This window comes from Brienomyrus brachyistius, chromosome 4 (genome assembly GCF_023856365.1).
Source record: "Brienomyrus brachyistius isolate T26 chromosome 4, BBRACH_0.4, whole genome shotgun sequence".
NCBI classification, from domain to species: domain Eukaryota; kingdom Metazoa; phylum Chordata; class Actinopteri; order Osteoglossiformes; family Mormyridae; genus Brienomyrus; species Brienomyrus brachyistius.
This window is the reverse complement of record NC_064536.1, coordinates 14,257,682-14,469,794: the sequence shown is the minus strand read 5'-3', so window position 1 is coordinate 14,469,794 and position 212,113 is coordinate 14,257,682. Positions and strand designations below refer to the sequence as shown.

The 212,113-nt window shown below is 45.4% G+C and overlaps 5 protein-coding genes and 1 long non-coding RNA gene across 16 annotated transcripts; 5 read left to right on the top strand and 1 right to left on the bottom strand.

Moving 5' to 3' along the window:
* The first annotated feature begins 8,208 nt into the window (after positions 1–8,208).
* LOC125740207 (uncharacterized) lies at positions 8,209–54,608 on the top strand. The gene is made up of 3 exons (XR_007397470.1): positions 8,209–8,603; positions 36,281–36,366; positions 54,568–54,608. It is a non-coding gene; the product is annotated as an uncharacterized LOC125740207 (long non-coding RNA).
* Positions 54,609–54,619: 11 nt separating this feature from the next.
* On the top strand, positions 54,620–90,554 carry dlgap1a (discs, large (Drosophila) homolog-associated protein 1a). Its single transcript, XM_049011084.1, is given in 14 exon segments — positions 54,620–55,617; positions 60,900–61,114; positions 63,073–63,271; positions 64,236–64,476; positions 64,659–64,694; positions 77,834–78,207; positions 78,324–78,403; positions 83,597–83,774; positions 83,776–83,851; positions 83,854–83,883; positions 83,886–84,029; positions 84,828–84,919; positions 85,724–85,876; positions 86,452–90,554. Coding segments are annotated over 14 exon segments (2,985 nt in total). The 5' UTR covers positions 54,620–54,666; the 3' UTR covers positions 86,668–90,554.
* A 433-nt stretch (positions 90,555–90,987) lies between these two features.
* LOC125740206 (homeobox protein AKR-like) lies at positions 90,988–127,192 on the bottom strand. Of its 4 annotated transcripts, XM_049011088.1 has the most exons (6): positions 127,099–127,171; positions 126,298–126,530; positions 124,487–124,652; positions 119,802–119,908; positions 95,478–95,692; positions 90,988–94,543 (listed from the first exon to the last, which is right to left on the bottom strand). In XM_049011088.1, the coding sequence occupies exons 5-6, from the start codon at positions 95,649–95,651 to the stop codon at positions 94,058–94,060; spliced, it is 660 nt and encodes a 219-aa protein (XP_048867045.1). In that variant the 5' UTR covers positions 95,652–95,692; positions 119,802–119,908; positions 124,487–124,652; positions 126,298–126,530; positions 127,099–127,171; the 3' UTR covers positions 90,988–94,057. The 4 variants fall into 4 exon arrangements, with proteins under 4 accessions (XP_048867045.1, XP_048867046.1, XP_048867044.1 ...); XM_049011089.1 differs by lacking the exon at positions 126,298–126,530 and having other exon boundaries at positions 127,099–127,192; XM_049011087.1 differs by lacking the exons at positions 119,802–119,908; positions 124,487–124,652; positions 126,298–126,530; positions 127,099–127,171 and adding an exon at positions 97,399–103,879.
* Positions 108,791–110,284, top strand: ptf1a (pancreas associated transcription factor 1a). The gene is made up of 2 exons (XM_049011085.1): positions 108,791–109,700; positions 109,818–110,284. Exons 1-2 carry the CDS (start codon positions 109,100–109,102, stop codon positions 110,018–110,020), a joined length of 804 nt encoding a protein of 267 aa, XP_048867042.1. The 5' UTR covers positions 108,791–109,099; the 3' UTR covers positions 110,021–110,284.
* Positions 127,193–143,522: 16,330 nt separating the features above from the next.
* On the top strand, positions 143,523–145,437 carry LOC125740548 (OTU domain-containing protein 1-like). Its single transcript, XM_049011800.1, has one exon. The coding sequence runs from the start codon at positions 144,057–144,059 to the stop codon at positions 145,059–145,061; it is 1,005 nt and encodes a 334-aa protein (XP_048867757.1). The 5' UTR covers positions 143,523–144,056; the 3' UTR covers positions 145,062–145,437.
* A 13,283-nt stretch (positions 145,438–158,720) lies between these two features.
* On the top strand, positions 158,721–208,454 carry si:ch211-207d6.2 (sickle tail protein homolog). Of its 8 annotated transcripts, none has more exons than XM_049010627.1 (22): positions 158,721–159,183; positions 160,094–160,321; positions 177,951–178,222; positions 186,136–186,316; positions 188,089–188,287; positions 189,728–189,821; positions 193,154–193,794; positions 195,683–195,787; positions 196,406–196,455; positions 197,138–197,292; positions 197,791–197,966; positions 198,273–198,409; positions 198,549–198,696; positions 198,820–199,489; positions 199,718–199,907; positions 201,005–201,186; positions 201,393–201,533; positions 202,158–202,262; positions 203,940–204,011; positions 204,112–204,210; positions 206,088–206,213; positions 206,816–208,454. In XM_049010627.1, exons 1-22 carry the CDS (start codon positions 159,162–159,164, stop codon positions 207,242–207,244), a joined length of 4,422 nt encoding a protein of 1,473 aa, XP_048866584.1. In that variant the 5' UTR covers positions 158,721–159,161; the 3' UTR covers positions 207,245–208,454. The 8 variants fall into 8 exon arrangements, with proteins under 8 accessions (XP_048866584.1, XP_048866576.1, XP_048866579.1 ...); XM_049010619.1 differs by having other exon boundaries at positions 158,722–159,183; positions 204,112–205,629; XM_049010620.1 differs by lacking the exon at positions 158,721–159,183 and adding an exon at positions 159,853–159,956 and having other exon boundaries at positions 204,112–205,629.
* The last annotated feature ends 3,659 nt before the right edge of the window (positions 208,455–212,113 follow it).

The window sequence follows — 212,113 nt, the reverse complement described above, 5'->3', positions numbered from 1 at the left end:
CATCCATTTTCTAAACCGCTTATCCTACTGGGTCGCGGGGGGTCCGGAGCCTATCCCGGAAGCAATGGGCACGAGGCAGGTACAGGAATTAAACATGAAATTTTGCATTTGGCTCACAAGGCAAATTTGGGCTGATTGCGATTCAAGCGCATCCGAGTCAATCCGGCCAGATCCCCACGTTTCTCCGGGAGTAAAAAGAAAGCCGATTTGGAAGCAATTTTAATCAGGAAGACATCTCAAGCTGAAAAGGGAGAAACTAGCTTCTTTAAGCCACAGATGTGTCATTTGCTGGGTTGGGGGTGATGAGAATTTAAATACATCAGCGTTGATTCATAATTAAAACGTAAACTGCATCATCTATTTAACCATTTGTCACACTATAATGATGCGAAAGACACAGAAGTAAATTTGCACTACTGACAAGTACCTTTAAACTTTATGATTCTGCCTGCGATAGGTTAATAATTTAAAAAATAAAAGGTCTAGCCTTACACTAGGTGGAAGAAGTCTGATCCTGTCCTAATTCACGTGTGAATCCAAACGCAGGGTGAACTGATATGTTTTATTTGGAGGCTCAGCTCGAGCTTGAAAACAGGAAGGGTCCAGAACCAGAAAGGCGGAATACAAAGGATGGAACGCAGGTGCTGGCGGAGGGTCGATAACGAGAAGACCGTCAGTGAGGCACCCAAATCCAGGGAAACACAGAGGCGAGAATCGGAAGTCCAGAACATCCGAAACACATGTGACCTACGAACCATAGGAACCACTCACTATGGTGCGAGCTAAACACTGGGCTTAAATTAGGTGGCTAATTACTGGGGATGCGTAGCAGCTGTTCAGTATTCCAGGGCGGACGACCTCTGGAGGCGTGGCCCTTCAGGTGCATTTGGGCGTGGTCGGGCTCGTTCAGATGCGGACATGACGTCATGTTTGTATGTTCATGAAAATAAACGCAGAAAGTTATTTATGTATTGCAATGTATGGGAAGCATGCAGTTTATTGAAGCGTAATTACAGGCTTTCATTGGCAAGCAGCGAACTATACTGAACAAATTCCCATAAATCACCTTCCCACCAGAACGCCCCCTAGTGCATCTACATACACCATGATGCATGATTTATTTATTTAGAAGATGTCTTTGTCCAAAGCTACATATAAGTGAAGAAAGCTTGGGGTCCGAGGGCAGGGTCAGCCAGCATCACTCCAGGGCCCAACAGTAATATAAGTATTCTACAGTCAATGTACCTGAATCAACAACCTCCTGGGCGCACACCCTACACCCGTACCCTGTACGTCCAGGGATAGGCTCCAGGATAACCAGGCAAGTAACATTTGGGGGAGTGATGGATGGATGGATAGATGGAAAGGTATACTTGAGGTGACCTGACAAAGAAGTGTGCCAGTTCTAATTTCTCTAGGGTATCTGTTGAACAAAGCTGTATGGAAACAATTAAAGGGCAAGCCGGCGTTTCAAGCCGATTCTTAATGAGGAGAAGGAGATGTACCGAAAGGCGTCTGAGAAAACAGGCGGAACTGAGTCAGTCTCCCCCCACCCACGTCAGTATTCGCCATCTGGGAAAAACCAGCAGGGTCCTATTTTACCTCCCCCCCCCCCGGAAGTTCTCCGATTCGAATATTCATCTGCTTTCTCCATTTCCTTCCCAACACCCTAACACATGGGGCACCCTTGTCTGGGCCTCTGGAGCACCTCGGTGGGACCGGAGCCCTCTCCCCTCGCCCGCCTGCTGCTCAGAGGGGACTCATCCGTAGTTTGGCGGTGGCCGACTCGCGGCTGACGCATTGCTGCCGTTAGTCACCGCTCGGGAAGCCGGCTATGGGGGGGGGGGGGGGGGGGGCATTTCCTCCTCTTCCGAATCGCTCTGCCAGAGGACGCCAGCAGCAGAGCCCCCCCACTCTGAAACCTTATCAACTGTCCTCGCAAATGCCAGTCATCCGCTGTCTGGAGTTCCGGGGCCAAGCACTCGCACTGCACATTTCCATTCCTCATTATACGTCAAACTATAATACACGGAAGCAGAGAAAATATAATTCTCACTCTGCTGCACTGGCGAGTTGCTAGTTTACAGGTAACCAGACTGCAGCACTGCTGACAGCTTTGATCACATTGTTTTATATATTTGTGGTTTACAGCCAGCACTGGTCTGCGCAGAGTGGTGACTCTTTTAAACTGCTATTGCAGCGCTGAAATGGTAAATTCCTGAATGGTACCTTCACATCTCCACGATTGTGGGCTCCGTTCCAAACCGGGCTCTTCCTACGTGGAGTATGCGAGTGTCTTTCCTCCTGCCGTATCTGGCCACGTGGTTTAGGTGAGTCGGCGTCTGCAAACTGCCTGAAGCGTGTGATTGTATGAGTGTACGTGCCCTGCGATGGGCTGGCATCCCTGCCTCCTACCCCGAGTTTCCTGTGACTGTGACAGCATGCTAGTAATGAAAAATACATGGAAATAATAGTAATGATAAAAGTAAACATAAATAGCATGTATACACAAACAAATACAAACCAAAGCTATTTATGTAATTCTGTGTTGGATTGGTTATGCGCAGCCAGGATTTCTGACCTCGTCGTCAGCTGGCCGGGGGACCCAGAGACAACGCTCCGCCTTGTTCCTTATGGCTAGTAGGGTATTTTACATGGGAAATCTGGAGGACCTTCTGTTGCAAGCATATATTGCAGATTAATCGGCTCAGTTGAAGAACCTCTGGTGCGTTATTTACTCTTAGGGATAAAGCAACACCATAAATGTATAAAAACACATAGAAGCCCCCAGGGATGGGGTGCTGGAGTGAAAATTGCAGTGGAACCCAGGATGAATTCCCCCCCCGCCCAACAAATTGTGTGTCCATCTCCCACCCCACCGATAAAAAAAAAAGCACCATTTGGCACTAACTGTCATTTTTATTAAGACGTTCGAATCAATACAATACAATAATAAATAATGATACATTTGGCACCAGGCCTATATAAATATGAAACTGCATACAAAATAAGGTGTAAAAAAGAAGGAACTAAGACAAATAGAAACAGTGTTCTACAGAAATAAAAAAAGTAAAAGAGATCTGAATTATTACACTCTGACCCCATTGACTAACAAACACACTACTGTTATACTAACCAATTTTCATTGGTTTATGTCAGTGTAACTATATATTTGCATTATTATGATTGAACTGTTATTTATTTAGCATTTTGCAGTGTGACTGATTTTACTAATTGCATTAGTATTGTACTAAGTTAAAGGTGTGCTATTCGATAGATCCCCTCGCTCCCCCTCTTGCTTCCACTAGGGTGACCTGAGGTCAGCTCAGCCTCGCCCTGAGTGGAGCCTGACTAGTTCACAATTTTTTATCACGGCGCTCTTTCCGCCAAGATGAATTGACCCACACAGTTACATGTTACATATCATTAAATATCATTGACATGACGTGCAAATAAGCGATAGAAAAAAGATCGCGGAAATGTCACTATCGCGATTTTTATTTTTTTGTGCGGGTGCTCCGTGTTGCCGGGGCGGATGCCAGCGTCATCTATACGATAATCCACCAGTGTGGAAGTTTAATTTATAAATCATCTCGAAACGTCATATTGTTATATGATATTGAATATCATATGTCATATTGAATTGTCATATTCAGACAATTCACAAAACACCGTTGAAAACTTTTTCTGTTGTTTCTTAAGCCGTGTATTTATAATGCTCGCAGTGATTGAGATGTGTAAACGATGTATTTTTAAATAAGTCTGACGCTTTGCGCTCCAGCAGGGCGTCATATTTATTAAAAGCCGTAAGGACAACATCGGGGATGCGGGCTTCGTAAATAGCTGGCTGGAGATAGGAAGTCAGCGGGAATTTTAGACGCACATTGATGTATCCATAGTTAATTAAAACAGACACGCATACGTTGCTGTACGCAAGCTTTTGAATCCGACCCTTAAGCAAAATTAATAAAAGCTTAATAATTATCGCAAACTCCATTACATGCCTGACGCTTCGCCCTCTCAATAAGATATGACGTGGTTATTTATACTTGTCTGGAATGCTAATACATGCTAAAAGCTAATGCAAAAAAAAAAATTCTTACCTTTTAAATTAATATTCATGGACCGATACCTCAAGAAAAGGGAGAAATCCTGACACCATGTAACCCGACAGGATTCAGATATTTGTGAAACTAAACTAAAAGAAAATTGACATCACACATATATATGACATTTAAAAAGTCTAAAGGTATTTTTTTTCTTCCCCTAACATGGTTGGCACCTCCGGATTAGTCATACTTTACAATGGTTCTACAGTATGTTCTATTTTGGTGTAATAAGATACTCTCAGGCTTACAGAACAGTGACCTGGCACCTTACGGGGGAAGAGGGGAGCCTAGCTGAAATCTTTTCAGCATTTTATGTTCCTGTATTATTGTGGGGGTTTTGATTTTTCTATGCGGCTGTCAGGTGATGGAAAACATTGGTGTGACTGTGCCATGGTAGGACAAAGTCAGGTGATAAGTGTATCATTCACATCTATACGGCTCTTAATAGAATAGAATGGGATTCTCATTGATTCTCGGCACCAAAAAGACTAGAGCAGTAGCCACCTGGCACACTGTGTGCTCCCCAATTGGGTTTTTTTTTTTTAGAGTAATTGGAGTTGGTTGAATCCATCAGCTGAACACTGGATTTAAACCAGTGACCTTCCATTCACAGGAGCAGAGCCCCATCCCAGAGTCACAGAGCACATGACTACTGCCCCGTTGAAAAATGACTTTCCTTTGTATTTGTTCCCCTCATAAAGCCCTGATTCCACCCCCCATCTCTGTACTGCGTTTGTTTGCTGGAGTAAACCTCACAGTCGGATTTCCGTCCGTCACCCTGACACAGGTGCTAATTTGCATCTTAAATGAGACACGTACAGGTACATCGGCTAATTTTAGTTCGCCGTGTTCACTGCATATGGCTCTCCTTTGGATTCTAAGACATACTGTCATGAAGCATTTGACAACACTTTGGGGACTTCGGGAGGATAAAGCAGAATGAGTCTGTAGCAAAACACATTAGTACATATGGCCATGCTGCACAATATCACAAAGGGTTCTTCTGCCAGTGAAATGTCTTTGAGGTATGAAGAACCTGGGATATTTTCAGTTGCAGTTGAAAGAGAACCCAATAGGTCAAAACTAAGGAATGGGGGGGGGGGTAGCTTCCGTAGCTTCTGGAACCTGCTGTCGGTCCATCTGTAGCGTGGCAATGTCTGGAGGGGACTGTTCTGGCAGGAGAAAGTGCATCACTCTGCGAATGGGTCAGTTCCTAGAACTTTATTGGCACCAAAAGCCGGAATTCTGCTGGGACAGTAACTTGGAGTTAACTTGGAATTCGTTACCTAATAAAGGACATTTACTACATCATGGAGAATCCATGCATGGTGACATTAGTGTTGTTGACAGTAAAAGGAAAAAAGTGACTTAACTTACCTGATTTTTAGTCCCGGTCAGCTCTTCTCTAGCTTGTGTTTGATGACCATTGATGGTTGATCCCAGCTCACACGGCAACGCCCCTTCCCCGGGTCACGTGACTGCAGCGGCTGATTGACAAGAAGGTGGGATCCTTACCCATAATGCACGCTGATGGCTCCTTTAGCACGGTCGTCAAAGGCAGCTAGCATGACGCAAATTAAGTAGCAGCGTCGCCCGGGCAACGCTGACACAAATCTTCCCTGACAAGGCTGTGCCGTGCCATGCCAGCTCCCTATGAAACGAAATGAAAACAAAAATGAAAATAAATGGTTTTGCTCTGTCATTAGAAAATGGGGGGGGGGGGGGGGGGGTATGCAAAGGACAAAAATGTGTAGGCTTGACAGTAAAAAAACTCCCATTTGTTCCTACTCTCTTCTGATGTGCTGCTCGAGCTCTGGGGGGGGAACACTGCTATCACAGAAAACCACATTTACATCTGTAATTAGAGTGTGTCACTTGCAGTAAATATATCAGCACGAGGTCGTCCCTTTTGCTTGTCTTCTTTCCTCGTGGCAACTTTCAGTAAACTGCTGAGCAGATGTACTGCTTTTAAAAATCAATGACTCTCCAGCTGGGCTTTACCTAGAACATGGCTTAATTTAGCTTTTTTTTCAAAAGAAGGAATGTTTTATATAACTTCAAATGACCTTTAAATCAATAAAGTCTGGTGTGCAATTCAGTAATTCCCTCTGTCAGTCTGCATCGTCTCCAGAAGCAAGCGTTTCAATTATGGTTGATGCCACGTCTAAATCGGTGCTGAATTCAGTAATATTCCTCTCATGTTTGTTGTGATATTGTCGGACTGCGTTTTTTAAGAAGGGGTAATAGGTGAAAGTAAAGTACAAAGGAAAATACACACTCTGGTTGTTCAGTCTGTCAGTGAGACTATTTGCACGGATAATGGGGTCTTCATTCTGAGGCTTTGGGTCTTTTCCAATGAAATATTCCGTACAGCAGGTTTGTGGAGTACAGTCCAGATGATGCTGCTGAATTTATGTCTTGCTTCTTACCGAAGATCTCAGAACCCATCGATAATATTCGCCATCCATCCATTTTCCAAACCGCTTATCCTACTGGGTCGCGGGGGGGTCCGGAACCTATGCAGAGTGTCCGGAAGCAATGGGCAGGAGGCCGGGAACAACCCAGGGTGGGGGGCCAGCCCATCTCAGGGCACACTCACACACCATTCACTCACACATGCACTCATACCGGCAATTTAGCAAGTGCAGTCAGCCTCAGCATGTTTTTGGACTGCGGGGGGAAACCGGAGTACCCGGAGGAAACCCCACGATGACATGGGGAGAACATGCAAACTCCACACACATGTAAACCAGGTGGAGTAATTTTCTCCATTTACCTGTCAAATGGTCATTTGACAAGAAGAACAGGCTTGGAACCTATGAGACAGGAAGAAGGGAACGTCTCTGGCTCTGCTTTGGAGTGTGGGAGACACATCAGTCAGTGAAGCGTCTCTCCATGCCTTTTCCATCACCTCTTATCTAAATGCGAGATCATAGTGAGTCTGGAGCCAGAGGGCACTGGGGGAAAGGGGGCCTAGAGGAGCTGCCAGTTCATCACCCACACACACACCGTCATACACAGTCACACACAACAGGCTTTCTAGACACACCAATCCACCTAACAGCCTGTCTGGACAGCAGTAGCAGGAGGACCCCCATGCAAACATGTGGGTAACACGCAAACTCCTCATCTGTCACCTGTGTGCACCAGCTCTTGCATTTAACGCTCTGATTTCACCTGATTGGATGATGGTGATAAATATGACCTCTCTGCACTGAGGAGGGAACATCAGCTCCATCAGTCATCCAGGCCCAGGAGAAGAGGTCCACAGAGCCACTTGTAGGCTGCTGAGGGGCCTTTGGGTGATGGTCAAGGTCGCGGAGCCCCTCCCATCCCTGCATAGGGAGTTTGCCAGACTGTTGCCTGGAACCGTACCAGTTTGAGTTTGCCTGTACTGGGGCCTCCACCCAGAGGACAGTTTTACAAATGTCTTTATCCTTCATTAAGTGGAACAGAACTGCATCTACTGCTCGGCCACAAAGGCAAGCATTTTTATGGAGCACCCACCCGACCCCCCCCCCCCCCCCCCAACTCCCCTTCTGCCGCAGGAAACCCAGCGGTGATCCTGAGAGACCTTTGGTTACTTAAAGCACAGAGGAAAGCGCCGGCATGCGATAGCAAGGCCACCAGGGACTGCGTCACCATCACAGTTGAGTCATGACTGAAAGATCCGTCTCGGTGATCGGTTTCATCAAGTACACTGCCAGCGACTGTGAGGGGGGGGAAATCCATCTTTAATAAATTAGCAGAAGTGATAGCAGGTCTTTCAGTGGAGGGCGAATCTATAGATGTGAGAAGGGACCTCATTCGCTGATTGTAGTATTAACCAACTGGATGGTTACATAACAAGTTTCTAATATCTATGTGAAACAGGGCTAAATAAGCAACGTACTGCTTAAATGTCAGTTCATCTCACTTGCAAACGTTAAAGCCTGAAACGGATCAATGTCTCGGTTGACGGCGATCTATCCACCTTGTAATGACTTTTTAAAACACCGATGAACACTACGACAGTCGCTGCAGTAGTCTTTTGAAATCTCTATTTTGTGTCGAAGTATAAAATGAGCAAAAAGGAAAACTGGAAATATGACTCAATGCCAAATCATTTTTCTTTTCGGTTCTTGTTTTTGCAAAGGCGATCAAATGACGCGGGAGATTTATTCCGTTCGCATGCTTTTGCTAAAAATAACCATTAAATTGTCTCCGTCGGACTGTGGGATGTGGCGCTGAGAGATGAAGCAGGCTAATTGGTCTGTCGGTTCCACGATCCATTCCGGGTCTTGGTGGCATCCTGCTCTTTTCTGTGTAGTTTTCGCCTATCTGTCTACGCCGCAGCAGCACTAGGCGCTGGGTACCGAAAGCAGAGATTCCTGATCCGCCTGAGACATCTCCATCGCTGGATCCCTTTCCCCTAAATTCGCTTCATATCCGGATACTGGTTTAGGATTAACCGAATCTGAGCAAACGTGCGGTCTGTTTCGTCAAAAAAACGAGGTAAGAGCTCGACTGGGAAAAAAGAATGCTTTTTTAAAATACATACATTTTGCGACTGTGCCTAATAACTGCCCACAATCAGCTGTTGATTTCACAGTTCATTATTGATCTCTTAGAGGATTTTTTTATGTATTCTTTTTGTTTTGCATTTTGCTTTGTTTTGCAATACGGTGGCTTGGCGAAACACTCTTGCCATATTTGCTTTATTTATACCCAATGCTAGAGGCTCCACGCTTCGGATCATGTTTAACCAACAGGAAACAATATGCTAGATCAAGAAAACAAAGGGACGGGGGCTAGCAACATATTTATGTGTTAATGTGTTAAATGGGAATAATGATTTTTTTGTAACCGATGGCTAAGGGTAATCGGATGTTTCAGCTGGGTTTAAAATAGGCATTAACTTGCGCCATGTGATTCTCGGAAATAGCTTTACAGTACGGAGAGCGATGGCCCTTCTATAACCGATCCATTTAGCGCAGTTATTTCATTTCAACGCTTGCTGTAAATATCAGTAGGACCGGTCGGTGTTGTGTCGATTCCGATGGGTTAGATGTGAAAGAAGAGCTTCAAATATAACAATTAAACACCCGAGTCGACTGAATAAAACAGCCCTCGGAGAAATATGTTTGCTGCCCATGTGGGGTGTTCAATATATTCCAGAAGACTATAATCAAACCCTTCCCCCCCCCCCCAGATAAGAGATGTATGTATAAGGAAAGGGGTTGTATAAAAAGCAATGGGCAGCAAAGATGGTAACATTTATTTATCTAGGATTCGGTCTTCTGGACGAACTTTCCCGTTAGAGATAAACCGTGTGCACAAAGCATAAAGTGTAAGACTTAACGAGAATGCACCTGGCCTGTCTGAGGAATCCATCTCTTCACTCCTAGTGAAGACAGTGTTATTTATAGACTATATACATGCTGATCGATAATAAACCCACTCGTAACTTTTCGTTGATTATAGTCCGTCGTCGAACTGCACTTCTTTGACGGCGTTAAAGTGATACTTGAAATACTCATGCCTGTATTTTCCTTACTTTTTTTCTAACACGGGCTGTACTGAAGTATATTATTCTGTTTTGCATTCTCTTTATATCGTGAGATATTTTAACAAAATGCCAGGGGGTTTGCCTGGATGTCACCTGTGACTTGAAAGAGCCGCTTTTATGAAAGCGTGCGAGCGGTGTCACCTTCCCTCATCCCTAAACTAAAGCGCACCGACTTCTCGTGGCATCGTGATGGACGGCGGAAAGCAATCATCTTTTCCACAATAAGAAAAGACGTTAAATCCGATTAAAGTCAAGATTAATTCACGGGGTTGCACGGGCAAAATAAATGCAGATGAAACTCAAAAGCAGAAAGCGGTCTTAGCAATGCAAATGTGGCTGTCTGTTCCCTTTAATGGACAGCTACTGGCATTTCCGTGGAGTTCGTCCAGCAGTTTCACATATCGATGTCAGATTTTTTTTGACACCTCGGTGCATACGAGGATTATAATTATGTTGCAAGCTTTTGCAAAAATGAGATACGGAGTGGGTTTTTGGAAAACGATTATGAACGTTTATAAAATTAATCTTCAGAAGGTTGATTTAATAATAACGATGATATGGCAAAAGCGGTTCGCGTCAGTTCTCTCCTGTTTGGTAATATTTGTAAATCTTCCTCTTAATAGCCTTTCCATCAAATGAATTGAGTTTATTCTCGTTGAAAAGGTTAATCTTAACCGGATGCCTGTCCAGTGATTTTATATTTAGTTTCATATTTTGCTTTTCGTTTAGGCCTAACTTGCACAAACTTGAGATCCTTCTGCTGTTTCACCTGTCTGTTGCAAATTCATTTTATTTTTTAAAGGCCTATAGCATCTATCACAACAGAGTCACCCAAGGCGTGTTACATGGGTGTGCTGTGATTCAATGCAACATCGTTAAGACAGAATTATATAAAAACGGGGAAAAGGAAAGGAAAAAGGAAAGAGAAATGAATGAAAGAAAGCCAGATGATAACAGAGGAGAGAAACCCCCAAAACTCCCAAGTAGGGAGAAATAAAACCTCTGGGGGTCCAAGCCCCCCCCCCCCAGTGATAACATTGCAAGGTGCAAACTGTGGTCAAGTCCATCAATGAGTCAGTTCTCTATGCCGGCTTGAGTAGGGAGGCAGACTGATGGCTGCACCCTTGATGTTGCAGTTCGTGAGTCACATACACGATGTTGCAGTTGCAGTTTTTAAGTCACATCCAGAGTGTTACAGTTCATAAGTCACATCCACAATGTTGCAATTCGTAAGTCACATCCACAGTGTTGCAGTTCGTAAGTCACATCCACAGTGTTGCAGTTCGTAAGTCACATCCACAGTGTTGCAGTTCGTAAGTCACATCCACAGTGTTGCAGTTCGTAAGTCACATCCACAATGTTGCAGTTCGTAAGTCACATCCACAGTGTTGCAGTTCGTAAGTCACATCCACAATGTTGCAATTCGTAAGTCACATCCACAGTGTTGCAGTTCGTAAGTCACATCCACAGTGTTGTAGTTCGTAAGTCACATCCACAGTGTTGCAGTTCGTAAGTCACATCCACAGTGTTGCAGTTCGTAAGTCACATCCTCAGTGTTGCAGTTCGTAAGTCACATCCTCAGTGTTGCAGTTCGTAAGTCACATCCTCAGTGTTGCAGTTCATAAATCACATCCACACATGTCACCCTTCCATGTCACCCTAAAGGCGCTTCCCTGTGTTGAGTCACTACTGAAAAATATATAAAAAGTAGAAAAAACAGGCAACTCTGTTATGTCTACAAGGAACACTGATGTGTGTTTCATGGAAATTCAGAAGTTCCCCTACAGCGTGGGACCTGTGAAACTGTATAACTCGATTCTCGTGCTTCTCGAACCACTAAATAACATAACTATTGTCCAGGGCTTACATTCTTGTAAGACACACCTGTCCCAGCAGGAAGGGAATGTTGCATTATGGGAAGTATATAGCTTCCTGGGGTGATGAGAGCGGGATCCTGTGTCTGTTGGATCGACCAGCTGCTACAGGGTATGTGTGGCTTTATAGTTGGGAATCATAACCAGGGTGAGCTCGGATTTGCAAGGGATTACAGAGATGTTCCCCAGAGATAAAGATGTTGCATATTTAAAGTCTGTATTGCTCCAGAATTGAATTACTGCTCTTTTCGCAGTCCCTTGGTGCCCCCCACCCCTTCCCTGCTGTATTCCCTATTAGCGCCACGGGACAGGAAGTCATTGTGTGACGCTCGTTGTCACGGCAGCCACGGCGGAATCGAAGCCGCCGCATTGTTTACTCGCGCTTCCGAGGGGGGGTCGGCGAAATAACGCCACAAACTTGCCGGCTTTCAGAAAATGCCCGCCTGCATTTCTTTTTGCGTGACTGACACATGCATTGTTCTAAAGAGATGGACTGAGTGATCACCTCTGTCACCTTCTGTCCCCCGAGGACCAGGGACGGATTATGGGTTGTGTGGCCCCTGGGCAAAATGTTCGCGAGGGCCCCCCCCCTCACCACCACCACCAGCACAATTCAAGGGCCCTTGGCAGCCAAACGCCCTCCCTATAGGGTCAGGGGCCCATGTAGGCAGAGGATCAAAGAATGTAGTCCCTCTAAAATAGACAAACGAAAATACATTGTTGATAAGCGTTGCAAATTGTTTTGGGCTAGGGGCCCCACGGGCCCCCTGCACCCCAAGGGCCCCTGGTCAGGGGCCCCGCTGGCCCGGTCCGTAATCCGTCCCTGCCGAGGACCCTCATTTGTTTCTGATTAAGCTGGACATCTTTTTATAAGGTGAGGGTTGTTTAAATATTTCACGGTTGGCCTCCAGGGTTTCATTAATATATAATGTGAGGCTTGAAGAGGGATATCTTGGGGTCTCAAGTGGCCACACGTGAGCACTGTACTGTCGTCGTTTGAGCTCAGAGACTGTCTTGAAGATCTGGCAAGATTGGAAGGTGTTTTCTCCAGATGCCTTCTTCACCACTTGCGAGCGCACACCCCTCCTAAATCCTGTTCCCCCCCCCCAGAAGCCTCCCCAGGGGGATCATCTGAGGAACTTGATGATGATGTATTTAGTTGCCACATCCCTTAGCTGGAGTCTGTAACCCAAGCAGAGCAGTAAGTGACTCAAAGAGAAGGGGGAGCTTACAAGCTGCGGGCGCTGGCTGAGTGACGCCTGACAAGCAGCCTGACGAAGGCAAGTCAGGAGGTCATCTACTCCGTGAGGTAATGGCACATCATATCATGTAATACGCTGGACATGACTCTGGGTAACTGGCATTCCTATCCAGGTTCCCATGCCCTGTGCCCTGAATGGGCTGCATGCTCTCTGTGACACTCTAATGGATTAGCGCTTAGATGGATAGCTGGCTGTTTCACAGTTGATATATGTGTATTTTTATCGGGACCAACTCTGCGCAGGGTCAGTTTCACCCGTTTGTTTGTTTTTTTCCTGCGATTAAATCCTGTAAGTTTTTTTAAGATGCGGATAATTTGTATCGAAGAAGAAACTTGCTGTACGGTCTACGGTGCCATCGTTGCAGTAAGTTTATTTTCGCTGCAGGTCTGAAGTGCTCAGGGCTGACAAGTCATCCCTGACGGGGGAAAACCGCGGAGGGTCTGTAATCTGATTCATTAGAGACGAGCAAGTCCACTGTGTCAAGTGAACTGGAAAGACGTCATGGATTTTTTTTCTCCCGGTAATATCCCTGTCATAAATGGGGGATGATTCGCACGGTGGTCTCCCCGATCTAGAGTATGGAACGGTGCCGGTGCTCTGCGTTTTCCGCTTCGGTGGTCTCTCCGAGTCTTTTCGATGGGGGATATAGAGTCGCGTTTTTCCCTCCCGGCTATAGCTGGCGAAGCATTTGCGATCGCGTTAAAAAAAAAAAGCGAAATTATTTTCCTACTTTAAGCACATTCTGTTCTAAGCCATCTCTACATTTTCTATAATGTCTACAAACTTTCTCTAAGGAATCATTATTTGATATCAGGTACATTATACTTAATAAAACAAACCAGAATTAATGTTGGAAACGGGAAATATTTTTAGGAAGCGTTAAAGAGACGGAATTTAAAACCTTCCTTGCTGCCCTGCGTTAGGTTTCATTTGCACATCGGCAAGGTGTCAGTTGATATTGTGGTGGTTAGTGTGTTTTTTATATATACAAGATTCAGGCTTTGCATTGTCGCACTTTTAAGCAAATTGTTCGATGTGAGGGTTTTGTGCCGGGTTTGTTATTGATGAGATCCAGACGCACCAAAATGTGGTACGTCATACATATTACACTTTCAGCAATCCTAAATAATTATGATGGCAGTTATGCCCCCTGGCTAAGGGCTATGCGGGATGCCAGTCCATGCCTTGTCCTCTAATACGCTCACGCACCACGGACAGCGTGTTTTGGGGGGCGTGGATGGAGTATGGAGTGTCCGTGGAAAGACCAGATCAAAGGCAGAGGAAGCTTGGATCTGCTATGCGAAATGTGCGCTGGAGTGGTTTTAAGATGTATAACGATCGAGGACCGAGTCTTTCTGTTTTCTCTTAAAGGTACCAACTAAATCTTAGTACCTTTATCCAGAACCTGTCATAAATTCCTGCCTCATGATTAGGCATATACATACATGCACTCACAAATACACGCACACATTCATATATATATATATATACACACACATAAAATATGAATATTATGTTGCTTTTTGCCGTCTTATTAGACACTTCTTTTGTAAATAATAATGTTACAGATAGTTAACCCGTAAGAGAATTGTAGTGGTGGCAGTGACCTTGACCATATCCAGGCTTGCAGCCAGCTCAGTGTGCCTGCACAGGGCTTGACATCTGACACCAATCCTCTTGGCGGTGGCCGAACAGATTCATTAATGGAATCAAAGGAAAACCGGGAAGCATTTTCACTCACCCTCCCCCCCAAAAAAAACCGGAAACGGTCTTGAATCTGGATATGCTTTTGTACTCCGCATGAGAGACTTGGAGGCGCTCGGAAAGCTGTTTGGTAACCAGAATAAGAATTTATAAGAATGGTCTAGAAGCGTTATTTTTTCCCCAGATTCCTTCCCCACAGACTAATTAAAATGTTTTTTGATCTTCGTAATGGCTTACTGATGTTCCATGTACGGAGCGTGATGTGACTGTAGCAACGCAGACGTCCGTCTGACAATAAGGTAGCATTTTAGGACATTACACCTAGAGTATGTAACACGAGGGCCGTGTGAGAGAGCTGTAAAGGGATGTCTCGCCGACCGGAAGGGCGCTTATCCGCTAACAGCTGGCTCGCTCTGACTGGCTGCCTCTCGCGCTGGTGGTGGGCGTCGGATGATTCACAGAAACGCCGTAGCATCAGCCAGACCGCATCATGATGGATCTGCGCACAAACAGGGATGCAGCGTTGTTTCAGACAGCCCTCTGCTTTCATGCTACGTATGTGTGTGTGCATGCGTGTGTGCGTGTGTATGTGTGTGTGTGTGTGTGTCATAATGGTGAGTGTTCTGCCTCCCCCTGAAGGAAGTTTACACTTGTGAATGAAAAGAAGCCCACTACATTGATGTAGATAGCGCCCCCCCCTGCCTGCAGATACCCCCTCCTGGAGAGTTCAAGGCAGACAGATGTTAGACGACCAGCCTCATCACCTGACATTGCTTCACCCTAGGATGTCTACACCCCCCTGTCTTACACCAACAGCCCATAATCCCCCTTGTTTATAGCCGCAGTGCTGTTCGGTCACCCAGGTAACCATGGGTTGTCTATTCAGGCCTGTCAGGAACCCAAGATGAATGAGAGATGTCAGGTTCTCGTAAACCACGCTTCTGACTGTCCTCGCTGTCTGATTTAAATTGCCTGGTTTTAGAGGCAGTAAGTGGAAGGACTGAAGCGTTCTGTGAGATCCCCCCCCCCCCCCTCCAGTGAATCACTGCGGTCTGGCACCCATCAACCCCTTATCACACCAGTAGATGAGCTGCTCCTGAAACAACAGCACTAAGTAATAGCATGCTAACGCGCAATGTGAGCGGTTAGGGACTTCAGGAACAGGCAGGGGGCAGATGAGCTCGGGAGATGTTTTCCAGTGTACATACCTTCGCAGGGTGCATGAAACAGCTGTACTATGATAAGTTTATGTAAGTGACCCTAAATGACATATATAAATTAGACATATTTACATATGACATTCCCAAAAATATAACAATGGGGTTATTATTTAATAATCTAAAATCTCTCCATCCATCCATCCATCCATCCATCCATCCATCCATTTTCTATGCTTCAGGTGCAAGGCAGGGAATAACCCAGGATGGGGCACCAACCCATTGCACTATAATTTAAAATGCTTTGTGAAACAACGTAATGCATTATCAGTAGGTAACATTACAATAATGCCGTATTTAGTTTTTTTTGTCATAAAAATCTCAGCTATTTTCTGATTTTCAATAAAATTTAGTTTCCCAGTGAATGCCTAAACAATGAAACCAATGATGGCGTTACTGTCGGACGGTATAGTGGTTAAGGGATTATCTTTCCTCCATGTCCTGTTCGCTACCTGGGACTCCAAGTGGCTGCGGACAGACTCTGCCTCAGGATCTATCGCTCCGAGAGGCAGAGACGTCTGCGACTGGGAACTCGATTAATGGACAGATCGGCTGTGAACTCCCTGTCTCTTCATTTGGACTTGGTGGCATCCCCCCACATTATGCGCAGAGGCCAGTAACACCCTATAATCTGACTGTCTTTGAGGGTTAACGGCAAACGGAAAAGAGCCGTCATTTTGACACCCGACTGAAGACGGTGGCATCTTGTCAAGCAGCGGTCTGTCACGGCATCTTGGTGACTCAACAGGAAGTCTGGTGCTGCCCCCCCTGTCCTGGTTCCCCCACAGGCTGGATCATCTGTGACTCTGCAGTGGGGATGCTGTTCTGGTGTCCCGTCTCTGACAGGAAGTCTGTATAGCGCCCCCCCCATGTCAGCAATGCTACTCCAGATTAGCTGTGATCTTTGCCCTTTTTTTTGCCTGCTACCCTTTTCTAGATATAAACAGCTGGTTGATGTACGAATGAATGCATTAATGATCTCTTACAGTTTAACGATGCTGAATGTCGTCATGGTTTCATGTATGTGTGCACCTCAAATCACCATGCACATTTGCTGTCATCATAATAAGAATTAATCAGCCATTTAGTTATCTAAGAAATTATGGATGTTATGTTGTGCCATTTATTTAGAAATTGATTAATCGGTCATAATTACATAATTATGTGTGTTGAGCAATTTTAAGCTAATCATTTCTGTTTTCTTTCTGAGAACCTGGCATAGCTCATGCCCGGGGTCCTGTTGGACAATTAAGAAATTTAGTGGCATGTTCAGGGGCTCGGTGAGGCTGTGGATACCCTGGCAGATTGAGGGGCTCAGCATTTTACAGGGGAGTTTGGATACATAAGTTTAGGCGGAGGTCTAGTTGCCAGCCATCCAGCTTATTATGCAATTTGTCAATTTTTCTTACCCCCACTTGGCAAATTAGGGAAACCTAGAGAACTGGGGGGTGGAAACCCTAGTAGGGGTCATGGCCATAATTTAGGTGGATTCTGTGACCAGTCCTGGATGTTCCTCAGTTTAGTTTAGGGTTAGCGTTGGGATCTCTGGCCAAACAATCAGTGTTCATTGTCATGTAGGCTCAGAACCTGCTTTCATGCTTCCTGATTAGGGTCTGCAGCAATGCAGAGCAGAGAGGTGCAGATTTAAATCAGGATCACGCAAGTGGCAGGCCACAGTCCTCCTGAAGATTCATTACCGCCGCCTTCACCAGAACTTCCCATGACAGGCAGGTTGAGATCTGTGGTCCGGTCCTGTAGAAGGGTGTAACTTAGACGTTTCTTGCCAGCTTGAAGCTCGAACTGTTGAAAAGGCCCCAGGAACCAGGCAGCCAGTGACACGGGGACTTTGGACAGTAATTGGAGTAAAGGTGCGACCACAGCAGACTCGGCTGCTGAAGGACTCGTGTTTCATCCCCAGAGAGCCATGCAAATTTAGCTCTGTGGTTCTTTGTTGTCCATAATGTGTCCGGTTATGTTCCTTTCTGGGCACTTTTAAGACTTGCAGAGATTGCTGTTTTACTGCTAGCTGGGTATTTCACTGAAAGTCAAGTGTCTTACAAAGCCGGATTTTAACCTTGACTACTGTACCACCTGCTGGTCAATATGGGTAAGGCTGGAGGGAGGAGTTCTCTACCTAGTAATTTATCCATGCCTGGGTTCTTACTTAATGGCAAGATCTTACAGCCAAAGGTGCCAGCTTTGAACTTTTAAAAGTCTGGTCAGGTAGAGACTCCTATCCCGGAACTGGAGAATGTTTTGTAGGGGGGTGGGGGGGGATAGAATCCTGGTGAATTCTGAGCAGCTGGTTTCCACAGCGACAGCGGGGCTCAAGCTGTGTCCCGTATGTGGCCATTTTCACGAACGCTCTGTACTCAGGTCACAAACAGACAGTGTCCGCTTTCGTCGGCAAGCGATTTGAGGACGCAAGACATCGAGTTTCCATGCCAACCTACTGACAGATTACAGACTGTGAGTGTGATGTGTTGTCAGGTTTGGAATCCTGGCTGTGGAAGGGGGCGCTCTGGGGGGGGGACGCCTTGCCGTTGTGCCAGTGGGCTTGTTCGGGTGGATGCAATGACATCCGGAGATACAGAGAGGTACTTTGATGCAGCTGTGTCATTCATTTTCTGGCCGGACAGATCTGGGCACAGGAAACAGGATCTTAGAATACAGCAATGGTGTGCGGGTATTTGAACATGCAGGCGCTAGACGTAAGGTCTAAACGACTCAGAGGTGTTATTCCCAATCCACAGTGGATGCCATTGCAGTAGCCTGGCCAAAGTCTTTGACAGAGTAGAAATGTCTTTGATAGAGTGGGTGTGTCTCTGACTGAGTCGTTGTGTCTTTCGATGTGGCAGAGTTGGTGTGTCTCTGACAGGGTGAGTGTGTTTTTGTGAGAGTGGGCGTGTCTCTGACAGAGTGGGCGTGTCTCTGACAGAGTGGGTGTGTCTCTGACAGGGTGAGTGTGTTTTTGTGAGAGTGGGTGTGTCTCTGACAGAGTGGGTGTGTCTCTAACAGAGCGGGCGTGTCTCTGACAGAGTGGGTGTGTCTCTGACAGAGTGGGCGTGTCTCTGACAGAGTTGGTGTGTCTCTGACAGGGTGAGTGTTTTTGTGAGAGTGGGCGTGTCTCTGACAGAGTGGGCGTGTCTCTGACAGAGTGGGTGTGTCTGTGGTAGAGTGGGTATGGCTATATAGACTGTGGTCCTGTCTTAGACTGCCAAAGAGCATTTTCCTTTATCTGGTAGAAAAGGACAGATGACATAGCACAGCTGGATTAAGCAGGGATGGATGAAGTGGCTGAATATGGATGCTTTGATTGTGTTCGTGTCAAAGGGACGTGACTGTGGTACCAACACAAACAGCCGCTCTTTTTCACGTCGTGATTGTTTTCCACGATGAGGCAGACTGATCTCTTGGGACCGGTTCTTCTCCAGCTGTCAGCTCAAGACCCAGTCAGGCATAAAGTGGCTTGGGGGAGGGAGGTGGGGGGGGGGATAATTAGCTCCACTCATTACGAGCAATTACACTAGTGATGGAAATCAGAGTGCTGGCCGAACATCCAGTTTTAATAGGCATAAGAATCTCCCTGCCTTTGGGAATCTCTCCCCAGCTTACTTCACTTCTCCAGAAAGTACCGTAAACCAACCGCCTGGTAATTTGCTCTGTATGTCTCTCCTAAAACACCCCTTATAAATATATGGCGCATCACTATTTCGTGGGCAGCTTATTGGATAATGGTATCGCCTGGGTTGGAGATTTACATCCTGTCTCAGCTTTTAAGTGTGGAGAGTTTGCGGGGGTTTAATCTTACAGTCCAAATCTATACAATTTGAGTGCATTAGCGAGTCTTAGTGTGTGTGAGAGAGATGCCTGAAATGCTTTGTGGGTGAATTTCTGGTAACACTGACCCTAATCTGCATAAGCAGTTATTGGAAATGCATGGATGACTAAATATATCGGCCGTACATCATTCTGTTTGTCTAGGTTCGCCGCACTAAGCTGCGGAAGGACAGGCATGGCAGAAAGTGTCAGACCTGCCTGTCACTTTCACAGTTTTGGGCTGCTTGAGGCTGTGTACTTTCTCATGTACAGAATGTTGACGTTCTGTAGACATCCCATTATTTGGGTTAATTTAGGTCTCTTATTTATTTGTTTTAATGAATAGTGCCTGAGACAGACTGGCGTCTCGCACCCCAGCATCAGGCATGTGACAGACAGCTGCCAGCCTTTCCTAAGCAAACTGGGCAGAGAAGCTAACTACTAGCTATTCGCTAACAGGCCTGATGTAATCGCCTCCACAGTGGTGAGGAGGGAGCTGCTTTTGGTGGCCTGCCACCTTCCCAGCAAGAGGGTCCTGTTGGAGATTGCGGTAGGTGGTTCAGGATTCTGCCTGATTGAAATCGGCGCTCTGCGGCGCACAGCCATCAGCCTGTGAAACTAACCCTGTTGGCATCAGACGAGAGGTAGATGAAAGCGGGAAGAAGGCATGCCCAGCGGGCATCGGCCACACCGGGAGCGCCCCCTATGGGCAGGATCCAGCCTTATTGAGCATCATGCAGGCTTGGCTTCCTGTGCCGGCAGAGGGGGACCAAGACAGCCAGGAAAATCAGCTTCCTGAGCCCCCCCACCTCCGGGATGTTATGAGGGTTTACTCAGCGCGTTGCATCAGGAAACAAAACTGGTGTATGTCAATGAAACTGCCTCAAGCTTCTATGGTTATCTGCAAAGTGTCATTTAAAACAGTAAAGTTGCCGCCATGGTAGGATTTTCCTCAAAGGTACCAACGTAGGCCGGCTGTGGCTTTGTGAAGGCCATCATTCTGGTGGCACACCTATGGATTATGACATCCTCGTGTCAGGACCGGCTATGGGTCCCCGAGAAATAATTTTCCCTTGCTAAAGCTGAAGTCTGTGCCTATGCTAATTATAAATAGCATTTTCTAAACAGCCGTTAGCCTGCCAAGTGTTCTCGATAAAAGTGATGCCAGGCACATTTTAATGGCAGCTATTTGCTAGTTTTCAGATAACAGATTAAAAATTGCCAGGTTCTGTCTGTCCTCCAGCATTTCCTGTGGGTTCCTTTCCCTGCCACAGTACAGTCGTTTTTTTTTTTTTTTTTTCAAGTCTTGGTCACCCCACCTCTTCAGGTCAAAACTGAACACGAATCAACAGAGTGCTATGTGGCCGTGTGACTATGTGGCAGGACAGCGCAGCCTACGGATCTGAGATGAGATGCCGGAGACAGACAGTGGAGGAGCCGTTTTGGCAGGCTTTAGTGGTGCCACCCTTCCCTGCAATTGGATGAGGTGTGCGGCTTGATTCAGGAGAGACATCAAGGGATCAGTGCTCCATGCAGAGGTTTCACCAGATTCACCACTGTCCTGTAGCTTGACTGTCCTGCAGGTTTCATGGGTTTGACTTTACTGTAGGTTATGTGGGTTGCAGTGCGACTGTGATGCAGTTTTTACTGGTTTCTCTGCCCTGCAATTTCTTAGGTTTCACTGTCCTGCAGGTTTCACTGTCCACTGGTTTCACTGGCCTGCAGGATTCACCGGTTTCGCTGTCCTGCAGGTTTCACCGGTTTCACTTTCCTGCAGGATTCACAGAATTCACTGTCCTGCAGGATTCCCAAAATTCATTGGTCCTGCAGGATTCACAGGGTTCACTGTCCTACAGGATTTGCAGGTTTCACTGTCCTGCAGGATTCACAGAATTCACTGTCCTGCAGGATTCACAGAATTCACTGTCCTGCAGGATCCTCAGGTTTCACTGTCCTGCAGGATCCCCAGGTTTCACTGTGCTCCCGGTCTGGCGGATTTCACTGTGCTAAAGGTATGACAGATTTGACTGCTAATGGTGTGACACATTTCACCGTACTGCAGGTGTGACAGGTGTCACCTGCTGATGAACAAGTCATTTTGCATTGAGTACGAAAAGCTTAATAAAACATTTGGAGGGACTGAACCCTAAGGGTAAAATCTGAAGCAAATATGAATAAATGAATGAATGAATGAATGAATGAATGAATGAATGCAAGAGGTTTGTTTCGATTTAAAAAAAACTCTTGACAGTGATCCTGTCGGTTCTCAGAACGATGGGATGCCAGGCCATCGCTGGCCCTTCACACACCCACACACACACACACACACTCACAAACACACACACACATACACACACATAGCGTGAGTGTTACGCAAAGCCAGCCGGGACACACAGTCTGGCAAGTGTATGCGCACGTACATTTTGTGCGCCTATGCGCCAAGTGACTAACTCGGCGCGGAAGCCATGATGCGACTCAGGTTCATGCCAGATGCCAAAGGCAATGCTGGAAGGAGATTCTCGCCAACAGATGGCGACGGTGAGTCTGGAGAGGGCAACACACAAGATAGACTGCAGCAAACTCATCTAGTGGGAGAAAAGCCCGGAAGCACATTATTTGTTCATTACAGCAGTGGAGCAATGAGATCATTTGTGCTTAAAACTGTCTCCGATGGCTCAAGACTTTCAGCTTGTGTTGTTCGATTCTTCTAAGATACAAATGATTAGCACTGACGTCACCTTGCAGACAGGTCCGGCCCAGGAACAGTATCTGGTCACATTAAACGTTACGGTGACATCTATGCTCTTCTTTGTTTCCTTTTTTTCCCATGATGCACTATTCCTGGTCTAGACGTGTGCTTCAGTGGCTGTCTACAGAGGACATGTACTCAGGGAAGTTCTGGAAGGTGACCTGATTCAGATCCTGATCCCTGCTAAAGGAAACCCCCCCGGGGAGAAACGACTCCCGAGTCATGATTTGGTGCCGTTTGATGGCCCTTCGCTGAAACAAACTGGAGTCTGTTTTATAGGCCATTTTATATTGGCAGTAACAGGTGTGTTTGGTGCCTGGATGATGGATATACCAATGTGGCCTGATGTTGCCTCGTTTTTTGGCTGTTTCTATGTAGTGGCTGTAATTTCAATGCAGGAATCTCGTCCCTAAGACATACCGGACCTGAAGCAGTATGTCAATAAATGTGCAGATAGCAACCATGTGCTCCACAGACCTGCAGTTGTTAGACAAATTGGTGGGTGGGAAAGTGAACTTCAGGACCACGGACAGCACTACCACTTGCGACCTGTATTATGTATAGTAACATGTTTTTGATTACAGCACAGGTTTCACTTACAGGGCAGATTAGAGCATAACATTCAGTTACAGGGCAGATTAAGGCACAGCTTTCAGTTATATGGCAGATTACAGCACAGTTTTCAGTAAAAAGGCAGATTGCAGCGCTGCTTTCGGTAACGGCAGATTACAATATGGTTTTTAGTCACTGCAGATTACAGCACAACTTTTAATGACAGTTGAGATTACAGCACAGCTTTCGGTAACGGCAGATTAGGGCACAGCTTTCAGTATCAGTACTGACTAGAGCACAGATTTCAGTAACAATACTGATTACAGAGCTTTCCGTGGTAACATGGGCAATTCCTACTATCAGTGCTTTTTTTTTTGGAAAGGTGTCTCATAGCATGTGAAAATATATTATGTAGTTCTTGAGTACATCTGACTGGGTATGTGAATATGTAGTATTTTGACATTCACAAGTAGAGTATAGTAAGACATACTGTATAGCAGCCTGTATTAAAGGAGAGAACATTATGACAGGACACATTACATGAGAAAGCAGTACAATGGATTTTCTTTTGTGGCTGTATGATGTTTATACTCCCGCATTTTGTTATTTGCTATTTTTGTCTGCTTTTATAGATTTTCCAGCGTGTTCATCGTGTCGTTTCTTCCAGCAGTATGTGATGTCCTGCCAGCTTAGGTCAGGGAAAGTTGTTTTTTTTTTTCTTTTACTGGAACCCCAAATCACTTTGAAGCAGTCTGGAACGTGACATGAATTATCACCCGTACAAACAGTCTGCCCTGAAAGCGGCTAGGGAGAGCAGAATGGGGCCGCACTTTATAGAAGGACACAGCAGGAAGACGGTGAGTGTAAGACAGGAAGCGCATGTATCTGTGGATAATTAGCTGCCTGTCACATGTTCCATTAAATGTTTGGGCGTCTTTGACCGGTGGATGATTCATGTTCTATAATCACCGCGGCAACAGGGCTCTGAGAGAGGAATAGAATAAGGATCAGGTCAGTGCCAGAACTGGGCTGATCTGGTGGCTGTGGGCTTCCTGTAATGGGCCTACCCATTGCCATTCCAGCCGGGACCACCCTGCTCTTGATGAGCCCGTTCCAGTAGGTTCCAGGACAGCTCACGTCCCCCTCAGCATCGGACACCATCTGCTGTCTGATCCTCCTCTCACACAAACGTACCGGTTCCTCGCGTGGGGGAGACGGCTTCTCCTGGTGATGCTGTCACTGACTGCCTGTTTTTGCTGGGATTTTGTTTTTCACTGGGGGCAGGCTTTCACCCAGAGGAAATGCCATTCCCGAAGCCAAATCCTCTATCCCCGATTCGGTTTAAAACGTCACATAATCAGAGCTCCTGCTGAGCTGTTAATGCACCCAGTTCCTGCACCCTTTCTTTAAAAAATAATTGCTGCCCCTTCCATCCATCCCACAATGCACACCGTCAGGTCTCATTAGCGACCTTGTACCGCAGAGCCGGGATCCCGGAGCGGGACGACAGACGCAGGCGCGGTGAAATTTTGAGGAGGCGTACATCAGACCGGATCCGTTAATCAGGTCTTTCCACATGTGTGCTGTAGTTTGTCTAATCACTGGGAAAGGTGGCATGAACATGTGTGTGTGAAACCAGTGAGAAGAGAGGGGCTTCTCGGGGGGTTATGCAGGTACCTCCATCGAAACACACACAAGAGGAAATTCCACTCAAGCAGCATCACAGCTAATTGCAGAACTGGTGCTGTTTGCAGCATAGATGGTTAATTTCCCTCACTTCCAGAGAGACGAGTTTTAGCAGCTGAACCTTGCGGTGTTTATTTCATCCGTGGGTGCATGTGTGTCTGTGTCTGTGTGTTTGACCAGGGTCCGGGAGGGGTGGGATGACATGAACACAGGCCAGACATCAGCAGGCCACACAGGCCATGGGGGGGTGCTGTGAGAACAGTGATATCAGGGGTAATATGGTACGGCAACACCGTGGTCTGGAACTCCTACATTCCTTGGACTCAATAGATACAGATACATATTGAATGTGGGGAGTGGCCTGTGGACAGTGTGGTGACCATTAGATGGGTAAATGTGGGATTTGTACCTGTGGAGCAGACTGCTCTACTGGTAGATGTGGGATTTGTACTTGTCGAGATGGGTGTTGTACTGGTAAATGTGGGATTTGTACTTGTGGAGCAGACTGCTGTACTGGTAGATGTGGGATTTGTACTTGTCGAGATGGGTGTTGTACTGGTAAATGTGGGATTTGTACTTGTGGAGCAGACTGCTGTACTGGTAGATGTGGGATTTGTACTTGTCGAGATGGGTGTTGTACTGGTAAATGTGGGATTTGTACTTGTGGAGCAGACTGCTGTACTGGTAGATGTGGGATTTGTACTTGTCGAGATGGGTGTTGTATAGGGGTGAGAGAAAAAATCGATGCATCGATGCATCTTTTTTCTTTCTCTAACGATTCAAAATCGATTCTCAAAGATTCAGAATCGATTCTGTGTTCTATCAAATTGCGACTGCGCGCCGGAAAAATAAACATTACAACGCTCGCCTCTTACATATGCTGCTCTTCATTTGAACAATGGACAAACTACATCCTGCACCATCAAATTTAAAATCGACTGTGTGGCAACATTTTGGATTTTGTGAAGACAAAGAGAAAGGGGTCGTTGATAAAAGCCATACTGTGTGCAAAGTCTGTCGCGCCAAATTTAAGTATTTCGGGAACACTACTAATATGAAGAAGCATATAACACGGTTCCACTCAGAGCTGCAGGAACGGACTTCGGTCCCGATCGCGCCCAGCACCGGTTTCACTCAAAGGACCCTTGAGCAAGTAGCAAAGCTTCCATCCAATTCTAAAAAAGCAAAACGAATTACACGGTCAGTGGCGGGTTTCATTGCCAAAGATTTGGCCTTACTCTGTAATGGGGAACGAAGGATTTCGCTCAATGTTACAGGTGCTTGAGCCAAGAAATAGTGTGCAGTCACGACGTTATTTCAGTGACACTGCAATACCCGCACTCTACAGGGAGACTAAAGCTCAAATTTTAGAATCAATAAGTAATATGGACAGGATTGCAATAACATGCGATGCATGGACATGAATTTCAACAGACTCGTATGTCACCATTACGGCTCACTACATCACGGATGAGTTTAAGCTCGCGGCTGAAGATAATTCTAAAGGTTCTAAACAAAAATAAATAAAAGACATTCCTTCCTTTGTTAAAAGGTTCTAAACAAACTGAAAACAACACATTTGTTGATTTGTTGTTACAATTGTTCTTAGTAATTGTTCATCCTGATATAATTTTGTTAAAATAAAATCAATAAAAGTCTTTATTTCACTTTGTCATTTTAAAAATTGAAATACTGTCAAACAGAGATTCTAACTATGAACAAAAAACATATAATTTAAATTTTAAATTAAGCATATTTGCAAAAAAAATGTATATGAAGAATCGTTTTGGAATCGGATCGTGGATCCCAGAATCGTAATTGGATCGGATCGCGAAGTACCTAAAGATTCCCACCCCTAGTGTTGTACTGGTAGATGTGGGATTTGTACTTGTGGAGCAGACTGCTGTACTGGTAGATGTGGGATTTGTACTTGTGGAGCAGACTGCTGTCCTGGTAGATGTGGGATTTGTACATGTCGAGATGGGTGTTGTACTGGTAGATGTGGGATTTGTACTTGTTGAGATGGGTGTTGTACTGGTAGATGTGGGATTTGTACTTATCGAGATGGGTGTTGTACTGGTAAATGTGAGATTTGTACTTGTGGAGCAGACTGCTGTACTGCTGGATGTGGGATTTGTATTTGTGGAGCAGACTGCTGTACTGGTAGATGTGGGATTTGTACTTGTCGAGATGGGTGTTGTAATGGTAGATGTGGGATTTGTACTTGTCGAGATGGGTGTTGTACTGGTAGATGTGGGATTTGTACTTGTCGAGATGGGTGTTGTACTGGTTGTGTGTGTCACTGGGCCTGGTTACTCAGTTATCACAGATGTGTATAGATTTGAAAGTCTTGCACTTTGTCCCTTTATATTTGCAGAGATACATGTTTATACATTATTCAGATTTAGTACTATTAAGCCCAGGAATCCAAAGCACAGCCTGTCCAGGGATTTGCACTGTGTGAAGGACACAGTGGGTCTGCCCTGCTATCGTGTCACACCTTCAGTTCACTCAAGGTTCCAAATGTTCCCCACGGGTCAGGAAACATTCTTATGCTGCCCGCCTGAGCCACGTCCTGCTCCGAGCCGACGTCGCTGCTGGTGTCTCAGACATCGTGCCCTGCGTCTAGATAAGGCCAGACCAATGAGTCATCATGGGGTACTCACGCCGTTTAACCATGCAGCAAGATGCTGAACTACAAAGGAGCCATCCTATTAATCATACAAATGATTAATATCCGCAAAGATTTATTAAATCCTTGGCAATAACAAAATCCTTAATCTTGCTATGATGTCAGTGGTAGTTTGCAGCACAATTTAACTGGAAACGTAAGAGAGACTGATAGACATGCATGTTTTATCAATCTATCTATCTATCTATCTATCTATCTATCTATCTATCTATCTATCTATCTATCTATCTATCTATCTATCTATCTGTCTGTCTGTCTGTCTGTCTGTCTGTCTAATCCAGGAGATACATGGAATGTTATTGTGCCTGTACATAACTGAAGCCCTGTTTTTATGAATGAATGAACGACTATTTGTCCCCACAGCCCTAAGCAAGAGAAGGGGTAAGAAGATGGATGGATTGATGGATGGATGGATTGTGTTTTGTGATGAGTTTGCGTCTGTAAAGGCACAGTAAAGTAGGTGAAGTTATGACCTCACATCGCCATGGCTATAGGTTTGATGCCCACCCCCAGCTCTTGTGGAAATCACTTGTTCTGTCCTTTCCCAAAGTGCAAAGACATCGTGTCACGTGAACCGGCGTCTCTAAATGACCCATGTCGTCTGCCTGCTGGAACACGCTCAGATAAGCAGTTATATAAAATGGATGGAACTTTGAAACAGAATAATTAGGACTGCTGCAGGAATACAGTAATCACTCAAGCACACTCTTCATGGGTGGACAGTAGGGGCTTGTGAAGATGTTCTAACACAGCATTTACGTGCTGTTTTGTAAATCATCTAAGCACTGGTGACCCCGACCCAAAGGTTGTGAGATCTAAACCCAGGAGAGGAACTAGTGAAGAGTGAGGCCCTTACCTCCATAAACATACAGGGTGTGAAGGTGCGAATCACCTGCCAGGTGGCATTGTCACCAGCAGATCTCAGATAGGCCTGTCTGTGTCCATTTCTGCATGGCGCACTTCAGTGAGAGCTGTCTGTTTGGTGACGTGTGACTGATCTAACCCCATCTGACAGAGTGTGTAGCTGTACGGCATCCGGGCTGTTAAATTCCCAGCTCGGAGTTTGATTACTCCTCCCTTGTTGGCCCTGCCTGTCAGCTATGCTGGATCGGACACATATGGGGCACCTTAGCGACTCTAGGGGATGCAACCATTTACATACTGACGCTGCCACCCTGATTTTATAGCTCAACTGCATTGTGTTTTACTGATTCTGAGAGTTCTTTGCCTGAACTCCCCATAGAAGCATGTCAGTGTTATTTATATGCTTTGGGGTTTCACTTTGTATAATAAATATCCATCACATAAAAATTATTTGTCTGAAATAATAAGAAATCAACGTGTTATTTTTCAAAGTATTAAGGTTCTGTGTTTTAGCCCGCAACAGTGAGATTCACCAGTGTGATGCGATGTGTGTAGGCAAGTTATTCTAGAATGTTCTGGAGGTCTGCGTCGCCAGTGACTGATGGGATTGCTGTTTTGACTTGGGGGCGTGGGTGATGAGTTCACCCTGCCAGATGTATCTTGAGTGATGAGGTGTCCGTGGAGACCTTTTATGATGCATTGTCTATGTTGCCATTGATACAGTCACCAAGGTCATGTGACAAACATGTACAGCTCTCTGGGGACATTACTGAATAGCCCCGATCTATAGCATCTTTTGCTGTACAGCCGCTCTGCCCCAAGTGGTCATTTAAGGTACTTGTTTCTCGCTTGTGTGTGGCATCCTTAAACACTCACATCCAAAGGACAGATATGGCCCTGAAATTCCAGACAGAAATGATTTTGTTCATCACTCAGACTGTCATCTGTGTATCGAGGGGAAATCGTCTTACTCATAACATTCAAAGAGCAAAGAATCATCCAGAGACAGGAAGTCTGGGCAGGGGATGACTGATCCACCCTGTAAACATTCTTCTCTTCTACCTGTTTCTGATTTTCTTTAAAAAAACAATTTCCCCACATTATGATCTTATAGAAAAAATGGCCTCCTCAATTCCACCCCACCCCCAGAGTGGGCCCAGTTCTGCGGTGATCGGGCAGCCCTCTAGAAGCCCAGAGTTCTGACAGGAAGCTCTGACCTTCATAATTGCCCCAGCAGAAGTCGTCTCTGTAGATGAGACAGTGGGAGGAATCACACCCCCATCCTCACAACGCACCCCCCCCCCCCCACAACGGTTTCATTGCTAGTGCAAGACTTTGCGCACTTTCCCAAACACCGATGTATGTGTTCTTCCCAGTGAAGAATATTACAGTGAGTCGTCTGATTTCCCTTCCCGCTTCACTGCTGTTGTCATGGTAGCAAAAAAAAATCCAGTTTTCCTCCTTTCAAACACGGCCACCCCCCCAAATTTGTACTCCTCTGGATTCAGAATGTCTGTTGTTTTCCAAGATCTTTTCTCCTCTTATCTCTGGTCTTTTTGAATTCGGATTTGTTTTGTACAAGAAAACACATACAGTACACACACCCACAGACACACAGAGGTTTGTAATCATATATTTGTGGGGACTCTCCATTCATTCCTATGGGAAAAACTCTAATCCCAACATGGCGACCTTAACCCCAACCCAGCCCTAACCTTAACCATAAGTAACCAAACTAAATGCGAGGCACTTGGCAGTTTTAGTTTTTTGATTGTATTCCCAGATCTTTGTGGGAACCTGAGTAATGGTCTCCACAACGTTAAAGTAATAGGCTTTTATTGCATTATGGGGAACATTTGGTCTCCACAATGTTACATAAACACAATACACACACACACACACACAGCCACCCCTCTCCCCCCCGACTGAATCAGTCTTACACCGTGCTCCTTCTGTGTATCATAACACGCTTCGTAACAGTTGAGCTGCACATCCACGGGCTGTGGCACACGGAGGTTGATGGGACATGTCAAGTCACAAGCTGTAGCTTTCATGGTCTCCAAATAGGTCACTCTTACCCGCTGATCTTCTCGCCGCTCTGGTGCACAGTCCGCAGCTTGCCGTCTGTAGTCCCTGAAGTCACATGACTCGAGACCGCCAATCATCTCAGGAAGATGAAAGTCCACGCTTCCCTGCGCTCACATCGTGTCTTGATAAGATCCAGTTGGACGTAAGTGGAGATTAATGTTAGCGCCGAGCTTGGTGGCAGCGCGCGGGTGCAGAAAAAGCGGTGGGGTGATGAGCTGTGAGCCGCGGTGATATACGAGCGTTGCTGGTAGACAGCGTCCCCTAAATGTGCAGTGACGCGCTGCGGTGCGTACGACCGCTACGCTCCCTCTGGCCAGGGATCCCTGTGGAGATCTGGGCTGTTACTGATTCCCCCAATAAAACATCAGAGCGGGCAGGAGAGGCGTATTTGGCAGCAAGGTGTCGGTATGCAGAGTGCAGATGGAGCAGGGGTCCCTGAGGCACTTCCCCTGTTTATGCTGGTGGGGGTGGGGGGGGGTTTATTACTCATCCATACAGGGGTTCACACCTGCTTGCCGGGTCAGCTTTGCTGCCGGGGGTACGGCAGCATGACTGCACGGATTAAGCAGCGGGCCACTGCATTCTAATGGGGGGGTCGGGACTCGCCAGCACTGCCCTCCCACACGTGGGGCAGCCGCACACACTCTACAGCAAGGCTCTTTAATCGGAAAAAAAAAGTGCTTCTTGCTGAAAAAGTGTGCATTTCACTGCATAGTCTGCGCCTGAAAATCTCATTACGTCGACAGATTAACAGGACCGAGGTATTGTTGTAGATGTTTTCGCAACAGCAGATTTGCAGAATGGAAGTCATCAATTAGCAAGACATGGAAATCGGAAACCTGCAGTTTGCTGCTTTAAACTGTAATTTAAAACAGCACTCTTATTTAACAATTATGTATAACGTGTATTGTGATGGGCTGGCATCCGGGAGGTATCCCTGTGACCCGGAGGTTGGATTGGAGGATGACACAAGCTCACTTGGTTAAAGGTTTATAGTGCAGTGTGTTACGAAGAGGGATATTCCCAGTGTTCCAGGAAAGGCCTGAAGTTTAACCTTCCGCACTTTACACACGTAGATAATGTGTAAGACCTGAGATGTCTCTTTGGTGACAGTGACCTTCCCAGTCCCTCCGACGTCCCTGTTTCCTCACGTCAGCATCGCTGGCAGACTAGCGGGACAGTGTGTCGATGACATCAGCATTACTTTGGTTTGTTTTTAGCTCATGCAATCTACACCCCCACCATCTCTCCAGTGACGGAGTAGCGCTGCAGGGATTCGACATCCATCCCCCAGCGGAGTGGGATTGGGCATGGAGGGGACTCGTCACTCTGAGAAGGTCTAGTCAGCTTGTCCCTCCCAAACTGAAAATCCCAATTTTGACGCAAATGCTGAAGTCAACCCAGCAATGCTTTTCAGATGCAGATGAACCAAGTGTATACCAGCACATGTATGTGGTAAACCATCCATTCATCCATTAAGCGTCTCAAGGTTGGATTGGATTGACCTTCTGGTTACAGGCACACAGGTTTAGCCCACTGAACCACACACTGCTCCGTCGTTGCCCAGTTATCTGAATAAAAGGGAGGTTTGAATGATGTAGGACTTCCTGGATAGCATTGCTGTAGGTTTTACACTGGTACCTAAACGGATCATCGCCGTGGTGATGTGTGTTCCTTAACATGCACATGTGGTCCTGCAGTGTCTCTCTTTGGAACATTCTGAGATTCTAAGGCTTTCCATCCTTCTAAGACCCTCCCTACTGTGAGTATTCTTCATCTTCCATGTCCTTAGTCCTTGCGGCTTCCGTGACCAGCGTCCCAGCCCGATCGGATCTGCTGTCAAAACCGTGTTTGCTGTGAACGGTTCCCATGAAAAGTGAAAAGGCTGGTGCCCGGTTTATAATGTATGTGAATAATTATGTATATTTATGAGGCTATATTAAATATTTATGCTAGTATATTAATATTTATAACAATAATAATATTTATAATTTATAATTATATTTGTGACGGTTTGCTCTGTAGAAGAGTGACTCTTTGGGGTGTTCATGGAGTACGGCTCTCCTTCCAGTCAAACGCGAAGGGATGCAAGAATGTGTACCAATTATGGTGTCGATATGGAGAATCCCAGACGAAAACTAGATGATTCTAGATGATTCTGGCTAACAGGCATGAAAATGCCCTGCCCAAATATGGACACGAGTGTAGGTGAAAAGGAACATTTTCACACTTAATATCCAAAGTGTGTGTTCTCGAGGTGAACCACGCTTTAGTGGGTTTGCTGATTTCCAGTCAGTGACGGAACCGACACAACACAACTCCCAGACTAGATACGTCGGGGGAGTCTTTGCTGATATTTTCCAGAATAAACTTTATAAAAAAGAACATGAACGAGTCTATGGCGTGAGCAGACTTGGCCAGCATGTCTCACATCTCATTGTTTGCATTGCTTTGTTATATTTTGCACCCCCTGCACGATCCCTAACAATGTTAAACCTGGCATAGTTTGTGAATTCATGACTATTCAGTGTCGATTTTCATGCAGCAACCTGGTGCATCAAGACTTTAGTGATGTAAATGTAGCTCATAGGGTCCTTACGTGTGTCAGTCCCCCTCCCACAATCTACTTTTTTGACTTCTGTTTACAAGATTAGGCTGGTGTTTAATTCCAGTTCAAGGTCTTGTGGTCTCTGAAGGGCATGTTCAGGATCTCCGTATGTTAACTTTGATCAGATCGAGGTTCTATAGGAACCCTTAGTTTTGTCTATGGACACAAGCTTCCAGGTTTTGAGCGGCAGTTCTGCTCCCAACAAGAAGGGGATTATGGATCATCCCTTATGGACATGGGGCTCTTTAAAGGTGTCCTTGCTGGTTCAATCCAACAAGCCTGGGCCAGTTCTCAGCCACTTGAACATCACGTCTCTCGTTTGAAATGCAGATGTGTTCCCTGGCAAAACTACAGCCTCAACTGCTCTTCAAAAGTAGCTATAAAAAGAACAAGCAGTTAAGGTGAATCTTGTACTCTCATCTAAAAGTATGTATTTACCAAAGGCGAGATGCCTACTGCACGGGTCTGATACTCTACTTCTTCACCTAATTTATCCATCCATCCATCCATCCATCCATCCATCCATCCATCCATCCATCCATCCCCATATATGTTCTTTCCATCCCCAGGTGAGCATGGAGCCCCTCTCAGGAAATAGGGCTGGAAGCAGGGGGGGCCCTAGATGCCCTTCCATCACAGAATACACCATAGGCAATTAGAGAAGCCAGTTCATCTAATCACATATCTTTGGGCAGCAGAAGGAAACCACTCAGAAGACACTTGTGAAAGTGCAGGGAAAACATGCAAACTCCACCCACAAACATCCAGGTGCAGGATTCAAACTGGCACCCTTGGAGGTATGAGGCTCCATTGCCCCCCGCGTGCCCCCCCCCCCCCCCCCCCCAAAAGCCATCATGCTTTTGATAACAAAAATCCAACCACAATATCCAAAGCAGCGTCCCAGCCCAGTGCCCATCATTACTTAACGTGTCAACAGAAATTCATCTACATCCTGAATCCTTGGGTCCCAGTTTCCATGAAGCTGATCGGTCATTTTCAGTAACCTGGTGTTTCTGGGCAGGGTGTGCATGCAGGGGGGATCTGAGTAGCAGGTGCAGGGGGAGAGGGCTTCAGCTGTGACGCACTGCACCGGCATGCAGCTGCCGGCCCGAACCGCCGCAAGCCGTGGGCGCTGACGGGCGCGCGGAGCTCTGGAGTAGTAATTACGCCGCTGATTGTTCTCTGGCTGGAGCCAGTGTGCTACTAAATGTGGCACCATGCCTGCTGAAGGGATAGACTGAGAGCTAAAAGCAGACTTGGCTGGGGGGGTGGGGGGGGGGGGCGTGGGCGGGGTCACGGTCATGCTAAAGCTGTTGTTAATGAGCCCCCCCACCACCACCGGTTTAGTCAGCAGCGTTTTCCTTTCACACCTTATAATCATCTCTGATATTATATAATAATTTCTCCCATTCGTTTCATCCGTTTTTTTGAGGCGGGGAGGTTTGCCCTGGAATTCTGCACAAAAAAAAAACATGTGTGATGTCCCCCACTTGCTGACCACAGGAATGCTTGTCTTTCATTTGGGGATGTGAACACATCACCTACTGGGGGGTCCATAGCACCTTGAGTCTGAGGTCACTGTCACTGTGCTAGTGAGAGCAAGAAGTGAGGCTGGGGAAGGCTGAGGGGGATTATGGAATATCGTGTTAAATGGACATTATCATTCTGTACCCCCCCTCCCCCCCCCACATCCCAGAGGGACAAGTGAGACCTGCAATTTGTGTAAGTTTTATATTATAAATGTTTCTTCCTCACATTAACGTCAACGATGGCCTGCATATGCAGATAGATGTTTAATAAACACCTTCATACCGTCAGTGTTTTTATTCGTTTCATCTTAGAAAATTTTGGTTTCCACGTACTGTACCACCATTTTCTTTCAGTCAAGTGTGAAATTGAAATTTCTCCTTACAGTAGTGAAGGAAAAGTCTCTCTTTCAACAAACGTTATTACTGAAAACATTTCCCAATTCATAATGATAATTGTGTTTCTTAATCAGCTCGTCGAAATGAGACAGAACGATAGTAAGCCTGAGAGTGACACTATATAACAATGCCCCTGTCACCCTCACCGCAAATTCCCCCTGGGGGATAGCAGGTAAATTGCGCCTTAAAATACCACATCCGCACGGAGAAGTGGAGAATCATCTTTGTTTGGCACTGGTACGATATGCAAGAAAGTCTCTTTGGTGTAAACCGATACACAGGAGAAACGCACCCTAAGTTTATTGCAGGAAATCTAGACTGGAATTTTGGAATTTAGAAAAACTTATTAAAAATAAGTATTTCAAATGTATGGGTGTATGCAGCGTTCACAATAAATCTTGGGACGCTTGCTTAATTCAATAAAAATATTGCAAATTTACTGGTTTTATAAAAAAAAAAAAAAAAAAAACATTACTTTATTTGTTTATCCATCCATTTTCCAAACCGCTTATTCTACTGGGTCGCGGGGGGTCCGGAGCCTATCCCGGAAGCTATGGGCATGAGGCAGCATATATATATATATATATATATATATATATATATATATATATATATATATATATATATACACACACATACATACATATATATATATATATATATATATATATATATATATATATATATATATATATATCACATTTGAAACAATCAGTAGTTTTAAGTAAAACATCCATTTCAAACAGTAATAAACTGAAACCTGAATTATAGTTCTAAAAGAGCTGTTCTGAGTTAAAAAGTTCATTGACAAGCAGCCTCACTGGGTGCTTTTAAATTAGTAACACCTTTGTAATAAAGTAAAACACCAAACGTTCATGTTTAGCTTCCCTTTGGGACAAATGACTACAATTGCAATTAATAGCAAAATGGTGAGAACAGAACTGAATGAGTCAGTCAAAAAAAAAATTATGACACTTAAAAAGAAAATGTCTGTGTGAAATATATGTGCAGAGATGTTAAATATTGCTTGTCAATGGTCTTTTGTTATGAAACCAATAAATTTGTAACATTTTTACAGAATTATGCAAGTGTCCCAAGACTTCCTGTGAGCGCTGTATATAACTATGTGAATTTGAATTTTAATACACGTTAATGTACAAAAAAAAAAGATTAATCTGAGAGTCTTGCTTAAAGTAAACTTCTGCATTTGGTAAAGGAGAGACAGGCCTGTCATGGTTATATGTTTTAAGTGTAACATCCCGTATCAGTGTCGTTCATATGTGTCCAGTGTTGTCAGTTTCCTCTCCTGTGCTAATAAGGAGAGTGGTGACAATGCTAACGACAGAGGGCTGTGGTCACTGGCCCACACCACGTTAGCCTCTGGGCCAAAATGTCATATCCAGGCAGCCCATCTACCAGACATCACATACCCCCCCTGTCCCTAACAGACCAGAGACGCCTGCAAAGGGCTGCATTGATAGCTAACTGTGTGCTCTGTTTCCCATGAATAACATCTCGCAAACAGGCACCTTCATTGTTAAATAACACTGAGAAATGCGACCATCTCTCTTTTCCCTCCGCAGCAAAGGACATGATCTACCAGGGGACCGGCTTCCGGAAGGTTCCGAAGGCCCAGCACCAACATGTCTAAAATGGGTCACTGAGGTGGGTAAGTTGAACCAACCACGCCCCCCACCCACCGCCCCCGACACGACCCACAGGCACTGAGCACCAGCGTCAATCTTAGGTTGTCAGGGACTCAGAAACGCTACAATGTAACGCTGGTACAGGAATGTGTTTCTTGTGACATTCAACAAAGAAGCACATTAAAACATCTAATCCTGCACTGCTTATCATGCTGGCTCCGTGGGGAGCACTGTCTCCTCACACTCCCCCAGGACTGTGGGTTTTAGTCCAGCGTGTGTTCGGTTTCCCAGTGTTTGTGAACGTTTCCCCCCACAGTCCATATTTCCCACAGCCTGTGCCCTGTGATGTGCTGACATGTCCGCTGGAGGTTTCCCTGCCCAGTGCCCTCTACTTCCTGAGATTGCCTCCAGACCCACCAAAAAATCTGTACATGTTTATACATCACACATTGTTACAAATCAGTATCAACTTGGTCAAGGGAACAGACTGAGAGAAGAACTAGTAACCCTCAGGTTTTGAGTGTTCAATCATAATGCCTTCTGCTGATGTAACATGGTATATTGTGAAGCAAAAATAATCAAAAGTGTGCAGCGTATGAGAAATCATACTCCTTGTTCTGACCGAGCTCTAGCGGGCCTGTGTAACGCAGGAGCCGATGCTTCCTCTGATTCTCTCTCCCCTGTACGGAAGATGAGACCCAGGCTGACAGAGCAGCGTGTAAGCAGACTGGGTGACGATGCACTCAGATGTGAGGAAGCCATTGGCGGTAGAGAGGAAAGCAGCTCCCGCTCACCGCAGGAGTCCCGCGGTCTCGCACCCTCACCGGGATGGGAGGCACGCGCCTTCTCGTCGCTCTCATTGCTGATGAGTGCCACTCGCTTTTGGGGAACATTTGCACGTGGACGACCGCGAGCCCGGTGGGGGTGCCTAGGGAACGGCGAGAAGCGGATGCGGTTACGCTTTCAGTTCGGGGATTGCCAGGCTTGTATCGAGCCGGGGGGTGGGGAAGACTCCTTTCATCCATTCCTCAGCCAATCAGAGGCCTCCGCTTTGCCTGCGTCACCTGCTTTATAAACGTTGTAATGATACTTGGCGATGTGGCCCCTGCCGTCATCACTTGCACATCTCCGACGGCCAAGGAGACACGTGGGTTATATTGTGTGGCCTTGAATGATTTAGGGATGGTGCGGCAGGAGGTAGGAACAAGGATCTTGATTTTTATTGGGCAAAGAAAGTAAAGGCCCATTAAAGGTAGTGAAAGTTTAGTTTTATGAGGCAGCCTCTTTGTGGGCTATTTATAAGGGTTGTCAGCGTGGCCCTTTTTTGGGGCCCCACACAGATCACAGGCTGCACTGGTGTTTGTAAGTAGCACCTGTTTAATAAGACCGGGAGTAGGATGGAAATCGGACCTTTTTTCTTTAGACATTTTGAGTTTAAGACAGAGGGAACTTTAAAAAGGAAGGCAGACCATTGTGCAAGCATCTATTTTTAGGTATATTTTCTAACTATTTTTTAATCAATTTTAAGACCACTTTAAAAAACAAATGAGATTTGAACTCTGGTGTTTTTAAATCCGTCTTGAAACCAGCCTCATATACTCCCTATAGAAACGGGTTATGAAACCGGATTTAAAAAGTGAGAAGCCGCCCTTCTCGTTTTGGTGAACAGCACTTTGAGAAACGGGTCACTTCTGTCACATTAACATGGCCAGATTTGCATTATTTACGAGGCTTGGCTTGTTGTGCTAATAACATATCCCAGTAGAAGGAAGCTGTTATCGATACGAACTGTAGATGCAGGGCTCACTGCAGCCGACATTGAATAAATTGCGCAAATTGTAAATTGTGCTGGTATGAAAATGCACCATAAATCATCGTATGTGAGAAATATCCTTATATAAAAACTGGAACCATATCAGCTAATTTGTATTTTTTTTTTTTTATATTTGATTTTGCAATATGCTCCTTAATATAAGCCTTGATGTTGCTTCTGACATTTCTCTATTGGTTTAAATGTCTTTTATCTTAATGGGAATGTTCCGGAGACCGATTTTGACAGTAGTTTTAGGCCCAACTCCAAAGGACACAGCGCTTCTGTCGGATGAAGCGTTATAAAGGGTGATGAAACACGGACGAAGAGGAGAGATAAATCTACGTATGCAATGCTGGGGACTGCTGCTCCTGAAATGTAATTACGGACAGGGGGATTTGGAGCTGCAACTATGGGGATGAATTAAATACCTCTGATTAAGAGTGTCTCCGCGCGCCATCCCTCGGGGAGCAGTTCAGGATGGATGACGGGTCGCATGCTCGGGAGGTGGGGGCGAGGCTGTGCCATGTGAGTGTGAGGGTCGCCCGTCCCCGACGATTCACTCTTCCTGGGCAGTGAATTAATCAAACTGTCGATTTATGCATTTCTTTTTTGCAATTAAAGCAGTTTATGTGGGGAAAACTGACGGAGGATGTTATCTCTCGCTGCTTGTTAATTAGGCCTAATATTATTTCGTATGCAGGTACCTGATGAATCCCTGAGCTCGAAAAAGGGACGTGAATTTTTATCTGCCGAGAAGCAGTCACCTTATCTAATCCAATTCTTCTTCTTTTTGTTGTGAATAATAGCCTCCTCTATATCAATTAAACATGTTTAGAAAGGACGGTAGGTATTCTCACATTTTTTTCTGCTCAGATTCCTCCTGTTCGTACAAATTTATAGATATAAGCATATTTTTTTTGAAAATCATATCGGGAAAAAAACTGCTGTAATGTTGTAATGCTGCTAGCGGTGTAGATTATTGTTATTATTAAATTATGTTACGCTCTCTTAAAATTTGTAAATTTACTGGTTTAATATATAATGGCTCAGTAGGTAAATGTACAATTTTAGTTCATTCAGTGCATATTAAAAGATGAAACTCAAGGTTTCAGAAGAATGTAAGTTATTGCTCTTGAACCAGAGCCATTTCCTATTAAGTTGATTTCAACTTTATGCTGAATTACGCTACATATCACAGTATTCTATCATAATGTCTAAGTTTTTTTTTTTTTTTATTGTAGAAAAGCAAATCTATTGTAAAAACTACATAGATATTTTCCTAGAATTAAATAGAATATTTAAATATGATGCCTGAAAAGAAATGCAGTTGTTACACTGACTCATAAGTGGTTGAACTTTAATAGGTTACAGTTACCTGGAGGCTGGCTGTGTGGAGTTTCATTCCCTTTTCTGGGCATTTTAATTGGGCTGCCTAACAGTGCACAGACGGAGCTCGGCGTATGAGTCACACAGTACATCCACAACAAAAACATTATTTATAATAATCCAATATTAACTCCAATTGCAAATGTTCATATGGTGCGACTTATTCAACAATCTACTCAGAAATACAGTCAGAAATACTGCGATTCAAACTACTTCAAAAAATCCATGTAATATTTCAGGGTTTAAAATGCGCCGTCATGCACTATCAGTAAATAACCCCGGAACGCAGCAGCAATCCTGAGCGCAGGTTAGGATGTAACATTTAGGCCTGGGAAGCACTTATATTAACATTGCTGCAGCGTTCAAAGATATTATGAAGAGGGACATGATGTTTCTTTATATGTACAATCAATCAAGATGCTTTCACAGACTGTCAGAAGGCACATTGTTAGCTACGGGTCTCCAGCATGAACAGATCCCTGGTGAGTTCTCCGTATGAGCCAGGTACTGGCCTACCATAATTAAACCAGCCAATAAAGTAGGAATCCAATTAAAAGAGTAGGTTTTTATAGACCTTTAATATAGCATTGAATACTATGACGTTTTCAGTATAGTTAAGATGTACTGAATGTTTGTATTCAAGCGTTATTTGAATAAAGGTCAGAGTTGGCATTATATCTCACTCTGGAAGTTAAGTGTTTTTAAAAGCCCAGCAAAGCGGCCTTCTGTGGCACTGAGCTACATGCATATCGCTTGGGCTGCGCTGGAAGAACGGCCCCTTTTATTCCTCTCCGGGCTGCCTTTTCAGACTCCTGGATAGTTCCCCTCTGCTGCAGTCTCGCTCCAGCTCGGGTACATGGCTCCGAACCAGCGGTCAAATTGCCGCTGCCAAATCCAGACATAGGACAAAGCTTCAGGGCACTAGGACCCCATCGGGCATATTTCTCTGATTTATTACCTAATCATGATTGCCATCGTGGATCCTCTGCGTTGTGTACTGTAAGGGAGGTTTTCATAACTCTTTATTATCTACAAAGTACTGTTTAGGACACTTTGGGGATAATGCATTTGTTTTCATTAAATCGTAGTAATTATGGATCTCCCCCCCAGTGGACACATGGTATGCTCCACAATGAGGGCCTAGGTTTCTGCTGGTAAGACTGTTTTGTATATAGTCTTGGGGGAATACCAGATTAGCCCGTCTGGACACTGTGACAGCCAAGAGAGAAGGACGGGTCTGTTTGGCAGGGTTTACCAAATCTAAACAAGGAATTATCCTATTTACCATAAGTCCCAGTCATAAGACCCCACTCAGAAGGAACTGTTTACTATATAAGGTATTGCACATTTTACCTTACATTTACATCATTATTGATTATGTTTCCTATCCAATAATGTCTTCCGACTTTGTGCAGACCCGAATTTTATCTTGTCTTTAATTTTGTTCCACTTTTTAATTGGTTTAATTTTTCTTGCTGTCGGTCGTCCTCGTGTTGAAATGACCAGCCAGGCCCTGCAGCTCAATGTGAGGCTCTAGCTTTCTCTGGCCCCAGTGAAGTCTCACTGCCATGAAATGGCTTTCTCGAGGATTCGTGATTGCTGACGAAGAAAAATGTCTCGCAGGATTAACGTGACATGGGCTAGAATTCATTTGGTATCGTTGTGTTTCCCACTGGAGAGCACAGCATTATCAAGAAGTACGCCACCAGCCCCCTGAATTGAATATACGACTCTCGCAGAAGGAGTCAAGCTCTGCGGTTGCCCCCGACCAGATCTGGGGGTCAGAGTGGGGGGCCCTCAATGACACGCATATACCTGTTCAACACCCAGGAGACACTGTGCTCCTTACCATTAAATAAGAAATTCTCTCTTGCTGTAGTGGGCCATGTGACCAAATGACCCAGGACCTATTTTGTTGTATCCTTGAAGAATTATTTACTCTGAATTGCTTCTACTGAACAGTCATAGTAAACACTTTCTGTGAGTGTAGTTCATTTTCTCAAATTTGGCCATAACATAGAATTTGGCCAGTTTTGGATAAGAGTATCTATGAATGCTGAACAAATATAAACCTTAAACACTCAAGCCAGGTTGCCTTGGATAAAAGTGGATGATTGTAATTAACAATTATCCATCCATCCATCTTGTCTTCCGGTGTGTCACCCTGCTATTTTCATGATGTCTTTGCTGTGATGTAATTGATTTAAATATAAATCTACCCTCTGGCTATATGCTCCTTGCTCAGAGTTCACGTCTCTTGAAATATGGCACAGTTAAACTGCATTTGATGTGTCAGATGTTTTACAGATAATGGCCATTATCACAGAAAGGACGCTGTCTGAGATGTTCAGAATAGCATCATATGCAGGCAGCAGGAGAGCGCAGGAGAAATCAGTTTAGTAGTTTTCCCATAAGAAGCCCCTAGAGGACTAAAGGCCGGTCTCTTCTCTTTTCTGGTGGTGAAACCAGGAGACCATTAGAGCACCCTGTGGCTTTTTTCCCGTGTTCTTGTGGAAGGCGCTAAGGCAAGCTAATGAGCACTGACTTCCCAGAGACTGGATATTTGCGGCAGAACCTGGCGGGTGGGGTCCGATATGCGTCTTCTCCGGGAACGTAACCAGATGCCAGCGTTCTCCTGAACCGTGCTGCGGAAGGTGTGGTTATCTCTTCTCTGTGGGGGTGCACTCTGGTCGTTATTCTGTTATGGAAATATTTAGTGTGTTTCCTTGGCCTTGGCTCTAACCCCGGATGCAATCAAAATATCTGCCTGGTCCTTCATTGGCTGGAGTACATAAAGTATCAAAGTTCGCCATTAGGCAGGGCCATCACCAGAGGGATGACTTGCTGTGAGTATGGTAGGGATGTTTCCTGTGCCACAGGGAGCATGTCTGAGCCTCGATATCAGGAAACGCCTCACATCTGTAAACATATAAACAGTGCATGCGCCTGAGGAATCACAGCGCCGCTTTGGGACACGGATGGCGGGGGTTTAGTTAGATGGCGCATTTAGCCACGCGTCTGCATGTAATGTTGACAGGACAGTTTGTGGGTCTGGGAAGCAGCAAGTCCCACTGCTGCCCTGCAGTCCTGTAGCCTCACCGTGACCTTTATTTGTCAGTGATGGCTCAACACTCAAAATGCCACACAGAGACTTTGTGTTTCCGCTCATTTGAACAAGCTGTACCAGGAACTGCAAATGTCTCACAACAGCTATAAAAGCTTCTTGCAGCTTCACTTCCTTTTCTCTAGAACAGCACACAGGCAATTTGGTGGGGGGGGGTGTACACATTTAATGCCGTTACCTTGGGAACGCTACCCTTCTGGAGCTGTGTTTCCCAGTCCAATCCTTGGGGACGCACAGATAGTCCATGTTTTTGCTACTGAGAGCTGGGATGGAGCAAAAATGTGGACCGGCTGTGGGTCCCCAAGGAATGGATTGGGAAACATCCATGGTCTGCGTACCCAAGGTAACAGCACTAAATGAGTCTCCCCCCCCCCCCACCAAACTGTGCCCCGAGTCCCTTTCAGAGACAGGTGGGGGGGTTATATAGCATTGGGGGGAGGGGGGGGGGGGGCGCGTCAGCAGCCTGAAAAAGCAGGGCCCACGCTCTGTGCCTGGCTGTGCTGAATCACAGCACCACGTGGGCGGGAACAAGACTGACGTCTCTCCCAAGCACGCTGCCAAACACAGCCCAGAGCCTTTCCTTCAGAGACATACCCCCACGCAGACCACAACCCCCCCCCCCCAAACACTTGTTCTGCTGTTTTTTTTCTAATTTTAATATGCCATCATTTACTGAAGATTCATCTGAGTCCAGTCTGAGTGATGGCGCTGGATGTCCTTCACCCTTTGACCTCCATGTATGTGAGAATCTGTAGAGCATCACGTCACCCGTGATCATTCCCAGAACTAGAAAGGTGAAAATGTAAATGAATAATAGCTGTTTTAACAGAGGTGCAGCTGAAGAGATGAAGATTTTGCAGTTTTAAGATTTCAGCTCAGTGCAGGGTGGCAGTCAAGTCACCCTATCTCAAATCCAAGTCAAATCATGAGTCCGGAGTATTTGAGTCAGAGTCATTACATAAAAAACTGAATGCACAAACACATGGACAAGTCAAATACGAGTTTGTAGGTTTAGTGGATTTTTTTGTGCAATAAATTTAGATTTTAGCATTGTTCTTCAGAAACGTGATAACTAGCAAAGGACTATTTGTAACAGTATTACATGGCAGCTGGTCTTCAATGCTGTGTTAGTGCCACAACTTCTGTAACTTTCAGTTAAGTCATGAAGGAAATACATTGTCCAAATAAAGTCACAAGAATGTGAACAAATATTTTTACAGCCTGTTCTAGCAACTTAGATAACTAGAAAATCTTTGTCAGCATATGCGTGTTTTTGACTGACATAGGCATAAGCATCAGTAAATACATTTATTAGGCTGGTAGATTTTCGCATTTTAAACTGAATTGTTAATGCATAATGTGGACTTTAGAGGTCTCTGTAAGACCAGTTATACTGTCACAAACAACCAAGTCCAAGGCATGAAAGTATTAAGTCCAAGTGCCAGTCAAAGTCATGTATGTGTCAAGTCTGAGTCCGAGTTATAGAAAAATGCAATTCTAGTCCAAGTCTTGGATTGGAGCACTACAGCCCTGCCCAGGTATAAGCCCCATTGGTCAAGGTCACTGTTGAAACAAGTAACTTAACACCAATAACCATGATACAAGCATGACAGTTTGAGGTAGATTGCAACCTGCGGTCAGTGAAGCTGGACCTGAATTGCATTGACATCACTTCCTGTTCAGCAGAGGCACTAGAGGTTGCATCAGTATGTGCTTTGCATTGTGGTTTAATTCATTCTTCTGACTCAGATATAGCATTGATTTAGCGGTTTAGCTTTGATTCAGCCATTGGGTTCATTTAGTGCTCAAGAACATATTGCCTATACAGGGGGGTTTGGTTTGCAGTTTCCCTCTAAGCCCCTGCTTCCCCCCCACAGATGCCAGGTGACCTTCTAGGGGAAACCAAGCAAACATATAAGTCCTCTATGTACTACTATACAAAACAGGGCTGCTCACACAGTCAGAGCCTTCTATCGGGTACCTTCAAACAGAGCCAGCCTAGGAAGACTCGTCATGGGGTTCTGGTACATGGAGACCCAGCAGGCCATCCAGCCGGCTGGGATATAAATTGCTGGTGAGCTCACAGACTGTCGTGGTTATCAGCCTGCTTGAAATACACAGGTGATAGCCTCGTATAACAGGACACCAATAGGAGGCCAGTGGAGGATGGATACCCTTCTAACATCTACGTCGATATTTGTGCATTTGGGTACAGTTCCCCGTCTAATTCTGGTATAGAGCTTGGGTCTCGAGGTTCTGAAATCAAACATAAGTAATGAATCCGTTTATCGGCACACTACTTAGTTACGAAGCCACACATGATAAAGGGCATTTATAGGGAGCAATTTCTAACACCAGCTCCCCAACCCCACTCCTCCTCTCGCGGCCGTAGTGGAAGAATCCATGCTCAGATTTGGAAAATGCTGTTGAGATGTGTTTCCTTGCTCCAGGCAATTGCTGTTTTCCTTCATCCAACTTCACAGTAACAGGTTTGGACAGACCAGCGAGGGCCACAACACCATGGGCAGGGTCTCCACCACAAATCGGACACGTTGGCATGGCGTCCACGTGCATTTTTTTGGTTTTGCTACCAGTACAGCAGGGTGCAACACGTGCCGATGCTTAATTGATGTCATAATCATTTTTTCCTGGCTTTGTCAGGAAGGCTTTGAGAAAGATGGGGGCAAGGATCTGGTGGCACTGGTCTGGCGTGATCAAATATTCGATACAGGGCCTTCTGGGACTGCCAAGGTGCGATTCATCGTGCGGGAAAGGCAGTAATGGAAAAGACGGGTGGGTTGAGACGGGAAAACTGTCATGCATTTTTCAGACTATGAGTGAAGCCAGTTTCGGGAGGAGTGATGTTTTGTGAATATCTTGGACACTTGCCCCTTGAAGTCCAGAGCTCCCCCCGCTGTCCAGCTGATGGCCAGCAGATGTGGCAGCCCGGGTAGGGTCATTAGCGCGTTGTCTGGCAGATATTACTGAATAACACAGGGCACCGACCATAAGGAGGCATTGCATTGGGGTATGCCTGTTGTTCCAGACAGAAGCTGTCAGCATTGATGTAGCCCAAGGCCTCCTGCCTTAATGACCCATGGGATTACGCCCGCTACGCTGATTCAGATAATAGTCTACCAGGTTTCCTGGACCCTTCTGGAATTCGGTCAACAATTATTTCGAAAAATGAGCTCTGGCCCTAGACACAAAATGTCCCAGAGTTTTGTAATTTCTTTGGCGCCGGCCATTAGCTGCCCTGTGAATTGTACTTTTTGTGTTTGTGCCAAACTCAACTTTTCCCAAACAAACAAACAAACAAACAGTTGAAGACTATGGCTGGATATGCATATTTTATTGGCTAATGCCTTCACCTCAGCAACTACTGAATGCTGCATCGTGCCAGTGATGGGACCAAGCACACATATGAGGAATTCTGGAACATTCCACAGTTAGATACAGCCTGCTGTGAGCTTCGAAAAGAAGGCCAATGAGCGGTTTGGACTGATTGGGAGATACAGGTGGAGACATTGACACAGTGAAGAATGACACAAACATCCCCCTTTCATAACCCCTTACGCAGTCGAGGTTATGGCAGGAAGCAAAGGGTACTCCGGATATGATTCCTGCCTATCACAGGACTCACTAATTCACCTAGCCCCATATTTTAGACTGTAAAATGACATGGAAAGATGTACAGAAACTAGGATAGGAATTGAACCCTTACCCGTCAGGGTAAGCAGTATTACCTACTCAGCCACTTTGCTGCCTAGGATGGTACAGTCCAGTGAAATCTAAAAGCAGTTAGGCAAACCCTTTTTTGTTCAGCTGAAAATGGGAAAAAAATGTATTTATATAATGATCTGTTACAGTTCCAGGTTCTTTACTGTTTTGAAATAGCCATCACATCAACAGGACTGTACATGAGCCCCATCGCTGGGTTTCCATGGTGACTTTCCCACCACAGGAATGCTCTGTTCTGTACATCTCTGTACCTATACGCACTTGTGCAGAATGTCATCTCCACCACAGAGAGCCATGCAGGGCAATACTGAAGAGCTCAGAGACCATAGCCTGAGGAGCGCGAGGGAGGGTTTTCCGAAAGGCCTATCCCAGGAGACACCGTTGCTGATATCATTAATCGTTTCTGAAATGGGGTGGATGCATCGCTTAAGACAGTGAGCTCTAGGACCTGGGTAGACGTGGACTGGGGGGGGGGGTGGTTTCCTGAACATGGCATCTGTGATTGGAGGGCCTGGCAACGTCAACCGGGTTGAAATGTGCAGATGAGAGCCTGGGGTAAGGAGCCGATTTCGTTGCGATTGCTAATTCGTCACGCCGAACAATGAGATTGTTTTAAGCTCTATACCACATCAGGGAATTAGTTGCTTTGCTGAATAATTGCAGTAATTAAAATTAAAGTGAAAAACAGAATGTCAGAGAGTGATGATGGACTATAACTATACTGGATCAGTGTATTAGCCACAAAGTTTACTGTCAAGAAAAGCCTTAAAACCAACTGAACTAAAACCAAGACATTCTTAAAATGCTGATGTTTTCATTTTTTATAAGCAATAAACTAGATACTCAAGTGGTCTTTTACCTTTTGAAGATGCACAAAGTTGCATAAAATTGGCAGTTACCAAACGTCTGGCTACTTGCATGATGCAAAATGCAAACAGGAATGTCCAATTACGATTAACGACTCCAGAGCAAAATTAATTTTTGTCGGCAAGCCTTTTGCAAACCAGGGTCGTCTCACTGACTTCATTGTCCTCCAACAAGCCACACAAAATGCAAGTGACTGATTAGGCAGCTATCAAATTTGCACACGAGACAGAAATAACATTTGAGAGGAGTAGAGAGGATTATGTAATAACCAGTTACAGAGTGACACTGACAGATGTGATGTAGGATCCAGATTGCAAAGGAGTCTGAAATGATCTACCTCTTAAATTTTTATGTAAAATTGCAATTGAAGAAATCCAACGGAAATTGTTTACATGTGGTGCAGGTCTGGACTTTGTGCCTCAGCTAGTCACAGTGCCTCATGGGAAATGTAGTCAATGACCCTTGCCATGTCTTGTTGCTGAAAGGAAGGGCCATGCGATCTGTGCCAAGCTCCCATAAGAATACATAAAGTGAGAAATTAATGGTGAATATCTCCTGTTTTGGATTTCATACTTCCATCACTCCAGTGCAGCTATGATGCTGCTCTTGTTTTGTAACTTAAACTGAGAAAAAAATGTCTTGAATTTCATCGGTACCTGAATAACCTTGAAGCTAATTTGCAATCAAGTAAATGTGTACTCCAGGGAATTCATTCGCAAAGAATAATAGATTATAAAATATGAACAATAACCTACATGAGAAAGTATACCTGCATAAAATAAAGGCGATAAAATGAATATCTCATATGTTCCATTTCCTCAAAGCTTGTAGCTACATTCTAGCAAATGCCAAATGAAATATAGAAAAATCAGGCATTGCCAAGTGCTATAAAAGCTGAGCTGCCATAAATTATTGCCGACTTACAACGGTTCATTTTGCTCAACGCCCAGCTTACAGGCACATGACCCTGTGGATGAACTCTGTTTCCATATCTACCCCTGGAACCACTACTAAATGGAGACTCATTTAAGTTGTAGTCACATGGATAATATTGTAACCCAGAGCAAAGTACAATTTCTTCTAGGCCTAGATGCTTTAGAGGAACGGTTCGGGTTAAGTTCCTTGCTGAAGGCAAGCACAGCATTATGCCACCTGGGATGTGAACCCACCTTCTTCGGGAGTCCGCGGTGTGAACCGTGGTATCGTCACTGGCTGGCCCTAATTCCTGGGTCTATGCTGGCTGTTCCTTGGTTGCCATGGTGCGTCACACTGTATTGCTATGCTGCACTTTGGTTTATTTTTGGAAACTGGAGGTTCATCGACCAGCTAATCTCCCTCTTTCGGCTTTCGGCTGCTGTTTTTCCTCGCCTGCAGTAGGCTTCCCGTCGCGTCCCTAATGTAGCACACACGTTTCCGACCCTCCCTGTGCGCGGTGGGGCCCTTCGACGACGGGTGGCAGCGTCTGATCGACTCCCGCCCTCACGGCTGGTCTGCTCCTTCCCGGCCATCCCAAGAAGAGACATTTCCTGTGAGACTCATCGTCTGTAGGATCCCTTGCCAGCTGCGGACAGGGTGGCCCTTTGGCGTTTTGTTCCTGATTTGCGGTGCACCCAGTTTTGCCATAATCAGAGTGTACATCCTTGTAGGCAGGAACCCACTTCCAGACTGCCGTTTGATCCGTCAGCTTTAATCGGGCGTGGAATCGGGGTGCATCTCCTCCAGCACCTTGTCAGCTCCTGCCGTAAGGCTTTGTTCTCGAACTCCTCTGGGCAGCTCCTCTCCCTGGAAGGAGAATGGTTGTTTGTAAGCATCTGTTATACCCGTCAGAAAAGACCTGAGTTTCTGTACGCAAGTTCAGGGTCATGTAATAGAATGAGGCATTAAGCCCAGACAGGTCAGTGTATAATAACACCTTAACTTTTCTGTTGCATCACAGTCCCCATCCTTGAGGGGGACGGGGCTTCACGTGTGCTCCCTTGTAGACGGCCTGCCTGGTGTGCAGAGTAGAAAGTAGACATGTGAAGTCAATAAAGATAGACTTAGATATTCATCCGTCCTTCCAATACTGCTCTATTTCTTTAGAAAATAGCCCTAAACAGCTATTACCCTGCACCCATTTACTCAATAGTTTCAGTTATAGAAGCAATTCAAACATCACTTTCAGAAAACAGCGCCACCTGCTGTCCTAATGTGTTTTGGGTTCAAATACCTTAAGCTGTGGAAATACGAGGCCCCCTCAGACTGAAGAGCCTTTTGTTTGCATTTTTAATACCTCTACAGGGGTAAGATAAAGGACTTACTAATTATAGGGAATTCTGCGAATTGGTATTCCATGTTTCCCGTTTGCGGTCATCCATAAATGATTTTTTTTATGTTCTTTGGGGTTCTGAAGCATTTTTAATTATTATAGCATGTTAATTTGGCTGAACTTCTGTCTCCCTTAAGCCATCAGGAATAGCCAGGGGCTTTGTCAGAGTTAATTTGCATTTGCTTCATATCTGCTTAGCTGGTGGAAACTCCAGGTTGAAGTGGTACTTGACTCTGGCTGTATCTGTGGTAGACTTCCCCATGGAAGAGAGAGCCTTCCACAGTGATGTAGGAGCTGATGGAGGATCAGAAGGTGCAGGAGGAACTTGTGGATGCACTGAGCTAGTGACCAGAAATGGTCGATTTCTGCCCTGATCAGCGCTGACTGGCAATCGGCCAATCCGTGTAACTATGGTCAATTTTGTGAGCCAGTCTTTTGTCCAAAGTAACATACAAGTAAGACAAATAGCACATTACAAATATACATGCTGTTATGGCTAAGCTGAGCTTCCAGTGAATTCCCAGTTACAAGTGCACTGCTCAACACTATTATTATAACGAAAGGACAAACCAGCAAGTGCCCATTACGCGATGCCTGCGTGTTCGGGGGCTGCAACAGAACCACAACAAAAACAGAACAATGTGAAACAAAGCAATTTCAGTCTGCATAATATCTCAGCTCTGTCTGTACATTGCACTCCTTTGTCAATTATCTGTCTTAGTGGATCTCAACTTAGTGACTAGATCTGAAACTAAAAACTTGGACTGCTAAAACAATTGTACTTTTATGACATGGTAAACATCACACAGTCCATAGATGGGTCGACTGTGCTGTTGAACACCTGGAATGTGTGGCTATGCGCATATATATGAGCACATCGTCCTCAGCTGCAATACGCGTTCTGAAGAAGCCAACCAGAAGCAAATGAATCTGACTGCCGCAAAATTTCAAATTCTTAAACATATACATTGGTTTGTATTTCTTGTAAACTGAGTTCAGAAGTGCGCAGTTATTGAACAGTCATAAATGTTTATCTGTATACAAAACTTTTGAAACAGTAAAAAAAAAATGAAAAAGTACTTTTGCTATCATGAGTCAGTTTGTTTTATATGTACAGTATTTCGAATACTTCTTATAAATAAGTTTATTATTATGATGCTAAAAGCTTATTGTAAAGACCTGCAGGTTAATGAACATTACTACATTCCAAAGAAAATCTGGCCTATTATGTATTGTGATTATTACCAAAAATATCATGATATAACATATCATACCATAACAACAACAAATGTATTTTTGTATAGCGCGTTATCACAACATTACATTGTCTCAAAGCACTTTACAGCATCCTCACCCAAGTGAGTTAGCCATAGGAGTCAGTGGAAAGGAAAAACTCCCTAGAAGGAAGAAACCTTGGGAGGGACCAGACTCAAAGAGGGAGCCCATCCTCCAGGGGCCGGCAGGGAGAGTCAAATAGAGAGATGGTTAAGTGCCAAGTCACACTGTCCCAATCATAAGATTTGAGACACAATCGGGGAGCAGGGAGGTGATGACAAGCCGGTGCCGACTCTCCTTCCAATCACCAGGCAACCAGAAGGAAGGCAGCGGGTCATACATGGAAGATGACACAGGCAGAATGGCGAGCTGGATGCAGGGACGTTATGGGTAGAGGCAACGTCACATGTAGCAGGGTGTGCTGGATATCTTGATAGATTGAGGTCTCCAGGCAGCACACCCCATGCAGGAGGAGTAGGGGAAATCCTGATCACCCCTAGTCCCAACTCAGTTTCCATCGACAATTGTGTCCCCCACCCCTCACCTTCCCTCCCCCACTAATGCTGCCTGATAGCTAAAAAACACTTACCAGAAATATGTATGTTGTTGGGAAATGCAGTGTGAGACAAAACTGTTAAATTTGTGTTAAAAAGTTACACGAAGGAACTACCTGAAAAAGACTGGGAACGACCGATGTCATTTGATATTTGCAGAGCCATTTTTATTTGAAGGTTATTTAAAATATTTGGTAATGCTTTACATGAACTGCACCTTCATAATGCTTTTATATTGCATTCATAAAATGTTCAGTACTCCTTCATAGTGTATTGATTAAGTATTCATAAAACATTCATAAACATCATGTATGTATACCTTTACATCCTAATATCCCTTAACAGGTGTAATATACATTAATAATAAACATTATAATTGTATAATCATGTAATGTTTGTTATTAATATATATTAAAGCTGCTAAGGGATGTTAGGATGTTAAGTGTATTCACATGCTGCTTATGAATGTTCTATGAATGCATTATGAAGGTGCACTGAATGCATAATGAATGCATTATGAAGGTGCACTTAACGTAAAGCGTTACCAAATATTTTGCTTGCTATGCTAATTATTATTAAACTAAGAAAATTGGAATTGGCCAGGATCGGTATAGGCAGATCAGGCTTTAAAAAAATCAACAATCGTGACTGCCCAAGGAAAATGTATTCCTAGAGGAAATGGAGGACTGATGAAGCACCAGAAAACGTAGGATTGGGTAGAAAAGCTTCCAGGATGAGAAAATGGGGGAGCTGTTGGATAGGGTAACTAGGAAATTCATGTCAGGGAGGACACTTCGAGCTGCTTCAGGTTTTACAAACTATTTAAAAAATTACAAACTACTTTAAAACTGAAAGGCTCCTGTGCTTGGCCAAATAGTTCAGTTCTTGTGCTTTTGCTGGTTTGTTTCCTTGATTGAGAGACTCATCCAGCTGTTTCACATTAACATCAGTGACACATGCATGATTATAGGAGACTGACCAATCAGCACACAGCAAGGACTCAGTAATTAAGTGAAATCAAGGTCCCTTTGATTGAAATGGTAGTTTACAAATCTTGTCCTAGCTCAAAGTGCCCCTCCTTACATGGATTATCTGGTCACCTTGCTTGTTGAAGGATCACTAGATGCGTAAGTAGATGATGCAGGGATAGTAAGATAGGCTGGTTGAGAATTTGAAGATGTGAGAGCTGGAGGAGGAGCCATTTGAGGAGAGGGTGCTCCACACAGAGCACTCCAGCAGCCCAACGATGGGCAGGGCTGTGGGCTGGTCTGTCTCCTGCTGAGCTACAGAGTGGCAGTGCTCCATAATAGCTCTGTAATAACAGGCTCCCTGCTGGCTCTCCCCGCCCTCTGCTGGTGCAGTCCAGAGGGTGAGGGGCTTGCAGACCCCCAGCACCCGTGATTACGCTGATGCAGCTCTGGCGGATGGCAAGTGGCTGACGTGGAGCAGAGTGCTTCCTGACCACCCCCTGATGGAGAAATTAAAAGGTCTGAAGACAGGAAGCGGAAGCCCCCCCCCCCCCCCCCCCCACCAAGGAGCCTTGCAACACGCACACTCACAAACACACCTGTATACAAGTGCGTGTGTATGTTCATTCATTCATTCGTTCATTCATTCATACGCACATACATTCAGAAATACACAAACAAATAAACTGAGCTACCCCCAAATCTCCATTTTCTCAACTTAACACTCTCAGGCTTTCATGTTTAGAATGCAGCTTGTATAGTTACAGTGCTTTAGAGTAAACGTATACAGCCTATATAGTTACAGTGTTGCACACTGGAGGTTCACTGGCTATATGGGTACAGTGATATAAAGTGTACAGTGTATATAGTTACGTGTTACCATGGAGATATACAGTCTGTATGGATACAGTGTATTACAATGGAGATATACAGTCTGTATGGATACAGTGTATTACAATGGAGGTATACAGTCTGTATGGTTACAGTGTTTCTCAGTGGAGGTATCCAGTCTATATGGTTACAGTGTTTCACAGTGAAGGTACATGGTCTTCATGTCCTAGGACACTTTATTAGCCAATTTCTTCCCAACAAATGCCTTTTATCAGCCTAAACATAGCAAGTACTAATGTTAACTTTCCCATAATTGCTCTTTCCATCTAAAGAGGAAAAAACACCATTTAAATATTCATTGTGCCTGAAACAACCATCAAATGGAAAGTGCTAAATTAGTGGGTTCCATGTGCACGTGACCCTGCAAAAACACATAGCTACGTTTTTTGCCTGGGTGATACTGTATGACGATGCCGCCTGTTGACAGGTGTGGGACAGCATTGGTTGATGGGCCAGAGAGTGCTGGAGCTCAGATGAGTCCCAGGGGTGTCCAATTGGAGATGGGGGGGGGGGGGTGAGCTGGTGTGGGTGTCTTTTGTGTAAAGGTATGTAATCCAGCTCTATCCTTGGTATGATTCTAATCCCTTATAATAATAACAATAATAATGAGGGATCGTTAACCTGTCAGAACATGGAGAAACGCGTCCTTGGGAAAAAACAATGCAAGCAACGTTTTTAAATAACACGTCTATGGTAAATTTGCATTTTGATCAATATGTCAAAAATCACCATGGTGTTGACCCCAAATCATCATCATCATCATCACCATCATCATAACAACCCTGTATTCCAGTGTCTCCCAATGTGGTCCTTGGGGACCGGCACACAGTCCACAGTCTTGTTCCCTCCCAGCTCCTAAGAGAGACCAAAAATTTGGACTGTCTGATAGGGAGCTGGGAAGGAGCAAAAACGTGGACTGTCTGTGGGTCCCTGAGGACTGAGTTGGGAAAACCTGCTGTAGTGGATAAGAGGAACTGAGAATGATGGTGATGATAATCAAATCCCAGAACAGCTGGGTGTGTGGAGTTAGCATGTCCACAGTCTGAAGATATGCAATGAAGTTAACTAGCACCTCTAAATTGCCAATAGATAAATTGCCCTGGGAGGGACTAGAAAATCACCCAGGAATGTAAGCAAGTGGCCATTCATACATAAATTTAAGTTTCACCTTTTTTAAAACTGGACCTTTACACAAATAGATCATGAACTTTCAGAGAGTTGTAAAGCAGGGTACTGTGACCTCTCGACCTCTACCAACTCTGCTAATGTCCTCGTGTCATTTTTTTCCCCTCTGCAGAGCCTAGTGTGAGCGCCGGTTACGGACCCCCCCCCCCACCCCCACCCCTGGCCCCTCCCCCTGCCGCCGTTGAATGCCCTCGGTCAAGGAAGAGCAGCCATGAAAGGCTTGTCGGGCAGCCGGAGCCACCACCACCACATGGTCGCCTGCGCGCCCTCCTATGAGTCGCTGGCTCACCACAGTGACCGCAAGCCCTTCTTGCTGACCCAGCCAGAGCCCCTGCCGGGGGACCACCCGTACTACAGCCAGCGGGCTGCCTTCCCACAGGAGTGCCCTGCTCCATATGGCACCTTCCCGCGCCGCTATGGCTCCCACCTGGAACTTAAGGAAGAATGTCAGGCCCTGGTTCCGTACGTGGCGCCGGCTCCACCAACCCCGACTAGCCGAGCCCCCTCCAGCCTCCTGGACCAGCTGCCGTCCGCACGAGATGGCTACCACACGCTGCAGTACAAGCGGGCGGTGGCCGCAGCGGCCGAGCAGCGTGGAGACAGCCCCGGCCGCATCCGTCACCTGGTGCATTCGGTGCAAAAGCTGTTTACCAAGTCACATTCTCTGGAGGGTCCCACCAAGGGGGGCGTCAACGGCAACAAAGCGGGCCCTGACGAAATGCCCCCCACCCGCCACCGCAAGCGGAGCAAGAGCCGGGACCGCTGCAAGTCGGCTGAGCCCAAGCTGCGGCCCCACGCCTCAGGCTACTGGAGCTCCGACGACAACCTGGACCGTGACGCCTGCCTCTTCCGCAGCCCCATGGGCGCCATGACGGTGGGCCGGCGACCTGACAAGTCGCAGTCGCAGTATTTCCTGGAGGCATACAACACTGTCAGCGAGCGCGCGCTCAAGCCGCCACGCCCCAACAACGACGTCAAGTGCACGACCTGCTCCAGCACCCCCATGAACCTGGACACCCAGCTCGTGAAGAAGAGCTCGTGGTCGTCCACGCTAACGGTGAGCAGGGCGCGCCAGGTCTACCAGAAGGTCCCCATAAACGTAGATAAAGCATTAATGAGGTCTGAGCCCTGTGGCCAGGAGAGTTCGTGCCACTTCCTGCAGGTAGGTGTCCTTTCCTACGTACCTTTCCCCTCCCCCACCCCATCCCAGAACCCCCCCCCCCCCCCCCACTCCAGTGTCATATGACTCCCAGGGAGAAGTAAGTGCCAAACATTAGCTGCCTTACTCTCTTCAGCCTCAGAACATTACGTCCATCTAGAGTGTGTACCGTCTCCCGTTTCCTGCCTTGTGGGTGTCACTGTTTCGGTTTCTCTCTGTGTGCACGGTGTGAGGGTATGCATTTTCTTTGGCGCAAGTGTGTATGCGTCTGCGTGGGTTGGAAGGTTGGTAGGATGGGTAAATGTTTTTTCTGTGTTTTTGTAGATAGCTGTGCAGGATGGTGGCGTGTGTATGTGGTGGTTATAGATCACTTAGTAAAATGGGGGTACGTGTGTAGAAAGATCTGTATGATTTGTATGTCATATATCACTTAAATTTGGTTGCATGTGTTTTTGTGTATTTACATGTGTGTGTCTGTGTGGGCTGTGTTTCTAGCAGCCTTCCCAAGGGCTCCCCCCAGAGGCCTGGGTGGTATTGCAGCAGCAGGGAGGTCTATAAAAACACCCCCTCCCAGCCCCTCATACCTTCCAGAAAGGAGCCGGGAGCTCTCCAGAGCCTCACCAGAGATGCCCCTGGTTCCCGTAACACAGCCGAAAACACAAGCAGACAGAGAGAAACCTGACTTTCATGTTTTATCCTGTCATGCTGCATCTCTAACTAACCCCTTTGTGCCACATTTTCACACCGATATTCACCTCCACTAATGTGCCGGCCATATTTAAACATTGTTAGAGGCTGTCGGTGGCCATCTTAGGCTTTGCTGTTTAAAGTGTGACTGCAGCTGTGTGTGTGTGTGTGTGTGTGGGTTGCATATGAATGCTGATTTGGGATTGGCTGAAGCTAGAGCTGAGTTCCATCTCCTTATATTCATTCTGCAGGGTGTCACTGGGTGTTTCCTGGTGTGTGGGAGGCTTTAGCCTCTCCCTTGTCATCTCTCTAGGCAAATTCAGTATAGCGCGTCACCTGACTGGGCTGGATACTTGATGTTTTAGTCTCACCGCAGTTCAGCAGTTAAAAACCCAATAGTTGGGAGTCTTATCCTTCTTTTTTTGTTTTTGTGTCAGGCACTTGTTCAGTTTCCTTTTTTCTCATTTGAGGACTGATTCCCGGTTGCCATAGAAACACAGAATGACATCAGTATTGCGAAAAGAAACTCCACATCCGAGGAGGTATTTGGAAAGAAACGGCTCCCTCTCACTATAGAAAACTGCAGGAAACCACAACGACAGAATTCGTGTCCTAGAAAATGTCGGGTTCTGGAATGTGGCCCCTGGTCAAAACTGGACTTTCTGTACTGCTGTGATATCAGGGTAACATCTGACTCTGTACGGTTAACTTCTAGCCTGGGTCCGATGTCAGGGAGGTTCAGCATCGATCTGTTCCTGATATCCACTCCACCCACCTACCTCCCCATTCCATTAATAGGATGTGAGTTTCGTGTGATTTTGAGCCCGTAGAAAATCAGCATAGGTGACCAGCTGAACAGACAGGTGTAAATCAGAATCTGCAAATGTCACCTTTGATAGAAGTGTTTCCTGGGCAACAGGCGACAGGATGGTTTGTGGTGATGCAGGGCTGCGTCAGTCAGTCCTGAACAGCAGCTGTGGCTACCTGTTCAGCCTCATTCACATGAAACAATCGCATGGCCAGCTACAACAGTTACATGACTACCTGAAGCAGCCACATGTCCGGCTGAAAGTCACATGGCCAGCAGAAGCAATCACATGTCCATCTGAAACAGTTCCGTGGTCTCCTGATAGAGCCAATAAGCAGTTTTGAAAGATAGTAAGTACTTAACTGTACTTAGTTATCTGCAGTCCCATTATCCGCTAACACAGGAATCTATAATTAGAAGATCAGGCAACCCATGGCGACCTGGGGCTGTACCCAGTCTTGGATGGGGACAGGAACATGCGGAACAGCAGGCGATTCTTAGTCTTAGAAGCTGCGGCCCAGAGCCACCCTGCGGGAGACATCATCCGGCACATGGGCCGGCCGCTGACGTGTGCGGCTCCCGCTCACGCCTCCCCCGACGGGCTTTATGTTCAGTCAGCCGCCCCTCGGTGCTTACGTTACCGGCTTCTCGCTGTTTCCTTAGTTACCGGGGCCCTTGATTGATCAGTGTAATCTTTGCAGGATTTCTGCTATTTTTTCCTCGCACAATGTTCCCGGTCCATGGTGTTCCTGTGATTTCATAAAGACAGCCTTTCCTGATGTCCCTCCAGCGGTGGCCTGTGACGGATTTCTGTCTTTCACCAGAGTGGGAGAAAGGTGCAGGGAGTCCGTTTGTACACAGACAGGTTTGGAACAGCATATCCTCGAAGAGGACTGAAGCTTTGGTTGCTACGGGCAACAAAATGTGCCTTAACATTCTGGAGGCAATACCAAAGAACAACATTTTTTTTGTTCTTGAATATCTTGTTGTCCATATATCTTTTTTACATATTTATTTATCCCGAGGATATGTGTCTAATAGTGACTAAGATTCACATAAATCTGTTCCCATCGATCGTAAATCTGTTTCTCTTTTTTACTGGATTGATCAGGTTTACCAGGTTTAATTATGGTTTTTATGGTTTAATTATGTTGGAGTTACACTGCATCATACTTCCATAAATGTCCTGTACATCAGACAGAGACAGCGTAACAATGTTTAAAATAAAGCATCATTCCGGGATGAATCTTCATCGCCAATTTAGCCTTGGCACGGCATCACGCTCTCCATTCCGGCTTGTTCTCTCATCGTTCACACCAAGTTTGTGGCAGCAGGACGGGGGGGCTGTGAATCAAAGTGCCCTTCGACAGCCTTCTGTCTCTGTGACATCCCTGCGATGTGCATTCTCCGTGTCACTGAGGCTTGTTGCCATGGTATGCCGCATGGGTCAGCCGTAGGGTGGGGAAGCCCTAGCAGAAACTGCCACCCTGCAGTGCGGACCTTGGAAGACATGTGGTGTTTGTGGACCATGTCCCACCCGACTCAGCTAGCTATCTGAATCCTTATCAGATAAGAGCTGTATAGAGACCATATTAGCCCTGTAACCTCCAAGGAAGGGGGGGGGGGTCCAGATGTTTGGCTTTACCTTTCATCATTTCGATGCACCATAATAATGAACTTATTTGAGCCAATGACTCACCCACTAGGCCCAGCCTATTATGAAATGCTGTTGCTGCTATCCAATCAGTGTGATGCAGAAGTGTCATGTGACAGCAATACAGTTTGAAAGATTTATTTTTTTACCCTTGTACCTTTTAATGGAACATTTAACACAGATAATTTCTAAATTTCCTAATGAGAGGCTAATTAAAAGCCCTACTGCATATTTATGCTGAAGGTCATTTTTCCAGGGATCCATTTTATTTGTAGTGTTTTCGTTTTGGATTCACATGAGCCACACCACTGTCATTTAAAGTCTGTGCACGTCCCCTCAATTAATACAGGAACCACATCCCATGTTTCCCGTGTTGGACTCCTGTTGCAGGAGTTCCCGAGGAACACACCTCGAGGCAGCATTATTCCCATAGGAAACCTAAGGAGCGCTGCTCATTCAGTCTCACGCAAAACAGGGCAGACGATGGGAGTAGAACATGTGAACACCGTCAGAGCTGAGCTCTGTGATAACAGCAGCTCTGGTTGCCATCGACACCGGCCTGCTAATGAAATAAGACCCAACAGAGCTCTGTTAGCAAGCCACTAATATCATCACAGAGAAGCTAATGCAAATTAGCCTCTCACCCACACAGTCCTGGAAGGGGGTGAATCCTCATTCACCGAGGAACTCCTCCCTTATCACTTGATTTTTCTAATGCAGTGTTTCCCAACCAAGTCCTTGAGGACCACTAGACAGTCCACATTTTTGCTCCCTCCCTGCTTCCAGCCAATGAAGAACTCAGAATACCTGGCTTGGGTGTGTTGGGAGGTGGGAGGAAACAAAAATATGGACTCGCTGGGAGTCCTCAAGGGTTGGGAAACACTGTTCTAAAGAATATATGTGGATGATGTAGTACACGATTAGCAGTTGCTGTATTTGACCAAGGTACTCTGCAAACAGTGTTTAGGTTTACTGTCAGACGAAAAGGAAGGAGGCAGAAAGTAAACAGAAACTGACAGGTGAGAGTAAATTAGCAACACAAAATGGGTAGGAACTCAGTGACTTGGTGCATTTATCATGCAGTTGTTAAGGGCTAAGCTGACTAACACATATATATTTACATAGCTGTTAAGGTTTTCAGCATATTTCAGATCTAATGTCGGGATTAAAAGTACAAGAGATGTTTAAAGACTGGACCATTCAGGTTACAATTTATACTACTACGTTGCAAAGGGCTAGCACTCATGGTGTCCGCTGCTTCCTGCCCTCTACTTTCTGGGTGGCACACCAGGCTCACCTGGGGATGGGAAGAACATATATGGGGATGGATGGATGGATGGATGGATGGATGGATGGATGGATGGATGAAATTAGGTGAAGTACAGTATCAAACCCATGCAGTAGACATCTCGCCTTTGGTAAATACATACTTTTAGATGAGAGTACAAGATTCACCTTAATTGCTTGTTCTTTTTATAGCTACTTTTGAAGAGCAGTTGAGGCTGTAGTTTTGCCAGGGAACACATCTGCATTTCAAATGAGAGACGTGATGTTCAAGTGGCTGAGAACTGGCCCAGGCTTGTTGGATTGAACCAGCAAGGACACTTTTAAAGAGACCCATATCCATAAGGGATGCACCATAATCCCCTTCCAGCTGGTATCAGAACCTCTCAGCCCAAGATGAGAGCAGTACCTCACTCTATGAAGATGGAAACTTAGGTCCCTTGAAGGAACTAGAGGTTTCTATAGATGCAAATGATTTGACCCGGTCTAATCCAGATTCATCTTGACCGACATATACCATAACCTGTACTGGAATAGAGGTTATGGAAGATGGATGAATGGATGGATGGAGGTATGGATGGGTGGAGATGTGAGTGGCTGAGTATTTAGTCTATGTTTGCCTCTTGGTGATGGATGTGGAATAGGTACAGAAGTGGTTAGTGAAGGAAGGCAGTCCCACCTCTGCATCTTGAACCAATGTCAAACCTTATCTGCCAGAAGGGGACAGAGCCAGGAGGTAGTTCTTATGTGAAAGAGTCAAGTATAATTTTGGTCCGCTTGACCTGTTTTTGTTGTTGTTGCTATGGCATCACCCCACCCTCCCCATTCCTGGCCATCCACCCATCTCCACAGGTGCCCCAGGATGAGTGGAGTGGCTTCCCGTCGATTGGCAAGGATGACGACATCCCATGCCGGCGAATGCGCAGCGGCAGCTATGTGAAGGCCATGGCAGACGACGACAGTGGTGATTCGGAGGGCAGTCCGCAGCCCTCGCCCAAGGTGCAGGCGCGCCGGGCCAGCTACCTCAAGGCCACACAGCCATCGCTCACTGAGATGACCACTCTCAAGTAAGCATTACGGTCCACAAACTCCATCCCCCACAGGCCACACCCCCTAGCATAACCCACACTCTGATGAAAGTTTGTTCCAGTAATGAACACGTCACTCATTACTCATTACTCATCACTTATTTGCTGGTGGGTTTTATAGTCTGCCATTTAAAGGATCTTAGGCATCATGATATAAAGGGGCAGGTGGATATTTTTGGAGGGGTTTGGGTCATGGACAAACCCCTCTTACTATAGTTCAATCACTGAAGTACCTCTTTACGTGAGGTAGACAAAAAAAAAGAGAGTGGGAGCAATATTCCAACTCATACGGGTTTCCCAGTTTGTCCCAGCTTTGTACGTTGTGTCTGCTTGGTTCACATTACGTTATATCCTGACGGTACCAGCAACATTTCGCAGATCCATCCCCCAATAAATGTCTCAGGAATTGCTGTTCCTTAGAGTTCTTTTCTGAATTCCTCCTCCCCCACACTGGAACAATGATGCCCAGTAAGCCTGCCCAGCTGTTCGCGAGCCTGCAGTTGCTGGCAGACTAACATGTTAGTGCCAGTTCCCCTGGCACTGCATTGTTGCCAGAAATGGGGTGATAATTGCTTGCATTTCTGAAACTCACACCTGAATTCTTCCCTGATTTGCAGCGTCACTTTGTTGTCTTGTATGGATTCTTGCCCAACTAGACCTCACAGGTACAGCCAAGATCAGGTTCTGATATGTCACCTTGGTTTTCCTGATCCATTTTGGGCTAAGGGCCAGGTCTGTTGACAATGAGGCGTTATTTTAATTAGCCCAGGGATGTTATTACTTCTTGACACATTTGTTGTGCATGGTATCCAAGGAGAGGAATTCATTCTTTTTTCATTTATTGTTAATATCATTAGTGTCTGATGCAACAGAGTGACACCTAAACAGGTGCATTGCATAGCCACAGCACCTTGTGATGGCCTGGCATCCTGTCCAGGGTGTACTTTGCTGTGTGCTTGGTGCTTCCTGGGATAGGATATAACCTCCCCTGGCCCTCTAGTGTACATTACATTTACATTTATTTATTTAGGGAATTACTCAAGGCCGCAAGAATAGTATTACCCTGCCAGCAATGGGATTTGAACCAGCAGCCTTCCGATCACAGACAAAGGGTCCTAACCCGCTAAGTCATACACCGCCCCCTCATGTAGCAGATGAGAGATCGATAACCCGAGGGACCCCTTCTGTTTATGTAGTCGGTTCTTTAGTGTGGAGTGCAGAGTATGGGGGCCAAGGGCCGTGTATGATAGACTACCTTGTGATTGACTGCTATATGTCTTGTCAGCTGCCTTTGGTAGACTAACGGACCACAATATTATAAGCTGAAAATTACTTTCCTCACAGCAGCAGATAAAGCTAATTCTCACAAGAAGAGAGCAATCCCCACCGCACAAAACAAAACACACACCCGTCCCAGAGACTCTGCAGGGAAGTGTGACTCACTGGCTCGCTTCCATAGCGAATCAGAGCAAAGTTTAGCCTTGGTCCTTAGGGGCCTCATGGCCACCTCAGTTCCCAGGCACCCCCGGGGCAGATTGGCTTCTGCCCAGTCTAACTTGAGACCCCACCTTGAATCAACCGCCATTTAAAACGCGGCCAGTCTATGTGATGATTAAAGCTGGTGATTAAGACACTCAAAACCTGTACCAGTGCAGTAAACTGGATAAAACCTGTTTATTACCAGTAATAGAAAATGAACTCCTTAGCCAGTTCAGTCTTTTTTTGTCCTTTCCAAGCACAGATGTCTGTTCTGTTTCTCACTGCCTTCCTGTTCCGCCAAATCAGAATCACCCCACTTCAGAGAATGTGGTACCAAGGCAAACCACCAAATCCCCTCCCACAGCATACTGCTTAAGCTTCATGCCAGCTCGTCTGACTGATTTTCTGATTTTCGACCCTTAGATCTGACAAGAGTGACCTTGTCTTCCTTCCCACAGCATCTCCACGGAGCACTCCCCCAAGCTCCAGATCCGGAGTCACAGCTACCTGCAGGCGGTGAGTCAAGTATCCATTAACAGGAGCATGGACACCCTGGACCCCAGCAAAGCACTGCTGGACCCCAAGAGCCTGCTGTCCTCACCCCAGTACCGCTCGCGGAACGAGAGCTACATGAGGGCCATGAGCACAATCAGCCAGGTGAGTTCTCCTCCCCTCCCATGTAGCCCAGCTCTGCGCAAACATGTTACCTGGAGCCACTCCACTGTTCTCTGGCTTGGAAAATGTACCATGAAAATGACAAATAACTGTCATAACAAACTCATTAAAGAAATAAACAAATATTGTTAACGTAGCCAATGCTGCCAATGTGAGAAAATGAATGCCCACTTCGTACCAGGCCTAACGTATTCTTTGTTTATATCTGATACACAAATTGTAGATTTTTCTTAATTGTCAGGTTTGACTAGTCAAGCCAAACCACATGCTAGTGTTAACCATTCACCATGATCCATTTTTCTGGTGGGAGCTCAGATGTGGGGGAGGGGCTTACATCGGCCAATCCCCTTTTCTCCCGTGTATACTCGTCTGTTGAGGATGAGGAGAGATGCTTGCTGGAATGGTTCAGCCAGCCTTGTGCATCTCTGCTAAGACTCTGAGAAGCATCAGTGAGCTTACCAGTCCCATGCTGCACACACCCCGCCTCCTGCACTTGCTCAGTTGCGATTGGCAGACTATGATGCCTGTCCCCTTGTGTCACCAGATAATCCATATTTCAGGTCTGCTCCCATCAGTTCATGGAGCATCAAAGATACTCATGCCTGACCACCCAGTTGACACTTAAAAGTCGGTAACACCGTCAGCTGAAAATCACTGTCTTCACAAATTGAAAATTACTGACCTCATTACCTGAAGGTCATTAACCCCCATCCCCAAAAGATGCGGACCCCAAATCCTCTACCCCCCACTTTCTCATGCCATAGCCCACTTCCAGCACTGACTGGGGTTGATTTCATGACTGTGGCATGTTTCTTCTGTCCACTATGTTTCTATTGGACACCTTTGTTCTGTCACATACATTAAAAATGCTTAAGAACATTACAAAAGTGACTTCTAGGAGCAGGGTCTCTGTGGAGATGATCGATTTCCCTTCCAACGCCCCTAGGTGAGCGAGGTGGAGGTGAACGGACAATTCGAGTCGGTGTGCGAGTCCGTGTTCAGCGAGCTGGAGTCGCAGGCGGTGGACGCACTGGACCTGCCACTGCCAGGCTGTTTCCGCATGCGTAGTCACAGCTACGTGCGAGCCATCGACCAAGGCTGCTCGCAGGACGACGACTACCCCTTGCTGCAGGCTGCCTCACCACCCCGCACGGCCACCACTGTCCGGACCATCCAGAGCAGCACAGGTCAGTCCTGCATTAGCCTGATTAGAAAACATTTCTAACAGTCCCTTACCTGAGCATAAAATATATTGTATATATATATGTATATAAGTATATATGTATATATAAATATAATATATATGATTGCTTTGTTGGAAAGATTGAACCTGGGTGTTTGGACAATGTTGTTAATCCCCCCCCTTTAGGTGGTCATAAACAAGCGATGGAAGTGGGTGTAGGAGGTAAGCAGTGATCAGCTGACACAAAAATTGAAACCAGTTTGCTAGTTTGTCCTGGTTTGTCTAATTGTGTAGGGAGTGTCTGAAAACTCCCTTCCAGAATCTGTGTGTAAAGCTTCAGTCGTCATGCACAAATTTGTTTGTTGTTTCTTTTTTTTTCTCGAATGTTTCATTCAAGTCCCTCCACAAAAAAAAATGCTTTTTAGCTTAACTTAATGCCAGGGACTGGGGGTTGGAAGGGAGACTTTAGTGGTCTTAGCGACCTCACATTCTGGTTGTCTGGGTGACTTCCTAATATGTCAGACAGTGGCGCCCTCTAGGAAGCGTGGTGTAATGGCACTAACTTTGATGCCAAGATGTCAGGCTTATGGCTGGCAAATTAAAACTATTTAAATGCAACCCCAAGAACTCTGAGTGCTGTAAAAATACCTCAAGTACAGTCGACAGTCCTTTGTTGGGGATAATTGATGTAATGCCTTCATTTAGTACCATTTGGCACTCGGCGGTATGTTCTGAATTCCCAGTGGCTGGTTAATTGTCGTTACCGATGATGGAATTCCCCATTCTCCTAAACCACTTCTCAGACAGTGCGGCTTCTCCTGTGTATGTCGGGTTTTCCGACAACCTGCTCTGTTATCTAAATCGGGAAGGAAGGTGGATCAGCAGGGAATCCTGCAGCTAACATTGTATTGGCTGACTGATTTAGCCAATCAGGAGTTAAGTCGATTCACATATCTGCAGTCTTTCAGACTGGACTGGGTTGGACCTTTTAAAGTAGCAGTCTTACTATTAGTCTGTAATCATCCTATAGTCATCATAGCTTTACTTCTCATGTAGGCTACAGTGAAAAGGAGCAGATATTCCAATTAGCCTCACTCCATTGCCTGAGCTTTGGGTCCGGTTAACAGCCTCAGTGAAGAAGCCCCAGAACTCTGGTTGGAAAAGCCCATCTCTCAGGTGTGGCCGATGTGAGGTTGCTGAATCTCACATGATGGAAAAGAGGCAGGGACACCTCTAGGGTTTTGTGGAACCCAGAGATGGTTAGTCACTGTGTGGATGCGGGGAGGGCCAGGCAGAGAATAACACTCACTCTCAATGGAACATCGTTATTGAGTTCCATACCAGTCATCTTTGAGAACCAATCAGGATGACTGGCTTGACCTGAAGGGGGAGGGATACTTTGGAAAGGTGTAAGCCATGTTTATATAACATGATTTCTCTTGGTATTGGGGTTGCGGCTCGCCATACACCATGTACCTATGGCAGAACCTTCCCTTTGCCCTGCATTCCATGGCAATCCCTGTCTTCTGAAATTCCTCTGCAAATCTATAGGTTGGGTTTCAATCAGCAATGTTTTGCAACAAATTGCATATTGGCAGCATGTCTTTGCAAGTCCCCATCTGCGACAATTATGTGAGAAATGCACTCAGGGTACCTGCAGACACTTTCAGATCCTGGCAAAGCGCGCTGTCGCCCCCTAGTGAATGGAGGTCTCCACTGCATATGCCTGAGGATGCAAAGGGTTCAGCTGTTTTGTGAATCTGCTTTCCTTGCATGTTTTCTTTTTTAATTCCTCCTGACGGATTGTGAGCTTTGATCTGCTGATGCCTTTTGGTCTTAATGAAGCTCGTTATCATGAGCTCCACCCACAGCTTGATGGGCAGCAGTGTATTGCTTTCATAATGCAGCCTTCATTAGGCAGGAGCGTGAGCCTGTTTAGAGAGCTACACTTTGCTGACCATCACGTTCTCTCCTTTTTTCCATTTGTTACTAAGCATTTTTCTGTGTGTGAGTGAGAGTGCATGTATGCATGAATAAGTGCAAAAAACAGAAGGTGTACATGGGGTGATTTGTGGTTCACTGGGTTAGAACACATGGGGGCCGTGTCAGACTTAGTGGGTTAGAACACATGCTGTGTGGCTCTACGGGTCAGGACACTATGCCAAAGATTGGATGGTCACCGGTTCAGCATCGGCTGAATTATTTCACCACTGGGCCCCTGAGCAAGGCCCTTAATCTCTAGGTACACCAGGGACTGCCTTACCCTTTCTGAAAAATATACGCCACTTAAAAAAGTGTCTGCAAAAATAAATCAAGTGTAAATGTACGTGCCAGAGTATATATGTGTGTGAGTGTGCATGTGTCTCTGCTCACGTGAACGCTTGTCTATAGGTTAGCATGTTTGTATATGACTGAGCATGTGCATATAGGAATATGCTTGTGTGCCAGAGAAGGTGTGTGAAAAGGTTGTGTATATATGGATGGAAGTGGGTTCATGTCTGTGTCTATGTGGGGGTATGTGTTTGTATGAACATCTAAATGTGTGTGTCGGTTGGTCAGTATGAGTGTGCGTGTGTGTGTATGTATATATGTGTATTTATGTGTTTCCAGCAGTGTTATGTACAGAAATGTCTCCAACACCATCCTCTGCCAACCTGCTTACAAACAAGCAGGACACCACTCCATAAGATGACCATTTGGCCCTATTTACACTTGATTTTAAAATGCATCTTGGGTGACTGGATCACTAGTGGACAGTGTTAAGTACAAGTATACGTGACCACCAAGATGCATTGTGGTCTGATCACTCGAACCACTTGCCAAGGAGGTCAAGGACACATTTGACCATATATCATTTGTAGCGTAAACGCTAATGCATCCCGATGCGTCCCCAACAAGAACATCACAATAACTGTCTGTGGAGCAGTAACGATATCCGAACACTAGTGGTCAGCTGGACACCTTGATAGATGCATGACAGACACAGGTGTAAACGGTGATGCGTCTCAGCTGTCTACTTGTGATCGGATCACCCCAGACACATTTTAAAACCAAGTGTGAACAGGGTCTTTGACATTTCAGGGTGGTACTTCTCACTGCAGCATCCCGCCAGTGATTCAGGTCCAAAGCCAGCTTAATCCTGCCCATATACACTTGCAATGAATCCACCAATAACATTTTACAGAGTGCATTAAACACAGTGAAATCTTCCTTTTCATACATATAACATAATTTGTAATATGATGTTTCGCAATACAATTCTTTTGATACTAAAATATATTCTCGGTGACAAAAAAAATGCATGTACCTCCATGTTTTAACTTTTGACTGATGTGTGTGCTTAATTTCTCAGAAGTGTTTCTCAGGGATTGTCATTAGCTGTCCCAGAACAGCCTGGTCTTGAAATGTATTATTTTAGTGAAGAGACAGCTTTCTCCGTAATGGCCCATTATGTTATTAATTAAAACCCCACAGGTCAAAATTTAAAGATGTAATACAGAGAAAAAAAAAACATGGTTCATTGGGCTTTACTTTCGGGTTATGGGAAAATAGGGAGCTTCAATGTGTAATTTTAAAAATATGTGCCGAATTACTTTCACGTATATTTGTGCTGATGGGAGGCAGGGTACAAAGGTGAGCCCATCACTTTTCTACACTTCCCCTCCCATCCAGGGATGTTTAATTTCATTAGACGCTGCAGAAATAAACATCTTCAAGTGCGAGTGATACAACACCTACCAGAGACAGTCATTGTCATAAAGGTCCCCCCAACGGGTTTGGACCATGCTGCGTTTTAAGAGTGTATCCCTTTGCATCATCAGAGGTGTAGAAGTGATCTGACAGTCAATCGTTTCTGTAATTTATTCACATTACAAAGATCAATCATGAATGTATGTCTTGTGACTATCTGGTTCAAACGAAAGCCCCTCCAAAATGGCTCCATGCTCCAATCCCAATTTTGTCTCAATTCTTTGAGTATCTTTTCTCATGGCCTCACTTTAAAAAAAACTGACATATTGTTTTTCAATACCCGAATGCTTTTTTGGACAACCTGGACTGAATGTGTTATTTATTAATAACCAAAAGTGGATAGAGTGCTGAAAACTCTCAAAAAGTCGTGTTACTTCCAAAGAAATGGGCTGTGAGTAGAGCAGAAATACCTATCATAGGGACTACTGAAGTAAAAGTGCAGCCTGTTTAAAAAGTACTCAGAGTAGTGACCATTTTTAAATTGTGTTCCCCCCCCAAGACATTTTCATTTACAAATGTAGCCCACATATTGTAAGTAACCGTCCCTTTTGTTTTTCGGAAAGAATGAAAAAGGCATTGTACGATTTAAACAAAAAATGGTTAGCAATTAATGCAAAACAAAAGCTCTTCTAATAATTGTATACATTTTGTATTTGAAATCAAACGCAACCAAGCACTAAACATTTTCCAAATATATTCAAAATATTTTTTCCTGCAAGTTAATAAGTAAGTTAATAAGAGAGAGAGCTAATGTTACACTGCAGCGCCACAAGTTAAAATAGGGGGATCTCACACCGTTATAGCAGCTTCTTAACAGCAATTTTACCTGACAATAAATTTCCTAATTCGACTGCGAATAAATGGTTTAGCTTATTTAAGTGCTGAAAGCTAAAAAAAAAAAAATAAATTAAAAACATTAATTAAACGTGATCACAGACTGGGAGTTTCGCTGGATGTACACCGTTCGTAGCTGAACTAGCCTGCTTGAAATTATGTGATAAAGTCATAAGATAAAACTTACCTGTATATGTTTCTTCAAATTGGAGACCAAATTATTCGGCGTGTCGAGAGCTTAGGAAGCGACATTAGAATTAACCTTCTTGGCATTGACTTGGATAAGCTGCCTCAGGTATGGCCGCGGGTGTTACTGGTTCTGTAGTCATGGCAACTACCGCCAGGAACTTATTATAATAATTATTAGTGGCTGTCAACTTTTTACGGGCAAGCGCGCGGTAAACAGAAAAGTAAAATTAGCCTCACAGCCTTTTACGGGTAATATACGGGACAGCTACGGCGTTAAGGGACGCAATATCAAGGCAGGAGATGGAGTACATCAACTAACCACAAGAGGGCGTTTTCCGCATACGTATCATTCACATATACGTTACCTATTCTATTGCAAAGTAACGTCACCGCACGCGGTCACCCCCACTACCCACCTTGCGTGCAGTGGGCCCACGCACACCATCATTTACATCACTTAACATTAAACGCTATATGAGACAATACTTTGCAACACAATGGACGATGACTAAACCAAGCTATTTACATTAATTACAAGCTGGCATCGGTCCAACCCGTCGCGCGGCTAGCAGGTCCCGCCAGCGCTACAATCTCGTAAAAGTGTATCCAAGTTCTGAAAAAAAACACTACTCAGTCACAGTAACAAGTATTTGAATTTCGTTATTTTACGCCCCTGTAAATAACAAACTACATTTAAGTCGTATAATTATATTTTCCTTTCTTGTAAACTGCTCCGATCCTGAGTCCCCCTGTAAACTTGTCATTTGGCTTTTTTCATGGACATTTGCATGCATCCTGATGCTGTGCTCGTGCTTCTTGTCAGGGATTGGCGGTACTGCTGATTTTATTTTAGATCAGGTACCAAGATTGGCACCGCCGATACCCTATACCAAGTGCCGGCCCAACCCCGACTATAAAATTTGCAGAGCGTTGATCGATTGTTTTGTCTGGTCCCCTACGCCCCCTTAAGTGCGGCCCTGCCCGTGTCATGCTCTGTTTAATATTAATACTTAGATTACCAGGCTTAAAAAAATGATCATTTGTCGTTAGAATCGATTCTCAACATGAAAACATTAAGATCGAAATAACCAATCGTTCGGTATCTATGCTCAAATCCCTACTTCGTGCAGGTCTTGGGGCGGCAGATAACAGTACGGGGCGCTTAATTGTTAATGTGAACAAACGGCTTCTGAGTCGTGGGCAATTTCTAGGGAATACAGTATTTTTAAAGCGCCTATTTCTGGCTTGTCCAAGGTTTGCATTTCTTCCAATGCAGTGAGAAGTCCAAAACGACTCACGTGTTACAGACCTAGATGCAATTATGCGTAAAGCTGAATGAAACTTGGCAGCTCGGCAATTTGCAGCAAACAAAACTTAAACCTCTGAGTTTACAAATACGCAAAACACTCATTTGTTGTAACTTATGTATATGCTTGGTTGAATCAGTAAAACGTGTTTCCATTGCGTTTGAATGTAGCATTACACATGGAATTAATGTATGCGTTACACATACATTAACACTAGAGGGAGCACTTTCCTCTAGTTTTGTTGTAATGTTATTTTAACGTTAGCTTTCGTTTTGAGCTCTTACATGATTTACACAAAAGAGTATATAAACCAGAATAAAATTATCCACTTTTCTGTCAGTCTCGGTTTTGCAGGAACCTAAAAGGCATTCAGTTTTGAAGACATCAAAGGGCATTCTTGCATGATAATGTAGATTTTGTCATTAGTTCTCATATTTTAAATAATGTAGAAATAGCTGTCTTTTACCGATGAAGTGGCTAAGTTTTGTTTAAAAATAAGTGCTTTATGAAGGTGAATGAGATTAGATTTATTTTTATCATTTATATAGTTGTTTTTTGTACTTATCTGACAAATATATTCTACTGAAGTCAAGTTAAAATGTTTCACTTCAAGGGGCTGAAAGCTGCAAGTCTTTTGAAGGTAACTCAAGTTCACCAAAATCCAGGCAACTTCTGATCTTCTCCAAAACCACGCTGAAGTCTGACCCTCGTTGGCTGTGGACCATAAGAAGTCTCTGCGTAAACCTCACCCAGGCTTTGAAGTGACCGAGGCAGCTGAAAATCCCTTTTATGTGACTCACTCTCTTACAGAAGCATTTTTATTGTTACAGAGATTAAAAGAACAACATTGCAGCCAGTCGTGCAGTCGAGAATTTCCAAAGGAGGAATTCAGGCCCGGCACCTTGGTGGAAAAGTGGGGAACTTCGAGGATCCACTTGTGTTTTGCTTTTGATTCATAGCCACTCCAGCCTGATGCTGTCCACCTATCCCATCTGATACAGTTTCTCCATTCTGTATCCGCTTCTCTTTTACCTGCTCACTTTCGTGACCAGCTAGGTCTGAAGCATGGGGGCAGGGGAGTAAGTCGGATTAAGTTGGCCACAATCCCACATCAAACGTCACCCACAGGAAACAGTCCTTCGTTGGTCTGTTGCTAATTACAAGGTTAATTACAGGCAGAACTTCTTTTGACACACCCTGGGAATCCTCAGCCATGTCTAAAGCTGAAAGGATGGTGTATGACACTTAAAAAAAAAAAAAAAAAAAAAAACGAAAACACTTGGGAGACTCAGATATGTGAGGTCATGTGACCCACCCCCTTCTTCACTGTGTGAGGGTCCATCCTGGAAACCAGCTTGGATGGGGGAGGGGGGACTGACTCTCCGCACGCAAATGCAGACAGAGCTCCTCTCTAATTTTCGTCTGGCTAGGAGGCATTAAGCAGCGGGCTAAGGATCACTCAGCACTTCAGTTGTCCCATTCCAAGGCTCACTCCCTGCTGTATTATTAGTCCCCCCCCCCCGCCCCACCCACCCCGAAATTGTCTGACAAGCAAGTCTGGCACTTAAGTAAACGTAGTCTGTCGTGGCAGCCGTTTTAGGATCCTTCGTCACTACGCACCCTGCTGGTCAAGAGGGAGCTGCACACCTGGGGGCCTCCATCATGCCCTGCTGTTTTTTATCCCTGCGCTCGGGATGTTACGCGTGAAGACTGCTCCCAGGCTGATGTCATTTCACCCGGATGCCCCGCATGTCTGGGAATGCGAGCTTGTGGGAACTCGCAAAGCCACTCAGATGAGCCATGACGGCACCGAGCGCCGAGATGAATCCAGGGAGACCCATTCGCGTCGGCATGTCTGTGTATGTGCGAGCAGTCAAGACAGCCATTTTGAAGGTCTGCTCTTGTCACGGCCTCCTGGTTCTTCTTACTTTTTTTCCACCAGTTCATCAGTGGTTTTTGCTAATTGCGCTATGTCGCCAGTCGGGGGTAGCAGACTCGCGCTCTGCATGTGCAGCGCTGACAGGCCGCAGTGTGGGGATCCCACAGAGGGAGTGACTCCACTTACCGGCCCAACATTAAACTTTTCACCACAAGCTCTCTCTTTAGTGCCCCCCCCACCAACAGAGCCTTGTTACAGCAAAGCTAAAACGCTAACAAGCTAATTACTATTTTGCCGCCTATGGTAAGACTGAGACTCTGTTTCTAAGGTCTGTTGAGAGACTTCGTAATCGCAGTTTTTGCCTTTGCGCGTGACCAAGATCACATCACCTGTGCAGCCTTATGCAAGTAAAAATCCATATTTCTGATGGAAGAAATGCAGCTTCCCCCTAACCCCACAGTGAATTCAGGCTAAGTCAGCTGTGTGTCACATCTTTCTAGGAGAGATATGATGAGGCTCAGCTTAAATCCTTAATTGTGACGTCTCTCTCCACCACTGTGACTATGTTCCTTAAGGGTCTGTACTGGAGGGGGGACCGCCCAGAAAAACTACCGCTGCAAGGCTTTTTGTGCTAAGCCCCGTCATTACATCCAGGGACGTCACGGCCCTTATTGTGAGACCTCCCCTGCCTGATTTTGGGGCGGGGGGTGGTGGTCTCTTAAACAAAGAGCCAGCAGGCGAAAGGTTTGGGGGATCAGGGGGATGAATAGTGTTGGAATGTGGGAATCAAACAAGGGAGCAGTAGGGGATCGGGAATGCTGACGAAAACAGCTACCCGCCTCCCTCCCCCGATCACTTAACAGGATATGCATGTCAAAGGTCTTCCAGGAGCTCTGAGAAAGAGCCTTCAGCACTAGTTCAGGTAATGGTTATTCTTTAACTTATTTCAGTTCCCGGCTAAGTGTAGTTTAACTCTCCATTGCTCATTGGTTACTCCTGTAAATCACCGCTGAACATTCCCGCTCAAGTCTTTACCCTCATGGTTACGGGTCTGGTGACTTAATCGCTGCTCCATTCCGGGTCTCCCAGCTCCCTCCAAAATGACTGTGACGCTCTGAAGCTAGAAACATGTGTTTAGAATTAGACGTTAGAGAGTCAAGGAGATTTTCAGATCAGGCATTCGCTTTTCATATGATTGTACAGTTAGTATGTGTTTGATTGAGATTGTCTTGACTAGTGTGTGTGTGTGCGTGTGTGTGTGTGTGTGTCTGCCTGGCCAGACACTGGCAGGGTTTATTTTAGACTTCTCATTAAAAATTCTCTTAATTACTCTGCAGCCCTGACTTGGGCACCCTGTGCTTGTCTTCATGAGACAGCAAGTGTCTGTTGTATAACCGTTACTAAGATGCCGTCAGTCCCGTGAAAATTTCATTATCATAAAATATTCTCTGAGCTGTTTCTCTTGTGGGATTTGTTCCCTATTAAGGAGAAAGGTGCCAGTAAACGCTGGAGGCGTGTAGTAGAGCTACTCTACTGTGAAATATAATGTAAGGGAAAGGGGGCCTGTCAGTGTGTGTGTGTTTTTGCCAGTAGACTGAAAGAATCCTTTGCTCAGTAATCCTGAACTCTGTGTAGTCGCCACCCTCTAGTGTCATTAGATGCATTTTCTTTTTGGCTGATCTTTTACATAAATCATACTACATGGTTGTAATGCGCTAGGGAAACACGGAGCCGGGCAGAACCACGCCCATGTTTAACAGTTTGTCTTTCAGTTTGTGTTTCCTCGCTCCATCCCTAAGGAAGCTGGAGACTGATAATAAACAAGTTTAATTCCAGAGGTGGATAGTCCAGGTACAAAAAAGTTAAAATCCAGACCAAGATTTTGTTTCAACCAGCCAGTTGCCTATAAAAAGTCACAGTGACAGAGTACTCAGCTGGTTGGTTGAAACAAAATTCTGGTATGGATTTTAACTTTCTGGACCTGGACTATGCACCTCTGTTTAAGAACAGCATTGCCTTGGGGGTAGATTTCCAGTAGGTCTGTCTATCATTGTTTACGATGCTCTCGAGGACACTTTCTCTTTCTGAATTCACAGTCACCTTTCACATACTTGGCAGATTGAGTCATCAGCCTGCAGGTGTGTCCACCCCATTAGTGCCCTAAAAAAGGCAGGACAGGATGTGAAGAGCACCTTGTTGGATTACTTTTCTGTGTGATCTGTTTAGTCATCCCTGGCTCACGCAATACCGTGACCGCTGCCCCCCCCCCCCCCCCCCCCCCCCCGGATGGTCCTTCTTTGTACAGCAGAAAGATTAGCAACTGGCAGTGTTTGTTGAACACTGCATCACAGTGTCTCTGTAGCCATGTTGTGCTTTGGGTGTCTAGGCAATACATCCACTGGATGATCCATTTCCTGTGTGCGCTATAGTTCACACGTGTCACAGAGCCCCCCCGCCCGCAGTATTTCAGTAAGGTGTCAAAATTATGAGTCTGGTACCAGTAGGTGGCCTGAGAGCGTGCAGCAGTACACCCGAAACACCAGCAGGTGGCGCCTGTATGTCTCACAGATTCGCTTTCAGGTCTACCTATGAAATGGGCCTGGCGGGTACGGTGGGAGCAGAGGATTGAATTGGCGGTAAGAGAGGGACAGCAGGTGGCAGAGACAGTACGGCAACAAAAAGTGGTTTAAAAAAAAAAGTGGTTTAAAAAAACGAAAACAACCTCCCTACTTTTCATATCGGGACCAATCTGTCAGGAAACATCAAGACAGACAAGGCGAAACAGAACTGTGCTAAATCCTTGCAGCTTAGCCACATGTGCTACACAGGAGGTAATTTGGCAGGATTCCGTCATAACACACTTGCATTTCCTGGCTGTCATGCCCTGCATGAGCCAGATGTTAACATCCCTACTGCTGGATCCCCGTTACCCAGGTAACGCTACACAGAGGGCGGAGCAAGAATGTGGGAGGCGGCAGTTGCCCGTCATGCTGACCGTGGAACTGGGCCAGACCCCGAGGTTTGGCGACGCGAGTCATGTCATGCGGGACAGTAAACTCAAGCTGGCTGTAAATTCTGACTTTGAAACCCTTTTTCATGTTTGACAATGCAGGCTTAAAACGTCAGAAAAGGGGGGAGGGGGGGGTTATTCAGTGTGATAGGCTGAAATTATTCAGCGCTGCTCGTGCTGCTACTTGCCCGCTCCTTTTAGGAGGATGACAGGAATCTTTATTTAGAAATAAATACATAAACACCAAAAATATAAGGACAAGCCTGTGTGCCGCATGTAATAAAAGGTTTGACGCAGGCCTCAATAAAATACATGTGAAGACAGAGAGATAGGATGAAGAGTAATGAGCCGCGTCCGGGAATTGGAGCGACCGGGAGGCGGTGTTCCGGCTCAGTTTGGACAGTCCAGGTTCAGTTCTCCTGACACGGATTTAGAAAATTCAGTAGTCGTGTTTGGCTTGTGTCAGCTCTAGCCCCCGGGGGTTCCCCCGGTGAGCCCCGAGCCACCAGCGTTGTCCCCAGGGCACCGGCCCAGATTGCGTGCTTACGGGCGAGCGGCCAGACAGGCCATCGGTGTAATTAAATTAGACCTTCACAAGAAGAGGCTGTTTTTTTTTTTGTTTTTTTTTTTTTAAACTTCACAGCTGTCGCCGAGGTGACGGTTTTGTGACATCACAGTAACCCTGGGCTGTTTGTGGCGGTCAGCCAGTGAGGTCGCTGCACTGATGGTGGTTTATAAGGGCTGTTTGCTCGTGTGTGGCTGGGGGGGGGGGGGCAGGGGGCGGAGGTTTGTGTGGTTTTGTGTGTGTGTGAGAGGCCACTTCCTGTCTTTGTGTGTCTGTATTGGCGATGGGGGTGGGTTCAGGCGGGGGTGGGGAGGGCATGTGTCAGCTCAGCTGTGAGCCCTTTGTGCTCGCCGGCGCGTCCCAGCAGACCACAGCATTCCTCGCTGGCGGGAAGCGAAACCTGAGCCTGTCTGGGAGCGGCTCACTAACGGGCCCGGAACGCACACGGCCCTGCAAGTGTTTATCCTCTCCAGGCCGGAGGAAGAGGTGGTGGAGTAAGGAGGGGGCGGGGGGGGGCGGGGGGTGAGGAAGGGGGGAGGCTGACAGGAGGGGGGGGTCAGACCATTGTCTTTGATATTTACCAGCTATTCACACACACTTGTCAGAATGGATTTTACACATATTCGTCAGGCAGACGAGCTCTGGACTGGCGCCAGAGTACAGTTTTGGACCAGAGCCCCTAACATGCCACCTACGCTGTTCCCAACTCCTCTGAATTTGCCCTTAATTTGTCCCCCCCCCCCCCCACCCCCTGTCATGCGGTTTCGACGCGTCACCCCCCAGGGGGCGATCTCTGCATGGCTCTGCCTGCACGTGCCGGCTCCCTGCTCTCGCTGTGAGGGAACCTCCTCTGGCGCTGGAAGGCAGGAGTTTCTGGGTCAGTGGGACTTCGGGAGCCCAACAGATCCATCTTTACTGGGACAGTGCCGCCCCCCCCCAAGGAAACAGGGGATTTTCCAATTCCAGGGTAGTTTGTAAATAGAGTGACCCACTTCTTTGAATGAGAAAATAAATAGATGTGGCTCCTCTCCTCTCTAAGTGTGTGTGTGAGTGAGTGTGTGTGTGTGAGTGTGTGTGTGCGTGTGTGTGTGTGTGTGTGTGTGTGTGTGTGTGTATGAGTTCCTTTGAAGCTCTGTTACACTGCAGATCTCCCACAGCAAAGCATATGTGTGCTTCACCCTGTGGCCTGAACTGTAACACGATACAGTGAGAGAGGAAGAAGAGCCTTTCTCTGGCCCGAGGGGAGGAAAAGTGAAATTCCTGACAGAGGGAGGGAGCAGGAGGGGAAGGACAGAGAGTGGGAGAGAGAGCGAAGGACAGGCGGAGCAGAGAGAAAGGGAGAGAGAGGGAAGACAGGCCTGTCACGTTTGTGTTGACTGTGCAGGCTTGTGTGTGTGCGTGTTTCACTGGCCTGTGCCAAGCTGCTCGCAGTCGGAGGTGACACTGCTGCTCCTGTCATAACCATCCCGCCTCGTTATCCCGCCATCTCTGCCCCGGCTCCGCTGACGAGCCTCCGGCCAGAGATTTACCTCCCCGTCTTTACTCCCGGCCAGTAACGCGCAGTGATCACAAAACGAAACAGGAGGGCCGGAGATTGCGCTCGTCTGCCGGGGCCGTTTTAAGGGACGGCAGAGGAAATGAGGCCGGGGGGGGGTCTGCCCTGGATGCACTGCGCATCCTGCATGTGTGAGGCCATGCGTGTTTACGTGTACATGTGACCGTGCTCACGCCTCCATGTCTACATCTACCTGTGTGAGAGATTTCCCACGGGCTGATTCCCACGTTTAAACCGCCCCACCTCCCCCCCCCCCCCCCCCCGCCCCGCAGTGTCGTCATGCATCACGACCTACAAGAAGACCCCGCCCCCTGTGCCACCACGCACTGCCACCAAGCCCTTCATCTCCATCACGGCACAGAGCAGCACTGAGTCGGCGCAGGATGCGCACCTGGACGGGCCCGGTGCACGCGGGGAGGCCATGATCCAATCGGGCCTCAGCAACTCCACGGAGAGCATCGACAGCATGAAGGCGCTGACGGCGGCCATCGAGGCGGCCAACGCGCAGGTGCACGGCCCCGCCAGCCAGCACGTCAGCAGCAGCACCATCGTCACCATGACTGCCGTCAACGCCGCCTTCGCTCAGACCCCCGAGGACAGGAGGGAGGCCCTCCGCAAGAGCAAGTGCCTCTCTATCGGCATCCAGGTACCCCCCCCACCCCCATCCTCACTCTACTCTTACTCATGGACGCTGGCGGTTTGGGAATCGGTTACCACATCGAGAGTCTCGAGCCCTCATGCTGAATATGTCAAACTTGACAGGTGGACGGTCCTGACGACGTGGAGGACTTGGATGATCACAAGTTCCAGTCAGTGGGCATCCAGGTGGAGGATGAGAGATGGTAAGTGTGAATGGCACTGTGATCCGCTGTGAAGTTTCACAGCAGTGTATAGTGTGTGAAAGGGTCACACTGATTGTTTCCACTTCATTTTAACCTAGAGGAAAAGTAAACTACACTCCCTCCTCTCTTTACTCTCTACTCCTTACTCTACTTCTGCTTTAACCTTTTCCCGTTTATTCCTGATCATACTCCATTCATACCCCCTTCTCTCTACTCTTTAACCTTGACTTCTTACACCTCTCCTTTTGACCTCCCTACTCTACCCTATACTCCCTGCTCCTCTCCCCTTCACCCTTTCCCCCTTTACTCCTTATCATACTCCCTTCATACTAAATGCCCTCTTCTCCCTACTCCTCTCTTCTTCATCCCACTCTGGCTGTCATCTCTGTACTTCTGCTCCCTCCTGTCCACGCCCTCTCCTCTCTCTACAGGTCCCTACCCATTGGGTAATTTTAGCCAGCTGAAGGGACCAATTTTGACGAGTCACTAAAAAACGATGCCGTAATTTGATGGTTGTTTTTTCATGAATAAGAAGCCCCAGACATGTTATTCCAAGCAGTAGCCGATGAGAGGCAGCTGCCCCATCATCCACAGCATCCTACTCTCATTGGGCTGCCAGAACAGCTGGGCTCTCCGATGCTGACCTAAAGCCCTTCGGCTATTGGTCAGGGGCTCCACAAGGCTCGAAGGACCGCCTCCTCCTTGCAGAATGGCACGCCCATGGGGAAGCAGGCCATCCAATGAAGGCACAGCACAACTGACTTAAGGGTGTCATTGATCCCCGGAACAGACAAAGGGAGTTCCCTGAACAGCTAACCTTGAAACTGACTCCCTTTTTTTTCCCTTCATAGTAGTTAAGGTTAACATTCAGCGAATCGTCAGCTGATCCTGAATCAGGGGCACCAGGTAACCGGTGCCTGACCCAACCAGACTGGCCAATCAGAGCCCATCACTCCGTTCCTCCTGTGACATTCATTTTCTGACTGCGTTGTTCTGCAAATTACACGAACATACTAAAAATGCCACAATATTTTCGAATCGCTGAATTTATCTATGCCAAAGTAATAATCCTCTCCAGGTAACTGAGCCTCCGCTATGTTTTTGTTCTGTATCCATTATTTGTCCTGGGACTGGATGGTCCAATGAATACGGTTAATTATTGACCAGAATTAGGGAGCAGAGCTTTTGCATCGGTTGACCAGCTCGACTTCGCGGATGAGTGAGTGTTTGTTTTGACCAGTGGTGGATGGGATCTTTTCCGGCAAACATTCTGAGTCTTGTGAGGAAGCTGCCCCCCCCCCCTCCCCCCCCCCCTCCCAGCCCTGCCAAAAAAAATAGCCAGAATGACATGGCATGGCTAATGTGCACCAGCCTGACACATCGCAAGCCCCTATGCACCAACTGATGGCACACAGGTCAGAGGTCAGCCATGGAAGGGGTGTACCTCCCTCCCGATGGGGGGGGGGGGGGGGGGGGGGGTCGTAAACGTCACTAGGTCCATGGGAGCGGAGGAGGAGACTCCCAGATGGTCAACAGTAGTGACCATAAACACTCCCTTACTTAGACGCCACCTCAAAAGACCATCTCTGTTGGGGGTCTGTTGAACAGAGGGGCACCACCCTCCTGTTTGAAAAACAAGCCAAACAGCCCTCCGTATAAGCAGCCTTTAGTGGGCCCTGAACCGGAGCCTCCTCACCCTTCCCCTGAGGGCTGCCGGCTGTCCTGCCTCTGCTCAGCTACGCCGACACTTTCACGGCAAGATCTTTTGTCTTTTTGAAAATCACCCCAATGGCCCAGGTCTCTTTATTCTGGAGGAAAATGTACACCCCCATCCCAAATATTCAACCTTCTCATCACCCCTCCCAAGGCTGTTTTGCGCAAGTGGAAAGAAAATGACGTGTTCCATTTACCTTGCGATCCGATTTTCGGATTCCGAGGTTACGTCACATCCACTAAAAACTCTGGGAAAACGGAGTCGGATGCCTTCCCTTTGCCACAGAAGTACAATGCCATGGACCCGTATGAAAAAGCAAGATTTTTTGCTTAGCCGGACAACTTGTCGGATTAAGGATACCTCAGTTTAAATGGCCTTTATCTTCATTCACTTACAATTAGTCCGAACTACCTTAAATCCAACAAATAATCTGACTAATCATGAAATCCAATTCTAGCCCGGTTAATTGTTAGCCATTGTTAGCAATATCAGTTGATAACACATTACGCGCAGTGCTTTGCACCAAGAGTATCCACATTTATGACTTTTGGTTAGGTTCTCAATTGAAATTGAATCAGTGGACAATCCTGATGAATTTGGAGTTGCAGTTCATACCTCCAGCCACAGTGGGTGCTCTTCTATGTATAGAAGGTTTAGGGCTTGTGGGCTGAGTCGCTTGCATATTACAAGGTTAATGCAGCAAGTTGATGGAAATGCTTGTAGTCCTTTTTGAAATAACAAAAATCTCCTGTGACCATGCTTAACTAAAAACGCTTTTTCCTTCAATAATGATTGAAAATGATATTTTAACCAATTAATGTCAAAATACATATTGTTTAAATACCTGTCGTACTCACCCTTTTGTCCCGCGGAATAAGTTACCGGCAGTGACTGTCTGCTAATGATGTTTGCTGTTAACGGAGTCTGGGAAACGGCTGGTGAGCCATGTAACGTTCCTGTGACACACATTAACCTTTAAGCAGGGCGAGCTCTTCACAGGGATGAAGGTGGCTTGATGTGACCTGGAGCTACCCTTAAAAAAAATAAATAAATAAATAAATAAAAAATCGCTCTCCAGGCAAACTGGGGAAGGCACCCGGCTCTGGATCACCGATGGAAATTGGATCCTCGCAAACGTGTGGCTTTCAGAATTCAGCCCGTTACAAAGCTGTAAAGAAAAATGCACGGTATTGTCACTAAGGCCGTCGCTAAGGCTGTTTCCAAGCTGGTCACTAAGGCTGAGAGTTTTATTCTCTGGGGCGATTTGCCATCCCGTCCGATAGGCTGCACCTGGGAAAGACCCGCGTCCACGGCGAAGGTTTCACCCACCCGATCTGCCTCCCCCTTCTTTGTTAAAGTTGGCAGTCACAAGACTATCAAAGCATCACCGCCTTCGCTCACCACCTGCTCCTGCCTGTTACTCCCTGCTCGTTTGATCTTGTAGGAATAGAAGTTAATGATCTAGATTGGGGGGGGGGGGAGATAAACAAGCAAAGGGGGGGGGTTGTTTAACTAGCAAAGCAGTCTGACTCAACAGGACCTGTGTTGTCTGTTGCCCCATTGTGATTTGTTGGGCGGGGGGATCCCAGTGGGGTTAGGAGTGGATGGAAAATGTCTCTTCTCCTTTTATTACAGCAACATCCCTGTCATTGGAGGGGGGGGGGGCTCTTTATTCAGCACTGGGCAAGCTGTAGCGTGTAAGTCCACATTTATGAAGATCAGGTCCTTTTATGGCAGATGTATAAGAGATTATATGACTGGCGGCCCAAAGACGACGGCTTTACGGGACGGTGTATTTACCGAGAAGCCCTGAGTCAGCTTAATGCCTCCACTGCTCCCTGCCCAGCTCCCAGACGCTCACCCAGGAGAACCGTCTGCTCCCCCGGCCCGCGGGACGTGCACTTGTCACAGAGATGGGGAAGAAGGCGGGGCCTGTGATTATGAACGTGGTTGGCATGGCGATGCCACTGGGTACAGGCCCTGGCATGCCCAGCTAGCTGAGCTGCAACGGGGCACATGTTGGCAGTCTACTTTCTGTCGATGGTGCCATTGCATGTTGATTCCCGTATTGATCCGGTATTGATTGCTTATCATGGCACGTATTTATATGAATGTTGTCTCTGTTCTGAACACTAGGTGTTTCACCTAAATGTTTTGACACCAGAATGCTGTGGCTGGAGACTGGCACCATCTACCAGGTGTTCCCAGTCCTGTACCCTGTGCCTCTGGGGATAGGCTCCAGGCTCAGGGTGACACTGTGCTGGATAAGTGATTATGGGCAATGGATAGATGGATGGGTGGACGAATGAATGAATTGATATTTGGTATGTTTTACTGCTGAAAATGAGCAATTTTAAAATAACACCATACATCATTACTATTTATTTCTTTTAGTTGTAGAGTTGAGTCAACACGAATCGTACGATTTTTATTTTCCACTGATAGAGTAAAAAAAAATTTTAGAACACCTCAACCCTTTGGTTAGTATTAGTTCGAAAACCAGTTGGCTTGGCTGATTAGAATTCAAGCGGCACTGGTGCAGAAAACAGTCACGCCCCCTGTCAAAAAAAAAATCACATTTTGTCATTTTATAGCCGGAAATGTAAACACATCAGAACTGAATTTGTCCCATTGTATTTATTCAGTGCAAATGATAATATCCAATTGAAAGGAAAAATAGCACATTCCTGAAAAATAATCACAAATAAAAAACAAGAATAACTGAGACTGATAAAAGATGTTACATAGATACTTTGTGGAGCCCCCTTTCGCTTTAATTACAGCCATGAATCTGTTTGGATCTGTTTCAACTTAACACACCTAGACTGAGCAATATTTCCTGACTCTTCCTTACTGAACTGTTCAAGCTCAGTCGAACTGATGGTGTCCGTTGATGGACTCCGATCTTCCAGTCATTCCACAGATTTTCAATGGGGTTTAAGTCTGGGTTCTAACTAGGTCGCACAAGGACATTCACCTTTTCCTTCTTCCACTGCTGTATGGTCAATGCAATTGTGCGCTTCCGGTCATTGTCACGGTGAAAGGTGAGACGTCTTCTCACTTTCACCTTCCTGCAGAGGGCAGCAGGTTTTCCTCAAGAGTGTGACACAATTTTGCTGCATCCATTTTCCCTTCTATCCTGACAAGTGCTCCAGCCCCTGCTATGGAGAAATACCCCCGCAGCAGGGTACTACCCCCACCATGCTTTACTGCAGGCATGGTATTCTTTGGATGGTGATGTACCATTTGGCGTTGAGGCCAAAAACTTCGATTTTTATCACATCTGTCCATGGCACCTTTTTCCACTTCAGAATCTTGATTATTATTTAATTTTTTTTGACAAGACGATTCTTTACTACACGTAGTTTACTGTTGTACTGAAGGTACAACAGCCTTCCCTGGGGTGAATAGATAGTTGTCTATAGACACCTTAAGACTTTGCTGGAAGATAACGGGAAGCCATATTTGTGTTTAAGCAGCTACCGGCGGCTGGCTCGTTCCAACAGCGTGACTGCGGCGGTACAGGCGGACCTGGACACCAGCGAGGCATCGGACGGCGCTGCGGACTCCCCGATCCCGGAGCCGCCCTCCTCCGCCGGCCTCTCGCGGCAGTACTCACGGGAAGCCACGACCTCGACGGTCAGCATCCAGGGCTCGGGGGAACCATTACCATGCGTGTGCTACAGATGACGACTACATGCACGTGGGCTTCGATCCATCCATCCTGCCGCCACCGACCCCTGGATCGACAGCGTGACCGAGGACCCATGGAGAGCGTGCAGAGGGCTGCCTGGACCGTGCAGCGAGACGGCCGCTGGTTCCTCAAGCTACTCCAGGCCGAAACCGACCGCATGGAGGGCTGGTGTCGGCAGATGGAACAGGAGGAACAGGAGAATGACCTGCCTGATGACAGTGAGCATGCCACTTCAATCTGACCATAGATGACCATCTCTATTGACCATACTGGACCATATCTCATTTAACTTGACCATACTTGACCATCCTTGACCGCACTTGACCGTCGTTGATCATACTCGATCGTTCTCGACCATAATTCACCATACTCAACCTAACTTGACCATGCTTAACCATACTTGACCACTAAACTAAATGTACACAACTAAAGACAACTGTACTTGATGACATGCACCAGGCTTTAAAATGAATCAGTATGTAATGCTATGACTCCAGATTGCAGTGTACTGACAGGCACAGTTCGGGGGGGGCTTTTACACTGGTGACCAGCTTGATAGATGATATGACGTAACGAGGATGAAAGGAACTCATGAGTACAATTTAGTTTATTTGATATGTAATTCCTGAGTCACAGATGTCAGAGTGGTGATATCATCATTTGCCATTCACATTACATGCAATAAAATTACACCTCTTGGTGCAGCCTCACCTTGTGGTGAAACCCGACCCCTCCCTCCCACAGCAACACCACCCACAAGGCCCTGGTAGTGTTCTGAACGCTGGAGCTCAGGGACTGACAGTGGGGTACGGAGCACAACCGCCCCCATTCCCTGCCCTGCGTGTGGGCTACTCACTGCAGCAAGTGAGCTTCCATCTGCTTCCTGTCTGCTGACCCCCCCACTCACCAGCTATTTATAAACTTCCCAGCTAGCCAAGGCAGGCCCCGCCTCTTCCACGGTGATTCCCCGCAGGCCCTGATCCTGACCACACCCCCTTCTATGTGTCTTCCTGCAGTTCTGGGGAAGATCCGGAGTGCAGTGGGCAGCGCCCAGCTGCTCATGTCTCAGAAATTCCAGCAATTCCAGGAGCTGTGTGAGGAGAATCTGGTAGGAGTCCCCGCAGTCTCTGAGGGCCTCGGTCTCTGAGGGCCACAGTCTCTGACGGCCTCGGTCTCTGAGGGCCACAGTCTCTGACGGGTTCGGTCTCTGAGGGCCGCAGTCTCTGAGGGCCGCAGTCTCTGAGGGCCACAGTCTCTGACGGCCTCGGTCTCTGAGGGCCACAGTCTCTGAGGGCCTCGGTCTCTGAGGGCCACAGTCTCTGACGGCCTCGGTCTCTGAGGGCCACAGTCTCTGACGGGTTCGGTCTCTGAGGGCCGCAGTCTCTGAGGGCCGCAGTCTCTGAGGGCCACAGTCTCTGACGGCCTCGGTCTCTGAGGGCCGCAGTCTCTGAGGGCCACAGTCTCTGAGGGCCGCAGTCTCTGAGGGCCGCAGTCTCTGAGGGCCGCAGTCTCTGAGAGCCACAGTCTCTGATGGCTGCTTTTCATTGGGCTAAGTTTAGCCAAAGCAGCTAACACAGCTTTTATGGCCTACAATTTACATTCAACTATTTTATAGATAGATGAAAATATTCTAATATTATATTCTAGTCCTTAACTGTTATTATTGTCTAAATCAAACCAAAATTTATTTGCCAAATGTACAAACGTAGGTAATGAAATGAATTTATCTCTTCAATTCAAAGTAATTCATAGCAACTAATGTTTGTGGTGATTTTCAATATTAAAACATTTAAAGGCAGTGATCACCTTGCTGGCTCCATTCAGTGTTTAATTTCAATTCCTTGAAGAGCGCCTCCTGCTGACTGGGAGAAAACTGACAAACTTCATCACCCCCCCCCCTCCTGCCCCCCAGAACCCAAACACCCATCCGCGGCCCATGTCGCAAGACCTGGCTGGGTTCTGGGACATGCTGCAGCTGTCGATCGAGAACATCAGCCTCAAGTTCGACGAGCTGCACCAGCTGAAGGCCAACAACTGGAGGCCACTGGAGCGTCCGGAGAGGAAGGTGGGGGGGGGAGTAGTTTGGGCTGGGGGTCCGTCCGGCCTGGAAACAGAAAGCCCAGCATACCGGCGATGAAAAATACCCAATTAGTCGTGGCGTATGATATTTCTTAATAGGAAATGAAAACTACTCATTAATTATTGTCATCTTATTGTGTGTTTACCATGTATCAATATGCTTCATGTCTGTAATTTATATGTAGTCTTGAATTATTTTTATCCATTTCCTGATTTTTGTTACCTTCTGTTCCGCATACTGTACCTGCTGAATGTGTTCTTTCTTTTCCCTTGAAGTGATTTTTTCCATCTTGACGGTTTTATTTGTTTTTCCCATTGACAGTGAGCCGATCATTCCATGTGACACGCGTTGGGTCTTCGTCGCCGGTCGCACGTTCACCTCACGCACTCCACGAGTTCTCTCTGAACTCTAGCACCATCATCAGAGCCATAACGCCACGGCTGAGGCCGGCTAGGTGTGCGGGCGTCCGCTGGCGCTCAGCGGGGCCGTCCTCCAACTCGCCTCCGCCCCGGCCCTCAGCTTAGCCGCCGCTAACTGACTGTTTTGTCATCTCTGTCCAGGAGAGGAGGGTTCCCCCTCCCGTGCCAAAGAAGCCCCCGAAGGCCCACCCCCCTCTGACACGCGACAGGTCCCTGGAGAGCTCTGAGCGGCAGCGCCTGGAGGCTCGCAAACGCCTCCTGGCCGCTAAACGGGCCGCATCAGTGCGACAGAACTCAGCCACCGAGAGCGCGGACAGCATCGAGATCTACATCCCTGAGGCCCAGACCCGGCTATGAGCGCTACCACCGCCGAGCCATTGCAGGGAGCAGAACGCACACACTCACATGCGCCCGCGGCAGAGAAATCACGTTCATATCCAGAGAAAGTGTCTCCACACACCTCTGTTTCCCTTCACTAAATGCACACGTCTTTGGACCGGAGGTTTAAATCAGGGTAAGGCACTTTTTCTTCATAGGATCCTCATAGCCGCACATCCGCAAACACGCATCTCGCCCAGAGAGGGCTGAGGGCTAGATGCATGCATTAACGGCCTGTCGGAGCGACGAGGGACGGGGCGGTGACACCTGCCAGCCGTCCTGCTCTCTCTCCGTGCAGCCGTGGCGTAAATGTTCTCCCTGGATGAGTTGTTCGTATCCCTGCCTCTTTAGCAGAGCCTGTCACCTTCGGCACACTCACGTAGCCACATGAAAAGTACACCATAACTAGCGCGCACAAAGACGAAACCACCCCCATCCTGACGACGGACCGCAGAGTGTGCGCACGCACACGTGTGTGTGTGCGCAGAAGACTGCTGAATCTCCTGGCTTGGTCCTGGGGTGCATGGGAAGAGGACTGTGTTCTGCGGGCTCCCAAGGACCGACCGGAGAGCCCGGTTCCAGAGGCCCGCCAGAACTATCCAGCGAGTCAAGCCGTCGCCATGGCTGCCCTCAGTGGACGAGAACGGGCAGCTGGCTCCCGGAGGCACAGGTCGCTCTTGGGCACGGACACACACGCATTCCCGCCAACCCTCACTAACTGCGTTTTTTATTTCGGTGTGGCTGGAGGTACCAGTGCAACACGGGCCACCTAAAGCAATATTCTCCTCGAAAGATGACTATCAAGAACATCAAACAAATGAGGCAGGCAGCGAAATGAAAATACCGTGATGCTTAGGAAGAACTGTGGGGGTGTCGACGGTCTTAAACATTATACGCGATCTAAAAGGATGCCTTCATTATGCCGTAGCTATTTCCGTTCGTTAATCATACATAAGCTTGTTATTGCGAATGCTTTGAAGAGAATTATATTTCTCTGTATTAACACTGCTGTAGTCATCTGTGGGACAAAATATTCTTAAATGCTTATTATAGATGAAAGTTTTTTTGTTTTGTTTTGCTTTGTTTCTTTTTTTTGTAAAGTCGGGTAGGGAGTTTTTGTGGATCTGTTTGTGAATCGATGATCTTTTTGGGGCTCGAATGAGTTTCCCGCAAAAGAAACTAACCGGAACATGAAATCTAAAAAGCAAACGAAAATACGATACGAAACGAAAAAAAAACAGTCATGAAATGCAAACGGTTTCATCATCTTATTTTCTTAATGAAGTCTTTCCAGTTGCTAGTGCAGGGGCTTCATTTTAATAGTGATCTCTTCGGGGTAACCTTCACCGGCGGAAGGTTGCTCGGTCACCAGGATCCTTCCTGGGGGGGGCGTGGAGCTCCGGTCCTCCTGATCCTGCCCACATCATGGTGGGCTGGTTTGGGGGTAACTCTCAGGTAGAGATGGAGGAACAGATAGCACAGCAAAATCAGGGTCTCCCAAAAGGAAAAAAAAAAAACAAAAAAAAAACAAAATGTGTGGTGTGTTGCGTTTCCGTGTGCGTGTGTGTGTGTGTGCGCGTGTGTGTGTGCGCGCGCGCGCGTGCGTGCGTGAGTGAGGTACGGCTGCGTCTCTCAAAGTGCTTCCTGATTTCCAAGGTCGATATACTGGCCAGTGTTTTTTGGTCAAGCAGCCTCCAGGACATAGAGCAGAACAGACCAGCGGTCTCACGCCTTCGTGTGAAAAATGGGGATTTGTGTTTGTACAATGAAATCGGAAGAAGATTTGAGCATGTAGACACAATCTGATTAATATAGGCTTAGATCTAAATTGTGTTTTGTTATTATTATTATTATTATTATTATTATTATTATTATTATTATTTCCAGTGAACTATTTGGATTCCATTTAGTGTTTTGCTGTCCTGATCTTGTATATCATATGACACAGCCATTGTGTGTGCAAACTTATGATAAACACACTGAATAAAGATTGATTTATTTATATATCTATTTCTTCATTAGTGTATTTTATAATCCTTTCCTCTGCCCTAACCATGCCGGCGTGTCGGACCATCATATCACTCCTCTGTGGCAGGAACCAGGCTGACCTCCCCCCCCCGGGCAATGCTCCCTGAGCCCCAGGCCCGCTGAGCCACCAGCGACAAGCTCCAGGGCTCCCAGAATACCCAGCTTTGGCTGGGGGGCAGGAATGCAGAATGGGGGCACGTCAGGGGTTTCCCTATTCGTGACGCAGGTGGATGCGGTGTGGGGGGAGGGGGCAGGGAGGCCACCCCCTCAATGTGAGAGCACTGGAAAGCGACGGACCACCCCCGTGTGCCTCACAGAGCAGCAACTCCAAGTTCAGTGGGGATTCCACACTGGCATGAGTAACTTTCTGTGGAGTCAACAGGAGTCAATACAGACTTTCTTAGTCACTATTATTGGGTAAATGAGGTACATTTCAATGTATATTATAACTACCATTTCAGCCAATATATGGCTCTAATTATGTCAAGATATGTGTGTGAACCCTCAAGGACCAAGGGGAACTTGTATACAAAATAATGTCTTTAATCATCGATTAACTTTTTAGAACTCACAATCTTCTCACTCATAGTTGACTCTGGTAATGTCAAATTTGTATATTTAACTAGTTTCATCCCAACCAAAATAAGGAACATTTTTACTAAAGACAGTTGCTTTGTTTCCCAAACACACTCCCTTTACACATCTAGTAATGAATATTTGTATTTTTAAAGTACTTTCATTTTTACATCAGGCAACCAAGTGATTTATTACTTTAAAATATACGAATGCAATTTCTGACTTGCTCATTTGAATTGTCTGTAAAAATTTCAAGTTAGACTGCAAATCGGTGGATTTTTTCTGTTCTAGATGAGGAGTCCCAGGCTGTGAAACAATTAGTGCTCGTCTGCGGTACATTAAATGCTTGATCAATTCTCTGCCTTAACACACAATGTAGCAGTCAGACACAGAAAGGTCCGGGGACGCGGACGGAGAAAAATTGTTGTTTAGGAAACGGTTTTCAAAGAAATTTAGCTAGAACATGTTTCTTCTTGCGACCCGTTTGATGCATTTGACTTTGACAGCTCGCATGTTTAACTCATCTTGCTTCACTGGGAAAACTACTGGGATTCACTGACTTGGCTGAAATGTGTTTAAAAGCTGTGGTGAAATGAATAAAAATGTTCAATTATCACTTGAACAGGGGGTTATTTGCTTTAGTATGGAAGCATCAACAGAACAGGAACTGTTTTATGACGGAGGACCCCCGCACCTCCGGTCACACATTTCAGTGACGTGTGTACATTCTCAACAAATTTCAGCTATTTTGTATTTTTAGAATTTACCGCCACCTCCGTAATTCACTTCTACAGGCCTTTGTGAATAAAACTACAAAAGAAAACAATTTTCTTGCCAGCTTGATAGACCTAAACAATTAGTTGTTTTTTTTTTCCAAAATTGTGAAGGCCACACTATTTTGTTGAGATTTACAAATGTTTCAAAGGCACTTGAATTTCACAATGTGCATTTTCACATAATAATGTGTATTTTGCATATCAAAATATTGATTTGGCTTCCCTAGGTTGAAGTATGTAAACAAAGATTTATTCTTTAAGGTGGGCCAGTTGGTATGGTCTCAATATCAAGGCGTCTTTGCAACAACGACATACCAAAACATTCAAATTGCAAAAGAATCTGTTGTAGAGAAATTTCAGGAGTTTTATGTCCTCATGCTAGATGAGTTTGTATACATGGAGATAAAACAAGTCGAAATGAATATCTGTACATATATGAATGTTTCCCAATGTAAAAAGTAATTAAATCAATATTTATCAAGCCTACTTTGTATTTGTGTCACATTTTCTTGCTAATTCCGGTAACGCTGTTTAAAAAAAAAGCTGGCCTTCAAAAATACTTTTACCAACGCGACCGCAGAGACACATCAGTTTATGAAAAAGTAACTATGGAAGCCCGATGTGCCAAAAAGGGTGTTTCCGGAGATATATGCAAACATAACTAATCGATAAATGTCAAGAACTTTAAAATATGAGACCTAGAAAATGCTTTATTATAAATTTCTTTTAATAAATCTCATCTATAGTAAACATTTGTTTATACCGTTTTAAAAATCCCATCATAATTACCTACATGTATTACGCACTGTAGCCATACTGTCCAGTGTAAACAATGAATGTTACGCAAGACCAATAACGACGAGCAGCAAAACTGCTTTGTACCTTGGAGTTAGGAATTCACACAATGCCAGACATCAACTGATATAATTAGCAGACTCTGGGTGCTTTGCTTTATTCATAAATAGTGTAACCTGTTCCACATTTGCCCGGGAAAAGAAGGTTAAATTGCAATGCAAAAAGATAACCAAGTTGGTTCTGATTGATAAGGTCAGATGGGACACGGGGGTTGGGGGTTAAATACCATCCATGTTGATTAATATTAAACGCATTAGACAGCCTAGCGAGTCAGCAGAAAAAGCCTATTTGAACATCTCTCTCCTAATGACCAGTCAAACTCGCATAACCCTAAACGAGTGAGCATTTCCAGATGTAGGAAACATTTATCCAAAGCTAGATTATTGGTTAAGTGAAAACACTAACTGTAATAATAGTTAAGCTCATGTCTTTAGGTAAATTTGGTTTTCATGTGATGTCTATTATTACATTCCGCCTTTAAAGGTCCTTGGCTTATTGATTTTTTTATTGTACCAATTGTCTTTGCCCCGCAGAAGACTCGCCGTTAATTTCGTCGTCCCGGAGTCAGGAAGGAGCGAAAATCAGGATCGATATAAGGGGATTCTTAAGTCTGTGGCAGAAGCTTGAACTTGACCCTGCAATTTGAAGGATTCACTCGCTCTTGTAAATCAATGTGTGTGTTTTGGCCTGGCAGTTGAGGAAGGGAGACACCCACCTTCAGGCTTTACGCTTCCCCCTAAATGAGGTCAAACAGTGACGCTGTCATGGCTCCTGACTTCAGGAAGGGAGACCGGAGATTGAGTCCTACTACAGCTACACTCACGGGTTAAGTAACTGGCCTTTAAATCCAACCGAATGACAGTGTGTCTGTGTGTGTGTGTGGGGGGGGGGGGGGGCTTGCCTGCATGGCTTTTACACATTCTCCATTTGAGACTCTATCCCGCCTGTCTGAAAACAGGCTCCAGGACCCTAACCCAGTATTGAATAAGAGACGGCCAACCTTTAATAATGAATCAGGACATTCACCCATATTCTATACCATTTATAACATACAGGGTCCCGCTGACTCTAGACCATATCCCAGGCCGCATGAACTGTAAGGGTGGGGGTAACCTGGATGGGATACGAATCTATCAAAGGACACTCTCGCACATGCCAATATACTCAGTTGCATGTCTCTGAATTTCGCTCTTTCGGTTCGTGGAATTTTCCAACCTCCAACCCTGAGGTTTGAAGCCACAGCCAGCACCGCCCACCCAGACACCCTATATAAATTCTAAAATGCTCCCAATGTTTTCACTCCGCTATAGAGCCGTAAATTCACCCACCGGTCCAGATGCAGAACTTATGGGGAGCAAAACTTCAGCCAGCCAATCGGCTGTCAGCGCGACCCGTCAACCAGCCCGTAAGGACCAGAGAGGAATCCGCTTTTCTGAATGGCCGAGTGGCTTTCTGCGCACGAGCAGAGTGAGGGAGTGACACACGCGCTGCCACAGGATGCGCCAGCGCACTTGCGCTCGACCTGCGACGCAATCCACCCTCGATTCTCAGACACGTCGGAAAATAAAACTGCAGCAGCATTACGGATTCGCCGACGCAGGCAGCCTGTCACGCCAAGGCAGAGACACGTCGTCGCCCTTGTAGACTTAATAAATCGGCTCTGTGCAGAACAGCCCTGAGGTGGCGATGCGGTGCCTCACGCCTGTGACGTACGCAAACAGGCGTCTCCATCAGGCCCGCTAACGAGGCGCACGGTGTCGTTTCGCATTCCCTGTCTGCAATACCCATCATGCGTAAACCCCTGCGTCGGCCTGCGCCAATTAATGCAAAACTATGGTAATCGAGGTACTTATACAGCCTACATGCGACAAAACGCAAGAATGATTTCGTTCCCCCCAGCTTCAGCAGCACGCCTATCCCATGAGGGCATCGCATCTGGGCTGCAGCGAGCACACAGGCAGCATGCGAAATTAAGCCATGCACACTTTACCTGCAAAGAACAACCAATCACTATTTGCATGGTTACTGTAACAAAACCAGAACTTCCATCCATCCATTTTCCAAACCGCTTATCCTACTGGGTCGCGGGGGAAAACCAGAACTTGCAGGTTCTTAATTCTGATTCCCTGGATCATTTTCAACAGCAGTCGAGTGACTAAACTTAACCACTGTACGCTGCTTCCTGAGGCTACATCTTACAAGGAGGGATACATTCTTGCAACACAAACCAACCAATTATTATTTTTTTTTATTTGAAGGTCATGTGACCTGAACTAGCCATACATTGCACAGTAAGAAAAATAGGAAGCGGGCCTTCAGATATCCTGCGATTTAGTCGGAATACCCATTCAAACAGGTTACCGTCCTTTGCCTTTTGAATTAACAGCACCACAAAGTCATTTTAGTGTCACCCTTCCAGTTTACTTCTAAAAGTACACACGTGCTGTAAGCAGAACATAAAGGCAGTAAAGTTTTGGTAAAGGGGGGGTTGGGGGGGGGTCCTTTTCAGCTTGGCAAAGTATCACAGTGTGAAGACCCAGACAAATGGATCTCCAAAGCAAGGACACCCAACCCCAATAATTGATGAAAGTAAGAAGAAAACAAAAAAGGTTTTAAAACTACAAAAGAAAGTTATAAAAATATATACACTATATATAATATACATACATATTTTCACATAACACAGAGCCACCAACCAGAGCAGTAATGGAGTTCATCATTAATGCCAACAGAAACCTTTAGACAAATGGAACAACCTCTGTCTTCCCCGTTACCCTATTGTGCAAACAGAAACAGAGGCACAGCTAAACGATCGCTAAAGTAAAAATAATGAGGAATGATCAAGCCAAACTATTTTTTTTAAACAAAGAAGGAAAGTCAGGCAGGTCGTCACGACGCCTCTATCATCTCTACAAAACAAAAGCAAAAGCATGTAGACCGTTAGGTTTAGCCTTGAAAGTCTAGCTTGCTACTGGTCCTCCGATGTGCAAATAGATATTAAAATCCCCATGTGGCGAGACTCCTCTCCTTGAGGTCCTATTCGCCGAACGGTCGGTCGGTCTGGTGAGTCACTTGGATTTTGGCAGCCCAGAAGTAGGTGCCTCCAACACCCCCCCGCCTGACCAGGAGATCCTTCAGGAAACAAAGGGATTGGCCTGCCTCTCCATCTCAGCACGCCTCTTCAGGGCTACGTCCACCAGCAGCTGGAAGCCACTGAAATCTTGGGTGAGGTCTGGGGGGGTGGGTGGCGGGGTGTTGAAGAACCCCGTCTGGGGGCTCGAGCCCCCCCCGGGGGCTGCTGCCGCCTCTCCCTGGCACAGACTCTGACCGGGCTCCAGGGTCTGGGGGCCAGGCATACAGCTGTGAGCTGGGTTCCCGGTGACCGTGGTGTGACAGATCACGGTCGGTCTGGGCAGCACCGCTGACTTGGGAGAGTCGCACGAGTCGAAGCTCGGCGTACGAAGGGCCCTCTCGTCACAAGGGGGCGCAATCTCTTGCGGCGCGCCGTCACCCACCTTCCCCGCGCGGCGTGACATGGTGAACTGATTCGGGTCCTTGCCGTCTTTCCGCAACATTTCGGGCAGCAGCCTCCGTCGGGCATTTATGAACCAGTTACAGACCTGGATGAGATGGCAATTACACAGCATAAGCCACTGTCCCTGTCACAGGCTATATACTCAGGAAATGCCTGACCTTGCATTACATCAGTAGCATGTACCCAAAATCATCGCCTAATTAGCCAAACTATTTCACTGAACCACTTTGTTCAATAATTTGTTCACAGGCGTTCATTACCTACTACCGATTTTTCCAAGACGTTTTCACGTTAATACATATTTGTTGACAGTTGTGCGCTTACTTAATTTGATATATTAAATACTGCACTTAAAACTATTTTAAATACAAGTATTTTTAAGTCACGTGTTAAATCTAAGCTACGCTAGAGTCATTCACCGCAATAAATACCCATCACTTCGCTCCGCTTCCCCCTACTCGTAAAGCGGCCAGCTGCTTGCTAGCAGTCATGGCGATGCCCCGACTGCTTTGTTTGAAGCGGACAGGCGATGCGCATAATGCCCGGACATGCAAATACGTGTTCCCAGACAGCGGGGGGGAATTCCCGAGAGCAGCCGCGGAGCCCCCCACCGACCGCGGCTCAAAGGCACCGGCGCGACCGGCCCGATCATCCCCAACACGGAGGGCGACTCGTCGCACTGCAGATGCGAGACGAGAAAAATGGCTTATAAATTAACAAAAAAGAAAAAATACGCATCTTTCTCATAGTCTTTTTGCTCGTAGGTTACATGTTCCAGATAACAGTCACCAAAAGTCTAAAAGGGGACAATTTTTTAAATTCCCAGGGCCGGTGAAAATGATCCTTCAATATAAAGGAGCTATTTATCTTAAAGTCAATGAGGCATGAGGCGGCGATCTGGCATTTGAGGAAGGGGGGGGAGCGCAGGGCAATAAACAGGGACCCAATATGAAAGCTCGCGATTTTGGAGCATTAATTGAAAACTGCAGCATGTAAGCTGCGCTGACAGCGGACCGCACCTGTAGTGTGGACAGACGGGTCTGCCTGGACAGCAGCGCCTTCTCCTGCTCGGACGGGTATGCGTTGTAGCGGTGCTCGAACAGCCATTCCCGCAGGATCTGCACCGACTCCTTCGGCAGGTTTCCGCGCCGCTTCCTCTTAGCGCTGGAGGACAGGTCCAGGGGACAGTCCATGCCGTCCTCCTCCGTATCGCTCCCATACTGGGAAGACTGGCCTGCGAACGGGGTAAACGAGGATCCCAAATTACAAGGATTAAAAACGACAGCATAAACCGCCTGGAATGCAGCCTGTATGGGGGAGGGGAAGCGATGGCGTATTCCGTCACATGCCAAGGCGTAGTTATAAGACATCAACACTGCATACTTCCTCGTGAATAACGCATACGCTTTTATAACACATAAGTACACCCTAATTAACACGGGGGCTAACTAATTCGTACTCTTTTCTGCAAGCAGGGTGCCTTAAACACGTTTTTAACTCCTTATTTGTACCAGTCGCTTTAAACGCAGTAGTTTTCAGAAATCTTTGACAAACTTTAAAACTCTAAATTCATTTAATACTAGGCAAAATAATGCAGTTTATTAGGTATCTGAATAACACTGAATAACAGATGGAATCATGACTGAGTCGCCGAGATGCCCATTGTTCGCAAAGTTTCGCCATGTGTCACTTTGTCCGACGGAACAAAACAACGTGGTTAAACTTTGCACGTCCCATGTGGCACCGTGAGACCTCCGCTTTGCAAATGCAACATTACAGATCGCCTACGTGTATGCATTCCGTATGTCCCCGTTACCAGCCATGTCTCCTGTAGTGCTCTATAAAGCCGTCAGCTGGCCACCTGGTTAACACAATGAAACGAAGACCGAGTTACAGACCAATACCGACCCACAAGAACAAAGAAGTCACTACCGCTGCCATAACTTGGACCGGGTCTCGCCATACTTCCGACATCGTTATTTCTACAAACATGGGATAACACCTCTGTCTCGTTTACTCGTGTCGTTTTCCCAAAGATAAACAGAAGACATAACTATTTTAACATGATCTCGCCGGATAGCTAGTTAGCAGCGACGCACGAGTCGGCTGCCAACTTCCAAACCTGTTGAAAATGAGTCTGGAGACAAAGGGAAAGAAGCGGGATCGCAATGTGGCGTTCAGGCATCAATATTACGCCTTAAAACGACACAAACCGACTCTGCACTGGCCAAAGGTGCTCAAAAGCAATGCATACTGTGGTCTGGGTAGTTAAAAGTACGCAGCAACTGGAAATAGTGAGGTGGTTGGACCAAAGCTATTGTGTGAGACTTTCATCTCACGAGGTTGCTAAGAACGCGAAACTGCCCAGGCAAAAGCATAGTTTCACAAAGGCTCGGTTTTTAACGTTTGTTTCGGGTCTAACAATGGTGGCAATATAAACAAATGGATACAAACAAACACAATATGCGAACCAACTAACGGCGTCGGTGAGTGAAAATAAAGAAGCGCATTCATAACTTTAATTAGCTCGCAACTTGGCCGATGAGCTAAATCAACACACGTCTGTATCTGGCCGGTTGTTTCACGGAGAATTGTCCACATTAATATAATACCAGGATTAAATGTTCAGCTTGGGCATTTTTAAATGCATTTTTAAGTGCATGTAAGCGCAGAGCTACTGTGCCTGAATCCACAACAGGGCATGCAAAGCCAGGGGGACGCAAATCATTTTGACAGCCCACAAACACACGTAACATAAAATGCAGAATTTTATAGGGTCAGGTAATGTGCGCATTGGACGCGTTAGGTCGCATTTCAAAACGAAAAGTTCCCACTAAATCCACGGCCCGCTTCAGCATTATGAATTCAGAAACATATAGAGTAAAGTACTATATTCAGCGTTCAATCGCGCAGTATCAGTTACTTAGCAAGGCAACGTACCTTTTCTTGCTTTCATTGTGGTCCAAAATTTCCGAAAATGTCCTTTCCACGGCAGCTATCAAGCCAGCCTCCTCCTCCTCCTCCTCCTCCTCCTCCTCAAGTAAAGACCAGGGATCTTTCCGCCGTGTTTCAAGCACCGTCGGTCCGCAGTAAAAAAAAAATCGTTATTTCACAGCCGGTTTCGGACCTGGTTCGGCTTAACCTGGTGTGTTTAATGCTTCACGGCTCGGTGCATCGTATGGGCTCCCCAAATCCCCAGTTTGCGCGACCGGCAAAACGCGCCGCTCACCGTGCGTTTGATCGCACCACGGGGTGACAGCTATCTTTGACAGCTTTGTGAGTCAACCCTCCAAGATCCACCCACTACAAGCAGCCAGGAAGGCGGGGAGGTGGGGGCGGTGACATCCATAGCCTGGATATACTGAAATCAAAGTTATTTTGCCCAGAAAGAGGGCAATCGCTGTAGCGGAACAGCTGCCGATGACAAATTATATTTGAAGGCGCTCCTGTCATTAATTACAAGGGGTGTGGAGGTGCTGGGTAGGGGCCCGTGTTGCGGCTGTTTTGGGGATCGGTCAAAGCCGCCAGCTTTACTTGGTCAGCGCTTTTTTCCGACGTGGACCCGACCGCGCTACGTGAAACGAATGAGAAGTAGGCAAATAGTGCATACTAAATATGCGGAGGTAAGCGGGCTGCGTGATCCAGCTGTATTTCGCATCCGTGGTAGAACATATGAGATGGCTTGGCTTAAAAAAATAATAATGAAATAAAATAATTATACGCAAGAGATCCTTGCGTTTTATGTGTTTCGAGGGGAAAAAAAACTAAACGAATCACGTGGTAATTTTTGACAAGCATGCACGATTGTCGTTATTGGATCAATAAGGCATGAGAGGCTCAGCGCTGCATTTATGTGGTACGTAATTTAAACCACGTTTTATGGTAGATTACCAGGCGGATGTTGCATATGCTTAATCTACACGTCTATCACTTGCTCTTCAGGAAAAGAAATCTCCATACAGTACTAACCTGTTTAAGTTGTTTGTGACATATGGTGAGAAACTGCGCACCTTTTCCATTAAGTGCTTTCGACAGCAATTGGTATAAGGTTCAAAATACAGTCGCGTAATCGTGCTAAACCGGAGACGCACATTCAATGTCGTCTAGACTCCAGCGCCATAAAAGGGATCGCGCTTGTTTATTGTAGCTGGCGCTTCGTTAAATTAACGCCTGATAAAGATTAACTTTAGTCCCGTATAAGTGCTTTCATATGTCACCTCAAACGACCCGTTTCTGGAGGAGTGGAGCCACCTGTTTGATCGCTGACAATGAAGCCGTTTGTTTGAGATGGTGAAGGTGTGGGGAGGTTTGACCCCTATCCAGCCCTAGCGAGAGGTTTGACTAAATCACCAGCAGAGTTCTTTTCATAACGTCCCCCCTAATACAGCCTGATTATCGAGATCAACAGATGAGTCATCTTTTGCAAAACTACTCATATTTTGCTGTGGATATAGGCCTATAGAAGGACGGAGGCGAGATTTTAATACTGGAAGCTAGGGGGAGCTTCGTAATTTAAATGAAATGTCTATTAATTTTGGTTGTAGTAAAGAATCATATTACAAAGAACAAAACAAAACACAAACAGAAATCAATTAGCCAGTGTCATGGGAATAGAGTAATGTGTGTTAAATACAACGTATGCAGCCGAGTTTCACCCTCGGTAGTTCAAATGAAAAACTACGAAGAATCCCGTTATGAAGGTGATGCAGTCTATGTTCATCGTTTACCGGGTGCATTTTCTGCATTTGGTCATTAAACCATATTTTTCAAATCTTTTTCGTGTGAATGTGTTTATATATATTCAACCATAAAGGGTATTTCTCTCAAACAAAAACTTCCGACAAAAACTTTTTCCATTTGACAATGTCAGACCATTTTGTTAGAGCCTTTTGCTATATTGAAAATTATTGTTGGCCTGTTAATTAAAATTACTGAGATTTACTTTCCGAAATTGTTGTTGCAGCTTTTTGTATAGTGATAATTAATTACAGGAACAAGGAGTCAGTTAAAACACACTATATCCACTCTTCTGTTCACTCTTCTTCTTGTTGATTGCACCAAACTGTAGGTCCTAACCGGATGTAGTGAGTCGGAGTTCTTCGATTCCTGATGTCTTCACATTTACTATTGTTCATATAATCATATAATCGCGTGAAAAACCGCCGTCATGTAAGTACTGAAAACTGCACTTGGAAAAAGGCGCCATAGCGGATTCCCAGCAGCGATCAAAATCGGATGTATAAACCTCCTGTTGCTGTTTTTATTTTATTTTTAGCGTCTTATTGGCTGTGAATTTACGTCTATCTAGCACCAGTAACACGGTTTTCCAGCTTAGCATTTGAGGAATTCTTAACTGCTGAACTGTGAAAAAAATGAACCGACAATTTCAGGTGTAGGTTGTTGCATTTTCAAGATACACCCAACATTCACCCTCTACATGAAGCATTAAAATAGGTTTTGGGGCAGACATTAGTGAATCGACAATAACTAGTGAATTAATTAATTTTACAAAGTTACGCATTTACCAGATCTCAAATATATATTCATTCCTTATCATTCGTTTTTATCTATCTTTGTTCTAATGTATTCATGTTTTAGGTGATTTAATTTCACAAATGGCTTCATTTTTCTGAAATTGGATACTATACTGCCCTCTGCTGTTAAAAGTTGAATTGTCCACTTCGCCAATTGGCGCATTGGAGTCCATCATTAATCACCGACATCGGCGTTGTTGGCGTGACACTAATTGTCACCGTGAAACCATTAAAACTAACATATTGCAATAACGAAAAAGATGTGGTGTGTGAGAGAGGGTGAGGAAAATTATAAGGGAATTGACTGTGTGATTATTTCTACGTCTCGGCGACCCTGACCAGGGTAAGCCGTCAGAAGGTGAGTGGATGGATTATTGCAGTTAGAAATGGTTTTTGGAAAGTTTTATACCTTCAGTTATGTAAGTATAATTACTAAGATATGAAATGACTAAGAGCGTTAAACTATAATTTATGTTGAGTGCTTTGACAAATTGGTTCTGCTAAGAAAGTCAATAATGTAAATAATGAATGGCCATACCGTATAGGTAAATCTCTCCTGCCCTCTTGTGGCCGACCCCTTCAGGAACCACACAAAAAAAAATCGAGAAATCCTTTAATCTAATTAGGGGAATTATTGGTGGTGTCACCGATAACAATACAGACCCAGTACTAATTACCACTGTTCTGATGTCACAAAACAGATAATGAAAGAATCCCCCGATCAACCCTCCATCAGAAGGCACGTTTTTCCCTTGTCATGACGTTTTGCACTCATACCTTAAGCAATAGCGTAGGAAAGAGTTTGATATGGGTAGAGGGTCACAAATGAATAATTCCAATACAAACATGTATTTACTGTGATTCACCTCCCTTTACAGCTGACTGGATCATCACGTGGCTCGTATTCTTCTTCTCTTAAAACAATTGTTCTGTGGATGATTGACGATAACCCTAACAATCTAATACACACAGAAACAATATTAATCAATATGTGCAATGTTAGAATGTCTTTCTGCTACATCCATTTAAGTGTGAAGTAGGTACGGCAAAAGTTACTGCTGCACCTTAAAATAATATATACTGCACAATGCTAAAATACGCGTGACAACAAATTTATGTACAATATGCATAACAGCCGCTGATACATTAGACGGCATCACTTCCATTACATTCTTTGTGCGACCTTACGTAAACACCGGGAGAGCATTCGACGCTGCTACTCCAAGTTTACTTTATTAAATTAAATGTTTACTTCTGACGTTTGCGACTGAAAAGCCCCGGGAAACAAAAACGTTTTACAACAATTAAGCGGTTGTATTTTCTGGCCTCTAGATGGAGCTAAAGTCTTTGACAAGCAATTTAGCGTTGCCTTGGTACTTCAGTGAAATTTCGTGGGGGGGAGGTCACAGCAGACCGGTTGTTTTTTATGTGTTTGTTTTTTAGACTACCGCCACTCTACAGGGGATCTTTGGCTCAGTTATTGAAAACATGGCGAATATATCATGAGGGCTGAATCCGATTTGATTATCTCTACACGTGTGTGACCTGATCTCAGTAAGCGACCGATTAAAGGTCAGGACAGAGAGAAAAGCCTGAAGAAGCTTTGCGGACTGTATTGGACTCCAGTATATCTTGGCGTGATTTGTTCGTTTAATTATTATTTTGTCATTTGATGACTGGCATCTTTGCAGTATGCAAAATAATTAGCTAATTACAGCCCTACCGAAACAACGTCAAATATAATACGTCTGATGCTCAGAATCAACAGAATCCATATACTTAACATTTGCTCTCTCCACTGTCTTATGTTTACATGCCAAATAAAATAATTAGAAAATACTTAAACTTCCAAAATATGTAGATCCTAATCAGTCTGTTAGTAATTCAAAAAATGTATGGTTTATGTATATTATAAATCAGTATTATATATGTGGGTAAATATAGAACCTTATCTTATTCTGGAGTAACGTGATTAAACATTTTGTTAAATAGTTTTCAGCTTATGACCAGATGTGATATAAAGGTAGCTGATTATGTGAAAGACCTCGGTTTGTATGTGGATGCTTCCTTGTCCCACTCTTGCCAGTGTGGGGAAGCAATAAAAAAGGCCAATTGGATGTTGGGTTACATCTCTAGGTGTGTGGAGTTTAAGTCAAGGGAGGTGATTATATAATTCATTGGTAAGATCCCATCTAGAATTTTGTGTGCAGGTTTGGTCAACCATACCTTAAAAAGGACATTTAAAAAGGTGCAATGTATAGGGGTACAAGAATGATTCCTGGTCTTAGAGGAATGTCTTGTGAGGAGAGGTTAGCTGAGCTGGATCTGTTTAGCCTCAAGGAAAGGAGACTAAGGGGGGACATGATCCAGGTGTATAAGATTCTAACAAGTCTGGATGCAGTTCAGCCAAATGGCTACTTCAGTATTCGTTTAAATACTATAACTCGTGGCCATAAGTGGAAATTTTAAACTGAATTTGAGGAACCACTTCTTTACACAGCGTGTAGTTAGAGTATGGAATGGTCTTCCTGCTAGTGTTGCGCAAGCTAAAATCCTGGGTTCCTTTAAATCGGAGCTAGATAAGATGTTAACAGCTCTGAGCTATTAAAGTTCTCCCCAAACGAGCTCTCGTTTGTAAATGTCTTATGCCCTTATGCTCTTACAGCACCAGTCAAAAGTTCTTGCACACCACAGGTTTCTGCACTTTTCCATTTATTTCATAAGCTGCAGATTTTTTTTATTCTTCTTAAGCACTGGACAGTTGAGTGAACAATTACAAAGGGACATATAAGTCAAATAAAACAAGATTCCTTTATAACATGGAAAGATTATGTAACAGTGCATGTCTGACATCCTATTAACTGGGTGTGGTGATGGCATAGTCAGATTCTAGGCTGTCCTATAACTTTAAAAACACTAGTTAACTGTTCCATCCCATGCAGCAGAGCAGTATTTAATGTTCCTTAATTGTAGAAAGACTGCTTTGAATTTTTTCTGCTGTTAAAACTGCTTAAGGAGGTTACTTCAATGAATCATAGACATGACATTTTCTTGCTAATAAAGGTACTGAAATGGTGAACATACTGTAAATGTATTTCTTGGCAAAGAATATTGAGCTCATTGTTAGTAATTGCTAAGTGAGTAACATTCGCGTGTAGAAAATCAATAGCGTGTGCAATAACATTTGACTGGCAGTGAATAAGGGCAGGAAAATTCTAAGAATCAATAAATACTGGAAATAAAAGAGGCTTTTGAAAATTCCGACTTTCACCGTATTGGCGGATTGTTTAAACCCCCCAAGTTGCTAGATATACATAAAGAAGCCGAGTAACATGCTCTGCATAGGAGCTTCCTGCATGGGTACCGCCTACCCCATCTCCATCATTACATGTAGGTTTATAGGACGCCGTGGGGCGGAAATTCTCGCTAATCTCTCTGTGTGAAACGGCCCACGGGCATCCAAAGACCTACATCAATTTGTATAAGGAATAACGAATCGATAATCCCCCCAAATCTCTTCAAGGTTAAACCACTGATGTCTCCCAGAACGCTTTTGTTTTCCAGTATTGTACACGCAATTCCGCCAAGGCCATTCCTGTTGTGTTTTGTATTACACCATAACATATGTATTAACGAGTGATGTTTCGTTCCTTAGGCGTGATACCTAATTTATGGACACAATACAGTCTTTTCTGTAAGTTCGGTTTTGACGGTTGTTAAGATTTACGCAATCTGTTCCGTTTATGGGCCGCGTGCATTTCCATCGCATTCTCACGTTACCAACGTTATGCAGACACCAATTTGTCCTCAAGGTAAATAATCAATTACTGCTATAAGTAGCCTATCATTTAAACAGAAATGTCTGACATTCTGACATTGAAATTGTGACAGCGGGTGGCGGGATAACATACGTGTTGTCAAATAATAATAATAATAATAATAATAATAATAATAATAATAATAATAATAATAATATTACTACTACCTTAGTTGGACTGCGATATATGGCTATTCCTGATGTCAGTGTTTAAATTGTGTGAATCATTAACAAATGTGTTAAAGCCTCGATTTATTTCGCGAGTTAATGATTAGAGTTACTGCACTTTAAATACCGCGACTTACAGCTGACTGCTGTGTAAACAAATCTGTAGGCTAATATTCGCTTGTAATTTCGCAGTTCTGCATATATTAAAGCGAGATTGATAGAGCTGTGGAGTTATAACAAGAATGAATCGTTTTTGAATTTGAAGTTGTTTTAAGAAAGAAAAGCTGGATAATTGCGCTTTTATGAAATAATTCTTCTGTTTTTTTGTTTAAACGTTGCTACTACCCATCCCTAAACACTTGCGTTCCTCAAAACCGTCTGTTTACAGACTCCTCGTGGTTATCCACTTGGTGGTCAGCAGTAACAGTAACTGGAAAATCGGGGGACAATACCACAGTTGGAAGGGCCGACGTTAAAAGCGGTATTTTGTTTATTCATCGCCCTGAAAGAAGCGAAACTCGCCACCCATGACCACAATTCTAATTTGTCTGGCAATCTGGAAAGCGAGCGCATCCTGTTCCTAACCTCAGCGCGCTGCTGCCGTCGCCCGGACGCATGTGGTCGGATTCCCAGGAGCTCCCAGTGTTGCGCAGCTCGCGCTGCCAGACAGTGCTGACACTCTGACCTCTTCAGTCAGGCCATGAAAACACTGCGCTCGGGTCGTCAATGGCACTTTACCAGCAAGCAATTCAGGTACCAGGTCACTAAAATGGGCAATGAAAGAAAGCGCGTGCGAATGGGGGAAAGCTACTTAAAGCGTGCTGTGTTTTAAAGTGCAGCTATTTATGCGCACTTGGCCCTCGACAGACCCAATAATAATTTATCTGGTGGGACACTCATTGATGAATATTAGCATAATTGCCACCAATTCATATTAACCTTACAACAAAACGAACTTTTTAAAACCATTAAAATGTTTACACAAGGATACAATAATGAAACCTTGCAAAGTTTTAATAGCCTAATCATAATTTGTAATCGCATTTTGATGTTTTATTTTAATAAAATAACCCAAATGTATTGCATAACTAACACGCGCTTGGTGTTTTTTTATAGAAAATATCCCGTACCGTCGAAAATGTCTAACATGTAGAGACATTTTCGTTTATATTATGTGACCGTTTAATGTTTCTTATTTAAATCTTAGCAAGTGGACCCATTTCTAAATGTCTGTTGAACTGTAGAGACCTTCTCCACCGGTCTATGCCATGACTTTTAATTTGCCGTGACTATACGCAAGGACAGGACATCTCATTTATAATGTTCACCATTGTACCGTTTGTTCAGGAAGCCCAACTGTTGGTTTTCCCATGGTCAGCTGTCGCTCTGCGGCGAATGCACGCGCTGAAATATGTGCCATCCGTAAATTCATTGTAGGAAGTTAATGGTCACGCTTCTGCCTGCCGCGAACCAGTTGAAAGACTCTCCCGCAAAACGACCAGGCAGGATTCAGGTACCAGTCTCCTGCCTATCTGTGGTCTGACAGCCAATCACGCAGGTGCTTCCTTTCATTTGGTTACAAGGATGCTCAAGAATTTCACAGCTACCAATGCATGAAAATATCGTTGATTTTTAACATTCCCTGTAGACAAATACTACGCCTTTCTTTGTTTCCTTGTCTTTGTTCACCTATTATTATTATTATTATTATTATTATTATTATTACTATTAGTTTTGTTGTTGCTATTGTTTTAATTCTCCATTATTCAGGTGTATGGATTTCCCAGTTTTGTGAATTGATTCAACTTCCAGGTAACATTACAAACAACAGGTGTAGGTCTATAGAAGATACTGTTACATCCAAGAATTAAGTTACTTCGCGCAGGTGCCACCTGCAATTGTGATTTTGCAATTAATTACATATAATCATAAATTATTCTGTACAACATCGCACTAAAGATGACTCTCACCTATTGTACTAAGGATTTCCGCTATGTACTTTTAAGTTTATTTGCCTATTTATTAAGTAATATGTGTTATTTTTGACATGTCCTTCACGCGCTAGAAGAAGCATGTAGTAAAAATGTCAGTGGATGTAGAAACACTAGTAAATGCCTTTGAAAATGAACTGCCAAGTGCGAGCAAAATGTAAAGAAACTTGTTCTGCAAAACGTTTGAGAAGCACACGCGCGTTTGCTGTACAAGCAGCTAATCAACATAGCCCATTTATTATGTGCAATGGGTCTCATTGACTGTCGCAAAAGCGCAAGTGTTGGGATTCCCACGGATTGTCCTTCGCAGTGCAGCTTGCGCCGGGGTGAAATATCCATGAACGTTTTTTTTTTTTATCTTTCCCAAACAAAGTGACCCCCTCCGTCTCATTTTGAATGCGAGTGAATGAGGATTGTTTATAGATTCCTACCAGTTAGAATCTCAGGTACCAGCGTAATTTGTTTTGAGGTGCCTGACATACGACCTCTTTGGCGACCACTGTGAGGCCACCCTGCCTTAATGCAGATACCAGCTCCATTATAATATAACCATGCGCACCGCAGTGAAGGGCCTGTCGTCAAGTCCTCGGGTACATTTATTCTTGTTTTCTTCTCGAGGACTGATTCCCGCAACCTCGAGGCACGAGGCACCAGTCAAGACTTTCAATATGCAATGATTACTGTTTATATAAAGTAAATTGATGCTGGCTTTCTGTGTTCTTATTCACGCTCTTGCAGCCCTCAGTGCTTGACTGAAGTGTATCGATTAAGCCAGAGACGAAAAACATTATAAGTGAAATCGGAAGTCGCTAACTGCCCGCATATTTTAAACTACCAAGGAAAAAAAATAGTCAGAGTAAAACAAAGGTCACACAGATCTCTGTCTAAGGTGTAATCCATAGATTTTCTAGGCTAAAAATTTATCTTGAATGTCATCTCCTTATTTAAAACCATATAATATTTGTTAAATAATCTAGCATCTTACTCAATGTAAAATTTATATATATATATATATATATATATAAAATTTTAAAATCATAACGTTTATTTAAATACGTGACAGTAAATATAACTCTGGCGTTTCTCTACATCTTGCGATATCTTCGTCATAATAAATCTTTTTTCTGCCGGTGCATGAAGTGAGTGTAATAGAGTATACACTATACACCCAAAGCACGGCATCAAAATGTCAACACGATTTCCATTACCGTCCGCAGAAAAGTAAATTGTCACTCAATCAATTGTAAATCAATCAAATCAGGTCCTACAGGAACAGGGTGGAACATGTACAAACAGCCTAATTAACTAGCGCAAATTCAACCCAGTTGAATTATCTCAGGTCGAAGCGTTAGCTCAGACCTATTTGATAGACATTTATAAAATGTTTCAAATAAATAGTTTTCTTCGAGTGATTTCGAGTTTTTCACTTAAATGTTTTCTGTATCTCCTTGTACGTATTTTTTCCCGCTCGGTACTCGACCTAAAAATAAATCCTAACAGCTAGATATCTTAATCAGGCCGAACCTTTGATCCGTGGAAGTGCCCTGACTCAATATGTTTTGTGGCTGTTTTATGATGTGGCCCTTTCAGCGTTTTTAAAAATAGAGACACCTTATTGTCATAAATTAGTCGTTCACGGTGGCTGAAAGTAGCCGTCATTGAAAGGCAAGGACCGCCCCGGCTTTGTCCCTAAAGTAGTCTCTTATTCTTTGCTGATTGTCGCGTGAACAGGCGAGTGTCCACTGCAGCAACACAGTCGTTCAGAACTGCGGCGTAAAACCTATGATTGATGAGCTGGCCCCTTTCTCCGATGTCTCTCTTCCTTAAATAAGGGACTCCTTTCAGCGACGGTGCTCTTACACAAATGTTTGTGTTACATTGTATGGATCCATAAGTAAAAAAAAAAAAAAGAAACGGTTCAAAAGTGATTAGGCGCCCAGATAGTTAATTGGGCCCTTTGGAGCCACAGGTTTTCCACCAAAGCACCAACATGGTCTGTTATTTATCGGAAGAGATCGAGAGGGCGAGCCTTCTGAGCATCCATTGCATTAAAAAAATAGATTAATCAAGTATGGGTAGTACTGTCTATCAGGGCACACAAAATCACCTTAAGGTGTAATCCACGCATATTCTTGGCCTCGTATTTATGTTAAATATGTCACATCCTCGGTAGCAACATTTGACGTCCCTGCCTTATGCAAAATAAAATAAAGTCGCAATTCAGATAACGAGATACTATTGGAGGTGGGGGGATTATTTATGTGGTGACGTCAGGGATGTATTCCGAGGATGACGCGCTGCTGACGCACCTGCCGTACTGACTGTTTATGAATCATTATATTAAGAATAAAGAGCGCCGTTGCAAAAAAAAAAAACATCGAACAAAATGTGAATTTTAATACATCTACTAATAATGTCTAAATGCTTAATTTTGTGTGTCTATATATATATATATATATATATATATATATATATATATATATATATATATATATATATATATATATTATGCCAAGGACATAGAGTTCACAAACAAATTTCTTGGAAAAACTCAAAGTGTAATAAATATGTCGATAATAAACAGTTATGTGTGGTTTAAATACGGTTGGTGTTGTAGAGGAAATTCACACACATTTTTGTCAAGTTCAAACTGCAACTGGCGATGTATATCCATGCTAAATGAAACTAGTATTAAGTTATTAAAAACTACACCTTTTTAAAACAAACGAAACTATTGTTGAGTTTTAAATCTACGACAAACTCGCGCATACAAAAGTGACTGCGTAAAAGGTTAAGGCCGAGTAAAGGGACGCACAAAAGGAACGATCCAAAACGCGAGCTTAAAATGGTTTCATTGGCCACTTAGCATCCTGCCTCCTTTTTCATGTTGTATCAAAGGGGGGTGGGGAGTAGACTGGGGCCACGATCTCTAGGTGTGCAACCTCAACGAGGAGTGCCACGGAAACTTGAAGGCGATTGGCTGGCGCTTCTGGTTAATGGCACGCGACTATGGATGTAGTTATAAGAGTCCTCGCGTGCCAGCCTTCAGCTGAAGCCACTCCTGAATATCCAGAGACAGGGCACGGAGCAAACAAGTGCTGTTACTGGGCAACAGGAAAACAACCACAAAAATGGACACTGTGCTAGATCAATTCACGGGGTTGGACTCCTTTTCCTCCCCTTATTTCAATGAAGATGATTTTTTTACAGATCAGTCCTCCCGAGACCATTTGGACACAGACGAATTCTTGGACGACGACGTGGACTTCCTCACTAGTCAGATCCAAGATTACTACAAGGACAGCAGGATAGTGCATGATGGGGACTACTGTGATGTTGGCAACTTTTCCTTCTCGTCCTCCTCGTCGACCCTTTCCTACGGCTGCGGCGACAGCATATCCGAGCTCTCCCCGCAGATGAGGGGCGAGGGTCTGCTGATGAAGAGGCGGAGACGCATGAGGTCGGAGGCGGAGATGCAACAGTTGCGGCAGGCCGCCAATGTCCGCGAGCGACGGAGGATGCAGTCCATCAACGACGCTTTCGAAGGGCTGCGGTCTCACATCCCCACGCTGCCGTATGAGAAGCGCCTATCGAAAGTCGACACCCTACGTTTAGCGATAGGTTACATTAACTTTCTCGCGGAGCTCGTGCAGTCCGACATGCCTATCCGAAATCCCAACAGTGATGTGTCCAGTCAACCCAAGAAGGTTATTATCTGCCACAGGGGAACAAGTAAGTTAATTTTAACCTGGTAATTCAGATATCAATGACAGTAAACTGCAATAAAAACCCACAATGACCACAAAACGTCAATGTAATCGGTGTCTCCCAAACTGTCTCCTTGCTCAGGATCTCCGTCCCCGAATGATCCAGACTACGGGCTGCCACCGCTCGCGGGACACTCTCTTTCCTGGACTGACGAGAAACAGTTAAAGGAGCAGAACATCATCCGGACCGCAAAAGTTTGGACACCGGAGGATCCACGAAAGTTAAACTTGAAATCTTCTCTAAACAACATAGAGAATGAGCCTCCATTTGACTTTATTTCATAAGTCTGTAATTTATAAATGCGGAGCATTTGTGTGTCTGAACGCCATTATTATATGGATGTACTGGAAGTGTTAATGCCATTATATCTATTGTGTTGTATTTGCATATTTATATTTATATTTGAAAACTACCCGGTTTGAATGGTGAAAAGAATGGCAATCAAAGCGTGTAACAGAATCATGATGAAATATGTATTTAATTGCTTTAATTACTGAGTAATATATCGTTTAACTTAATTGTTATATGCATAAAGTATTTATATTAAATTGAACAAAATGTGAAATAATTTATTTTTTCGACTTTATAAATAAAAAAAAATTATGGTACTAGTTGCAGTTATTTTTTGAATACAATCCATAATATCCGTCCTTACGACTGGTCACTGCTCCTGTCACATACATTACAGTCATAATTTACAGTAATAAGACGAAATCCTCACCTAGTGGGAAGGATTAAAATATCCCCTTCTTCAGATATGATTAACGCTCACTGGCAACCCACACTGCACTAATATAAGCAGAAGCTACAGTGTAACGTCTTATGAACGTCTTCTGAACATGGCGCTCCGTGCATGACGGATCAGTTATGCTATAAATAAAGGGATCCTGATTATGAATTTAAAATAGGAAATACAATTTGCGCGTAAAGACAGGAGAAATTTCGCTGGTATTTGACTAAACTTATAAAACTAAAGAGTAGATTTCTATGCGGAAAAAATTCCAGTTTGTTCAATTAGTGACGTCAAAGACACGCTGGTGACGAAATAAAAATGCAGTTCCTTTACCTAGTAGTTCCTGATTTTATCTAATTAGAATGTATTTCGATTGATTTTGAAATGTAATTTTAAGTGTAAACTACTAAGAAGCGTAGAGCTTGCTGCTGTTCCTCATAGGACTGTAATATTACAACAACATAGCCTACCTCTGCTATATTGAAATCATAAAATGATACGAAATACCGAGCTATTACTAAGACCTTGATCAAATAAAATTGTCATGACCTACTATTTAATGGTGATTTCAGTTGAACTGGTTTTTATTTGATTTCACGTAACAGTAAAGGCAATTATAAGTCACCCGGACGCATTCTTTCGGAAGGAGCACGTGTTGGTTTGAGTGAACTGGGACCTGAGCTCTGCGTACTCATGCTGTAGGAATAGCCAGTCTGCAGGTGCTCCAGAATCAAATTTTCCCGTGGTATCGGCTTCTGTCCTCCCGCTCGTCATGCTGTTCCTACGTCAGCTCCCGTGGTTATTAAGAGGTAGGGTCTGCAACAGCAGATGCCTGTACATACATGTCCACATGTGCACGAGAAAAGCAGCAGACGCGTTTGCTGAGACAAAACTCCAGAGCGGACTGGATCCGGAAATTAAAGGTATTTTTAGTAGGCCTATTATTATTATTATTCTTGTTAATAATAATAATAATAATAATAATAATTATTATTATTATTATTATTATTATTATTACTACTATACGTTAAATGTAATATTCTGATGTTCGCTTTTCCTTCATCAATCACAAGTGAATTTTAAGATTTTTTGTTTTTACTTGGACGATTTCACGTGAAGAATTTATCTTTTTTTTCCTTCGTTATCATATTTCTGCCAACAGCTTCAAATGTTTATTATCCGACAAAAAAAAAAACTTTTGCGAATAACCGGCGTGATTCAATTTCGCCATACATTAGCACCTCATTAAAAGCTAAAGGATCCGCATAGTAGACGTGACACAAGAAACCATGTAATCTCATTACATTCATTATAAAGTCAAATGTTAGAAAGTCAGACTTTAACCTAATAAAGGATCTTGGAAGTCTTGTAGTGGCTTCGTCTGTTTTGTAGGGGCAACATTTCCATTTGATTTGGTGGCAGAGTACAATAAAACAAACTGCTATCATTGTTTATTGGGACCTACGGCTATTGAGAGCAGCGGAGCGGTGGGGTTTTGTGCGCATAAGACACAATGCTCCGTAACATCCTTTGGTCTAGTACCGATCAAGCGGAAGGGAAAGGCATACGGAGTGAAACGACTGAGTCTCTATCTTGTCACTGTGGCGCTTGCGCTTGGCAAGTGTTTAAAGCGTACCATTTAATGCCTGACAGGTTTTATTCCGTTCCCCTACTCTGTTAAACTCTTTTTTTCCTACTTTGCCAAGCTCCTTCTCAATATGGGATCGTGGCTGTTATTGAGACGCTTCGAATTCAGCATGCTAGCCTGAAAATAATACGTAAACCAACTAGACTACCTGTTGCAGACGGAGCGAAAACCTTTGGCGTGCAAAGCAAGTTTATGGTCTCTAAATGCTTTGCAGGGGCATTCAAAACAGCAGCATGTGGGCAGCAATGAATGACAACTATTCAACCAACATCTAATCACCGTGCACTTTTCGGGAGAACTTTCAGCTCACTATTCGGGAGGCTCCAGATTTTCACAGGGTAACGACATAATCATATGGCCTACATATAGTCACAAAAATCAATGAGAGATGCATCTCTGTGCGCTTGTTTCATATGTATTTAAATGCGGACACGTGCAGCGCTGAGCACTTAGAAATTAAGCTTTATATCTTTAATTAATGAGATAATTACTATAAATATAATGCTAACATGTTAATTGCAGCTACAGTTTACAGTCACGTCCGAAAGAGATCGTATTGGATAGCAGCGTATCAGGCGCGTTATTAAGCAAGAGAATAATCATCAAAAATGCTGTGCTTGTAATATTAAAGCCCTGTATTGCATTGCACTTTTGTTTCATTGTTATTGCATTGCGCTTTATATAGACTACTTGTTCTTGTGCCTATCATCTTGGATAAGCATGTTTTAAGCATAATATACAAATCACCCGCAAAGTTACTTAATAACTAAAATATTAGAAATGAGAATCTATGAAATGAGAAAGTAGGAAAATATCATTATTATTAATAATAATTATTATTATTGCTGTTTATTATTATGAAAGCCATTAAGATTTGCATAATAAAATAAAAAGTACAAATAACTACACTAAACCAACAAGGACTTGCTCTATAAAACGTCTGAAGCAAGTAATATATATCTCAAACGTTCAAGAATCCCTGTTAAAAATGAAAATGAAGATGAATCTGTAGTTTTACGTATTGATCTGCGATGCGCATTAAGCGTACGTTAAGCACTGGGAACGACGCTCGACATGATTCTCATAAGTATTAAATATGCTTATACTGGGATTATGGCGCTCAAAAACGAGGGTCTGTAAATCCAGGAATTCGCCACATTTTCATTAATTTAACTGTGCTGTGGCATCGAGCACCAGCTGTGTGGTTTAACCAGTACCAATTAAGTGTCCCCGGTTAAACCTCGTGGGTAAATCCCCTCCGGGCCTAGAATTTCTGCGGCTTGTGGGAATGGCCACGGAAATATATATTTTTACTTATCTGGTATTATTAAAAGGAGAGGATTCCCACGACGGGGTGCAAGGCCCGGCCAACAGGTGTTCGGGTTTGGCTCAGGGAGATTCTGGCTTGCGGGGACAGCGAGGGAGGGTAAGTGTTTTCCGCCTGAGAACAGCCTGGCCGGGAGTCTGTTTTACACGGCATGGAAGCGCCCAACAATCCAAATGATATCTTTATTGCTGCGCTCATGTCCTGAGCTGTAACATATCCATCCCCGTCGTGCTTCTCTAGGATGCACCTGGTATTTCGAACTTATTCTTTGTGTGCTTCTGGGTCCTGGACTGCAGCTGCTTAAAACAAGCAAAGCGAGAGGCCCTTACAACGTCTCCAAGACGTGTTGGCATGGTTTTCTTGTCTTTAATGTACCATTAACCATTGTCTTTACACAATATGGGAACTGTAAGGCATGACGTTTGTTATAATAAAACACATTTTCACTGATACACTTGGAGTGAAAGCGCTAATATGAGCGAGCAAACAGCCGCAGTAGTGTTTTGTATTCTTGGCTAAATCTACAGGCAATTAGGTTCAAGCCCACTGCTGCATCCTTATCGACCAATTAAATTTATGTCCTCTAATTTTTCACACAGGAAAAAAAAAGTCTTAGTTCTGGCTTTTAAAGACACTGATTCCCTCGCTTTCACCTGGCGTTCAGACCTTAGTCCTATTTATCAAGAAAGGAAACGTAAGGAGTTTCATGAAGTGACTCCGTTACCATACGGCTCTCACCATCCGGCTCCATTGTTTTTGCTTGTTAATAACTCATTACCAAGATTTAACAAATCGACCATTACATATGTTTTGTGTCTCCATATTTTGATTCGTACGATTAAGCAGATGTTACGATTGAAAACTGAAAAGTCCAAGGCTACTCCTGGCTGAAAGAAAGAGGGCAGACTCGGCGCCCACCAAACAAAGGGCTTTAGGAGATCTTCAGAAAAACATTTACGACCAATAAACAGACTTCAACCTGCTCTATTTCAACCATTGTGTAGTTTTTGAATAATTAAGGTTAATAGGAATAGGTTTGTATACTTTGAATGCCAAGACCACAGGTGCGGGGTGACATGATGAATGATTTGCCTGATTTTTGCCAAGCTCAAGGGCTCTTCTCTTGGACCTTCAAGCTGATAGAAAATATTGTCATTTCTTTAATTCACAGCATTACTTTCATTCAGAACAAAGCAGATTGATGAAAAGCTTATGCCATAATGAAACACGCTACGTGGTGGCCGCTACGCTTCAGAAAGAAAGGGCGAGTCAATACCAAAGCGCGCTTTGGTTTTTGCGCAAGTACTCCATCTAAATCAAATAAAGGACCCTTTCCAACTTTAAAAGACTACGTTTTACCTTTATTAAGTCCCCACGGCTGTATTCATTGGACATATGGTGCTAAGACACCAGTCGCTTGCATTCAAGACGCACCCCCAGACGACAACCCCGTCGTACTGCGAGATACTCAACTTGATGAAAGTTTGCCAAACTCGAGACTTACAAGTGGACGAAGGCGCGCATGCGTACCAGATTTTTAAACGAAGAAATATTGTCAAATTAACACAATCAAAGCCACTGAATTACATAGACTTGACGTGCATAGTCCTCATTGATTGTAGGACACGAATAATTGACTTAATGATTGCAAGCTTTGTCTTACGAACGTTAAACCAATATCCCCAAAACGGCGTCTATTTTTGCGCATTGACGTGTCCATGGAAGAAGCACGTAGAACTGGCGGTGCTGCGCGCGGAAGGCGTTCGGCTGCCGGTTTGCGTTGAGACCGGGTGGATCCAAGGAAAAAAACATCATCAGTGCTGGTCTTGGTCCTTTTCCAAATCTTAGTTTCCGAAAAATGCCGACATGCAACAGTTCAGAAAAAACAATTATTTCGATAGTTTTGGAGAATTCTTTTGCAAATGTAAGAATTCAGTCGACGGTGCTGAAAAAGAGTTACGTTTACAAATGCTATGCACTGCTCACAAAATTAGATGTATCGTTTTATTGAAACAAGAGATTTAATTAATATTAAAGAACGATTTCTGTTTCACTATCCGCATAAAGGTAGAAGATTTACTAGGGGTTTATCTGCGGTGGTGCGTAAAAGACAAGCCTGGGCGTTTTAATGGGACGCGCGACTTAATTATTCAACTTTGACCCATCAACGCTTAATGAGGGGAAATTATTCACTGATTTACAATCACTTACTCTGTTATCTCATTGACCAGGACGCAAGTCAGCGACTGGAATACGAGCCATTTAAATTATCAGCTACCCTAAAAGTTATTTATTTATTTGCAAAAAAGATAAAATATCGATAGAATGATTTACAGCTTGCTAAACGATTTAAGTGGTCACGCATAATTAATTAGATCTATTGAATTCATTATTTTTTATTTACACAACATTCTCTTCATCCTTAGGTAATTGGTGTTAGACAGCAAGGGATTCTGGTTCTGCCATACCTCACCAAAATCGAACTTTCCCTTTAACATAACAACGTGACATGGAGTTTGCGGTGATATATTATATGTAAATTCTAGTATTAATGAATAGCGTGGGTGTGTACCTATAAGTACTTGTGCTTTCGGTATGACAAATGGATGCATTTTCCATATTTTAGACTAAAATTTTTAATTTTCACGATGACCCAAAGACTAATATTTGCTTTTTACGGCATTTGAATTTATTCAGGTCCATAAAACTCAGACATTGGTATCTTCTAGGCAGTTCCCTAATATCGCGTTACTTTTAGTAGTTTAAATGCCTGAACAAAATGAGAAAAACCGCGCAGAAGTGTCGGAATCGGTATATTTTGCAGGTGTAGAATGGTTCTAACAACCATGCACAGTGTGCGTTCTCCCAACAGTCGGAGTGTGACAGGGACAGCTGGCTTTGCCGCCCCCGTGAAAACACCCCCTCGGTGGACCAAACACAGCGACACTGACCTTTCTGCGGGAGAATAAGCATCAGGCCTTTGACTGAATTAGCCATAAAGACGTCGTGCTATGATCTTTGTTCGGCTCCAAAAAGGAAGAATATCGCGCTTAATATGAGAGGTATTGTGTCCAGCTTTTGCGTGCCCTATATGAATTATTACAGTCCTTTTATTAACGCCCTCATTGCTATCCCCTGGGATTCAGCGATCAGACGGATTTTCCCAGTCGGGAACACAATTCCATTCAAGAGACAAACTTTTAGTATTATCATAAAACGAGTCTGGTGTTCGGATAATATATACTTGTTAATACATTTAGATCTAAATTATTGACGCACTTCATTTTCATCTAAAATATATTTGTAAATATAAAATGTCCTTATTTGTTCTCGACGTCCCTTTTTTAAATAATAACACGAACCACTTCGGAGCAATATGTGGAAACAAATAGTCTTGTTTTTTTTGTCAATGTTGAATTTTGCAAAGACAACACGGGAAAGTGATGCTATTTAATGATCAACACCAAAAAGGAACAGGCCATTCTAAAATTTATAGCATGCAAAGTACAAAATAATGTCTGCATTAATATTTTCTTCCAGTACAAAGTTTCACTCTCAAAGACTAAAAACCGTGTATTTGGTTATTTCAGTGACACTTGATATAAAGCCTAGTAGTATGGTGGAATCAGATTTGTTCCACATTTGTAGAACTTTTTTTGTATCAAACAGAAACGAATTTGATAAACGTGCTTTCCCCCTTTTTCAGTCTAAGAAAACTGTGAATTGTATAGCTAACGCTTCTTTGATGATTGATCTGTTTTTATTCAGTCTACTTTTTACCTTCCAGAGAAAAAAGTTGAACAAAAATGTGATAAATTACAAATATGCTAATTTCTTTCAATGGTCTTGTAAGTGTGTCTCGCTGGAAGTGAATAACGCCTCGCGGTCGGAACGCGCGCACTCGGAAGCCGGGATCCCAGCGCGTGGATCAAAGCAGTCCATTCTCTTTTATCCCGGTATTTTCCCCAAAACTATTTCGGTACAATATGTTTAAATGATGCAAGTAATGGACGTCGGGGCATGCACCTCGTTGCAACCAAGCTAAATGTGCTCGCGCCTTTGTTCCAAAAGATTAAGCTTAAAGTTTTTTTTAGTTGCCAGGTTTCTGAATGGTAAAAGCATGCATCATTTTTCACCAGGTCTCGTTTTAATATACTCAAAAGGCAATCCATGCAACGGACCCAGCGTCTACTCTCTGGCATGAACTTCATTGCTGTCCAGCGGATCTCTTTCTACTATTATATCCATTTCTCAGCGGGGACGTATTTGCAAGACAAATGCAGCTGCGAGTTAAGCAGCAACAAACATTTTCACCAAAGGGAATAAATTCAAGTTATGGTGATTAATACGCTTGTTTCCGTGAGATACTTATCTCTCCAATTCATCTGTCGTTTTTTTTATTTTTGAAGTGCTGTGCGAGCGATATGAAAGCAATGGTTTGCAACAGAGAAGGGAGAGATGAATTGTACGAAAACAAAACAACATTTAATGCCTATAAATAAGTAAATATTTTCTAACAAATATATTTAAATTTACCTTATTCTGGATTGTAAGAAAATATGAGTTTTTATATTCAGCAATGAAGTTAACGATCCTTGCAGATCCATCTTATTCAACAGGCAGACGTATCTGAAGTCAAAGTCGTTGGATTTTCCGAGTGTTGTTTTTCTAAGCGACTCTTATTCTTCACGTAACGAGGGAGCGCTGGAACGAGCTGGGGAGGGGCGAGGGGGCCGTTTGCCTTGGTTATCTACCGCTAAGCGCAACGCCGCAACCGGTGTGGCTGCTGGAGGATGGAGCGTGGAGCTGAACGCGGGCCAGAGGCGAGCAGAAAAGCAGGAACAGAAAGTGATTCTGCATGGTATGGCTATATGTTGGGGTGATTGGTTGGGGTGGCTGACAGCCAGGGCTGGGACGATGCCCAGCCCTCACTTTGATTAACCCTCCCTGCTGAAACTCCGCAGGAATCCAGCGCACCAGCTAGTCCCATTGATCGGGCAGGCAATGAAACCAATTAATTTCTGCAGTTAAAAAAAAATCCTTTTTATGTTGTTTTACAAACTAAGTTGCAAGCGTCCCCCTTCCCTCCCTCCCAATCCCCCCACCCCTCAAAGACATTTAAAGGTAAAAATGTTTGACACCTGAGGGAAGTTTCTATGGCAACAGCACTGACGACAGACAGCAGTGTTTTACACAGCACTGGAGTGGAATATAAAATTAGCCAACTACCTGAACAAAAAAAGCACAGTTTAAAAACAAAGAAGAATTATGGCAGAGTCACATCATCGCTATTGACCGAGTGATGGCCTAGCAAAATGCGCAAATCTTACTCCAATGAACATTATTCATAATTGACAGATATTTGATCTGAAATTGTTAATTGATTATAGGCTTGTCGCCAAGGGTCATATGGTTCAAGTCGCATGTGTGCTGGCAGTTTTTCTCTCCGCCCAGATTCAGAGATTATTTTGAATACCAAAATAAACATGGGGGGGGCATGTGAAACAAGAAAGCATTCCTGAAAGTCTTTGAATGAAGCCTCTTTGGGATGAGAAAATGTAATTATGAGTCACTTGTGATCTTCAATGCGCTCATTATATGTTACTGTCAGAGACCAAATAACTGTGTGTTTGACACCACTGGAAATGTATAACCCCCCCCCACCCCCACCCCCACCCATCTCAAATGGGGGAAACAGTTACAGGCCACATGAATTAAAGACATAAACATTCATTGTTAGTATAGCCACAGAGCCATTGAGCGCATCTCGGGAAGGCTGGAATTCCTCTGTTTTTGTGAGGCCTCAGACAGACGGAGAACTAAATAACATTCTGGAATGTTTCGCTGGCGGCGTGCAAGGCTGCGGCCTGTCGTGTCCCCACAATGCACCGGCACTGTCCGGGGCCCAGTTCGGTCTGCCTTATCGCATTCACGCTCAGTCAGATGCTCGCTTGGATTCTGCGGTAAATTAACCAGTCCCCCCCCCCCGCCCCCTCCATGTTTCTCCTTCCACCTCGGGCCTGACGAGCTTCCGGATCAAATGGAAAGTGTTAAGGGTGATCTACCTGACCAGAGGGTGCCGTTAATTTAACAAGCCACACGGTGACTTTCACCGCGGATCAGATTGACTTGATTTTTTAGTCGTTTTAAAATATATATATATATATATAAAAAAATACTAAATTGCAATACAGAAAATAAAGAAAACAAAAAATAAATCAGATTGTGAGGATTTCCTTCGTGTATTTTGGATCTCAGGATAGTTAATCTGTCAAGCAAATTAAAACAGAATATATATTCGCAACACAAAAACAAGATCGCAACGCAGTTCGCGGATGTTCAGCTTGACAAATTTACCGGTTCTTCTGAAACGACGACCTGGAGGTCAGCATTTGGGAAGGTCTGGCGCAGTGTCGTTACACAGGTAAGCGGCCCCTGGGGGATTGTGATCCTCCGTGTTTTCCCTGAAAACAATGCGCATTTCTGTTAAGTGCTATAAACTGCGACGGGAAGGCGGTGATTTAACCATCCCCAATCATTTTTTATACCAATCAAATGAATGTGGATACTCCTCCGTGGGAGGGGCGACATGACATTTCCCCGGGCGATTCTAAACAGGTCACGCACCCTCCATAGACCCCAAGGCGGTGGGTGGGGAACTTAACCAAACCGTATAACCGAATCAAACCAGTGGTTACCCCTTTTTAGCCGCCGAGGAATAGGGAGCACAAAGCCATTCACACAGGGGTATAGAGGACATGCTTATCTAAGAAGGAGGGGACTTCGCTCTCGACTCTCCGTCGCGACGCTGAAAGGCCTTTGTGTTTGTCCTCCATTGGCTTTCTTTCTATATTTTTCTCTCCCCCCCCCCCCCCCCCCCCGTTCTTGCCGTAAACATTTTACACCCAAAAAGAAAAAAAAAAAAGCTAAACGGACTCGACGGAAAGCACAGCCCGGCCGGCCGCAGCACAGGACTAGCGCAGAGCACAGAGCTGGCCCGTCGATGACCCCCCAGCTCTCGGGGTCACCTAAACACATCACAATTCCTATTGTTCCTCTTGATTAATTGAGACTGATAAGTTACCATGAATAAAGATAGGTTTTTTTTTTTTTTTTTCGGTTTAATGCGGTGGGCTTGGACTTGTATACGCCTCTTTCACGTAGCTCTGTAGTCGCTGTGTATGAGCCAGACAGACTCACTGACGAGGCAGGGGAAAGAAACGAATGCTATTTATTACGCCCCTACATTGCGGCGGGTCTCGCGCTTTATCCCGCTATGATTCTTTGTTCGCTCGCCGACTTTGTCCTTCCGCGCCGCCTTGCCATGTGGAAAAAGTCGCATTTGAACACTGATTGTTTAAGCAAGCGTTCAATAACAGATAAAAGGCAAACCTTTTATTGGTTAATGTGCACCTTGAAAACAGCTTTTAAACAAACAATGAAATGAAGCAGAAGAAAATATATTCTCAAGTCCTTGTCTGTAGCATTTTGTACCATTGTACCATTAGGTATTTTTTTTTCTGATGAAGAGAATTATGACACGACGTGCAAATGTTTTAATGCATCTAACAGAGACTGGAGAATTCAAGATGTTTTTTCTCATTTGCATTTTTTTTTAAAGATTTAGATCTTAAATGCACAATCAACTAGGCCAGCATAGGTTTCTGGCTCACCGGATGGATGGACCCAGCCTGGCATCTGACTACAGTGTTTGCAGATCTCTTTCCAGAAGTTAAGACAAAAGTCAGCACCTTATCTGGCGTTGTTCAGTTAATGGGTGTCAAGAGCGATATATCAGCTCTATTCCCATGCTGTGGGCTGGGGGGAGGGGGGTAACCTGATGTTGCAGAAGTCATCTCCTCTAGCTGTCCAGTGACCATGCCAGCTCCCTAACACCGGCTACCCTCGCACGGGTATCAGACACCACGTGGGACAGCGAAGACCCTCCATGCTAACTCTTTAGTCAAAACCTGTCCTCAGTGCTACTGTCCTCAGTGCTACTGTCCTGGGTGCTGCTGTCCTCAGTGACACTGTCATCAGTTCAACTGTCCTCACTGCGACTGTCCTCAGTGCGACTGTCCTAGGTGCTGCTGTCCTCAGTGACACTGTCATCAGTTCAACTGTCCTCACTGCGACTGTCCTCAGTGCGACTGTCCTAGGTGCTGCTGTCCTCAGTGACACTGTCATCAGTTCCACTGTCCTCAGTGCTATTGTCCTCAGTGTGACTGTCCTCAGTGTGACTGTCCTCAGTACGACTGTCCTCAGTGTGACTGTCCTCAGTGCGACTGTCCTAGGTGCTGCTGTCCTCAGTGACACTGTCATCAGTTCGACTGTCTTCAGTGCTACTGCCCTCAGTGTGACTGTCCTCAGTGTGACTGTCCTCAGTGTGACTGTCTTCAGTGCTACTGCCCTCAGTGCGACTGTCCTCAGTGTGACTGTTCTCAGTGTGACTGTTCAATTAGCCTAAAGCTTTAGCTCGTTCAATTACAGCCAGAAGGTGATCACTGGGCTAGCTTGTGATGTTACATGTGTGTGTGAAATCCACTGAGCTCATCTCTCTGTGTGGAGGGATGGGGGGTTGTATTTTGGGGAATTTTCAGCTCCCCACAATATAAACCTCAATTTTATTAAAATCCATGAATGCAATCAAAAAACTAAAAATCGAAAGACTTGTATTTTGTTTGGTTGCTTATGGGTAAGGTTAGGGCTGGGTAGGGGTTAAGGTCATCATGTCGGGATTAGAGTTTTCCCCATAGAAATGAATGGAGAGTCCCCACAAAGATATAATTACAAAAATGTGTGTGTGTGTTTCTGAATGTGAACGTGTGCATTTATTCATTCAAATTGTCATGAAAACAAGCTGGAAAGCTGTAAGAAATAAAAATGTTTCGATGCCTAACAGTACAAAAATACGCTTAGGTTGTTTTATCATCATTTGTATAAAATTCTGGTTCACAAAGAGACAGTGGATTTTATTAATGTAGGGGGTTGAAAAGGACAACTGTTGACTGCTCATTGATTATTGGATTGTTTGAATATTTCAGTGGGATAACAGTGTAATCTACCAGATTAATTTGTTAGCCTCTGTGCATCGGAAATTTTGTCTCAGAGCTTCCATATTGACAGAGGGAATTAAGACTGCCGGTTAGTTATCTGAGTTATGTCCGTTAAGCTCATTAGTGAAGTTCCTAATTATCAAAATGTCAATAGACGGTAAAGAGAGAGATTAAAGAAGCTTAGTCAGAAAGCCTCTGTCTGTGATTTCAGGGCTGTGTCCCGACAAATTAATCCAAAAATCCCCTTATTGTTCATATTCTTTAATAGGAGTTGGATTAACAGCCAATGTGTAAAACAGTATATTTTAATTATGTTATAAAATAAATAGTTTAATTGGAAAGTTTTACAATTAGGAATAGGATATAGTGAAATTACATTTGCTAACATGGACATAGATCCAGTATTTAACATCATTTCATGCATTATTATTATTTTTTAAATTGATTTATTTTTCTTGCCATTAAGAACTGTGGCTTTTTGTTGCTACTCAGTTGGTACTTTCTAAAGGTTATTGAATTAGGATCTGATTTCTACATGATGGGTCCTTAGTTAAGACTGAGCAAGAAAGTTTCAAGCACTGACACATTTTCCAGAAAATAGAATATTAATTTGTCAGATAACTGACAACTTTAAAATAACAAAGTAGAATACACGTACTGACATTATAAAGACTGAAGGCAATTAAAGCAGCTACACTTCACATGAGTCTCTCATACTCACACCTTCACTCAGACTCCCTCCACCTGTCCTCTTTACAGGACTCCACCTTCATTCAGACTCCCTCCACCTGTCCTCTTTACAGGACTCCACCTTCACTCAGACTCCCTCCACCTGTCCTCTTTGCAGGACTCCACCTTCACTCAGACTCCCTCCACCTGTCTTCTTTACAGGACTCCACCTTCCCTAAGACTCCCTCCACCTGTCTTCTATACAGGACTCCACCTTCACTCAGACTCCCTCCACCTGTCCTCTTTACAGGACTCCACCTTCACTCAGACTTCCTCCACCTATTCTATTTACAGGACTCCACCTACACTCAGACTCCCATCCACCTGTCCTCTTTACAGGACTCCACCATCCCTAAGACTCCCTCTGCCTGTCTTCTTTACAGGACTCCACCTTCCCTAAGACTCCCTCCACCTGTCTTCTATACAGGACTCCACCTTCACTCAGACTCCCTCCACCTGTCCTCTTTACAGGACTCCACATTCACTCAGACTCCCTCCACCTGTCTTCTTTACAGGACTCCACCTTCCCTAAGACTCCCACCACCTGTCTTCTATACAGCACTCCACCTTCACTCAGACTCCCTCCACCTGTCCTCTTTACAGGACTCCACCCATCACTCACATCCTTCTCACACTATGGAGATATTTTATTGCACTTGCAATAGGTGTGAAATGCATTTAAATTTAACATCTAGGTTTGAGTGCAAGTCTCTGAGGTGAAGTCCCATTTCAGGTAATCCTGGGTCTTCGTCAGGCTTCAAAACAGAGCCGAGTGTCTGTGCATCAGCCTCAGAGGTACCTTCATCTTATTTTCATAAAAACACAATCTTCAACCTCATTATTCTTTTAAAGACTAACTTCCTGTCCTTTCAGTCCCTACTTCAGCATGAATACCGCGATCTGAGACAGATTACGCACGCGAGCACAAAGCTGGAGGGGGGGGGGGGGCGGGTGTGGGCAGGCCAATACCTATGAATATTCATAAGGCGCCGACCATTCATGGCAGCGATGGAGAGCTTAAGGGTCCTGCACCTGTTAATGTCTTATGTCGGGTTGCCGCGTGCGTCTGTCATGGAAATGCGGTGGAGGGGAGGAGCTTAATCGTGACTCATTTGCATGCACGACACCCAGGTGGGGCTGCCATGCACTGCATCTGATAGCAGTAATGGCTTCGCGCCTTTTAAAACCTGCAGGAACCTTTGGCGTAAGTGTTCATTTTCTTCTAATGTAACAAGGTGAAAACAAAGGAGCTTTTACCTTTCGTGGTGCAAAGATCAGTTCGCAGATACACAGCTTGATTCCTGCTGGGTCCAGATTCCGGAAAGTGGCACCCTCTCTGTGGGGACCTGCGCTGGTTTCCATGATGACAGACCCTCACGACGGCCGAAACACAGCAGCCTGGGCATCTTCCTGGTGATGGGAGCTGCACAGCACAAAGACACTTTGTTTCCTGTAAATGCTAAATGGTTTTGAAATAGGGGATCAGTATAAAGCTCTTATATAAACTGTTTTGCGGTTGTTTGATTTAACAAAAATCCATCCATCCATCTTTTAGCTATTCGACCAACTCAGGGTTTATGGGCGAGCTGGAGACTCTAGATTCTAGCAGCACAGGCCATGAGGCCGGGAAACACCTTGGTTGGGAAGCCAGTACTTCATAGCACACAGATGCATACTGTAGCCTGAGTCTGGAGTCTGGGTCTTTGGACTGTAGGAGCCAATCAGAATTTGTTTTCCATTTTCGAATGCTAACTTTACTGAATCTTCATGCACTAAGACCCTTACCTGGATACTGAGGGATAAACCGAGGGAGGATGATGATTATTCCACCATCATCCTCCAGCACCATGATGTGCTGTTAGGGGAAGCGGTCTCAGATTTGCTGGATCAGATCTTCCAGTTTGGGTCCACGCCAGCCCTTGTTACTACAATGGGATTGCATGGCTGTCCTGATAAAATAAACTGTCATAAATGGGGTCTGGTGGTGGTGCAGTGGTTCGCACCTAGAGGACCTGGGTTCAAGTCTCTACCATGGCTTCCTTGTGAGTGGAGTTTGCATGTTCTTCCCGTGTCGTTGTGGTGTTTCCTCTAGCTACTCTGCTTTCCTCCTCCCCACAGGCCAAAAAGCTGAGGCTGGTTGGAGTTACCGAATCGCCTATAGGTGTGTGCCTGTGAGTGAATGGTGTGTGAGTGTGCCCTGTGATGGGTTGGTGCCCCACCCTGGGTTGTTTCCTGCCTTGTGCTCTACACCCCTGTATCCCTGAATATGATAAGTGGGTATAGAATAAGGGAGGAAATTAGTCTCAGCCACTCAAGCTTCTCTAGCATGAAGTTAAAAATATCAACTCACTATTTGTATTAGTGGCGTGGTATTCTATATAGCGGTTAAAGGTATTGGTCAGAGATAAAAAAAGCATCTGATCACTTTCTGTCAGGCTTCCGCTGTTGGTCTTTAGGTCCCTTTAAATCCCATATGTCTGTCCTTTTTTTCTCAGCCAGATTAAAAAGCACACAGACGCCTGTGTGTGAATGTATAAAAGCGACAGCGTCATTCTGAGCTGGACAGGGGTCTGCAGCAGGCACAAGATAAAGGGGCCACATAAGCATTATGGGTATAGAAAGAGACTTGTGTCTCATGGCACCTCTGCGACCTTGTGCCACATTGTGACAAAACAGTGCTGTCGTACACAGAACTTTACACAGAGACGTTTCAGGTCCCCTATATATCTATCCTGCCAAGCCCACACTTAGAATCCCCAATGCAACTCAACAGTCACACGAAAATGATTAAAACAAAATAAATGAAACAAAAATCCATAAAATAACAAAGGGCATTTATTCTGGTTCATTAAATCGCAGAAAGTGCTAGAAACCCAGTATCAAAAGGGTCCGATTCCCGGTTTATGGCGAGTACGTTGTGAGGCTCTCCTGACGCTTCGGCCTTGACCTCCTTATTGACGGTTCACAGGGATACTGACCAGCCACAGAGAAATGAATGCGCCCCAGAAGACCCCTTAAACATGATTTAAATGGAGAACCTTGCGTTCAGGCCCATTACATCAACTCACCCGTCACAAAAGGCATTCTTATAAACCGCCTCTGAGTTTGGTTAGGGCCTGTTTTCCTGGCATGTCCAATCGGGACCTGGACATCTTTCACTGGCCCTCTCTTGTTAGTTGATTTAGGGCCCGGGCGGTCACGGGGCGGGCTCTGTAGACAGGGTCGGCTCGGACATCCACGTTTTCTCCGGAGGTCAGGAGGGCATCAATAGGGTGGGAGTGGTTGTGGACAGATCATTGTGCTGGGGACCCAAATGGAGATGTAGGGGCGGAGATGAGGGGGGGGTGGGCTGGCCATTAAAGAGAGCATCACCTCCCTCGGGGGCGGCTGGGGGGGGGGTGCTTTTTGCACCCGCCACATATGCAATTCAGAGTCCAGGAGTGCCTGTCAGCATGTGGGTGAGCGAGGAAGATGGAGGCAGCTGGAACTACAGAACTGATGGGAAGGTGTCAGAACAGCTGGACCAATGACTTATGATGGTGGGAAAGGATTCCGCATCTCCAACTCCCAGACTATGTGTGTCTTACCAGGGCCCATGCATTAGGTCTCCACATTATCTCGAAGTCGCTTGGATTGGTCAATACTACATATAGGGTTTGTGCAATTAAATCAATGTCTGTAGAGTACTGATTGACTTCAACCATGCTTTTTTGAGATTCAGAATTATTTATACTCATTTCTTTCTTACAGGCATGTGACAGAAGCAAAATAACATTCCTGTACGTTAAGGTGTTTGTACAAGGCCACAGACATTAAATTTACACAGTAGGCAAAAGAAATCAGAAGTCAACAATACTTATAGAATATACCTCAATGATTCCCGTGACAGGAAGAGTTTATGTGACACTGTTGTGAAGTGCAGAGAGACGGGGTAATGCAGCATATTGACCCTGTCAATGTTTGTATGGTCATGGGCAGCCAGCACAGCACTTTGATCAGCCGTCCTTGGGCCCCAGAGGTGCACAAATACTCTGTGGACAGAAATCAGACAGAAATGCGAAGCATTCACCGCAAGAAAACAAGTACAGACTGTCAGCTACCACTGCACTACAGAACAGCAGCCGGGCGAATGGCCAAACAAAAACACAACACTCCATCATCGTCGAAAGTCTCCACGCTGTAAATAAGACGGGAAGTCACGCCGAATATGAGCAGTAAACGCTGATTTGTCGGCAAGAACAAATCAGGAATAGTGACAGTCTCTGGAAGTTGTCCGGCAGAAGGCTGATTTGTTTTACGGTTCTAGATCAGCTCTACACAAAAGCTGGCTGTGATCCGATATTAAAAGGTAGAGATGAACCATGGTTGTTTTTTTTTAATGTGCAATAAATGTGAATATGTATCTTAATACTTGTACCACTAACACTATTGTATTCATTAACATTCATCTGTGCTTAAAATTGCTTGTAACCGATTGCTTTTATTAGAAGTGGATGCTTGTTTTTAGTGCTGTTCACAGGACTTAATTTCATTCCCTTACCTGCTATCCCCATGTTCTCAGGATGACGATAAACCTTCATGAATCTTGAATCTTGAATGGGTGGAGATCTCTCATGTGGGATCCATGCGGTCCTGTGGTCAAATGCCCTGCCGAACACTGCCGTGCGATGCTAATGCTCGCGAGGAAAACAATTAGCGGGATACCATCGGGAGGAGAAGGTCGAGAAACCGGGCGAGGCAATGACATGTGGCACCTTCCTCAAGTCCCGCCAGCGGACAGCTGAGCCATAACGACACGCGGAGCTGACCATGTTGGGACCAGCGAGGAACAAACGGCCAGACACTGACCATGCTGGACAGATCTATGACTTCCTCCAAATTAGATTTCCCTGAAAAAGTTACAGTCATGTCATGCCGGATGAGGAAGATCCTCGATATCCTCGTCAGAAACACGCTGAGATGCTGAGTCCAAGACAAGCCACAAATCAACCAGGACTACAATTCCACTGAAGAAGGAGACCACAGTCTCGATATGCAATAAAACGGGTCCACCAAAGTGCTTCAGGCATGGAGATATATACCTGCATTTACACGCCTGAAACCGACTGATCGCTTCAAGCAAAGTATATTTGTTACACCAGACAGTAAAATTAAGGGAAATTGTTCATTTACAAGATGTTGCATGTACTGTTTACAGTACAGTAATATTTGCTGTTCCTCAAGAATAAGCAGGAGACTGAATAGGATTTTCTTTAAAATTTCCAGTAGATTTTAAATGTAACTCACATCAATAGCATAGTCAAAATAGCCCATTTTCAGCGTTGTGTGAGGGTTGCCGCAGTCCTTAATTTGGTTACTAAAGTGATATGCCACACATTTGACCAGCCAATCACACTTCCCCGCAGGCCTTTAATGGAGGCGCCCGGTTGCACTTGGGTGAAATACATGGCACACAGGACAGAACCCAGCAAAGTGGACTTTCACCAACCCCCCCCCCCCACCGGGTGCACCCGCACACAGCTATCCGCCTGCCGTAGCCCACGGCCTTGTTGTGTCAGCTGCGGGCAAACGGCGCTCACCCCCCGCGGTGGGGCTGCCCGCCTCTGTGTGGCCAGCATGTTGACAGAGCGGCAGCCCGGCGAGCAGTGCCCAGCAAACACCATCGCTGTGGGGGGGCCGCCGGCACACGGGAGACGTGAGAGTGTCACCCAGCTAAAACGTAAGGGACCGAGATAACCAGAGCACAGGATCAAGTGCTGCTCTATTTCTGTTTATCTATGTAAAATTAATCACTGGGTCGTGACGTCCACCTGACACTCCTGTCTCCTGCCTCACGTGCCCCTGATGAGCCGCATCTGATACTTATTGTCTCTTCTTAGTTTGTGTGTTTAGGTCCCAGCCCAGCCATTAATGTCCCTTCTCCTGTCAGCCCATTTTGCTCCCATTCTAGTTCGCAAGTTTTCATCACTTGAGATCTTCATTATTTCCGGTCCTTTGTTCCACCCAAATGCCAGTCCTTGAGTCGCTCTGTCCAGCATATCGTGACAGCAATATTTCATTTGTATTTGATAAATATGCTGCATGTACTATATATGTGTGTGTGTGTGTGTGTGTGTGTGTGTGTGTGGTTTACATCTATGTTACATTGCGGGTACCAAATTGCTTCTGAAAGCCCAGCTGGGGGGTTGATATGTTCCCCCACCCCACATCTGTTATTTTGACTTTGAGGGGACCATTTCTTTTGGTTCCCACAAGGGAAACTCAATTTTATAAAAAATAGGTGACTGCAATAGAAAAAACTAAAAATGCCAAAATTCTTGTATTTTTGTTTGCCTACTTATGGCTTAAGGTTAGGGCAGGGTAGGGGCTAGGGTTGCCATAGCAGGGATTAGGGTTTTTCCCCATAGCAATGCATGGAGGGTCCCCACAAAGGTATGAATATATGTGTGTATGTGACTGTGTGTCTCTAACTGTTCTGAACTCAAGCTCAGACCCCACACTGGGTATTGCATCACAGTCCCGCCTCATTTTTGTAGCCCGAAACCAACCTGCACCAGGGAGACGCAGAGTGTCACACATCAGGGGAGTGCTACTGACAAATGGGTTCCCTTGTTGACTCTGGGGGGGGGGCAGGTTGGGCTTTAACAAGCCCCCCACATGATGAATTGATATGCCAGGAATAGCCCACTATCTGCAGCCGGCTGATGTCTTCCTGGCCAGGACAGCGGACCCACCGGTCCCGTGTTTTGTCACCACAGCCTCCTGCTTCTTCCACTCAGGAATAGGAGCTTCTGTGCTCCTGAGGAACATTCTGAACCTTCTGAAGTCCGGGCGTCACCTGGCTACCAAGCCCGATAACTTTGAGGAGCCTTATGGATCATACATCTACGATACACTCATGGACGTCCTCAGCAGGACTCGGACACAGGACGCAGGCGTGACAGCCAGCCGGGAGAAAACTACAAATCCCATATGTATGCAGCTCTGAAATAAACCTCCCAAAAGTAAACCCAGAAACAAAGTGCTACAAATCTAACAAAAGAACAAAAATCCAGAATTAAACTCCAGAACATTGCCACTCAATCCCTAGGCTCAAATCCCTAAGAACAGTTGAAATAACCGAAATTTAAAGTCATAACCACATTCCTGTGATAAGCGCCCAGAACCTAGACACCGTATTGCATCCATAACCACCATAACTATCATTTCAGTAGAATGTAAGAGCCATACAAAGTTCCAGAAGCCAGAACAAGAACATATTCAAAGACCAACCTTAGAACTTGCTTCTAGAACCACCTACTATTCCAAAAGAATGTTTCATTAAAAGGTAAGCATGAATGAATAAAGCAGGATTCCATCACAATGATAAATGCTCCTTCTATTTGCGTCCTGCATCCTTGCCTCCACACCGCCACTCTACATTACTACTGTTAGTTTAAAGCATTTCATAGCAGTAATAAAATGTCGCACTCGATTCCCTCCCAAAATACATGGAAGCACCGTCTTCATGACATCTCGTTATTCCAAATTTTACACACCATCACAGCAGAATTGTGTATTAAAAATGGGGGGATGTGCATCTGAAATACAAGTGTCTATAGTCATTCACCATGTTCACCAGTTGCTCTGTGTCACTCTTGGCAACCAGCCAGTTAATCTCTTCCATATTCCAAACAGAACTAAGAGTGTGATGGACAGAGGCTTAGAACCCGGATCAAACTGCAGAACTGAGGGCTAGAATCTAGCCCTCAGATTAAAGGGCAGAATCCATCCATGGTGTTGGTGAAAAATGTGCAATATAATGCATGTTTGTTAATGCAATTGTCAGATCTTAGGAACTCAGGATGAATTATTCCTCCTGGGAATAATGAAGTATGTCATCCATCCATCCATCCATCCATCCATCCATCCATCCAAACATATTTTACCTGGGAATTGATGCCAGTATTTAATCGATGTGCAATTACAATAATTATGCATGAATGGTAGATACCGGAGGAAACACACCAGTTGTGCAGTTCCATGCATCATCTCACATTTTTTTCTTCAGATGGGCCGATTTTAAATCGTTCACATCTCATGACACCTTTTGGCAAAGGAGAGTTCGCGGCAACAGTGACATTTGGTGCAAAGCAGGTCGTTTTGGTTGCCACTGTCTCAAAGTCTTTTCAGCTTTGGGAGAAGGTTGAGGTGGGGGGGGGGGGGGGGTGGGCACACCAACCCCCCAGCTGGGCTTTCAGAAGCGACACTGGGAATTACTGAGCTCCCTTATTCCGAGGCTCCCTCAGAAGATCCCAGCTATGGAGACTAATTTTCTGCTCCATTGATCAAAGTCACAAAAATAATGTGGAAAAGTTCAATTTTTTTTTGTTTTGTTACATTTTTATGCATAAACGCCACATTAAGAACTTAACATTGAGTTTGTCAGTCACAGTACAAAAGGCTAGTGGGACAATGGGCCATGAAAAGGCAGGATGTGAATTGCTCCACATCAACGCACGATTCCTTTCACCGATGACTGAAATGACATTAGGAAAGTCTTTATTAGTCCCTCTTTTACCAGGGTCCCTTGCACCGGCAGTGTAGACCACCATCTGCTCTCGTGCTGCTCACCTCCGATCTTCCTCCCCAGTAGGCTGATGTCCGAGGGCCCTCTGTGGACCTTTCCAACCCTTATGCAGCATTAGGAACAGTTGAACATGACCATAGAAACAGCCCCCCCCCCCAAGATAATCATGTGATCATAATGCATCATATTCAACGAGTTTCCTTAAATCTACAGCCATGGAGACCACAGCACAGTTTGTTTCACTCATCTCTCAATTTATGGGTGTACAACTTATTATATATTATATATACTGTTTTGCAAACTGAAGCCTGGTTCTTCCCTGTTTGTTATTAACAAAGGGCTTCTTCTTCCTTGCTTCCATCCTGCTTCTAGGGGGCTGATGCAGACTGTCCTGGAAGTGCACTTCACACCTGTGCTTAACGTTTCTCATTCCCTTTGAAAGCCATATGATGTCATCCTCCGATTCATGAGAAACTGCTTAACGGTCATCTCTAGCATCAGAAAATTGCTTCCACCCTCTACCTGGCTGGTTTCTGGTCATTCCCAGTGTCTCCAGCTTCACCTTATTCTTGTGTGCTTAGAAATTTTTAACCTGGAAGCAACCTGCTGCTCAGTGTCACCTCCTGCCAGCAGAACCACGATTAAACCAGGATTTAAAACTGCAGATTTGTCTAAAAATATAGTGTTTTTTTCCGCAGCTGTATGTTTTTCAAACAAAATGTCATCACGTCTGCTTCATGTTTTTTGCTGTAATGTAGTGACTATAATACTGTTGCATTCATGGAGCATTCACTGCACTTTCATAATGCGTTCATAGAATATTCACTGCACTTTCATAATGCGTTCATAGAATATTCACTGCACTTTCATAATGCGTTCATAGAATATTCACTGCACTTTCATAATGCGTTCATAGAATATTCACTGCACTATCATAATGCGTTCTTAATACATTCATAGAACATCTATGAGTATCATGAATAATTTCACTTTCTAACATACCTCAACAGCATTAATATATTAATAACAAACATTAAATGATAATAACACAACAAACATCATTGTATAATCATATAATGCTTTTTGTTAAACTATATTAAGGCTGTCATGAGATGTTCGGATGTTATGGTATACTTATGAATGTTCTATGAATGCATTATGAAGGTGCAGTCGATGTAAAGCGTTTCTGTTAAATGCCTCCTTTAATTATATAATTGGGAGTATACTAGGGCTGTCTGAACACTGTGACTTCATTGAACATCTGGCTGTCCTACAAAACCATAGATCTTTGAATAAGAATAGACAGACCGGCCATTTTAAGAGGCTAGTAATCAATAAATCATTACAGTTGACACGACATGGACATGACAGGAGGTCGCCACCTACAGCTCAGAAGTGGCATCACCCCTGTTTAGATAATGCTTCATTTGCAGCGTCAATAAAGCGCTACAGGATAGCCTTTCACTGCTTCTGCAATCACATCATGACCCATATGCCAAGCAGAGCTCACGGTCCCTTCGGCAAACACAGGCAGCACATAGAGCCATGGTCATCGAGTGTCTGTGTGCCCAGCAGGCGGATCGCGATCGCTTAAGCACCATAACGACAGAGCAAATAAGAACAGTTTGCTTTCCTCTACAACAGTGTCACACTTAGCACATCCCACTTTACCAGGAACACACTGACGTTTAATGTTATTACTATGATAAATATTATTATACCTCTTCACTGGGGGTAGAAGGGTGTCAATCCATGATATTCTCTGCTCTGCCCCCCCCCCCCCCCCCCAGCCAACATCTACATTTATTTATTTAACAGATGCTTTTATCCAAAATGATGAACAAAAGAGGCAGACAGTACATCAAAGATTACAGCTGAACCAAATAGGGAACCAATACTGGGAACCATGTGGGTAAGTACAGCTATGCTGAGCTTCTAATGAGCGACCAGTAACAAGTGCTGCTTAGGGTTAGGGCCAGAGCTGCATGACACACACAATACAGGACAAAACTAAGTAACCTAACAGGAGAGCTACTCAAATGATAAATGCACCATAAGCCTGTAGATTGATAAAATTACAGAGGCTGGTCCAGGAGGACAAGCAGAGTGAAAGGGGGACACCAGCGCTGGGCACCTGAGAACCGTGTCCAGCACTGGCCCCAAAGAGATGCCCCTCCTCCTGAGTCAGGTTCGTCTTCAGGCTCTGGCTCTCATTGGGCAACAGAGATTCAAAAAACCAGAAGTCAATCAGCATTCAGCAGACAGCATTTCGCGTGACCCGCGTGGGGCGAAAATGACGGGAACCAGGCACCATTTATCTGGGCTTCACAAAGTCTTTTCAATCGAAGCCATCGGATTTTTTGTAAATGAGTAATTTCTTTTGCGTTGTTACCCGGTTACCAGATGAACATTTATGACTGGACAATAGATTGGAGGCTTGTAACTTCTCTATAATGCTTTTGTCTTCCTCTAGCTTGACTTTCATTGTAGCCAAATTCTGTCCAACAAAGAGAGGGACTCAGGGAGACAGAAAGAGGGAGAGAAGGAGAGAGAGAGAGGCCACGTCAGGGCCTGACCCTCCAGTCCCTGAGAAAAAGTCCACTTGAACCCAGGGCTGGCCTCGGTCCTGCAGGGCCTGCTGGGTGTGCGACCTCCTGTCTCGCCCTTGAGCCGAATCGGCCCCTTCCCACTGTTGCGCTGGCCTGGAAAAGAGAGTCCGGCTAGCGAGTTCAAGGGCCAAGTGTGGGAGGGGTCCTGTTGCTCTTCGGCCCCCCTGCTCTTCAGCAGGTGGCTCCACAGGCCCACGAAAGAAGCCGGCCATCAAAGAACGGGTCGCCGCTTTACCAAGGACAAGCCGGCTGGACGGCGCACGTACGCTCCCTGTCACATTAGCAGGAGTGGGGGGGGGAGGTGTCAACACGCGCCACGTCCACAAGCTTCCCGGCTTCTGAAGTGGCAATTTCCGTGTTTATCCTGCCTCTCTAGGGCCCCCAAGGGGGTGGCGGTGGCTGGGAAGGTGGTGGGGGGGGCATATATGTGAGATAGTAACCAGAGCTACGCAAGGCACATGCGAACATCAAACACGGCTACGCGTGAAACCCCAAACCCCTCCCATGCTCGAAAAAGCACCTGTCTCGTGTTTGCTTTCGCTCGAGAGGCTCCCACACGCCGCTGCCAAACACGCACCCCCCCAGGCTGGATGCCATGACCACCACTGCAGCTTTGAGAACGGCCATTAACTAGCCTGACAGGGACCCCGGCAGCTCCGGCGCGATAGCGACCCCCAGATCCCTGTATCAGGAAAAACAAGTATATGACATCCATCACCTTCCATAACCACTCTGGCCCAGTTACAGTGAGCGCAAAGCCTATCCTATGGAGCAACAGGTAGAGAACGCCCTAAGAAAACCTGAAGGGAAGCCAAAAGATATGGGGAGAATGGACGAACTCGACACGGGACAGGCTTCGAACCTTCGACCGAAGGCATAAATCTGCCAGACGAATCGCTAAGGCCCCCCTGCCACCCTCAGAAACACATTTGAAAAATGTAAAAAGATGAAAAAGTGACGTAGGAAAGGCCTGGCAGCATGACTGGCTGCAGATCGCACTCTTCCCAGAATGCCCCTGGAATGAGGCATCTGAGTCAGCAGAGGCCAGACTCTGGTCTGGCACTTCGCGCTCCTCAGACCTCTCTCCTCCCGCTACCTCAGCCTCTCTTTCTTGGAGGGGGGGGGGCGGGTCCTCCATCGCCACTGAGCTCATCTGAAAAATTACAGAAAGTCCTTTTCGCTTTTTTTTTTTTTCCCCATTCCGCTCCGCCGGCCGAACAAAGGGCTCCCTCGCTCAAGCTGCGTGGCAAATATGAGGGGTATCGGGGCAACAAAGCCATCGCGACGTCGTTTCTGCCTCCTAGGATTTCTCCTGAATAATAAAAAGAGGCACAAAAAAGACAACTTGGGCCGGAGGGGAGGGTCTCTCTCTCTCTCTCTCCCTGCCCCCCCCCACCTCTTTTTGCCCGGAAGAAAGAAGCAGAGTACATTATATACAAAGAGGATAATTCATGGGGACATTTTTATTGACAGGGATAATACACATCATAGTGTTTGTGCACCCCTGTCATTCAGGTCAATTTATTCTGGAAGTCAGAGGGGCCAGCTGGGCCCCCCCACCCACCCACGTCCCTCACTGCTGCCTAACAAGCAGGGGCCGTAACCAGGCAGGGCTTGTGTTTGGGGGAGGAGGGGTTGGCTGTGGCCCGCCAGCACCAGGGGGCTTGTGAAGCACAGTGTGTCTGCAGGCGAGCGGGAGGAGTGCTGGGGGGGGAAGAGGCGACGTCTTGTTGCCTTTGTAACAACCCCCCCCCCACCCCCGCCAGTGACTGCGCTGCTCCATGTCACTAGGATCACATCACACGTCAAGCCGATGAAGAGTGCAGTCTGGGGGCCGCACGGACTCCGTCAGGTCCTGTAATCACGCAGCCCGGCCGCCATTCACGCCCTGGACATTAACAGGGCTCTCCATGCCTGTCACACCGAGGGCCCTGCATACGCTCAAAGCCTTTCAATACCGCCCCCCCACTCAAAAAAAAAACCCCACTTTGTTTTGTTTTATACGCCTCTGTTTTCATTATGAAAGCGCTGGGTACATTGTTACTAGGGGTCACAGTAAAATAAAGAAATCTCACTTTTTAAATATTATCAATGCGTTTTTTGTTTTAACTGGAGTCCATCCAAATCTGTGGGTTTCTAGACAGTGCGGAGAATAGAACCAGTTTCATACAAATAAAACTGACTGCCATACAACGGAACCATTCAGCCCTCTGAAAGGAAAAGTGCTAGAAAAAGGCAGGAAAAAATGAAAATAGACAAAGAAAAATAATTACCCCCTCGAGTTGGACTTCAAATAGCGAAGCTGAATAACGCAGACGCCAAAAAAAATCGCACATAATGCTGTGTGAAGTTATGCATGGCAAAGAAGCGAATGCCAACTGTTCAACTGTTCAAGCCTCCGGATCGGAAAGTCGGACACGGAGGTAAGGAAGCCGCACACTGAGCTTCAAGTGCCTCCATCTGCCCCCAGCTACCCCCGCCGCGGGCACCCACCGCAGAGGCAAAGTCCGTGTTTCAGCAGATGACCGAGAGTTTGTCTTGACCACCCAAAACCCTAACCCCAATCCAAACACTAGAAATGCAAATCCAAACCGCGGTCCTATAATAGTAACCAAAAATCAACTTGTAAAGCATTAAATAAATGTGGTTCAATCAAAGCATTTTAAGGCTTTAAGACCAGCCGCACAAATGGCGCAAATAATCGCACACGGCGCACACGGCATTCGCTTGCACATACTCTCATATCCCTTTGCTCTGTCTCCCCCCACTGGCGCACAGCGGTACTGCGGATGATTAACTATGTGCTCTCCCAGCGCACTGAGAGCTCTCATTAGCACAAGGAACAAAGGGGCGATTCTCTGGGGCCACGGTCATCTGTTTCACTTTGAGTGGCAGGTTTTGTGTGCGCGCTCTCCCCGCCATCTGCCCGCGGCAGCGGCCTTTGGTTGGACGCAGCTCAAGCGCTTAGGACAAGAAGACGGGGACAGCAAGGCTGGAGAGCGCCATCTTTTTAAAAACACAACTGAAGAAGGCCTTCTCCTTTTGACACCTAATATCTAATTAATGTTGATTCCTAATCAGAAAATAAAGGCAATTATGAAAGAGGGGTAAAACGCTGAGTCCAGTGGTTAAAACAGGCTGATCTGTGCCCAATTCGTCGGCCGCCATCCACTCTAGCCGTCCGAATGTCCTTTAAACTCTAAGGAGGAGAGAAGATACAAAGAGCCCCAAACTGATTGTTCTCCTCTCAAGACCCTAAAATTAAATCACTTAATTGGCTGAAGGCGACTTGTGACAAAGGCGGCCTGACACAATAATCACCTGCCTTCCTGACGAGATGCTCAAAATCATCGATTATTTAAGGGTAAAAAGACATCAAACTGTGGATTACGCCAGCGAAGGCAAACAGCAAGAGAAAGGCGTGACCTGAGCCACGGCAGCCATAGCATGTCCACCTTCCATTCTCACAGGCAGAATAAAGACTATCAATTTGTACCTTTGCTTGTCACTGGGGCTGTACCCTGAAGGGTCTGCCATTTGTACCCTAACTGCAGGTACATGTAGTTTTTAGTCTAATTTAAGATATAGAAATCGACCCTGAGGAGCATCTTCAAAGTACAAAAAACACTAATGTACCCCTGATGGGTTCCTCATAGTCCTTTTATGTATCGTAAAAGGTACATTTGCCTACAGCTAAGGTACTATCGGCAGACCCTTGCGGGTACAGCACCAGGGACAAGCAAAGGTACAAATTGGTCCTCTATTTTTAGTTAAGCAGTGCAGTTAAGCTCTTTGCCGGGATTATATGTAGCCTATAAAAATTATGGGACACATTTGTTTAAAAAATACAATGAATCATTGGCTGAATCAGGTCTTAATTCATCTTGAAAGGTTTCTGCTGACTTTCCCTGTCCCCACAGAATACCCAAAGGCATACAGATCTGTCCAGACAAATGTATTTGGACAATAAAGCATTTTAACAAGTCAGAGCCTGTTTGGGTCCTTGTTTCAGTGTTTAATACAATCAGATTGGACAAATTACACCCTGCTTCATATATGATAACTGGGGGTATAGTAAGCTTCTAAGTGATATCTGAGGGTATAGTAAGCTTCTAAGTGATATCTGAGGGTATAGTAAGCTTCTAAGTGATATCTGAGGGTATAGTAAGCTAAGTGACATCTGAGGGTATAGTAAGCTAAGTGAAATCTGAGGGTATAGTAAGCTTATAAGTGATATCTGATGGTATAGTAAGCTAAGTGACATCTGAGGGTATAGTAAGCTAAGTGACATTTGAGGGTATAGTAAGCTAAGTGACATCTGAGGGTATAGTAAGCTTCTAGCCTTGTGTGAGGCTGGGTAGGGCTTGTCTCAGTGATGCATCTTAGGAAAAGGCTCCAGAGCAGAAATCTGCATCCTGGAACTTGAACCTGCAAAATCCTTTCATCTCTCACTACAGCCTCCTGCTGGCCTTTTGGTGTATTGTCCCTCACATGTTGCCCTATCCTAGAAACTCAGCAAACAAGCAAATGAAAATGCCGACACAGCGACCTGACCCTGACGCTGAGAACTGTTTCTGATCAGCCTCGCTGGATTGGATCTAGCAGCCGCTCTCCTGGAGACGTGGCTTAGAAGCTTCTCTGAAACCCATGCAGGGACGTCTACAGTCTTCCAAAGTTACGCGGACGAATGACAATCGTCTCCCCGATGCCTGTATTTATTTGACAAAGATGGCAAATGATAAACAAGCAAGACAACAGACTCACAGGAAGGGTGTCTGTAGTCTTCGTAGGACCATGTATACTTTGTTAGTAACATTGGAAATAATAACAGGAATCACAGGTATTTATTTTTTTCACAGCCAGGCACCAGCTTTTTTGTTTGAATTTGAAAGCAGTATGGTTTTGGCCACGATAATAATCAGTATGGCCTACAGGACTGAATTTCATGGTTCATATCAATTGAATTCACTGTTCAATATATCATTAGCCTAGGATCTCATAAGTTAGCATAAATGCGATGCATGATGAACGCCCTCTGATATTACTTGTGCTGTATGTCAGAATAAAGTGTGCTTCAATCCACATGCCATGTTGCTCGTGGTCACCATGGTGTTGTCATGGCGCTTCTATAGCTAAAGAAGAGGGGCAGCAGCCACTGAGATGGAAAGCAGGGGCGGAGACCAGAGAGGTCACCATACAGCAATGTTTCTCAATCCGGTCCTTGGGATCCACAGCCAGTCCGTGTTTTTGCTCCCTCCCAGCTCTCTATGTGGACTGTCTTCAGGGAGTTCGGAGGGAGCAAAAACACGGACTGTCTGAGTCCCGGAGGATCGGATTGGGAAACACTGCTGTACAGAATCACGCCTGATTGCAGTCCAAATCAGTACAGATTAATTAGACCAGAACCCAGATCAAATAAAGGCTAATATTACTGTAACCCTTTGCTAAAATGATAGTCAACATTTAATTCCAAACCAGATAGAAGTGCAGTTTCAGATCTGCAATGCAAACTCTTAAACTGGCTGACTTTCAAAGTCACAAAAGGAGCTGAAGGACTTGGATGGGTGAATAATGGACCGCATCACTCTCAGCTGTCAGACAGACAGACTCGTGGCATAGATTTCCTATCCAGGCGAAAAACAGGAAATAGGTGTAAGCTATACACTTAGGATAGAGTGTAAAGACTGTGAATGTAAAAACGGGACAGGGACAGGTTACGGCTCCGGTAGGGACAGTGGCGTCGGAAGGAGTTGAGACATTGAGGGGGACCGAATTCGCCCCGCCGCGCTGGGGTGGGGTGCGATGTATATCGTGACATCACAATGGGCACAATGCACATCGCGAAAGAATGCGACGCAAGAAAGATTTAAAAATCATTTTAGAATAATTAAGATTTCATAATTTCTAGTAAGACTGACACTGTTTAGGGTGAGGTTTCACCAATAAATTAATAACTAACTGATCCTCGCGCTCTGCATGCAGAGAACTGGCCTCAGTAACGCGTGAATTCATAATAAAAGATAAAGAACTTCCTCTTATTTATTTATTTATTTATTTATTTATTTATTTATTTATTTATTTATTTATGGTGAGGCTGTCTGCCGATATGCCCACCCCCCCGTCCCCCATATCATAGTAAGGGTGACTCGGGACTGGCATGTGAGGTACATGTGTGTGAAGTATAAACCACGTAGGATCCAAGTCGTGATGCTTTTGCAATAATTACCATGCTGTTCTATCTAGTTATTAAAAATCCCGGGTACCTTGCTTCATGCCTTATTTGAAATATATAACATCCATCCATCCATTTTCCAAACCGTTTATCCTACTGGGTCGCGGGGGGGGAGCCTATCCCGGAAGCAATGGGCACGAGGCAGGGAACAACCCAGGATGGGGGGCCAGCCCATCGCAGGGATATACAATATTTCATTCGATATTTTATTGATGATTACTGGTTAATTTTAAAACGCTCCCCGAGTCTCAAGAAAACGCCCAATCGTCTTATCGTCTTACCGGTCAGACGGTCGGAGCACAAAAGTCGAAAAGAAACTTTCTGGATAATTACAGGTGCGTGACAATATTTAGAGGAGCTTAGGAATCCTACCCCAGCTTATAATAACCCTGTGGACTCCACCTCTGTTTTTGACTTTTGGCACGTACTTTTCGTGTACTTCATAACAAACTTACAGCCATATACAATACCTCTGAGGCAATACAATGCGCTATAAAATAAGACATCATTCCACAATTACTTAGGGAAAAATCAAACAATTGGCTTTCCTTTAGCTATAAAATCATTCTAACGATCTTTTTGTACAATTATCAAATATTAATTGCTTTGCAAAAGCAAAACCGTTAAAATTTTGCTGTTTTGAACTACACTATATATATATATATTTCACTAGCTCAGGTTAAAACAAATAATGGCAAACGAATAGGTTCTCTATCCATCTTGCAAATGTTAATTCCGGTCTGGGTTGCAGGGTGGGGGGGCTATCCCAAGCGCCACAGGGCACAAGGCTGGGGTACTCCCCGGACAAACTGCTAGACCAGCACAGTACCTCAAGGTACAATGAGGTGACATGGCAAACGGGTATACTTCTAATCAAGCTGTACTTTTACTTACATTTTAACATGGATACTCAAAGGCGTATGTTGCCGATGGTAATTACGATTACATTTTTTCCTACGGCGGCGCGGGGCGGGACGCTGATGTTTTCCGCGGCCCTATAGGTCGTGTAGCTTAGAATAGCCTAGGCGTTATTCAGCTCCTAGCAGGTATTCCACTATGCTGCTAACCTGCAGCCTTTTGGGGCCAATTTTAATAAACAACGCTGCTCAATTATATGGACTTTTGGGAGTCCCTAATGAGTCAAGTCATTTATTTGTATAGCACATTTAAAAACAACAGGAGCTGACCCAAAGTGCTTTCCAGACTAAAGAGAACAGATTAACAAGTACTACATACATAGTAAGATATAGAAATAAAACAACACGAATAACATAGTAAAATATACAAATAAAATACCATAATAAGAGGTTTGAGAACCAGATGTAAGGTATATATTTAAGTCTGTATGTATCTGTGTGTACGTATTTTATGTAGGCTATGTATGTATGTATGTATGTATGTAGGCATATATAAAGCTTTAGTGTGCTCGAACCCAAGCGTTATTATTAAGATTGTCCTTGTTCTCTGGATAAAGGTAAACACCTATGACCAGCGGATTACTTGGCATTAAATCAATACAATTACCTCAACAAGCCTTTCATTGTTACCACGGTAGGTAACCCGAAACACCGGTTTCCATGCAATTGTCCATTGACAGTCTAAATATATGAATTACTAAGATATGAGGCGTGTGCTCATAGTTATATAATAAGGCAACGTTGTATAAATAGCTAGACAGGCCTACACTTGCCCGCCAACAAAATCAGCGACTTGATATATCCGATTTAAATCAAACGGATTCTTTTAACCGCACGTTTGAAAGCATGGTAAAAAGTTTTGCGATCTTTAAATTGTTTTCAGGTGTTTTAAGGATAACCGTTCAATATCCGAAGTGCCAGCCTGTAATTTAGAAAATGTGTCTAGAACGTAAAGTTAGCCAATCGGTCTATAAATGCATTATAATTCAATACACCATTGCAATTTCCCTGGTTGTATGCGTTTTTAAAAGTAAATTAGATGAATACCACTCTCTTTCACTATAAGTAAGTTAATTATGTCCTCAAATACAAACTTAATTTAACAGAACAGATATTCCACGTAGGCCACTGGTCCAAATTTAATGTGTGATGTGCAGTTTAGTTTCTCAGTTGCTATGGGTGAAAAATACAATGATCCACAACAAGGTACGTTTTAACCGAAGCTTTTATGCAGGTGGATTTAAACGACAGATTAGGGCACATCGGACAAAAAGTAATAGAATAAATGGAATATTACGAGTTCATTTAAGGTGAGCCTATAATCTCCTGTATATGTACTTCAGTGAATGGGACCCTATACTACATTCACAGGGTCATTTCCTAAACTTTGACTCATCTTATACGGGAAGCGGCTGTCGTGACAGGGCAGCGGCTGTCAGCACCCAGTTCTGACGCTCCATGTACTGGCAGCCCCCAGGAATTTGTCCCGAGACGCGGAGGACCTGGAAGTATGACAGAGGTTCCCTCGAGTGTCTCACCAGCGCACGGTCACCAGCTTGTTTTGGACTAGCTGTCGCACAAATGGTGAAACGGAATACTAATATAATTCCAATTACGGAATTCGTAATATGATAGCAGTAAGAATTGTATTACTAAGAAACTGAAATTGATTATTTAAATCTGCAATTGATATTTTAAACAGAACTGAATTTCAGTATAAAAAATATGAGGTTTACGGCCGCGGAGGAAAAATATTTCAAAATTACAGTGAATAAACACACACATTCACAGAACAGGGCAATACGCGGTAGCTCCTCTGAAAGTATTTTTCCAAAGTATAAAAGCATATAAAAGCACCATGTGTTATACATTATGTGACTGATTGGCCATGTTTAATGGTACTCCCACACCAGCACAGCTATTGGAAAGGCGGGACTTCCTAAGCCCTAGACGCCGGAGAGAGATAGTGCGCCTCTCTTGATGTTCTTGCGGTTATATTTGCGCCTTGGCGAGCCTGGCGCATTCCAGAACCCTGACGCATCAGTCACACTGAAGGGCAAACACAATCCCAGCGACTGTGTTTCCAAGACTCGGAGCTGTGGATCAAATGCTTCTGATGTGTCCGGCAGAACTGCTTCGTAACGGAATGTAAAAGAAAGGATCGGGGTATCTCGGGCAGCCCTGTAATTTTAGGGAGCTTAGTACTGACGCAGGCGGCTAAAGATGGATTTTCGCCTGAGAGTAATCAGAGACGCAGGCGTGGAAACATACTTTATAGCATAGATATCTGTGGATGGCAGAAGATATTTTTAACCATCATTATCATTCGGGTGGTATTTAAATAGCAGTCTTTAAATGCAGCTGTACAGCGGGGCGTCCGTCACCCTGGATTTTGTAATGGTTCCATACTGAGTCTTAAGGACCATTCGCCTAAAAGAACGACTGCAGCCGGAAGAAACGCACCGGGAACCAGCTGGAAAGTACTGAATCTACTGGAATCATGCCGGCCTTTTCCTTTTACGAGACTGCCTCCGATGACCCGGCCTGCTTCGTGCCGAACGCGGAAATCATCATCTCGCTGCCAGGCGGAGTGGAAAGTCGGGTTCCCGTCCGTGTCGTGCGGGAGCCGCCCTCAGAGCGCGCTCAGCTTTCCACTAACGCATACCGAATTCGGTATGAGGTCGTCAACGGGGAGAATCGTTACACCCTGGATCCCGAATCTCTGAATGACTTTCTCAGTCATGTGGAACTGCTTGAAAAACAGAAGGAAATGGACAAGACAGGGGGCACTGAGGTGTTTCCACCGGACAGTTCGAATGACGCTCAACCTGCCACGCAGCCCGGCGGAGAGGAGCGCTGCATACCAATGAAGGGGTCTGTAATCAGTGCAGACCAGGTACAAAATACCCTGCAAGACGAATCTGAAAGAAATTACAAAGTGCTGAATTACTTAACAGAACTGGACAAACAGAACAAATACCTGAAAGAGAGGAATATGTACAGATTCCACATAATTCCGGACGGGAACTGCCTGTACAGGGCGGTGTGTAAAGCTGTTTATGGGGACCAGTCGAGACATGTGGAGCTGAGAGAGTACACCGTCCACCACATAGCCGATCACCTGGAGGAGTTTGGCCCAATAATTGAGGGGGACATTGGGGAGTTTATTATCGACGCGGCGCAGGACGGCGCGTGGGCCGGCTACCCTGAGCTGCTGGCGATGAGTCAGATGCTCGGCGTCAGTATTCACCTGACCACGGGGGGAAGCTTGGGGAGTCCTACCGTGTCTACCATGGTGCATTACCTGGGCGAAGACGACGCCTCCAAGCCCTCTATCTGGCTAAGCTGGCTCAGCAGTGGCCACTACGATGTTGTGTTTGACAGGTGTTTGGCCAACCCAGAATACGACAGCTGGTGCAGACAGATACAGGCGCAGAGGAAAAGGGACGAGGAAATGGCAAATTCAATAGCGACATCCCTATCCAAAATGTACATAGACTCCTGAATGCATATGTGCGCGCGTGTCTGTGTAAAACGATGAACTTTGCATTTAAACCAGTGGCACCTTAACAAAACGGATACACGTTTATCTATATACCAGAATATAAATGTTATTTTAAGCTATTTATTTCATAACTGTGTTCATTTTATATCACATAGCAAAATGTTTACGTTGCAACAACTGGACTATTGATTAATAATTTTGTAGTTTCGTATATTACTGTCGTATGTATCTGACAGATATGCAATAATCTGAGCGTATACAAGAACATTATAATAATCTTCGTGGAGGGTAATGGTGAGTGAGCATGTTCTACTGGGCCAAATTATTCTTTCTTTATTCGTTGTCTCAATAAAAGAGTTAGTCTTAGATTTGAAAATTGTGTGGTACTACTTTTCAGTTCGTTATTTGTAAAGCTATTTTTTTTCTTTTATAAAAGCCTAGTAACCGGAAATGTATACTAGCAAGCTAATAATTTTCAGCTTATGTCTCAAGTCTTCGGACTATAGTTAAAATTAATATAAATTCCGTGAGAACATTCAAAAACACCGTAAAACATTACTAGTAATTATCAACAATAACATGCATTACATTACTAATAATACAGTATAATTGTGAGAGCTTTTCCTGTAAAATAAGGCCATTTAGGTTTCACTTCATAAATGTGTGCGTCCGTATTTGAAGATCTTGTCTTGTGGTTATAAGCGCGTAAAGCCGCACTTATGTTTTATTTACCATCAACATCAGGGTTGTAGTGCTGTTCAAATTCCCTTTGAACTGACGCATCAATTATTTTCGACCAATCAAAATATTTCTCCAAGTTGGCCTACGGGAGTTAATCTGTTTGTGGCAATAAAGCATCTTTGGTTACAGTTAGTGGCGAGTAGACCATCTTCCAAAATGTAAAACAGTTTGCTTATGTAACTTAAACGCCCGCAGATATAATTCTGTTTTGTCGGAAAATACTCTAAAAGGATTACCAACGAAACCTTGAAATTGTTATCGCGGTTTTATACAATGTGGGGAAATCCAATTTAGATTCGCTTTATATGTAGCATGCTTTATCCTATTATTCACAAAGCCGATTGCTATTCCACCCCCAAAACTTTACATACATTAGACCTGGATAATCTTTCTGCGTCTCCTTTAAGTGGCATTATCTCTCAGGTGGTTTTAACAGCAGGCTATATTATCTCTAGATCTGAAATATTCGCCGTTAAATTATCAGTAGCTCTTGACAGATACTTGGGGTATGTTCACCCAGCCGCCAGTCCCAGAGGCAAACAGCAGGCGTTGCTTCTCCTGCTCTGTACGAGTCTGCCCTGGGGGGTATGCAATATGGCGTTTTAATTAATCGTTTAGTCTGCCCTCAGGGCACGAAAGCTACAGCTTGCACTGTCTATCTACTTTTCACTAAATATAAAAGTTTCTTTAAGGGCGTAACTGAAAAAGGACTGTCAGATTCTTTTAAATCTGCGCCAATAACACAATATTAAACCAAACTGTTGTATTTTTCTGCTCAACCAGCAAATGATGTATAACGAAATGTGTATTCTCAACAACTGTAGGCCTATATAACGAAATATATATTTATAACTGATACATATACCAACATATCAGCTCTCATAAAATGTCTGATATACGGTGAGATTGGCAAAGTTTGCAGAGCTGGGCCGAGAGAACGGAGAGCTTCAGAAGTAGAACACTAGCATAATCTGGAGTTTGAGTTAAGGTTAAAAGGTCCCATTAGCAACTTACATTTTTGGAATCGTTCACGTGCATGGTTCCAACTACGGTACTTGCTAACCTTATAAGCAACTACACTTTTAAGCAACTACACCTCAGGTTTGAAATACTCATCATATAAGGAAGCTGCACGCTAAATTGAATTATCTTTTGGTAAAAAAAAGAAAGAAAAAGATTGGTTTACTTTGCGAAATGGGGATGAAACTGAAAGAAATTAAAAGAGTAATTCTAAGTGTGTTTACATAATTGGCGAAGACGGGGAAAATGGCCTTGACGCTAATTGATTGTTTGCTATCTGTGGCTTTTCAGTGGTAGTGACGGAAATATGCTCGCTGAAGTTAAGTGATCTAATTGAAACTGGCAGCAAAAAGGTCTTTGACATTTTGTTATAACTTTGAAAGCAAGACAAACGCTATAAAACACGTCTTGTTGCATTGAACCCTGCCATTAAAGAGATTACTGCTTAGTTACCATTGTGCATTTCGCTGTGGAAAGCCAATTCACATGGAGCCCGTGGACATAGACATAAGCAGGTCATATACTGCCCTACCGCGTGCTTAATGACATTTTAATAACAACTTTCCATTATTTCATTTCCGATAATCCTGCCACTTTTGGGCTGTCCTGTATGACCGTCTCCTGCAATCGTATTTTAAAGAATTTAACGCATTTATTTTCGTGCTGCCAGCTTATGGTAGTGGGCGGTAAAAAAATAAGGTTTAGCACTTCTAAGACATCGGTTTAATGTGTTATTTCTTTCTTAGAAATAATTAACTTTTTTTCACCACGTATTGATTTACACAGGTTAAATGACGTGAGCTGTGGCATGTTTGTCTGGCAGCTTTAAATTCAAACGAACAGACTTTTAACACATTAAAACCATCCTAGTTTGATCACAGAAAATATGTATATTTTAACCATGAAGGGAAATAAGAAAAAGACGCAAAAAGCAAGATAAGAACAAAAATACAAACGTGCATTTGATTTCTTAACATGTGCTGCCACCTAGTGGTACGAATTCTGTTTACATACGGAAGAAATGAATGAATTGTATTACAACCTCTATTGTAAAAGACACATCCTTCAGTTCAGCCTTATCCTAAAATTAAATTATTCATTTTAATGCACAGATACTTGTGTTAATACTAACCTACCGAAATAATCAAAGGAGATTTGTAACACTGTTGGACCTATTGTGTTTTGGTTAATGTTAACAGAGCTTATTAAATGGAAATAGCACTGACAGTACGCAGTGACTGTCCCAGTCTCTGACCTCCAGTGGAAATGAGGTCAGCACATTGTGTGCAGACTAAAGTCACAAATGGGCCGTCAGCCAATTATCTGAGACAGTTCAGCTGTGACTGGCTGGGAGATGTTAATTACAGTGCAGTTCTGCACAGCAAGGAAAACTGGATTATCACGTGCTTTGACTGTATGGTTCTGGATCTTTGTGTTAGAGTTTTAATCCAAATCACATTTTTTTCGGTCACTGTGATCACGAGAAGAGCCAGCTTAGCACGTCTTCCCTGACACACCACCCCTTTGTTGCGTCCCATGAGGTGAAGCGTCAGATAAAAATGGTGAAATATGCCAGCAAAGTGGATTAACTGAGCGTCTGGCCCGCCGACGCGGCGCTGAAACACACCACAGGCATGCTGTAACCTTGAATTTTAACATGGGCGGTAAATTAACCCTGTGGGACCTAGACAAACAGAAAAGTAGGCCGGTTCGCAATAGAAAAGGAAAGCAAATCCAGCCCTCACCCCCCGTGAAGAGATTAGCAAATGTTCCCATATGCAAATAAATAAAGTAATTAATTAATGTGGAGGGCAGTGAAGCGTCTGACGGGAGGGCTTATCACTACAGGAGCATATGGGTTAACTGGGAGAAGGGGAGTTCTGACCCATAAGAACCAATTGTCTTACACTGGGTCACTATTGCACAAGAGGCTGGACATGCTGGTGGGAAACATCGCTGTTTTGTGTTTATGCGAAAGGGCTTGAGGGCTGTGTATGGGTTTTCAAAATATATTTCCAGTCTTTCCTCTAGAGGGCGGCAGAGGTACAGAGTCACTGACGTCTATCAGGGTACAGAAACGATTTTTGGGTATTTAAGTTCTGGATAGGGAACAACTCAAAGAAACATGGTGATGCACGGAAATGCAACGAATCAGACAGTGAAGAAAATAATGGAGGAGGAGGAGAGAGATGTGTTTGACATTTCATTGGACAAAATGCTACTGTGTGAGATAGGAAAATCCCAAATGGAAGCTGTAATTTTATATGCCAGTATGTCTCACTGTCTCCGGTGTATGTACACGGTGTCAAGAGCAGGAAGATAAGTTCCCATGCAGTGAGATGGGCTCCCCTGGTGTGAGCTTAGCTAAATGAATCACAGATACAGAATGATGGCGATATGAAGTTTACTAGCAGGTTCTACCGCAAGTGCTCTGTCACTCTCAGAAAGAGAAAGCCTCTTCACCTTCTACACCAGATCTGCGTTATCTTCGCATACTCCTTCGCCTCAAGGAGCACATCATGAGAATCTGGCTTCTGGTTTATCTTGGAGATTGGAACAGGATGGCGAAACTCAGCCGGATTCAATTCCTGACGGACAACAGAGAGTAACAGCTGGGGATGTTAAGGCACAGTTCACAGGAGAAAATATGCATAAACATTCGGTAGCACAAAAATAAGCACCTTGCTTGAAATTCCTCATTTTATACAAGTATTACAGTTGCTGAAGGATAAAAAAATTTGTTCCACTAGCTGAAGATGAACTGTGGCACAGACGTTTGCCTCCTATTCAAAAACAAATGTGATGTCGGCCATCATATTTTCCCAGCTGTATGCTCTGGAAGTGTTTAGCCAAAATATGTGGAAGGCCTATATCTCGCACATAAATCGATGCCTTAGTACGTAGGTCACTCTGAGGACGACCTTAGCGAACCCATCAAGGCACAGTGTAAAAAGAAACTTTCCGATCTGCCCCGAAGCATCTGCGATTTGATCATTCTTATTAGTGGAAATACCAGCTTCTGTGGTTTGCGTGACCTTACAAAAATGCGAATGATCACCCACACTGGCTTCATGTAAGTTTCGTCACTTCGTCGATGGGTTCATTTTGATATCGTCTGTGTGTGATTTACCTTGAGTTAACAATGGAGCATCAGGAGGACCTAGAACGAGATTATTCCCAATATTCTGGGCTGTCTAAAAAGTTCAGCGACGAGTGACATCAGATGCGTTTGTGACTCACCGGAGAGTCACCGGAGAGTCACCGGAGAGTGAAGTTAATGATGCCATTTGTGCATGTCATTGAGTCGACTCTACAAAGCAGGTGATTTTCCAGTAAGAACATTTTCTTTTGATGTTTACCTGCAAAGGAGACGAGGGGTTGGGCGGAGGACGGTGGAGGGGCTGAATTCCTCCATGATACATTTATTATGTATAAATGCGAGATTTATAGCATGTGGTTCCAGAATGAAAAGCCAAGACACCTGACCTGTCTAACTGAAATAGCATGTTGGGTAAAGGCGCTCAATGGTTTGCCAGCAAAATCCCAATCGAGAAGATCAGAAGGATGAAGGACACGAATTGAGTACATCCATACATTTTTTTGCATTTTCTTTTCATCATTGGAGTGGACATTTATATGGAACTGTACAGAACATCTCACACACTGACGTAAATCCTGTGAGTTCTTGGTAATGTGACAGAGATCCTGTCCTACGTTTTGAGCATGTGTTCATACAGAATGGGACAACAGTTCATTTCACAGTAGACTGCACATCATACCATCCCACTAATCATAATTTAATGGGAGTTACCTACTATTGAAATGAAGGAAATATCATTTGAAGTCACCAAACTAACATGTCACTCATCTGGTTAAAATAAACCTTATGACAAAAATTGCTTTCGTTTTCCCTGTGCAATATGAAAGAGGCACTATTTGAAGATGCTTGTGGCTATCAGTAGATATGTGGGAGCTGAAGTCGTAACTGAGGTCGGCTTGGTTGAGCTTTGGGTGAAGTCAGGCAGGGCTCTCTGCTCTTCCAGGACGGTGCAGTGGCTCAACCTCGCTGTGATTTATTACAGAGGGCTCTTGTTGCAGATCCAATGCTTGACTCATTAGCTCATGTCCAGGTCTGTCAGAAGAGAACATTCACCAGGACTTTGTGCATTGAAGGAAGAAATGTCACTGCTCATAGTACAGTCATGATATGTGTTCCATCCCTATGGGGACACTGCCTTTTTGCCTATCCTGTCTTACTCGCCATGACACGCAGACAGATAAGAGCTAGTTTTCTGTCAGCACATTTCAGGGCACAACCAGTGTCCATGGAGCAACTAAGGGACTTGTTCAAGGGCCCAAAAGTGGCATCACTCTGCCAGCCATGGGATTCAAACTAACAACCTTCTGATTACAGGCAGGAGTAGGGTGACCACCTAATCCATGTCAGGAGGGACACTGTGAGGGTTTGTAAAGTACCATTTCAATCAAACAGACCAGGATTTTACTGAAGTGCCGAGTTTTTCCTGTGTGCTGATTGGTCAGTCTCTGAGTTCTTGCTGTGTGCTGATTGGTCAGTCTCCAATAATCATGCATGTGTCACTAATGTTAATGTGAAACAGCTGGATGAGTCTTTCAATCAAGGAAAGAAACCAGTCAAAGTAAAAGACGAACCGGAGCCTTTCAGTGTTAAAGCAGTTTGTAAAACCTGGAGTAGCTTATAGTGTCCCCCCCCCCCGCTTCCATCATGGATTAGATGGTCACCTTGGGCACCTTAGCCTGCTGAGTCGCACATCACCCCCACCTCAGCTTGTGACATCACCAAGCCTTCTTGATATAAAAAAGCACAAAGGTGAAGGAAATTAGAGCTGGGCTTAGGGTAGTTAGCCTACGTTTCTGCATAAGGCATCCAAGCTCATATTCAACAAAATGAACTGGAAACACGTCTTTAAACGTCCTCCTCGTTCTAGATGCTGATTTGACATGTGGCTGAGCCGTACTGGGTGGCCACTGGGAGATCTTTCCACATCGTGTTTTGGTCTTTCCCAGGTCATGCCGGTTCAGATCCTTCTACTCTGACACTCGGGTTTGAGGACGTCTTCTGGTTTTTCCTTCCTGGGTCAGGAGCCGCTTGTGTAGAATTCCAAAGTCAGTCTTTATTGCATCCATGTAGGTTTAAACCAAGGCTGGACACTCCATGGATGTAGCAAGCCTCAGCCATTTTAGTTGGCGACATGTTGCTTAGCTACAGTGCTGATTATATTTTTGGCTTTCAACATATTGATAAGATACAGAGCTAATGGGGGCAAAACGATACTTATATAATCACACCGTGCAACAGTAATTGGCCTGAATTCTCGAACAGTTACAAAGTTACATTATGTTCTACAGGTTGCATCTTTGTAGTATTGTTCTAAGGATTACGTTCTCTAAGTGTCATACAGTGTTATGTAATATTCCATAATCTCTGGATGATCTCCTGTTTCTTCTCAAGAACATGTGGCTCCTGCAGGTACATGGATGCATGCACGTTTTTCTGTGGACTGAAGATGTGGTTCTGAGCATTTGTGATTGCAACATTGTTCCAAAAATGCTTATGATGTAGGAAATTCTAGCTACTCATCCATCCACCCATCCATCCATCCATCCATCTTTCAACTGTCTATTATGATAGGAGCACACTGGATGGGATGCCAGTAATTAATCAACATTACGCCATTTTAAGCTGTGAATTATAACTCAATATAAAATTGAATAGACAATTGAATTAACATCAATTACACATTTGGCGGAGTAAGCAATAATAACTGGTGTCACCTAAGTCAATCCTCGCCAACAGGGAACCTACAGGTCACTGAATAATTGCCCCTTGTTGCACATTCCAGCGGTGAGCAGCTTTCGCACACAGGCTGACCTCACGCTGCATCACACACGCTCACACACACCTGAGGAATGCAGCTCATTTCCTCCCCAGCACTGCCGAGCTGCGCAGCAGGCAATCCATCAGCTCAGGGGGCGTGGGGGTGTCGCCACATGATGAAACGTCCGTTGGTTTCCACCAAGCAGACATGAGACTAGCCATTCTGATCAAGCAAAAAGTATGTAGATCAAAGTCTGATGGTTCCAAGCAGAACTGATCTAGGATGTTCATTCAGCTGGATGTTTACCACAGCAGTTTAGGTTGAGGGAACATCAACAACACGCCACCTGCTGTCTTAGACAATTGGTGGCCAAATGACCTCTTTAAGCATTAGATAAGACTGTAAATATTTAGCCCCATTGAAAGTACTATTCTGTACTTATTTTGTGATCACATGACTTATTTTAGCCCCCCCCTCAATAGGTGTTTGAGCAGTTTGCCTTTTTCTGGAGAGGGCTCAACGATTCGTGGTCACACTTCAACGTGGTATTGGTCTGAAGTGAGAAGAGGACAAACATCTGGATGTTGAAGTCACATTTTCTCTCCAGAGCGCGCCATAAGGACATCTTAGAAACAACAGACCCACCTTCCTCGTTGGGTTTTGCTGGATGCATTTTTCCTGATGTTAAAATGTAATAAATTAGCTGGTGTAAATGTGCCTGTAGTTTCATTACATGGGGGGGGGGGCATTTCTATCAACCGATTTCTGTCTTTGCTTTGATCTAAAATGGTTCAGTGTTTTCATGTGCGGCCCTTTGTTCCTGAATGAGTGATAACAGAACTAATTCAAGGTGGGGGGTGGACAAGGGAAAACTTGTTCTTGGTCTTCAGATGTAGGAATAGCCATGTGGGATGGGGGGGGCAGGCCTTCAGTGTCAGAAGAAGCAGAGATTCTTCAGGGCAGCCTAGTTGTTCGCCGCACACGTTCCTGTGGCACATTTTGCCATGATCTTAGGATGAACCCCTCTGAAGTCACTAGCTCCGCGATCTTAGGTGGCCTGGGAGTGAACTTCACTGTTTACTGTAAACAGACGAAGCTGTTGAGATTCCTTTTGTTTGCGGCTGACTGGTGCTGCCTGTTTGGATATAACTCTGTAAACATAACTGTTTACTTAGGACTTGACCTTCAAACAAACGAACCATATTTGTTTCAGGCTATGTTAGTGACATGTAGTTATCGAATTTAACGGATTGAAAATGTTTGCATGTATTTAGCCTGTTACCTGATGCTGACATCCTAACATAAATGGCTCAGTGTTTCACTGTTTAATCATTTACACCTGAAAATACAATACAGACAACCTTTATATAGCACAGTTTGGTGGGGTATCTCAATACAGACAACCTTTATATAGCACAGTTTGGTGAGGTATATAAAGGTATAGTCAGTAAAATGACTTGTGCAAATTAGATTATAAACATATAAAAATAACTGTTCTGTCATGAAAGCCACGTACACCACAAAAGACACACAAAGTACCATACATATTGCCTTCCATCCATCTATCCATCCATCCGTCCATCTATCCATCCATCCATCCATCCATCCTAAGTAGTTCTTTATCCTTAGTAGTGGTGTGACAATGAAGGGAATCATGGGGGATTGGCGCAGGATTCATTCACCCTGATCGGGACGTTAACGTCTCTTTGGGAAATAATAATAATGAAAGCTCTCTGCGCTTTCAACTTCATACTTCAAACACAGGCCATCAGCTGCTGTTCTACCCACTGAATAACACCAACAATCATCAAATGGCCAGAGCACTTAGGACGACGTTTTCGGTTCCACAGACCCGTCCTTCAAAGGAGGCTGTGGCAAGCACATAGTTATAAATCAGGATCAATTTACCCACAAGCCATTGCTGGCCATTAAACCCCTCCCGGTTGTCTGGGCGTCTCCACCACATCTGAAGGAAAGACGACTGTTTGAGTCCGTGCATCACAACAAGTTTGTCTTCGGGTCGTCTGTTTACCTCTGTTCATTTCCCAGGGTGACCTACAAACACAGGAAGAAAACAAAGCCTACAGAGTCACATGGGCAGGAAGCCATAGTCATATGATCCATAAAGGCTGATTTTTACTTCTATGTCCAATATATTCCATAACCATGGGCTCTGCGCCATAATCTTCTCCACAGCCTGACGGGCACCTTCCCAGAAATGCAACTACATGTTGCAGCGACGCAGACTGCAAGAACTGTGATCGGTCTGCTTGGTAGCATTTGTTTTTGTACGGAAGCAAAGAAAGCGTGCATCCCAGGTGTACTGATATCGCTGATCGAACCTGAACCAATCCTACATTAAATAGCCCACCCTAGGCATCAACACAGAAGTACTTCGCACTTAAGTGAACTGAACTGATAGGATCACAGCCCACAGTGTTCTGCGCATTCTGTGACATGTCCCAGAGACAGTAAAGCAAGAACCTACACAGTGCCACCCTCTGAACAGTGGACAGGGGGTGAGATACAGAAGCAGAATATTTCCTGCTGATGGCATTTAGGGGATCTAAACTGATGGTGGGGGATAACGAAGCTGTAAAACTCACCATGTATGGCATTAATATGAAGCAGTCAATAGGTGGCTTAACTAGATAGGGGAAAAAAGTAACCAATGGGAAATGGGTTAAACCATTCTGCGAGGATAGTGGGGGTGAAATGCTTGTTCCTTTCTTCAGTATTTTCAGTAGACACTCACAATTCCTTGGGGTATCACTCACCTCAACTGTATTCAGCAACGGCTGACCCGAATTCTGGAGTCGAGGAGCAAAGACAAACAGAAGGATAAGACTGACTTTGTGGGTGTGTGGTCATAAAGCATTTCACTTCTGCTGCTTTCCAGCCACAGAATCTCATAATAATTGCACAAGCTTTGCGAAGAGCTGCAAGGCGCGATAATCTCTTTAAGTACATGCAAAAATGTCGATGCGAATGTTGCAAGATTAAGTCTGGACCAAGTGCTTCCCTGCCAACCAGCTTCCAGCCCAGATTTTTTCTCATTTCTCCAGGAACGTCCATGTTATGTTTATGCAGATGTTTGGCTGGACGTGGTCGTGGAATGACTGCCCTTCTGTCTGGGCACTCGAGGCCGATGGGCGTCAATGGGATGGGGGCCTCACAAGCAGGGTGGTGTGTTTGCTTTCATCCTTGCCGAGTGCATAATTAATTAGCCTTAATTAGCTCTGGTCTGAACGAATTTACCAAATCGGATCGCAAGCGATCATAAATTAGCTGAAGAATTTATATCGCTCTGGTTTGTTGAAATGAATGATATATATATATATATATATATATATATATATATATATATATATATATATCTAAGGGTGAAATGGAAAACAAAATATATTAAAGTAGATATTATTTCAGCTATTTACATTTTTACACCCAGCTACCACTGATGTCCATCTGTAGTAGCTGGTGGCCAAAAAAATCGAGGAGGTTAGAAGATAATATGGTTTACAGGGGCTGCAATAGTGAATTTTTTGAAAGAAGAAAAAGAAATGCGAATAAGATTCTAGTAATGAGTTATTATTAGTCATATAATTGATTTCTTAATTATTATTTATTATTTACTAATTAGTTATAATTTAATAAAAAGAATTGTGGAGATGCCAACTCCTGTACAATGGACCCAGTCGCCTCTCAGTGTCTATCAGCGTTCCGGAGTCTGTCCCAGGAAAAACAGAATACAACACTGGGGTGGCTTAGATGGGATGCCATTCTATTGGAGGGAACACATATGTGGGAACCCCAATAATGAGGAACCATAACTGAACCCATGATTTGGGGGTATGAAGTAAACCTGGAGACTGGAGACAGTGATGGTTACTCGAAACTGAAACCTTTACACGCTAGTTTTATATTTTACTACTTTAGTTTTACAGCAACGTCTGCAGTGAAAAGCCGCGAGTTACAAAGCCGGGGCGAAAATAAAGCTTAATGAGAATCTCTATTCGTTTAAGAATAATAAAGCCTTCAGCTCAGTAGTGAGGCAATTAGAAGTATTGGCTCCAACAACCTCTAATTAGCACTGCGGGTAGCACTGCGGGTAGCACCGCAGTAAACACACTGTCTGCATGCCAGTGGGGCGCTTTCGGTAAAAGTCACTGAAGGAAAAAAAGCCCAACCAACAAAAAAAAAATACACATCTGAGAGTTTATGGAAAGCCCACCGTTTTCAGAAATGTTTATTAGTCACACACATGGTGTGAATGTGAACAGGGGCGTAGTCTGGAATTTTGCCCCCCCCCCCCCCCCCCCCCCCCCCCCCCCGGGCCCCCGCGAGGGCTGGCACGTTCAGTCTGAAGAAATATGGATCCCATGGTAAATAGAACTTTTCCAAATAGGTTTCCCCATCTGTAGAATTTGCTGGGGGGGGGGGGCAGGTCCCACTCAAGATATTTCGCCATGGTGGGGGGAGCCCTTTTGGAAATTTCTGAATGTCCCTCTCAATGTCTCTGAACGAGTGAAAAAAAATGATTCCATAAAAATCAATATAAATGTTTATTGGTCCAAATCCAATGTGAACATATAGTGTTAATGTAGATTACAGTTAAATATATGACAGACTCTGAATAGTAATAATCAACCTGGACTGTGTCTGTCTGTCTGTCTGCCTGCATGTCTGTCTGTCTGCCTGTCAATCTGTCTGTCTGTCAATCTGTTTGCCTGTCTGTTAATCTGTCTACCCTACTGTCAATCTGTCTGTGTGTCTGTCAATCTGTCTGCCTGTTTGTCTATCATTTTGTCTGCCTGTCTGTCTGTCAATGTGTCTGCTTGTCTGTCTGGCTGCCAGTCTGTCAATATGTCTGTCTGTCAACCTTTCTGCCTGCCTGCCTGTCTGTCAATCTGTCTGCCTGCCTGCCTGCCTGTCTGTCAATCTGTCTGCTTGTCTGTCTGGCTGCCTGTCTGTCAATATGTCTGTCTGTCAATCTGTCTGCCTGCCTGTCTGTCAATCTGTCTGCTTGTCTGTCTGGCTGTCAATCTGTCTGCTTGTCTGTCTGGTTGCCAGTCTGTCAATATATCTGTCTGTCAATCTGTCTGCTTGTCTGTCTGGCTGCCAGTCTGTCTGTCAATATGTCTGTCTGTCAATCTGTTTGTCTGTCTATCCATGGTAACATTTTACATTAACTGTACCATCACAATGCATTCACAGTACATTAATAAGCTACATGTATATCCTAACATCCTAACGTACCTTAACATCTTTAATATACACTAATAACAAGCAGGATGTTACGATAGGATGTTACGGTATACTTGCATACTGATTATGAATCTTCCATGAATGCATTATGAATTAGTTATGGAGGTGCAATGAATGTTCCAATCAATGTAAAGTGTTACTGTCTGTGTGTGTGTGTGTGTGTGTGTGTGTGTGTGTGTGTTTGTTTGTTTGTTTGTAGCAAGAGAATCCTGCCACAATAGTGTTTCTTCTGTGACCGGAAAAAAACAATTAGGTTCACTAGCTTATGTGAAATTAAATATTTTGGTCTAATGTGCTGATTCTATATAAAGTGAAACGAAATCCCTAGTGTCTGTTATAGTTTGCTCGGCAGATCACCTGGTAAAAGCCTGTTCGCCACGAAAACACTCATGTTTGTTAGGTTACATTTTGAAGCGCCCTGTCATTTGATGTCTCAGAGTCAACAGAGCGTGTCTACCGAGGGTGCATCTTCCGTGACGCTAAAACCCGTAAATGTCCCAGCCAGTGCCACTATGATCGCCTGATCACATCTGACTCCATTGCTCAATGTTTCAGTTCGCAGATACCGACGAGGCCCCTATAATTACTGAATACCACAGCGTCGGCCAGACTTAAAAAATATATATGCGATCCACTTCATTTCAGAGTGAGAGGTTTCTGAAAAGTTAATCATTTAGTTAAAAAGCATGCTCAGTTGGGATGACTTTGGCTCACGATCTGCTTGTTATTTGTCATCCGTAGTTGAACCCTTATCCCCTTCTGAAGCGAATTATAAGCGGATCGCGTTTCCTCAGAGGTTACACACCAATGACAGGAACACTTTGTTCTTCAAAAGTAAACAACCCAAATGTAGTGTGTTACTTTGTTATTACTAATAATCGTTTGTTTATTTAGCCTATGTAATGGATTACTATGTATTACATATAAGCGTATATTAATTTAAGCGTCAAAAAAAGCCAGTCTTAAGAAGGTCTTCGTCATCCTTACAAATCTAATCGGAATCTAAATTCTGCTTTAACTGTTTTTGGTATGTCCGTATTATTTATTTCCTTTTTACGTTTACATACTAATAATTCAAAAAGAATTTTAAACACTAAACGTTACTGTTGAAAATATCCTGGAAAAGTCTCGAAACCACGTCGAACCTGTATAATTGCGCGTTGAATAGAAAATCCAGCGGATCTGGACGTGATTTCTGTCACGGCACAAGAACACCATGCAGTGTCTTTCTTATCGAGGTAGGTGCTGGCTGATATTCGCAAATTTTCCAGATGTATAAGGCATTCTGCAGGCAATTACATGGAAGTCGCGAAGTTTCTGGATGCGCAAGGAAGTGTTTTAATTGTCTAGCTATATTTTGTTTGATGTTGAATTAAAATGTACTTATTTCACTAGGAATCGTTATTATTCTTCCGGGTAACAGTCTCTCTTTTCAGCATCGGTTTTTGCGTACAGCAAATAGTAGTTTGTTACTATTTTATTGTGAGTCGCTTTTATCCAAAGGAATTTTAATTGCTTACAATTTATATAAATATTTGCCATTTCACATACAGACCTACAATCTGCAAAGTTCGTCTGTCTTACAGCAGAATGATGTATGAATTGTTTAAGAGTGTAAAAATTGAGAATTTGCCGTAGGGCGTGTAAAGCACTGAGACAAGGAAGACAGCCTGTTCAGACAAGTCGGGGTTTGTCAGAAAGGCAGCGCTCGCCCCCCTCGGCGGCCGGCCGTCGGCGGCTGTACCTGAGAAGGCGGGCTCTTCTGAGAGACTGTCGGCCATGCTTCGGCGCGTCATTCGCTCCATGCACCGGCACCGCTCTTCGGCGCTGAGAAGCCAGCCAATCAGCGAGAAGGGGAAATTTTAAAAGCTGGTGGGGGGGGGGGGGAGGAGGGAGAAAATAGTGAAGTAGGAGGGAGAGGCTACAAAAAAAGAGTGGCAGAACAGGAGAGAGAGGGAGACCGAGGAGAAGGCTGACTGAACTGAGAGGAAAGAGAAGAGTCAGTGTTAAGGTCAGCCGGTGCTTTTGACACCATCAGGGTGTGAAATCAGAGCAGCACCTGGGTTGTAGGGACCATGAGATGAGTGCTGGTGAAGCAGGGTTAGTATAACCCCCATTCCCATCCCCTCCTCCTCCTGCGGCCCAAAGACCCAAGAACGTTCGAGGTCCAGGGAGCTTCAGACATCAGCATGCAGTCCTCGGCACGCCGCGCTTTCCCACCGTCCCGTCTGCTGAGACCGTCGTCGGGGGGGTCGGCATCCAAGCTTCGCTCGGGCGCAGGGATCGGCTTCACCAAGCGTCCGAGGGCGCTGAGCCTAGGAGAGCGGCCCACAGTGGACGAGCCACTCAGCAAGCGTGACATGGCACCCCCTACAGGTAAGGCCACCTGAACTCTCCAGCTGCTTGCGGGCTGGAATTGAATCCCATGTGCCATCTTCAGTAATTGCTACTAATTTACCAGTTTAATTAACGAACAGCTCAGTTGTCGCAAGTTTTGCCGGGCCTCTTTGGTAAAATGACATTCTTGAGTGTCTTTAGACTAAAATGGCGATAAATACAAGACAATAAGGACAACAATAATAATATATAATAACCAGAAATGTCATAATTTCCTATAAATATTTACATATATAGCCATTAGAGGTAGTAGCTGGAGATAATGCATCTTTAATACCACAGCCATCTTGCGGATTAACTGAAGTTAAAGCTTGCCTTTCTGACTGAGTCAATAAATGGGCTTTGCTTTTCGCTGGCTAAACAACCAGTCGAGCGCAGACTCACTTCCTGCTTCATGCCCTGGCTATTTGTGGCGTTAGTCAAAAGGCCTGCATCAGCTTGTGAGCCATTGTTCCCCTGTGCCGCTCCCCCCTTCTGGGGGCCGAGGATTAGGGCAGCGGTGGCGAGTCTTTCAGCGCTGGGCTTTGCCGGCTCCCCACATCACCGGCATCATCACATTCCGGTGTGATCACCTGGGGCCGCAGGACGGGGATCATGTGAGCCTGCAAATCGATTGTTATGCTTTTTAAAATTTAAACTCACCATCAGCGTAATGTACTTTTTCCTGGCTGTATCGTGATTACCTCACCTCCGTGGTCCAGTTTGCTTAAACAGATGGTCGTAAACATCAATTGGCAGCCTCATTCCATTCCGGTCCAGTGGCGTCTGGCAGTGACATGGTGGAGGATAGCAATCATACGCGTCTACTGTTACCACTGAACAAATGGCAGGACAGAGACTGCCGCGATGTACCTGCCAATCACCCAGTGCTTAGGGGAGCAGTTTGAGATGGCAGAATGCCATTTGAAGAAGGAAACTGGTGCATATTTTATTGAAGTAACTTGGGAGGAACACCTTGTTTCAGAGTGGCCAAAACATCAACTTCGTTGTCGCCTGCAGCTACAAGACTTTACCTCCAGCAAGCTGAGAGACGTTTACAGAAGTAGCTTCAAAAGTATCTGGGTATTTTGTCTCAGTGAGTCGAAGGGTGGCTTCACATCCTCCTGAGCCGTGGGTTTGATTCTCCGGCAGTGTGTCCGGATTTTAAATGTTCATCTTCTCGTGGTTGAAGGCGCTTCCTGCAATGCTTTGGGTGGATTAGTGTCTCTGACTCACTCGCAGTGGCTCTGCCCTGTGATGGACTGGCACCCCATCCAGGCTGTTCCTTGGTTTGCGCCCCTTATGCTTATGCTTATGCTGGGATGTAACGCACTGTTACAGAAGAGTGACACATGCAGTTCCAAAGACCGTGCAACTGCAGGTTTAACGGCGAGCGCAAAATTAAACAGGCCTCATAATAAGACCATCTTATTAAGATTGTTCTCTGCCAGAACTTTTGACAGACCAACCATCACTAATAGCAGATATTAACATCACCCATCCCATCAGCAGCAACTTACAGTAGTGGGAAGGATTAAAGTTCATGTGTGTTCCCTGGGATTCAAACTCACAAGCTTTGCATTGTTAACAAAACACATTATTTGTTGAGCTACTGTGGGATAATTAGACGGTCAGGTATCATTTTTTTGGTTAGTTCATTTTACTTACAGCTGCAGATTTTCGTACCTTTTACAGCCTTTACAAAGCCAGGTAATCATCCCTAGTGCTTTTTGTTCAATTGTTAGCTCAATTGTAAAACAACAGTGTTATTGTTGGGGTTAACCTTAACTTACTAGGGAATACGGCAGATGCCTGTTACCTAATTCCTGCAGAGTGGACAACGGGTGGGTGATGGAGAGTGAGGGGCGAAGGGGCCCTGAAAGGGTTAATCCGGGTGATGCATCTGTTTGATTTATCTCCCCTGGTCTCCCTCCAATGCCCTCCACGATAAGCATCTGGATATTGTCTCTGGAGTGTTATGTCAGATGTCTGCGCAGGACGCAGCGCACCTGAGAGCGCAGGTAAACAAATGCAGTGTGGCTGCCTCAGCTGCCCTGGGGCCCTGGCTTCCGCCCCTGCTTTTGTGTTCACTCAGCCCCATCATGGCATTCCAGGATTAGATAACGCTATCGCCCCACACAATGACACCATTTATCTGCTCTGTTTGCAGGCTTCCTGCCGCTTTTCATTGGCCACGGGACACACGAGGTGTTTAAACACTCGTTACTCGTTAATCCCCTCTCTCTCCCTCTCTTCCCCCTTTTAATCTGCGACACCGATTCCACCTGGAAGATGCGAGCGATTGTGTTTCCTGGAGAGCGAACTGAAACTGGAAGCAAATGAAACTTCTGATTAAGTGGCTTTATGTTTTTAATCTCAGGGTTCATCTGAGATAAACTCCCGCAGGATTATCTAATATCAGTGGCAGTCTGGCAGCTTTATTTCCAAAGTATAGCTCCTTCTTCCAGTGTTTTTCTTTAACTCCCCCGCAATATCCCTGCCCCCCACCTCTCTACCGATGCCTCTGAGGCAGGGCGTGCTTTGATTTCCTCATACGCTAGCAAACGCACAGCACTGTTAGGCTACCAGTCCTTCCCAGTCTGGCATAAACACCTGAGAGATCTTTCATCAATCGGGAGCGATCACTGCTCATGAATGTCTTCTCTGCTTTTCAGGACAGGAAAGCTATTTTCCCAACTGCGTTCTGTTTACATTTTTGCCTTTTCCTCTGAATCAGAACTGATGGCGGTTCTGGTATCATGGGCGATTTGTTGTGAGTTATTTCATTTGCTACCCTGGTGTTTTTCTGGCATGTTTCTGAACTGAGGCGGTCAGTTATTTCACAGGAACGGCTTAGCTTCGGCGCCTACCTCAGGCGCCAAACAGATACCTTTGATATCTGTGAGCGTTTTTGGACTGAACCAGGGACGATATGGGCGTGACCACTTCACAGGGTGGAGGCCCGACCACAGACGGCACTTCTGTTGTGCACCTTTATCACGGGCAGCTGAAGGAGTCATCATGTGCCGTTTAGAAGGTGAGATGTTTGCGCGGCGGATCTACTGAAGTTCACTCGCATTCAGCATCTCCTCAAAGACAGGGTTTCCTTTATTGAACGCCTCTGAGCTTAACCGAACTCTGGGCACGGAGCTGTTCACGGGAGCCGCGACGGTTTGTGGCCTCAAAGACCAAACAGAAGGGAGATTTTTCCTCAGAAAGACTGTGGAAGGTCGGAATGTCTGCCGAACAAGCGAAGGGAGGACCAGCTGTTTCTTTCTGAAAATGACTTTGGTTCCTGAACAGCACAGTGACTTTTAAAGCTTCATTTCTACTGATTTTTGTTCAGTGAATCTCCCTGCCAACCACAACAGGACGTTTCAGCATGGCGGCTCCCCCCACCCCCCCCCCCCCCACCCCCCCCCTCCATCCTTGTAGCAAAATGAAGTCTTGAAGAGAAGTTCATGATCCCTATCCCCAGTCTGGGCCTGTTCTGCTTCACTGTTTTCCGAGTGAAATCGCTGAGTTTGATTCTGTGGCATTTCCTCAAGCGCAGTGGTTTCTCTGAAGGCCCAAGTTGAGCAGACATGTGACAGAGGTCTGGGCTGCTCGGTCTACAATGATTCCTCCAATGAGAGGGCTGCCCTGCGGCTTGAGCTTCCTGATAGGCCAGCCACCGTGTCGCCGGATACTGATTAATCAATTCAAAATTGTTTTCCGGCAGAAATCTCTTTGATTATTGGGATGATGGTGGAGTGAGGAGGTGCTGCTTCTGATGAAAGAGTGTAGGGTATCAACGAGAAATCCGTACGAAGCGTCAACACGACACATCTGTCGAAAGTGGGGAAGAAGGGTTGGCTTTCGCTAAAAATAAAAAACCCATCCAGAATTCCTTCAGCATCTGTGGCCTTCACAGGCCGGCTGGCTCAGCTGTTTTTATGTCAAGGAGCTTCTCTGCAAACTGCGAGGTGGTTGGTGAGGATTGTCGAGGGAGCCGATTCCCAGTGTGAGATGTCAGGCAGTCGACAGAAATTCTCCCCGTTTCTATGCATGCTGTAGGTAATGTGCCCTTCCCTGGGGGAAAGGTGCTCTCTTCTGGTGTGGGATTAGAGTCAGATTTCCAGAGGAACTTACTAGCGTGTCGGCTTTTCCGCCGTCAACGATCCGGAAAAAGAGGGTTCCACTGTGTCCCAGAATCATATTGACCTACTGCAGTGTTTTTTTCCCCCAGAAAAGTCTGGTGATCAAACGGGCTGCCTAGAGAGTAATTCGGGTGAATTAAAACCCCCTGTTGAATTACTAGACCCTGTTAAATGGCATTCAGTAATCAGCGTTCGGCTTGTCAGCCTTTGGGCCGGTGACCTTGGGTGTTTATCGTCATGGAAACGCAAGTCAGCTTTAAAGACAGCATAGGAATGCAGAGGGTCAGAATTCTCATCTGTGCGAATTGCCGCCAAAGAATGAGCTGCATTATTACTTTAAGGTATTCAGGTAAATTCTGCAGCAAATGTCTTAAAGGTACCATGCTGGGGTGCAACTGGTATATTTCTGTGTTATTTTGGATTATAGAAAAAGCGAAACTTAGCCTAAAACCAGGACTAAATGTATGAAAACATGACTTGGAAAAGGAAAAAGATGTAATTAATGGTGACTTATGTTTTAATGTAGGACCACTAATCTGAGGTCACAGTGGACTTTGGCTCCCAGGTCCTCTGGGGATATATATTCGCGTTCAGGGCCCAGCTAGATGCTCAATGCCAGTACAGTTTAGTGTGGAAGCTGGCCTTACTGAGGCTGCCAGTCTTTTCCGGGTAAATTTGACACGGTCGGCATCTGAACAGTATCGATAATAACATCACAGTTCAGGCTTTGCTTTCCATAGTGCAGACAGTTGTTATTATCCATTGTGGATCTGCTGTACAGCCTGTAACAAATACAGTCTATACACTCATATATTAACTTTATCCATTTAGCAGAAGCTTTTATCCAAAGCATTTAAGGGAGCAGTTGGGGTAAAGGGCCTTGCTCAGGGGCTCAACAGTGACATCACTCTGCCAGCCGGGGATTTGAACCAACAACCTGCTGATCAGACTGTTAACCCACAGAGCCGCATCACCATCTCTAATCACCATAACAGCATTGGTCCCTCTGCAATGGCATATTTTTTATCATTCTGGGTACCAGAATAACTACATTTTCCCAACCCAGAACTCCAGTAGGTACCAGTAGGGTTACAATTTTCCAGCGCAGTGCTCATATTAGGACCAATATTACTGGGAACCAGCTAAATCACAGTTCCTGACCACAGTATTCCAGGGGACACCAAAGACAAAGTGAGAGGTCACCAACAGGGAGCTTGGGGACACCAGCAGAATCCCTCCTCCTGAGGTTGAGAAGACAGCAGGTAAGGGGATCATGAGCCTTTCTCCTTATGCTTTGAGGGTGAGGTGATCATGAGCCTTTCTCCCCATGCTTTGAGGGTGAGGGAATCATGAGCCTTTCTCCCCATGCTTTGAGGGTAAGGTGATCATGAGCCTTTCTCCTTATGCTTTGAGGGTGAGGTGATCATGAGCCTTTCTCCCCATGCTTTGAGGGCGAGGGAATCATGAGCCTTTCTCCCCATGTTTTGAGGGTGAGGTGATCATGAACCTTTCTCCTTATGCTTTGAGGGTGAAGTGATCATGAGCCTTTCTCCCCATGCTTTGAGGGCGAGGGAATCATGAGCCTTTCTCCCCATGCTTTGAGGGTGAGGTGATCATGAACCTTTCTCCCTATGCTTTGAGGGTGAGGTGATCATGAGCCTTTGTCCTTATGCTTTGAGGGTGAGGTGATCATGAGCCTTTGTCCTTATGCTTTGAGGGTGAGGTGATCATGAGCCTTTCTTCCCATGCTTTGAGGGTGAGGTGATCATGAGCCTTTCTCCCCATGCTTTGAGGGTGAGGGAATCCTGAACCTTTCTCCCCATGCTTTGAGGGTGAGGGAATCATGAACCTTTCTCCCCATGCTTTCAGGGTGAGGGAATCATGAACCTTTCTCCCCATGCTTTGAGGGTGATGGAATCATGAACCTTTCTCCCCATGTTTTGAGGGTGAGGGAATCATGAACCTTTCTCCTCATGCTTTGAGGGTGAGGGAATCATGAACCTTTTTCTCCCCATGTTTTAAGGGTGAGGGAATCATGAGCCTTTCTCCCCATGCTTTGAGGGTGAGGGAATCATGAACCTTTCTCCCCATGCTTTGAGGGTGAGGGAATCATGAACCTTTCTCCCCATGCTTTGAGGGTGAGGGAATCATGAGCCTTTCTCCCCATGCTTTGAGGGTGAGGGAATCATGAACCTTTCTCCCCATGCTTTGAGGGTGAGGGAATCATGAACCTTTCTCCCCATGCTTTGAGGGTGAGGGATGGGGCTCACCTCAGCCCCTCTCACACTGCCAATCAGTGCAAGCTGTGTCACATGGCAGCAGCAGCACGTCCACAGGCCTCGGGGCTGTCTCAGCAGGAGTCTGCTGGGGGTGGGGTGCGGAGGTGCAGCCTCCATATGTTTTCTTGCAGCCAACAAGGAATTGTTTGGTTCTTTTCTTATCTTCTGCCCTTGAGTGAGTAGCCCACTGCCAAAGATGGCACCAATGGGTCCACAGAGGATGAGCAGCATTCTTTCAGAAGTGCACATGCATGCTACTTAGTAGTTATTAGGGTTGAAAGCAGGCTGATCCAGAATGGTGGTGGTTGCGGGGAGGGGGGGGGAGAGACTAGCCTTGTGTAAACACAAAGACTTGGAAATGTAGCCACTCTGCAAACGTCCCCCCCAAACTAAATAAGAATCTGCAAAGGCTTCTGCAGAGCTAGCAGTCAGAGGCAAGCGCGCGCATACAAAGAGCAGACTGATCCTGACCGCGTGAGTATCTCCGCAAAGACCCACTGAACCCTCAGTTAAAATAAATAACCGTGCGCGGCATTCCTCTGCTGCCGACCTGGGGTCAGATTTTCCAGTTTAAGCTTGACGCATGAATGATTCTGCGTATCGGATGATAAGCGTTTAAAGCACCTTGATTTAAGGTAAACAAATTAAGCATGCTGGGAGTTTGACTTAACAGTGCGCCAGCTGTCATCTATAATACAAATTAAATCGTGAACTTTCTTCACTCGCTATGATTTCATTTTTAACTTTTTCCGCCTAGAATTATAGATGGTTGCACGTATATAGAGTATTGTTTTTTATCTTTCCTGCTAGGATTTCTGGGGACACATTGAGAAAGGTTACGAAAAGGTGGAGGGGCTCTTTAACTGAGTAACGCGATAAGCTGCAGCGGTAGTGAATGATCGATCTCTTGCATTCACGGTTCCGTTATCTAAGCAAACTAGCATGTGTTTACCAGCAGTTTTGCGCAATGCTTTTATAAGGGCTAGATTTAAATGCGCAAAGCTGTGCGCCGTTATAATATGATTTTAGGGACGCAGGTTTTTAAATGCCTTAAGACATTCAAAAGGAACATCAGCTCAGCAGGTGGGTTAGGATAGACGCGGCTCTGCTTCAGTTTCTTATACCGAGCGTAAAGATAAACATCCTGACTGCCTACAAACGAGCGTTTGTGTTTTACACGAATATATCCCCATGGACTTATACTTTAAAAGCTCGGTGGATTCTGTGTCTATCTCATCAGGCTGTCTGGCTCGCGCGGTTTATAACAGTATGGCCCAAAGCACAAGTCTGGATTTTTATGCGTTTTCAAAAATTATATACGTTTGCGTGCCGCATCTTTTTTGATGTTTTTCAAGAAAAGTCAGATTTCAATTTGAAAGTAGTGACTTTTAGTGACGTGATTTCGGACAAATGGATGCCTTATCTAAGGCGGCGAGTCATATATCTTGGTAACTCAACACCTAGAACATTTGGTGTGGAACATTTGGCGGTTTAAATGTATTTCTTATTTTGTTATGTTTTTTTGCGATGGGTATAGAAAATGGAAGGATTGTGAAAGTGAGGTTCTTTACTATCCTTCATTGCATCACATTCCATCCACGAACCCACCCTTTAGTATGACTTAGCCTCGTTGAATATTAACCGTGGACCGCTGTCTGGGAATCTGAGATTTTAATGGGTTGGCACGCTAATATGTAAGTAGCACCATATTAGTGGGTTGTGTCTCTGGAAAGTCTCCTTCGAGAGTTCTCCATTTATGGAAATTGTCAGAAACCGCGTGGACGTTTAATGACCTTTTCCAAATGCTTTATTGCTGGGGAAAAAGCTGAAGATTAAATAATGCAACTTTTAAGTTTATGTACTGCTCCATAAACTGCAGTTCTGCATATGCTGTGTATTTTAAATGCCGTGGAAATTCTCGGCTCTGGTTATACTGCCGACTTTGGCCCAGAGGCCTATATATATATTTGCATCTGGTAGCGCTATGACTTCGAAATCCGTCTCAGGAAAGTTTTCAGTCAAACTTTTTTTTTTTTATAGCGAAACCAATTTAACTGCACCTTTCTGTCTCGGTAGCCTATGTATTAAAAACGTTAAAGAAACTTAAACCCTACTACGATGACATTGCGATGAGGCCATAAACTAGCCAGTGGCCTATTTTACGCAGTAATTTTAACGATCCTTTCAAATCATAACTAAGCTGATTTCCGTTTTCCACAAACAAAGAGGCCGTGCATACCTTACAAGGTATCGTCCCTTATTCTGATGCACGGATACCGTCTGATGTACACTTGCACTGTGACTTTCTGTTTTATCAGCCTGCAAAATCACACGTGCCTGATAAATTCCTTTACACCCCCCCCACCCGACGTTCGCGCGCCTGTGGCACATCTCAAAGCAAGTTACTTATCCGCACCCCGAGAAGCATTTCAATTTTTTATTAAATAGTATCGCTAATTGTCACTGTATGTCGTAACTGAAGCTCCCTGTCATAATCCGACAATTAGGGATTAAAGAAATACTCTGTGACCGGGTTCCTGATTAAAAATGTATGGTCTACTTGAATTTTTTATATACAACGAGAATAACGCTCTGTAACGTTTAATGAGAAAAAAATCGGTTCTGGTGTACCTGAAAAAAGTGTTCTGGTCACTTTTTTCCATACGTCACACGTCAAACTCACAAAAGATAAACAATTTACTGTGATTTCGTTAGGCCTATATATGAACCTGCTCTTTAAGCATGCTGTCAATTTCTGTTTAATTTTTAAAGGTTTTTTTCCATTTATGCGTTACGTACTGGCAAATGTTTATGTTGCCAAAATACACTGCAGGGATTGTTAATTTAGGTCCTTAGTAGTTTAAACAGCGGAGCGTACTGGAGAGATGGGCCTTAAGTAAACAAAGGGCTCGAATGGGAGGGTAATAAAGTGCTGAAGTACCCCCGATATAACAACTGTGCAGAGAAAACTCTGAACGGTAACTCTGCAGGAACGCGCCAATATTTCTTTTAAACCTTTGATGGATGATAAGGCAGAAACCATGACCAGGAACACCTCAGCAGCGTTGCACGTCTTATTTCCTAAAGACTTCGCTGACATGACAAATAGATCTCCTCACCAACTGGCCTGAGTTTACATCAATAACCTTAACAATATCCATCACCGCACACCACAATACCAATCTGTCAGTCTGCCAGCAGTATAAATGCGGTAACACTTAAGCGAAATCACGAGGAGTTCCGTGAGTGTACTAGCATTTGGTATCAAATGTGGTTTAAGTCAAGTTAACTGCAAAAACTAGAATATTTCGTTCCACTTTTTCAAAGTGTCCAGTAGTTTCAAGCAGCCTGTAGTGCAGGGCACCATACCTCTTCTGCTTATACATAACTTAACTGCTGGATCGCTTTGAAGCTCCTCCTTGAAGCTCCTAGCAATCCTTCTGATCGTTTTTCCTTACTGTGCTACCAGGCCGCTGGTTGTGCTATATAAACATGCACGTATGGCCTCCATATGAATGAGCGGGGCACAGGAGCTTGGATGATAGCGGGACCCGCATGTTGACCACTTTGCTTACTCCCGATAGACTAAACAAAAGCCTGCTTGGGGAAAAAAACACTGGCAGTTTAAAAGAAAAACAGTAAATAAACAAGCTCGTCCGGCACGTAATGAGGTCCATGCAGTTGAAGTCAGACTAATAGATGAATCCTATGCCTACATTTGTACGCGCGGACTCACCGGAGCGTGCAGTTGCACCAGAGTTAGCATGCATGCCAGTCCTGTGAGTGGGATGTCCGTTACTTTAATGGTGCTGTGGAGTGTTTATTTTCAGAAAGAGGCATCAGAAAACATTATAAATTGTAGATGTCCTGTCAGCTACGTGGGAACCTTAGTTATCCAAGCAGCAGAATTTTCACGTTTGCCGGATATTTTCCGCACAGGAATGACACTGCGCTTTCATGTTTGTGTGTGTTTGGGTTGTGGTCGAATTTCAGGGTTTTTTTATACGTGTTCATAAATGGATTAGTTATATTATGGCTAATATGTGGGACTGTGTTGTATTCTGCTTTAAGAGAAGGCAGTCGGTCTGTTTTAGCGATTTTCTAGCACCGAGAAATTGCGGTCAGCTGCGCATTCCTGCCTCTCTACACGTCAAGAAGCAGATGAAAACGCAAAGAAGAGTTATGATTGGTAGCATGTGTCTTAAGATGACATTTATATTGTCTTTAATGTTTAGTTAAATATCTTCTCTCTCCCCCCTGGATGTCCGTAGCGCAGCTATGCCCAGATGCGCAGCTATTGGATGTGTTCACCAAATGGGAGTTTATCAGATCGGGACATGTTTTGGGAGTGGGTGTGTGTGAGTGGGGGGTGCGTTACTCCACCGCAAACAACATATTTACCCTGATTTTTAGTAATTTATCCGGGAGGCAGAAGATAGTACTTTTGAGAAAGTTTTTGCAAGTAGAGGTAATTTACACGTAATTCAGACTTTTCAGTAATATTCTAATTATTATTAATGCACTATTTTAAATGGATTGTAAAATGCAGCGATTCCTATGGACCCAACCCAAGGAAGTAGATTTGGATATGGATCGTAGGGACATGTAACCAACCTACCCCGTAAACACACGGGGGGGTTCAGGGCTGATTTGTTCCCTAGCAATGTTGAAACCAAACCTATATGCCTTTGACGCGAACAAGTGTTTGGTAGTACTGTAGTCGCGTAGCCCCGGTGATTGCACGACGGGGTTTGTTTGTATTTTTTGGCCGCTAGATGGCACTAAAAACATAGAAAATGAGGCGGCGCTTTTTCAAGGTGAAGTTACCTGTGTCTGTCCGCATTCCTATTTGCGCCGAGGGCTATATCGCGCTTAAGGCATCATCATCGCATGTAGATGGTGCAAAGCCTAGAGACAAAGATTTTATTGTTTTGTATGCTAGTAAGGTTAGCCTATTCCCTGCATAAGATGTTTTTTTTTGCTTTTGCACACGAGCGCTTTTCTCCGAACAAGTATACGGACTAACACCCCCACCCAAATCCACCTCCGCCAAATTTAATAAGCCTGGAAAACATTTAGAGGATTAGTTTTAATTTCCAGTCCTAACTAGTTGCACTCTGGGCTAATCGTGTGGATTGGTGTTAGTTAAAGACTGAGGGTGCTGAAGTCCAAACAGGGTGCTGAAGTCCTCTAGCATTTAATATTAAATACATCAGATCTGAATGATGACCTTTACAGTTGAAATTGGTGCAGAAAAGTTAGATGAGAATGTGAGAAATGAGTTGACTGGCAAACATAAGGATCTGCGAACAAATGCTGTTCGGACATTTAAATGTTCTAGGTTTTCCGTAACCAGGAAGCACGGGGCAGGGTACCTACTGGACGGGACACTGGTCCGTCACAGATCACACTCACACTCGCTTTGGTGGGAATTAGGCAGAAGGAAGGTGAGGGCATCCACAAGGGGCCAGAGGTGGGATTCATGTAGTCGTGGACATTTCAGGTCCAGAAAGTACAAACTCCAGACCAAGATTTTATTTCAACCAACCAGCTGAGAACAATGAGTCACAGCCACATAAAACTCAACTGATTTTTTGAAACAAAATCTTGGTCTGGATTTGTAGTTTGTGGAGCTGAAATGTCAACCACTGTTTGTTTTATTGGAAATTGTTTATATATATATATATATATATATAAAACAATCTTATTATTGTCACACCGGTCAGTACTGCTTTTGTGTTAATTACAGCCATTTCTTCACGGTTTCATTTAGCTCCAGTGTTCAGAGTGTAGAAATGTGTGCTGACGTGCTTGGGGGTATTAAGGGGCGAAGGGGATCTCGCTGAAAAACACGCAGTGTTATTATCGGGAGGTACAGCAACACAAGAGAGGCAATAGCATTGCTGGGAAACGAGGAGGAACAAGATCAGACAAGGGCAGGTTTGAATGTGGCGGATTCAAAGTAAGTTAATCGGTCCTTCCAAGGATCCATCAATGTGTTGCCTTTAACGGGGGGTTATAATATGATGATCATTTCTAGATGTTTCACAGATGGTACGGCCCGCATTTCACGAATGTCAATCACTACCTCTCCCCTCCACCCCCCAGACTTGTTCAGGAATACACACTGAGTATATCGCTCTTCTCCGTGTTTCTAACAGTCCTGATTGGGGCCAGTCAGGTGTTTGTTTTGACTGGGCAAGACGATTTTCCTGTCACTTACATTCTCTCCCCCCACTTAAGTACGTGCCGGGGATGAAGCGAGGGATTGAAGTTTCCTTTCTGCCCTATTTGTGTCCATCGCTTCACAGGGTTTGTCGGTTGGCCGGGAGATCGATTCCAGCTTGCAGGAACGGAGGGCGGGCCGTGACATGTCGGGGGGGGGGGTGGAGATGCCGAAAACAGAAATGGAGATTTAAGGCTGCGTGCTCACACGATGGGAGACGCTCTCTAAGAAGCCCCGATAACACTGGATGTAATTTCATTACATACAAAGTTCCGCAGTGCTTGGCCTGTTTTCTTCTGGGATGTTAGCATAGCTAATGTCGGCTAGCGGCCTGTCGTCTAGGTTCAGTCGGGTGTTTCTCTGGATCTAACGTCCTGAAGCTCCCCCCACCGCGTGCCTGTGGCTTATACTCCCTATGTTTACGGTCGTGTTAAGCCTAAACTCCTGGTGGATCAGAAGCCCTTCTTCTGACTTTCTGTGCCTCTTCTCCATCTTCGTGACCGTCACTTCGAATGACCGAACACAAGCTGACATGACTGTGTTGGGGGGGGGGGGGGCGTTGCGGACACCCCAGGCCTAGGACCGCTGGGATGAGGTCGCCGATGTGCCCGGGACCATGAAACGGCTGCACACAGAGCTCATTGTCCTCTCTGTCACCAGCTACCGCGATGAGTCCTAGAACTTGGGGCTGTGTACATAACTAGGTACCGATAATTATTCTCGTCAAGGTGTTTGAGAGAACAGAATGACAGGACTCCGATTCTCAGTCAGGGGTCTGCTCTCAGCAGGTGGTCTTTGCCACCCAGCTAATAGTCAATAGTCGCAGCAGACTGCTTGATAGCGTGAGGCTACATTTACGATTCTTACGTAAGCCTCCTACAAACGACACAAGTGGTTCAGCCTGATTAGCCCCAGTGCTGTTGAAAGTGTGATCTGAGATGGGGGGGGGGGCTGTAACCGGAAGGGGGGTGGGAGCCACTGTTGGGAGCAGAGGAACTGGAACGCAAAGCATCTCCTCCTCCTCATTTGTACTTTTCCATTTTAGGAAAGTCTTCCCGGTAGTGGAGATTCCGCTGAATTTCCTCTTTACGATGACAGCTCATGGTTTTTTCCCCGGCAGTAGGATCTCGGCTGCGGTGTGAGAGGGACACTGCAGTCCGACCCGTAACGGCCCAATGGGGCGTTAGGTCCTTGCTGTCTTCGCACACACACACGGAAATATGCAGAAGCAGGTACCTAACCTCCACGAAAATAAGGCCATTCGCCAATTCCTGACTCTTTTGGCCTCATTCGCGTCGACTGCTTCGCTCCGTTCAGCTTCCTCCAGATCACATTCACAAGCTTCAGATTGACTCCCAGGGGTCTTATTATCACGTGTTTCCATACCAGCAGCTGCACGTGATTTAGCTCATCGTGCACATAATACTGGTACCGTCCCAGTGACCCTCAGTGCCCATGGGATCTAGCAGCCAGGACCTGCAAAATGGGCTGGGAAAGTGGGCCCCCTCCCCGGGACGCTGCGCCTCCATCCAGTGGGGGAGGAAAGTGAAGCTGGTCAGTGCTGGCCGAGCGTGTCCGGGGGGGGGGCGGCTCTCCTGCTCCTTCCTTCTACAGGAAGTCAGACACCAGGGCCGCGGGGAATAGAGCGAAGTGGGGAGCATTATAGCTGTTTTAGCGTGTCAGGGTGTCATTGTTACATGTACTTACTGATGCTTTCCAAAGAAGGTACAGCGTGTTACTGACAGCAGGAAAGGAGAAGACAAAGGTTGCAGCAGCTGGGAGTTCCGGGAAGGGTCATGTTTCGCTGGCTGGGCTGGAACAAGCGAGCGGCAGCCCAAGGTCGTGTCACGCCGTCTTACTGCTCAATTAATGGCGAAAGTAACAGTCGTTTGGAGTCAGGTGATGCGTTCTGCGTGCTTTTAAAACATCAGCTGCTGCCCGGCAACACAGCCCTGACCAAAATGACCAGGTGGAAATAAAGAATTACTCACCCTTTGGACCCAAGGGCAAATTAAATCCAGTGTATGCCTCACTCTTCTGATCTCTTTCAGAAGTCATTGTCTTATTCAGTTATTCAATAATTTAATAATGAGTCACAATTTAATAATGAATCAGAACAAAAATTCTTTATTACTTAAGTATGATTTACAAAAAATTTAATGTTAGACTTTTGATATTACGCATGGCAGCACACGTTGGTCAAGAACTCCAGAGTAGCGAAAATGGACTCCAGAGGACTCCAGAGTAGCGACAATAAATGTTAACTACATATCGTATTACGTGCGATCCTGACCAGAATAAGCGGTAAGATGACGGATGGGCGGATTCATTGTATATGATTCATAGATTATAATTTATTCTCTCCATATAATTATATTTTATAGTGCATACTGTTGGATTAAATCTTAACACTCGTTTGACTGTTTGGGCATGTCTGAAATCCAGGAAATTAAAAAATGTCTCACCTCCTAAAATCGCTGATATTTTGGCTTTCAGAATCGAGAGTTATGCTGCGTTTTTTATGACCTACAATGTCTGTTTTGTTCTGCTGCTCACATATTAGGCAGACGCCGGTACATTCCTGCCTAAGCAAACACCTGCAGCGCGGCCGGTTTTAGCAGGAGAAGAGTCGCTCCTGGGAGACGTTAGCCGTGAGAATCCCGAGAGGCTCCGGGCGCTGAACAACGGCAGCCATAACTCTCGGATCCCTCTGGTGGATCCGGTCCGGTCGACTCCACCTCTCAGGGGATCCCGTCTCATAGTTTAACGTCTCCAAACATGTTAAACGGTACTTATGGTCTGTGAGAAACATATTTCTATCCCTGCTGGGTAGTCATTTATCAAAGAGCGTGCTGCCTTGTATCATTTTGCCTGCTTGTTCTTGGGTGCTTCAGTTTTCACAGACATTATCATACCGATAGTCATAGTGCAGCTTAGCTCCAGGTACAGAAATGTCATTATAGTTAAAACCCTGCTCATCCTATAAAAACTGTTCAAAGGTACAACAGCACTCCCCAGCCTGGGATGGAAATCCACCACGCTGAGGTGTCTACCTAATTAAACTAGTCTTGCATTTCCACGGCTATGCAGCTCAGAGGCCTGCCTTTATCTGATTGGTCTGCGTGCGAGAACACGCCGGAGTTCCTCGGAATCTTCCCGCCGTCTTGCCGTGGCAGCTCCTGACAGGCTCCGCCCACAATCTGTCTTTGGGGCAAAACCTGGCTGACCCTGTTAAGTCCCCTACGTCCAACCAGTGTGACATTCTGAGGCCGTGGATGTCCAACACACATCCACCATAAATATATGGTCGTCAGTCAATGATACAATGTAAAATGTGTTGCCGTGACAACCTTGAAGCGCTCGTATTAATTTTTATGCATTAACTGGTTTATTTGATGATGGTTTACCTGGTTACTGTTCTTGCACGTCTGCACTGGGTTTGCGCCCCTTCCTGGGTTGTTCCCTGCCTTCTGTCCGTAGCTTCGGGGGTTTGGCTCCAGACACACCGCGACCCTCAATAGGACAAACAGTTAGAGAAAGTGGATGGATGGATGGATATTCTTGCACATCTTATCCTCACTCAGAGATTATAAGATATCTTCCGAAGTAAAAAAAAAAAACAGTAATTTCTTTGCGGGATTTTGCCGGGTGTGTACTGACTTCAGCTTAACGATATCCCAAAGACACGCTAAAATGGAGCTGAGCAGAGCTGTCATGGGAAGGGAAAGAAAGATTTCCCGTTTAAACGCAGTGCCAGTTTCCAGGTTACCTCAGCAAAGAGGCACCCCAGCGTCCGCATAAGCGTGACGCTATTGACCGTTTAGCCAAAATGCTAGCAGCCGTCATGGATACAACAGCTGCTTTTCCTAAATGTTTTTTTTTTCCCTGTCGGAGATGTTGGAAAATAAATAATAATAAATAACTCCTAGTTCTGTTCTGTCAGTCTCTCCTGGCCTCTGCAGCACTGCATTTTCACTGTGTCACTCTTTAAGAAGAGCTTGTGGCCGATCCAAAGGGAGGCAAAGGAAACAGGTTGTTTACTAAATAAAGCTTGAGAGATAATGACACAAAATAATGTTTTAACTGGTTTTTGGTCTGTGGGAGAAAATCCACATGAAGCCAGGGAGGCAATGCAACCTGAGCGCATGCGGAGCCGGGGGTGTGCGTCCTACCCCTCCTGCCCTGGGGGTGTGAAGCAGCAGCGCTACACGCTGAGCCATCGCCCTTGCCTGAAAAATATCCTTTAAATCCCTCAGCATTCTTACCGTTTAATACTATAATTAATCCCTAGCATTCTACCTGGGTGCATTATTTCATTCAGATGAATTTTGTTTCAAATGAAGATGTAGTTTTAGTATTTAGTACCCCTCCTAGAGGATCCTTTGCTCTCCTAAACGTGCTGGAGATGAAGTCGGACAGGGCAGGTGTAGTTGGTACTTGCCCGCTTTCGTTTTTTTCTCGATCTTTGAAGCCACATGTTACCCACCCTGAGGGAGAAAGTTTTCATTGAAGTTAATTCTCTTGCCGTGACATTCGCGATCTGTAATTTCATTGCCCTAAACCCAGGGGTGCTTAGCTTGCCTTTTCTCTCTCTCTCTTTTTTTTTTGGGTTTCATTGGTTCGGTGCCACAGGCTCCAGTTCACGGTGTCGAGGCAGATCCGTTCCTGTCACGGGCCGCCAACACGCCCCGGGAGACGGTCTGCTCTTATGGCGTTATAGCATGTCAGTTAATTATGGCTTTGGAAGGAAATGAATAAACAGCGGTGCGGAGTATAATGTCTGGGAGGGAACTCTTAGGGTAGTTAGAAGAGACAAAAATAACTCTGGGGAGTCTAGGGCAAATTGGTCGTTCAACCCCCGCCCCCGATTTTATAAAGTCGTGCAATAAGTGTGTGTTATTATGACAAAAATTAACGGTGGTACGACGGGGGCAACTGTAGGACAGGGGGGGCAATCATGGCCTGTGTTTTTTTTTTTTTTGCAGAAGGTAATCTGAGGACAGCCTCTCTAGAGCAGAGCGCCCCCCCAAGTAGGAAGCAGCGCTTCGCAAATGGGGGCAGCTTCGTGGATGCCAAGCCCCCCCACAGCATCCCCTGCAGGAGACACACGCTAGGCGGGCGTGGCCCCCAGGAGCAGGCTGCCTTGAAGCCCCCCCACATGGAGCGTAAGCGAGAGGCCTTCCTGGAGCACCTGAAGCAGAAGTACCCCCACCACGCCTCCACCATCATGGGCCATCAGGACCGTCTCCAGGACCAGGTAGGCCCTGCCCCTTTACCTGGTTGTCATGGTGACTGTCGACTCGACCACCATGTCGTCATGGCGCGTCGGGAGCTACTCCAGGAATGGGTAGGTTTACCTGCCCCCCTGTCAACGTGGTGTTGGTTTCCACACCAAAATAGTTTCCAGATGTTCCATCTGTACGTGCTGCATTGTGCTTCTGGTGTAGAAGGTGAACTTTATTAGACACTGTATTACAATGGGTCTAATTTGAGGAGATGCCTTTCACTAAGCTGAAGCACTTCTGTCATCTAAACTTTCGGTAAGCCGACCTCGAGTAACGTTTCTGGAACGTTACGAAATTGCCGTCTGATTCAGTGCTCTGCATCTGCCGCGGTCTTGCTGGAGCAACTCATGTCCTGTATGACAGAACACATTGACACATTGAGGGTATCTTCTCCCAGGAACCTGCAGTCGTCTGGTCAAATTTGCCCATCTGTGCCGCCACCATTACCAAACCCATAGTGTGCCTCGTCGTCGTGAAGGTCTTGTGTGGTCCTTTCACGTGACACCTCCCCCACTGAGAAAGAAGTGACTTGAATTACACGTCAGATGCGTTCGTGCGAGGGGCTCGGGAGTTGCCGGTGCGAGAGACTGAAAGTTTTAAACTTAATGAACTTCCTTGTTACGGTCTAGACGTGTCACCTGGCAACAGGGCGTCTCCGTATTGACTGGCTGCCCTGGGGAGGGACACCGTGTGACCCGCGAAACCTCAGGAATGAGCGAGGCTCTGATTGCATCCCCGCGGATTAAGGTGGACCGAGTTCACAGCTAAACCTCTCATTTCGCACCGCTGAGTAACGGCAAATATGCACGCGGTGTACAGTTACTCTGAGCCGAAGGAAGATGGGGAGAGGACGGCCACATTCCTGCCGCGTCTGTCCCACAGTCTCTGATCTAAGGGTCCCTGTCTTTCAATCTGATTCCTTATACAACCGGAACGCTTGGCTTTTGTAGACTTTTCCTACATTAATGTGCCTGAAACATCAGTCTAGTGGAAAACAGACACATACATGAAGCTTGTTTGCAGTCGGTTGTCACATTTGACTCTGAACTTTCTTGTGGAGTTTGCTCTCTGCATATATTGCCTGCAACATCTAAACAATTTTAGTTCCACTGAATCTGACCCTAAATTCGACCTACAGATGTTCTCGGTGTCTGTCTGTCACTCCTGAGTTCTCTGCTCTCCATAACCCCATCTGTGACTAATCACAGACGTTTTCATCCGGTTCCTCCTCTTTGTCCTCCTATTTAACAGCAATTTATCTTCAACGGGTCTCCTGCAGCAGTGCGGATAATAATAGTAAAGATAAATAGCAAAATGTCTTTACTGTATACATAGGAAAAGATGTTGCATTTCAACATTCTTTAGAGTTTGGTGTAAGAAAAAAGCCTCTACACTACTATACATATAATACTACGCTACTACTACTACTAAAAATAGTAATAATAACTTTCATCCCACCCTTATTCTTTATGTAATACTCCCCACGTGCAGTAACCTATATTTGAGATGTTTCCTGTATTATGTTACCTCTCCCGTACTGAAGGTGGTATATATTTGGGGTATGGGACAGCGGGGTAGATTTGCGCGCCTGACAGGTACGCTGGGGTTAGGTGGGGTTTACGTTACTATGGAGAGCCGTGATGTCACTGCTGGCGGAGCTCCTACTGCAGGCGATCTCCTTCTGCTGCTCAGTCGCCGACCGGGTACCTCTGTCAGGCATGGAGCCGCTTCTGCGCTGCTGAAAGAGCGAGAAGCACAGCGCAGCTTCGGACCGAGGTAGTTTGCAGCTCCGTACGTTGGTTATAAACTTATTTTAAAAGATCGATGCACTTTATAACTTCCCTTCTGAGGACGTGCATGTGTCCGGTGGTCAGAATAAGGTAGCGGGGTAGATCAAAGACATGCGATTGAATAATGTGCGCTAGAAAGTTAGAAAAGACGTTTTAGCGCAGTTTGTAAACGCGGCAATAACCAGCGTTAATGACAAAGCGAACGCGTGCGGTCACATACACTATATATACTAAAGGGAAGGTGGCGCTCTATTCGAATAATTAGGCATGAATGTCATTATATTACAATTTCTGGGGGGCGTTCAGGGAAAGATTTGCCAGTTTACCTGACTTTGCACGTTTTGTTCTGTTCAGACTTGGCCGTAAGACGTAAGTCTCCTTCATAATTTCATTGCGTGTGTCCGTGTGGTGGAAAAAAGAAGCTTTTTTTAAAGGAACTTTATTAATAAACTATAGATAAATCGTACAGTAACAAACTCAGTGCTTTACAATTTACATAACCGAAACAAAATCACACTTCCTAAGAAGGGTATTTAACATTTCTCCGTAGCTTTCGGCAGATTAGATATTAATGTGTGCCAGAAAAACACCTCCCTTCGCGTGTTTATTTGATTCTCTGAGGTTTTGATACCGCATTTTTGACGATTGTTCGATTTTTTTGGGGGGGATTTTTGATGGATTTTTTAAATAATCATTAAGCTTAATTTTACTGTGAGCAGTAATGATCACTTAATATTATTGTTATTGTTATAGTTGTTGTTTGTTTGTTTGTTTTGTTGTCATTACTGAGGTGCCCTCAAGTTGACTTAACTCTAATCAACTTAGACAGCACTTCCCCACAATGCCCCATCTTCTATGTGGATCTTCAGGCTTTATTGTTGAGATTATTGAGAGCTGCAGCATTTTTGCACACCCATAACAAGCCCGCAATAATACGCCCTAAGCCTGGCCATTTGTGCTCTGAGTGAAAGTTCAGACTTGATTTGGTCATGAATCCACTTGTCTGTTTTCCTCGCACTCTTACTTCCTTCTCTTACTTGTATGCTGTTGCTTGTAAGTTAAATGTCACTGGGATTGAACCTGACATTCACCTGGTGAGGAATGATCCCAAAGTATTATTTGCAGTTGATTTTTGTTTTTTATTTAAATCTGTTGTGAAGGTCATCCTCCTTGTTGATATTGCTTGTGGGTGTTCATACCCCGAGCCACACAACTCAGGTGTGAAGCTGCAGCGTGAGGAATCTTGTACCAACACGCTTTTTGGCGTTATTCTAATATGCATGTTGCATTTTGAGTCTTGGCAATGGTGACGTCCCGGAGACTGAAGTTATGTGATTTACTTGTTTTTTTTTTTCCACGTACAGAAGTTTTTTTTTTTTTTCCATGATGAAGAGTTTTAAACCAGTTTGACCAGTTAGTGTACAATGGATCCTAAGTGGGGAGAAAGGGTGCCCGTTTGGTATAAAAATCTGGCTTACTTGTTCGGCGGCATCCCTCGTTTCCTGGACCGCAGTATACTGTGTCTTTACCTCGCTTTTCTCCAGCGTGGTCTCCTTCCCAACCAGGCGTGACGTTTACACAAGGCCCTGCCAAGGTTTTCTCCGTTTGCAAGCGGCCCTTGGTTCTTGGGGGTTGGCAAGAATCCTGGGGAAACCCAAGGTGCTATTATATGATTTACGTTGGAGGGAGAAAGTTCCAGAAATGCCTTTAGGTATTATCCTTATTCTCCCCGCTTCGGTAGGTAAAGACAGATCAGTTACTCCTCTCTGTCGTGCGGCTAATGACCACCCATAGGTCCAGCTGCCTGCCAATCACCCGAGACCCCTCCCCACAAGTCATCGGCTGTGCGTGTTCGGCTGAAGACGTCTGACTTTCTGGCGGACGCGTTAATGAAACAGGCAGGCTAATTCCTTGATTGCATGCTGGGAAAGAGGCCGCTATTGATTTGCCTTCAGTGGGACTTGAAAGGCCCGGCACGTGAGCAGCGGCGGTGAGATCTGTCCGGCCTGTCCATCTGACAGCAATTAGACGAGAATGCAGTTGGGCGCCTCAACCTCCAGCTCCCTTCTTCCTACCACCATAATCTCCTCCTTCGCCACATGAGGTCGCCAACTTGTGGCTTGAAGCTCCTGTGTGGACCTTAAAGCCACCGTCACCAGCAGGTTACCAGTTTTAATGTAGACAGAGGGACACGCTATCATATGCTTTAGGAGTCAGACCCTGTTGATGTGGTCAAGGTGTCTGCAGCATACATGCATTGGGTCTATGTCTCTATGTCTCTACCACTTACTCATATTTTTTATAGTCTCCTCTGGCTATTTTGAATCGATTCCCAGCTCATTGTCTGGATAAACAGCCAAATGATATTATAGCACACAGAAGCACCTCTGAGTTTAACAGCAGGGTTTCACCTGAATACCTGGGACATTTATTCAGCCTGGGGGGTTCTGGGGATTAGTAACCCAAAGAAACAGGTTTCATAACCCCACTTTCTCATGACTAGCTGTAAATCAATCAATCAGTCAATCAATCAATCAATCTATCTATCTATCTATCTATCTATCCATCTATCTATCTATCTATCTATCTATCTATCTATCTATCTATCTATCTATCTATCTCACACTGTCCACACTACAATACTGTAACAACCAACTGCTTACTCCAGGTCAAGCTTCTGTGTTTCATATCAACTGCACTATTATATATTACTACACATATATACATTGACATAGGCACACATACACACATGTATGATGATGTATGATAGACCTGGAGGGGTAGGAGTAATTTTACCAAAAGGTACCTCCCACCCTTACAATTCCCAGAGCAAGTGAAAGATGCCATGAGCTCATTGGTTGGTAGGCTCATGAGCTTATTGGTTGATAGACTCATGAGCTCATTGGTTGATAGACTCATGAGCTCATTGGTTGGTAGGCTCATGATAGGGGCATCTGGTCACTGTTTGTAATAGCAGACAGCAGTCCTTGGTGATTAACGACTGTGACAGTAATGAGCTCATGGCTCAGGTGTGCGGCTTTGCACAGTGAAAGCAGAAGACCCTGCATCCTCCTCCTTTGTTAGACCGCGGAACTCCCCTTTTCCATGCCAACTTATCGCCCCGGGACTGTGAGTGGGCCGTGAGTTATTAGAAAAGCGGTTCCGCTCAAGCGGAATCGCGCTCTGTGGTTTAATGAGCCGCTGTGTCACCTTCCGTGACCCGTTAAGTCAAACAGGATGATGTTATCATGAGCCCGTCAGTGGGCAGGAGGAAACCTCTCCGGCTTTGGGCTTTGATCTGACAATCAGTTCCTTCCATCGCCTTACGGCGGCCCAGCATCTGCAAATCAATGGCAGTCCGCACATGTGCTGCATGTCTGGCCAGATAAGACAACTGGCGAACTAGAAAGCAAGCCAGTCATCCTCAGCATAAGTCTGTGTAGGAAATTAACATGTGTAACACATGTATGCCATTTAATATATTACATGCTGCTACGACGGCAGGTTGTATATTCTAGCAATGATACAATATCTGCAAGTGATATGCAACCAGGATCAGGGTGTAAAGTCTATAGTTTCCACGAACACTAGGTTCTAGGACGTCCTGTAGATATTGCGAGGATCATTTCTGTAATCTGAGCATACTCCCTTTGGACAGTATGGGTCTACGGTCCTACACCCATTGGACAGTGCGGGTATATCTTTGGCTAGGTTGTACCTGCTGCTGTTACACAAAACACAAAAGCCCTTTAAAATGGTTAAAATCCCTGTGAGAGATCCTCGTTCATGGATACAAGAGGGGATTCCTGACCTAGCAGTAAAACCAATGAGCTCGGATGCGACTTCCTTGCCTCTGGACTCCCCACTGGGAGCATGAAAGAATCTGGGCAGCCTGGTGGAAGTTAAACGAGCTTGAGGGATGGGCCCTGGTCATTAACGAGCTGCACTCCTTACCCCATTGGCCCGGCGCCATAAGAAGTTTGTTTACATTACGGCTCTTCGGGGCTGCACATGAATCATGCTGTTTTTCTGACAGGACTTTTCAGAAAATAGGTGCACAGTAGATGCAAAGGGGAAATCTGGGATGGACGGGGGTATTTTTTTTTAATTCCCTCTCTGGGGGAAGGCACGCACCCGTGGTCATATGTCATTTGTCATCAGCTGCTGCAAGTTACTGGGGGGTTAAGGGGGTTACATGCTCTCTAATGGAAGTGCGCCAGGATAGGAAGTGTGGAGTGACACTGGGGTCCTGCCTGGAGGGAGTGGGGTGTCCCATTTCTGCTGATACGGGCCCCTCTATAAACTCTCCCTTTCTTTCGTCTTTCCAACTGCCTGTGAGAAAACTCAGCTGTGGACCAGAATGCTATGAAAAGCTAAAAGCTAGGAATAGCAGGAATGGCGCTAATTTAGACACCCGTACAATGGCGACTGCCTTCTACAAGGTGGGTCATGCTGTTTTTCTAATTGCCCCCAGCTTGGTAGTTCTAGCAAAGCAGGAGTAAGAATGACATGAATGCAGTTATAACTGAGAGTGTAGCTACTTTACGGACCAGGTGGCCCTGGTTTTTTATGGCTCGAGTAACTGTTTGCCTTTGGGGAAACTTTGTGCGATTTCATTGCGATACTTCTGTCCTGGCAAGTACCTAAGAGTGGAATTTGAAGATGCGGGCTTTCCTGCGGCGGGATTTCCGCTAGCTGTATCGAATTTAACTAGCGAGAGATCTGCGCAGATAGGGCCCGTTCCGAAGTGAACGGCCCAGACGTTGCGTTTAAACTGCAGACGCCGAAAGACGGCGCCCCGCCTGTGAGGAACGGGAGGACAGAAAGAACAAAACACGCAGTCCTTGACCTTCTGGTTTCCCAGGACGACGGGAGGCCCTTGTCGCTGCCGAGGGCGTCTGCTACTCCTACATCCGTGCCGGCCTCTGAAAGCATCTCCGAAGCAATAAAGCTTGGAAACAGGCTGCCTAGCCGAGTATTATCACTCATTTTGTATTTGTTTCGCCGTGTAAAGGCCTGACAGCATGAACAGCTCGTCTCCACGGCAGTTAGCACTTAGCAGATCGCGTATTTGTGCGTGTGACGGGCGGCGGCGCCTACAAAGGCTCTCGCTGCTACTCTGCAAACCGCCTCCTTCCTGTCTCGGCGGCTTAATGGAAGCCCTAATTATCCTCAATTATCAGAATTTCTTGCAGCCATTACTCACTCTCCGTCATGCCATCGGCGGGATGGATGGGAACGCCACGGGTCGATGCCAAGACCATTTAGGAAGTCGTCGTCTTCTAAATTCGCCCGTCGACCTGTTAGCGCAGCAGATCTGATACGTCATTTGAGAAGATACCTGGGGTTCTGATGTTTCTTGGGGGAGTAGCTTGGTGTAAATATCTATGATTTGGAAGGCTTAACCTTTCTGGGGGCCCTAGACTTACATGGTTGGGGGGGGTCCCAAGCGGGCCGAGCGAGTTGTGTTTTGCAAAGATAAATGAAAGAGAATTAAAAACGATGCGACATCAATAATCCGTTAATCAGCATGTGGGGTGAAGGTTGTAGAACTCAGTGATCTGGTGGGGGGAGGGGTCTTTTATAAAAATTTGCCGCCCCTGTTTACCGGGTTAATTGACTGCAATCCTGGGACGAGAAGAAGTGTGTCCTGTGTCCTTCCATGTGGCATTGACACAAGTGAAATGCATTTTTTGTCTGATAGTCTTGCAACTTGACTTGTTACTTTTTAATTCACATGGTCTTTGCACCATAGACATTCAGAGGCTCTCCTGGAGAAAATATTCATCATGGACTGGTGATCAGTGACCTCTGGTATCCTGTCACTCACCTGTTTCTGATTCTCTATGAGTTTCCAGTTATCTGTATTCCTCCAAGCGTGGCCTCGACGTTCCCCGAAGAGCTGGATGTAGCCATTGTGAGTCTCTGTGTCTGATGTTCACCTGTCGGGTCTGAGGTTATCTTCTTGCCAGTGGTCCAACCCTGCAGCGTGACGTACGGGTGACGGAGTCGTCACGTGGTCACCATCAGCCGGAGTCCTCACAAGGCTTTTTTGGGTAACATGGCTGACGGACGCTGTCTCTTTCACTCCCCAGAACAGGATCGCCCAGCCCACAGCCGGAGAGCCAGGGAGCCAGCTGTGTGCCGGCTCCTTCGACTCGCTGGACGCCATGTCCGAGGGAGGGGAACCTCCCCAGGCCTTCACCCGGGGCAGCCGCTCCCGCGCCAGCCTGCCCGTGGTGCGCTCCACTAACCAGACCAAGGACCGCTCGCTCGGTACAGCCCCGCCCACGCAGGGACACACGAGCGATGCTCACTTCCCTGTCTCTTTGTCACACGCACCTGATTCTCTGACTCAAACACACACATAAACGTTCAGGCCAACGCAGTGACCCCACCCACCTCTTAACAATGGAACCTTTTAAGGGGAGGAAGCTTCCCGCTCATAGGTTGTGGATGATCATGTTTTTCTAAGGTTACAAAAGAAGTAGGAGCTGGTGACACGTCCGGTTCGTTCGGATATTATTCCGTGCGCTTTATAACATAGTTTAAAAAAAGAGAGAAAAAAAACATGCCATAAAAGAACGTTCGTATATTAATTGTTTGTATTTTTGTTATTACGTAAATCCCTTGTATGTTTGTTCACTTATTCTGAGTTCCGTTTCCCATAATGCATTTGGGTAGGCTGCCGAACCTTCAGAGCAACGGTGTGTCGACTCCGTTCAGTGTCGCACGTTGTCGTGGCGTCTGCTCAGCGAGCAGAGCTGCCAGCTACAGTCACCAGGGAGCATGTGACCCCAAAAGCTTAGGCTTGACTGTTGTGGACCCTGGAGTAAAAAGGCCACGTGTTTGTCCATGATGTTGTTTGAATAAGTTAGATTGAGGAAGCACCATGTGCGATGCTTAGTAATACGGACTGTTCACCATCGGGTTGCCAGGTCCATCCCCACTGCGGTTCCTCTGTGGTTCCACTTAAGCGAAATTGCTCTGTAAAAAGAGTCACGCTGTATAAAGTGGCCCGCTAAGCAATCACACAATTCCAGTGCACATAAGCACCAGTTAATGGTTTCAGCCCTGCAGTGTCTGTGCAGATCTCAGTGTGCTTTTCGAGGGCTTAGCAATGAGGCTTAATGAACGGGACGATCTACTGGAGGGGATCCATTTCATTTGCAGAAGTGCGGTTTGTTTTTACGGACAGAAAATAGTCAGATTGGCGAAACCTAAACTTACTTTTTGAATTATTACATGAAAGCGAAGCTCTGTGAGGTGTTTTTGGAAAGGGGTTCTGGGGCTGTGTGTGGTGCTTCAGGAACATCTGGGGCCCTTTATTTCCTCTCTGTGGCTGAGTATTTTAAAGTAAAAACATCGCCCTGGATTTGGAGCGGGTCGGAGGCAGTCTGCTCACGCTCCAGCAGCCTGTGGTACCGCACGCGGGGGCGGCCAATCCTCCTGGGTTGGGGGATCTTCTAGGCCACCCACATGGGGAAAACGTGCGAACGGGAGCCACTGGTGTCCGGGGTTTTCCTCAGAGATATATGGCTTCAGCAGCAGGGGAAAGTAAGGAAAGCCAAGCTGGGATATTTGTGGGCCATCGCCTGTCCATCCATCCATTCTCTTATCCGGTACAGGGCCTGTCCATCCATCCATTCTCTTATCTGGTACAGGGTTACAATATCATCATCATTCATACCATACAGCAGTCTGACCTCTTTTTTCACTGGATGGAGTTTTGTGAATTTAAATGCATATTTAATACACTGTATAGTCAATATATAAATTGGTTATATATTTATACATCGTCTTTTTGTGTATGCATGTACTGTGCAGTATAATCAAGGCAGTTTTCTTGAGATAATAACTGATTTCCGATTTTGATTCCGAGAATGTTAATTTTACGAATGTAATACAGTTGATTCTCTAAGGTTTATTGTATGTTGACTAGATTGTGTAGTTAAAGTATATTTAAGGTATTGTAACTCAGCTTACCTCGTTCTGACTTCCTGGAAAGATGATGAACATCGACGGTGCTCTCTCTCCACATGCGACAGGCGTGCTGTACCTGCAGTACGGTGACGAGACCAAGCAGATGCGCATGCCGAACGAGATCACTAGCGAGGACACCATTCGGGCGCTGTTCGTCAGCGCCTTCCCACAGCACCTCAGCATGGAGATGCTGGAGTCCCCAGCTGTGGCCGTCTACGTCCGGGACGACGGCAGGAACGTGTACTACGAGATGGATGATGTCAGGTAGGTGGGGTCGTGGGAGGGGGGACCATAATATGCACAAGTAACTATGAACTCAGGATGTGCATGTAGAGCCGCATGAAGTGTGTGTGTGTGTGTGTGGTCCAGGTATACCTTACCTTGTGGGGACCAAATGTCCCTACAACATGATGAATACCTGTTTTCTTTTACCTGATGGGGACTAGTTTAAAGCAATGTATGAAATATTAATTTTTAGAAAACACATGTAATTAGCATTTAAAAAAATATATATTTTCATGTACAACTGTTTTATGCTTCGTTGCAGTGGAGGTAGAATTGCGAATGCAAAGGTTAAACAGAAGGCAGGCGTGTGCATGTGTTCACGCTTCAACGGAGACCCGCGTCCGAGTCGCACGTCTTACAGAATTTACCGTGGTTCTGGGGCTGCCTGATGGCGCGGCCCCTTCTGTTATCCGAGAAGAGGGTAGTATGACAGAACACAGCTCTCCACAGACAAACCTCATAAGTGAGAGTCCTGGGGGGAGGGGGGGGGAGTTCATTCAGAGTTCAAAGCAGGAGTGTAAACGTGAAGGTATGTAATTTCAGGCCTGGTGGGGGGGGCAGAGATAACCAGCTTAGGGGCTGTTCATTCTGATACAATGTTCTGTCTCGTTATTATGACTCAAAAAGCTGGAGTCGATTAAAAGCGAGTAGCTCTGTAAAGTCCAAGAGATCGCCGTGCTCGACGTTCACGTCAGCGAGCTTTATTCCCATAGAAGGCGGCTTAAATCTTTTACAGGCTGTTTTGCTGAGAAATCTTTTCCAGACCGCCGCCTTTTATTCTGAGCCAGCGCTGTAGTCTGACTGCCTCTCGGCCGTCTGAGGCCTGACGGGGCCTTGTGTGCGGCGATGCCTCTGTGGTGTACCTCAGGTACCAGGTACTCGTAATGCATTATTACTCGGTAACTGGGAGTGTTTTTAGCCTCAGCCTCCATTGGCTATGGAGGTGGGGCTGTTGGTCCTCTGTTACGACATCTTCAGCTGGATGGGAGCTGGAGATGACAGATGCAGTGGAAAATGGATGCCCTCAGCAGTCAAACCATCACTGGACCTGATTGTGTAACCTACATACATCTGGGTTGCCAAGTTTGTCTCATTTCTAAGGGATTGTCTAAAAACTTCCGTCTTTGGTTTTTCAGTGGAATCCTCAGTGCATATTTTGTTCCATGACTGAAATCGTATGTATAGATGCTTTAGTTTTACTGGAACAAATCAAAACTTTGTTACCTTCTGCTCAGTCTCCAAAGTCCTACTGTCTTCTCTCTGTTTCCCCCGAGTGAGAGCATGATCTGGTCTTTTCCTTAGAATCTGACATTTCAACGGATTCTTGAGTGTAGCTGAACTCTCCCTCTGTGATTAAAAGAAGGTGACAGGCTGAGATTGGTCTCCCCCCTCTAAATACGGCGGTGCATGTGTTCGTAGGGTCATCACGGACCACTCCTGGCTGAAGATCTATCACAGAGACCCAGGCCAGGTCTTCACTCACGGCTGCCGGCCCAGCAATGGAGATGCCAGGGTGAGAAGCTGCTACTCCTTCCACACACCCCAAAGCATATCCATCTGTTATCATTTCCAGATCTGTTATCATGACCAGGAACCCTCAATAGCACAGAGGAACAAATGGGCCGCCTGCTCCCAGGGGTTCCACCAATTAGAACTTGTCATATGACACCACTTGGGCCTCCACCAATTAGAAGCTTTGTCACATGACACATGACAAACTGAGACATGGGGATTCGCATACTTACCAGTGAGATTGCTACAGACAGCTGAGCTTGTCACAACTGAGCATGAAGAATATAAGAACATAAAAAGCACATTTTAGATTTGTTCTGGTCCTGGGGTATTATAATGATGGACACACTTCACCAAACAATTTGTATTTCATTTGGCAAGTCTATATTCACCATACATAACAAAAAATATATTCCTCTTCAGGTACAGCAAAAGGGAATCTTAGATATTATTGTCTGGTAGGAATATTGTCATTTTATCGTGTGTGTAGTTCGATGGTTAAACCAGTCACCTGGCATTCTGTGCTTGTCTGTCTGACAATTCTGTAACAACGGGGGAGAAGATTAAAGGACAATAACAGGTTTAAGGTGTTGTCAAAGTTTTACACAGCTGTGCCAAGAACTGCCAAAACCTATATCGTTTACCCACATAATAGGCAGCTGAGCAGAAGTCTCAGGTTTCTTGCCTTCGAACGAGCTTGCCTGGTCGGCGGGGCGCGAATCTGCTCACATCTAAGGTACTGAGCCTACGGTGCTTGGGAGCAGGATTCATGGGTCTGGAGGCTTTGGATGACTCTCATGGTATTTCAGCCTGGCATTGGTATCAGATCTGGCTTCTGCGGCAAAGATTAGGTGGTCGCCCATAAAAATGAGCAGCTGTTGTTGACTATTTGAAGAGTTATACTGCCCTACGAAGGCAAAACACAGTAACTGCACTGACACTGAATCTGAGAGAATGGGAACGCGATTCGACTGTTACTCCAGTTATGTGTTTAATCGTCCAATATATGATATTGGCAATGTTCTTGCATTGTTTATAAACATTACTGCCAATAGCACTTTTTAAACGCAATGCAAAAACCGCTAGATGTTTCCACAATTTTGGCCACCAGTGTGTATGAGGATCGGATCGTCTTGACACAGTAATGAAGAGACATGTGTCATTGTTCTATCTAGTCTTCCTATAAATCTGGTCATTCTCTGGCTGCTCTTGGTCGGTTTTCTTGATTTTTCAGTAGCCCCGGGTAGAGGTGGGGGAGCCTGGCTGTCATCCCAATCCCGCGTCGGCGTGGGGGTGCCAAAGGAGATTTATTTACGTTGCTTTGAGCCGTAGAGGCAGTGGAGGGGCCCAGCCAAGCCTGGGCTGTGATTGGGAGCAGATGAGCGGGACGCTTTCATCTCCCCTGCGCGCCCCGGGGAACGTCGTAAGGTGGTTTGAGAGATCACCTCTGGCACGAAATGCACGGGGGGTGGGGGGGGGGGGGTGGGTAGAAGATATATTTGAAGCAGGAATAATAAATACTTAAGTGCTGTCCTGATGTGGCTGGCACGGCCCCCGGGGGCACCAGGCCGTTCCATACCACTGAGAAGCTCTGTTCCTCCAAGGTGCTGTGAAGGGGAGCAGCCTGTCTATATGACCGTCTATATCTCTTGCATGTTTATTCAAAGTATTGGGAAAGTTTTGGGGAAATTGCATCTGTGAACCTCCATCGTGGAATATGCCTGTGTAATGAAATGGTGAAAGGTGAAGTGCAGCTTCTGGCATAACTTCGCGGGGGCTGGCCAGCAGGCAGATGTTCTGCATTTCTCCTGCAGACCGTATGAAACCTCAGAGTCCTGCCTGGGGCTCCTCCAGCTGTGTCCCCCCCCTCGTTTCTCTGGAGTGGCAACCCACTCGACAGGCAAGCGCTACACCTGTCTAAACAGGCGTCCCCCCCCCATTAGGGTAGGTCTATATGTCCCTCTTCTACATAGGGGAAAGCTGATAGGTCTTTCAGAAAGACAGTCCACTTTAACGGGGGGAATGTATTACTCCTGACGAGTCTGCCCAGATTCAATAAGAGTCAGAAGCGAGTGCCTTTTGAAGGCTTTAAGAAGGAGGTCTTGAATTCATGGCTAACCAGTACAATATGATGGAGAATGGAATGCGCCTATGGTATTAGGTCCTAACACCCAAACACGCTGGCTGAACGTGAACCAGATGTCCACATACTACAACTACTGGGTTTCCAGCATCTGAAACACCTTCTTCCAGCTTCTAAAGGATCAATGGTTATGAAAGACATAAAGTCATATTTCCCCATACATGACATATCCTGTCGTGATGTACTCAAGAATCCGTTTGGGCATCTTCCAAACCAGAGTCAGACGTATCACGATAGACTTCGGGGGTGTATTTTTTGGGTGGTTTAATTTGTTTTCTTAGGAACCTTGACTTGTTTCAACAAATGAACAGTAAAAGTCAATAGAATTTCTTTTCAAAATAGACTGAGCCAAAGACATTTATTAAAAATCAAACTCAATTTTAAGAGTTGTTTAGTTTTGGCATTTAGTTAGAAATATTTATGGATGAAAAAATGAGAGCCTCTGTATTTTTGCCTTATAAAAAGCATGATTTAAGCCTAAGGTATCTACTGTAGCGATTCAGGTTAGGGGTCTTTGTCCAAGTGAGGACCTGCCAGGGGTTTGAATCAACCACCTCCTGTTTTCATCTTGATTATGTAAACAACTCATTGTGGACAAATGGCATTTTAAAGTCTTGAGTTCCGTACTCACATTGCCATAGTGCTAGGAAGCAACAACTGGAGACCGCAAATGGCCTATACCCTGTTCACATTAGCATAGCCTTAGGTCAGGTCTGGCTGGGGGGCCTGCTATGGTGCAGCGCGTTGCCGCACCCACACAGCGAAACTCCTTGGGATCCCGGCCAGCGACCCCCCAGGCAGACACACAGTCCTGTCCCACCCTCCGGAAATGACCATCCATCTACCGCAGCCAGGTGTTACATGGGCGTGGTCCAGCCGCACGGGTTCTTAGCAACGAGGATCCTGTGAGCTGGATCACACTCAGGGTATCGCACGACATGGCCTTAGTGCAGTAACATTAGCATAGCCTGCAACAGCTAATTATCCATCTGTTTTCCATAAGCCATTTTAAAGTTGCATAGTGGTAATTAATGGTTAATTAAATACTTCCAGTACCCAGCCCATTGTCCCTCCCCCTCCCCCCCCACGGCCTATGAATAATCCTCCTCACCCATTGGCTCCTACCTTAAGATTAAATCTGATAAGTAATGCCTGATTCTGTGCTGACATGCCCCCCCCCCCCCTTGCAGGTACAGCCCGTTGGCAGGGAGGGGCTTCAGGTTTTGAGACAGCAGTCCCTCCCCACTCCCATCCCAGCTCACTCTGCGCACTCTTCCACCTCCACATCAGTCACCCGCATTCCTTTTGGACCCCGGAGCAACACCGCCCCAGTTCTCCCCAGGGACCGTGTCCCTAGCACCCCCCCGGCCCTGCCAGTACAGCCGTGCCCCAGTGCCATCCTGGAACGGAGGGACGTCAAGCCGGACGAGGAATCTGAGACCACACTGAGCACTGTACCTGAGGGGGTGGAGCACCCAAACTGCCACCACCACCGGCCCCTTGCTGGAGGCTCTTTCCTAGGCCAAGCCGTGGTCCCCGAAGCTGCTGAACACCCGTGCCTATACAGGCAGAGGTCCAGAAGGTATGCCGACAGTCAGCTGCCATCACTGGGGTCCAGGACACCCCCTGCATCCCCTCACAAGGCTGGAGACGTGAGACGGCTAGAGCTCCACCAGCCCCATCAGGTGGGGGCATTGGAGAGAGCTGCCCCAAGTCGTCAGTCCCTCAGGAGGGACAGTTCCATGGAAGGGGGGGTCAAGTCACGAACTGGCATGGTTGCAGCTCCGAACTGTGATCACTCCGTGGCAACAGTTGGAGATCCTCAGACCAGGTACTACAGGCCATGCTTAACAGGTGTTTTCCAGGAAGCTTAAGGTGTTTTCCAGGAAGTGTAAGGTGTTTTCCGGGAAGCATAAGGTGTGTTCCAGGAAGCATAAAGTGTTTTCCTGGAAACTTAAGGAGTTCTCCAAGAAGCTTAAGGTGTTTTCCAGGAAGGGTAAGGTGTTTTCCAGGAAGGGTAAGGTGTTATCCAGGAAGGGTAAGGTGTTTTCTGGGAAGCATAAGGTGTGTTCCAGGAAGCATACGGTGTTTTCCAGGAAGTGTAAGGTGTTTTCTGGGAAGCATAAGGTGTGTTCCAGGAAGCATATGGTGTTTTCCAGGAAGTGTAAGGTGTTTTCCAGGAAGGGTTAGGTGTTTTCCAGGAAGCATAAGGCATTTTTCAGGAAGCTTAATATGTTTTCAAGGAAGTTTATGGTGTTTTCCCGGAAGCTGAGTTGTCCTATTGACAAACCCGTAGATACCTGCGATATTCTACAGTGGCTCAGTACACTATAGTACTGTCTCAGTCTGGTCTAGTACGGACAATACAGAGAGAATCTTGTATGTCAGAGGCTTTGTTTTTACCTCACTGGCTATGCAGAAATTAAAGGAACTGGGTGATTCCTTGACTGAGCTAGAAGCCCAGGAGCGCAGTATGGCTGAGTACTGTCAATGTGGCCTTTCAAAGGCAAACAGTGAGCTCCATTCATACAACCCCCTCCCCCAAACTCACTCATCCTCTTCAGCACAAAAACAAGCTACCCTTCTTAGTTACATTTCCCTTACGTTGGCATGGGCACTGACAGGAAGTGACGTAAAGGAGGCGGTCTTGGCACCGCCAGAGGGTGCCATTTCTTTGCTAGGGCCCTGAAGTAAACTCTGGGTCTGGAGAGAGACGGAAGAGGTATAGACGGGTGTTCATTACAGGGGACCAAGCTCGGGGGGGGGGGGGGGGGGGGGGGGGGTTTTGAGTGGAGCCAGCTTTTTGTCTGGCCACCTGCAGGAAACAAACACACTCAGGTCTCCACGGCGAGGCTCCGGAGAACATCTCCTCCATATTTTCAAGTTTCATCCTTCTTCCCTTATACTGGTGCAAAAGACTAAAAAAATATATTGATTCAGTATATATTTGTCTTGCAGACATTATAGAAAAAAGACACTTTCATGCTAGGTTTCAGGTACATTTCAAAGTGAAATGTTTGTCTGAAGTCCTTTTACTTTGGAGAGAGCTAGCCTTTGTCCCAATTTGGCTAAGACCCCGATCACTATATCACGTCAAACTTGCCATTTGTGTTTGCAAAGAGTGGTAGAAAGATGCTTCAGACCCTAGCTGAGGGCACCGTGGTTTGCGTTTTAATTGCAGCGGTTTTAGAGGAACGTAAAATGTAAAAGTCTGGGCTTACCAGCCTGGTCTTGAGGGCATAAACAAATTTTCTGTTGGCATAAAAGAGTATGGAAAGAAAGCAGACTGGATGTGACTTGTCATTGATTGCGGGCGAGTAATGGCTCGGCGCGGGTCGGCTGTGCGTTATGATCGCAGATCTCCGCTGCCTGTGATTAACGCTGAAGGAACGTGGCACAGACGTGTCAAGTTGCAGCATGCAGTCCTGTCAATACTTTGGGCAGCTGCACATGCACCCTGCCGCTCTTGCAGTGGAATGAAACCAATGGGCTGACTTATCAGAAGTTTGATTGAGGTTTTATTGCACTGTTGCTCAAAGCGATCGCTGTTTCTGTACTCAGAGGAATTTTCTGTATCTGATCTGTCAGACTGCTATTTCCCCTGTCTGAAGTAACATCATTCTTAGAACTGAAAATGGCTTCGAGCTTCGTCTTTGGTCAGTCAGCTGCCGATGTAGTTGTTCCCCTAGTCTGTCGGTGAGCTGTTTCACTCTTTGCAGGGAGCGGATGAAAGCCATGGAGCAGCAGATTGCCAGTCTAACCGGCCTGGTCCAGCATGCACTTCTGATTGGGCCCAGTCCTGGTACCGCCAAAGAGATCAACGGGTAAGACTTGGGCGGTACAACCCTGAAATATTTAGCTGATGATCTGAGATAAACCAGCCAATTGCAGAAGCCATTTGGGGATCAAACATGGATGCTGAGCAGCAGGGAGCATGATGGGTAATGACTTGGACATGACATGGATGGAAGGTACCTGACCTGAATTGCTCCAGCTGGGAAATTAAACTGTGGATACCGATGTATTTTTTTAATGGAATGAATAAAGCTTTACAACCCCGGTGGGTGTGATTAATGTTTAGTGCCCTCACTATGACAGTGATTGACAGCCCACAGAAATCCCACTCAATACCAGAGTCAAACTAAGTCTTATAAGTTTTTCAAATGAAGCCTTCAGCTATACAACATATCAGAGAGGCTGATGTACGACGCAGGGCTGAAGCTCAGACCTCATTTGATTGAGGTTTCCGGAGCAGCAGTGGGTTTCCTGGTTTGTATGACTTCATCCTGTTCAGCCAGTAACAATTGTAGGATAAGTTTAGGTTTGATTAACAAGTCTACTTATCTTCAACTTAATCTGGTTACATATATTAGACGCACGAAGGTGATCTGAATTCTGCCAAGACCTGTGACCTGCTGTCCGCCTTGGTCTTTTTGTTTTAGCGAGAAGCCTTCAAAGATGGCGTCTGATGTTCCCAGTGCGGACGGTGGAGGTGAGTGTCCCAGGGGGAAAACTCTGACCGTTACGTTGGATGCAAGGTGGCAGCAGGTGACCTTTCTGCATGTGGAGTTGATGGCCAGTTAAGGTGCATGTTATGGTCAGATGGGTTTCAAGTGATAAAGTGTAAATGGGGTGCAAGGCACGTCTCTCTAAGGTCCACATTTATACTGTAACACTACTTCATGAAATTCTTGCAACTGCTGAGAAATAAAAGATCATATGTGCCTGTTACATTCTGGAGGACTTTTCTCCTTTTCCTCGCACTGCCGGTAGTGTTAAATAAAATACCAGTCTGGTGAGCTCTGAACACAAAAATGCAAGCACTGCAATAATTTTGAGTTTCAATAATGAATCATAGACATCAACTGTATCCTTGGGCCACGAGGAGAGTAAAAGTACTTTACATTTGACTTTTTAAGTACTTGGTAATTATGGGTCAAGCCGCATAATTTTCTCTTAGTTTTTAAAGGTATTTTACTGCAATTTAGCAAATAAGGGGGATACCATGGCTGACTGCTGGTTTTATTGTCCTTCCTGTGTGTAACATTATTTCTAGCTGCCTTCCCATTGGTGGTTATGGAGAGACATCAGTCACCAATAAGCCAATAAGATCCATGCACCCATAAGCAGGGTATCTGCTGTCAGCGACCGTACTTCCCCCTCTCACTTTCCAGGTGGATCACCTATCTCTGTGACTGGGAGCCAAGGCCCCCTGGCTGATGCCCAGGCCACGCCCACCTGTCCCACCCACCTGCGTGCCAGCCTGGCTGTCTTCAGCAAGAGTGTCTCAGATCTGCGGCTGCAGCTGCAGGATATGCGGCGACTGCAGGTGCTTCCAGCTGCTCACCCTGCGCATACAGCTGCCGTTAGAAGGATTCTGAATTTGCTCTTTGCTGAGGTTATTGTTGGTAGCCTAGTTGGTAGTTATTGTTGGGCAGTTGAAAGATTATAGATTCAAATCCCTGACCAGCAAGGTACCTCTGAGGCACCCTGAGCAAGGTACCGCCCCCAAGCATTGCTCCCCGGGCGCTGAATTAGCTGCCCCCTGTTATGTAACAATGCCACATATGGGTTAAATGCAGAGGACACATTTCGTTGTTGTGTGCTGTGGTGTGTCAACAATGACCACTGATCACTTAATTCTAGAATGACTTCTGTATCTTCAGTTCGCCTATTTGTTGTACATATTAACCTGAGATTTGTAAGCCTGCTACATACTTCTCGGTCCCTCAACTTACATCCGGAAGATCTTCCTCTCCTGGGAACCCGCAAGTCTTCTCGTTATGAGTTTACTTTTTAAACCGCTGCCCTGTGTGTAACTTAACAGCTTCAGAACCTGGAATCCTTGAAGCTGATGCTCAGGCATGCAGAGCAGGAGATCAGCCACAAGATGGCGATGGTGACCAGGCTTCCAGATGAGCCCGTGCAAAGGCAGAGGGTGCTCGTGGAGGATGAGAGACACAGATACCTAGATGTAGAAGAGAGTATCCAGCTACAGCTGGGGTAAGAAATGAAAACAGTGAGAAAATCATGGAGACAGTGGGGAAACAGTGAGAGTCCTTTGTCTATGAAGGAAAATTGTAGACTTTCACACCTCTGTTCACAAATAGACCATAGACATTGCCATGCCCTGACTAGAAAACACCAGGACTTGCTGTGCTTTGTCCAATCTAAAATGTTTTTCAACACTATAAAAGACATACATATAAACATACAAATAAAAAAACTTACTTTAGCAACTAAGCTTAGATGTCACTTAGATATATACATGAGTGAACTGAATTTTTGGTTTACATTAACATCTGACAGGGAGCTGGACCAATATGTGGGCAAGCTGAAGCGGGACCCCACCACCGGTTCTGCTCAACAGCCAATCACGCTCCGGGACCTCGATGACACCGCTGCCCGACTGCAAAGAGTGGCCGATGCCCTGAAGGTGCTTCAAGGTGTGAGCAGTGTTGTTCTGAATTCGCTTGCTATAACAACAGCAGCATGTCCCACGGTGGATGAACAGAGGGGGTGTTCTCACCTTCAGCATGTCCTCACCTTCTTCCCCTGCACTCTGCTCCCCCCCCACCCTCCCAGGTGAGTTCCCAGCACTTCAGGGCAGGATGCGAGCAGTGCTGCGGGTGGAGGTGGAGGCAGTGCGCTTTCTGAAGGAGGAGCCTCACAAGCTAGATAGCATGCTTAAGAAGGTCAGGAGACTAAGAGAGACATTGGGCGACCTGAGGAGGTAGGAATCTCTGCCAGACTCTACTGACCATCCTACAGAAGAACAAGGCCTTCACCCTGTGTCCTGCATTGAGGCATTTTACGCATTTGTGTGTGTGCACTTCTTTGTGCATGTTTTTTGCAGTCATGTCTCAGGGAACCACCTTGAAGAGCCCAAAGTGGTTGGAGCCCATCCAGTAGATGTCACCATGGGAATCACATCTGAACCACTCACAGATCTCAAGCCACCTCTTCCAACAGTAGAGACCCTGGAGCTGACACCACCAATCATCACCCAGCAAAAACCATCACAGATGGCAACACAGGGGCCCCCTCAACCACTCGTGTCACAAGAGGCTCCTCAACCAATCACAGTTAAAGAGTCTCATCAACCAATCACGGTTAAAGAGTCTCATCAACCAATCACGGTTAAAGAGATTCCTCAACCAATCACGGTTAAAGAGTCTCCTCAACCAATCGTGGTCTTAGACGTCCCTCGGCCACCCATAGATCAGGACTCGCAGAGTCCTCTTCCTGAGTCCCAGAGCTCCTCTGTCCACTCGGAGGTGGTGCCCACCAGCCCTGTTGTGATCCATCGAGCTTGCAGCTCTCCGGTCCAAGTGCAGCGGTCTCAGCAATCCGTCGCGCTGTCCCGTCTCCCAAGTCCGCCGCCCACACCACCCCATAGCCAAGATCCACAGAGCCAGGAGTGTAGCCCCAAGTTGGAGAGGCGAGGTCATTACGACCGCAACGGCCCAATCGTACAGCCGCGAGGAAGCAGGAACACGGCCAAGTCCAGGGCCTTGTCCATAGAGGTAGGTTCTCCCACCAAATTAAATACTTCAGAACCTGTGTAGATATGATGACCCCTCTGGAGATCCTACACAGCAAGGCAAGGAAATTCTCCAGCAGCCAGACCCCTGGGCTTCTCGTATCTGTCAGCAAGAACAGACAGAAGAGCAGAAATGAAACGTTCTTCCTTGATGAAAAGCACTGTGTCTAATTTCTGTATTGCCAATGCCCCGCCGCCCCCATTCCCATAGGCTGCCAAGAAAGAGTGGGCGGAGCACCAGCGTACGTCGGAATTTGATAAGATGCTCCAAGAGGCGCAGGCCACCATGATGATGTCTATCCCAAGCCTGGAGGTAGCAGGCAAAGAGGAGGGGCCAAAAGCCACCCCCCTCCCATCACAAGAGAAAACAGACACGCCCCAATCAGTGTCTTCACCGGCAGGTAAGATAATATTGCTTATACACTAGGTCAGTGTTTCTCAACCCAGCCCTCAGGGAACCCCAGACAGTCCACATTTTTGTTAACTCCCAGGTCTCTGCCAGACAGACCAGGAGGAAAAACATGGACTATCTGGCATGGAGCTGGGAGGGAGCAAAATCATGGACTGTCTGGCAGGGAGCTGGGAGGGAGCAAAAACATGGACTGTCTGGCAGGGAGCTGGGAGGGAGCAAAAACATGGACTGTCTGGCAGGGAGCTGGGAGGGAGCAAAAACATGGACTGTCTGGCATGGAGCTGGGAGGGAGCAAAAACTTGGACTGTCTGGCAGGGAGCTGGGAGGGAGCAAAAACATGGACTGTCTGGCAGGGAGCTGGGAGGGAGCAAAAACATGGACTGTCTGGCATGGAGCTGGGAGGGAGCAAAAACATGGACTGTCTGGGGGTCACCGAGGATCAGGTTGCGAAACACTACTCTAGGTTAACATGTGGAGTAGATGCTTACAGAATACCCGGGTCATGTGACATTCCAACATGGACATTTGGTGTCTGTTCTTGCATTTAATTTCTCCCATTGTAGTTTAACCAGCCTTGAATTTGGAGACCATATCTGGTATCACCCCCCCCCCCCTTTTATTTAAAACCTACACAGCCTTGACTGTGCCCCAAAAGAGCTTTTGTCCACCAGTTTGCACACAAGTATCTGGTGAATAAATGCATGTAAATGAATGCAGGCTTCACCGGAAAATTTCAGTTTCAGCTGAACAGACGGACGTATTCAGGGGACTGGCATGAGTCTGACAGTGCTAAGGCCAATCGTCTGCAGTCCGTGGTCACATGTGCTGAATGCGCGCAGAAGTCAAGCTGTTAAACTGCCTGTGGGTTTGATCTTGGCAGAATTAGGGCGTTTTTTTAATGCAAATCTATTTTTCACTAGTTTTTGTGGTTTAGATGGTTCATTCTCAGGTTAAAGCATCAGTGAATCTCTGGTGTACTGTCTAGAACTTCATTTTAACATGACTTCTTGCTGGATTGAGCCATTTTTTAAAATATTGTTTGTGTGTCTGTGTTCGCCTGTGTGTTTGCCGCTTGTCACTGTACAGATGAGGCTACACCTCTGGAGCCCGCGGTCGAGACGCCCCCAGAGACTCGGGGAGCTCAGACGCCAAGCAAGTCCCCCCCGCCCCCCCCACCCAGACGAAGTCACCCCCCCAGCACTGGTCTAACCACGGGGCGATCGGGGGAGGTCATCTACACCACCAGGAAGGAGTCCACCACGACTCCAGTAAGTATACTCCCATCACCTGGCCGGCAGGGATGAGAGAGCAGGGAGGTATCAAAGCAGACCCATCACAACCAGGTGGCAGGTTTAAATCCCAAGAAGTGGAGCTGCCGTTGTACCCTTTAACATTTAAATATCCTGAACATTTGGGTGGCACTGCTTACCTGCCGTGTGAGGTGATGTAGAGTGGGGGTGTCTCCCTCCACCAGGGAGCGATAGAGGACGCATCACCGCCACCGGTCCCCAAACTCAACAAGACCCCCCCGCCACCCCTGACCCCCCCTCCCATTGTGGCCTCTGCCATCAAAGAGGAGGAAGACGACGGTGACAGGATCATGGCCGAACTGCAGGTGCGTGAGAGTGGTGGAGAGCGGTGTTCAACATTAAGAATCACAGCCGCTCACATGCGCACTGACTGGGTTTGACGTAGACTGGTGAAGGGCTCCCATGAATCACAGCAGCTCACATACGCACTGACTGGGTTTGACGTAGACTGGTGAAGGGCTCCCATCCTTCCTGCTTTGGAGCCACTTGGCCTGGGAAACTGCAACACAGTTCAGCTCAACCAGTATCACCTGCATGCACTGCCCCACCATCCATAGTGCTAGTTACTCCGTTGGATTACTGAAGTGACATTCCAGAAATCTCCATTGGTGACTTTCAGATGTCAACTCCAATTATTCTGAAAATCATTAGACAGTAATTAATAAATTATAGGTGACAGTCTGAATAAGAGTAGTTATTCAACTGTATAAGATAGATAGATAGATAGATAGATAGATAGATAGATAGATAGATAGATAGATAGATAGATAGATAGATAGACAGGTTTGCAGTACCACAACACACATTTACACAGCCAAAGAGACATTTACGCTGCAATAAACAGTAAATTGCAAGTCCTACCAGTGTGATGATTCCCTGCAGTAATAGCAGGCCGCTCTAATGTTCAGCGCACCTTTGGTTCTCCTCAGGTCTTCCAGAAGTGCACAGTTAAGGATGTAGGGGCCAAGTGTTTGGCTGAGCCCCGAGTCAGAGATCAGTGGGCTGGGGGCACCATGCCACCTGGAGAGAGAAAGGTAACTGAGGCAACCAGGGGCATCGTAGTTAGCCCTCGAAGGCCCATTGGCACCTACTGCTAGACTTAACACCTGACATGTCCTGCCCAAGCCCCGCCCACCCACACCAAACCCCGCCCACCCCCACCAAACACCCTCCACCCCCCACAAACTCCTCCCATCCCCACCAAACCCCCCCCCCCCCTCAATACCCTGATCACACTCCCCAGTCAATGTACCCTCAAACCTGTCCTGCCACTCACACCAACTCTAACTAGATAAAACTAACAGACTGTGGAATGTTCTATATCTAACACACGTCTTTTTAAACTTCGTAATTTCTGAACTATGTGTAGAAAGCAAAACACGAATGAGCAATCAAAACGTTTACAGGTCACCTTGATGCGTATCTGAGGTCTTTTGGTATCTTGCCTACAAGTGAAACTGGCCCATGTTGCTTGTGGATGAACAATTTAAAGCCCACAGCCGGCTTTCTTTGCTCGGTGGTTCTTTATTCTTTCATTAAAACCTGAATTTTGGAGGAGATTTAAATGGTTTGGAGATTCTAAGCCTGATATGTTTTTAATACACAGAGTGTTAAAAACAATCAAGGACTAACAAACTGAGCAGTGAAGGAAAAACGTCAAGGTTTTCCTCCTTATTATGCAGGTGATGTTAGAACCTTCAGTCCAAGTATTTATATCTGAGTTGCTAAAAAGTTTGCTGGAAAACATCAGATAACAGTGTTGCAGTTTGTCTATGAAGTGGTTCTGTCTATCCAGGTCGCATTGGCTAAGGTGGCTTTTCTCTCTCCTAAACTGTGTCAGGGATGCCCCATTTTCCTCTCCACCTCAGTTCCCCGGAACCGTGTCCAGATCTTACTTCCCAGTTGCGTGTTTTTTTTCGGTCTTTTCTAATCCCTTTCCTCTCATAACTTCCAGCATGAATTCTGAGCTTGCTGATAACTTCCACCTTGTAGTTTAGTCACCGTCCACTGACACCGTTAAGCCCGCCGCCTCTGTGGCCTGCGCAGACCTTAGGACAGCTGGTGGTCTTCCTTAAAAACAGCACATTGTACTATTCGTCAGATCAGTCAACACATGCTGTAGCTTATTAAAATATGTGAATATCTTTCCTCTGCTTTTTCATCTTAAGGAGTGATGTTACTCTATTCCCTCCCACTGTGGTTTCTGTGTATTTTCTCTCTCATGTGATCCAAAAGCAAACGATGACCTTCAGTTTGCTGGAATTCAGTACAGTTGTATTCATTGTAGCGCCAAGCGGCCGAACATCCCCTAAAATCATGAATGTTTTTGGATCGTGTCCGAACTAAACATGAATGCCTCGGAGGGTGCCTGCATGCAGTACCGCTCTACTTTTTTATGTATTTATATCTTTCAACATTCGGTCATTCATGGTTTAAACAAAAAATGATCTGACCATTTTATATGCATGTTAATATCCAGTAAAATATAGGGCCGGATGAAAGAGATTAACATAAAATATTAAAATATCTGATTTTCAAATCGCCAGCTGATGGTCTCGGGTAATCGCAATTGGTTTTTAAAAACTTTTTTCGTATGACTGAATGGTGACTTATTCTCGTGATCCGGTGAGGGCGGGTGAGCCTCTCCTAGTGAGAGTGAAATCTCCCCCCAAGAAGGACCTTTATGTAGAACTCATATCCTGTCATGGCAGAATGTGGGGCTCCAGTGCAAGGAGAAGGAACCGGAAACCAACGAAAGCGTCCCGGCTCGACATGCTCCAAGGGTATGCTGACTTTCTGAAGTCTGCTCCCCGCTGTCATTTTGTTTCTGCGTTCAGAGGCCTATTCGCCATTTGATATTTATTCTATTCACCACTTCTGCAGGTACTGTATTACGTCACAGGACAGATATCCAATCAGCCGCCTTCGCCGGGAGCAGATGAGCCAATCAGTCGGAGAGAAGGAGCAGCCCCCGCCTCTCAGGTTCAGAGTGCAAATGCTTACAGAACCTCCCCAGGGGTACGGCAGTCGGCCACTGCAGCAGAGCCACTGACCGAAAACTGCGGAGCCCAGGAGGACCCAATTCCAGACAGTCATGTTCCAAGAGGAGGGGTGGCCGAAAATATGCCTGTTCAAAATGTTGCCGACAAGGTGCTAGCGCCCATACATGTCCAGGAAGGTGTTCCGTGGGCAGGTGCCAAGGTAGTTAGGGAGAAGCTCACGGTGGACCAAAATGCTTCTGATATTCTGGATGTAGCTGCTGCTGAAGACCAGGCAGTAGTGTTACGGTCACCCAAAGCTAGGGTAAGGCTCGCTGACGAGGCTTCCATGAGCCCTGCACCCCCTAGCGAGGAATCTTCACCCGCCTCTGACAACATCGCCTTCATGATCACCGACACCGAAGTCCAGGCTCTCTCGTGTGGGGAGTATGAGAAGATTGTTAACACGAAAGGAGGAAACGTTCAGACGATCAAGGTGGGTGAGAGCCGGGAGATGACCGCCGAGGAAGAGAGTGGGCTCGGGAAGAAACCAGTCATCATCATATTCGACGAGCCCATGGACATCCGGGCAGCCTACAACCGGCTCTCTACGATATTTGAGTGCGAGGAGGAACTAGACAGGATGTTGGATGATCACAAGAACACAAAGATGGCAGACGAACTGGAAAGACGTGTTGTCCAGGTAAAATCCTGTGTAGATGAAGTGCAAGGTACCACTCAGGCAGCACACCCCCCGAACTATCGAGGGTCACTCAAAGTCACTGCGAATAGTCACAGCCCACCTGGGGAGCCATCAGCGTCAGCTGATGAGCTGGATGCTGAGCCAGTGAACGACAGCAAGCTGGACCTCAAGAAGAAATTCAAGCTCAAGTTCCCCAAAAAGAAGCTGTCTGCCCTCAGCCAAGCCATCCGCACGGGTACGAAGACAGGCAAGAAAACGCTTCAGGTGGTGGTTTACGAAGATGAGGAAGAGCCAGATGGGACAGTGAAGCAGTTTAAGGAAGCCAAGAGATTTGAAATTGGCTGCAAAACGGTCCAAGAAGACCGTAGCACAACCATAACCAGCTCTGTGAGGACAGAGGAACGTCAGCTGACCTCGTCCAGTTTCCAACACCGGATGGATGGAAGTGAGCAGAAAACATCCACACGGACTGATCTCCAGCAACAGGAGACATCCGTAAGTGGACTGAGTCCCAAAGCAGCTGATGGGCCAGGCGTAGAAGAACTCAAAACCTGTTTGGTTCCGTCAAAAGACCCTGTAATCAAAGATGGGGGACAACAGGGGGAAGGAGGAGTCCCTCTGAGCTGCCAGGTTCCTAAAGCTCCACGCCACAAGCGGCCCAAACCGCAGCTTCATCCGCGGCCAGCGGTCATTCCTCGCAGTGCCACCCACAGCCAGCAGGTGTCCCCATTAAGCTCTTCTCACTTCACCGCTGGCTTGATCTCTTGGGTCTTTCACTTTTGGTGCACCACAAATGATTTGTGTATAACTTCAGGTGCTGGGCAGTGATGGCAAGCCTCTTTAATCATTTGTGTATTATCATGATTTGGTTCGATTCGGGATTTCCACTGTGGGTTGCTTGTTGTTTTTTCTGCATTAAGTGTTTTTCTGTGAATTGTCGTTTGGGATTTTGGGCAGACAAATGATTAAATGTCTGAATTCACTTGCATCATTCTTTTACGTCTGGGTGTCATGTGACCTTGCATGAGTCGTGGCGAATGCTCTACTGTTGGTGTATTGGTGCATGCAGTATTCTTTACTGGTGTATCTTGAAAATAAATCTGAGATGTTTAAACACTGTGGCATGGTTACATGACCTCTAACATGCATCTTTCCCACTTCCCTTGTGATTTATACAGAACGGTTCCCCCTCCGCGAGTCGGACGCAGGCAACCAACAACGGCAAGCATCGCACGCAGCCCACTGTGGCAGAGAAAGCAGGGAAACCACAAGCGCTTCAGGACCCTCAGAGGCAGTTCCGACAGGTAGTTTTACTGTAGCCAGCGCCCCCTGGTGGTTAACTTAATGACAACGCGCATACCACCAGTTAGTAGGGCTACAGCAGCCAGATGAAAATTATAACATTTTTCTGTTTGAGAGAAAGGTGGTGGGAGGGGTTGAGGGGCTTTTCTAACACAATTTGTATACATGAAATTTAGTGGACCGACTCATTGTCAACTCTGACAGCACCACTTGTCGCTCTTGCTTATAAACCTAAGTGGTGCATTACCTAGATAGGAACAGACACATAGTCTTTAGCTTAAATTACAGGGTGTAGTTTAACTCCTCAACTAGTGTTTGAATTGGGGGGGATTCAGGGGGGGAATCACAGAACCCTCATAAGACCTGAAAGCCCCCCCCCCATTTGTGCCTGTGGGGTCCCCTTGCTAATGCACACACACACACACACACACACACTTTGCAGTGCGTCCATGTGCCTTTCACTGTGGCGTTTCACTGTGGCGTCTCCTGTAATACCCAGCTGGGGAAGGTGCCCAGGGCTCTCCGTCTCTCTTTGGATGTTACCGATGGTGTGGAAGTGTCTCGTGTTGTGACGACCCATGTCTCCCGGCCTCTCTGTTTACAGGCTAATGGAGGTGCTAAGGACACTAAAGCCCCCTCCCCAGCTTTCCCCGCCTCTAAGATCCCTGCCTTTTGCCCTAGCTCTGGAAAAAGCAGCCCTCCATCCACTGCCGACTCCGAGGCCACTAACCTAAATCCCTCCCCTTCCTCCTCCAAATCATCCCTCCCTCCCCCACAAGCCCACCGATCCCTCTCTTCCATTCCATCCCCCTGCAATGGCTCGCTTCATCTCTCAAGCCCCTCCCTCTCATCGCAGAGCCAAAATGGCCGCCTGCCTTGCTCTCCCTCCCCAGTTTCCCCTCCTTCCCTGGGTCAGGGAGGCAGGACCATCAGAACCATACACACGCCCAGCTTCACCAGCTACAAGCTTCAGACTGGCAATGGCAGCAAACCCACCTTAGCACCTGCTTCCACTTCCAAGACCATGGTGTGATGTCTGGGTATCTGTCTGCTTCCTTCTTGCTTACAAAATGTGTTCAGCGCCTCACAAAAAGTGCACACACTTCTGCACACACACACACATAAAGTAACCTCTGTGGCCTTTTATGAAATTTAGTACAGTTTATACAACTAAACATGGATAGTAAAGGAACAATGTAAATGTAATGAATTCCAGTGAATTTATCCTCCATTGAAGAGCACATTTGCAAAACTCACTCGGACCATTTTTTGTTGTTTTTAAGAGACTGCCAATGACCTCAACTAAAACCTAAAGCTTCGTAATCATATGTTACAGTTCTGGGAGCCAAAACTCACTCAGTCCTCATGTCATCCGGCACGGAACTTTTCTAAAATTTCTGAAACTCACTGAAGCCCACAGAGTTATTCTTGAAAACGTTTCCTGTAGACCGAGTGCGTTTTGCAAATTTGCTCTTCGGTCGTGAGACTCCTGGCTTTACTAGATGACGTCAGCGATCAATTTCCAATAAAAGAATGTATAAGGGGTTTGGGAAAACTTTATTAAGGAAGGTACCCGGAAGAATAGGGTCATTTGAGCTTATATCCCTGAGCTGACGGACGTCTTTGCAGTATTAGTGCGTTTGAGGAGCTTCACACAAATTTTGTGTTGTATTTTAGTTTCCGTCAGAAACCGATGCACTGCCCCCACACTCAGAAAAAAGGTGTCCTTGTAATTCTACCTTTCAAGGTAGAGAAATGGACTCTGAGGAACATCCAAAAGGTACTACTGGCAGACCATTGAGGGTTCAGGGTACAAATGTTTACCCTTCTTTCTGAGAGTGCATATTGTAACAGACTAAATCCAATGCTGGCAACAGGTTTTAAGATAAATCACCCATTAAAACTTATTTGGCAGCTGAAGTCCTTGGATATTAATTTCAAAATGAATTTCAGAAGCCTAGGATTTGCTTGTTACTTCAGGTAACGTTTATTATCTTTAAAGCAAGACAGAGACTTACACGCCAGTGCGAGTGTATACAGCTGCATCGGAACCATGACAGTCCAGTTACACCAAAGCTTATTTCACTGCATGTTTTATATCCCATGACTGCGATCTGAGTCGAAGAGCCGTTTCCAGTGTGGAGAGAGATTTTGTAAATAGTCTTTCAACTTTGTAAAGCTTTACATCATACTGTACAAAAAGCACTATGGAAAGAGACAATAAAGGGCTTCCTGCTTGCAAATGTTGTCTTTTCTTGACTGATATCTCTTTTTTCCTTATAATTATAAAATACACACACACAGACACACTCACAGACACACACATACACAGACACACTCACAGACACACACACAGACACAATCACAGACACACACACAGACAGACACACTCACAGACACAGAGATTAGGTGTCTGTATCTTTGTGGGGACTCTCCATTCATTCCTGTGGGCACAACCTTGATCCCAGTTATGGCGACCTTAACCTCTACCCAGCCCTAACCTTTGTCAAAAGTAACCAAACAAAGTACAAAAAAACGTCACACACAAGGTTACAATTACAGGTAATTATGGGCTGGCAAATGTTTGGCCTCCGTGAGGTAATACACACATGTCCACATGCACACACCCACATCGAAAGAAAAAAAAACAGCAGTTACCATTTCAGCGAGGGAGGGGAGGTGACCCTGCCTGGATGGAAAAAGCTTTGAGACGTCAGGGATGAGTGTAGTAAGCATTTGCTGTATTGTACAGCTTTAACCCACCCTAATGTGCCCTGGCAGAGAATATGAAAAATATCTCAATCAACCTGAAAACGATTACGATTTTAGCTATATAAAGTAGTTTAACATTGATTTCAATATTCAATTTCATTTTTTTTTCCACTGCACACAACATATTACCATGGTCTTCTCCTGTACCACCTGGGACGCTCCCTATACCGCTGGAGGTGTGCGACAGGGTTTAATTGTCATTTCCATCTCCGAGGCCTTGTGACTGTGGCACTTCTTAAAATATCCACAAGATGGTAGACAAATGCCATTGATGGATGTCTGTAGATCTCTAGAGCAAAGTGAAGGACGGACAGCGGCTCTGGTAGCATAGAGGCGACGTGATGAACCTGGAAGGTCGACATTTTCCATTGATATTCCAGTGGGAGGTAAACTAGGGATACCTGTGGGAACATGGCATTTCAAAGTAAATCAATTAAATCCCCAGTTATGTCTTTGAGGTCGCAGCTGGAGGACACAGGATATTGGTGCGATATTAAAACCACCCGCGATGAGGTACCGAGGTTCAGCTGTCTGGTGGCTGCTGGTCAGACTGAATGGTAGCTGAGTGGGGACCAAATCTTTGACAAATAAGCTGATAAGCTTCTAATAACTTGCAGGCGTAAGGTTCCTGCTGACTGCCAGCCAATGCAGCGGCCATGCTGAGCTGTGACTGACAGTTGCTAAGGCGTTGTCGCCATGGTCACTCCTTCACAAGTCAAGCTGTAGGTCATGGAATGATTGGCTCGTTGGTACCACACAGCACGCCTAGTAGAAGGTAAGCCATATAAGGTCATCAGTCCAGAGAATTCCATCAGATTGAACACTGATTCCCCACTCATGGATCAGCAGTGAGCACTGTTGCCTGACACCTTCGGGGAGGCTGAGGTTCGAACCCAAGCCTTACTTTGTGCGGTTGCCTAGTTTGCATGTTTCCCCTCTTGCGTAGCATTCGTCTAGGTCAGTGTCTCCAGTTGGTGGGTCATGAGATCATTTTCAGTGGGGTTTCTGCTTGCTACCATGATTTTGGTTTGTGGAAATGTGTAACTGCTTTGTGCGTTCTCAGGCTAATCCTGTCGATAACCCAATCTGTGTCCTCTGGGTTCCTGCTGTAGTCCAAAGACTTGCAAGTTAGTTAATTGGTATGTTTAAATATGCCTATAGTGTCTGAACATATGTGATGCACTGGCATCCCGTCCATGGTGTCCCCCTGCACTGTGCCATGTGATGGACTGGCATCTCGCCAAGGCCGCTTCCCAGTACTGTGCCCCATGCTGTCTTGGATAATCTCCAGTCCACCATGCAACCCCAATCAGGATAAGCAGCAGGAAAATTGATGTATGGATATAATTCCATGGATTTATATCCATCCGTCTGTCTAACAGAAACTAAGGGAGTGGGATATTTCTCCAGGTAATTCGACTGATGGATCATCACTGAATGCTAATTCTTATATCTAATTTCAAATGTATTTAGCTAAAGGGGAATAAAATAATCACTCTGAAAGGAAAAAAAACCATTCCACTGACGCAAGTAGGAGAGGGAATTAATGTCAAAATCAGTAATAACTATATATATAGACATTCACTTCCAGATATCAGTTAAAACTGTGAGTGGCATGTCAATGATCACAGGATATGTTGACATTAGATGTATTAGTTTATTTCCTTGTCATCCATTGTGTTTCTGAATGAAACATGTTCAATTTAACTCTCAAACAATCTGGCCCTTTTTAGACAATTTCCACTCACAGATATCTAAAATAAAGCAAGACATTATTTGAACAAGAGATTCAATACCTTACCTGAGGGAAACGTCAATCATGAATTCCAATGTTAAGACTGAACAAATGCTACACCTATGGCTTTTAAGTTTTTAAATCAAAATAATAGTAACAAAACAAACAAACAAAAAAACAATTGGATTTAAATACTTTATTTGACATATTTGACATTGGTGTTATTATTTAAACATTTCTTTGATTGTTGAACATGCTACTTATTCCCGGTGCATTTGGTTTTTGGGGCAAAACAATAGTTCCTGATTTGTTCAAAAATATACGCAGGAGAGAACTGGAGTTTTGGTCGAGGTACGAATGTTTTGCTTTTGTGGTCTATGAGCATTTTCTTCTCTGCTATGTTATTGTTTGGTTATTGCCCCATGTGATGTAGAACTAAGCTAACAGATTTTAGTGGGGGGCGGCATGGTGGTGCAGTGGTCAGCACTGTTGCCTCACTTCTCTGGGACCCGGGTTCGAGTCTCCGCCTGGGTCACATGTGTGTGGAGTTTGCATGTTCTCCCCATGTCGTCGTGGGGTTTCCTCCGGGTACTCCGGTTTCCCCCCACAGTCCAAAAACATGCTGAGGCTAATTGGAGTTACTAAATTGCCCGTAGGTGTGCATCTGTGAGTGAATGGTGTGAGTGTGCCCTGTGATGGGCTGGCCCCCCATCCTGGGTTGTTCCCTGCCTCATGCCCATTGCTTCCAGGATAGGCTCCGGACTCCACGTGACCCAGTAGGATAAACAGTATGGAAAATGGATGGATGAATGGATTTTGGTGGGTACCAAATATTTATGGAAACAATTTTATCTGAGTACTGAGCTTCACATCCATTTGATTCAAAGGATACAAATAAAACAACAGACTTAATGAAACAGATTTAAACCATGAATAATAATACATAAGTTGCGGATTTTAAAAGCCAGGTGAGTTCAATCAAAACACAAGCAGATGTTATGCATTTAGATCAAGGTCAGCTTTCAGGAGGAAGAGGGGGACGTGTTCAGGCAGTGGCACCCAGCACCTGACTTAAGACCATCTGCTAAGGGACTTCAGGGTGCAAGACGGAGATTTTGAAAGAACTCAAGGAAATAAAACGATTTATCAAACACCACATTGGTAGCCACTGAATGAGACGGCAGTTGACTTCCACAGAAAGCTGATTACTGCTCCAATTCCCCCAGTGCTCCCCTCTCATTGTCTAACTTTTAAAGTCAATTAATCTAATCACAAAGCCAATGTAAAGAAAGCCAAGGAACTCTGAACCGGGAGCACCACTGAGACAAATGACCCATTAATTCCCACTCCTATTAATTTGATTTTGATCTCCTTTGAGACAATTTAGAAAGTGAA

Coding starts and splice junctions, on each gene's coding strand:
- LOC125740206 (XM_049011086.1), bottom strand. CDS start 96,421: ATGGCGAGACCCGGTCCAAGTTATGGCAGCG. Junction 95,693..96,390: donor CGGTCCAAGTTATGGCAGCG/GTAGTGACTTCT, acceptor CCCCGTTCGCAG/GCCAGTCTTCCCAGTATGGG. Junction 94,544..95,477: donor CCCGTCTGTCCACACTACAG/GTGCGGTCCGCT, acceptor CATCTCATCCAG/GTCTGTAACTGGTTCATAAA.
- ptf1a (XM_049011085.1), top strand. CDS start 109,100: ATGGACACTGTGCTAGATCAATTCACGGGGTTGGACTCCTTTTCCTCC. Junction 109,701..109,817: donor TATCTGCCACAGGGGAACAA/GTAAGTTAATTT, acceptor CTCCTTGCTCAG/GATCTCCGTCCCCGAATGAT.
- si:ch211-207d6.2 (XM_049010619.1), top strand. CDS start 159,162: ATGCAGTGTCTTTCTTATCGAG. Junction 199,490..199,717: donor CCAGGGCCTTGTCCATAGAG/GTAGGTTCTCCC, acceptor CCATTCCCATAG/GCTGCCAAGAAAGAGTGGGC. Junction 206,214..206,815: donor CTCAGAGGCAGTTCCGACAG/GTAGTTTTACTG, acceptor CTCTGTTTACAG/GCTAATGGAGGTGCTAAGGA.
- LOC125740548 (XM_049011800.1), top strand. CDS start 144,057: ATGCCGGCCTTTTCCTTTTACGAGACTGCCTCCGATGACCCGGCCTGC.